At 40.6% G+C, this 220,526-nt stretch overlaps 1 protein-coding gene and 2 long non-coding RNA genes across 4 annotated transcripts; 1 reads left to right on the top strand and 2 right to left on the bottom strand.

The window, feature by feature from the left end:
- The first annotated feature begins 26,676 nt into the window (after positions 1-26,676).
- On the top strand, positions 26,677-133,004 carry LOC131561489 (uncharacterized). Its single transcript, XR_009275072.1, has 5 exons — positions 26,677-26,745; positions 30,354-30,425; positions 114,845-114,886; positions 129,997-130,044; positions 132,644-133,004. It is a non-coding gene; the product is annotated as an uncharacterized LOC131561489 (long non-coding RNA).
- LOC131561488 (uncharacterized) lies at positions 112,622-127,340 on the bottom strand. The gene is made up of 3 exons (XR_009275071.1): positions 127,131-127,340; positions 114,297-114,358; positions 112,622-112,901 (listed from the first exon to the last, which is right to left on the bottom strand). It is a non-coding gene; the product is annotated as an uncharacterized LOC131561488 (long non-coding RNA).
- Positions 133,005-182,382: 49,378 nt separating the features above from the next.
- Positions 182,383-220,049, bottom strand: WDR11 (WD repeat domain 11). 2 transcript variants are annotated; one of them, XM_058810315.1, is made up of 29 exons: positions 219,943-220,049; positions 218,907-219,018; positions 215,457-215,610; positions 214,445-214,618; positions 213,224-213,410; positions 212,588-212,753; positions 212,257-212,371; positions 210,687-210,882; positions 209,536-209,639; positions 208,872-209,048; positions 207,477-207,561; positions 202,731-202,837; positions 199,642-199,717; positions 198,090-198,198; positions 197,663-197,787; positions 197,114-197,261; positions 196,702-196,808; positions 196,119-196,233; positions 194,316-194,487; positions 191,749-191,857; positions 190,955-191,017; positions 189,941-190,006; positions 189,083-189,251; positions 188,751-188,846; positions 188,229-188,394; positions 187,302-187,399; positions 185,804-185,949; positions 184,956-185,035; positions 182,383-184,426 (listed from the first exon to the last, which is right to left on the bottom strand). In XM_058810315.1, the coding sequence occupies exons 1-29, from the start codon at positions 220,026-220,028 to the stop codon at positions 184,269-184,271; spliced, it is 3,666 nt and encodes a 1,221-aa protein (XP_058666298.1). In that variant the 5' UTR covers positions 220,029-220,049; the 3' UTR covers positions 182,383-184,268. The 2 variants fall into 2 exon arrangements, with proteins under 2 accessions (XP_058666298.1, XP_058666299.1); XM_058810316.1 differs by having other exon boundaries at positions 208,872-209,045.
- Positions 220,050-220,526: the final 477 nt, after the last annotated feature.

Raw genomic sequence — 220,526 nt, 5'->3', positions numbered from 1 at the left:
CTGTGCTTGAGGCAGAACTTTCTGGTCACATTGCTGCAGGTTATCCTGGAGAGGGATGTTGGATGTGCTCTTCACCACGTGCTCTGGAAATGCTCCAGATGCCAAAATGTTCTTTGCTTCATTTCTGCCTCTTTCTACTCTGACTGAAAACCCCATGCCAACCCTAAGAAACGCCTTTAAAAAGTTTCTGTTAAAAACTGGTGGTTTCCAATTAAGAATTATCTGATTGGAAGATTCCCACTGACTTCACTGGAAACCAAAATTCCCTTTCCCCACAACCTCTGTTCCAATCAGCAGCAGAGGTGGCTACTGTGACAGAAACCACAATGGTTGTAATGACACGTGTCTGGTTTCAAGATTTTTTTAAAGGCTCTCAGAGCATCTTGAAACTTGCTCTGCTTGTATTGAAATGGATTTAAGTGCATCTCTTCTACTTTGGTACCTTTTTAAAATAACAGGATGAAAACATGCAGAAATGTGGTTGAAAGGTGCTGTTAATTAATGTCAATTTATTTGTTGCCCTGATTTTGTTTTAAACAGGTGATTTGGTTTTTCTGTGTTCATTTTTTTAGCTCTCAGAGAGTTAGATTTGCACCTCGGAGGTATTCCACAGTTCCACAAATGTTATCTGAAGTTTGTTATGCCGTTTTCCTAATTTTATACTGTAATCCCTGGATTAAGTTTTTATTCTTTCCTGCTATTTGAAGACTTTCTTCTCCTCTGCCTGCTGAATGATTTCCTTCTGTGGAAACCCTTGCTCTAGGGCAGGGCACAGAAGCCTCAGTTTTGGGGGGAGAAGCAGAAAATCCTCTGTGTGTGGAGTAGCAAGAGGAAACCAGGCACCAGAAAATAAAATCTGGCACTGGAATTTGTTCAAAATCCTGCCTTTGGATGGTTCATGAGTTGAAGGCTTGAGGATTTGGGATTGCTATCTCATCTGAAAGTAAAGTTATTAATGGGAGCAGTGATGGAGAGTGCATTTTGTCAGGAAGTGGATTCACACTGATGTGGATAATGAGGGGTGTGATCAGTTCCCTTCAGCATCTCCTTGGTTTTTGTCCCACCTTTAGGTATTGATTTGAATCAACTCTGTGTAATATATGAGAAAATGATGTAGAAGTGAGGTTTGTTACAGCTCAAATCCATAAACAAGTTGATGCTGCCTATTTTGGAGGGTTTCCACTTTTTTACTGTAATTTAGCAAGCAGCAGGGGTGATATATCAGGGTGATATTTCAGACAAGACTGCAATTTTTGGCTATAATATACCAAATAGCGCAGGCTGTATGCATCAGATAAGAATACAGCTTGTTCTTTTTTCTGTTGATGTTATACCATCCAATATCTGGTTCATTTTGCCTTTACAAAAGAGTTCAGCTGTGCTGTGAGTTACAAATTTGTCTAAAAACAAATAAATTGACTGTTTTATTTCTGGAGGCAAGATGAACAAAGGTGTGTGGACAATGCAGCAATTTTCATGTGTAACCCTTGAGAAAAAAGCACCACACAACCCTGAGGTTTAGAGAGCATCATTTTAGTGAAAGGTTCAATGGTCTCAAAGTGATAAATTAAACCAAGAGAAGGTTAATACCAGTGATGAGTTTTAGAGATTTTTCTGTAGTGCAGGAAACTTTAAGTGTATGTCTGTTTAGGAAAAACAAAATATTTTCAGAAGACAAGTCCTAGGAACTTTAATATGTTTTAGTTTTATTTACATTTTTTTAAGTGGCCAAACATACTTGAGATAAAAAAAAAAAAATATGTAAATAGTTGCTATTCATAAAATATTCCCCCAGCCATAGAAAGGGGAAAAAAAAATCCAACCAACACCTGTTTTTGAAAGGTGATCTGTCCATTCCATAATCAGGAAGTTCTGTACTTGCATAATTTGATCTAATAATTTAAAAAAATTCATTGATTTTTCCACAGTAAATGTAATAATGTTGTTGGGATGAGGCATAAGGTGCCTCCAACAGTTTGTTCTTGGAAAGCCTGCCTGTGAAAATGTCTATGAAAACCCCTGAGCTTTTGTTGCCACGAGTCCTGAATGTTACAAACAGCTGGAATGCAGCAGATTCTGTGGAGCAAGTCTTCTTTTTTATCCCCTTTTATTAGATTTACCTGTTAACCTTTTCTGTAGGGCTCCTAGAGGAGAGAGGAGATGGAGACAATGCTGAGGGAACAAGGGGAAGAGGTACCAGTTGCTTCAGGGTACTTCTATCTGAATTTTAGGAGCAATTTCTTCACTTTGGGACCACTTGGACACTGGGATGAGCTGCCTGGAGAAGCTGTGGAATCTTCCTGGCCGTAGATATTCAGGAACTTGGCTTGCCAGGGCCGTGGATAACCTCATACAAGGCCCTGCTTTCAACACAAGGTTGGCCAAGATGCTCTCCAGGGTCCTTTCCAGCTGAAACTTTGCGATTTTGCAAATCTGTGCTGTTGGCCAAAGGTAACCCAGATCTGCAGCAGAGTCCTGGAAAGCTGTGCTGGCACATGTGGAGGCTGTCAGTGGGATGTATTGTTCAGTGAATCCAATTTAGTGATGCATTTAACAAGAGAGATCCCCCTCTATTAAGGATGTTAAATGTCAGGTCCTGGCTTGTTTGTGATTATCACAGCTGGCCAAAAATGTTGGGATTGGATTCCTGTGCAGTGTTTTGTCAGAAGCTTTCTAGAGCAAGAGTGCCCTACAGAGTATTTTGGCTTTATCAGAATGATAAGGAGTCAGAAGGAAATGAAGCCATTTTGCAGCTATTTAATAACAATGGCATAAAATGTCAAAGTAGGAAATGGAGTATTCAGATTTTGTCAAACCAGAACAGACTAGCTCTAAGTGGCATCCAGTTACCACAAATAATTTTGCTTAATGTTTTATTTCCAGTTCAGGCTGAAGATGAGGTTTCCTTGAAGAATACACTTGGAAGGAGCAAAGATTTCCATATTGCTCAGACTATCGACCAATATTTTGATGGTTTTTTTCTTGATTTTTCAGCATTTGTACCCTGGAACCAGAGGCTGAGTGAGGCCAGGATGGTTTTTGGGATGGTTTGTGAGGGACCTGGTCCCATTTCCACCGGGTGCTGGGACCAGGTTCTTTTCCTTAAAATAGTGAATTTCTGGGAAAGCTTTTCCAGAATCCTCATTTTCCAGAGAGGACTAATAATTCTCTGTGGCAGGGGAGCAGCTCAACTCTTCTGCTTTAGCATCTCTGAATTGTCTGAGAGGGTGGAGAAGGAGCCCTGGTGTCCCTGCTGGAAACCCATGGCCCATTGTACTGGAACCAATGGGAAATACAATTCATGGGGGGAAAAAATCAATACTCCCCCAAAACTTTTAAAGACGTCTGAGAGAAGGTAACCAAGGTCCAATATTTTGTCTAGATGAGTTTCCCTGGCACAACTATGATTTATTTTAGGGTATCTCTGAATTGTCTGAGAGGGTGGAGAAGGAGCCCTGGTGTCCCTGCTGGAAATCCATGGCCCATTGTACTGGAACCAATGGGAAATAGAATTTATGGGGGAAAAAAAAAATCAATAGTCCCCCAAAACTGTTTTAAAGACATCTTAGAGAAGGTAACCAAGGTGCAGTATTTTGTCTAGATGAGACCCTGGCACAACTATGATTTATTTTAGGCTTCTCAGCAGCATGCCAGACTTCTTATTCCAAAAGTTTCTTGGCCCAGAGATGCACAAATTGCCTGCAGAATACCAAATTCAGTAAGTGAGGGCTCTGCCATGAGAATGGGGCTTTGGGTGTCCAGAGGGCTGGACAGAGCAGGTGTGACGCTGCTGGGGAAATTGGGGTTCATCTCCTTACGTGGTTTCAAGGCTCATGTGCCAAATCCTGGGTGCCAAAAGCACTTGAGAATAGTTTTCCATCAGCACAAAAACTCCTGGGGAAATCCTGGCCTGCAGTGACAAAGCTGAAGCTTTTTCTTCCATGATTACTCCCCATTCTTACCCATTTTCTTGAGCCTATTTCAGTTATTTCCAAGCTTTTTCTTTCATGAATACTCCCCATTCTTACCTATTTTCTTGAGTCTATGTCAGTTATTTTCAGAAAGTTTATTTTTTAAAAGAACTTGCATTTTTCAGGTCAGAGAATTGAGAACCCCCCCCCCCAAACATTTGGGTTTCTGCTGAGAATTGTAAGTAATAAATTTTTTCCTATATATTTTTTCAAATTGGTATTTTCTCACTCCTTTGAAATTTCCAAGACTTGCTCCCTGACAGCTGCTATAACAAATGGTGGGGCTTCTTCAGCTGATGTAATCCAAGACTTCAGTCATGTCAGTGGAGTTGTAATATTTATTTATCAACTGGTCAATGAAACATAATCTGTTGATTTGTTCTTTAGAGTTAAGTAGCCCTTTTGTCATAATTTTTACTAAAAATACTTTATTTATTTCTAATTATGTATGCACACTAGGTCTGTACAAGAAATTCTGCAAGTAAATTAAAAAACATGTTTGCAAGTTTTTAAATCAGGAGAGTAATGCTATATAAATATTTGGTAATCACATAATGGACATAATCATGACAGGGCTCTGAGAGGGTCAATAAAAATGTTACTAGATAAAAATGTTACCAGATAAAAATGTTAAATGGTAAAAAAGGAAAAATGTTATTATTGTGAGTTAAAAGTAGTGGGGTGTTTTGGGTTTTTTTCCTCTTTGCTTGCCCCTCATTTGACTTTTTGGCTCAGTAGTTTAAAAACCACACATCCTCAAGCACCCATATTTTGTATTTGAGACTGAGATTTCTTGTAAAAAAAAAAGAACAAAAATTGTATTTGTATTGAGATTTCTTTGTAACCTGACTAGACAGCCACTGCCCCATTAATCGACTCCCTGTGTTTGACACAGAGCAGATTTATGGCTCTGGCTTGATGAAACCAAAAGGCAATTAAACACAATCAATCAACTGGGCTGAAGCTTCCAGATTCTGCTCACAAACTCCTTCTCAGACATCACTAGAGCTGAGGCTTCGAGAGACCTGGAGTGAAAACAAAGGAACGATGCTCATTTCCCCAGGTTTTTATAGTTTTTTCCAGGTTTTTACATGTTTTTCCTGGGTGTTTTCAGCCTCTCAAAATATACCCTCAAAGGTTCTAAATGGATTTTTTTTTTTTAAATAAAAAAGAGCCAAGGGGAAGAGAAGCTTGTAGGGGTTTACTTTCAGTCCTGGGGTCGAAGTGGGGGTAAAAGAAAAGCAGCATCAGATGGCAGAGGGGTAAGTCACTAAATCCGTGTGGTTTCTGCAGTCCCAGTGTCTGCTTTTGCTCTGAGAGCAGACGAACAGCGCGCTCCTTTTCAGGGGGAACATTCCCACTTCATTAATTAACAACAAAGATTCCTTGCAAACATGACAGAGCTGCCTGCTGGATCTGCAAACCCTTTCTTAATCAGCTCTGGAGTTCTTGATTTCCACTGTGCTGCTATGCACAGCCTTGGTCCACCAGCTGGCTTCCAGGAAACCATCAAAAGCAGCTTAATTTCGTTTATTCATTTATTTATTTGTTCTTTGTAGCTATCCTTTTTCTTCAAAGAAGCTGTGATATACAGGAAATGAAACAAAAAAAGGTAAATTTTTATTCTTCCATCCATTGTATGTCTTTTGTCTTATGTATACCATCCATTGGTATTCCTTGAGCTTGCACACATTGACAAATGTCAATATTTTTGTTGTATCTGTTGCCACTACAAACATATGTAAGTTGCTATATGCTCTTCAAATAATATGAAAAGAGAAAGACACTCAAGTAATGGTGCCTGTGCTCCTGTGCAGTTCACATATTGGGTTGGTTCTTGCAAAAAACAAAAGAATATGTTTCTATATACACTTGGGAAGCTGCAATGTCCCAAGAAATTCTTAACCCAGTGGAGAAAATCCTGACAGTTTTCTGAGAATGGGAGGAAAAAAGGGAATCAACTTCCAAAGCAAACAATTTTTTTTTTAAAAAATCAGTTTTTGTCTTTCTACTTGATCTATATGTTAGGTCCCTTCATAAATCTTTTGGTGTTTCTGGAACCTAGTTCTGTATTTGATAGTCAACAAAGGCCAGCTCCCATTTTTGTATATTAATTTTTCCTTATAAACTAGTCTTTATCTGAACTATTTCTCTTCTCATTCTGCTGTGAAGACAGTGCTCCAACTCACTATTAAAAAAGGAACAAGGATCTCTCTCAGCAGAGTCCAAGGACATTTGTTGCCATTAAAATTGGCCTTTTGCTCGGAGCCATATGATTGAGCTTGTTATGGTTTCAGGGTAAAGTGGTGAAGTTGTCTCCATCTCTAAATCCCCACTTTATGCCGTTCCTAGAGAGGTGAGGAGGATGCAACGCTTGACTTCAAGCACTGAATAAACCAGCAGCATTCTCCTGGAGATGCAATGGCTGCAGAACCCAGACTGTGATGTTTTCCCCATAACTCACCATATAGAGGAATGTTGGATTCTCTGGAATCCTGCAGTGACCCTGTGGGATGGTGAGTTTTGCTGGTTGAGATCCAATCCTGTACCAGAGTTTTGGACCATGGAATCCAACAGGAGCTGGTGCTCCATGCCCAGAGCAGTTTGCTATCTCCAGAAGGGCTTTGGAGAAAGGCCCTGCAACTCCAATTCCAACTCCTTGACAGGATTGTTGCTTGTAAGATTTTTCTTCTCTCTCTGAACACTTTGTCTGCTTCTTGTTGCAGAACCACCCAGCAGAGCTTCTCTGCCTGCAGCAGCAGCACCAGGGGAACAAGCAGATGATGGGGGAAATCTGCTCTCCCAAATTTATTTTTTCCCCCAAAAGGGAGCCCCATCCTTGTTAAAGCTCCCCAGGACAGGTGTGCCAGACCCACATCAGCACTATGGCTTCAGCAGCAAGCAGCTCTCATCTCGGTGTAACTGGTTCCTATTTACCTCCTAAAAAATGCATCTCACTTTTATTTTAGAACAAAAAACCTCACTTCTATGTTCTCTGCAAGATGATCTTCTAAAGACAGCTACTGCATTGACCATGTAACCTGGATATTGCACACTCTCAGCTGGATCTTGGATTTGTTTTAAATTTTCCAATTGTTAATTTTATAATGCGTCCCTCGGGTCCCTTATTAATGGACAGCTTATGGAGGAGGTCTGGGTTACTGTTTACCACAGCCCTCAATACTTTGGCATCCCTTGAGGCAAATTGAGCTCTCAGGCCTCTGCTCGCCAAGTTAAATCCTTTTAGCATTTTTATAATCTCCAAAAACACGTTTCTTCATCTCTCAGACTCGGCCTCTGCAGTTCAGTAAGCATTTGTTGTTTGAAATCAGATCATGATGAAATCGTTTAATAGTCGGTCTGTGAAAATATTTTGTTTAAAAAACACTCAGAACTTAATTGGAATGAAAATACCAGCAGCTGGATTGTAGTTTGAAGTCAAAAGTCAGAGAAGCAGCTGGAACAGCAGGATTCAGAGAGACACTTCTAATTTTTCCCCTTCCTACAGGAACATTCCAAGGCTGCTCTGCTTTGGCAGGCAATGAAAAGAACCCACTCGTGTTCAGCCTTCCCTGACCAATATCATCTGCTGCTGGCACATCTGTCCCTGGGCTTTGCAGATAGAGCACAAAGAACTCCTGGTTTTCCTTTTTTCCAATTTTATGAAGGGTTCTGATGAGCTTCATGTATCACCACAACATCCTTGTCCTTACTGGCATGTCTGAGCAAGGACTTGCTCTAGAAGAGAAATTTGGTTTCTTCTCAGATCCCCTAATTAGATTTAAAAGAATGTGTGGTAAAGAAAGATTTTGGGTGACTTGTTTAATAGATATGGAGCTACTCCTTCAATTGAATCTGGATCTGTGATTTGTGAACTTTCTGGACAGTTTTTGTTGTGTTTTATTTATAATTGGTTGGAGGAGTTGTTAAGTCTTAAGTAGTTGGAGATCTTGGATATGCACAGTAGTGTCCCTGCAACAAATTCATTGGCAAAATGCTGGAAGTTTTCAGACCAAATCTCTGTCCAGTTTCCACTAGATAAAATTCCTTCCATCAAAGGAGTTAATTGATAAGGGTGGAATTAAGGGCCTGGAGTAATTGCCTTCTTGGGGTAGAAGTAATCTCCATGCACAGTCCAGCAGTTTCTTGTTTGTATCAGAAAAGACTGGCTCTTCAATTTGTATTTTGTTTTAGATAAAGATGAAAATGGATGTATAAAAAATGTAGTTTTGACATTGAGGATCTAAGAGGTACATGTAAAATACCCCTAATTAATGCAAACTTACTGGAGCTGCCTTTAGAGAAACTATTCTCATTGGATGTTTACTCCCAAATTGCACATATGACCAGCAGGATATCTGCATGCCTAAAACCATTTTTTTTAAAGTTACAGATATAGTAATACAAACTTGGCACAGAATGCAGTGAGAATGTCAGCAACCCCAGAAATCTAAAAGGATCCAGTGGATGAAGCACCCTCCTCTGCCAGCAGCAATGAAGGAACTGCAGTGAGGACTTTTGGGGGTTTAAAGAGGCATCCAAAGTCATTTAGCCATGTCTGCAGCCACCACAGTATTGACAAGCTTTTTGATATGTGTTTTTTTTTGGTTGGGATTTTTTATAACCTGGCATGCAAACTGGGATCAGGGGACATAAATAACAAAGTGTGGTTGCCAAACTCACTGGTTAAGGATATAAACCAGACTCCCAACTCAGAGGTGTTGTCCTTAGTTTATCTCCTGCTGAACAATCTGTTTATCCCAAGGTAATCAAAACCATGAGGATGAGGAGAGGGAGCAAGCATGTTTTAGTGCAGAAGGGCAATTATTATCTTCTGTTAACTCTCAGTCACTCCTGATCATACTCTAAATTATTGGTAGAGCTTAAGTGTGCTCCATTTACATATATTGCCTAGTCTTTCTCAGCATTATTATTTCAGTGGCCATAGGCTTCATGAATTTAACACAAAACTAATTTTACATCAGCAGGATGGGTCTGGGTTACCTGACTGGGACCACCTTCATGCCGTGCTCAAGCCTAACACGTCCCAAGGAGGAGAAAACAAATATAAACAAATCACTTTTAACCATTGGCAACTAATTCTGGAGGGGTTTTTGTTTGCTTAATCCCCTTCCAAATTCTGCATTGCAAAGATGTTGTCCTTTCTGGACAACACTGCAGACAGCAGGATTGTCTCACTGGTTTGGCAATGGGAAATGGACACAGATTAAAAATTGATGCAGACTAGACCTGGTGAATAGCTGCCAAAATATTCCATGAGTATTTGCTTGGGTTTTGAAGTGAATTCACATTTTCTTCCTGCTTTGGACCCCACACACCAAGAGCATTGCAGTCTTGCCATCCCTGACCATGTATAAAAGCAACCTTTAAAATAATTTGCATCGGCAGAAGTTGAATTTTGTATTTTCCACTTTTGTATTGCAGATATTTGCCCAACAAAAGAAAAGATGAAAACAAAAGGAGAAAAAAAGTGAGTGCAGCACTTCTGTCAGATCACAACAGTGACAATGAGCAAGGGAATAACGCTGCCAGTTTTGCCTTGTAAGCATAGCAGGAGAATAATTCTGGGAGGAAAAAGCATAGAAAATGTATTTGTTCCTGCCTTTTGCTGAAGGTTCCATTTCATCCACAGAGTGGTCACACCAATCCTGAAATCAGCCTGTGGTGCCAAAAGAGGGGCAGATCTCAGGTATGGGAGTGGAAAAGGGCACTTGGGCTCTGCAGCAGGATTTCTGCTGGCACTGGTGACAGTTTCTGTCATTTTAGGTGCTGTTTGTGCCCAGGGTTTGTGCCCAGGCTGTCTCACACAGGGCGAGCGTGGGTCTGAGGCAATGGGGCACAACAACAACAGCAGGGGCTGGAAAATAAATCTGGGGAGACAGGCGGGGATCAGTGCTACAGAAAATGGCTTCAGCACAGGGAGTTCGGCAGCTCCATCAACAACTGATGAAAGATGGGCAACAAAGAAATACAAGAAATATTCAAGCTGTGGTTTTCCTAAGGAGAGCATCCAAATCCAGGCTGTCATCTGTTCATGGAGCCTCTGCAGTCAAGGAAGTGAAACCTGTCAAACACTTTATTGTCTCTAACATTCAATTGAGAAATCAGTTGTTCATGCAACTCCTAAATAAGCACAAAACCCGACAGATAAACTTGGGTTTCTAGAATAACTGGCTGTCATGAGGCAGAAAGCTGAGATTCCCAACTGCAGCCTGGTAAACCTGTTTTCCTTTATCCTTCTGGAGAAGCCAGAATCCTGAGTTGCTAGATTAGGTTTAGCTTTCAGAGGGGAGTGATTTAAACCAAAATATTTTATCACACATATCCCAGAGCTCAGCACAAGCCCTCGATTGTGCTCTGCTGAAATTCATGTGAATGCCATCATTGTATTGATCACTGGACTATCACTGCAGATGTTTGAGGGTTATGGATTCTTTCCTGAGATCATATTAAATCTTAAATTGGGTTTCTGAATTACCAAAGTAAATGAATAAAAGGGTATAAATGGATAACCAAGGAAGTTGCATCAGTTTACACAGCCTGAGGTTGTGAGCTGTACTTTATTTTTTGCCAGCTCTGTGTTCCTACATCATTAGGTTATTCTTGTGGTATCTGGTTGTGGCATTTGATTACAAAATAATTCTGTCATAAAGAAAGAAGCTGTCTTCTAATATAAATCCATGTTTAGTGCTCAGGATTTTCATGTGCTATGAGGATATCAAGTAAGAAGCAAACGTTTTCTTCACGATTTTGAACATACTCTTGAGCATAATGGATTTAAAAATCCACTCTAACCTTTTGCTGTTGGCACACAGCATGTGTCTGACCTCCTGACCTCACAGCTGTATTCAGGGAATTGTATACCTCAATGATTTCCTTTTATACAGACCTGTGTTTTGTTAATTTTAAAAATAATTATTCTGAGTTTTCATAGAGAGGAGAGTCAGAGACACAGCATGTTCCAGCCTACAAGACACAGCTACTAAAGCTCCATGCTTAAAACCCTCATTTTTACCAGGATAGAAGTGTTTTTTATGACTGCCTCTCCTTATCAACGTGAGTATGGATAAATATTCCACTTTTGCTGCAGTGCTGTTCTGCTGTTTTTTAAGAGTAATACCCCATGAAACAGAGCTGGGGTGGGTTTTTGTACAGTGATATTGAGTCTGAAATGCTGTAGGGCTGAGAGGGTCGATAATAAATTATTCTGAAATACAAGGAGCTGTTCCATGCCTTGGTGAGGAACCATCAGCTGGCAGAGAGTTTCCTGTGCAATGAGTGCTGTGAGATCACCCACACAGCAAGGGCTCTTTGAGAATCCTGTTCTACAGTCACAGGTCTGGACAGTGGTTGCACCCACATTTTTGCTTTCAGTTTTATAATTTTTATGATTTCACCAATACAATCTCTAACAGAGCACTGCAAAATGCTGTGCTGGTGCAAGAGGTGGGCAGTGAGCAGTGATGCTGGGTTGATCATGGGTGGAGAGTGTGAAGGCAGAAATCTTTAAAATTGGCTTTATTTTTGGAGGGAGGCTGATGTTGCTACATCCTGATAGCCAAACTTGACCTACAAATGAAAATGTGATTATTTCAGAGCATTGAATAGAAAGACATAGATGTACATAGACAAACACAGATTTAATTGAAGTACTACTGGTGGGCATCTGGAAATAGATGCATTTGTTTTGGAATTTGATGTCATAACAAGGCTTCCAACACAAGCTTTAAACCTTGGAAAGTAGAGCAATAGTCTGAGTTTCACTTTTACCTACATGTCAAAGCCAGTCATTTAGTGCTTAGCATTGCTTTAAATAAAGCAGGACAGATCTGTGTTTCCACTGCCAGCCTTCTCATTCCTTTCTGATTTACAGAATGAAAGTTGCTGTTTCCATCTCTCTTTCTCTCTCCTGAGAGTGCAGAAGGACCTTGGCCTCACCTTCTAGGCAGCATCCAAGCAGGTCCTTGCTCCATCCCACTCAGAGCAGTGCCCTTGCTCTGCAGCATCCTGGTGACCCCTCTGCCCACCTGCCCTGCAAGGTGTGCTCTGTGATTTTCCAGTTATCAGGGTGTTCACAGGTTATTTTAGTGGGGAAAACAGTCCAAGAAAAAACCCCAACCTCCCTATCCATCTTCAGCACTGCCACGTGCTTGACGTGGTTCTTCATACAGTGCTGAGTAAAGTGAGCCTGTACAAATGGTATGGGTGCAAAAATTAGCATTACACAGTCGATAAATCATGCAAGGAATTTGGTATCTGTGTACTTAATCTAAATTTGTTAACACTGGCAAGATAAAGGTCATTTGGACTCCATGCCGACTCTTGAAACTGGGACGCTGTTCAGAAATTTGAGGTTTCTCCATCCAGCTGTGTACATGTGCCTTGTTATCTAATACTTTAATTGCTAACAAAACACTGGGTAGTGGAGAATATACTGGTCTGTGTCAATATTTAAGCAGGACTTTACTTATGGCTGAAGTTTATTCACCTTGGAGGGAGAAAAATTTTTTTGCCTCACTTGAATAATTGGGCAAAGAAAAGGCAGGGCTTCAACTTGCTCCTGTGGCTTGTGCTTGCTATAGAGAAAAGTATGTCAGCTATTTTTGAAACCTGCATTTTCTGGTCCTTTTTTTCGTTCTTTTTCTTTTTTTTCTGGATATTTCAGGAACTCTTGAGAGCTCAGAAGTGTTTGGGACCTTTCTCCTTCCCTCTTCTAAATGGTTGAGGGGAAATAAGCTCTCTGTCTCATTTCTGATGAATATTTGCCTTAAATTCTTGAAATTCTTCCACAAAGGAGTTGTAATTGTCTCTCCTCTCCTGTCCTCATCACTCCTTGGAAAGCTGAGCCTGGGGATGAGGATTCCTGCAGGCTTACAGGTAAGGGCACCTGAGAAGAGACAGGAGAACCTGCTGAGGTTTAGGTACAGCACCCACCACCATTGTCCACCTGCACCACCATTGTCCACTTGCACCCCATTCCCAGAGGCTTTTCCCCAAAGTCACTTTCCTTTAAGCTTTAAAAGCCTCAAAACTTGCTGTTTTCCATGTCCAAAAGTCTGATTGTTGCTGTGGAGGAAGTTAAAATAAGGGATGCCACCATACTCACATAAAGCCATAAAACTTTTGGAATGATGATGAAGGAGGCGGTTCTAAAGATGAATATTTTCTTATGCAAACTGGAGTTGTCCACGAGGGACAAGGAGCAATGTGGAGCTGTGAGGTCTCTGCCATGTGCAGAGGCTCAGTCTGGGTGAGTTTTCCTGGAATCTGCTCACATGGCTAAAGGATCTGTTTGTTTTTCATACCTCACGTTCACCAACCCGTGGTAACGTTGACAAACCAAGTCCTGAGGAAGTTCCATACTTTGATCATTCCTTTATTCTTCCTGGAAGTCTCTCCTGGGCTGATCCTTCTTTAACCCTCTGAAAATTTAATCCTTGCTTCTGCTTTTCCACATTTCTGTGCTATAAAGGGACTTGAAATAAATATATAGCAAAATGACCCCCCTGTACCAAGGCACAGAGGGGACATTCAGTCTTTGTCCTGTGAAATAAGACAATATTTACCCCAAATATAGCACAGCTAATGGCTGCTCTGTTCATCACAGGACTCTAGAAAATAGGAATCAAGGCACCCAGCTGCTGTTTTTAATACAAATCTCATTTTTAGTGTAAGACTTGGCTTAAGGCCATAATAGTGGCGGTTTTGTTGGGTGTGGGAGGTTTTTTTTGGGGGGGAGGGTGGTTTCTTTTCTCTCTAAGCAGAGGAAATGTGCAAAGAGCACACACACCATGAGTTAGAGCTGGGTGCAGATAATTGGAGAGAGGAAGAAGAGGCAGCAAGTTTTGAATAAATAGTCTTTTCTGCACAGGAGATGTGTACATGGGCTGTGCCTCCAAGAACCTCTGCCAACTCTGACCAGGCTGGTCAGGGTGATACCTGAGTTTTTAAGATTTTCTGTTCTGTTTTGGTGTTCAGCTTTTAGCTTTATATTAAATGTCACAAGGATCTTTTCACAGGGTGGTGAAGACAAAACAATCCTGTTCCAGCTGGAGGCTCAAGGACAGTCTCTTCAAACTTCAGGCCCAAAGCATAAACAACTGAAAAGAGGAGGGTGGACAAGCAAGAAAGGAGGATGAAACTTCATTATATGAAGCTATTAACTGGACAGGTAACTCCTATTTGCAAATGGACTAAAACTTATAAAAATGTGAGGTCTCGTGACCAAACTCTGTTGCTTCCATCTTGGAGCCATCTGGGCACTGCCAGGATGTGGCCTTCGAAGGCACCTCAGTGAATATTCACTTTATTCCTCTGAGCTCCATCTAGCCTCAGCTCCAACTCCTCAAGGCATCAAGGGAACAGCCTGGAACATGTCCGTGTGTCCTGCAGTCCGTGGGGTTCTGATGTCCCTCCAGGGGAACTGGGAAGGCTCAGAGCCTTCAGGAGTCAGGGCTGATGTTTGTCCTGCATGAATATACCAAGAGTTGGAATGAGCTGCATCTAGCAAGCTAGCCAACAGTTTTCAGCCTTGTTCTATGACAGTCAGCCCTCCACTGGCTTTCAAGGTACATTTTGGATGTTTTTCTGAGCTGGTTTCAAGTGTGGCTTATGTTCGTCAAGCAGAATTTTCTTCCACATCCTCTCTCTAATCCAGATTTTTCAGCAACTCAAAGAAATTCTTTTTAATGCAAATTCAACTCCTTAACAATCCCAGAACACTGGATTTAAATATTTAACTGCTTTATAATAACTTCAATTCTCATTCAGATATATATTTTCAGTAGGAGTACTTACTGGAAGGACACCATTTAATTTGCAAATTCACTGCATTATGGCATGAGGAGGATCCAAATTGTGAAATGCTGAACTTAAAACTATCATTATCTGCTCTGACAATAAAAATCAAATCTGCAGCTCACTACTGCTAAACCTGAATATACAAAAACCTCTTGTCTGTCCTTCACATCTGTAATATTTAGCTAGGTGCTAGAACAGATAAAATCTGAGATATTTTTTAATAAAATTCTGGGGTTTGGATCTATAGAGTTCATCTTTACAAGACCTTTTTTCTAATGAAGCCTCATATGATCACTCTAAATGTTGATACTTTAAGAAAAAGTACCAAATAATTTTTAGAATGTAGGAGAATGAAAAAATTTAAAAAGGATGAAATTAGAAAGAACTAGTTATTTATGTCAAAGAAAGCTCAAACCCAGCCATGTTTAAATGCTGAGGTGAATTTTCTTTAGAATTTCCTGCTAAGAATGATAGATCCAACATCTTTTATCATGTCAGTGATTTTTGGCTTTCTAGGAGAACTGGAGTGTGGTGGCAAGAAAGTCTTCCTAGATTGCCCATGATGAATGTTTGGACACAAACCAGGTTTTGTAGTTAGGAAAAGTGGTTTCCTTCCACTCCCTGTACTTTCCTTCCTGTGTTCTCTGTGGTACCTTGCTTCTCAAAGTCAGGTTTTGTCTCAGCCTAGCAGACCTTTGAGACAGAGGTTATTAGAAATGTTGTTCCTTCTTATGCAGTTAAATGCATGTCATCTTAGATTTCCTATGCCATTAATTTTAAATATGCATTTGTGGGTCTTTCCCCCACTTTGGGGTATTGGCAGGCTCTAAAGAGCCACATATTACACCATGCCAGTTGTTCTCAATCATCCTTGTGACAATATTCTGTAAAATGGCCAAGGCAGAGGCTTGTGGATTATCTGATGCCTAATTATCTTAATTACGTAGATATCAAATGTAATATGTGCAGTCATAATGTAACCAAATTATTTGACCACTTTTGTATTCTCCCCTACTTTGCTCCTTTTAGGGGTTTGCATTTGTGAACTACCACTTAAAAAATAGAAAAAACCAAACCATGTGATTGATGTTTCTACACTGGTTTGGATTATGGTAACACATGATGTAAATATGAGAGTCCATTTGAAGGCTTCCACACTTTTCCACATTATATTTAAACTCAGGGCAGCCCAGTTCCTCTGGACCGCATGACTGTTCATTTTTCATATCTTGAGCCTGCTAATATGTGTGATATTTAAAAAATCAATGGCCAATTAATGACTTTTGTGATCTCTATGTCATTTCTTGTACCTGGTGTAACTCATGGATCCAGAGACCCTAAAACTCTGTAGGTATTACTGGCTTGATGATGCTCCAGGGGAAGTATTTCTGTAGTAATTTTAGAAATCTCTCCATCTGTCATTACTGGATTTGCTGTTGCCACTAGAAAAATTCTGCATCGTGTGCAGTGCCAACACTGACTTGGGGACAGCTTTGATAGAATCTCTCCAGAGGTTAATTCTGGTGTATTCTTGCCTAAACCAGCCAGATCCTTCAGAGTGGCAATCCTAACACTGTCCAAATTTTATATTGGGGGAAAAAACAATGTGGGGAACACTTACCCTTCCTGTTAGGGCTGGTATATTCACTATAATACTTACAAATACCCCTAAAGCCGAACTACCCTGATTTTCTGTGCTGTCTTAGCAAGCAATTATTCAGCAATTATTCGGAAAATTATTCCACACAACTTCATAGTAAAGTTCAGTTCCAAAACTTCTCTATGGTACTTTCTTCTTCCTTTTTAAAAAAAGCCCAAGGTTTGAATGCAGCCTTCATAGCTCTTTTCTAAGCCACTGCTCTTAATCTCTGTGTGTTACAAGCTGCTCTTGGGTTGTACATTCCAGATAACAGAGTGTAAAACAAATGGTTTCACTTGCAGAGACTATGACTTAGAGCTCAAATCATTCCAAGTTCTGTGTTGCTTTGAGACTTTAATCAGCCACCTTTTGCAGTTAATTGCTATTTTGGCAGGCTGCAGAAGGGAAATGGAGATTTTTAACAATTTGATATCAACACAAACCAAGAAGAATTTGATGAGACAAATAAAAGGTCTTTTTCCTAACTCAGAGATGCTCAGCTTGCCAAGTGCCAGGAGCTTTTTGCAAACATCAGAAGTGGGAGAGGATTTCTTGGAGAAAACCTTGCTATATCCCTCTGGGATGAAAGATTTTATGCAACACAGGTAAGTTCCATTTGGTGCATGCCCTGCCTAGCACATCTCAGCCAGGATGTTCCAGGCTTTTGGGAGGCCTTGTGGAGCTCTGAGATGCACTGAAAAGTAACAAACCTGGGTGAATTTACCTCTCTGTCCCTCTCCTAGGTGGTATTTGCTCCAGCAGATGTGCAAACAGCATTTCTGACCAACACCACCAACTCAGCATTACCAGCAAGCTCTGTCCTCTCCCGATCCACCCAGCAAAAAAAGCAGTGCCAGAGCTGACAATCAAGAAAGTGGCTGCTTGTCCTTAATATCCACTTCACTCCAAACTTACTGAAGCACTGGAAACCTCAGAAGCAGCTATTCCAGTTGCCCATAATGTGCTCTTTGTTCCGTGCTTGGCTTATCTTCGAGCACAATGCAATCTGAAGGAAGTACACCCACTCCCTGATGTTTTCCTTGGGAGCCAGAAATGTGTGCGCAGCGTTTTTTGGGGCAGTGGTGAGTAAAAGTGGAGTGTGTGCTGTGAAAGGTGCGGGGGCTGGTGGTGCTGGGCTTTAAATGCTGCAGATCCAGGCTAAAACCAGAATTCTGGCACTTTGTGGGTTCAGACTGTGCAGCCAGAGTCAAAAAGCTCCAGCAGCAGAGGCAGAGCCATTGCAGCTTTGATGGATGGTTTTCCAGGGCTGGTACACCTTGTGCTGTGAGCACAGCCAGCCTGTGGAAAGTTCAGCAGCTAAACTGAAACTAACCATTGTTCAAATACTTCTGAAATGAGAGAATCTTGTTTACTTTATTGGTTTCCCTTCCTAAGGGGCAGGCAGTGTTTTCCCAGCCTGAAATGTTTCTCCTCTCCTTAGCATTTCCAAAATGACAGTGTCCCTATGTCCTTGCATAACTAATTCTGATCTCTTTGCAAATTATTTTTTTTTTTAAATAATAATGTCTATGTGAAAAGTCCTAGATTTTATTAATTATTAATTAATGCTATAATCCATTAATGTGGAATGTTTAATTTTACACATGCCTGGCTTAAGAGGCTATCTGGATAATCCAGATCTGGTGTGTATGTATATTATTTCTATTTCTGTGGGGAGTAGGGAGGACATAAGAGCACAATGCAGTGTTTAAGGATTCTGAATTTGCAGAAAGCACCATAATCCATATTTGCTACCCACTCCTGTTTATGGACAATGGCATTGCAGCTAAAGTCCTGGTGTGGGTGTGGATCTAATCTCACATCTGTGTCTATGTCCCCTCTAATGGCTCATCTAGGGTGGCCCACTGCTCTATTACTTGTAGAAATGTTCTTTATTTGAGATTGTGAATTTTGATCTGAACATCTCCCAGCTCTCCAAAGCTCTGTGGCATTTTCTGCTCCTGCACTCTCAGCCCCTACTGGGTTTTGCCAAATGACTTTTCATTTTCTGCAGCATTCTGAATATAGTTCCAAGGCATCAAAGAAAAGATTATAAAAAATTATTAAATTCAAATAAAATCATGTGTCCGCCTGCTACTTCTTTTTTTCCATAAACAAACTAAGACAAAACCATATACAGATACCAGGTCTTGGCCTCATTTTAGAGTTCGTTTAAATTTCAAAAGGACTCAATCTTAAATGGTGAAATTGCAAAGTCATTTGGGATTTGGGTCAGAGTGACATTTATATATAAAAATAAATACCATTAGAGTCCTATTTGCAAGGTGCTGAAAACTTTGTTTAAAAGCTGACTTTGGAAAAGCTCTGATTTAACAGAAAAATATTAAGGAGTTTTTCTCTGAAGAAAATTCAAACCTTGATTTAGATTTAAATTGTAGTTCTGGGTTTTTAATTTAAAATGCAGTGTGTGGATCATTGCTGATATCTTGCTGTATCTTGAGCAAAGCAAGTCAGAGACCAGGCAGTTTTCCTTTTAAATAAATAAACATTGCTGTTTCATTGATGGCTCTTAACAGAAGAGGTCAGCCCCATTGTTTCTCAAACAGCAGTATATGAATCTGAAAAGTAAATTATTAGTATCAACAGCAAAACTCATGGTGTAGTCAAGCATTTGTCACAATGAATGAAAAAATAAACAAGTTATTCCCCCATGACCTCAGTGCTATTTAGAGATGAATGAAAACTTCATTGAAAAAAATAATCAGCTTGAATATTCTTTTGATTGTTCTGTGATTATTTGAGAGATTATATCTTATTGAAAAATCTGTTTTACTTGGGAAAACATGATTTCAATCATGTTTCAATCCCACTTTTATACCATCTTAATGTTTGTAATTTTTTCTAACTAAAACATCTTAGTGAAATAAAATGGACTTGCTTGTATTTCTAGTATGTCATACTGCTTCATCCTTTCTGGAAAGAGAAAGGAAGAACAGAAGGGAAAGGAAAAAAGCTGAAACTGGAAAAAGGAGAATTGAGATTTTTGAGATTTTATTGAGATTTTTTCAGTTTTCAGAACCCGAGATGAAATATTTTGTGTTGAATTTGAAGCATTTTATTCAGTGAAACACCTGTTCCTATAAATGGGGTGGTTGGATTTCCTTTCATGTTGTGTTCTGTTCAAGTTAGAGCAAAACCAATTACTTTTCATGCATTAATTCTCATGGACTAAGTGAAGACTCATGTTGTATTTCCATAATTAAATGTCAGGCTGGTGAAAGCAATGTAGTTAAAATGGTATTTTCTCTGCAGTACCTCTGGGCACCAGGGCTCCATTTTTCAGGCTGTTTCACAAGCACAAACGAGCTGGCCTGGAGTTTATAAACAGCTTTAAGTAGCAGCTCTGTGCTGTGCTAGGGCAGCATCCATCACTGGGATGCAGCAGGAGCTTTGTCTTATCTCCCCTCTCTCCCCAGTCGTGTGCTCTCATACCTAGACTGTTGGCTCATTTAAACAAGTGTGCTGTTGCTGAGCACAAAAAAGAAGAAAAAAAAAAAAACACAACAAAAAAAACCCCAAAACCACCAAAAAACAAAAGAATAAGAACAACAAAAAAACTCAAAAAAAAACCCCCAAAAAACCAAAAAGACAGACACAGTTTTTAAGACTTGGATTTACAGCTCCACGTTGTAATCGGACGTCACAGATTCTTTCACAAGAACTGTAAAACAAGTTTCCTCATGAGAAGGAAGATGCCAAAAAACACAAAGAAGAAGAAGGTGGGTGTGCTGTCCCCCATTAAACAATTGTGAAGTTCTAGTTTAGTGCAGGCTTGGGGGGCAAAAGGGGACGTGGCAGTAAATCATCTGTGCAGCTCTCAGCCATAAAGTTTCTCGAGCAGTCAAAACTGCCAGGGCTTGTTTGGATGACTTATTCCTAGGCATGGGGGATGGAAGAAAGTTTATAATCCAGCTGCAAACTTCTGCTGTCTTTGGTGTCTCTGCTGTTTACATTTCGTGATAATGTGCTACAGAGACCTCCCTCTCTTTCAGAGTTGGTGTTTTGCTGCCTGCCCTTGCTTTGGGGTTGTTTCCCCAGCCAGCGGAGCAGGGTCGGGCATTGCCTTGGCCTGGGCTGGCTCTTGCAGGGAATTTGGGGAGGGGGTGCAGAGCCAGGCTGGGCTGGGGCTCAGGGGGTCTGGCTGGGTTTGGATCAAGCCCTTGAGTGCCCTGGTCCCTTATCCAAACTGGTGATGGATTCAGGGGTTGGAAAGTGTTGAGGCTGGAAGGGAGATCAGTGCCTGGTGCCTTGGGTGGCTGCTGGCTCTCAGATAATCCAGCTGTGCTCAGAACAGGCTGCCAGAGCTGGGGGCTAAACCACCACATCCTCACCATCAGGGTCAGCTTAAAATGCTAATTGCCCATCTCGGTGGGAAATGGATTTGTAGAAAACTCTCAAAGGCTCACACAGTGAGCATCTGTGTGCAAACCTTGAGATGAGCAATGCTGACCTAGAAATGCCATGGAATGAGACAGACATTTTAAAGAATTTCAAAGGATGGCCTTGCATTAAAGACTAGATACTTTGGAGAAAGAGAATTTTGAAATTTGCATTGGAGTAGGACCCACGAGGGGTAATTTTAGATTATTGGCTTTAAGGCATTTATAGCATGGTGTGGCAAAAGCTGATAGGCCAAGAAACACTTATCATGTATTGTAATTAAGAAATAATTGACTTCTGATTGTGATGGCGTGAATTATAACATCAGTATTTTCCCACCATTCTCATGAGACTGAAAATGGAATAGAAGTTTTTAAAACACCTCTGAGTTGCCCCATCTCTGGATCAGAAAAGGGCTTAGTCCACCAAAGCTCGATCAACAACATTCAGAATCATGAAATCATGGAGTGTTTTGGGTTGGAAGGGATCTTCAAAATCATCTTGCTGCCAACCCCTGTTTTGTGCAGGGTCTCCTTCCACCATCCCAGGGTGCTGCAGGCCCCATCCAGCCTGGCCTTGGGCACTGCCAGGGATCCAGGGGCAGCCACAGCTTCTCTAGGAATCAGTGCCAGGACCTTACTACCCTCCCAAGGGTGAATTCCTTCCCAATATCCCATCCATCCCTGCCCTCTGGCAGCTTAAAGCCCTCCCACCTTGTCCTGCCACAACACCTCCTTGTCAAAAGTCCCTCTCCAGCCTAAAGAACTTCATGGCTGTGGTTGTATTTCAGATTTTAGTCACTGCAAACTGTGCACAGTGGTTGGCAAGACCATTTTCAGTAGGGAGCAGTGCTCTGTTTGACAGCACAGGGATTGATCTGATTTATGTGATTTATGTGATTTATGTGATTTATGTGATTTATGTGATTTATCTGATCAGAGCCCATGCCTGTGTCCCAGCAGTGTGTGGGCAGGGGTGCAGTTTTCAGACAGTCCCTGCCTGGGTCAGTGGGGCAAATGCTGAAGCACTGAGAGAAAACCATTCCTGCAGAGCAGCAGAACTTGCCCAGGAGGGTGTTTCATAGTGCAGCAAGTCAACTGGCAAGTTAGGGGAGCATAAAGGTGCTTAAGATCTGCATTTTAGACAAGCAACTTGAAAATTTGTGAGAATAATTCTAGAGCTGGCTCCTAAATTGTGTTTTTCTGGGGGAAAGGGAGGAAACTAGGCCTGAATCAGAACTGTATTGCTCTTTCTCCTCCTGAAATTCTTTCTGCTCACTTTTTCCTTGTGCACTGTAACAAGAAAGACATGCAGCACCCCCAGACCTCTGACTAACGCTTGAGATGAGTATCTTTTAAATTAAACAGGACTCAGCCTGACCTGTCTCTGTCTTAAATTTCTTACTAGTATGAAATGTACCCTTCAAACAATCTTAGACCCGTGGTTCCCCCTTCTGCCCTTAATCTCAGGTATGATTAGTGCTTAATGGACCTTGAAAAGCCTCTATTTATAATGGCCACAGGTTGCTCTTGCTCAGATATGATCTCCAATTTTCTGTTTTCTCTTGAAACAAAACCCAAAATAGTGGGACACATACTTGGTTATTATGTTCATATATGCTATTTTTTTTTCCCCAGAACCACAGTCTTTGGTGAATGATTTAATCCATATAACTTCTTGTGAACCCAAAACAATGGGCTGCTTTGTTCTGATAATGTGATATCTCTTACACAGATACACCAGGGTATCAGGTGCCAAGGGGCTCTTTCCATAGAGGAGGACATCTGAGTCCAGGACATTTATTCTGCATCTGAGGAGGTGCAGTGAGAGCCAGAGATAGGACTCTCCTACCCACTGCATTTTGCTGCACAAAAAACCTCAGAATCCCACAAAACTGATTATCAGCCCTGTGTTATTTGTTGAAAAACAGATAAAAGCACCCAGTGCTTTAAGAAAATCAACCCAAGCAAGCAAAGACCCAAACTGTGATTCCAGCATCATTTTTTGTGTTGGATAAAGCCTTGTGGTTCAGACTTAACATACCTGTGTCAGTTATGCCTGAGCTCTCCTTATTGAACACGTTTCCAAGGAGCAACCTCCAAATCCCAGAGCCTTTCCCAGACCTTCCTGACTCCACTCAGACTGGAAAATGAGAGAGATGAAGCTCTCAGAGCTGGTGGAAGGTCCTGAGGGGTGAGATAAACAGTCATTACCTTTGCTAATGATGGTGAATCCCTGTGATGTGCTAATCACGGAGCAGCAGTGCCCACATCCAATGCCTAATTAAATTTCCCAGGAATAGATTACAGTGGGATTACTGGTTTCCTCCATAATGGCATCAGATCTAATACAACCAGCCAAAGTTCAGATATATTTGCATTGCTAATGTGGCTGGGACTTATTTCTCTTCTATTAACAATAATGTTGCAGTAATGGCTGGAAGTTCTGGTGGAGGCTGGGTTCTGGTTCTGTCTTTTCCAATCTTTTCCCACTCTCAGAAGTGGGAAAAGATTGGAAAAGTTCTTCAGGCCCTGTATCAAATCTGGAGAGAGCAGTAACCACCTCCAGGGCCTCTGTCCAGTCACTCAAACATAATACAAGTGTATTGTTTATTATTTTGTGTAATGCACAAGCTTTAACATCAGATCCCTCCTCACTTGGATTATGTAATTTTCAGCTATGTTAATTTTATAGTAATTAGTATCCTCAACTAGAAGACAAGTGTATTGTTTATTATTTTGTTTAATGCACAAGCTTTAACATACAATCCCTGCTCACTTGGATTGTGTAATTTTCAGCTATGTTAATTTTATAGTAATTAGTATCCTCAACTAGAAGACAAGTGTATTGTTTATTATTTTGTTTAATGCACAAGCTTTAACATACAATCCCTGCTCACTTGGATTATGTAATTTTCAGCTATGTTAATTTTATAGTAATTAGTATCCTCAACCAGAATACAAGTGTATTGTTTATTATTTTGTTTAATGCACAAGCTTTAACATCAGTTCCCTCCTCACTTGGATTATGTCATTTTCAGCTATGCTAATTTTCCAGTAATTAGTATCCCCAGGGCTGGGTACCATCTGTTTTCCACAGTTCCTATCACCTGAATATCTAAGGGCAGGTTTAAAATATAACAAGAGCTCCAATGGGACATAAGTGCCTGTAAAACACCGATTTTCATGCTCATCTTACCATCAGCACATTCAAAGTGGTTTCTTTGATTCCCCTTCTCTCCCCAGGGTCTTTCCAAACATAGCCAGTGTGCTCTCCTGTTCTCCCTGGCCAAATGCTGAAAGGTGACTCAATGTGTGGAGACTCCCCCTCAATCACTGGGCTTTAGGCTTCACTACATGACTCAGAGGATAAATATTCAAAAACAGGGCAATTTCTCAGTGCTGTTTCACGGAGGAGCACGTTAAGGAGGGTGACAAGGCCAGGGAAGTTTTGATTTCAGATGATCAGCATGGAATGTGGCTGCGCAAAATCAAAGTGGTGAAAAATCACTGGCTGCACAGTGTATCCAAATTTGCTTAAATGTGTTTCCAAATTAGAATAATTTGGATTCCCCATAACTGAAAGCTGTTTCAAAAGGGTTCCCTATTTTTAGATCATTACTGCTATTTCAGAATGTTCTAATATTACATGATTTAAGTCCTTGCAGCAATTACACTCGTAGGCAAAAATTGCATGGAAAAATGAGGCAATTTAAAATGTGTCATTTGATAAAAATGAATGGAGAAAATAGCAAATATTCACCCACATATAGTATCTTGTCAAAGGACAGCTAGACAAGCAACCTGGAGAGATTAAAGGAATCTAAAAGTCAAATAATTAGTGGCTGCAGTAGATTGAAAGGTGAAATAATGATTAAGAAGTGAGAACTACAAACAGTAAGACAATGAGGGAAATTGGAGAATAGGACTCCTTCATTCTCTTCCAATCCTAGAGCCCCTTATACTTGATGGGATGGTCTCTTATTCTCAATTTTCCTCTTCTAAACACTCCTCATAATGATAGCTGTCAAGTTTAGGTTTCTTTAACTATTTAGAGATATATAGGTAAAATATTTAGAGAATAATTCTACAGATCTCTCTGATGTTTGGTGATATTTCAAATGATAGTAGCTCAGTATCTGAACCCTCAGGTCTTCACCAATGCTGTAAAGACTCAGTTTTGTACTATAAATTTACTGATAACTTTTAATACTCCTTTGGCTGTGTTTTTCCATGTGTAAGTTTGTGTATAAATATTTACATTCTAATTTATATGGTGAGGAAAAAGTTTGGTTTTTTTTATTGCTGCTTGCTGATATTTGAGGTATGTGAAGTATTTTTTTGCAATGCTGTTTTTAAAATAATGCTGAAATTATTTACACATAAATTACTGATAAGGCCCAGGATTTTATTTTTGCTGCTCACCGAAAAATGTAAAAAATGTGAATCTGATTTTTAGAGCTACCCACATCATCTAGCAAGAGACTAAAAAAACCACAACTCCTCTCCTTTTCTCCCCAAACTCATATTAGAAACAGGCCAAGGATGCTGAAGTACAGAGAAATGGACAGATGGGTCCTTATCTGTGCTGTACATCCCAGACCCTGGTAGTTTAAATAACTTTTATTTCCATGATTCATAAAAAAATTAAGTTAAAACAATGAAATCAGCTTAAACAGAGGTTAAACTTTGATATTACTGAGCTATGCAAAAGGCGCCTCTGCAAGTAACTTAATTCTCCATGTGGGATATAGCTGAGACAGGATCTAAAAGCCTCAAGAAGAATAGGGCAGGGGTTTTTGGAGGGGATCTGCCCCTGAGCACAGGATGCTCTCTGCCTGGAGATGAGCACTGAAATGAAGGAGGTGTCTTTGAAATGCTCCACCTGAGCTGCTTTGCCCCTTTAAGAAGAAAATTCTGAGTTCTGAGGGAATCCAAGCCCTGGTGCAGAGCACAGACGTTGGGAAAGCTTCGCTGTCGTCATTTTTGTTTCTATGCCCAAAGACTGTACCCAATAAATCAGACATTTTCTGCCTGTTGCACTCTTTAATGCTCTGGGCTGGGACTCTCCAGCTCAGGTTGCAGACAGAAATGTTCACCATGGGGCTGCTCAGACCCCAAATCATGGCTTGTGTTTGTGATGGGATGGTGGATGCTGAACCCACTGGACACAGCATTTTACTCTTATCCTTGTTAACTACTGCAGTGAGTGGTTATAATCTGAGTTTCTTGATTTCTGAATTTGGATTTCTTTATAGATTTGTTACTTCCATGTCAGTGCCTTCAGCAGGTATAGTCAGGAGACAAAGTAATTTTTTTTTAAGAGTTTCAAGGACTGAGCCACTTCTTGTGCAAGTAACATGACTTAAAATGGTCAGTTGTTTGATATTTATCATGGCAGGGACTGCAGTCACCACAGAAATAAATTCTCCCTTTCCACAAGTCTGTCACTGATGAATAAACACAAATTATGAGCATCACACTTCACAGAGAGAGGTGAAATATATTTAAAATATTTTTAATATCCTAAATATATATTTTTATATAACATATATATATTTTATTTTTAATTATTAATAAATACGTTTTTAATTTTATTTTTAATATAAATCAATACTTTAAATATAAATATTTTTGTGAAATACAGCTATGGATACAGAGCAGTTCTTTGATGGAGTTGCACATTTTTGGGTTTTTGTGTTTTATCTGGTGCTGGTTGCTTTCCCAAGTCATAACAATAAACTAAGATGAGGTCTAATGCTGTCTAAGAGGTGGTGAACACCTGATGGCTGCAGTGGGCTGTAGTTTTCTGGAGATGGGTAACCCCTGACTTGCTCTTGTTGCAGAATTTCTGCTACACACCTGTTACCATGGGACACGAAATAATACAACACGGACATGCAGTTTTCTCAAGGTAAAAAGAGAACTTTTAATTTCTGACTTTGACATTTATAGATATCCAAAAGTGACAGTGGATTGGAGGGTGACAGTGCCACCTCTCCAATGACACTGGACAAACCAACAGTCTATCAAATTTCTCTCTTCCATAAATGACCAAAACAATAGGCTATTTACAGAAAGTGTGTGAGAAAGTTCGTTACAAGAATATGAACACCAGAAGAAAAACTTAAAAATCAGAGCAACACACACCCTCCTGTCAGTCTGAGCAACTCCCCCAGTGGTTTATCTGCAGATTTGCGAATAACCCACGGATCCTGGGCGAGCCCTTGCACCTTGCATGGCTGGGGTTGCAGCAGCACCAGCGCCGCGCCTTGCTGACAGCTCCTGCTCTGCTGCTGCCAGGAGCTCACACCTATTTCCAACTCTCATTTTGCCCAAAGAGACATTATTGAGGCTGAAAGAAACATTTGCTCAATTTCTGCTTTTCTCAGATTGTTTTCTCTTAGAGGACAATTTCCTAAACAATCGCGCTGCCCTTAATGAGCAAAGCCCAGAGTGTTTATTGTAACCTGCTTTGAGCTGCTGGCAGCTCCAGAGGAGGAACAGAGCCTGTCTTGTGCCAAAAAGTGAGTTCTGGGCAGAGCAGGGCCGAGGTACAGGAGCAGGGCAGCGTTAATAAAAACACTGCAAATGAAACGTTAGCGCGGGGTGCTGAAAGAGCTCAATTTTATTTTGTTTTCACACATTAGGTTTTGCTTAAAGCAGACAAGTACCAGGGAGAGTGTTCTGAAAAGAGGCTTTGTATAGGAGCTGGGGCTCTATCCATCAGATTTGTCATTTCAGGAATGCAGCCAGATGTATTGACTTACTAGCAATTGCATTGGTGCCATCTGGCCTGCTGGAGGCTGTATTAAAGATGGAAAAAGCTGAACAGAAAGAAATGAAACTTGTTCATCACGCCATTACCCTAGCTGCTTATTTAAAGAGGGAAAAAATGTAACTTCTTGGCAGGGGGCATGCTGTTTGAAAATAAAATAGGAGGTCTTAAGGACCACAAGTCTCAAAACCGAGCACTGATGTTTATGTGCAGGCTTGAAAGCTGGGCCTCGCTGTTGTCATTTTGTGTATTTTTTTTTAATTTTAATGGAAAAATGCTTTCAAATCCTACTGTTCCGAGTAATGGAGCAAAAAAGCTCCCAGAGACCCCTGCCTGGTCCACTGCAGGAACCAGACACTTTATCCTTGCTCACTGTCAGTGCTCCCCATAGCAGTTCAGCTGCCTGAGTTGCCTCCTCCTCTCAGGAACTGAATTTGTAGGTGCTCTGCCTCCTCTTGCTGTTCCAGGAACAACTGCAGAGATTTTGGATCATTTCAGACTTATCAGCATCCCTCTCTGGGCAGAACTGCTATTCCTAGTACAGCAGTAGTAATAACTCATTCCTTAATAGTGAAACTCCTAAATGTACTTAATTTAATTAATAAATCACATAAATCCATGTTCCAAGTGTTTCCTTGCATTTCATATAGCACAATCTTTTTCTTAATATTTTTAGGATCAGGGATGATGTAAACATTTATTGACACTATAGAACTTTTTCAGTATAGAAATGTATTATGGCTACAGAGTAAGAAATGTTCACCAGCCTTACTGGGGTGTAATTTTAAAGATGCCTTTATTCATATTTAATTCTACAATTAGTCTTCCTCAATCAGTGCCATCTTCTTGGGAAATTATTCCATTCATTTCACAGAATAAAAGTATGGGTCTGAACCACCTCCCACCAGAGCTAATGGAATTTGGACTGACTCCTATTATAGCCCAGGGAACAACTCCTAGGTATTTTCACCCCTCAACCTTTGTTGAAGGACAGAAGAAAGATTTAATTACTGAAAAGTAATACTTTGTTTTGTATTTAGTTTTCAGTGCTCTCTCATAGACATACTAGTTCATTTACTGTTGCAATTAAAGTTGTTTACAACTACTGACAAAAATGATGAAACAAAGGACCAGAGTGTTTTTTTTAAAAAAGAAATATTTTTCTGTTCTGCTCTGTTCTCTTCCCTTCTTTTGTTTTTGCTGTTTAAGATAGAAAGCTCTCGAGGGCAGGGAAGTAGAACTTTGTAAAATGCTGAACTATTTGTGGGTGAAGTCAGTGTTTTAGCACTCCTAAGCACATGTGTTAGAAGAATACATGATAGTTTTAGGATTTCTACAACCATGAAACCTCCACTATAGCACTGCCAGGGTCTTCACTGTGGGTTTTTTTTTTCCAACAAGATGAGAAAAGCCGGCACCAATACTGGAAAAGTCAACAGTGACTAAATACCCTTAAAAGAAGATGTAATGTTCTTACTCATACCAAGTCATGGAGCTGTGTGAAAAAAGACCAAATTCAGCCTCCATTAAAGGTCAGGATAAAGATTTCTGTCCACTCCAGTGCAGTCTGGTTTGTTCCTTCCAAGGGAACAAGGAGCAGCATCCCCTGGCAGGAGCATGAGCTGGTACCACACTGTGCTCTCCTGTGCACAGCCCTGAGCTCCTCCAAGAGTGCTCCTAAGTGGGACTGGACTGAAAAATTGCCAGTGCTTGGACCAGCTCAGGTGAAATCCCTTCTCCATCTGAGTCTGGAGAGTGTCTGTGCCAGCTGTGACAGCCCCTGATTGTGTTTTGTGTTGATCTCACCCCAGCATCCTGCATTAGGACAGAGCAGCTCCACCTGAGCCTATAAAGTGGATTTGGGATTGCCCTGAGCAGCTGCTGCTGCTGAATGCCTGCTGAGGAGCAAGGAGGTTTGTTGCCCCTTAGCTTTCAGTAATTTGCAATGTTCTGAAAATTATTTTAAACAATGTTGAAGGTTTTGTTCCCCCATCCCAAAAAAATCAGTATCTCTGGTAGCAATGTCTGGATTATTCCCCTCAAGGATTAATTAAAGGGCTTAATCTCTGTGCCTTCTATTTTGTAAACTCAGAATGCTGGCTTTATTATTGTTAGCAGTAATCTCATGATCCCAAGCAGGAAGGAGGGAGGGCTCAAGCATATGACACAGGGGACAAAGTGCTCCCCTGGCCAGGAACCGCTCGCTGAGCGGAACCGCGAGGGGACGCGACATTCTGGGACAAGGAAAACATTGAAAACATTGCCCTTTCCCTGCAGGGAGCCCCTGCCCATGCAGAGCCTGCCATCACACACTGGCAGCCCTGCCAGGAGCAGAAACACTCCCAAAAACCGTGGTTGAGTTCTGAGGGAAAGAGGGCAGAGCATAAGCTTGGAGGTTTAAAGGGAAAATTGGAAGGGTGGCAGGAGGAGTTCAGATTGGTGTTGTGGAGGATGTCGCAAAGGCTAGAAGTAAGAAGAATAAACAAATTAACAAGCAATGTTAAAAAATACAGGCAAGTAAATATATTGCTGAGAACAGTGTAAAGTGGCAAATCTTCCACCATTTTTATCATTCACTTAGCATATTTTATATATCATATATCTGCACAAGTAGAAACACCTTCACCGTGTCTTTTAGCAGTATAGCATCCATAATATAGAGTAGTAAAAGGTGTGAGAGAAGGCAGGAAAACTTTTATTTTGTGTCTAGAGTGGTTTATTCGTTTTCTTTTTTTTATTTTTAGTGCTATTTTAACACCCAGCAACAGAGAGTGAGAGCTGCTGGTGCTCAGAAGGCACAGATTCCATCTTATCTGGTGAGTTAAAGCGGGATTTTTAACCTGGGCTTGAAAAAGTTCATTGTACACCAGAAAATTTAAGAGAAGATCATGTGGAGAAATCCCTTTAAAAATATCTAGAAAACCTGGAGCAGCACATGTCCATAAATAAATATTTAAACCAAACATGGTGTTTTAGTAGCCTTGGACCACTCTGGAATCAGTGGATATTTTCTCCATGTATATGAGAGTAGTTTTTTGTCGGTCTGCCTTTTATTAACATAAACAGGCTAGTGGTGGTGACATAGGTAGTGACAAAAGGTGTATTTATGGTAAATAATGGACTGACAAAGGGGAGAACTGTGCAAGGGACAACTTTCATGTGTACTTTTTTGATGATGCATGACCTCCCCTTACTCCACAGCTCTTTTATCATCTCTACATGAAAGAAACATGTTTTAACCCAGCTCAGGTGGACTTGATAGCTCTATCTTTGTAGCCTTTTCTGCAGTACTCCCCAATGGCTGATAATAATATGTACTCAACCACCTTTACGCCACTGTTGTGTCAAATTGGGAAAAATATAGTGGTTTCCAAAACTTGAAACCCCTGCATAGGTGACAAGAGAAAATAGGAAGTGTAAATCCAGGCAAAATCCTGGAGGTGGCCAGCAGGTTTAGTGGCAATGTGAGGGGGATTCAATGCCTCTTTCAAAGAGGGCCTCCACACAGACTTGCTGACAGCCTGCACCATTACTGTTTTTCTTGTTGGGAGTCTGCACTTTCAAGGAGAATCCTGCTGCCTGTGGAGGTGTGTTCAGGTCAGAAACTTTTAACCATTGTATAGAGGAAGATAAGACAAAACTCAGCTGGTTTGTTCCTGAAACTCCCCTGGAAATGAATCCCATGGGGTCAGTGAGGAGAAGGTCCAGGTGAATTCATCAAATCCATAAATTTCATACTTTCCTGACATAATTTTCACCCTGCTTCGTGTGAAAATGCACCATGACTTCAGCTCACCAAGGCTTTGTTGCTTCTACCTGGAGGAAGGAAGGTCCAGTCCTTTGACAGTATTTCTTTTTCGAGTCCAGATTTCCAAGATGAAACATTCACTTTGTGTATTAGGATTAAAATTAATAATTCACAACTTAATGAGGAGTTGATCCAAGATCTGTCACTCCTGCCAAAACCAGGGTCTGGTAACTGAAAGGGCTGTTGTTGTCTTTCTCTTTGATAAAGTTCAAGTTTCTATGCTATTAAGTGGTTTATTGTGCTTAAGAGATGTACTGAATTTATTTTTTAAAAGATGTTGTTGCTTCTTTTTTTTTTCCCCAATTAACTGACCACTTTGCTCTGTGCATTTAATGACAGTGGTACTCTGAATTTCAGGAAATTGAGTCTCTTATTCTTATGCTGTTCTTTTCCCCCACTGCATAATGCCTGTTTTAAGCACAAAGGCAACCTGGATTTTGCAATTAAAAGGAGAGTAATTTGATGATGCACACACAGAGCAGTGGGGCACGTGTGTGTGCACATAAACACTGCAGTATCACATGGAAGCTCTTAATGAAACCCTTATGATAAGAATAATGCTCAGGTTACAAATGCCACAGCTTATCTGGTACGTGTGGTAGGTGATAATAACTCTGCAATTCAGCCAGGGTATGAAAGCAATTTCAGTAAACATAATACCTGAAAGCAATTTTCAAATCATTCCCTGATTTCTAACGCGTAATAATCTCCAAAACAGTTGGGTTGTTTTTCAGATCCCATTTCCAGTTTGTGTTGGTGGATTTTAACCATTTAACCATTAGTGCCACATTGCTTGCCACATCAAATCCCTCAATTTCAGTATGTGCTACTTTAGAGGGTTGCAGTGACTTTTGGTTTCTTGTTTTCTGAGTAAACCCTCCAGCAGAATGCTCCTTACACTGGAAATGCTCCTTACACTGGAAACAGAAACACGACATGGAAAACAGGGGCAGGTCAATTATGAATTTAAATGAGGCAAAAATCAGCTTCTCTGCACTGAAAGCCTTTAAAGATTTTCTGAATAAGAGAAGTTCTGACCATGCACGTGGGCTGTTCCTGAGGTCAGTGCAAACCTTGGCCATTCCTGTTTGGCCTTTCCTCCTAAAATTTAGAGCTCCTTGGAAGATGGAGAAATTGCACCTTTCCTTCTAATCATGCCACAATTGTTCTTCTACCTTTTCCAAAAGTTGAGGAGAAGAATCATGCCCTTGCACCATTTTTCTCTATCCTCTGTGCCCTTTTTGCCCATGGGCAGGGAATAATGGTCCTTAATCCCTAAGTATGGAAGGGATTATGAAGCATGAAGCTGCTCAGCTCTTCCCTCCTGCTCAGGTACCCACAGGGACAGTCCAGCCTGGCACTGCTGAAATTACAGTGTTGGACATGAGCAGAACAGTATCAACAGCATTCTGAAAGGCACAGCTTTGCTATCCTGACATAAAGGCCTTACACTATTGAAATTCTTCTTTACCTGTGCCAGGAAAATAATTGGAAGCATATTTAGCTGTATGGATGTAGAAACCTACAGGAATTTCGTTGGTCTTGTGGTTAGCAAAGGAAAGTTGTGGAGAGACATTTAAACCAAGAGTTTCTACAAGCTCCTGTTCATGTATTCATGTTCCTGGAATTTGAGAGAATACATTTGACAGCACACTCACTTTAAAAGCTGGGTATGAGGTTCTTTAGGATTGTTCTTGTGTGTCTTTGTCTGCCTCAGTAATGTTTTTGGAGAGAGAATTCTGGTCACTCTTCAGGGTTTGTTCAGGGAAGGCAACTTAGACCTATTCAAAGCTGGTGCATTTCTAACTTGACCACAATTAGATGCTTTTCAGGTAATCTCAGCTTAGCTGAGCTTTTTGCCAAGCAGAATCTCTCAGAATGCTGCAGTTAAAGCAAAGTTTCCATTCAGATCAAAGTGTATGGGCTGGCTCTGTGTTATCACCTGACAACATTATCATTGGGAATATTAAGCTGTCAGCAGCAGATCTGAAGGAATCACTTTCCCAGTCTGCAGTGAATTATAGAGGATGGGAGTCTATCACACATAAAAGTCTTTCCATTTTCTAAGACTGTATCTAATTCTAATAGTTTCAATCTGCCCTCAGACTGGATTCCTCTCTTGTTTTAAATCAAATGATCAAGAGACCTTCTAAGATCTTAGATTTGTAACCATCAGCACATTTTTGTGTGTATTTATGTTGTTTTTAAGATGCATTTAAATCTGCATGTGCCAAGCCTGTGTGTGGAGCCAGTGGTGTCTTTTTGCTGAAAAACCCTTCCCGTCTCTATTTCTTTCCTTTTCCTGTTGCATTCCTGATTAATATGTTGTTTGCATGGCTTTGTGCTAACACACACATCATGTGGGACTGAGTGTGGGTCAGTGTCAAGTGGGACAGGATTAGGATGTGGGAGGTTGCTGGCATTAATGCTTAGCAAGTAGGATTAGGATAAAGCTGTAATTGAACAGTTCAACTAACCTGGGATTCATCAAGAGATTTGCAAAAGCACATTAGAGTGGTCAATGAAAGGAAGTTTTAAACCATCAAGGCAGCATGGTTTTGCAAAACTCCAACTGCAGAGAGGCAGGGTTAAGCACTTCTCTTGTCTTGCATGTACAAATGTGAGATTTTTTTGCTGGTTTTGGCATCCCAATTTGTGTTTCTAGATGCTCAGTGATAGTGGGACAATGAGAAGTGAAAAAAAGCTTTTTCTAAGAAACTTCAAAAAATGGCAAAAATACCACAGTGTTTAATGCAATCTCATTAGTGACACGTAATCTGAATTTGAAGGAAGTTAGAAGTGATAAAAAGGTAAAAAAAAAAAAAAAAAAAAAAATTCAAAGGAAATTTAAAGAAGGACTCCAGGAATTCACTATTTACAGCCCCAACATTTCACATATTTTTCTAATCCTGTCAGGTTTTGCACAAGGGAGGTAACAGTGGCCAGGGCAGGTATCTCAAAATGTACGCACAGAGCACAGGTTTGTGGTGATGCTCTGGGCAGGGCTGTGTGATCCTCCACTGCAGAGAGCCCCTGACAAGCCACCCCAAAACTACAATGTTGAAAAATCCACATGCTGACAAATCCCTAAAAATCCCACCCTCTTTTCACCTAAATCTGCATTCCAGCCGCCAGGCCATTGGCACGCGTTAGTACAGAGAGCAGTTTCATTGTGTAACTTCTCTTGGCTGTGCTCAAGTTTTAGACTTTTTTTTTTTTTTTTTTAAAAAACAGGAACAAAATAATAGCTTTTGATGACATCATAGCAGTGGCTGAGATTAACCCTGCTCCCCTGTGGGGTGCTGGTGGGGTTTTTGCTCCATCAGCTCCAGGGATGTGAATGTTTGTGCTGCGCTGGCAGCAGGCCAGGCCCTACGATTGTTTTATGGGGTGTCCACTGTTATTAAGCCCCTCTGTGTTTTTTCCCCTTTCGCTTTTTACTTCTTTCTGTAACCAATTTGCATGACTTTATGTTAAATTTCACGTGCCGTGTGTCAGCTGAATTACACATCAGATCTAAAGATTCGAAGTCCTTTGAATTCTTCTTGGTGGCTACACTGTATTTACCATTCACTCACTCGTGTGTGATCAAGGAATTTAACAAGTTTTCAGCTGTTTTTCATGTCTGAGGATATCTATGCACAGTATAGATTAAAAAAAAAAAACAAACTGTAAAGCTCCAAAAAGGGAATATTTAGGGATAACTGGCAATAGGATTTATACCTTGCTTTATAACAATCCTCTTGTGTTCTGGCCTTTACGTGCATTCAGCAATTGCATTATTCTGCTGATTTATGAGGACAAAAACATCCATTCTTTATGTCTGTGAAATGCATAGCAGAGAGGAGTCTTGATGTTGTCTCAGGAGAGCCAGAGGGGCACTGAAATATACAGATCATTAATAAATTATCATCGTAATAATGTCAAGTTGCTGCACGCCAGGCTCCATGAAATCCAGAATGGGCTTGAGGTTGTAAAAATATGTATCCTTTCTTAAAGCCTTCCAATAATTTTCCTGTGGTTTGTATTATAATTTAGCCATGTTGATGCATTTCTATGGCTCAGTAAATATAATAAAATTATGTGGGTTGAGTCCCAATCTCAGAAAGTTTGAATTTCTAAAGATTCAGCAATATCACCAAATCTGACATCTTACTTTTCATCAGTTCTCCCGAGCCTTGCATGGGCCACCCATGAAGTTTCCCAGACTTTTGTCTGAGGTTTTTCTGAGCTGCTTTTTCTTGGGACTAAAATAGGTGTGTTGAGTAGGATTCCCATTTTTATTTTTGGCAAGTTTCTCTAAATCAGAGACAACAGAGGGCTGAGTGGCTTTCTCCTGCTCTCCCATCCAGCTGAAGTCAGCAGAGTAAAATGGTGCAAGGAGGGTCAGAGTCAGGCTCTCAGCCACCATAAATTTCCTTGTGCTGGTGGCAGTATGCTCAGAATGCTTTGAAGTGCTGCTTTGTCAGAGTTCACAACAGTTCATTTCAGCTCCAAATAAAATATTATCTGCCTTTGCTGGCTCTGCGGCACCAGGAGAGGTAACAGTGGAGCTGTTCTAGGTCGTTTTACAAATCCAGCTTTCTTACACTGGTTTCTTTATTGGAATTCGTGCAGGGCTCTCTTTAAACACAGCTCTGCGCTGAAGGAAAACAAAAGAGTGTTTATACAAGACAATAGGGCAGACATCATTTACTGTGTAGGGTTGATTCGGAGTTTATGCAGCTAAGACAAAGGGAAATGAACACCCCCATGTGGTATAACCTCTGCAAGAGTGTAGCTTTTGTTATTTTAAGGCATGAAACACCATACTTTTTAAAGTTTGAAATATTGGTGGAATAGACTCTACAACATGTACTTTGTTCTGCAGAACCCAAGCACAATAGTTTCCTTATGGCCTTTTAATTCAGAATACACTCAAAGCAAGACAACGTCCTCCTTTTCTGACACAGTTTGCAACATAGCAGAAAAGTCATTTATCCCAATTCTGAGCCTTAAAGAACTTTCAGCAGCTGATTTTTTTAATACTTTTTTTTTTTTTTAGCTCTGACAATGTCAGCACTAAAGCTTAAAATAAGCCCAGTTGCTGAACAGAATCCCTTAAACATTCAATCTTTAATTCTGATGTCTCTATCCTCTTTCCTTCTCATTGTGTGAAACTCTGAGTGAAATAGTCCCATGGGGCTCTTCCAAAGCTGATGAAGCTGTGTGTAAGAAAGGGTGAGGACAATGAGGAATTTCAGGAGCTGTGCACATGGAGGGATCCAACAGATTGCAGCCTTCCCACTTTTATCTCCCAACTCTGCATTGCTTTTGGGTGAAGGAATAATGTTCTAAGATAATTGGGTAAAGCATAGAAAATTATAAACTAAGCTGTTGAAGATAAAAAGGAAATTTTCCTTAAACTAAGATAAAAAGGATATTTTCCCTTAATACATTAGTGGCTGCAAAAAATAGGTCTGACTCCAAAGTTATGTATATGTGACCATCATGAATCCCCACAAAACTGACCTCAGAGCATCACTAATATGAAGCTACAGTAAATCCAAGGAAATGTCTGTACTGTCTGCAAGATTAAGAATTTATTTTCCATTTTTTATGTCTTTTATCCTGCAGGTTAATATTATATAATGTTATAATTATAATATTATAATATTATCTTGAATGCTTTTGTGCACAGAGGGTCAGGAATGTGTTTATGTGTAGCTCAGGAACTGGCATCCAAGTCTGAGAGGGTTTGTTGGCCTTGTCTGAGTTCAGAACCAGCTCCATAAATCATATTTGAGCCAGCAGTGCTGTACCTACCTATATAAGTAATAGATTTTCTGAAGTGAGACCTCTCAGAATCTGAATAGGTAAGTGGAAACCTGGAGAGGTCAACTGGTCCCAGAGCAGTCAGCTACTGCAAACCAGTGCTGACAGAGTTTTGCTTAATTTCTTATTGAGAAAAAACCAAAATTGGTGGAGAAAAGGGAATGTTTTATTATAAGGGTGCCACAGCATCTCTCAGTGGTTCAGCTGCTAATAGGTAACTACAAGTATTTGAACTGAAATATGTGCAGAGAGGGCACATTTTTCCATTAGTAATGTTGACTTTTCTCAGAAAAAAATTTCAGGTTCTGCAAATGCATCTCGCAAATCAGCTTCAGATGGACTATTTATTACTAAGAATTTGCAGGCTTGTGTGTGTAGAAGACATGACTGCTTTCTAAAGAGCAAAAGATTAATGCACAATTGTTCTCCTAGGGGCTGAGTGCTCCAGCCTTACCTGCCCCAGCTGCCTCCCAAACCAGCTACAGCAAGGCTATTTTTAGTGAGCTAGAGGCTGAAAGTTTCATTTTGAGAACTTCAAAGTATAAATCAAGATAGTTCAGTGATAAAAAAGCTTGGCTGGGGACTTCTATTGGCTTTTCATCATGAAATACAACATGAGTGGTTTGGTTGTTTTTTTTGGGTTTTTTAAATGGGCACAAATGTAACTTTTCGCTGGCTGTCAGAAATGGCTTGTTTCAGCTTCTGGTACAATTGACCATTGTGATAAGGCAGCGAGTTTGCTCTTTTTATCCACTAGAATGAATAAACACTGGGATTTTGTTCATCTTTTAAATCCATTATATGGTATTTCCCAGGGGAGGTAAGCTTTGTATTTACTTGTGTGGAAACTCTTTGAAATATGGCATTTTGAATCATCACCTTCATCCCAATGAGCAATTTCCAACAAACCCAAAATTTTCCTTTCTATGTAGATTTCAAGGGCTAATATATCTCCCTAATGTGAAGACACACTGTAAGTTTAATTAAATGCAGGGCTACTGCATGATTAGATCAGTAGTCTGTTTATATCACCAGTGCTTTCCAGAAAAAGTTTTGACAACCAGCTGCTGAAAATAGCTTCAGAAAACCCCCAATGAAAACCAGCAGTAAAAAAAAATCCCCAAGACTAATTCACAAAGTAAAGAAGGAGTAGCTGAAGACCCTATATCAGCTTAGGTTAATGCTGGCCTCTCTGTGGAATAATTTCTTTTGATGTTCCAAAGGAACTGTCTTGATGTTTTATATACTTGTTGTTTTATATCTCTTTAAAGCTATCACAGAGATTTGAGTGTGAAATACTTTTTCAATTTGTGACAGACCCTGGATGAGGACTGTACAAAGAAGAGATTTCAAAGAGACACAATTTCAGTATTTCCATGCGTGACAGGTATTTCTTTGGTAAAGTCTTGAAAAAGTTGTAACAAGTCAAAAAGAGAGAGGAGGTGCCACAAAAAAGAAATACTTCATAAGGAAGTACCAAGTTCAAGTAGAGAGATGCTGTCCTGGCATTTATAAACATTATCTACATGCCACAAATTGGCAGAAAAACTCTTCTGCATTATTGGTACCACCAGTGCCCGAGTCATTTATTTGCCATTGCTTAAGTTAATCCTAATTTTCCATTTTAATGCACTGGCATGAAAACTTAATCAGCCATTGCTTGGACAAACAACTACAGTAACTATTGAGACAGGAGAAAAAAAAAATCAACCTAGGCCAGTGCATTTCTAGTTCAAATATAATCTGTATTTAACCTTTCTTTGCATGGGTTAGAATCTCATATTATGGTCTCAAGACTTTTATTCTTGTTTTCCTAAATAATTACCTGGACTACCTGTCTTCGTGCTTGGCCATCAAACTTGCTGAGTTAGGAGCGCTGAGGAAAGGTTAATGTGCTGTCCTGCTGCTGATTATGTCAGAATGGGCTAGGTCTGTGAAATATAAATATCCAGGATGCCAAAGCAAATATTTCAATTCCCTTGTGCTCATTAGCAAAAGTTTATTTTAGGTGTGATGGGATGCAAGCTATTACTTGGAATAGATGGATAGATTAGGATGGGTGGAATTCATGCATGTGGCAGGTCAATATCTATTGGAACTTAATATTTCCTTAATGAAAGCTCAAAAATGCCTTAATTTATGAATACCTTCTTAGACACCAATATTTTGTTTGATATTTCATCACTCATAGGTAGAACTTTTTTCCTTTCCACCCTTTCTGGGTTTTCATCTTGAGCGGAAATCAGGTAAATCTATTAACTGGCTCATATTTCATGCTAAAAGGAGAATGACAGCCATAATTCAGCATGAGCAGCACATGGGAGCATGAACACCATGGAGGACTTCACATAACTTACAGAGCCTAAAGTTAAAGCGTGAGCAGCCCATCAGAATCTGAGGAAATATCTGGTGCATTCTTGTTTCTCTTGGTTAACAGCGAGCTGCCATTCAGCCTCAATTAAACTGCCAGAGTTGTGAGATAATAACAGCAGGAAATTCTTGAGAGATAAATTCAAGATGGTAGCTACAACTGGACTTCTCTGAACTGATTACAGTCCGAATTGTACTGTGAAGCATGGCTGACATACTTGACTTTTTATTGAAAATGCAGTAGAAGAAAACCTCTTATCTCACTTCACTCCCCAGTACATTCACTCCTGAGCTTTGTCTGCAGCCTGCAGAGGACAGGGTTGATTTGAGCTGCTGATGTTTTGAGCTCCTCCTGCCTCCACAAGCGCTCGTGTCGCTCTGCCTGGCCCTGCCTTCTGTGGCTGTGCCAGGGTTTATCACCACTCACTCCTGGACAGTGTCAGTGGTGCAGTCACTTCCTCTCTGCCAAACAGCCCTAACATTCACCAGACTTCCCTGCACGCTGCAGAGCAAGTCAAGTATCATTACCTGAAATGGTAAAAAAAAAATAAAAAAAAATTAAAAACAAAAAAAAAAAAAAAAAAAAAAATTGATCCTGTTTATGGAAGGAATTTTGATAGATGCTGAACGCCCCCTTGAATGATTAATGCAAGGAAAAGTTGTCATTTTGGATATCATAGCCAGATTGCAACTGGGTGATGCTTCACAAAAAAACTTATAGAAGCACGATCCTCATTTTCTTCTTTTACTACCAAACTACCTCTATTTTAAATGGCAATGAAATCCAAGCTAACAAATGATGGAGAGGTGAACCCAGAGATGTGTCACTGCCCAGTGCAGTGTTAGCAAATAGTGGTGTAGTGGAAAGTGACAATTCTCAAACAGCCATAACTCCCAAGCCATCTCTTCTTTTTGCTAAAACACAAAATGTGTTTTATTAAGGGAGCCACATGGGAAAAGGTGGAACTATTAAACCTCAAAGTGAATGCCAAGGCAGACAGAAGTGTTTGCATGTATGCAACTGAACGTCTGGGAGGTAAAAAAAATGTTATTTTGGGGAATCCTGCGAAACTGAAACAGCTGTAGAACTGTTGTTGAAGATAAACATTTTCACCTCAAAGAAGAATTCCTTGGTGGTTGGTGACGAGATACTGATGTTTGCCTTTGGAAAACAACAACGAGCTGCCAACCACACCAAGTAGTGCATGCACACTCCAAGTGTTGCATCTTTTTATTCACTTAGGCTCGACTCCATGCAAGAAAATAATTCTCATTTCTCACAGGGGAAGGGAGAGGTTGTAAGTCAGAGCCTCCCAGTATTCCTGATAATGGATCAAGACAATTCAAAGCACTGGCACAGAGGATTCCCAGCATTTCTCTTGGTATTGGTCGGAATATTGATATCTGAGGATGTTTTTTGGGTAAAGCAACCTTGTGGCAGAGCCACCTCCACCATGTGGAGAGCAATAGAAGCCAAAACCCTAAATGGGAGGTAGATAACTCTTCTGTGATTGTGATATTTTTTCCAAAATGGATTGAAATGGAATTTTGGTCTATAGGTATATTCAGTGGGGAATGTTATTCTAACAAGACTTTTTAGAGCAGAACTTTTCCCCTGGGTTTGGACTGGAAAACCCATGTGAGGCCAAAGAAAGCTTCATAATGGAAGTTTTGTGAGAGAACTGTGCCCTGACAGAGATAAGGCCTCCATCCCTGAAATATTTTTGCACAAATATCTTCTTATAGAATTCTGTATAACCCAGACCCCACATATCAGTTTTGTGAAAACCGATCTTGCTCATAAAAATGTTCTAGCTGACCAAATCTGCATCTCACAGCTTTTCCAGCTCTGTTTTGGAAAACCCATTGCCTACAGGGTCCTTCCTTGGTGGATTCAGCAATTATTATATCTGAGGGAATGAGGAGAAAGAATGTGCTCCTACATCTCTGGAATTTATGGCAGCCTCTGTGTGTTTTCAGGGTAGGCAGGGCTGCAGCCACCAGTCAGAGCTTGCAGTGCTGAAGGATTCCACCTGCAAGCTGAAGCTTGGACATGCAGAGCTTCCAAAGCAGTTCTGAACCATAGAGAGGGGAAAAAATAAGAATTATTTTGCATCTCCCAACCTTTAGTACTCCTGTTTTGTCACCTCACAGGCAGTTGTGACTAACTATGCCCAGCTATTCTTTTCGCAGTTCAGCCTCTGAGATTTCTACTGACCAGAGAACCCAGCTCAGGAGCTCTGGGTTTGGCACCAAATCTGAGCTAAAACAAAAATGTGGCGTTTAGGTGACCCAGGGGACATGGGCAGCTCTGATCTTCAGCCAAAGAAGTACTTGTGAATCTGTAGGCTTAGAAACCAGGATTTTCCAAGGAAATTAAGAAATGTCTCCACAACAGTTTAATGCTTAAGGTGAAATGTCAGAGGAATGGAAATTCAGTGTTCATTACACACTACATTTCTCTAGCTTTTGTGTAAAAAGCGCTCAGGTTTAAAGAACAAAAAGAACCAAATTTATTATTCTTCACTACACAGTAGCATCAAGTTTGCTGTGATTTACGCAATTGTTGGTTTATTCATTTCTGTTTCTTTTTTTGTTTTATTTTTTTTTTTAGTAAAATGGGAATTTAGCCTGTTAAACAGCTGTTGTCTGATAAACCTTCTGAATTCATTGAAATATTCAAGAGTCGAATACCCTATAAAGTGACAGCGTTTCCAAGTAAACATAGATAAATATTTTCTCCGTATTTCCTATAAAATTGAGCAATGAGGCAATAGATTTTGCTACTTTGCAACCTCAGGTAAAATGACATCTCAGTAGCTAATCAGCCTCAACTTTTCTGGCACTTGTCTTAGAAACAGAATTGTGTTTCACAGTGAGATTTTATGGAGAACTGTATGCAACAAAGAGGCACAATATCAGCATGTCCTTACATCCTTTCTTCAAATGAAGGGTATTTCTGAAAATGAAAACCTGATCCGTGCTTTGAAATGAATGCAGACTTTGAGATTAATGTGTTATAAATCCAATTTGCTCACATCCTTCAGTGTCACACTCCCTGCAGCAGCAGCTTGGAGAGTGGATGAAGCCTGGATGGCGACTAAAAACTTTGGAGAGGCTCTGCAGAGCCTGGGTGTGAAAAAATGAGATTTGAGCAGAGCTTACTGAAGCACAGATTAAAAGGCACAGTTAGAACTGAGATTAAGCCTCATTTCCACAGGCAAATGGGAAAATGGAGGAAAAACCAGGAGCTGTAGTGATATTTCTTTAGTGATATTCTTGAAGGAGATCAATATCATCTGCAGAATTAGCTGGATGTGGATGGAATGACCTGCTAAGCCAAGTCTCTTTTCTCTTTCCAAAGCCTGGGAAACTAACACAAAACAATCCTTTAAAATGCAATTTTATGACCAGATGAAAATGAAACTGTGGAAAATGTATCACTGCAGGCACATCAACTTGCTTGCCCTTTGCTGCAGTGGCTGATGATAACTTGCCTCCTTCCCAAGAAAGTAAAAGAAAAAACAAAAGCAAAGAAAAAAGAAAAAACCAAAAAGTTCAGTCAAAGGAAAAGTTGTCTCATCAAATATTTTTCACTTTGTGCAAGCAGCCTGCAGGATTCAGCTTGAGTTTAGTGAGAGTAATTCCTCTTGAATTTAGTGCTGCTTTTGCACTGACAGTAAGCTACAGAGGTGATAGGAAAATCCAGGCACAATCCCAAGTGAAATCCAGGCCCTTTGCCTGTTTGACCTCAGCTGCTGGGATCAGGTTTGATGTTTTGCATACCCCACTCTGGTCTTTGAGTTTGTTTTTTTTACCATGCAAATAGTAGCATTAAAGAAGTTCACAATGAGATAAGGAACTATTGCATGCAGCAGAGATTAAATGGACACCTTGGTTTCTCTGTTGTCCATTTCCCAAAAGTTATTGGGGTTTTCCGTGGCCCTTTGGCTCTTCATTATATGTTTGTTTTGGTACCATGAGACATCATGGTCTCACAGGGGACTTCAACTTACCAGGTCTCTGTTGAAAATACAACTCAGCAGAGAGGAAATAGTCTTGGAGACTTATATAAGATATTAATGATTTTTTTTTTTTCCCCTGAAAGGGGTTATGAAACATTGGCACAGCTGCTCAGAGCAGTGGTGGAATCCCCATCCCTGGGGGGATTTAAAAGCCCTGTAGATGTGGCATTTGGGGATGTGGTTTAGTGAGGGGCTTGGCAGTGCTGGGTTAATTGTTGAACTTGATGATTTTAGAGGTCTTTTCCAACTTCAGTGACTCTGTGACTCTATCACAGCATTTTATTTTTCATATGTTGATAACCTGGAATGCTGTGAGCATTCTTCTTTTTGGAGGTACCATGAACAACGAAGCATCTGTTTATAGGGGTCCTTTAAAAAAGACATTTATTAGATGCTTGTCCAACTGCTCAGAAGCTTAAAGTGGGCTAAAAGTGAATAGTGGAGTGAATCACAAGCACAGAATTATTGTCACCGTTTAGGTGAAACTCATGTTGCTGAAAATGTTGCTGGGGTGAGTCATCAGGTGGTGGCACATTTCCTGCTAGAGATAGAAACAATTTCTTGGTTGAGTCTTTTATTCATACCAGAGACGTGTGTTGGCAGAGTCTGGCAGAGTTTAGAGGAAGTCTGTGCAAAGCACATAAGAAACTTTTGCCTGTAAATGTTGGGAAGACCTCTCCCCTCTCAGATTTGTGCCTGTGCATGACCCAGAACCCACTTGAGTGCTTTGATCTTCACCTGCAGCACTTACTCACAAAACGTGGTTTAGAGCAAACTGCTGCAAGTTGCTGCTTGAATGTGACGGATGTCACCCTGCAAGAAAAGACAAAAATCCCTTAATGTATGTTTTTCTCATGTATTCTGGCAGAAGATTGAATGGTAGCAACCATGTGACTCAACTCTTACTAGCACTGATTTGAGAGAAGATGGATTTGTACCTTGGAGCTATTTCCTTGTGTCTCAGTAAACTTTCTTTCCATTTTTTTTTTTTCAAGTAGAAAAAGCAAATATGTATAAAGGACCAAATAGTTTAGTAGTTAATAATTCATTCCTGACTAGGGTCATGCCTGGTTTTTGGTATTTTCAGTCTGGTTATCACAACCCTCATCTTTCCTTACATTTATCACTGCATGCCTGTATTCCTGAACAGTTCATGTCACAATAGTTGCTTCTCTCACAGTGGTTTGAGACCTTTTGTTTATTTGTAAGCTGTTGCTAGAAGTTTTCAAGGAATAATGATTTTTGGACAATGGGCTGTTGTAAGGATGATGTTACTTTGAGAAGGTCAAGCTTTTGCCAAGTCCCTGGCTGAGTATAAAACGTGCTGGTGTGTGATCTACAGGCACCAAGCAGAGGGAAAATCAGATGCTCTGAGGGATGCTTGGGAGAAGTGCTTGAGGGAACAAGATGTGCCAAAATCTCATTACTGGAACTGCTGTTTCATCTCAGGTGTGCTGCTGTCACTGCCTCAGAACAAATCCTGTGTCAGCCCCAAACCAGTGATCAGCCCTGGCTGGGTCACTGCTCAGGATCGTCTTGGATGAGGAGGAAAAGACTCCTGGAGATTCCTCCTGGCACGGACATCCAGGGACAGATTTAAACTTCAAACCTCTGAGTGGTTATTGATGGAACTTTGCTGTTTCCTGGCTGGGTGCCTTTGAGGCCTCAGGCAGCAATGGGGTGCCCACGACCCCTGGGAAGCTTCCATCAGAAGTTTAGCAGTGGTGAATTATTTTTGGAGTTTGGAAACAAACCCTAGTGCTTGCAAATGCTCTTTTTTTTTTTCAGAATGCAGTTATTATAAACACAAGGTTACACCAGTCTGCCACTATAGCCTTGAGACCACCCTTTCTACCAAACAAACACAGACTGTGGTGGTGTAATTGAGTCTAACTGCGTGAGAGATAAACACATAATGAAAAAGGGTCCTGGATGTTGAGTCCCTAAGGGTTAGGGTGGAAAGAATGGCTTAGGTTGGACATTGAAGTGCCACAATGGTAATTTCCTGAAATACACATCAAGTTTGGGGCTGAGCTCCCTACACCTTGAGCTTCCCCTCTAGACAGAGCACCAGGCTCTGGGTTGGAGAAGGTGCAGCACCAAATAATCTCAGTCACAGGAAACATCTTTTAGCAGCTGCTCTTTGATTCTGTTGGTCAGTATCTGAATGATCAGAGTTCCTCTGATTTATTGGGAAATGGGGTGATGAGCTGTGAGGATCTCTCACTGAAAGTGTAGGCCCTCACCCCATTTTGAATCCCAGGAATCTGATACATGAGACAGAAGTGGAGGTTGGTTGAGGTTTTGTTGGGTACCTTTTATTTTGTTTTGTTTGGGGGCTTTTTTTAGTGTTTTTTTTTGTAGTTTTCTCCCATCTCTGGGAGCAGATATTAGGTAACCACCATGGAACTGGCCTGCCCAGCAGTGTGGGCAGCACAGGACTCTTCTCTCCCACTTGTTGCTGTAGACATAACTTAGGTTTGAAATACCTGTGAAATTCAACATTGTTTAGGAGATTGAAGTTCTGGAGATGAAACTTTTGTGGAACAACATTCCCAAGGACAAATATTAAATAATGGACTGGAAAGAAAAGCACAGACATTTTTCTCATGCTGGTCACTTGCATGGCTTTCCTGTGCATTTATTTCCTTCTCTTCAGTTACAAAAAAAATTTAAAAAGCCATCCCATTCTTGGCAAAAATCACTGTTTGCCTTGATTTTTTTTTAAATTTTCTCAGCAGGAAGGCTTTGGAGATGTTTGGAATTTTATAGGAAAGATGTCAGAACAAGGGACCAAATAATGGTGTGTGAACTTGCACAAAACAATAAGAAAAAGCAAAGCCCAAACTTCTCTCCTCCTGGAAGGTCTGTTATATAATTCATGGTCTCTCTAGGGTTTCTTGCAAAAACAGGATACAGCAAAATCCTTTAAGATATACAAAACTGCTATTTTGGTGCTGAAAATATGGGAAAACTAAGATTATATACTCCATGGTGAATGTCACAGAGGGGAAAAAAAAAAAGAGACACATTAAATGCCTGAGCCTCTTTAGGGAGAATATGACAGACTCAAGACAGATGCATGTGAATAAATCTTCTTTTAATGAACGACACTTAGCTCTGCTGGGCTGTATCAAAAATATTGCCACGGTGTCTGTGCAGCTTCAGCAGCAGGAAGCTGAATTGCCAAAGAGGTAATATCCTGAGTCTGATCAGTGTATCATAATCAAACAGGCTCTAAGCAAGAAGGATGGAGTGTCTCACAAGCCATATTGGATTAAACAAGCTTGCTAAGTATCCATAATTTCTGTGGGCTCCAGCAACTCTGTTAAAGGGCCAGGCAGGAGCAGAATCAAGGAGTGAATTATTTTGGAGGATCAGCACCTCCCTGTGCTGAGGAATGCATCACCATGGTGAATATTCCATGATAGACCTCATTTTCCCAGGGTCTATAACTCACCCATAACAATTTGCTGAAGGTTGAAACTTGGCAGGCAGGGCTGCAGGCCGGGAATTAATTTTGGTAACACTATAATAAGTGTTCTTTAATTAATGTTAAATGAAAATGGAATTCCTGAGAAATTACACGCAGCAGTCATGCAACATGCTGAATGAATTCACCATGATTAATGTTACTAAAACGAAATCAAAAGTGGTAAGTGGGATTTGCCTTTTATTAAAAGGTGTTGCCAGCATCCTTTCACTGATATTTGGCACCAAGCTGCTTTTAAAGAGGCAGCAGGAGGAAAGCAGCAGCTGTTTAAAAACGGGAAGGAAAGTGAGCAGGCAGGTCTTGTGTGAGAGTAAGTACAGCTAAATCCTCTGGTTATTCCTGCAGTCTGGAGCCTGAGCTGGTGCTGGGGACAGCTCTGCTTCATTTGGAATAAAAACCTACATCAGCTCCTTCCCAACATACCCCAGACTTCATGGATAACTGCAATGTGAGGTCTGCGTTATACAGAATTCTATACGAAGATATTTCTGCAAAAATATTTCAGGGATGGAGTCATTATCTCTGTCAGGGCACAGTTCTCTAGCAAAATTCTGATATTGATCCCCACATGGCAATCAGGGAAAGAACAAAGCAGAAAGGAAAACCCCAAAGGTGCTCTCTGAGGAAGTCAGCCTCACATAAGGTCAACCTGTTTTTTCATGTTATTTCCCATGTTTGTGAATGTCCCATCCATACTCTTTACCTCCTGACACCCTCAACTACCACCATCACCTTTCCAAAATTCAGGGACTTTTTGACTTTTCCCTGCTCAGAGAAATGTATTTATTTATTAATGTTGGTGTTAATTTTGGAAAATGGATCACATCTGCTGCATTCATTTTTCTAACATAGGATAGAAAAATCCTATGGAAAATCCTATGGAAAAATCCTAGAAAAAACTGGGCTACCAGATTCCCCTTTAATTAAGGGTTTAGTGAAACTCTGCTGGGTAGAGCTGGCATGGAGGGAAGAGCAAAGTTCACTAGCAGGGAATATGGGGATAGATTCTCTCCAGCCTCCAAACACTGTCTTGTGAGTGTCTACGAGAAATCAGGGGATGTCTGAGGAGCCCCTGTGAGATGGACCATGGCTTCACTGAGCTCATACCATGAGTCATCTGCTCCATCAAATGACTGCACCAGTGCCACAGTCTGTCCCAGACAGGATCTCACAGAGAGAGCCCATAAATCACCTGAGCTGCTGTCCCAGCAAGCAGCTTGGCAGATGCAGTTTGCTAAAGGGCTCTCTTGGAAAAAAAAAAAAAAAAAATCATCATGCAGTTCACAGAGTGAAATATATGAATTTGGTTGAATTTGCTCAGAAATAAAATATCTGGCTTTGTGAATAAGAAATCATAAAAAAATTTTTTTGAAATAATCTGCATTTCAGGAGAGAAAATATTAGTTTGACAAAAAACCCCATGTATGCACACACATTTCCTAGGAAACTTTTCACCAGTCAGAATACTATTCAGATATAATATATATAATACTGATCAGATAAATGGTGGAACTTATTCCTAATTATTCTTATTCCTCCTGGTCTGTTTTCTGCAAAAATTAATATTTACCTAATTATTGTTTTCTCTATAGTTTTTTTTTTTTTTTGCTAATTTGTGCTTTGCAGTAGTTTTTTTGATAGTGAACTAACCTCTATTACATAATGACCTAGCAATATGTTAAAAAAATGTATTAAAAGATCCATACATCATAATTATTGTGTTAAAAGAAAAATTAAAAGAACTCAAATTAGCTGCTTCAGTAGCCTTTAGGCAAGATGATTTCTTTAGATAGAGAGCCAATCTCTTAAGATTTTTGGAATTATTCTGCTATTGCAATGAAAGAAAACCAGACTTCAACAGATGGCTTTTGGGTCCCACATGTGCACCTCTGTCCAACAATCTGTTTACAGTTTGGGTTTATTTTCCTAGTGATCATTTATTTGGACAGGGATAACAGCATTGCTTTCCCCAAAGAATGAGTGATATGCTCTGTGGGTGAATGAGAAAACGGAATAATTTTGGCCATATAATGTTAATTTTGACATGCACAGAGCTGCACATTCTCCGAATTTTGTGAAAGAGTTTGTAGAGGATTTGTAGAAAATTTAAAGGTAAACTTGCTCTGCAGAATGAATTCCGTGAAAAGATGATTCAGAAAATCTCTAAAAAACCATCAAAATGGTCAAATAGAGTCAGAACTGAGGTTTTTCCACTTTTCATTTCCCTCTTGCTAACAATGGTTTGTAGAAGAGGCCTAAAGAGTTTAGGACTGCCAAAAATATTCAGAAATAAGGTTGTAGGCATCCAAATTTTATTAGCAAAAGGCAATACCAAAGGAGAGTACCTAAACTTATAGAGAATGATTTTTGTCTTGCATGTCCTCAGTAGCACATTGCTAAAAAGTAATAATACCTCAAAAAAAGGAGAAAAAACAATTTTGCACTCACAGAGTGGAAGTCTCGGAGATCCCAGCCTGCCTTGCACACAACCACAATCAGTGGGGGATGACATGGAAATTCTTTTTTCTGAAAAATCCAACCACATTTCATTTCCAGTGCCATCCATCAGACCACCACAAGTTTGTACCCAAAGTTGTTTGTTGTTGTTGGACTCGATAATCTCAGAGACATTTTCCAACCTAATTGATTCTGTGATTCTCTGTATGGTCTGGAAATGGAAATGAGACATCATATATGCCATGAATGAATGAAAAGTAAATAAAGACTAACATCCCATTTCAGATTAAAAAAAAAAGTTTGTACCAGACAGCATTAGTTTTCCTTTACTCTAAGAGTATCCTACATGCCCAGAGAAATTACACATTTAATAAAAATAAACTCAGTTCCTTGAGAATATTTCACTATGGAAGTTTGAAAGAAGTTTATTTCACTATGGAAGTTTGAAAGAAAAGGCAAAGAAAAAAGAAGAAAAAACACCCAAACAACCCAGTCCTTCATGTCTCAACCTTATGCAAGGGAAGCTGAGGGGAGGTTTGTGTGTGCTGTGTCTGAGAAATGTGGGACAAGATCACATCTTAAGAGAGCTCCAAACCCTTTGCAACGTGCACAGAGGTGCATTACACAATAAAAAATGTTTTCCTGCTGAGTGGAATGGCTCGGGGGCACAGATCTGGCCCAGGGTGGGGCTCCCAAGGAGCAGGACTGGAACAGACTGGGCTGGCTGGTTCCCCAGGGGCTCTCTGTGCCACAGAACAAGCAGGAGAATGCAATCCCAAGGGTGAACATAGCTGGAAAAGATCCAACATTTTCAGCTCATCAGTGTGGAAAATAATTACACACTGACAGGTCTCCAGGGCAAAGAGAGAGAGAGGGAAACAAGACCTTTGTTAACTCTTCGTGGTATCAATAATCAATCAGCTGTTATTTAATTGAGCAGTATTCACCCTTCGTACAAGAATGATGCTTGTTCCAGCATCAGTTTGGACAACACTCCATGGGATGAGATTTTTGGGGTGTCCTGTGCAGGGATTTGATGACCCTGATGGGTCCTGTCCAACTCAGCACATTCTGTAATTCTGTGATAGCAAACCAGAATATTTTACTGTGGGATGGCTTCAGACTGGGCAGGTTTAGGTTTGATATTAGGGAAAAATTCTTCCCAGTGAGGGTGGGGAGGCCCTGGCAAGGCTGTCTGGAGAAGCTGCAGATTCCCCACTCCTGGAATTGCTCAAGGCCAGGCTGGAGGGGCTTGGAGCAGCCTGGGATGGTGGGAGGGAGCAGAACAAGGTGATCTTGAAGGTGCCTTCCAACCCACACCACTCTGTGATCCTATTTCATTCATTGTTATACAGAAGATAGGGGTGTGCAATGGATAACACAAGGAATTAAAATATGATGTTTTGGAAAAAAATGTCAGCTTCACAGGGCTACAAATTTTAAAAGCTACCTGGATTTGGGTAGATCTTTAAAGCTAATTATCAAGTATGATGTATAAAAATTGAAGCAGAGAGAACACAGAAAGAACAGTGTGAATCAGGTTATTTGTGAACTTATTCCAGATGAGAAAATTCAGCTGTTTGTTTCCTATGAGCTAAATTGTTGTCAAATTTGAGGGTACCATTGCAGGTTATAGAAGACTTTTCTCTTACTCCATTAAAAGCTGAAGACAGCACACAGAGAGCTCTGTTGATAAAATCCTTGTATCAGAGAGGAAGATGCCTGCAGATGAGACCTCAGCTCCTCACAGTGCCAGGTTTCTGGATCTTAAATTAACATAATTTTTTTTTTCTTTTTAATAACGATGCTAGGAACAGCAATATTTAGTGAAACTAGATTGAAACCTACTCCAGGGCAGAGTGAAGCACGTTGCCATTAATCTTATTCCAGGGCTGGTGCCAGAAGCTCTGAATTCCATGAGCAGCAAGGGTTATCTGATTGTCCTCCTCAGCACACGGCCTACAGCAAGCAAATTAAATGTAATCATATCACTGCACTGAAATTACACTCCTTTTCCATACGGGGCCTGTGGGCAACAATCATGTTGTTATCCAGTTATCTGTTTCCCTCTAGGAAGTTTTCAGACTAACTAGCCAGAACAAATTCGAAGGCTCTGTCATAATTTCAGGAATTGCATTGCCAGAGGGTTTCTAACACCTCTGGTATTTCTCACTTTCCTGCCAGGGAAGGAGGAGCTTCTAGGATTGGCTGGGTCTTTCTTTCTTTATTTTTTTCTTTATTTTTTTCTTGTGTTCCATTCTCAAGGTGGAGGAACATAAAGCTGCAGTGTTTTGCCCACACCCATGGCCATGCTAACAAATGGATTTCCTCAAAATGCTGATATTATACGAGGCTGAATTGCATCACATCACTGCTTCCATTTCATTTCTCCCTTACAAGGGCAAGACTGTAGGGCAAGTAATTGGTCAGAGATACTGAAAATTGCTTGGGAGCAGCAATAATTGAGAATAGGGTGAGTGGGTTCACTGTTCTGACTCATTTCAGGGGCTTACATTTTGGAAAACAGCCTAAAAAAATATCAATTTGAAGAAAAAAAAAAAAAACAAACCACCAAACTCAGAACCTGGGGCATTTGCTAGGGACAGACAGTTCCATTTAGACCCTAAACCACCCCATGCTTAATTGCAGGTCTGCTGCTTTAGCTTGTAGGAGTAGTAAAAGCGTGTAACTCGATCTAATCAGATGGGCAGAGCAGGCAGAGCCCTGTGCCAAGACAGTCCCTGGAACAAAAGGACAAATGTGGCTGCAGGAAAGCACTTTCACAGCCCCGCAGGAAATTCTTGCAGGGCTACTTGTTCTGCACAGAAAGAGCCAAAACACCTGAGAAACTGCTGGTGTTGAAGCTCTTCTTGTACTCTAAAGATGAACAAATGTGGCTTTTAGACGTTCTCTGAGGTGCTTTAGATGTTCTGCATCTACCTTGTTTTTTTGAATATATATATTATCTTTTTTTTTTTTTTCCCTCCAATCTAGTTTAAACATTTACTATTACAGAAAATAAACACCAAGTGAATGGGTGGGAATAGCGGGGGTTGTCCTCTAGAATTTTTTCAGCCACCTTAGTTAGGTTGCAGTGGTACAATCCTGCTGTCACATTGGATTTCTCATGTTTGCATTTAAAAGTTTCAAAATGAGTTGAGAAAAAAGGTGTTTTCTGTACCCTGAAAGAAATGTGGACAAAAGAGAAACAGCAATTAGTCAAAACTTCAGTGAAATAATGCAATTTGGGAAAAATAAACCAAAAGCTGTTTGGCTTTGAGATGTGAGCTAAAAAAAGCAAACAAGCAAAGCCTACCAATGTGCTTAATTCATAAATGAATCTGCCAAGCAGAAATCAGGAAAATGTGAGAAAAGCAAGGATAGTTCATTAAAATCTCATGTTGCTTTTAGGGAAAGATAAATGAGATTTTTTTTGTTTTGTCTGCTACCATTCATCAACCAATTTATTTGAAGGACAGAAGATGAGCTGATCCAATAGGTTCCTTATTGGAATAGAAAAACAAATCAGAGTTCAGCGAGTGCCTAGAACAGAAAATCCCTTCAGATTGGCCAGGATCCCAGTCCTTTCAGCAGGAACCCTCAGGATCTCAGCCCCAGCAGCTCTGGGATGCTGTCCCCAGCCCCTGAGGGATGTGACTGTCATATCCTGGCAGCAGAGAGGGATTTCCTCTGCATCCACTTTCTCTCTTTTCCAGCCTCATTGGAGCAATTACAACACGGCCTGTAAATTACAGCATCACAAAACCTGACACTGGAATTATTTAGGGATAGGAAGTGTGAACAGATGAAGTGGAGCATTAAAAAAGAGAACAATCTGATCCGTCAGAGTGCAATGGCAAATCCTGTGTTTAGGGACAATGGGCATATTATAGATGTGCTACACGTTTGTTTGAGTGTGCATGGTTTGTATAAACATTTAAATAGAAGTTCTGCCTTTGTCTGCGTGACACTTTTGTTTCTTGCAGCCTAAAGAGAGGCCATTAAATAAGGCAGAAATTAAAGGGGAAAACCATGACTCTGATTGTGATATAATTCAGCAGGCAGTTAATTGGTAATTAAAATCTGGGTTTGCCTTGTTGGAGGCAGGACTGTATTATTGTTATTTCTTAATGATGATCTGATACTAGTATTGGTTGGTATTAGACCGACACTTAAGGAAGTGGAAAGATTTTCAATAGTATTCAGCATCCTTTGAGACAAACACAAAACAGAACCTTTAAATGCTCATATTTCAACTTCTTTTTGAAATTTCATTTTGGCAGAAAATGTCCTTGAATGAAAATGCTTTATTATGAAAACAGAGATCTTATGTCATATATGTATAAAAGCATTGTTTTGTGATCAAAATAGTATCTCTGGACAACAAGTGTCTGCTGGGTTTTATAACTGAGCCCCTGCATTTTCCTGCTGTGACTTTGCTACCCAGCTGTGCCATAGGTCCTGGCTGAACTGTGTGGTCTTTCCATACAGCTGAACCACCACAGCACCTCATTAAAAAATTATTTAATTGAAACTTCTTTTTCTTCAACTTTTTTTGGCCTAGTCTTACCATGCTGTCAATTCAGAAATGTTGCAGATTGTCCTAAAAAACCCCAAACCACAGTAATATGATTTATTTGTCCAGGTAACCCAGCTGTCATTTCAACTTAATTAATTTAAATTGGTGCTAAGCTGTCATAGTCCTTTGGGTGGAAAATATCAGGACTAAGTGTGCAGGTTAGAGGAGCATCACTGGGGGAGGAAGAGGTGCTTGGACACGTGTGGTGATTTCCAGATACATTGTGTGCTGTTAAACCATGCTGTGGTTTGCCCCTGGACACCCAAGACTTTTTAATTCCCAGCTTTTCATGTCCTCTGAGTCGTAATTTTGTTCAGCTTTGTCGTTTTGGCAAAGAAAACATTGCTCTGGAGGGGTGCTGCCCACTGGCTGGGGAAATATTTACACACTGAGCTGCTGAAAGTAAAGCATCTTTACATTTAAAGAAGTGCAAGTGTGTGAATACTCACCAGGATGGAAAACTTGTTGCTGCAGAAGCATCACCCTGCCTTTTATTGATGTTTTTATTACTCTCTGCAGAAATATTTTCCCTTTCTTTCCAAATAATAAGCAGGAAACATTTGCTTGTTTACCTTTTATTGTGGCTAAGAGATAGGCATTGCAGTCAGGTTAAAACAGGAGAGATGGGGGTGATATCCACAGGTTACAGAGAGTGTCACCAGAGTGGAGCCAGAGGGAAAACAAACAGAGCTGGTGCCTGTCCCAGGAGGGATTTGTGCTGCAGCTAACGTGACATGACACGTTGGCAGTGCCATTCTATGCTGGAAACTCTCCTTTTTCCTGAAAGTGATTTCTCCTATAACATGCTCACAACAGCGCCAGTTAACAAATAAAAAAGTTTAGTAAAAAAAAAAAAAAAAAAAAAAATTAGTTAAAAAAATGTTCCATGCTAGGTTTGACCCCTTCTGGGCTGAAATTCACTTTTGGAGTTGGTCCAAGCAAAGCCTTTGTGCTTCAGTGCATCTTGCCTGTATAGCAAGAACCTGTTCTTCTAAAAACATTGGACATTGTTAGATAAAATGTTGGTGCAGAGGTGAATCCTTGCTGCAGATCCACTGGGAACCACAGAGCTGCACAGGAATGGAGAGGAGCAGGGTCAGACCTTGGGTCAGGTCCTGCACAGCCCCAGTGCCAGTGTGAGGGTGGATGGGATAGCGCTGCACACAGGGCAGGTTGGAAAAATTTAATTTAAAAAATTGAAAAACAGGCTTATATTGTGCTTTTACCCTTTAATTTCAGCAGTGTAGCCATGCCTGGTAGTCAAGAATTGAAATGTTGTGTAGCAGCAAAAATGTAAATATGATAGTGAGTTTATGGAATAAGAGTTTATGAAAATAAAGGAGTTGAGTTTGTTTCAGCCCCAAGTTTGGTGTACTTGGTGCACAGCACAGGTGGTGTCTGTTCCTTTCAGAGCACCAAGTTCCCTGTCATTTTGACTTTGGCTGCTCTTTTTATTGTTTGTTGTAATGATAAGGAAATGGATTGTCTCAGAGTAAATGAATGCCATGTGTACCAAATGTACATGAAAATGTCAGTTATTGTGTTGTGCATCAATGCAACTCCTCTACAGATACATTTTAAAGAGTTCAGATAATTTCACCATATTCTTCATGTTAGCCAGCAGCTGATCCCTGCCTTCTGTGTAAATGGCAGTAAAATCTCTTCTGCTGAATCAAAACTTGCTGAGGTTTCAGTGGCAGAACCTACACTGGCTGTGCACTGGTTCTCTTAGATAAAAACAGGGGAATGAATCAGCAAGTGTCCAAGGTGTGATATCTCTGTTTGGCCTGTCACAGCTTGGAGGTGCTCTAAAAAATATAAAGAGCATTTTTTATGAAATGCCTGAGAATCTTTCTGGACAGGAAGAACAGGTGCCTGTCTGTACACCTGTAAAAATCTTTTCTGAAGGAAAAAACATTTGCTAGGGTTTGTCTGTGCTGTCTGAGAGAGCAAATCTAGACTTTTGAGAGAGAGCACCAGGATTCTGTGTGTCCTTTGCTAGGTTGTTTACCAGGAGATTTCAGCAACAGATGCTGTAAACAGATAAACATTTTTCAGAGCAGCAAAAAGAAACCCAGATGGAAATCAAGATTTCACCAGAATACTGTAATTTTTACAAGTTGAAGGATGTCCAGAGCCTGACAAGCATTAGGACTTCATTTTCAATAAGCTTTTAAGCACAGGGCCTAATTGTAAACACATGGTTTTGAATGTCACTGACCAGCAAAGCCCTTGCACAAAAGATTAGCTTCACAATAATACAGCAGCTTCAAAACAGCAATTCCTGGTGCACTTCCACTTGAAAATCTGCAAATAGCTAATGTTAAAATAAATAACACAAAGGAAACATATATGACTCTGCCTTTCCGTGGCAAAGAGAGCCATAAAACGAGAGAGGTCATGTGGCAAGTGTGATTTACCTGAACTTTTAAGTACTTTGAAAATGAAACACCAGGAACAGCATAATCAGTCAGGAGAGCAATTAGGGACTCCATTACCACTCAAGAGGAGCAACAGAGACCGTAATCACTTGCCTGAGGAAATGGATTTCACACACATTCCCAATTCAGCAGGTTTTCCCTGTATATCAGCAGTGTGTGAGCAAGGGAGTGTCTTAAACTCCTGACAGAGTAAGAATAATGCACCGGGAGTGGGGCTGCTGTTCAGGGGATCTGTCTGGTGTAATTTATTTGTTCTGCTGCATATCTGGAAGTAGTGGCTGAAAATGTGCAAAGCTTGGGCCTGCTGAAGGTTTGTGGGATGCTGGCAAGGTTTGTGGAGTGCCCAGCAGAGCAGGGACCCCGAGGAACCTTTAACTCTCCTGTGCAGCAGGAATGCTGCAATGGGCAAGAACATGGCTAGATTGGTCTTTTTGAGGAACCCAGCTGTTTCAAAATGATAAAACCAATGGGAACTGTCCAGATGGCTGAATTTTAGGACAGGTTTCATGAGACTGAAGGTGATGGCTACCTGCAACTGATGGTTTCATTCTGGGTTTCTGTTCACAAAGATGAATATTAGGGGAAAGTTCAGACATGACACAGTGATGCAATACTTTTAATATGGAACAGCAAAAGTGATTAGAAGGTATTGGGAAAGGGTCTGTAGCAGGAAAACAGGTAAATGTGAACATATCTATAGAGAGTAAATAGTGAATGATATCCAGCCAAGGAGGTCTTAACACATGGTTTTTCCTACGCTTTCTTTTAATCTAAAGATGAATGAATGATTTTGATGATCGTGAAAAGCTAATTAGTGACTCCACTCTTGTATGATGAAATATGCTCTATACTATAGAGGATTTGTATGTTAAATAGACAGAGCAGCTACAGCTCCACAACTACCTAAGCAAGCCCTCCTTTCTGCTTAGAATGTTTTCTTTCAGTGTGGGTTTTGTGCATCCATCAAGAATACTCAGACATGTAGAATCCCTGCTGCTCTGACAGGGCTGCTGGACATCTGGAAATCTGTGTTCTTTAGCATCTCTGTGCCTCACAGTTCACGAACACTAAATTTAGAACATCCAGATTCATTCAGTAAATGTAGAACATCCAGATTCATCAGTAATTCTGGAACATCCAGATTCCTCCAGTAAATCTGGAACATCCAGATTCCTCCAGTAAATCTGGAACATTCAGATTCATCCAGTAAATCTGGAGCATCCAGGAAGCTTCTGCTCAGGTCCCACGTGCTCTGAACGTGCCCAGCAGCTGTTTCCACATCAGAGGCTTCCTGGCAGCTTTCTCGAAGTCTCTTGGAGAAACAGGAGAAAACTGCAGCTATTTCACTGCAGCTGAGGTGTAAGAAACTCATTTTTCTTGTGCATAAGACAAGTGCAATTTGCAGGAGAGTTGTTTAATCAGATTATTTCTGTATCTGGGCAATTACTGTTGGAGGAGATTGGAAAGACAGACTAGAGGTGCATGTGTAGAAATTCTGACTGTGAGTCCTAATTTGATGGCACAACTCACCACAGGCTGAAAGCAAACACTCATCAGGGCATTCAGCAGCAGGCAGCATCAAGATAATAGGACTAACCACATCTACACACACAGTAACATGGAAAAATTAAACATTTGGGAGCAGAAGATATGCCATTAATTGCTCCCTGAGAAAGGCACTCCAGCTTTTTGGGGATGGTTATAACTGATGAATTTTAGCTGTGTTCCTTGTTAGTTTGGGGTTTTTTTCCACAACACTTTCCAGCCGCATTCATAATCTCCCAAAACACAAATTTTGAGTTATGACGAAAGGTAAATTCCTTTACCTCCATACTCTCCACGTGCAGTTTTTGTTCAGCAGTCTTCTCTTGGAGAAGGGAAGGAGCAATGCATGCTCAGTAGTGATCTGGACCTGCAGGGAATTATAGTTCTGTTGTAAACTCAATACAGTAGAATCCAAATTTAACACTTAGGTTAATAATTAAGGCAGTGGGAGGGTGTTTGCTTTATCACCAGCCTTGATCTCCCATAAAACAAGATTCTTCACAGTGCTCCTCCTGCCTGGAGCAGATTTTATCCCTGAAAAGGCAAAAGCCTTTTTTTCTGTCCTTTCATCATGGATCAGATCGGCCAAAAGGTCCAGTTCTAATGTGCACACATGCTTGTTAGTTCAATGCACTTACTCTTTTAATAGACTCCTTGGGTCATTTTTTCCTTTTGTGTTTAGCATGATCTTACTGTATCACTTTTCATTCCTGGCTCTCAGCAGATTCAGTGCTCTGCAGCCTGCAGTGTCAGATTCTGGGTGGTCCATTTCATCTCAGGCATTTTGAGCCAAATGTGAATAGAAAACAGCTTTTGTTCTGCAATTTTGGACTTTACCCCTAAATACCTACCAGACTGTAATCATCCACACATCACCCACTGCCAATAAATAACCTATTTTATTATCCAAGTCTCTAGATGGAGAAGAACATTTTATTTTGCTGAATTCAGCTAAAGGCAGCAATATACTGGCTTGTCTTCCTTTCCTTCCATTTCAAAGAGAGTCAGGTATTTTATTGGAGTGGCAGCAGTGTGCTTATTTATTTTGTTATACAGGAACATCAATAACAAAATAAAAACCATAAAGTGGAGTTTAAATGTGTCAGTGTTGTATAGCTGTATAAAATAAAGCAGAATGTGCCAACAGGCTTTTCACATCTATGGGGTCAGAATGTGTGTGCAGCTAGAGGCTGAGAAAGCACAGAGCTTGATAGTCATGATAATACAATTTTACAGAAGCACTGAGAAATTGTAGCGAAATCCTAAGGTGTGGTAAAGGTGCTTAAAATAGAAATGCTCTGCAGCTCTCTGGAAGCTCATAATGGAGGTGTCAGGTAAAGCCAAACAGGTGCATGAGGGAGGCAACCAGTGCAGGGAAAGCTGGCAGATGAATTCATGCTGCAGCACAGGGAAGTGAACAGAAAAGCAGATGCTGGAGCCAGCTATTCTCCGAATCTGAGTTCAACAGGAGCAACACACAACCACCCCAGCAGAGCTAAATTTCAGGAGAGAATTTAAGAGGATATAAATGTGGATTTAATCTGCAAGTTTTCTTCCTTCCCCCATTCAAATATTTGAGAAGTGCATGTTTTCCTGTCCCCAGGTCCCCAGGAGGATGCTGGCAGGGCAGTGTGCAGTAGCTTGGCCACACAGCTTCACCAGCTCCTGATCTGAAAGGGTCTATTGGATCCAGGCAGGAGTTTTCAGTCCCAAGGGGCTTTTCTATTATTTTTATGATGCATGACAGTTATACTTGTGATGCTGCTCTCCTTAACAAAACCTCACTGCTCCGATTTGTGGTTCCCAAGAGAGTCCTTCCAGCACAGATGAAGGGCATTGGGTTAAATCTCATTTTACTAGGCAACCTGCTTTGTATCATTTTCCTATTTTTTTTTCATGGATCAAGAATGCATTTTTGGCATATTGTACACAAACAAATGCTGTTCTGGGTGGAAGCCTATCTGGTAGTTGAAGCAATGAACTGTGGCTCAGTGAGTGATTGAGTCAGCCTCTGGATTCCTGGTTGAGCACTTTCTATTGATTTATTGTGTGGCCACAGACAACCAGCTCATATCTTTCTGTCTCTATGCCCTCTGTTATTACTTTTGCATGGGGATAATTATACCACACAAACCTTTTCCCCTGTCCCTTATTAAAAAGGCTCTTTTAGGTCAGGTGAGAGGCTTGGATGGGAGTTTCCATGACCTAGGACTGCCTTTGCCCTGGCCTGGGCAGGGTTTCTGTAGTGCAGGTGCTGTGTCAGGCTGTGGCAAGGGATCCTTTGCAAGGATAGGAGCAGGGTGTTCATTGGAAGCCAGGAGTGTGATCCATCCACTGAGAATTTTGGGCATGTCCTGGTGATGCCTCAGCTTTTAGCTTTTCTATTTTTCACATTCTGTGCTGCTTTAGTGTGTACTTCTGAGCTTCATATTAAGGTATTAAGAGTGCTTATTAAGTAAGCTCTCTGCACAGAGCAGGGAGACAAAACATTTCCTGCTCCAGCTGGGCACCAAGGACAAATGACCCAAATCTCAGCCCAGGAGCACAAACACCGTGGGCTGCAGAGAGAAAAACAAGCAGGGTGGGACTGCCTGGGCTCAAGCTGGAATGGGACAATGAACTGCAAGGTGCAAATGGAGCAGAACTGATCCCAGGGACAGAGCCCGTGCCCCTCGTGCGTTTTGGGGCCATTTTGGTTCATCTTGGGTGCAGCCCTGGCTGGGCTCTGGTGCTGCCCAAGGTGGATCCATGGAGGAAATCCTTTGAATAAATCCTTGCTTTATTCCTTAGCCCTGTCCAGCCTCTGCTCTAGGGCAGCCTTCACAAGGCATCAGTGGCTGCAGGTAATTCCAGCCACACTGGGAGAGCAACAGACTCTACAGACACTTCTGGAAGTTGTCCAAAGTGACCTGGCTGTAGTGGAAAGATGGTGTGGCCATGTATGTTTTCAGCTCTCTGTCTGGGTTGAGATTTGTATCTGGTTTTTTGTGCCTCTCTTGGTGTCCCAGTTTTATGCAGCATCCTCTGGGATCACCCTGCAAGTTGTCCCAAATGCCACTGGGCAGGAAGGCATGTGAGAGTCCCATGGGCCCTCATGAATATTAATATCATCATGAATTTATTGGAAAGCTCCTGAATTTCACTAGAGTTCTAAGTGAAACCGTGCCCAGTTTTGAGCTTGTATAGACCCAGAAATGTTTCTGTATTCTGTTCAGTCTCAATTTAATGCAAAACACAGTGCAGGCCTTGCCCAGAAACACCTCCTGGTACTCAGCAAATGCTGCATTGTAAAAGGAAGACATTTCTGGAGGCCATATTCTCCCCAAATCAATTTATTACAGGGTTATAGATTTGGATTTAAAAGCCTGTGTTCTGTGTAGATTCTGTGTAAATTTAGATTTTGTGAGTCCCATTTTGGAGTTGTCCAAAGCCCAACTCTCCAGTGCTCCCAGCTAGATGCAGTTGAAGCTTAAAAGTAAAACTCAATCATAGATTTTTGTTACTGTTCTGAAAGGTTCAGACTGCACAATTTCTCTTAGAGAATTTCATCTTCTTTCTGCTTAACGTTACTCATTTTAGCTCACATTTAACTAAAACCTCTGTAAATGTATTAAGCTTATATTATCTCATTAATAATAAATGATTAATGTCACAACACATCCTGCACCACTGAGGGACTGAAGTATCACTGATACCTCTCTGTTCCAGGCCACTAAACTCTGTTGCTGTAAGTGATAAGCAGAAAGCAAATTTCATGGAAAGGTCACCAAATGCAATTATAATACATTATGTATGATGTGACAATCCAGGGGTGCCATAAAATCCCAATTATACCTCATCTTGACACCCTTGAGTATTCAAAAACCTTGAATTAGGCAGCAGAAAATCATGGGTGATTTAAAACACTTGAGGTTTTTAGTAAGCTCTCTGTTGGGCTCTCTTACTTTGCCTCATTTTCAAGTGTTTCACATTGCTGAGTTTCTTGCCAGCGAGCAGTGTCAAAGCTTAATTTTATAATGAAGGTTATAAATGGAAATTGCCTGAGTTATTCTTGAGGCAATCTCTTGATCACAGAGAGGTGAGAGTATCAGAAGGGTTCTGCTGGGCAGTGGTTGATAATGGACCATCATAATGACATCACTACTCTCTGCATTCAGCATGTTTGTGTCCTTTCTTTCCCAATTTACAAAGAGCAATGGTGTTGGAGAGGGGAGCAGAGGGGAGGCTGTTCCTTGCAGATATTCAGAAAAAGAGGAGGAGAAGGTTCAGGAATCCTCAGTCTTCCTTTTATTCTCCTTCTCTCCAGCTGATCAGGTGAAGGGACCTTTTTGCCCACCTCCCTCTCAGCTGGGGAAAATCTTGGGGAAAATCAGGTGGGAAGTGGCTCCTCCCTGGACAGAAACCAATGTGTCACCAGAGCTTCTGCTCCAAACTGGGCTCAGACAGGTGACTTCCACTTTTAATAATGGCTGAAACAAGGTCCTGATTATTTTTCACCAAAGTCCTGATTCTAAGGACTTTGCTTTCCAAGCAAAAATTGCAGTATTTGACTAGAAAAAATACCAGTTACAGGTTTGGCCAACCACTGTTTAAATTGCACTGGCTTACTATGACATGTAAAGTACTTGGCATGGACAAACAGTTTTTACCAAAACAACTAGACTCCATTAAAATGGAGTATTTTAAAATGCTTCTCTAAAACCGGGCATATAAAGCTGATTCCCCCTAAGAGCTGTGGACAAATCCACCTTCAGAATTTTGGCATCCAACTCAGAAGTGTCCACAGGGCAACACAAGGATGAAAAGAGCTGACTGAACATTCACATAGAGGTTCTTCCCTTTGGTCTGTGCTACCCATCCCAAAACGGAACAAAATTAAAAACCTCCACCATATTACACAAAAACAGCACTTGTGATAGAAACCCAACAGTGACAGGAGGGATAAAAGCAAAACGCTCATCAGAATGAGCCCTGTGTGGACCGAGTTGCAAACATTAGAGGCTAATCCCCCCAGAGGCGGTCACCAGCAGCATTAATGACCCGCTGGTCTGCGAACCACCAGGATTCGGAAGCCGGGCAGTAAACACTCGGGAGCTGCTGCTTGCTGACAGTGGGAACGAGCCGTGTCTTGGGCTTGTTATCCTGCCCGGTGCCGGGAAACACGGCCAGTGCCTCCGAGTGACAGTGAATGATTGGAATATTGGGGCAGAGAGGTGAGAAGAGATCCAGATGGGATCCAGGAATGGAAGCGGAGGTTTGCGAATCCAGAGTATGAGCAGAATATGACCCAGAGTGTGTTTGAGACTGGGGACAGGACATTTCCTTCCTGCAGGGAGAGGAGAAGAAGGAAAGGGGGATGCAAATGAGTGCTGGCAGTCCCTTTATGGCCTTACCCTTTGCTCGTTCTTCTGCTGTCAGACCGAAGGATCTTACAAAACCCTGGTGCCTCAGAAAGCTCAGAATTTCCTAGGGAAAGCTGATAAGGAATATTTATTCCTCTGAGAGTATCCAATGGCTCACTTTCCTCTACTTCCCAACTAATAGGAACCTCTACAGGTTACACCCCAAAACAGAGAGCTGTGCAGGAATTCTTGGGCCTATTACAGAACCCAAGGCTGCGCTCTAGACGTCTCTTGCCTTTACAGAACTGTTCATTCAGAGCTATTCATGCTCTGCTTTCTGCCTCACTTGTTTCTTTTTTATTTCATGAAGCAGCCAAGGGATGCAAGGGCAGTATCAAAGGATACCTTTGGGGTGTTTCTGGCTGCCTGTTTAGTTTCAAGGACATTTGTCTGCAGATTTTTGGTGTTCTTTATGTAGTGACCTGGCCTCTCCCTGCTCAATATTTGTGAGACTGCAAACTGAATGCTTTCGTATATTTTAAAAATAGCTTTCTATGATGACTAAAGTAGGACCTTGAATGCTCTTGGATAAGGGTATAGATGGTTATTTAGTGTCTGGGACACTTTTCTTTCTCCTTCTGTCAGATACCAATCCCTGTGCAGAAAAAGTCTTCCCACTATTCCATGTGAGATCAGTTTTATTACCTGGCACATGGGCAGGGACAGCAGAGGCGAGGGGGATCCATTCTGGAGTTGGGACAGAGTCGAACCTGGTTTCATACAGGTTTCTTCTGTACCAAAGCTTCAGAAATTAGCAGTGGTGATTTATGAGCTTTTGACAAATTTCCATCTGCTCTCATTCCGCGCAGTTTTTTTTCCCCCTCAGAGTTCAAAGGCTGTCTGCTGCCCTGCTGCACTGCCCTGCTGATATATGGCTGTCTCTGAGCCTGCCAGAGTTCTAATTTTAACAGGGACAGAGCTCTGTGCCTTAATTCAAGCACCACCCCAAGAGCTCCAACAAGCTGGAAACCTCCTCTGCTCTGGCCCAGCCAGCCCAGCAGTGTCTGAACCCTCGTTTGTGCAAATAAACCCAACAACCCTCAGAAAAAGCTGAACTAGGAATGTTGTTGGGCACTGGAGGGGAATTGGTGATGATGTAATTTTGCATAATTTCTTTCCTGACTCCTACATTCTGCTGCAAAACTTCTTTTTAAATTTTTTTTTTTTTTTTTTTTTTTTTTTTACTATGTGTAGCTATCAGCATTTAGAAAACAACAAACCATAGTTTTCTTCCCCCAACTCTGCATTCTTGAGCTTTGTGTAAATACAAACACCTCAACTTTTCGCTCTTTTATTGTGGAAAGTTACAAATTCAGGCATGGAGAAAAAGGAACAGTATTGAGTAACGTGTTACACATTTATTGGCTGAACATTCATTGTAGTAGGGATTACACAACTCACACACTACACACAAAAAGAAGTAATAGATGCTAAAAATCCAATTAAAGGATATATTATTTGATTAATTCTATTAACAGCAAGCTCAGTTCCTCCCTCAATTAAATACACAATGCTATCAATCTATAAAAATCATTCATTGATTTTTTCTTTATTTCCGTTTTACCTCTATCTATAAAGAATTAAAGTCTCACTTGACAACCAACTAAATATTAGTAAATCTAGTGAATATCTGATGTACATCTTTGTTTTGGCAACAAGAGGCCAATATAGGACAAATTCATCGTATTTTGTCCTTGCCCTCAGTTTCACACCTCTCTAACTTTAAAAAAGCCCACCCTGTATTATTATTTCTGGGAAGAAATCCATGTGCATCATTTGGTTAATCCTTCAAACATATTAAATTCAGCTTTCAGATTTTCCCAACATTTGCAAGGAAGATCCTCTGTCATGGCAAGTACCTTCTTTTCAAAACAAAAATGTACATCAGATATTCACCAGATTTACTAATATTTAGCTGTTTTTAAAGTGAGACTTTAATTCTTTATAGATAGATGTAAAATGGAAATAAATAAAAAATCAGTGAAAATGCTAGATAAATTGACATTATTTCTGTCTTTCTTCTTCTTTGCCTTCCAACCTCAAGGTGAATTTTTCTAGACTCCTGCACACGGAAAACCTCTTCCAAATAGCTGAACATGAGATTTTTTCCAAGTTTTGATCAAATTTTTCTGGTCTTCAGTCTCCCAGGAAGGCCAGCTAAAAGATCCACCCCTCTCTGCTTCTCATGCAAGCTGTTGGTGGTGTTTGTTCCCTTCTGGGTGCAAAACACAGAACTTATTTCAAACCCATTGATGTGTTGTGCAGCCCTGTTTTCCAAGAAAATTGGATCCTGCTGCCAAGGGATGAATGAAGCTGGGAAAATAATGTTAGAGAGGTAGCAAAAGAGCCAATCATGAGGTTCAAGAAGTAACAATTTGCAGTTAAACTGAATTGCTCAGAGGGAGGGGGGCAGTGACAGAGCTTTTTGTGAGATAAATCCCATTAGACAGGAGATAGAGGAACACTTTGAACTTGGGCTGGATGTAAAATGGATGAGGGCTACCAGGACTGACCTTTTTTTGAATTATGATGATCCTAACAGGGAGAGTTAAGTGAAAACTGATGGAGGGAAAGCAGGGCTGCAGTTAACTGGGAAAAGAGAGCATTTGGCTGTTTGAAGGTCCATATGTAAAAGCAGAAAATTTCAGTGGACATCCACAAATAATGAGAGGCATAATTTATTCAAGAAACTATCCTTTCAATTGACAGCCACAGGCACAGTACCATGGTTTTTCCCTCCCTAAATAGTCCCTGTACCTAGATTTTCTTCTTACTTCTTACTGTGGCACAAAAATCTTTTCAATCTCAGCTTCTTTGTAATGTTAGGGCTTCAGGCAACTATTAGAAAAATTCATAAGAAAAACAATTAACTCTATTTATACTCTGTTTTCATGGCTTCACATTTCATTTCCAGAAAGTGCAAAGGAATTTACTGCTATGCTCCCAAGTGCTACTGGCAAAGTTATTACTCTATTTATTATGATAGCAGTGTTTAATCACTATATACGTAATAGTATCAAAGAGTCTCAGTTATAATCCCTTCATTATAAAAACCTTATGAGCAAACCCAGCTTTTATTATTGAAGAATAATACTGTAAGCAGCAGTTGCTTTGAAGGGCAACACGGAGGCCAAAGGTAAAAAAAAGGCCAGTGAGATTTCTAAAAGGTTCTGAACAGTAAATGACATTATTTCACATCTTAACACTTGTTTGCTATCTGAGACAGCAGGAGTCAGCCTTAAATCGAGGGCTGCTTAAATGCTTTTTATTTATTTTATTTATGCCTGCTAAACTGTGCAGATTTTTACCCACAAACGTTCCATGGGACCCTGTTCTGAGGGTCTATCAGAAATAGTTTGTTGAGTCAGGTCCTGTTGTTGTCTCCTTTATCCACTGCAAACAAAGTGCTCTGCTGCTCAGCTGGGCAGGATGAGGCACAAGCCGAGCAGGATCCAGGATCAGGACACGTGTTCGCAGAGGGGAGCAGCCGCAGCACGCACAGGCATTGCCAGAAACTCTGGGGAGCCTGGGCAAGGTTTGGGACTGCACTCCCTGCATCCAAGCTTCCCCCAGGTTCTGCTGCGTGGAAAAGATTTTGTGGAAATGTTTTTGTGTACAGCTTGTTGCTTTCAGTACATTCAAATAAATTATAAGTTATTATAAATGTATATAATTTATAATATAAATTATATATAATATAATGATATCAACATATAATGTAATAATTATGTTAATTATATTATTAATTATTTAATAAAATAATTGCATTAATATAACTATTATATTATAATTATGTTAACATACTAACTAATATAATATAATATAATATAATGTAACGTAATATAGCATAACATAACATAACATAACATAACATAATATAACATAATATAACATAATATAATATAATATAATATAATATAATATAATAATTACATGATATTACATATTATAATAATATAATGCAATATTATTACATTATAAACTATATAAATAATAATAATAACATTAATATGATAATTCTATTAATGATATTACCAAATTAATTATATAAGAGTTACATTAATATAATTATTATATTATAATTCTATAGATTATAAAATATATAAAGTATACAAAATTTTACATTATATTATGTTATATTATATTATACTATATTTATAATATAATATAATATAATATAATATAATATAATATAATATAATTATATTATATTATATTTATTCTATTATAGTTATTATGCTTATTACATTATGTTTATTATAGTTATTATATTATATTTATTATATTTATTATATTTAATGATTTAATAGAATTTTAGATTACATAAATTTACAATAATTCATAAATTATTTGGATGTACTGAAAGCGACAGGCTGTACACAAAAATGGTTCCACAAAAGCTTTTCCATGCAACAGAACCAGGGAGAGCCGTGGATGCAGCAAGTGCAATCTCTGAGCAGGCTGAGCCACTAGAGTGACCATAATATTCTGTAGTAGGTCAGATTTCCATGCTGTAAAGGGAGCCCTGATTTGTGGCACAGAAGTTGGGAGCCCAAGCCCATTCTTTTCCTGGGAAATTCAGCTGTGCTGTTATTTATGGCTTGCCTGGTGCAGCTAATGCAGGTTTTCTCTTTTTGGATGCTGGATGTTTGATTAACCAGCCAGACTTGTGCCCATCTGCCCTTGTGCTCGTGGATATTGACTTCCTTATCCTTGCAAGTGCTCAAGGAATTTTATTGGGAAAAGGCAAATGTCAAAAGTGTAAAGCTACTTTAATAAAACTGGCTGAGATCAGGTTTCCCTGCTGGCTGCCTGCCATTGAAAATCCCTTTGTTAGCTTTTTAAAATTTCCTGTGACAAAAAGAGCCCTTTTCATTTCTTTCTATCAGATGGAACAAGTTTAATTAAAATGTGAAGAATTTGACTAAAAATGTCATAGTGCAGAAATCTTGGGGCTACTTTCCTTTTGAACCTGCATTATTTTGTGGTTTACATTGCTTTAAGGACAGTTCTAAACCTCTTTGATGTAGAAAGCATGAAAGAACAAGAAAAAATTCATGAACTATATTACCAAATTTTAGAATGATTTTATCCTTCCATTTTCCAGGGGTGCTGATAAAAGTTTCATGAAAAACGGGGATCACGAGCTGCTGTGGGGGTATATAAAAAAAATAAAAAAGAAAGAAAATGCATGTTAAATGTGAACACAATGAAACAATTAAAGCAAATGAAAGCATTTCTGTGCAGCTGGAACCCACGATTGATATACTGTGCACTGGACTGAGAGTTGGAGGAAACTCTCATTGTCCCTGCAGCTGCTTTGATTGGCAATATTGAGGTTAGCATAAGGAGCTAGTGAGATCAAATGCAGCATCCAAGTAAAAAAATTCCAGTATTTGACTAGAAAAAATAGCAGTTATAGGTTTAGCCATCCATTGTTTAAATTGCACTAGGTTACTATGACATGTAAAGTACTTGGCATGAACAAATAGTTTTTGTCAAAACAATTAGACTCCATTAAAAGGGAGTATTTTAAAATGCTTGGCACATCTTAATATTTTAGCCATGAAAAGAGATGTGATCAGAGGAGTAAATACAATTTTGGTGCCACAGACCTATTAGAAATGTAATGAAAGATTAACAAAGTTAAATTTCACAACAAATCCACTTTATTTTCAGCAACAAGGCAGTGTTTGGTGTGCAGAGCACAGAAGGGCAGTGATATATGAAAATATATAGCGATATGAAAATTCCTGAGAGGTTTGACATCAATTTCCTTAGTGCATCTCTGTTCTGTTGGGCTGTGCTCATTCAGAAAGAGGACAGATGTCAGGTAAAACTTGTTCTGGCATCCCTGGCTCATTGACAGGGCTCACCTGCTGTTGTTTGGGAGCAGCTGGGCTGTTCTCAGCAGCTCTGGGGATAAATGAGCAGTGACAGCAGTCCCAGCATTGTCGTGATGTCACACAGCAAAAAACCCAGGGAGAGACAAGGGAGTCCCCTCACAGAGCAGGAGGCAGAGACAAGCACCACACCAGCCAGCAGTGGACTCATTCCAAACATTGTTTATCCTCCAATCACCCTTATTTGAGTCTCTTTTGTTCCCCCACCTCCTCCAGAGCCCACAATGCCCGTGTGGTCCTGTGCAAATGAGGAACAACTCTGGCTCCACTGAAGGTTTTGCCAGAGCCAATAGAAAGAAGAGATGGTAGCTGTGCTAAAATCCCATTGTTTTTTAAAAACACAAAAGGAGAATTAGCTCGGCCTAGCCTTGGGCCAGATCTGCTAATTTTCTGCAGTGTGGTGTCATTACACATTTCAGGGGGCTCTCAGGAGCTGATAGGAGCCATCTGAGCTGCAGAATTACAGAGGTATTCCAGACTCTGATGAAAGGAATTAGCTGGGAGCCCCTGGAGAGGTGGGGAACCCAAGAGCTGTGGGGACAAAAAGATGTGGGAGACCCAGATGGGCACTGAGAGGGTGTGTGAGACCCAAAAGGTGTGGGAGGCTCAGGCAGAGGTGGAGAATATGGATATGTGGGAGAACATGAATATCTGGGATGTGCAGGCAGAGGTGGAGAATATGGATATGTGGGAGAACATGAATATTTGGGATGTGCAGGCAGAGGTGGATTCCCAAAAGGTGAGGTAGGACAAAAATTTGTGAGACAAAAGGAGGGTCAAATCTATATGAGGGTCAGACCGACCAAATGTGAGTTCCCAGCTATTAATAAATACATTTAGCTCCATTTTTAAACCTTTCCAAACACTGATATGTTTCTGCATGTTTTGAAATGAAGTTATCTCAGAAACATAACTCTGGTTCCAAGGCTGCTCTGAGCTCTGGAAACAGCCTGAGAAACTCTGTGTACATCATGTTTCCCTCACTTGGGATTATAACATGGAATAGGTGAGCTATGGCAAAATTTAGAATTCAAATGTCAAAATACAGATTTCTTTGGCTTTAATTTAATTTAAAGACCAGCACTTTATAATGACTGCTGGGCATCTTTAGCTGTCAGCTCATCTTTTGGGGTGATTGTTCAAGGTGCTCTGCTTGTGTTTGGTGGAATTTACACAGAGGAATCACTGCCTTCAGTGAATGAGAAGCTGAAAATGCATGTCCAAGAATGCCATTCTTCATCTTAGAGATACAAAACCTGAAAGCAGATATGTAGAGCTCAGAAATACATTCTTAGGTAGGATATTACTGCTACATTTTCAACAGATTAATTCACAGGACTACTTTGTTTTTTTTAAAAACACCTCTATTCTTTCATTAAGGATGAAATTCATAAAAGTAGGCTAACTGGAAGATATTTTTTCCCCCGCTACATTCAGGAAAGGGTAGAAAAACTATGTGCAAATAATACTCTGTGTTTAATTTGAGCTAAGTGTGGGCAAGCTTCGCCGTGTCAGTTAGAATAAAATACCCTGTGTGTATTCAGCCCTTAACCCTCAAGAATCTCAGAGCACTTGAAACACACCAAAAACTCTTCACCCCATGCAGTCACAGGGCTGCTCAGGGCCACAATGGAGCTGTTGTTCAGCTGCATGAAGAAATGCCAGAGGAGGGTAGGAAGTTAAGAATAATACAGTATATTCAAATATAACTTTTAGGAGTATTTAGGTAGGCTGAATGCAGCTACCTGGAATTTGGCCACAAGACTCAGCTTAACAGCCCTGCTCTTGTCAAAAGTGGAATAAGATCTTTAATTTTTCCATTCCATTTCCATTAATCACCAGAAGTGGTCATGAGGTTTTCCACCCCAGCCAACAGTCAGGGTTTCCAACAGCAACACATTTCCAGGGCACCACATCAATGCTGCTTCAGAGTGCCTCCTACTGAATCACAAACCCAATTTCCCTCACATCCTGATTCCCCATTTGAAAACTGACCAGCTCTCCTGACCATCCAGATCATGGCCTGAGGGTCATCACAGGGTCTGAGAGCCTGGGTTTTTATTGGGAGGGCTTTAACTCATCTTCAGGAGATCTCTTAGGAAGGTTTAACTTCACTGACACGCTAAGTTTAGTATAAAACAGCAATTGCTCTAATTTATAGTAATTTGCTATTTAAAATACTAAAGAAATTTGGATAATAAAGAAGGTATAAGGAAGAGTTGAAATTATAGAGGGATTTTTTAATCCAAATTGCTCTGGGTTCTTGACAGCCTATGCTGGGTTATGAATCCAATTAGTGCCTGTACATAAAGAAAAACTATCAAAACAAGATGATACAATCCCCTAATTACAGAGCCAAAGATATCAGTGTACAATTTACAGAGACAGGAAGGAGAAAACTGGTGATATGTGGCCTGATAGGGAAGGAGAGTTCTGTAGCTGAAGAAGGCATAAGGAATTATTGACAGAAAGATTTTGCTGTGAAATTCAGTCTATGTCAGTAACATTGCCAGATGCTGCAGTTAATTAAGATAGCTTTAACAATTGTATTTTATTTTCTCTTTCCAATTAGAGGCCAGTATTTACATTTCTGGCCAGAGAGACTGAGGCTCTATAACATTCAGAGTAATTGCCAGTGCCTGACTTAAGGGATGTTCCTAATTGGACGAGTTCTGTACTTTTTAAAAAGAATTATCTATTGTGTCTTGCATTTGTTCCAGTCACAGGACATTATGGTCACTGTGTTTCCTGGCAGCTGCTTCAGTGTCAGCTCTTCAGGCTGATTTACCTTATAGCAACACACAAAACTGAAATATCCTATTTACAAACACATGCTTTGTATTTGTACTAGAAGAAAGCACTGTGAGAACTGTGGAAATGTAGCTTTTTTTTTTTTTTTTTTGCAGGTAAAGGTTAAATTTTTTTATACATTTAGAGTATTTTTTGGCTAGCAGAGAAGTTTTCTATTATATCTTCAGTAATTCTGAATGGCTTTACTGTTGCTCTTTGGATGACTTGGAAGGGAAAAATTAGAAATGTAATATTTAATATCTGGAAGAGACTTACTCAGAGGTCTCTCTTCTCTGTCTGTATTTATATTTTAAGAGTGCCTTAACATCTACCATAAGAACAGGTCTTTGTTCACAAGCTACTGCATACATCCAAATGCAGGGAGACTTTAAAAACCTCAGAATTTTAGAACTCAGCCAAGGCTGGCAAAACTCTTTCTGCCTGTTGCTGAGCTCTGGTGTTTGAACACAGTGACCTGTGTGGAGATTTTTTGTGTCCTGTGGACAAGGAGGTGATCAAAATCCTGGGGGCTGATAGTGGGAGGGAAAATGGGACACAACAATCCATAAGGAGCCTCAAACCTGAGTCTGTCTGAGTTTTCCAGACTTGGAAATGACTTTGAAAGCCTCCCCAGAGCAGCCCCTGGTCACAAGGGGATGCAGCACTAATGGGGACACTCAGCTTCTAAAACTTTTATGTATAGCAAGGATTTACCTTTTCATGAGATGAACCTGGCTCTTGGATTTATAGATGCTTTTGGTGGTGTTCACTATGATAGGTATTAATCTCCAGCATCCCAGAATTCTTGGGTTTAGGATATGAGAAATCCAAGACAAATATTGGCAGTGATGGGTAAACTCACCTGGCACCTTCTTGTTTCTGAAGGCACTTCAATAATAAATTTCACTAGTAAATGGTACCAGGAATTAAGTTTTCTAGGGCAAAATCCACATAATTTCATTCTGTAAATAAGATATTAAATCAGAAACATTAGTGTCATTTTTCTGAAAACTTGCTAAGTTAAAAAAATAATATAAAAAGACAGAAAATTTTGATTTACTAAGGATGGGCAGAATTGAGGCCATTTAACCACTGGAGAAAACAACACCTCACCTTCCTGTTACATGATCTCTTTCCATAGTTTGGCCAAATCCCCCATGTACAGAGGAGCAAACATTCACTCTGGAGAAGGCTGTTTCTGCATGTATTTAAATTATTAAAGCCAACATTTTCAATTTAGGAACACCTCAGAAGGCCCTGTGAGGGCTCAGCTCAGCTCCTGGCATTTCTGAGAATTAAACCCTTGTGCTGAACATGGATTAGGAACTACTGTGGCTGGGAAGTGAAAAAACATGTGCATTAAATTTTTTTTTTTGCACTTTGCAGCTCTTTTGTTCACCTTTGGTCTCTTTGCCATCTGACTCTGCCTCTTGCAGGTCAGTGGAAATGTTTTTGCTGACCTTTGTGGGCACACTCGAGTTACCCACCATGCCATCACGTAAAACACAGCTCAAACCACTCTGCTTCATCTAGTGCTGTTTCAAAATAATTTCCAGTCCATTAATTATGGTCTGCAGGCTCTTCTTGAAAGAGCCACTTTGATGTTGATGAGTCACAGTTCTCAAGCTTTCCTCTTTGCCACTGCACTTCCTTAAGGCATAACCTGGGTGACTTTTTGCATCAAGAGGTGAATGGCTCTGTGACAGGACCTGGCCTTGTGTAAACACCCTCAAGACACACTTCCCTCAAGCCAAATACTGAAGCCCACTTAAAAAAGAACAACTTTGAAGAGGCATTTTCCATTTGATGTTGCTCCACGCAGGTATTTAGTGACAGCTAAGTGTAACCCAAGCTTAGACAAAGAGTTTGGGTAGAGCTGTGGCTCCTGTGCTGTAAGCTCACATCCTTTAGCTGTCCTGGTGCTTGTTAATGATTGGTAAATGCATTGCTGAGACCAGCACCTGCCTCTGCTCCATCCACCTGCTCAGCACAGAGAGGATGGAGCAGCTTAATCCTGACAGGGAAAAGAGGGGAGACAAGTGCTTGGGCTGCTTGCAGCTGTGCTGCTGGAGATGTGCTGGTTCTCAGCCTCTTTTTTCATTTCTGTCGAGGTCAGGATTGAAGGCACTTCAGATAGTTCGTGCTCAGACTCAAATGTTTATTTTTTCTTATCTATGTTGCAGTCTCACAGGCAGTGAGTTCTGCAGTATTCTACTAACAAGGTACAGAATGGCTAGCTATTTTTTTGCACAAGGCTAAACTAACTAATTAAGAAATGACACCTAAATTATTTTCACTCTTAACCAAGTAACTAATCACCCATGTCCCACAATGTGGACTTTTCTGTCCAATTGCAAAATACCACCCAAACCCATGAAGAAGAAGGACCAGCCCCTGCCCTAAAACCTCCATCTTGCTTGATAATTATTGTTATATTCTAAAAATCCATACTCTTCAGTTTTCCACCCTGTGATACTGCACACTTCTAATCAAGCTCCACACCACTAATCCCAGTGCTATCAATCAATTTTGGAAGCCTTTTCCACAGCCTCAGGTCAAATGCAGTGTCAGTGCCTGACAGCACAGAAAGTCTAAAATTCTCAGCATCCAGAACTCCAACACTGATGGTCAGGCAGAGACTTGTGCTGGTTTTATGGACACCTCTCCATCCCATGCCAGTGGGAAACAGGTTAATTTAAACTGGGTGTGACTTTCCACCTGCCTGCTCCACTGCAGAGCAGAGCAGAACCCAGGAGGAGCCTTGAGCAGCTGTCAGGGCCCTGGCCTGTCAGGGATGAATCAATTAAAGCAAGATGTGGCAGCAGAGTTTGCTGTCTCCCAGCTGAGCCACACATCTGCCTGCATCCTAGTTTGGGCAGGGCTGCGGAGAGCTGTGAGGCTGCTCTGGGCTGCTGCCAGTGCTTGGATCACACACTCACACACATGGACCTGGGACAGGCGCTGTGCTCCAGCCTGCAGCACCAGCACCTCTGTGCTGTCCTTGTGCAACCTTGACATTTCACCAGCCTGAGAGTTTGGGAGCAGTCGGGTATGGCAAAGCTCTGCTTCCTCCTGGATGAGCAAGAGGAAGGTTGCAGCCATTTGAAATTCAGCAAAGGGATGATTCACAACACTTTTTGCAAGTTTAGGGGGAAAATAAATCCAACAGAAGTGGAAATAAAGGGGGGGAATAGGCTCAAGGACACTCTACATCAAACCAGTCATAAAATGAGCTTGGACTCGTGCACTCCAAGCTGACATGTGCCTCTTATAAAATCATCTGTTTTGTCATGGGTGTTTTAATTCTCTTCTCCATTTCAAGGACACCAGTGGGAGGAAATCAAAACCCTGCAGAAATGTGTTTTCCCTCTTATTCCCAGGAGTCGCTGCCTTCCTTCTGTTGTGTCTAATTGAAAATAACAGGTTGATCTCTTCACAGGCATCGACCTGTTTTGTAACATGAAAAGGAGTCAGTGCTATCAGTTATCTCCCACATTATCCTGCAGCAAGCTGTTCTCCAAAGGTAGCCAGCTTGAACAGCTCACATTGTTGTCCACAAAAGAGAATCACTCTTCATTCCACTGTCTCTATGCCAAGACTTGGCTTCCAATGAGGTAATTGTTTTGACAGTTTGGGGGAAAAAAAAAAGAAAAAAAAAGAAGCCAGAAAAACATTAGAAAGTAAACAGTCATACATTTCTGCTCGCTGGGGGCATTTGTAAAAGGAGGATGAAATGTATCCAAAGCTTAAAACTTCAAGACACTGCTGAATGTTCTGGTTTTATAAAGAGGCAACATCTTACAAACCTGGCATGATTAGCTGATGATGTAAATTCCATGGCTGCTTCATAGCTGTTGTTTTTCACTGCTGTGCTGTTTGTATGTTTGAACCTCCATCTAATGTTTAAGGGAAACAAAATTATTTCAAACCTCGATAATTGTTAGCTGCATCTTTGACAGAGAGCTGGCAAAGAGAAAAAATTGCTTTTCTTGGAGATCTGCAGACTTTTAAAATGGAATCCAAGGTTCTGCCTGTACTGGGCTGTGTGTGTGGCTGTGTGGGACATTTTCAGTGAACCCTGAATGAGCTCAGACTGAGCCTGGGCTCAGTGCTCCCTGCTGAGTGTCAGCCTGGGCTGGCAGAGTCCCTGCACACAGCCTGGGGCTTGTGTCCAGCTTTATGCACTGGCTTTTTGCTCTTGACTTAATCCCCAACAAGTTCTCTGTCTCCTCAGTGCTCAGTAATATTCTGCAGGATTGGAAGCTCTGCCATTTTCAAGGCAAAATGTACTTTCCTTCAGGTTATCCAAGGAAAACATTGTGAAAGCCAGACAGGGAGAAAGAAGGTATCCTTAACAATTTTCTCATTGATGAAGAGCTCCAGAGGCAGATATATGGGCATATACACACACTTACAATAGGCATATTTGCTATTTTCAATAGCATATCTCATCTATCTACAGTGGCTTCTGGGGTTTCACATCAAGTGCAAGAAATGTGGTGAGTGAGATGCCAAAAAAGACAAAGTGTTTAAGACGAGATGAGCTCAGATTTTCATTTCTGCAATTCCCTTTCCCTAGAAGACAGCTTGTTTTATTACCAAAACTGTCCTGGCAGACCCTTAGTGAAACCCCATAGGTTTTAATAATCAAGGTGATCTTAAACGCTTCTATAAAATTCCTGATACCATCTACTGCATCTGCCAGTGCTGAAGTTATTTGAGTTTACTCTCAGGTTCTCCACAATTTAAAGTTTTATCACATGTTTTCTCAAACCTTTACCTGGTAACACCAACGGTGCAGAGTTCATGTAAATTTTATCTCAGTCTCATCTGCAGATGTTTGAATATGCATTGCTGCATTTACTCTCATTATGGGAATCTAAGGCTGGGGAGCAGGGTGGATGCTTTGGGATGATTTGCTGGGTTCCTGGCAGGCACTTTCATCTCTCCAGGCTTGAAGTTATCTTGGTTCTTTGGGTTCTGCCTCTGCTTGTTCCCTGTCCTAGACAAGGTGGGGTCTGGATCACGTTACACATTCTGCTTGCCTTGGGCTTGTGGAGCTGTGAACTGCAGGTATTTGGGGTTTCTGTGCTGGCTGGGGGCTGCCTGGGGCTCTGACTGCTCTGGGAGGGGTTTCAGTGCCTGTTGGAATGAGTGCTGCCCACCCATGGCCCAGCACCACCAGGGTGCTGCTGGAAGCAGTGCCTGAGGGAATTCCAGAGCCATTTCCATCTCAGCCTTTGCCTCAGGTGGATTTAGCTCCCAGCCCTACTGTACAAATTAAACCTTTGGGGGCTTTTGGTTGCAGGAGTCTAAGCTGGTGGTCTCTCTGAAACCACCAGCTAAATGAATTCATGTTTCCCCCAGCCTCCCAAGGGAAAGCTCTCTTTGTGACAGGGAAAGAAGAGGGTCAGTCTCTGGAGAGAAAATGCAATCTGCTCTTTGGAGATGTCCTGGTGCTCACAGCTCCACATACCTCAAAATAATGGACTTCTGTCCTCTCTGGGTGTCCTCCACATGTGGAGTCTTTCTTCCAAGCTTTCTTATTTCCCAAATCCCCATTTGTCTCTGTAGCAAATCCATGGTCAGATTCTTTAGCTCTGTGCGACAGGTAACCTCACTTTTTTTTCCACGTCCCTACCCAAGTTACTCCTTTTCCTTATCTCTAAGCAGGAACACACCCCCTAGCAGTGATTCTCATGATGAAGGGACTCACACTGGATATTTTCAGTAGGAATTCAGCAAGATGCACTGGAAAAGAGACTGTCCTTACTCTCCTGCTGACCTGGCCAAGAACAGGCCCAGCTTTCCAAGGAAGAAAATTATTGGAGGCATTGAGGGAGGCACAAGCAGACCCAAAGTGTTTGTCTTTCCTCTCACATGTCACCCAAGGTTTCACACCTCTCTGTGTGGATTTCAGTGTGAATGCTGTGGTAGAGCCAGCAAAAGACCAAAGCAGGGATTAACATGAGGGATCAAACATGCTGGACCAGGCCCCTGCAGGCTTTGTGGCACTGCAAGGTGGTACCAGGTGCTGCCAAGACAAATTGTGCTTTTCATGCCTTTTAGTATTTCACTTTGGAAGGCTCTTTTTAAACATGCAAAAGCTTTGGTGCGGGTGGTAGCAAACAACAGAGAGTTTTTTGTAAATGGTGGTCTTGAGGAATAGTGGCCTCTAGCAGGTAGTGTCTGTCTCAGCCACGGGTTTGGAACAGGAGGTTCCCCTGGATGCTGGGTGTGCCCCTCACCTAGACATGCCTCAGTCACCACTAAATCTGGAAGAGTTGAGCCCAAGATATGTAAAATATGTCTGGTCTGAGGCCGCAGACACTGGAACTAATCTCCAGCCTTGCTGGCAGCCTTGCCAGCACCTCAGGAGCTGCAGAGGTGTGGGCAGCAAACAGACTGGAATGTTCTCAGCACACAATCAGGGGCTGGCTGACTCCAAACCAGGCTTCTCTTGCCATCAACAGGCAAGTTTCTTGAGGCATGACTCAACTAATAACAGGATGGTGCTGTGTTCCTGGCCGTGCTCAGATATAAAACTCCATCTATAAAACTACAACTGCTTGTGGTCATAAAAAGACCCCACAAACACACTTGGTAAGAGTTTGGGTGTCTGTCCCTCCGTTCTTTTTGGAATCCCAAGTGCCTTGGCCTAAATTACTGCTGCATTTTCAGGTGGAAATGTTATTTTTCACTCTGCTCTTTGCAAACACAGTGCTGCAGTTCATGAGGGCTGTGTAAGCACCCTCTGGATCAACATGTACCCGTGCTGGGTGAGCTCATCCTCTGAAGTGCAAGATGTCACTGAGATGTAATGTGAGGAGTTCTTATTTTTTTCATCCGCTCTTTGCCTTTTCAAAGAATCAGAATGCCCACTGCAATAACAATGCTACATCTTCCCTTCACTTAGCACCTTTAATGGAGCACACTTCATTTTAGAAAGCCATAAAACACCAGGCTTAGCACAGCCATAGCCTGGCATGGTTTATTTTCTTCTCTTAGATTTCAGATAGAAGCAACAGAGCACATGTAAAACAAGAAAGGTTAAAATAAACAATCAGATTTATTTTACTCGCTTTTAAAAATATTTAAAGGCTTTTGTGGATTTATAACTGCAGCAGTAACAGTTTCTGCCTTATGTCATGAGGGGAAAGTTATGGCTTTGTTTGAAACTGCACAAGAAACACCATTGCAAGAGATACATGAGTCAGGCATTGCCATTAGTCAGTGCATTTTCACTGAAGCCTGAATTAATCTAGGCCAAGAAGTCATAAGAGTGGCACATTTCAAAAGTAATTATGTGATTTAGGGGAGGAGCTTTCCAGTGTCTTTTTCTGTGGGATGTGTCTTTCGAAATGATTGTTGAGGCCCCTAAAATGTCAGGAATTTCTGAAAGGCTACAAGCCCCAGTGGCTCCCCTATACTACTCTGAGAAGCAGCTTTGGAAACCATCTCCCTTTTTCTTTAGGATTCTAGGCCTGCTTTGGGAAAAACCAGTCTTCTGTTTTTCATAAGTATGACCCCAACTTTCATCTTCAAAATTTACTGTGATTCATACCCTTTTTAACTTCATAGCAGGATAAAAAGGGAAATAATCAAAGAAAAGCAGAATCTCAACTTGCATCGGTGAAACTTTATCCTGTTTATTAACTCTGCTCTGCGAGCCACAGATTATTGTGCTTGGATCTTGTAACACTCCATTTTAGAAAATAATAGTCAAAGTGGTGTTTTAACCAAAGTATGAGGGTTTTAATATAAAATGTGCCTTTCCTTTAAATTGATTGCAAATGTACTTTCCAAATATTTTACTTCGTAAAAAAAGGATTCTTGGAGGCATTCCAGTGCCTGGTATTTTCCAGCTAGCTAAATGCAGATAATTCCCCTTTCAAACACGCCTTGAGAGGCTTTGCAAATCCTGCCTGGATGGGTTGGAGGGATGTAGGAAAGAGCAGGAGCTGATCCTCACAGGTTACACCCAGTTGGGAAGGGTGAGGATGCCATGGGAAGAGTGAGGAGAGGACCTTGGGTTTTCTGCAGGGAGCACACACAGGTGGTGAGGATGCTCAGTGTGAACAGCACTGGGTACACTGCACATGGCTGATCCATCCCATGGAATCCCATGGAAAAAGTGCAGATAATGACAGCAGTAATCATGATGAGAGCAGAGAACTCATAATCTGTTGCTGCAGGACCCACTGAGCCCAGGGGTTTGTTGGTACAGACAGAACTGATTTGTCAAAACTCACTCACAAATGAGGGGGAAAAGAGGAACCTGGATTTCATCCTCCAGCCTTATGGACAAATGAACATTTTCTGTGGCACAGCCATTCCACAGGGTGAACTGCAAGATGCATTTCTTTCATGCTAAATTATTTTAATCTAAGTGGAAAATGGGGGATAGTAATCCACTAAAATAATTTTCTGCAGCACCTGCTTTTGACTAAGTCTCTCTAATGGTGTTGAAAGAAGCCAATTTCTCCATCCTGAAATATTCAGCAAAACCTTCATCAAACAGATGGGTGAAGATGGGCATGATTTCCATCTTCATTAAATGAACGTCAGGTTCTTGAAAAATCAGTCCTTTAATAATCTACAAATATTTCCTTCTTGAAGTAACTGCCTGATTTTCCCCACAAGGACTGGTTTCCACTTTTTGTAATAAGAGCAGCTCCTGATGGAAGAGCTGCCAGTGCATGTGTACTTGCAGATGTGTTCCTTGATAAAACTTAATTAGCCATTTTAGTAATTTTTTACTTCATGTGTTTTTAACATTCTTCAGAGTTTGAAGTGAGATATATCTGGGTTAGAGAAAATAAGGCAGATATCCATTATCTTGCCTTTTTAGAGTTAAGCTAAAAGCAATGCAGGATGTAATTTTCCCAAACCTACCTATTCTTACAAAAAGAATGTTATTCCTTATTTTCACTATATCATCTCTAAATATGTGCTTGCTTATAAAAAATATTATGAAGTCTCTAGTTTTAAAACAAGGTTTTATGTCTATCATTAAAACAATTTTTAAGTTTCTAAAAATTATTTTTTTTCATGAGATTGGCATTCTGAAACAGATACATCAACAAAAAAGCTTTTTTGTGATTTCAGTTAGAGGCTGAAGCGTGGTACCCCCACTTAAGAAAAGCAGTTTTCTCTCTGCCTGCCCAATTCTACAACCATGCACAAGCCAGAGGCTGCTGCCGGCAGAAATTATGCAAAGGGGAGGAGCTGTCAACACCAGGGACTCTGCACAGAGCAGGGATTTCACACACTCACCCTCTCAGGAGGCAGCGGAGCATCCTTTTGCTGCTGGGAGAAAGGCATGAGAAGAGGATAAAAGCAAATGGAAAAACCCCAAACAAGCACTGGAACTGTTAGAGCTGTGCTTAGGCTGCTCCCTGCCCCTCAATCGAATAATTGTGCTCCATTCAGGCTTTCCAGTTAGCACTTGCTTGTGGTTTAAGAAAACATTTTCTGACTGCAAACAGAAGATGTGAGCTCTCACACAGGTTCTGCATTCACTCTGGGTGGGGATGGAGAGCCTGGTAAAACAAATTCTGGTGTAGTAAAGAATGTACTCTAAAATTCTGTGTTAGAGGCAGAGCTCATGCTTTCACATTGTTTGGAGACTTCCCTGCCCATTTTGCCAACAGGGAGAGGGTTCATCCGTGGGGGACAGTACCACAGCAGAGCACAGAAATCAGATTTGAGGGGCTCCTGCAGACACGGGGTGGCTGGGCTACATGGGCTGGCTTTCCTGCGACCCCTCTCACCACCTGCACATCCATCTGATGGAGATGAAGAACATAAAGGGTGTGGTGGGCTCTTCCTGCTGAGTGAGTTGGTGGTTCCCCAGCTGTCAGATGCTTTTAGCTGGGCTCTGCTGCCATCCCACTGCCCAGCTCTGCCAGCTCCCCCAGCACACAGAGCTGGGGCTTTATAAAGCCTGATGTATTAAATCAGTCTTAGGACAATCAAATCAGTCACCTAGGATATTTCTTCTCTGGTTAGTTAAGTTGTTTTTATGTTCTAAGGCTGCCTTGGTAGTACCTACCTCACTAAAACTCTTAAAACAGCTCATCTTGATAAAGATGGCAGAGAGATTTGCTGCACTTCTTGCTTCATCACAATAACAATCTTGGTATATCTCATGCCCTTCACCCCTCTGTGTCACCAGGAGCTAGAGATCATATTTTAAAAAAAATATGTATTGCTTTTGTACTTACGAGGGGAATCACTAAATTCAATTTTTCTCTGTTTGTGATATATTCAATCACTAAAATTCCCTGAAAGGGGCTCAGGAATCTCTTGGGGAGGCAGTTCTGGTTTTGGAGACCCAGGGTGGTGCTGATCTGCTCTCCAAACCAGATCAAACCCATCCTCTAGTGCTCTAGAAAGAGCTCCTGAAGAAATTCAAATGTTCTCAGTGAGAGCTGTGGCAGGTGGGAACAGCTAATGATTGCTTACATATACACTGTAAAAACTTTAGCAGTATTTTTGCCATGAGATATTCAATTAGGTCTCATTTTCCTCTCTCTGGATGATAAATGAGACCAATCTACAGGTTCACAGCTGCAGGCTCTGCTCTGGTGCAGATATTCCTGCAAAGCCCCCTGGTAGCCACCTCAACAGGAGCAGCACGTGCATATCAAAGACAATAAAACCTTTAAGCTCTGTAATAATTTGCCTTTTTCCCTTCATTATGCACACATATGCACCATCAGGACTACTGGAAATTGCTCCTGTTATTGAAACAAGGGAACCTTGTGTATGAGTAGTTATAAATAGAGAAAAAAAAGTCTCATTCCAGGCAAAATATACAGATTTTGAATAGGAAATAATATATTTGAATAGGAAATAACTACCAAATCGCTTCTGATGTAATTTGTAGTATTAGTAACACACTTATCAAAATGGTAATTTTGGGTTTGTATAAATTAAAATATTTTGAATTGACTTTAATAAGGTTTTCTTGAAGGATGTTGTGATAGAGGAGAACCTGACCACAGAAAACATAGCCTGTTTCTCAGAATGTTTTATTTCTTGTTTTATTTCTTTTCAGATATCCAAATGAACTCTTTTCTTTGTCATTTCAGCTCCTAGGTAGTAATATAAAATTACAGAAATGTTCTGTAGCAAATCACATTTGTTGGACAAACAAGAACTTATTGGATGAGTTATATACGTTTTCAATAGCTGTTTGACTAAAAATAGGATGTTCCAAAATGGCAAATCCTCATTGGAGACAAAACTAAACAAGTAATAATGTCTATCAGTATCAGCCTATTGGAATATTCTGAGTGATGAATTTCACAAATAGTTGGAAAAATCTTTAAACAGAGCTTTGTGATCTATTTCATACACAGAGAAATGTTCTGTTCATTTATAGGAAATGTAAAAATACACAAAAGAAAGAATATAATAATAGGTGATATATTTGCCATTTTAAGTCTGTAAAATTACCTTTTCAGTGCAAAATTATGGATATTATTGTTGGAGTCAAGGGTTATGGTAGGATAATACAAGCAGGAAAATTTCTTTGGCTGGAAGCATCATCTGTCCAACTCAGAATATTCTGTGATTCTGTTATGAAAAACTACACTTTATATCCCTTTTTTATCTTTTGCTTGGTCTGATCCCCTTTCATGCTGTCCTGGGTTAGAAAACCAGAAGTTTTCTTCTCATTGGAAATGCTGTAAGAATTTCTCAATGCAGGCTCCAGACACCTTGCACAGCTTTCTTAGCAAAGAGGATGGAAAATGCAGAATCTCATGCACAGATTGGGATAAATTTCAGGCTAGTGTATTCCTTTTTTTTTTTCATAAATTAGTTTTAGTGTTTATGGTTGTGGTGGGGTTTTTTTGTTTTTGTTTTTTGTTTTTGTTTTTTTATTATTATTATTTTTGGGGGGTTTTTTTGTGTAAGTATTCCTTAAGCCACCTTCTCTTCATCTTGAATGCCATAATCTAAGAATGCATTATATTTTTATTTCTTCTGGAACAATAGAATAGACTCAGTCAGGGTCTGGTAATGTGTGTCTGAGATATTTCCCAAGAAAAATATTTTCTGGACAATAACAAAAGAATGACCACTGAGACATAAAATGTGCCTTTTCTCCTTTGTGTCCTTTGGAAGCTGCACTTCAGCAGAACAGACTGAAGCAGGTGAATAATTGAATTTATTCCTGTTGAGTATCACACATCTGATGGGGACGGGAATAAGGTTAATCTCCTTGCTCTAATAAGGCTTATAAATGTAAGCTTATTTACACAAAGAGGGCATTTAATTGCAGTCAGAAGAAAATCAGAAGAGAAAGGGCAATATTAGGGGTGTGAGTGAGCTTATCAGGGAGGCAGCAGGGTTGCTTACACACCACTTTTGCCACAGGCTCTGCAGAGCAGTAGATAAAGCACAAAGAGTCTGCCCTGTAAAGGAGCTTGTAATTGAATCAGACCACAGTGTGTAACACCTGGGACAAAGGTTTTATTTTTAGGAGAAACAAGGCACCTTCAGGTATTTTGGGAAGCCATCAGTATGCCTTGTTGCCTGTTCCCTTGTGTTGGTTTCTGGTCGCTCTGACTAAAGCCTGACTGCATCTGGAGGAAGAATCAGTCCCATATCCACCCTGAGTTTGGTTTCAGCATCACTCAAACACATTTTGCTTGCACATGTCCCTCATTTCTCCTTTCCTTCCCCCAAGCTTTGGGCTGAACAGGGCAAGATGGATCACTAATAAAATGGTATTTTAGGAAACAATATGAGAAGCAAACTCATTGCATAAAGGGAGCAGGTTCTGCCTCCTGACAAGGCCAATACGGAACAGTTTCTTTCTAGCAGGTAATCTGATCAGTAATGTCACAAAATATTTGGTAACACATCAGAAAACATCTCCTGGAAAGGAAACCCACTGCTGAGTGGTGCTGCAGCCAGGCATTCAGGGCAGAACAGGGCACATTTTTAGGCACATTTCAGTGACCTGGAAGGTAATTTTTATTGAGTTGGTGATAGGGCACTCTTACACGTCCTCACCCATCACCCTTGCACTGCAGAGGAGGCAAGGACAGCTGCTGAAACACATCTGCACCATTTGGGGCTTGAGGAAGGGTTGTGGAGGAGAAAGATGCACAGATTTGTGGGGCTGGTTCTGGGTTTTTAACTGAGCAATTTAAAACACCAGCAGTGGAAATTGTTTGTTTAACAATGGCATAAGAAAATATCCCCCCCACCACATACACATTTATAAATTGTAACACAATTGCCTTTGTTTTGAAAGGAATTATTCTCTTATTCATGGCTTGTTTGAGTTTACTTCCTTGTAAATTATTTTTGGCAATGCCTGGTGCAGCATAGCAAGGGAAACTATGCATTTCCATGCATATAAACCAGGAAAACCATGTGATTGTGGGGCAAACAATGTCCTGCTTTGTGAGTTATTTGTTTTCCTCGCTGTTACTAAACCCTTTGTAGCTACAATGGGTATTGTGATCTGAGAGCACTTTGGTGCCAGTGGTGCATTTTAATTGCTTGCTTCTACCACAAAACAGCTTTGAGGCTGTCAAACTGGAGGGAAGAAGGTTTTCCTTACCTGGAAATCCCTGGTTAGGCCAGCTTTGAATGTGGAGAAAAGAGAGAATACCAGTGGTGGGAGGGTGATCAAGCTCATGGCGCATCTCTGGTCTTGCTGAAGTTGTCCTTGCCAACATAAATTACAATTTCTGGGGGCTGTTCTGAGTGATGCTGGAGTGGTGGGAGTGTGTTTATGGCATCACATTGGTTTGGCTCTTCCTTCCCACTGTGCTTTTCTCAGCTGCCAGGCCTTAATTATGGAAAAATATTTGTGTTGCTACCACTGCAATGAAAATTGTTCATGTGAACTGACTGAGAAGTGATACTGTTCCAAATCTGATTTTAGTGTTTGCTATGGATTTCTAAAGGTTTTTATTGCCTGGGCAAGAGCAAATGTCCAATTTCAGCAGTGCAGTGCCTTTACCTGTGCTCAGGAACTTGCCTCATCAAATGGCTCTGTAAATAAGACAATTTATGGATCATTCACTCCAGAGGGGATCCAGCTCAGAATATTCTGTGATTCTGTGAACATGAAGTGCCTTGTCCACAGACACACTCAGAACCAGATCTTTACTTATAATATGTGTATTTATAGAGTGTGAAACACAGAGAGATGAGCATTTCTGTGCAGATGTGTATCTTGCTGGCTCTCACCTCTCCTGTTAACTCTAAATATAATTTTAAAAGGAAATAGACTTTGAAAGGGGCAAGAGGCTCTAGCAAAGGATTTAAACTCTTTTTCTTCCTCTGAAAGGACTCAGTCATAGCTCTTATTTAAAGTTAAACTAAGAAATGTCTCTGAGGAGAGTTTCAAACTCTCTTTCCAAACACCACCAAGCCAAAAATTGTTATTATCTGAATTTAATTCAAATCATATGAACCTTCATAGCTCTTGCCACACTAAAGATTTTTTTCCTGTTCAATCTGGCAATACATTCATCAAGTTGTGGGCAGACCCCACTTACATAAAGGGGTAGCTTTGTAAACTCAATAGCTTCCAGGGTATTCCAGGTCCAAAACACATTTATGATTTATTTTCTTTAACCAGACACACTAAACAGTCCCATAACTGCATAGTAGCAGAATTCACCATGTAATTTACTTTGTGTGAGTCATAATGAGAGGAAAAAAGAAATCAGAACTCTGAAGAATTATCCTTAAATTGCTGTATCTAGAAAAATATTTCAGCCCTTCTGCCTTCCTCTCCTTCCCTGTCCCCTGCCCCGTCCAAGAGCTGGTTTTCCTGGATGAACAAAGGATGTTACCTGCAGCCCTGAGTCCTCACTCTGGCTTGGACACTCTCTGGGGACAATTCTCCTCAGTTTTCCAGCATTTTGAAAAGAATTAGAATTACCCACCCACTTCACTGCAGCCCTTTCAAGCCAAACCAATGTCTTCTCAATGCCTGGAACATGTAAAATGCTGTATAAAAATGTGGAATAATATTACTGCTCAGCCACACAGCCAGAATTTACACTGCTTGAAGGAAAGGGGATGGGGGGCTCATTGCAGACTGGGTTTTTACAAGGAGGTGCTCAGGAAGGCACAGTCAGCAGAACAGCCCCAGGGTCTCCAAACCTCTCTGTGTTTGTGGGCACTCCATGGTCAGAGGTGCTGGGCATGGTCCAGGCCTGCTCACTCCACATCTGCAAGTATGCAGAATATTTTCAATAAGTGCTCCTTGCATAGAAAGCATGTTTAAAATGCTTTCTCAGCACGCTGTGTATCCACAGGCTATGCCATGGATTTTCCTGTTTCTCCTCCCCACACAGCCCTGCTGGTGTCTGCTGTGCTTCCAAGGCTCTGGCGCTGCAGCTGGCTGCTCTTCCAGCACTTCGTTCTGCCCACTGAACATTAAACACTGCCCCTTTCTTATTTCATTTTCTGTGCTCCTGTGAGCCCTGTTTCTCCTGATTGCTGTCACATGCACTGCTCTGGATCCATACCCTGTCATTAATTCCCAGTTTAGGATGTTTACACTGCAGTTCCAGCAGAGGCAGGGTTCTCCAGCTCCTTGGGAGCAGCTATTATTATTATTATTTATCCCTCTGGATGCTGCCTGCATTGCCATACTTCAGAGTCATTTCAATTTGGGTTGTATTTCACTGAGTGGACGTCTGAAGGAAAAAAAAAATTAGAGATTGTTGTTGCATCATAGCAACACCCACAGCAACACAACAACACACACAGGACTTGTGTGTACCAGAGAGCTGCAAAACATGAGCAATTTGCAATATATTAACTGTAAGGGTAACTCAATGCAAAAAAAACCAAACCTATAAATGGACCAAAACAAAATATTGGAACTGAATTTGAACAGCAGACTTCAGAGAAGCTCAGATCAGAGCAGGCTGCCCAAACTCTCCTTGTTACAAGCATTTTACTTGTCTGATCTCTCTGGCTTCAGGTTTTTAAAGCCAGCTTGGGAGTTTAGACACCCCAATATCATTAAAATAAATACTCATTCTGTGTCTTTTGGCTTCTCAGTCTCACTCTGATGATGTTTCTGGTGGTGTAATAATCTTTTGTTTAGAGGTATTCCTCACCATGTCATACAGCAATGCACTTAGACACCTCCCTATAGGTTATTGTTGGGCTTTTCTAATAAGACAATGGTGATATGACAAAAAAAAATCATAATCCACATCTAATATATTATTTAAATTAATCTTTTCTCAATAAAAGGCCTAAACACCAGCAAGAATGACCTGTCCTAAAAGGATTTTTAAGAGCCAATATATATTTTTTTTGCATTAGTCCCAGAAGAAAATCATCTGGGACCCAGCAGTACAGGACTGTTCAAAATGTTTCTTATAAAATTTGCCAAACACAGACTTAGCACAAGCTAGGATTTGGCTTTATAGGCATTTTACAAACTTCTCTGTGGAAAGCCTAAGAGCTGACCTTTGATAATGGCTAAATTCCTGTTTAAAAAGGGGCAGAAGGCTCATAACTGGGTAATTATCTAAGAGCTGGCAGTCCTTCTTTTCATCTTTCTGTAGCTGGAAAGAAATGGTGTTTAACACTGTTTCATACAATGAGCCTTCTCATTTCATTGAGCTCAGGGGATATAAAGAGTGGATCTTGGGGCCAAGGTGAGCTGCCTGCTCCCAGGGTACAGCAGCTGAGTGTTTTATGGGGGAAGGATTTTCTGTGTCCTTCCACCCCTTCATGCAGGATTTGGGTGCTGTGACATGGGCAAGGCTGCCCAGGGGTTCAGCAGGGCACAAAACTTCCAATATCAGAGCTAATGGAAAATTACTGCAGCCCTGCTCATTCTCCCTGTGCTTAAACCCATTCTGCTGCAAGAGGAAAGGAATGAGATTTCCTTTTGCCAAAGGACCAAAGAATCAACCAAATTTCTGTGACATAGTGGGAATGGACCACGCTGCTCATTAAGGACAATTGCACCAATAACCTGAGGAGATGTTGCAGATTTTGTCCTGGAAACAGCCTCAGGGTAAGATTCAAGAGATATGATCAAGCCTTTTATCACACTACAATCTCCTCATTAATTTAAGCTTTGCTTTGCTTGGTGGTTCCTGCCAATACTTGTAACCCCAGTTTGTTTATAGCAAGTTTCAGTCCAGGGAAAATCTGAATTTGCTTTGGATTTTGTCTCTTAGGCCCCCAGAATTTGGTAAGTCATTGTGAAACAGAGTTTTGGCAGCCCAGCCTGACTACATAATGGCCTTAACCTCTGGAGACATTTCCAACACTTCAGCAGTGCAAACCCTGTATGCAAAACCAGGGTCATATCAATGCAACTATTGTGCAATTTCAGCACACACTTCGTTAAAAAAAATGTAATTTTTTTCATAAATTCTCCTTTATCAACTTCCTTCATGTGTATGAAACCCCTGTGTGAATTCTTGCACATGTAGAAATGTTAATATAAATTCTGTCATTGTTCCTGTTGCTGTTGCATCTTTTCTAGAAAAACTCTGGTTTGGGAAGGGGCTTGGATTTTCTTAAGAGCAGGACAGTGAAAAAGTTAGAATGATTTTACACTGGTCATGTTGAGGAGAAGTTAGTGGGAAATAATGAAAGTGAAATTAAACCTATCCTTATATTTAAGTATTTATATATATCTTAAAATATACCTTTCTAAATAATGATTTATTTATTTATTTTTAATATTAAATCTATAATTATATTTAAGTATTCATATATATCTTAAAACATACCTTTTAAAACTTATTTATTTATTTATTTATTTTTAATATTAAACCTATAATTTTATTTAAGTATTTATATATATATAAAAATAAATATATTTATTTATTTATTTAATAGACAATGCTTGAATACAGTTATTATATACCTTTTATATACCTATGATATATCTCTATAAAAGCAATATTTTATTTTCATAATTAAGCTAGAAACAGCTTTTGTCATTTATTTATGAGGAGAAACAGCAGGAGGCATCACACAAAATTTTGAGTGTTACATGTCACTGGTAATAATTTTGTTCATTCATCAAAATGTAAAACTTATTTTCATTCCTACTGCTGTTAAGCATGCTGATTATGTATGCTAATTATTAAATACTGGAATTTCACATAATTTTGACCATGAATTAGGAATTTCGCATAATTTTGACCTTGAATTGATTTTTTTGGATCAGAATGTATTTTATCAATCTGACAAATTTTATTTGAAGACTAAAAAATAACTACTTTGTTATCCTTGGAGTTGTATTTTGGTTGAATCACTTGAGGTTGTGGTTTCAACATCAAGGGCTGAGCAAAATCCCAAGAACATTCCAGTGTAGAAAGTCCTGGCCCATTTCATCTTGGGATAACTGCAGAACCCTGCAGCAGCCTGGAGGAGTCTCCTGGTACACTGGGAGGCAGAATTGGACTTTTTCTCCTCAGATCTCTGCCACCTCCAGTCCAATGTAGGGGAGACATAAAATTTGTGGCGTAGAGAGGGAATTTTCACTCTGATCCTCAGTCCACCAGTAGATGAGACTCATAATTGACCCTATAAGTAATAAATAATTTTTTCCACCAAAAGCTGTAAAAAACCTAGGACTTAATTAATACCCCCCCTAATTAAGTGCTTCAAAATTAGCTGGGAGCAGGGTTCACCTTCTGCATTCAGGCCATGCATTTTGGGGCTTGAATTTCCTTCCATGGGAGTCTGTATTTTGCTTTCCTACAGACCCAGCCACGCGGCCCTGAGCCAAACCTTCCTTGCTGAGGGCTGGAGGAGCCTTTCAGCCTCTCTTGGTGGCCCCACAGCCACACACAGGTGGGCAGGAGGGGAAATCACCCTGAGGACACTGGATGGCCAGCAGGCCTCTTCTGTCCCCAGCTCCACCAGCTCCTCCATCATTTCCTGGGCAGTTACATGGGTGGAAGACTGTGGGATTTCAGCACTTCAGGACGGAGGTGCAGAGAGGCCGAGACCACCCTTGGGGGGCTCGGGAATTTTGGAATGTTGCTAGAAGTGTCTAGTGGCAGGATTTTGATCTTACACAGGAGATGAGACTTGTATGAAGACTGAGAAGATTCTACTGAGTGAATAGTGAAGAGATAAGTTAGTTAAAGTGTAAAACACAGAGTTTAGGATTTTGGTATAGGGGGGTCTAGAGAAGTAAGATGGAGGAATTGGGGCGTGTTTTGTCCTTCTTCTTCTTCTTCTTAGCCTCCATCTTCTGTAGTAGTAGTGGCACTTTGAGATTAGTCATTACTAGAAGTGCACAAGTTAATAAGAGTAGAAAGTATTAGAGAAAAATGATAAATATTGTACACGTAACTTAGAGTATAAAGATAAGTGACCGCCCGGGAGCTTCGGGAGTGTGCCCATAGCTGACTTGCTGTGCAGACCTCTGTCGAGCTGAAAGAAAATCTTTTAGATAAACAATTAATAAACACCGAGACCGAAACAAAATCAGAAGTCTCTCCTCGTTCTTTGAAGCGTCAGCTCTCCAAAGCCATCCCTGGGCCTTTCCAGGCCACCTAAACAGCAACAGCCAGAAACTTTACAGAAGACCAGACCATGATTTTTTTTTTCCCCTCTCTTTGTCCCAAGCTGTTTTCTCTGTTGTCTTACTGAGCTTCACTTGCAGCCCTCCCCTCCTGCAGTCTCTTTTTTGGTACCAATCTCCAGCCCCCTTGCTGTAGCAACCTCAGACTCCCTGAGGACAAAGTCCTTTATCCCATCCATTCCTGCTATTCCCAGCCCATTTTGGGATAATAGATCTGGAATCCATCTGGTCCCTCTTCAAACTGAACCTTTTTAGGTTCATGCCAAGCAGCATCTCCTAAATGAAAAGTTGGATGTTTAAAAATAGGTCCTCATTACTGCACCCTTTGCTGGCTTCCACTCCTGCTCTGTGTCTGGGCAACAGATCCATTATGTTAAATTTCTATGTGCTCCACATTTTCAAGGTCACATTGGTTATCTCTTTTTCAGAGAATTTTTACAGACTCTTTCTGGATAAGGCTTTAATCTGCTGCAGAGGGAAAGCACCCTGACTTGGAAATACATCAATAATTTAACGTGGTCGTGGGAAAAAAATGAGTTTAACCAAGTAAGGCTTTAATAATGCTAACTAAATGTCCATGAGAACAATCTAGAGCTGTAAAAAAAATATTCTGTGTTGATTAACTAGTTTAGTTCATCAACTGATTTTAGTTTTGATTAAACTTTTCTGTGTCAGCAGTACATCTGTAGTGGATGTTTGCTGACGACAACTCAGGACTCATCAGAGTCCTGATGACCTCAAAGGTCTTTTCCAACCTAGTTCATTCTGTGATTCTGATCCCGAACCCAGAAACCATTTCCAGAACTTGGAGTTTTGGAGAAAAGAGGAGAATTTGAAGATGCATGCAAGGACAAGAGATCTCAATGCAATTGTATCTCTGCTCATGTCAGGTTAGATGTGCATGAATTTGATTTAGGATTTAGTGTGCACCTCAGTTGTGCCTTTCATCAGGGAGGACATACATCAGGGAGGACTCACCTTGTCTCTCTACTTTAAATACCAGCACTAATTTTCCCAATAAAAAATTATATTTTGTGTATCAAGCCATATTATCTATTGTTATAAATATAATCAGTGGCACAATGGGACTTCTAATTCCCATTTGTTAATTTCTTTATTTTGGGTGGATTTATTTTACCTTGAATTTATAATTGTGGCTGCTGGTGTGACACTCCCAGCCAGCCACTGTTTTAGCAGCTGCTGCTTGGCTTTCATTAGTGTACTTAAATTCTTTTCATACTAGAAATTTCCTTTTAATAAGAGACAACTGAAAACCTGTAAGAAACAGCTCAAATATCTACCCAGAGTTTAACCAAAACCACTCTTGCCTCAGCCTAGGTTTTCATGGCTATTAATTTAATTTATTATACAGTAATGAACCGTGCAGGATCCAAACTGACCCAGGATTTACTTTAATGGATCATTAACTTGTCAGGTTCCCCCTTCTTCTTTCCCCCTCCTGGTATTTTCTTGTCTTGCCAGAATTCTCATTATCCCAGCTATTAATCCATTTATTAACTTTGGACAAGGATGTATTTCATTAGAGAACACTTAAAAATTAATGATCACACACAAATTAAAAGTCTGCTGTAAAAGGGTAGAGTACAAATAGGGTCTGTAGGATGTGGGTTTTATTTACACTCCAAATGAATGGCACACTGACAGTGGTTAAAACTGGTGTCAAAATTATGGGATCATTAAGGTTGGAAAAGACCTGTAAGATCATCAAGACCAACCTTTAACCCCACAGTGCCAGATCTGGGTATTCACGGATTTTCTCCTGACTTTTATATTTACAGAATTTGCTTTTATAAACAATTATTAAAAGTTTGTCTTTCCATAACGTTACTTTAGAAATAATGTTGTAGAGTGACCCCAAAAGTAACTCCCATAAAAATATCAGCTGTGCTTTTTCATTTTTGTGGGGTTCAAAGGAAGAGTTTCAAACTGCTGGAATAAAACACTGAAGCCAATGTAGCTACTGACAACCTCCCATTTTGTCCCTGGTTTTCTTAGAAAGTATGATCCAATATTTAGGACCTAATTTTCCTGGAAAGTATGACCAGAAGTTTAGGACTTATTACTGCTGAGTGTTTGGAAAATATATGTAACAGTAATCACAGTGGTACTGTCTGCTCAGACACCAACCCACTGTGTGTGTGCAAAACAGGGGGAAATCCCTACACCAGTCTGGGAGGGAAATAATTGGTGGTATTATCAATTCATCTATTTTTAATCTGCAAATGTTTAATAAATATTTTCCTTTTCTGTAAATGTTTCCCTGGAGACACTGCTGGGAAAACACACATACACACACTCTTTATTCATGGCTGGGCTCTTCCTTGTGTCCCCTGTGAGACAAGTGATGTCCCAGCAGAGCCACCTGAGGGTCACTAATTCTGTGTCAGCATTTCTCAGGAGAAGCAGGCAGAATATCTTTTTTTTTTTTCCTTTTCTGTTTTGATCCATTCATAGATGCAGTTAAGGATTTGGGGTTTTCCACATATGTTAACGTTCACTTCAGTTTACATCACAAATTAGCACTCTTGTTCACACGGCCCTGTACATGTTAGAAATATCTAATAAGAGTAAAAGCTGTGTTTGGCTGTTTGGCTTTGGTGACAGATGTCACAGTGTCTGTGGCACACTGCAAATGAATATGAAGTGAAATAACTGAAAGGAGCAGTGCAAACCTGGATGGTTTCAGCTCTTGTGGAGCTGAAGTACTGAACACTGTGGAAATGCCAGGACCTACAGGTTGGTGTGCACATTCCAGGCTAAGAAATTCATTTGGCCTCTCATTTGCTAATTGATTTTGGAATTTACCACCTAATTTAGTTTGCTGCCAGTCTGACCTCTTCTTGAGGAGGACTCTTCTGGCTGCAGAGATCAGTAGACTGACACCATCCTGGTGTGTCCTGACTCCATCTGCACCCAGAGGAAAACCAGCCTGTTTTTTAGAGCAAGTTGGGTTCCATGGGAAGGAATTTAGAGTGACCTTCAGTGCAACCTGTCCAAGTTCCCAAGTTTCCTGCAGAGAAGGTGGCAGTGCACACTCAGGAGTCAGCAGAAACCAGGTCTGTGCCATCCAGCACTGACAGCAATACCTGTGACACAACATTTGGCAGGACTGAGCATAAGGCTCTGTTAGAGCAGCCACAGCAAGAGGAAGATCTGTGAAACTTGCACAGTTCAGCTCCCTTGGAGCAGAATGGCTTTAATCCAGCAGATGTTCCCTGCCTTCCTGACAAATAAAAAAATGTCTGGAAAGTGTTGATACGGGATATTCTGGTGCACCTCCTGAATCCTTCACACCTACTCTGTGAGACTTCTATTTTACTCAGTCAATCACCAAAAAACCTGGGTTTTATAATTCTAACAGGCCTTCTCAGTCTCTGAAGCTGCCGGGTCTGGTAGCTTCCCTTGGCACTGTTTCTTTTGCAAATGTCCCTAATAAATTCCAGGGATAAGCTTCACTCTGTCCTCATATTATCTACATTATCTCTGAGTTATCCCTCTAATGAACATGAGACTACCTCAGCCAGTCCACGACCTAAAAATGACCTGCAGTCATCTCCTTTGTGCTGAACCACATCACAAGTTATCCTCCCTTCCCAACAACTTCTGGACCAGTGGGAATAAGAAAAGCTTTATTCCTCATAATCCCTCACACACAGGCTGGAGGCAAGAAGTCTCAGAAGGGTCCAAGGTTTCTGTGCTTTCATCTTGAGGTTACAACAGAGCTGCTTAAGAGCTACGTCTCTGTCTCACTCATTTTATTCATTTTAGGGATTTAATGTGAATTCCTGGAATGATTTCAAAGCGCGTTCTCTAGGTTAATAAAATTATAATATTAAAAGCCAAATAATAATAATAATGTGTTCTCAGTTGTTACAGCTCCATCATGCAGATTGGTGGACCTTTTGCCAGGTTGCCTTTGTTACATTTAATAGCAACCATAAATCTCAAAACCTCGTGCAAACTGGAGAAAATTAAGGGAGATTTACTCCCTCTTTGGATAAAGAGGAAAAGAAGAAACAAAGGAGAAGAATGTTGTGACATGTTTACCAAAGTTAGGAGGCCTGAGGTTGGGATTCAAAGGTGGCAGAATGGGAAAAAAGGGTTATTTTGGGTAGGGGCACCATGGATGTGGTGGATAACAGCAGTGACAGCAGCTCAGAAAGGTCTGGAGGGGATTTTATGGAGATAGATAAACCTCTGGTCACTGGTAAAGTCTTCTCAAGATGCCTGAACTAGGTGAGAAATTGCCTTTCTTCAGTTCTGGGTCTTTGCCACTGATTTTCTGATGGATTTGAGCTTCCCAGCCTTGGAGCACCTGAAAGGGTGAATGGCACTTGTCAGTGCTGGTGGGAAGACCCTCTCTGGAAGGATTCTTCTGCATAAGAAAACAGCTAAAAATCTTTAAACCATCTCAAAATCCCCAGGGAATGATGAGATTCTTGGACAACTGCATTTTGTTCTCTCTTTGATGGGTTTAGCTCCTCATTTCTAAATTCTTTGTTCTCACTCTGCTCAGGTTCAAAAGTTCTTGATGTCTATGTAAACACCTCAAGATGCTAATTTTTGCTTTTTGTCTAGTAATTACCTTGATTCTACCAAGCTTTAAAAACCCTTTAATTTGCAAATCTTTAATTGAACAGCAGACAAAAAACTCCAAAAACTAATAAACCCTAATTTGAGAGTCAAATTTTTAAAATGTTTCTGTAGAAGTGGCAATTATTGCAATAGTTCAAACTAAAACAATAATTTTTCATCTTTCTCCATCTCATCACCTGCACTGCTGCCAGGGTGGAAATTTTTCTTGGAGTGTTTGGACTGTGGAAACAGACTTGTTTTTATTTATTTACTGGATAAAATACTCTCAAAGGTCATCTGTTATCAGGAAGACAATTTGCAGCAGTCTGATGACTTCACTGCAAATTTATCTATTATTATTGCATTACCAATGATAAAATAATGCTGGGAATATAGAACGGTAAAATACTAGAATGAGCCTGAAAACTGTAGCCTTGGAGGTAAAAATGCCCTGTGATGTTTATTGGTTTAAGTGCTAAAAAACAATAATAATGATGACAATAATGATTGATGTAGGATTTAAAATATCAAACATACCAGAGCATCCGTGTCTTACCTCAACAAAGTCATGCTGCCCATGTAGATACCCAGAGATGCTTACAAATAAATCTAATTTACCTGAATTAAATAAGATTTTCCCCTAATAGCTTGAACATCTGCTATTATTGCCTTAGAGATTAATATTCCATTCATTTGATTTCTCTTTCAACAGCTATATAATTTGTGTAAATTAATTTATAAACCATTATGCCTTATTTGTGTTACATTTTGCTTTATTGGTCGGTCCAAGTGGTTGGAATGGAGGTGAACTTCTTCTCAACAGATTATTGTGAATATCTGCTTTTCCTGGTCCCAGCTGAGGTGAGAGGAACATTGATTTATGTTTCTAGAAAAGACTCTGGGAAACAAAGCTCTCTCAAATGATGTGGAGGGAGGATTTGCCTCTTACCAGTGGGGCTCTTTTAAAGGCTACTTTGTCAGTGGTTTGCATGCATCAAGCAAAATTAAGATTGCTGTTTATTTTAACTTCAAAGGGAGCCTTTTAAAGCTCTACTCCTGTTTGTGAAATGAAATGTCTAAAATGCAAATTATTTGGAGGGTAGAAAGTTCCTCTCCAGCCACAGAACTGCAGAAATTCCAGCGGCAATAATTAAATATTAATCCCACAAAATGTGTGATTTCTCAGGCACTGAGGCACAAAGGGATCTGAATTGATCACGGGTGCCAGCAGCTTCAATGAAAAAAAGAATTGAAATGTTGTATTTTTAGCTTAGTTTTCACAGCAAGGTAGTAAAAAACACCTTGTTGCTGATGATGGAAACGTGCTTTACATTGGAGCTGCATGGAGCTCATGATGTGAGGTGCAGCACCCACCCTGCCCCAGGTTAATCTGGTTTGGGGTGAAGCCTTTGCATTTCCCCCCGGTGTGTCTGGGCACATTCTGGTCTCACTTGTGCTGGCCATTGAAGGGAGGGCTCCAAGCTCAGCAGCAAAAATGAGATTTCAGGGCTGCCAATCATTTTTAGAGCACCTGGATGCCAAGATTCCTTTAAAAATTGTAGCTTAATTTTTTTGGTGTGTTGTGTGGAAACCCCAGAACTGCTTTTGGGATATCAGCAATTTATTCTGTACCCCTACAGGACTGAACCCCTTTGAGATATGTGTTTAATATCCTTTAATAATGACATCTAGAGGGGTGAGCCTTCAAGTATGGGAACTTTGGTGTGTTAGTGTGTGTGAAAAGCCAACAGCTCTTTTCTCACCTGTGTGCACCATCAGGACTGCTCCTACAAGGAAAAGAATAAGCTTTCAATTATTGCTCTGATCTCCCTTGTGGGTAAGGGAGTGGATCTGTAGGTTCATAGCATTCAGTATTTACAGAAACCATCCTGTAAATCAAAGCAATTTATTCAGCGCTGTGCTGCACATTGCTACATTTGCAATAGTTCATTTCTGCCTTCTATATATTTTCATATAGTCCCGTGCTCCTCTGGGGGAGCTTGAACCTGAAAAGAAGTCCAGGGGAATATAAATGATCTGCCCTTTGCAGCTGACTAATGTGAGCCATAAAACACTTTAAAATACAAAGGAGACCTAACATCTGGTCAAGTTTACTCATCATAAACACACCTGAATGAAAAGTACTTGTTCTGTGGAGCAGAGCCAAATGAACGACAGGCTGAGACAGACATTTTGTGTTGTTATATGCAAGTGCTCTCTCCTTGCATTTCAATGGCTGAATTAGAGGTAATTCAATAGGAAAATATGCAGCTGGCCCCAGGACACATTGTATATTCTTTAATTCTGAAAACTTTCTATGATTAAAAATGAAACCTAATTACAAACTCCCCATTCATGCTGTAAAATGTCAGAGAATTGATGTTTTTTTCAATGTCAATCCTGTAACAAAGTCAGTCCTGGAGCAGTGATGCAAGATTTGTTTTCTTAACCAAATTTATGCTTCGACAACTTCCTCCATGGAAAAAAAAAAAAAAAAAAAAAAAAAGAAGTAACATTAGAATATTAGAACTGCCCTGATGTATGAGCCTTACTGTGTCAGTGGCTTTCATTATGGCTTGTTTCCCGTTGTCCCACTGCAGAACCACAGCTGTGGGTGATGAAGTACTCACCTTTTCCCAAATCCGTTCCCAGCACAGCTCTGCAGCACCTCCATCTGTGCTGGGAGAGCCAAGAGCCTCCAGCAGGGAGAGAAAAAGCTCAAATCAAGGTCTGTGCCAGGAGGGAGGATCCCTTCCTGCAGGGATCTGAGCCTTTCCAAGCTCAGGGGTGAGATGCTCTCCATGGGGACACAGGGTTGGAGGGGGGATGCTCAGAACCTGCTGCTGTGGTTAATGGTTCCCCACCCATCTCTGGCATTCTGGGATTCAATCCTGGTGCTGGAGTGAAAAGCATCCTTATTTTCAAAAAATGCAGCTTCTGGAAGAGGTGGAAGTATCAAATCATTGAGTGTCTTGAATTGGAAGTGGTGAATGAGGAGCAGGGAGTTCAACTCCTCAACAGGAAAAAAAAAAGGAAACAGAAAAAGAGAAAAAGGAAAAAGAGGAAGAAAAAGGAAAAGAAAAAAAAGGTAGAAAAAGACATCCCTCTGGGATGTCCTGCTGGGGTAATTCCTGATGTTCAGGAGCAGCCCTGCTGATTCCAATGTTTGCAAATTAAGGCATTACTCAAGGACAGTACAGTAAACACACCTCTGTCTGGCCCTGTGTAAATACAAATCAGCCCGCAGACTGTAAGGTAAACACAAACAAAATTCCTTTCCTCCTGCTCAGGAGGAAGAGGAGAAATAGAGAAGGGTTGAACAGAAAGAAGAGAAATGGAGAAGGGCTGAAGAGGAGAAAGAGAAATGGAGAAGGGTTGAAGAGGAGAAATGGAGAAGGGTTGAAGAGGAGGAAGAGGAGAAATGGAGAAGGGTTGAACAAGAGGAAGAGGAGAAATGGAGAAGAGTTGAAGAGGAAGAGGAGAAATGGAGAAGGGTTGAACAGGAGGAACAGGAGAAATGGAGAAGGGTTGAAGAGGAGAAATGGAGAAGGGTTGAACAAGAGGAAGAGGAGAAATGGAGAAGGGTTGAACAGGTTTTTCTCTGCTCTGGCTGAAGTCCCCTCTGGAGTTTGCAGCGTGTCCTTGGTACCCATTCCCACTAAACCCTGAGTCTGTGCTAACAAGACTTTCTCTCCCTTCAAAGAAAGATTTCACCCCTGCTGCTGTCACCTGCAATTCTTCCTGCTGATGATAAGCTTTAAAGGAGGCTTTAATTTGTGCTTTGCAGCCTGGTGTAATGCTGATGAGGTCTGTGAGTGAAGATTAGAGCTAGGCAAGTAACACACCTAAAATTCAAACCCCTATTAGATAATTCCTTTTGCATTTGCAGAAAAATTAAAAAAAAAAAAAAAAAAAGGAAAAAGAAAAAGCAGAGCAAAAAGTTTTGCTTGTGTTTTGTAAAACCTTATGAAAACATCCTTACAGGGCCCCAACCAAGCTGAATACTATTCTTTAAAAAAGAAAACAGTCCTAAATTAAGAGTGGAATTTTAGCTTCCACTTCGAATCTCTTGGCTTTTGTTGGTTTCTTATATACCCTCATTATTTCAGCAGCGTGTTGTTTTTGGTCTGACTAATATTTAGAAATTGTTCCATCCAACCTTTAGATGTCTACTGTTGGAGAATGATTCATTTCTCTTTGACTTCATGAGCAAAACTTGAGCGGTGGGACCTTTTCCTGCCCTTGCTGTGGTGTCTCTCCCTGCTCCAGAATTCCCAGTGTTCTACCCCAATAACCTGGAGCAGAGAACATGTCAAAGAGGGAGCTGCAGCTTGGCAGGGATGTGGTTGGGGGAGTCATTTTGCCAGGATGAACAGCCTGGATGCAAAGCACTCTGAGCTATTCTAGTGGGGTTTGAATAAATATTGGGCATAAGAAGTTTAAAAAAAAAAAAAAAAAAAGAAGTGAAAATAAAATTTCAATATCTCTTTATGAGGTATTTCTTTTTAAATGATGAAATGTTTTGCCAAAGGTGTTCCAGAGGTTTGTAATGGCAGCAGTGATGTGAGCTCCCAGGCCCAGTGGGGAGGGAGGCTGCCATCAGTGCTAGGAAAACAGCAATCACCTCCCAGTATAATTGTCCTGAACCAACAAGAAATATCTAAACACCCTGTTCCTTGGCAGCAAATGGTGGATAATCCTCTAATTTTGGATTAGGAGTGCCAGGGATCTCGTAGTGTTCAGCAGCAGAGGATTTGTGGTGTTCCAAGGGGCAGAGGAATAGTGAATATCTCCATTAATGGCACAGACAGAGGGACTGGGGGCACCCCCGGGAATTTGAATGACTCCAAGGGGTCAGGGAGGTGCTGTTGAACACCTGCGGGGTGGGATCCCATCCACAGTGACCTGGACAAGCTCCAGATGTGGGACCTTGGGATCTCATGAGGTTTAACAGGACCAAGAGCTGGTGTTGTACCTGGGTCAGGGCAAAACCTGGTGTTAATCCAGGCTGAGGAGTAAAAAGATGGGGAGCAGGCCAGAAATTATTTATATGCATTACAAAAGCCTCCATTAAAGAGATTCTGTTTGCTTTGAGTGATTCACAAAAACAAATCCAAGAATGCGACATCAGAAAAAAACAGAACAGAAATAAAGGCAATGAAACATGACCACTGCTGATGCAGAAGTTTCCATGTTTTTCACTTCAAAAGATCCATTTCTAAGTCTCTAAAATAGAGAGAGGAACAAATTTTTATTTGGTGCAATTTGTTTTGCAGTGATATGTTTCCAAAATCTTTCAGCATGTCTGATATTCGATTCTGAGCCACAATCTTCAAATGTCACATGGAAAAGGAATTTACTGCTGGTTAGGCATGGGATTTCCTCTGGCATAGCACAATATCAAGTCTTGTGATCTATTTACATTTAAAACCAGTAAAATTAATGAATGAACCAACACAGAGGGCCCTTGTCTCTTTGCAGGGTTTCTGAGCTGATTTTCTTATTTAATTTTTTATGGCTGCAAGTGTTCAATTTTAACTCGGGTTTAGTTTTCAGCAATGCAAATTTTTCTTCATACTCCCAACAGCTGTTAGCAATATACCCACATCCAAGAACACGTTTCTATGTGACCAAACTCGGTGTAATTGCCACATCATCTGCTAAATTGGCATTACAAACAAGTCCCAGGGGAAGAAACGCGACTCCCTCCGTATGTCATCACTTTTGAAATTTCCACAGTAAAGAATCAGCGCTCAAAGCTCTTCTTTCTGTGCTGACAGCTCAGATAAGGCAGCTTGTAGCTGGGGCTTGCTGTTTCCCAAGGACTTGGTAGAGCCTTGTTGTACCACTCCAAGGGCCCAAGTCATGCTGCCTTGCAAAAACACCTCCCCTATCTGCCTCTCATGCAGCTGAGTGTGCTCCACCACGAATTAAATGGTGGCAGATTGCAGAGAAATAACAGCACAGAACTCAGCTTTTTGATCACCTAATTAGCCCCAGCATAAAAGTTCTGTGTTTTGATGGTAGCTGTTAGAGCTCTCCCATCACTGTGGTTATTGCCCAGGCCACTCCAGGCTGGGAATGTTAAACAGGGATAGTACTCTGAGTTTCTCTGGCTAACACAGCCCATCAAATTGCCTCTCTCTGCCACAGATGCTATTCCAAGTTATTATATTACAACTAAATGTGTTTGGAATGACGTCTGGCTATCAGCATTTTGTCATTAGAAGAGAGAAAGGAAGACCAACAGTAGACAGATATTGCTATCTGGACTGTAATGAGTCCCTGAGGGAAAATTAAGGGGTAATTGTAACAAGCCTCTGGATGGACCAAAAAAATATTAGTCAAATCTCATCTGTTCTCCAACTTCCTTCTTTCTTTAAACTGTCAACACTTCCCGTGCTTTTTGGCTCAAAATGCCTGTCTTCATCTCAGCTAAGCCCCATACAGCTTTTTACTTCCTTGCAAAGTTTTCAAAAAGCTTAAGAGGCTGCTAAAAGTGTCATTTTGTATGTGGTGGGAAATCCAGTTGAACTGGATGCACTGAGTATTTGTCAGAGTATTTACATGGAGCAGATGTGGGGGGAAGCTCTCCCTGTGGTGTCAGCATCTCTGGCCTGGGAGGATCTGCCAAAACTCAGAGCTTGGTGCCTCCACCTGACTGCTCACACCAGAAATGGGCCCTTTGTTTGAGGCAATGGATGTTGAACTGGAAAAAAAAGGGATTAAATCCGTGATTTCATCACGGACTGTTTTACTTCTTGTTTTTCTTCGGGAAAATTGAAGTTCTTCATTTTCATGGCTGTATAAATAATTCTGCCTCCAGTCCCAATTTTTTTTTCCAGTTCAAAGAGTCAGTGAAATAAAGATCTCTCCCTTAGATGGAATAAAGGTGGTTTCCTATCCTGGGCATGTTTTCTTCTCCCAGGTACCTGCTAGGATAGCTAAGCCCAAGTTTCTACACCTGACTTGGAAATGGGAAATTGAAACAGCCAAATAAATACCTAGTTGTTTTCCCATGTTGTTTGGTGCCCTTGTGTTACTCTCAGCACTTAAATAAGGACACAGAGAGACAAAATAGTATTAGAAACATCAGAATATGGAATATTAAAATGCAAATCCTAACCAGTTAAAAGGCATTCCCTGAGATGATGGCAGAAGATGTATAGTGGGGAACACTGTGACGAAATTCAGAAAAGATGTGACATAAACCCAATTCCTGGCGTGTTCACACATAGTCTGGAGGATCTATTATAAAGCTGTGGTCCTGACTAAGCTTCTTGGCTAATTAGTGACATGTTTTGTGCCCTGAAAATAATATTCTGAATGTGAGTTACCACCAGCTGTGGTGCCTGTCCAAGGAGGATATCATCTCTTTGTGATTATTGGAGTTCATAACTGACTTTATGTGACACAGAAGAAATGAATTCTCAGGGAATTTTTGGATCCTGCACCACTTTTCCTAGAGCAGCTCAGACCTGCTGAACACTGCTGAGCAAACCCACCTGTGGGAGAGGGTGGAAAATCTTGCAAAGGCATCAGCACTCCAAGCCAGGAGAGAAAGAAGCCAAGGCACTGCCAATATTTATATTTAGACCTAGAGATACATGTTTTAATTTTAATTTACTTCTCTTTGAGGGTGGGCCAGACTGGAAGAATCAAAAACCTGTTGAGCTCAGGACAAAACCAGCAAATTACTCTGCATTTTCTTTTCCTTCCCTCACAGTTTCCTCCCCTGACTTTGCTTCAGCTCTCACCGGACCAACAAGCTCTGAGAACTCCTATAAAACTCCAAAGTGAAAAGGAGTGTGCCTGCCAGGTGGGATTTTTTTTCCCCCAAGTGCTCACAGATCTAATTTTCACCACATGTGAACAAGTGTTCGCAGTTTTAAATATGTGTTGAGTAATTGCACATGCGAGACATCTTCCCTTTAGTGCTCCCAGTGTGTTCAAAGCTTTTTTTTTTGTGAGAACACCCCTGTTAACAACGGAGCTGTGGCCTTTAGCTTCCACTTAAGTGGGTACTGCTTTGTGTTGAAATATAATTGGTAGCACTTGCCTATTCTTATTCCCTCAGCTTAGCTAATGAAAGACACTGCCATCATCTCCTTCTCTTAGGATCAGGGTTTGAGCCTGGAAAATCTCTGCTAGAAGGAGCTGGAGAGGCACCTGCCGCTGCCATTGCTGTGGGAACCATTTGTTTTTGGGCCAAAATTGGAAACAAGGGTGTTTGCTGCCTCCTTTTTGGGGTGAGGATGTAAAATGATGTGCTGCTGATGTGCTCCTCCATAGGAGATCATTCATTTTATTTTACACACCAATAAAAGGAACGATCTCCAATGGAAAAGGGAGTTGTGACTGGTAAAATGTGCAGGACACCTGATCACCTTCCCTGTGACACCACAGATAGCAGATCTTCAGTGGTGACTGAACAGTTTTCAAGAGAGCTGAGGACATAGAAATTTATCATCAACCCTGGTTACGCTCTTCCCATGCACCCATCCAGGAGAGGGATGATTAAGGCAACAAAATTCAGTTCAACCCCTGTCCTTAGGGGAATATCTCATGGCCTGACCAAATGTCCTGTAGGACTGAGTGTGACACCACTGGCATGAGATAAACCAAAGGGGAATGGGTCTGAAGGGTGACAGAGCTGTGGGACAAAATTAAATACAAATGGTAGAAAGTGAGATTTGCATCAGTTGAGGGAACAAATGGAATTTCTGTGAGATAGGACTCAAACAACAACTGTGTTTTCTTGGTTTCTCTAAGTCACTCTTCTCCTGGCCAGTAAATCTGTGAGAAAGTGGTAATGAAATGTTAATTACTTCCAAAATTATCTTCCTTCAGTCATTGCTAGAAATGGCATTGGAAACAACAAAATGTTGAACCTCATGGTGAGAAAAAGATGACTTTTTTCTTTTGCTCCATTGTCCTGAAAGTGTTGTATAATTATGGAGGTTTCTTTGAAATAGCACATGGTAAAAAGCTTCATAAATGTTTTTAGATTTCAGGAACTATGACTAGAAGTCATTTACTCCTGGTTATTTCTGGAAAGGGGCTGACCATAGCCTGTCTGGGGGCAACACTGAGTCACCCACCTCTCCTGACTGTGGTTGGAGGAGCACAGAAGTGCCTACAACAAAGCCTTGGGTTTCAAATCCAAGAAAACAAGCTGCAAGCACCACTTACATTTATGTTTTTGTAGTGATCAAAGGTTTTGGCCAACTCCAACTGGTGTGGAAGGAGCAATTGTTGTCCCAAGAAACGTGGCTGACCTGAGTTAGAGACAAAATAGAAACTGTGGCTGAACAACCAAGCCTCAGAAGCACAGAATCAGTTCAGTCAGAAGAGACCTTTGAGATCATCACATCCAACCTTAAACCCAGCAGTGCCAAGCTCTAAACCAGGATTTTAAGAGCCACAGCTTTGTGCCTGAAATTCCTCCAGGGATGGTGGGGTCACCATCACTTTGCTGTGGAGCTGCTCCAGCCCAGCTTGGGGGAACCCTCAGCACCAAAGCTCTGCAGGGTCCCACCTGGAGCATGTGAGAGAGCTGTGAACAGAAATCTCCTCCTTTCCAGCTCCAGTGCTCTCTCTCTGGTCCAGCCTCCACAGATAAACTCTCTGGAGATGTGATTGCACTTACAACATTCAGTACAATCATTCAAGGCAGGAAAAACCAGCGAGAGCTTTTAGGTGATCAACACCTCCAGAAAGAAATGTGTTCATTAGAGTTATGACAGCCCCAGTGATTCATTAGTGGAACAGAGGTTATTATGCATTTGTAGATATAAACCAGAGCTGATCTGAACAGACTGAGTTCACTCAGTAAGTAGCCTATTACCAAAGAATTAAAGGTTGCAGTGGGATCTGCATCTAAAATTGGAGGAAACCTCTCAGCCAGCAATTCTTTGGTGCTGTTACTGTTTTTTAACTTGAATTGCTCTTTTCCCTTGTTGGTATTTGCTCTGTGATGTGTGTGTGGAGAGCAACTGTTACACTTCTCCAGAACAGTATAAACTTGTCATATTAAATTTCACTTGGAAATTAAAAGGTTTCTAATCAGCAGAGCAGTGAAGCTCTGGAGCAGTTTTCCAGGAAAAATGGAGGCCAATAAATTTAATCATAATGAAGCCTGAACAGTTTATAAAAGGGATTATGCGACATAGTCCTTAGAATATTAGGGGACTGAAATGGAAGATCTCTGTGTCTCATTTTCCAAGCTCTGTTCCTATGTTTGGATGTTTCTCTCACAACAGATTTTTGCAGATAATTCTGTGATCACTGCATGAAGAACACCAGACAGTCAATCCCAGGGTACCAGTGCCCCTTGTTTACGGCTGCTAAACTTCAGCTTAAAAATGTCTGCTATGTCAAATTATTTCAGTGTTACCTCTTCATGCAGGCAGTGGCGGTGGTTGTTACAGGACTGAAGGGAATCTAACACAACACAGGTTCAGCTGTGGCAGGTGAGAGGCCCAGTTAACCCAGCACTTTGTCTCCAAATGTGGCTGAGAGAAAAGATTTAATGAGCAGAAAAATATTGTGATAGTGCTTCTTAGAAATCCTTTCCTAACCTCCAACAATTCAATGCCCAGGGACCTCACAGAAATCAGATCTAGCTCCTCTGGGCTTCCTAAGTTCTCCTCTCTGATTTTTCTTCTCTGAATTAAAGCACGTTTCTAACACTTAAAGACTTTTGACACTGATGCAAAGGCTTCTACAGCAGATCTGCACTGCATGGAGAAGCTTTTCCTTCTGATGCCTGCTTGCCTAATTTCCTGAACAGAGACCAGGAGTGAGCACCCAGGAAACTCAGGTGTGCTCTGTCATACTGCCCTTCATCCACCCCTTTCCACACTGAGCCATCCTTCTGCCTGCCCAGAATCCAGCATTATCTTCATTATCCTTCTTACATGTATACAGAAATTCCTTTCCTTTCCTTTCCTTTCTTTCCTTTCCTTTCCTTTCCTTTCTTTCCTTTCCTTTCCTTTCCTTTCCTTTCCTTTCCTTTCCTTTCCTTTCCTTTCCTTTCCTTTCCTTTCCTTTCCTTTCCTTTCCTTTCTTTCCTTTCCTTTCCTTTCCTTTCCTTTTTCCTTTCCTTTCCTTTTTCCTTTCCTTTTCCTTTCCTTTCCTTTCCTTTCCTTTCCTTTCCTTTCCTTTTCCTTTCCTTTCCTTTCCTTTCCTTTCCTTTCCTTTCCTTTCCTTTCCTTTCCTTTCCTTTCCTTTCCTTTCCTTTCCTTTCCTTTCCTTTCCTTTCCTTTCCTTTTTCCTTCCTTCCCTTCCCTTCTCCTTCCCTTCCCTTCCCTTCCCTTCCCTTCCCTTCCCTTCCCTTCCCTTCCTTCCCTTCCCTTCCCTTCCCTTCCCTTCCCTTCCCTTCCCTTCCCTTCCCTTCCCTTCCCTTCCTTCCCCTAAAACTACAGATAGCGTTCAAGATTCATGCTACCACAGACAAATAAGTTGACATAAAGATATTCTTGCTTTGTTTTAGTTCTCTAATCCTTTCCTAACATCCCAACATTCAGTTTCCTTTTTTTCATTAGCTGCTGAGTACTGAGATATTTTCATGGAACTTTACATTCTGATCACCAAATCTCATTCTTGAACAGCTTCATGCCCAGTTTTCAGCGTGCCTCACCATTAATTGGAGCTGCTCTTGAGGATGAAAATTCTCTTTTTTCCTCCATTAAGAGAGAGAATCAGTCCTAACTCAGCCTCCAATTCCCTAGCTGGGGTTGGCCATCTTTGCTTGCAGTTTATTTCTGTTTTCCATTAAAAAATAAGATACAATCTGTGTCTGCCTACGGTTTCTGGTTGCCTCTGTGCAGCACAGCTGCAGGAAGGTTACAGGTTTTGTTCCTTGTTGGAGCTGCAGCTCATCCTTCCAGCTGGGAGATTATCTTTCCTAACAGCATGTGAAACTTGGGATGTTATCTGGGGACTCCTTGTTTAGAGACCAGCTCTGAAATTAACCATTCTCTTCAGAGAAAAAGGAAAGGAAAGAAGGAAAGGAAAGGAAAGGAAAAGGAAAGGAAAGGAAAGGAAAGGAAAGGAAAGGAAAGGAAAGGAAAGGAAAGGAAAGGAAAGGAAAGGAAAGGAAAAGGAAAGGAAAGGAAAAGGAAAAGGAAAGGAAAGGAAAGGAAAGGAAAGGAAAGGAAAGGAAAGGAAAGGAAAGGAAAGGAAAGGAAAGGAAAGAGAAAGGAAAGGAAAGGAAAGGAGAAAAGGAGTCAAATAATTCACAGCCTGTGTAAAATGAATTAAAAGTTGAGTTTTCTTAGCTGCTGTGATCCTCATAGAACCAATGCATTTCAGAGCTTGCTCTCTGTATTATTTAGGCTATAGAGAGTGAATTTATAAACAAATGCAGGAGTTTCCCATCAGCAGTGGAGTGTGTGGGAAATAGCAGCAGTAGTCCAGAGTGTCAGCACATTTCATTCTCCTGAGCTTTAGTTAGTCTTTACCACTAATTGCCATTCATTTTTGGCTGCTAATGTTAATTTTTGCTAGTTTTTACCCCCTCTAATCTGCCAATTCCCTAAGAGATTGTTTTGTGTATACAGATCAGTAGTTTACATACTTTATCTAGAAACTTGTGGTCTTCTTTTCTTATCCTAAACAGCCAGTGAAGCAAAATGGGAACTGGAGCAGGCACTTCCCCAAAAAAACAGGCTCCACTGATATTCTGCTTTGCTAGTGGGTAAATCACAACGAGCTGGCAAACTGCAAGCCTTGAGTTTTTATTCTTATTTATTGTATGACCCTACAAAGTTCATACAACACATCCACAGAAGGAGCTAATTAATAGGGTGTCAGAAGGTCTGAGCACAGCTTTTTATAGCTCCTTTAACCCTTGTGGGAAGCTGTTGTTCAGGGCAATCTGGGCTGCTGGCTGACATTTCTGTATGCAGGACAATGGTGACATTTTTTTCCAGGGATTTTCCAATTACGGCTATTGGAGGTGAAGTATTCCTGGATGAATAGAGTTTAATGTTATTAATCACAAAGGACAGTATTAAAAAAAAAAAAAAGGAGCTTTTTTCAGCACTGTGTAAAACATGATCCTGCACACTGTGGGGATTTTTAAAGGTTTTTTAGAACAAGAAAACTGAATGCTATGAATCACATGGGAGTTTGGTTGCAACACCCAGCTAATATTTCATTTTATCTGATAGTTCCTGATTAAGTTTATCTTTTAGATACCTCCATCACCTGTGGATGTTCAGTCTTTCCCCTCTCTGTTTAAAATGACATGCAGAATACCATACACAGCCAAAACCATTTTTCCCTCTGAAAAATGCCCAGCTCCAAATGGATCAGAGAAAATTGTTGTGCATGGAAGCAGGTGTCAGCAAGCAGCAAAAAGGTAAAAACAAACAAAAAAAAAAAATCGAAGCAAAAGGCACCCCCAAAACAGCAGCATGCACACAAGCTCTCTGACTGCACTTATATAAATAAACTGCACATCCTGTGGGAAGTAAACCACCCAAATTAATATTTGAGAGACACTTTGGCAAAATTCCTTTGGAAAGCCAAAATTTTGACTGAACTTTTAGGAACTTGACTCTTTTTTGTGCTGCTAGGACAAAGAGTGCAGCTCTTTGGTGGATGCTGAGGGAGAGAAGCACAGACGCTCTTTCCTGGAGGATTTTCTATCAACTTTGTTATTTAACAGCATAAATAAATGATAAATAAATAAATGATAACATTTTGCACTTCTGCAGTCACTTGGATCTAAAGAGCACCAAATGTGCCCAAAGAGATTCTTCTAGAAACTGGGTAAAACCGCAAACCGCTTAATTCATCCCAAACCCAAACCTGAGGAAAAGCAGTGTCAGAATGTGGCCTTAGTGATGGAATTACTGACATAACAGATAAAAACAAAAGGGAAACACTGCTTTATCTTGAAGTCTATTTCCCATATTTATTATGGGGTGAAGCTCCAGAAGGAGGAGGAAGCTTTGCAGTTCAGTAACACTTCCAGCAACTTGGGAAATGGCCACACTCTTCAGCCCTGAAGGTTGGAGGTGGATCTTGCAATGAAAATGAGAAATTACCCTGTAAAACGCTTGGGACAGAGCTGATATTTTGTATGTCAGCTGTATCACAGCAATTTGTTCTGCTTGAGGTGTCCCTGCATCACCTCATGAGAATAAATAACAGGAATAATCAAGAACAGCGAGTGCTTTGCTTGTGATATTTAGTTTGGGGAAAAAAAAAAAACGAAACAATTGTAAGAAGGCCCTGCACTCAAAGGGACCTTGTAAGAAACCACTCCAAGAGTTGCAGGAAACACTGCTTTATCTTGAAGTCTATTTCCCATATTTATTATGGGGTGAAGCTCCAGAAGGAGGAGGAAGCTTTGCAGTTCAGTAACATTTCCAGCAGCTTGGGAAATGGCCACACTCTTCAGCCCTGAAGGTTGGAGGTGGATCTTGCAATGAAAATGAGAAATTACCTTGTAAAACGCTTGGGACAGAGCTGGTATTTTTGTGTGTTGATCAGCTGTATCACAGCAATTTGTTCTGCTTGAGGTGTCCCTCCATCACCTCATGAGAATAAATAATAGGAATAATCAAGAACAGTGAGTGCTTTGCTTGTGATATTTAGTTTGGGGGAAAAAAAAAAAACCCAAACAATTGTAAGAAGGCCCTGCACTCAAAGGGACCTTGTAAGAAACCACTCCAAGAGTTGCAGAGGCTGCAGCTGCTCTCTGCCATCAGCTGTGACCATTCTCACACCATTTTCCTTGTCCTGTAGGTTTCCATGAGCCCTCCTGTGCCCATCTGCCCTTTGCTACAGGGGGATTTCAGGGAGGGGGCTGTGAGTGCTGGAATGTGGGTATTTAGTGTGTGGGACTGTATTTTGGCAAGCCCCTTGCAGTATTTATACCAGAATTATTCATTGGGCTCCCTGATCTGGATTTTCACTGAGAACAGTGCAACTGCAGAGGCAATGGGAGGCTCAAGTTTTCCTTTTTATTGCCTCAATTTCTACACAGAGCAGTTGGGGAAAAGACAGGGGAGTCCTTGGTGCAGCTTTGGTTTTAATATTGCTTTTGGTTATGGAGTGGCTCACTGTTTATGAGAATATGGGTTTCAGTTCTCATTTCTTTATCTTCAAAGCCTGGTTCATGTTGATGTTACCTGTGTAAAAAATTGAAACAGTGGATGTGCACTGAGAATCTCACCAAGTTCTCCCACTATAGCAGCCTTGATTAAAATAAAAATAAATATACAGGTGAAAAAATGTGACCTAAGATTTTGCATTATTCAAAGGAATCCTTTAATTTTTTTTTTCAAATGAGGCTTTAATAGGATTATATATGTATGCTTTATTATATTGAAACTGGCATACCATTCAAACCTAAAACCCCCTTTTCATAGTTGTATTTAATGATTCCTACTTCTTTGAAGCTTAACATATTTTCACCATATGGCAAGCATTTCATTTTTCCTATTTTTCTAGTGGAGATTAAATTAAAATGGTTATTTGGTTTAGCAAAACCCTTCAACCTATGTGTGCTGCAGGTCAAGGATTCTGTAGGCTTATTCCTCACTGCCATCCCATACTTTTCTCAACAATTTGTTCCAAAATCTTATGAAGTCAACCAAGATATTCCCACCTACACCAGAATTCCATGCTAAAATTAGGAAGCAGTAGGCATTGAACTGTCCTGAATTGAGTAACCCTGTCCTGAGTACAACATAAACTCTGATGTTTGTAGATTCCACATTCAGGCCTGGAAAAAACCCCAAAAATTGCTACAGGCAAAGAACCTCTCAGCAGGGAGAGAGCAGCTTTGGATTCCATCTCTGGATAAATATTTGTGCAAGAAAATTTAACCCAGTTCCCTAAAAATCACGTTTTGCAGGCCAGTGCCACAGGATCACAGAATGGCCTGAGGTGGAAGGGATTAAAGAACCTTCCACCATCCCAGGCTGCTCCAAGCCCTGTCCAGCCTGGCCTTGGGCATTTCCAGGGACCCAGGGGCAGCCACGGCTGCTCTGGGCACCCAGCCAGGGCCTGCCCACCCTCACAGGGAGGGATTTCTTCCCAATATCTAATTCAAACCTGTTAGTGTGAAGCCATTTTAAAGAAATAAATTTATTTTTAGATAATTTTTTTTTTTGCAATTATAACAAGCATTTCTGTTACAGAATGGAAGCCTCGACTGCGCTTGACGCAGTGAAACTGAGTTTCCCTTTAATGCTGTGGGAGTTGCAGCACGGGCTGGCCAGCATTTCTTGACATTCTACCTTCCTGGATGCAAAGTGCAGCTGTGAATCCATCTGCAGCTTTGTTTTGTTTTGGTTTGTTCCCCATTTTCATGTTGCTTGCTTTGGCTGCCAGGCAGAGGGGGAGCTCGGGGTAGGAAGTTGTAGCTGTATCTGTCATCTCACCTGAAGCAGTTCTGGAGATTTCTATAAACTGTATATTCTTTGGCTCCTCTACAAAAATGTGAGAATGTTCAGATAGAGCTGTAACTGATGCTACATCCGCTTCTTGGGGAAAAAAAAAAAGATTTAATGTAAAGATAAATCAAGAGTACAAAAGACCTTTCTTCACTTTCATTTATTCATTGCGTATTCAGCTTGCTTTTTATCACTCTTTGAGCAAAAAATACCCTGCACACAACCACATCTCTGTAAGAATGAACTCTTCCATTTCTGTTGGGTTTTCTGTGCAGAATTCCAACCATTTGCTTGGGACATGGAGAACTAATCAGTATTAAAATGTAAAATCATACAATTACTCTTCTTTTTAAAAATCATAACACCAAACCAAACAAAAAACACAAACACAGTTTGTTTTTGTCCCAGGAAATCACATATTTTCAATTTATGTGTTCTAATTTCTTTTCTTTTTTTTTTTTTTTTTTAAAGAGGGTTTATTTTCTCTTTCCCTCTGTCTAATATGATAAATTATTTCTCATTAAAATGCAGTTTTCATTCTTCCTTGGGCTATTAGATGTCACTGACTCGAACAAAGGAATGTTCACATAAGTCATTCCACTTCCAGTCTTTCATTTTCCTATCAAAATCCTAAGGCTATGGTTGTAAGAGCATGAATTTTTGTCTGGAAAGACACAAATTGTCTTTAACTCTATTAATGTTAATCATATTTTATGGCACTCTGGACCTTGTGGGATGAAGCTCCTCACTGTACTTAAATAATGTATTATTATTTATTTATTTAAGCTCCTCACTGTACTTAAATAATGATATTCCTGCTCACTCTGCTTTTCCCCTACGCACATTTTACCACCTGAGCTCAGGTGCTGCTGCTTGCAGGGTCCTGTGCTCGTGGATTGCATGAATTTCCCTTTTAAAATGTTATTTTCCTGCTTCCCAAATCCAGCCTGGGCAATATTTACAGGAGTTTCAGCTGGAAACACCAGTGCCAAACCCTGACTATTTTGTTTTCATGTTGTACCTTTGTATTGCTCAGTCAAAACAAGTTAATTTTAAATGGAATGTTTTCATTCTAAGGGGGGAAAAAAAAGTGAAAAAAAGAAAACAGCAGCCCTTTGTGAGGTGTTATTTTTAGGTTTACCACTCCAAAATGACTGATAGAGTTCTGATTTCCCTCGTCTATAAAACTTTTAAGCTTCGACCTTGCAGTCTTATTTATTGTTGAATAAACTTTTATATTACTTTTTAAACCTCTCCAGTCAAGGATTTACTCCTGGATGAGCGACCACAGTCACCCCATGATCCAGCACAGCAGAAGCCAGTGCAGACAAATCCACATTTCTTGAAGCATAAAATCCTTCACAACAGCATGGAAAAGGCTTCTGTTGGACAGAAAACCTCTTAGATTTTGTCCCACTGCGTTTTGTATTTTCTCACTGGTTTTTCTGGCGTTTTCTGTCCTCATTGTCTTATTATTTTTCTTACCTTATTCAGCATGGAAAGAGGATTGAGCATTGCCTTCCAGGTTGAACAGCACCTTGCAGAGCCTGTGAAGGGAATAACACCATTTTAATTTATGAGTGCCATCCATATTCTCTCAAGTTTCACAGCCACTGTTTCTGCTTTTCCTGGTCCCCACAAGAAATGTGTGTGTGAGGGCAGGAGGAACAGAAACTGCTCCTGAATTTCTGGCCCAAAGAAATGCCATTCTGCAGGAGAGACATGGTCAGTGTCAAAAATTACATTTATTTCATAATCTTCATATTTCTTCTATCAGGATGTGGCTAGACTGGTATTTTAGTGCAGAGGCACTTGAGAGAGCTAATTTCTTACCAACCTGTACATTAAAATTAATCTTATAAACAATAAATATAAAGAATAAACTTAACCATGCAGCTTTGCCTTGAGTAATTGGTCCAGGTACACTTATTTGTAAGAATGTACAGACATTTTTATAAATCAGGAAGATCTCTGAGATAGAGAGAGTAATAATAATAAAACTCTGTAATTCTGCTTATGTTGTCTCTTTCCAGGTTTGCCAGCCTGAATATATTCTAAGGTGATGAATATCATGGGTGAGTTCTGTAACAGCAGATGTGTCAATTCAATTCTTTCAATGAGTCAGATACAGATTATTTTGGTTTTCTTTTAGAACAATATGAAACCCATAGTCTGGTTTGATTTCACTATGAACATAAGTGAGAATTGTCAATTTTGTCTCAATTTTGCCTTGAAAGCTGATGGTGATTTTTCTTTTTTTTTCCCCCTAAGCCAAGTAATGATATAGTAGAAATAGATAAAATATTTGTTTGTCTGTCAATATTAAATCCTGTGCCCTGGCCTTTGCAAACTGAACTGTGGATTTGTGGTTTGGTGCATTTGCAAACCTGAGACCACGCTAAGAAAAACTGAGCAAACAAAAGCTGAGATTTTTGGCATTGCTAAGAAGTCATCAGATCCCTCTTCTCATCTCCTACATGAGGAAAGAATGAGAGCTGGTGAAACAAAATCTCTGCAAAGTTTTGCGTTCTCCTGCTTGGATAGAACTGAGGGGATGTGAACTTGTATTTTCCTATATATAAGTTAAAGCAGTCATTTAAAAGTAGGCTAACACAAAAATAATCCTACAATAAATCCTCAAATAATTCATACCTTCAGACAGCCAACATGAATTCAGAAAAGAGGGAAAAGGGAGAACAAAAAGGGGGAAATGGAGGGGGAAGGTTTTGAAGGGAAAGGAAACGACTCTGAGGAATTAAATGTAGAGAAAAATTTTGAGAAATGAGGGGTGCTGAGATAAAGATCTCCCTGCTGCTCACATCCAGGATATGTGCCTGAATCCCAAGACCCTGCTAGCCAAGGAAAGTGCTGGATGCACAGAAATCCCTGCACCTTCCCATGGCACAGAGCTTAGCTTGGGTCTGTCCTTACTGCCTGGGAAGTAAACACGACCATAAAAAGGGAAAAGTTCATTTTATTCTGCTTCATTTCTTTTATTTCATTTCAATTCTCATATTTCCAACTGAAGGAGTTTTATTCTTTACACATTTCTTCCCATGCCAGTGGCCTTGCTTCCAACCTTTTGACTTTGGCAAGAAGCAGCCTAAGTCAATAAAAAAGAACTCCAAGTGTCGTGCACAATAAAGACTTGGGTACAGTTTTCCAAATGACTGTAAAGAAAAATTTACTGAAAAGCAGGCAAAGAACTCATATCTAGAAATCAAATCTCTGCTTGTAAAAGTCAGAGGTTAAATTCTTTTATTAAAACAGCTCTTACATGCATCTTTCAGGCATGCCCTATCCTTGCTTAAATATTTGAGGGGAGGGAAATCACTGGGATAGGCAAGAACATTTCCATAGATGCATGTTAGAAATCTACAGTACAAAATTAAATTACTTCCTTCTTCTAAATGACATTTCTGATTTTTACTTATCAAGTATTACAGGCTCTAATACAACTTTTGAAAGGCAAAAGGAAAAGTTAAATAACAGGAACAAAAGACACATCCCAGAGTGTATTTATTTTACTTTGTAACTCATGTCAGTCCAATTGTGCTGCAGGGTATTTAGTTTATGCAATGCTGAAGTTTGAAAACTACACCCAGAATTACTTTTGGATCATATTCTGAAGATATATAACATGGGAAGGATTGATTTATTTGCATGTTCTGCGGTTTTGTATTTTGCTCAGTTTGTGCCTAAATTCTGATGCAGGAAGGCTTTAAAAATCATATTCATAACAGAGGGAGAGGAACATCTTTATCTAACTGCCATTTTCTAATGTCAAGACTAAATTTTAAAAGTAGGCATTGACTTTTAGACGGTCAAAACAGAAATCCCTCTCTTGACTTCCACAAGGTGAAGGCAAAGATTTGGAGCTGCTTTCCTAAATAATAAAAGATCCATAAAATGGCTGCTCCTCTCAGGCAATGGCTGCTTTTACAATCCCATTAATTTTACTGTGTGAAGTACTGGTCTCCTGAGAGATGGAGTTCATTACTTCATATTTTGTGGCCCCCTTAATGGATATGCTTAATTACACAGCTTCTGGTGTGAAAGAACAGGGTATGGGGATGTTCACGTAGGGTTTCCCTTTGCTGGGATTTGGGAACAAACCTCCACCACCTCTCCCAGAAACACAGTGAATTTTGGCCATATTGCAGAGCTGGGAACTTGTTGAATGCCTGGCCACAGAAGGCTTTTCCTGTTGGGCCCCTGTGCAATGAATATTCTGATTTTTGGTGGCCTTTAGTTGTGCCCTGCCAGGGCTCATTCTGTAGGTTGCCAATGGCACTTGTGCTCCTGACTCCCACTGGAGATTTTTCAGCATGGAAAATATTTCCTCAGAGCTGCCCAAGCACAGGCATCACTTGCTTTTTATCTCCTGGAATAAATATCAAAATCACCCCTTCATCACTAGCAGGGCTCTTTTTGCTCCTCTGAGGTTGAATATCTCCACAGACTGAGGCTGAATATCCCCACAGGCTCACTGCTGCTGTTTTAATTTCATGGTAAGACAGAGATGTTTCCCTAACGTGATTTCCATAGATCAGATTTGATTTCACTAAAATGCATAACTTCACTAGGTGGATAACTAAGGACATGTGTCTGAAACACAGCTGAATTAGGAGGAGTTCCATCAAGGGTTCTTCTTTCAAGAAGAGAAATACCACAAAGAAAATCATAAGAAAGCACCAGTTCTGGTCAATAATTTATTTCCTTAATGAACATGCCCCAGATTTTGTGCTCACTTTTTCCAGTTGTGGTTTAAAATTCTGAAAATTTGTTGCTTCCCACCTGCATAAATGTAGGTTATCTGATATGGAAATTTAAGAGCTAATTCATACTCCCATCTTTCTTTTTGCTGTAAAATAAGGTTTATGAAATCCCCTAAGTGGTGAGGGTGAAACCTATCTGTGGACATTAACTTTCATCTCCTACAATCCAAAGAAAGGAAAATACATAGAGTGGGATCTGACCCAAGAAAAAATGCTTTTCTTTCTGAACTACCAAAATGCATCATTTAAACCCATATTCTCAATCTAGTCCATCCAGATGGTGGTCCTGCAGCTCTTATTAATGGCAAACTATTCTATTTAATCTGTTTATCTTTCCTATATTTGTATTTTAAACTACTCTGGAAGGTTTGTGCATGAAACAGATCTTCATAAAAATCGCATCTTTGAAATCAGAGCTTCAATGTGACTATAACACTGATATAAAAAAATATTATCACTGAAGAGCTGCTTTTTTGATACATGAAAACAAAACCATAGCTGAGAAACACCACTTAGCCTCAACCAGAGACACAAAAAATATGGAATCCAGCTCTGTTTGCATCTCACTGATTTTATACTGGTCTACCCAGTGGCAGAATGATGGATTTGATTTGTTTTTGACTCATGCCATTTTAGCTCCAGGAATAACAAAACAAAAATCTTCTGTGTTTTAGGTTGGCTTCGTTATGCTACCAGCACTGTTTCCCTCCTGGCCAAAGAAGTGTCAGTATTAAAAATATCTACAAGAGTAAAAGAAACTCCATAACCTAAATTAGTGGATGCACTGTGTTATCTTCAGAAAGAACTGGGTGTGTTATGTACTGTGCTCTAGGCTAACTAAATTCCTTAGCTTTAGATAGTTTGGCATTAATTACCTGTAATTATTTTTGTCCTTTCATTGAGATTTATGTTGGTCTGAATCATCACCAAAAACCTAATTAAATCAGCTATTTCCTTTTCTTTCTTAGTCCTGTTCAATGAGGAGTTTATTCTCATTTTGTTCATATTTGGACATTAATCTTCTCAATGTTTGTGAAAATCTCTGGGGAAGAGGGAACAGGGAGGAGAATGAAGGCACCTCAGTGATCTCTGAGAGATTTCATGCACTCGGGTGACAGGATTTTCTAAAATATTTACAATATTTACAAAAGTGATGCCTATTGTCAGTCACGGTTGTGAAGGGAATTTTGACTTCACAACAAAAGATTCTTCCTCTCTGTGATTTTTTCCCCCCATGTCTGTATGTATACATATAAAAACACATTTTAAATTCATTCCTGTGCTTCACTTTCAAAAAGAAGACTTGCTGTCTGTCAGATCCTGTGGTCGCTCTGCCTTCAAAGCCCCAGAGAATTTATTCACTTCCTCTGCCAATGAATATGTAGAAACTCCATCAAAACCCAAGGAGTCACACCTGTGTAAAACTGGTTCCAACATTGCACCTATTGTGTTTAGAAGTCAAATGTACACATTTTCAGAATCCCAAGGAAGAGAAATATTTGCTTTAAATGGATGCAAGGGAGGTCATGGCAATGTCTGTGAGATCCTGAGCTTTTCACTGCTCTTTTTAACCCCTCTGAAATAATCCATGAAAATCAGGATGTCACAAGAGCTCTTTTAAGGAAAAAGGCTTTGTGAAACAATAGCCAAGAGTGATGTTTGGAATCCACAGCTTAGTCTTATTAAAAAGTACAGGAGGGGCACAGGTGGACAGAAAATATTAATGCCTTCAGGTAGGAGTGTGGGAATTGTCTCCTATATTAAAGTCTTCCTCATAATCATGAAATGCTTTAGTAATTTTTAAGGATCTCTCTTCAAACTTACTGGTTTGCACTTAAATTCAGGCACCTCTTGCACCAGAATTGGGTGGTGTGTGCAAATTACAGATCCTTACAGCTCTGGTGCCTTCCTGTGCCTCATTCCCACAAAAATGCCGTGTGCTTTCCCACCCCTGTTCCATGCATGTGCAAAATCTGCTCTAATTCCAAAGAAACCCTCAGAAAATGCCATTTTAGTCCTGAATTCTGCCCAGAGGAATGAGGGGATGTGCTCTGTGTGCAGGCAGGGCTGGAGACAAACCCTGCAGTGCCACTGCAGCATCACCAGGTACAGGCAACCCAGCAGAAACATGCATGGAATAGAAATATCATGGTTTTCATCCACACAGAGGAGAAAAAGTGGGTTATTCAACAGGAAAAAACAACCCCACAAAGCAGTTTTGTGAGATAGTCTCCAATTTAAAAGCATTTGCAATTCTGGTAGCTGTCTTACATCAAATATTAACTGGATTTTTCTGATCATTTTCCCTGCTAATATCTAAGGAAAAGCAAAGTAAATTTTAGCATCTCACACTGCATCTTTTAATAGCTCTTCATAGATGTATTCCTGAACAGCATGAAAACACTTTCTTAATTCTCTTCATTGCTTGGAATTGTTGTCTGTGGAAATAATTGGTGAGGAAATTGTTTTAGCTGGAAATCAATGTCATGCAGCCAAACCAACAGGTTGAAGGGGCAAATAACAAAACTCAATTCAAACAAGCAGGAATAAGAGGTTTTATGCTGCTCATGTATTTTTGATCAAAATAAACTACCTGATGGTGCATAGGCAGTATGAGTTTACAGAGGATGATAGGAAAATATCTGTTCTAGCCCCAGCCCTGAATCTACTCTACAGTCTGAACTTTTCCAAATTTCCAATCCTGTTTAATTTCTGTGTTTCATGCTACAAAGGGATGGAGTGAGCAGTGAGCACTCATAAGGACAAGAGCGTGTTTTATCAGATCTGCCCTCCAAAATCCCGTTTCCTTTTAAGAAAACCCCAAAACATGCATTAGAGTGGTTTCCCTTTTTGGTGGTGCACTTTATATTAAACAGAAAGGGAGGAGATCTCTGCACTGGGAACTGAAACCTGAACTGGTGGAAATCAATATTCAACAGATCAACATCTGCTTGCACCAGCTGAGCACTGGGAGCAGTGCTGCAAACTGAATACTGCATGCTGAATATTAAATGAATTTTCTGCTCATACTGGGGCTGGGCAGAGCACAGGGCTGGTTTTCCACTGCTAACTCTGCTGCATTTGTCCTTCTCAGCAGATCTGATTGACTCAGACAGTGGGGTGAGCTCAGCCCCCTGGTGCAACCCTCTAACACAATTTCTTGTGTAGCTGCCAATGTATAATCTTATGGGTAATTGTCATTTAAGAACATTTTACTTAAGGAAACCATAATTAGTGCTGTGATATTTAAACAATGTTTGAAGGCTTTATTCACAGCTAGTAGCTGACGATCAGGACAACCTCTAGAAGTCACAGGGATCTGGAGCATGGATAGATTCATTTTTCCTGGTCCATGTCCAAACAAGAGGAAAAAGTAAAAAAAAGACAATATAATTCAAACTTTGACACTGATGGGGGAAGGAGGGAATTACAAATTCACCTCAGGACAGTGTCCTGTTGTTGGATTGCCCAGAGGACAAAAAAAGAAGCTGATTAATGTCCAGTTAGGGCTTCTTTTAATTGCTCAGACCCTGGCCTGCAGGAAGAGCATCTTCCCAAACCAGGTGTGTGCATCTGCAGCTTTATCACTCATTAGAGACATTCCCTTTCCCAGCCTACTTCCTACCTTTTAAAAAGTGGATATATATTATCTTAGACTGCACCATTATCTAAAGATCAAGCAACATCCTTTCCAGTGACACATTAGATGTGATTCATTGCAGCAACTTTCAATTAGTTTAATGTTAAACTAAGCCTGTCTCAGCCTTTGCCAATCTCTCAGCTGCTTTATATGATAAAAAAAGGGGCAAAGGCACTTCCAGAGAGCCATTTCCTGCATTTATCTTAGAACCCAGTGACTGCAACCATTTTGGAGGCCTACTTATTACATAGCAAAATTAAGGCTTAATCCAAAAGTAGTTTTGGTGAAGACAAGTGGAAATATTAGGAGGAAATTATAAACAGAGTTGAGGGCCAGTGGAAAAGTGGAAAGCCTCCTAAACACAGCTCTAAAGCTCAGAGAATGGTTGGGGTGAGATTTCTTCTAGCCAGACAGCTCTCAAGAACTAAGATTTCTCTCCCTCTATGAGATGGATATTTGTACTGTGGGTCCATATTAACAAAGCAACCAACTGCTTCTCCAGGTGGAGTTATTGACAAAAATCACTTTACCTTCCTTCCTACATGCCAGCACATGAGTTGAAGGCTTTAGGCTTTGTTTTTCCTGTCACAAGTGAAGACATCACTAAAGGAAGCAAGTCATTTCTGCCTTAACATTCAGCAGTTTTTGCCCTGCAAACAAAGCAAACTGAACCTGGGTCTTGGGTGGATGAAAGCTCCCATCAAAAAAGACATTCACAGAGGTATAGGAGTGGGTCAGGGATTTATTGATTTTATCTTCCTGTTCCTGCAGAAGCAGAGCAGCTGCTTCAGAGGAAAGGACAGGAAGCCTTACAGAAGGCAATTATGGAATAACTTGCTGACAGGAAAGAATTCTTGCTAGCCCCCATTAATTAGAGGTTATCTCACGTCCTGGGAGCATGAAGACTTACATCCTTTCCAAAAAGATTGTCATGCTATTTATAACTTCTGATTTTCACTAGCTTGTAAACTGCATCTTATACCACATATTTCTTGATTCAGCTTAATGGCACAAAATGAACAGTGTTTATTTACAATGAAGACATAAACTCTTTTGTGTAAATCATACCAAATTTTTCATTAGATCACAAATTATTGCTAAGGATAACAAAACTGACTCATCTGGCACTAAAAAATAAACAGGGGTTTGAGGATTTCCCTCATAAATTCAGCAGAAAATAGTCCCATTTTATAACCATGAATTATAACAAAATGATTTTTCCTACTTTTAAAGTCTGCTATTAATTAGTAACTGGATCAAGCTTTTCTCCACTTATCTGACTTTAAGACAAATGCATTTGGGAAATTTCCATTTCTGTATTTATGCCTGTCCCTCTCTGACATGCAACGCTGGGACACCCACTTGGGCTCATGTCTGACAAGCAGAAATACAAATTACAGGACTGCAACCCTGAAGCTGGAGGCTGTGTAAAAGTGAGGAGAAGCACCCAGCCAGCATCCCTTAAAATATTTAAATACAACCAAATGTCACCCAAGGCAACTAAACCCAAAGTTTGCTGTCCCCCACTGCCCCACCCTGCTGTTTGTACCAGAGATCTTTAGGGCAGCTCTGACCTGCCCAGGACTGGTCATGGACAGCCCAAGATTCAGGCCACGCAGGGCTCCCAGAACGATTCCATCCTTGCCTTTGGCCACCCTGCTTCCAGCTGAAGGGGTTTTTGGGCAAGGAGAGAGGCACAGAGAGCCAAGCGTGCTGTGCATCTCCCTCCATCTCCCCCTGCTCCCCAGCGGGCCGTGTTTCAGCTGGTTTATCCCCGTTTTTTGCCTGGTGGCTCACAGATCCTGCAGCCACTGGGTTTGGCTGGGGATGGAGAGCCCTGGCCTGCCCCAGGGTGGAAGGAGCTCCTGCCTTGGCTGAGAAGCCACCAACGAGACTTGGTGTCACTTAGGAGACCCCTTGTATCAAAAGAGGATCTGATTCAGCCTCACACACTTTGAGAGCACTGTGTCTCAAACCAAAGATCCTTTGCACATCTCATGCTCATCAAAGGCTGCCCTTCCAAGGTGTGCAGACACTGCCTTTGTTCCTGTGACAGACACTGTGATGGTGTTCACAGGGGTCTTAGGATGAGGGAAGAGACGAGGATCTGACTTCATGTTTCAGAAGGCTTGATTTATTATTTTATGATATATATTACGTTAAAACTATACTAAAAGAATAGAAGAAAAGATTTCGTCAGAAGGCTGGCTAAGAATAGAAAGGAAAGAATGATAACAAAGGTTTGTGGCTTGGGCTCTCTGTCTGAGCCAGCTGGGCTGTGATTGGCCATTAATTACAAACATCTAACATGGGCTAATCAAAGATTTACCTGTTGCATTCCACAGCAGCAGATAATCATTGTTTACATTTTGTTCCTGAGGCCTCTCAGCTTCTCAGGAGGAAAAATCCTAAGAAAAGGATTTTTCATAAAAGATGTCTGTGACAAGACACCGTCATGCCCCACACCTCCTGACACTCCTGGGGTGGTTTCTGTGATTTTTTATTTTTTTAAATTCCTGCCACATCTGTAACTGAACACAAACCCAAAGGGAACTCAGCTTTCATCTGCCATGTGCATACAACCTCCCCTTTTCCATCCTGCCTTTAGAGCCTTCCATCATTTCCAGGGCTTTTCCACAGTTATATTTCCATCTATCTGCTCCCTTGGGAAGTGCCACTTTCCTTTATAACTGCAGCCCCCTTGTTTATGGCATCAAGCCAGAATGCAGAACTCTGGCTGCTGTTTGTCCTTGGGAAGTGCATCCCTTGGCCTCAGGAAGAGTCTCCCCATCTGTGCTCCCTTCCTACAAGAAGGAAGCCTTTGGCATCACTGCCTTTTGTGCAGCAGCTGTTGGGCTCAGCCATGGCCTCCACCTGCTGACCCAGGGATGGAAAACAGCTCTGGCTTGGGAAAAAACCAGATGGATGGAGTGGGGAGATGGGAGTTTTTATCATGAGACCCCCAAAGTCCCAGAATTCAAGCAGGTTTGGCACATACTGGGCGCTCTGCAGCAAGAAAAACCCCTAAATGTGTCAGCAGGCAATGTCAGATGGAAGAAGCTCAAGCAAAAATGGGGTCCACACTCAACACAATTGTCACACAAATGACATAGGTTAGGTTTTCACACTCCCCAAAACTTCCCAGCGCAAATGAACAGCAAGACTGCACTGCTTGTGAGCATAACAATGCACTGCACTTGAAAGCAGCCAAAACAGCTACCACAGATACATAAGGAACTAAGTAACAGCAAATATTCAGAGAGCAACAGCCACTGTGGAAAACTGATATTACTAGAAGATAGGAATCATTCAAATGTGGTTCTTCTCAAAATTACATCAGATTGCTCTTGCTGTTACCAGAGCCCAGTGAAGTGATTTCTAATTTCATTCATGCCATGTGTCTTTGCATATCTAAAACCACACAGAGAAATCTTTCCCCCACGGAATCCGACCCAGGATTGGCCATTGCCTTCCATAGAATTAAATATTCACCCCCAGAAATTTTCTTTCCTGTTCTGGCCTCCTCTGCAGTTCAGGCCTCAATGAAATGCTGGGAGGCTCAGAAAACAGCCCCTTTATCTTTGCTATCAAAAAGGGGTCGGTCTCTGAGAATTTGGAGGTTTAAGATTACTGGGGATAGAAAAGTTTCGGGGGACTGCCCTCAGACTTCTCACAGCACCACTGGACTCCTTCTGCAGAAACTCTGTTCTTTGGAGCTTTCTGAAAGTGTGTCTCCACACTGAAAGCACTGTTAGGTGCTTTCCAGAGAAACATTTCTGCTCATGAGCTGCCTTGGGAAGGAGTCCAAGCAAGGCTGGTTTCCATCAGGCTCTGCCTGGCTCATTTTGGTTTCCATGAAACACAAAAAGCTGAGGACTGGCCAGGGTGATTCAGATCCTCATCTGGAGCTAGATGCCAGCAGTGTCCTGGCACTCCATCCTCCCATCCAACCACACAGCATCTTAAGCACAAAATAATGAATTTTTCTGATTTCTTCAAATTTCAGCATGCACAGGCCATGGTTGATACATTATGATAGGGAACATAACCTGGGTGTTCCAGCTCTGCTCCTTTCTTTGTTGTTTTCTCTCTGGCTGAAACCTGTGCCTCTTTAAATTCAACTACTTTTTTTCATCATATAAATAACAACAAGATTTGGCCCAATTAACATTCTTTGTCTTATCCAGAAGTTAGGGGCCCAGTCTAATTTTCCATATTTCCATGCACTAGTTACAGATTTTAACATCAGCATTTACCAGCATCAGCTAGGTGCTTTGTCAGGACAAAAAAAGCACTTTTGATTATTTTAGCAATCATTTCAGTGCTTGCTTTTATTTGACCATTATCAGCTTCCATCCAGAAAGTTTATTTCCGCGTAGTTAAATACACAAACATGAGCCCACACACTTATCTCTGTACTCCTGCACATCCCCACAAATAAACAGTTCCAAATATTTCTGAGTGGTGATGAACTCCTGTCTCTGAGGAAGAGGAGCTCCACACGCTCATGCAAAAGCCATGGCATTGATCATCAGACTGTTGTGAGGAGAGCAGCAACCCAGAGCTCAGAGGATTTGCAGGGTGTTGGTCATCACTTAAAATGAGGAGATTTGGTCTTAGCCCCATCTAGCATGAACAGAAAACCTCTATTTTTTAAAATATCTGACTTTTTTTTTTTTTGAAAAGCAGTGGCAGCCCCCATGGTTTCTTATAATGAATAACAGTGTCCTGGACATCATCTGGGAACGTTTCCTTCCTGGGGGAAGGTGGGGATGGGGACCTTTGGGGACTCAGAGGAGTGGGTGATGTGCCAGGCTGCTTGGCAGGGTCAGGGCTGAGGCAATTCTGGGTTTGCAGGGAGCCTCCAAACCAGGGGAAGCTTTAAAGCCTATGGCAGCTTTTTAAGTGGCAGCCCCATGCAGCTGAGAGGTCTCTGAGGTGAGGCCATGAATGGTTGGTGGTTTCCATGATCTCACCTCTTGACTTGGCTGCCCTGCTCAGCCTCTGTGAGTGTTTACATGGAGCTGGCCCTTGGAAACCAGCTCAGTGTGAGGCCAGGAGTGTGTGCCCTGGGTAAAAACTGGGGTTTGTGAATTTTTAAATGGTTTTGAGGTTCTAACTGGACTTGCTCTCCTCTGTTTCATCCAGCCAGTCATGGTGGCTAAAAAGGGAAAGATATCTGCCCTTCACCAGCTCATTCTATGGTTTTTAGAGATGCCTTTTTACTGATTATAGACAGAGGTTTATTCATTAGAAAAGCTCTTCTAACCAATAAATAAGAAGCATTAATATTTTTTTCTATTTTTGCTAAAATGCCCAAGTATATATTTGGAATATTCCATACTCAAAATGTTGGTGGAATAAACCATGAATCTGAATTTTTCAAATCTCACATAGGTGAGTACTGATTTCCACATCTAAAGTCTGGCCCCTCAAAATCAAATAAATGTTTCCAGTGGTCTAATTTTTCAAGGTATTTGGTTCCTGCCAGTGAAGTTTTCAAAGCACCTCCATCCCTGCTTCTGCACAGAAACTGAGCCTTAACAGCATTAGGACTAGTTCCTATCTCAGCCCTAAGCCTATTTGGCTTCATAGAATTCCCTGCCTGTCAGTTCCAGGTAGATTTGCTCTAAACTTAACCATTTTTACAGCACTCAAAAGGCTTCCTTTCATGTGCAATCAGATGTAAAAACAGGACAATTGAAAGCAGTTGAATGTCACTCTGCCATTCCAAGTGAAAACTGCCGGCACTTTCCTCAGGAATGCAGTGACTCAAGTCCCCAAATAACACAAGACCAAATAAATAATGACAATAGCAAACCCAGGACAACTAAATTTCAGAGCAGTGCTTCCAAACTTGTATTTAAATCACTGCCCTTAGACCACCAATAAAGTTCTTACCTGCAGCGTGAGGAGTAATTCTTTTTCCTTTGGTTGAGGTGAGCCAGCCCTTACCTCCCACAGAGGTGCTCTAAACCCACTGAAATGTGTGCTGGGAGATTTCTCATGTTAAAGGTATTTCACTTTGCATGGGACAGCCAAACAACCCTTGGACAACTGAGAGTATCTGAAAATTAAGCTTTAGCCTGTGTTTGGGGATGTTAATGTCCCTCAGAGGGAGTTTAGCTGTCCCAAACAGCGCAGACTGGCGCTGCCAACAGGGGAAGGTGCTTTTCTATTTATTGCCATGAGCTCCTTACCAGGTTCTTAAATTGACTGATTAGGAAAACCTGTGTGACAGCGTTCACAGGGGTTCTTGGATGAGGGAAGAGACGAGAATATTGACTCCATGTTTCAGAAGGCTGATTTATTATTTTATGATATATATTACATTAAAACTATACTAAAAGAATAGGAGAAAAAGTTTCATCGGAAGGCTAGCTAAGAATAGAATAGCAAAGAATGATAACAAAGGCTTGTGGCTCGGGGCTCTGTGTCCGAGCCATCTGGGCTGTGATTTGCCATTAATTACAATCACAGATCCAGGCCAATCACAGATGCACCTGTTGCATTCCACAGCAGCAGATAATCATTGCTTACATTTTGTTCTTGAGGATTCTCAGCTTCTCGAGAGGAAAAATCCTAAGGAAAAGATTTTCCATAGAAGTTGTCAGCGACAAACCTGCTTGGAGGGAGGCTGGGAGTGAGAGCTGCCCCAGGCAGTCTGTGTGAGCAGGAGAGCCAGCTCTGGCTGCTGGGCCCTGGCCCCAGCCCTCGGCTGGACACTGCTGCTCCTCAGCCCCGAGGTTCCAGTGCTTCCTGCCAACACCTGGCTGGTTTGGGCTCTGCTTTGAGGCCACCAGCCATGTCCCATTCCCACTTCCCTGGTTCCACCCGCTTGTGTGGCCCTTCCATCGGTGCTGTGGCCACCTCTGCTGCCATCCTGGCATGAAAGCACCCCAGAATTGCACATCCAGGCACTGTCCAGCCAGGTTTCATCTGTGCCCGTGTGACAACAGCCTCACCTTGCACGTGTGAGGGTCTGTGACACTTTACAGACCCCTGAGTTGTCCTTTGGGCTGCTGGGGACACCTGGCTGTGCTGCCATGCAAGTGATGATCTCCTCTTTTTGGGAAGAAAGTCACCGTGACTGCCAGACTCACTGTGGAGTTTGGGCACACTCGAAGCTAACCAGTCACACTATGAGACCGGGAGAGGTCTGACTTTCTGAGCCTCAGATGGATTGAAGGGTACAGACGTGCCCTGTTTGCTGTGTTCAGGGCACACAAGGAGAGTGAACCAGGCAAAATCAAACCACTCTGAGCTCAGTGGTGCCAACATGCATTGCACATTTATCCCTATCACTTTCTTTTTTCCCCCCCTCTGTGAATGATTCTTGAACTTTTTTGACAAATTAGGGCTCCCCAGTTTACTTTCAGGCTCTTTAGTCAAAGGCTGATTCTGCTCTCATGCCTGACTTTGAACACCATGCTAGTGTTAAAGATTGAGCTAAAAATCAGATGTTTAAATGAGGACCTTGAGTCTTCCCAAGGTCCTCCACATTTGTGCTGTGCCCACCAGCCTGACAGATAATAATTACCAAAGATTTTGACCAACCCAGCCCTCTGATTGCCTGCTCTCCTCAAGGATTTTAAACCACCCTTGTTCCTAATACACTTTGTTCCTAAAGCCCTGTGGGAACCCCACAATATCACTGTCCAGGGCAACACTGCTGAAGGCAAAGCTCATCTAAAGCTTCTCCTTTTAACATTTCTGCCCTGAGCTCATCCACTCAGTTGCCCACACATTTTTCTAATGTGAGCAGCTGCTTTGCAAACATCTTTGGGAGGAAGGCGGGTCCTGTATTTCAAAAGTTCACAAATCAAGCTGCACGGAAAGGCCTCTTTAACCTCAGCCTTAAGCATCCTCAGCATATCATTAGGAAGATTAGCAGAGCCTTTAGCACCCCACTGAATTTCCTTATGCATGGAAAGGCCTGGCAGATCAAAGGAAAAATTACTTCAAATAGCTTGTGACTTATCTTGTGCTTACCCTAGCACCGCTGGCCTCTCAATCATCATATTTTCTTCCAGTAGGGATTGCTTTTAAAGACAACAGTTTATCCTCCAAGATCCTTGTTTTGACCCTTTCATCTTTCCCAACGTTCCCCTTACGGAGATGTGCAATTAAAAGAAGGAACAAACCAAACAGTTGGTAGATAAAAATGTGTTCAAATTAAGAAAGTAGTCGTGACTTGTCATTACTGCTTGATTCTGCTAACGAAGTGACTCGGAATCTGAGTAAAATCATGTTTATTCTTTATAATTTGCCTGGAACTTGGCAGGAACTCTTCACAAACATTGAGGTCGGTGGTGTTTGGCCTTCTGTGGCGTTTTCCAAGTAGGATGAGAAGGCCTGCAGAGTGCTGAGGGGTCAGCCCCAGCTCTGCAGCACATGTGGGTGTGTTTGGACCTTTCCACCCACACAGAGACCCCAGCTCGGGCTGTTCCAGCTGCAGGGCCCACCCACATGGACTGACTGCAGGCAGAGGTGTCTGATTCATTAGCACGCCTCTAATAAAACTGTATTATTCATCAGTTTAAGGTATTAAACACTTTCTATTTAAATTTCCTTCAGGGGCTTGTTATTTATTCTGTAGGTGTGTTTTAGCATGTTGTAATATGAAATCCACTTTCATTTAATCAGCTTAAAATATTTCCAGGTTTATTACTTACATGTAAATCTGAATTGAGATATATACACAATAGCCAAGGAACACGGATTTGCAAATAAGATGTTTGACTTTTACCTTTTTTCTAAATTACAGGACTGGTAACTGCTGTATAAATGAGTCATCTGAAGAATTAAAAATCAGGTACATAACTGTTACTCCAACATATCTGTTTCAGTTAAGCATCAGCTGCTATTTCCATCCTAAATCCCATTTTCATGGGTATATAATTTGATGTTTTCAATTATATGGGGCTTAAACTTCCCTTAGTCCTCTTAACTTCACAAATAAGCATGGCAATTCAAAGTTAAATGACTGTGCTTCAAAAAGTGTCATTGACCAATAAAAGGATAAGATTTGTGTTCTAAGGTTTGGGTGCAAATGGTGAAAAGGAACCTTATAAAACTATGGTTTCTATTGGTTCACTGTGGATTTAACCACTGAACAGCATTTTAAACTGAGTTTCTTGTTACTTCCATTCCACTTCTTTTCAAATTAACTTTCAAACCCCGCACACTTTAAACAGCTGGGAAATAAATCATCTAACAGATATCATCAACCTCCCATCCTCAGAGAAACCGGGTATGTAAACAACCTAATGCCACTTATCTGCAATTAAAATCAGTATCAGACAAGGAAACCTGGAGTTTTCACAGAGTGATCCAGAATACTTTGAGTCAGAACCAGAGATGTTTTTAAAAATTATGAGCACTGTGGTCATAAATTTTATGTCACTTAACTCAGAGATAGCTGCCTCCTAACCCTGATGGACAGAGAAATGTGCCCTTCACATTCTGCTGTCATGTAGATATTAAATTTCCCAAAACTCCAATGACATACCAAAAACTTGAAAGAAAATCACTGAGCCCTATTGTTTTCAAGAAGAAAAAATTCCAGTTATTAGATCTTATTTGTTGTCCTTGGCATCTAAGGAAAAGGTCTTCCTATAATAATGCCAATTTTCTCACCAGTTCTCCTGGTGTATTTTGTAATCTGTTGGCATCACTTTGCCTGCAGATAAGGGAGGAAAACTAGAAAGATTTGGTGTCTTGGATCCAGCAACCATCCCTTTTCAGGCTGGACCTTAATGGTCTGGGGTCTCTGGATATTGTGTCAGGTTTTGTGGCTGGAGTGGAAGAATAATGATTAGATCCCCTTTACTCAACTTTATTTAATGCTGAGCTGTTGGAACCCCGGGTGCTGAGAATTTTAAACTTTCTGTGCTTCAAGGCACAGACCCACAAGAGAACACTGCATTTGACCTGGGGTAGTGGAGAAGAATTCCAAAATTGATCAATAGCACTGGGATTATGGGTGTGGAGTTGTGGAGAAGTGTGTAATATCACAAAGTAGAAAAATTAAAGTTTAAGGTTTTAAAATATAGAAATAAATATGAAGCAAAATAGAAATTTTAAGGCAGAGACAAATTGTTCTTCTTTACTTTCATCTTCCTTCTTCTTCATAGGTTTAGATGATGTTTTGTAATTAGACAGAAAAGTCCCCATTGCAGGCTTCGAGAGATCAATTATTAAGTTGAAAAGGAAAACAATCTAAGTATCACTTCTTAATTAGAGTTTTTAGTCTTAAAAGATTTGTAACAAGAGATAGTGAGCCATTTTGTACCTTACTAATGAAAAGCTACCAAACTCATAGTTGTAAGACTGTTTTACTGATAAGAAATAATAAACACCTGAGTCCAGTCTCAAAAACTACAAAAACTACAGTCTCAAGTGCCTTCAATCCAAACCTCAAAAAATCAATACTGAGCCCCTCTCCTAAGGTTTGCCTGCATTTGTTTGATGTATTTGGGGTGGAGAGGGCAAATTCTGTCCCAAAAGTCTCCAGAGTCAATCCTGAGCAGGCACTGGGACTTTCTCCAGCCCCTGTGGTGCAGAGTGAGGAAGGAGACGAGCGCTGCTGGCACACAGCTCTGAGCCCTCCTCTGCAAAGATCCAATGGTGGGCTCCAATCTTATATCATTAGCATTCACAAACCTCATTTCCTGCCAGCAACAGCCACTCAGCACTGAAAAATCATAATTTCACAGTGGATTGCCATGCAAGTTGAGATAAATCCCCGAGGCAGAGCACGGCACGCTCTGTCCCGAGGCACACAGGCAGCCCCCAGGAAGTCTGCTAAAGGAGATTCTGAGCACTCTGCCTTTAGTGGGCTCTTTTTACACACATAAATTCTTTTTTTTTAATCTATTTTTATGTGTATCTATATGTAAATATGTGTATATGAGAAGTTGAAAAGTGCCTTAGGAGTAGAACTCCCTACAAGTGATAGCTATTATTAGACAGAAATATGAGACTCTGTTCCACCTCTGTACCATCTGTGTGAAAAAGCAGCTTCAAGGCTCTAGCAGCACTAAAAAAGCTGGCAGTGCACTTTTCTTATCTCTGCTGCCTGCAAAGAGAAAATTAGTAAAGGCTCCCTGATACTGAGCAATTGGATGTGTTTACCAAAAGGAGCCATCAGTGACACAGAATTCTGCTCTGGACTCTGTAAAAAGATTGTATAAACATCTGCCTTATCATTTACAGTACATCTTTCCCATGCACTTATTTTTTATAAGTATCTTAAAATACCCAGCATGTTCTTGCCATTGTATTTTTAAGAGTATTTTGAGCAGATAAGCTATTTCCTTACTGATGCCTATATTCTGCTGAGTCAAGTATTTGCACTCAGTTCAAAAGTAATGATGAAAGTTTGACATTTTATGTTTTCACTTTTCTTCCAGACTCACAAACAAGAATTAGTTTCCCCAAATAAATCTTTTCTACAAGGCATCTTTGGTCAGAGAGCTTTGTAAACACAACTCGTGGAGTGAAGCAGCACAGGGCTGAGTTCAAGGCTTTCAAACCCACAATAAAGTTAAACAGTTAATTGGGAAGGTGGATGCATTTCAGAAGATGCAAGAGCCAAGAATGCCTTCTGCCTTCACTGGAACTGGTAACACATGGTTTTTCCTTGTAGCCCAGCACAGAACCAAACCGAAGAAAATACTCTCACAAAGTAATTTGGTATTAGAATGACGCGATTCTGATTGTTATTAATGGATGTGAGACCAGCCTTTCATCCCACTTCAAATTAATCTTCAAAACCAGCATTAAATCACACATCGAGAGTCAAACACCTCTCACTCAGGCTGGGCTGCTGTGATGTGTTCCCACTCCACAGATTGTCCATGTATTTAAATGCAGTTGTAACACTGCAGAGCTGATCTCACCAAACTCTGTGTGTCCTAATTCATAATTTTGGTGATTGTCTCCTTTAGATCACAGTGAAAAGCACATTTGGGTGTGTAACTGTGGCTGAAAGCCAAGGCTGGACATGAAACTTATTTTTTAACATTCTGGTGGTAGCATCTATGAGTTGTTCAGCATATGCTGGTCTGCCACTTCATTTTGTCCTTTAAATAGACACAATTTTTGCTCATACAAGGTGTGTTTTTCCACCTACATCTCCCTGTAGGCTGCATCTCCATTATGTAATTCATGAAAATAATACTCAGGGGCAAACCTGGGTGCTTTCTTGGGCTTGCCAGGCTGTGAGCACAGGGAGTTCACAAATTACCAGAGTGAAAACAGAGGCGTGAGTTTGCTCTGCAAAGGTGGCAGGTGCATTGCAGGACTACAAAGGGGACCTGCTCCTTTTGGGAACCTGCCATAAACACAGCAGCTGAGGCAGGAAGGGCTACAGTGAGCTCATGTTTATTTTAATGCTGTTTGTTGCTCTGCTCAAACAACCCCCTGGATGATTTTGGCCTCAAGTGCTCACTCCAAAGAAGCCTCTGTGAGTAAACACCACCTGCATGGTGGAGCACACCACGAGCCACTGCTGCCACTGTGTTACTTTCTTATCATCCATAATGCGGGAATGGGGCTGCCAGGCTCTGCAGATGGCAGGCACGTGTGCCCAACATCCACATTTTATAGCTCTGATCAATAAAATGAAAGCTTTCCCACCTCTGATGGTAAAAATTGCCTCTCTTTAGTTACTGGTTAATCTCTGTCCCTGTAATTTCCAGGTAATATTGTCTTTAAATATTTGCATTTAATTTTGGCATTGTTGAGCAGTTGGCCTACGTATTAGATTTTCCTAGAGCCAACATTTTCTTGGTGTTATCTAGAGTTTTAATTTATTAGCTCCCCTCCTTAGTGAAGAATTAACTTTGATCTTCTCTTATCTGCTCTTGTGTTTGTGGTGACAGTATCTTCTGCAATGTAATTCCTTATTTTCTGGCTTTCTGGGAGAGCTCAGAGGTTAAAATCAGCTTTTCTGCTCAGCCTGTGGCGCCCCAGGGGTGCAGAGCCACCTCACCTGAGCTGTGCACCTCTGAAGGTGGGAGCAGGAGCAAACCTGAATTTCACACCATGCCTTGGCTTTGATTAGACTGTCCATTTTGGATTTTAAATTTTAAATTTAAATTAAACATGAATGCCTCAGCCATCAGAGGAATGGCACATTTTAGTGCCTACAGTGTTTACAGGATTGAGGATAGTTCTGGAAAATTGTTTTTTACAATGGAAATGTTTTCAGGGCTTCCTGGTTGTTGAACCTAGTCAGGAGTCCTTACTGATGTCTATATTCTGCTGAGCCCCTCTCCTAAGGTTTGCCTGCATTTGTTTGATGTATTTGGGGTGGAGGGGGCAAGGTCTGTCCCAAAAAATGACTCCTCATCAGGAGTCATTTCCAGAGAATATTTTTTTTTCTGTAGTTCTATAAAAGCTTTTTAAAAGCATCACCAACAGCAGTGCATGAAGGAACAAATAAATTCATTACAGTGGGAGTTGTTGGAGGAGATAATGGTTCTCTGTCCTTGACCACATGCCATCCTGGAGAGATATGGGGCATCTGACTGCCCAAGTGCTCATTTACACTTCACAGGACCATTATTTACACATCTAAATGGTATTTTTATAGTCTTATTGAGCGCTTTGAATATCATCATTCTACTCCCTGGTTTAAAGATGGAACTAAAATCAAATTTCCATTTTGTGATCAAGTCCTTTTACATTAAAATAAAATAAAAACCAGACAAATTGAGGTATCTGATCACAATTAATTCTTTTGCTCTCATTCCGTTGTTTTTTTGCTCTCTGCAAGCAACATTTTCTATTTAAAAAGTAAACGCAATAAAGAAAATAAAGTCAGGAGGAAGGAAATGTGTAAATCTTTGTCAGCTTTGCATTGCCACAGCAAATGCAATGTGATACTTCCAGCATCCACCAGAACAGCATCATTTTTGCTGCTGACAGTGTGATTACTCTTTTTTTTATGGGAGAAAAACGGGAGCTTTTCCCTGTGTTAAAATCTCATTTTCTTAATCTCATTCACTGCTGGTACCAGACTCCTCAACTGGACATTTTTCCTCTCAAGCCATGCATGGATGTACATTCTGATCCTACTGTTAAACTTCATGGAAAAAAAAAATTGACCCGACCATGTCAGCACATTTTTATGAGTAAAACCCCAGAGTCTCTTATTGGAACTCCTGGTAGCTTATGGGTTTATGTGCAGCTTTGGTAAGAGCTTTTATATAAGTGAATGTATTTTAAACCAGCATTTGTCAGAATTCTGTATTATTACATTTTTCCAATTCTGTTGATTTATGTGTAATCTTCTCATTTCCTCCCTCAGCCCTGTAAAAATGATCCTCACTGCTGTGCTGCTCACACAGCAAAAACTGGCCAACTCTGCTTCAGATGCCTGCTTGACTCTGTCCTGACAGCGTCCACATGCCAAAAATTCCCTCAATAATTATTTCTGCCTCCTAAATCTTCTTCCCCTGCTTTTCCCACTCCATGGAAACTCTCCCTTGACCTATATATGTGCCCTGTTTTACACAGTTTGTTGCTGTACTGGGGCTGCTCTCAACCTTGTATACATTTTCTTTTCTTCTGTATAACAAATTGCAGGTAACAAATACATAGGCCTATTAAAATTATTACAGATTGCCAACCCTCATTCATTTTTTTGGTGGGAAAATACAAATGGAGATCTCCATCCTCTAGGAAATCACTGCCTTAAATCTGTTGAACAGTTTGAGACTATGAAACCAACTTATTGCAATAAATTAACAGCTTAAATAAATTTATGTATGCCCTTGTTCTTAAAAATATTTTTAAATGAAAGTGTATGTTTTGTGTTTCCAAATTTAAATTCTGCAGATTTTTAAAACCCATTCTTTCAAAGGTTTTTTTTTTTTTTTTTTCCAAAATTTGGCCCCACAGGTTACAAATTCCTTATTTGAATTATAATCATAGAATCATAAAATGGTTTGGGTTGGAAGGGATCTTAAAAATCTTCTTGTTTCAACACCACTGCCATGGGAAGGGTGACCTTACGAAATATAATCATTTGTTTTATAAAGGGTCCAAGTTTCATAGCATTTTTCCAGTATTCTTACTTCAAAACAGAAAATCCTTACCAAAGCAGCTCCCAAAATCCAATAGGTGTTAGTTAAATAACAAAACTCCTCCAAGTATGAACATCAAAAATTGATTAATTTTTAAAATAATTGAGTTTTTTCCCTACAGTTCTGTTTATTACATTTATTATAATAAAACACATTTATTTCATCTTTATACACTTCCATTTCCCATATTTATTTGAATCCTTTCATTCCAGTTCTTTTCCAGGAGCAGGATTCTACATTCCCAGGGAACATGAGGGCCCCATAAGCAGTGAATGCTAAAAGCCCTTCGTTCACTCTGGCCCCTGCCCCACAGTGCTCAGAATAAATAACAGTGCAATATTTAACCCCAGTGCCATATTTGGGTGCATTCACAACCCCAAATGTGCAACCCAAGGGGTGAGGTGACCTCCCCTGGCTGAGGGACACTGAGGTGTCCCTGAGCAGGGGTTTGGCAGCTCCTCTGTGGGCAGGGCCTTTATCTGCTCACTCTGCATCCATCTGGAGGGCAGAACTTTATTAACACCCCCCGTGCTCTCTGACTCACAATCTGCTCCCGCAGCACAACCTCTTCCTCACAGAATGAATTCACAGAATCACAAGGTTGGAAGGGACCTTCAAGACCATCGAGTCCAACCCAGCCCCAACCCCTCAACTCAACCCTGGCCCCCAGTGCCACATCCAGGCTTTGTTAAACACACCCAGGGATGGGGACTGCACCACCTCCCCGGGCAGCCATTCCAGAACTTTATCCCCTTTCTGTGAAATCTTTTCTCTGCTCTCCAGCCTGTGTTTCACTTGAGACTGTGTGCTCTGGTTGTGTCAGTGCTGCTGCAGACAGAGCCCAGCCCCAGCTGAGCACAGGCACCTTCCAGGAGCTGTGAGAGTGATGGGGGCAGCCCTGAGTCTCCTTTTCTCCAGGCTGAGCAGCCCCAGCTCCCTCAGGGGTTCCTCTCAGGGTTTGTTGCAGCGGTTTGTATGTGGCCACTAAGGCTAAGTCCAGCTAGCTGAGGCGGCCGACACCCCAAGTGCATAAAGTGCCAACCCCCTTTGGCGTCCTGGCCTCAGGCTGGGCTGGATTGCGGACTGGACTCACTGCTAAACGACGAGAAGGAAGGAGCTGGACACTCGCCGGGGGGCTAAACTTGGTTTATTGCAACGCCCACAATGTCCCAGCGAATGACCAAGAACAAAGGGTGCTTAGGGGTTATAAAGGGAAGGAGTGGACCCGGGAGGGGTTTACAGAAGACCAATAGGGGGAGAAGAGGGGATGAACTTAATACAAATGACATAGTGGAGAGCCCAATAGGTACCAGGTATGGGAGGGGCCCCGGGACCACAGCCAACCACAACCCCCAAAGAGGAGAAGCTTCTGGAATACTGGGTGGAGTGGGGGGGTGATTGACTTGGCCCAGGGAGGAGAAAAAAGCATACATATAAGGGAAAATGGGGAGGAGGAATTATATAACCTAACAGATTGACAATAGAACTGGCAGGGCTGTGGCGGGAAAACTGAGGATGGCAGAACCATTTTACACAAAATGGGGGGGAGCAGATACATAAAAGGGGGGAGGAATTAAATGAACTTAATGAACACACTACAACAGTTTGTGTTCCAGCCCCTCTGGATGTGCTCAGTGTCCCAAGGTCCTGCCCAAGCTGAGGGGCAGAGCTGGGCACAGCACTCAGGGTGTGCCCTCACCTGGCTGTGTTGTGGCTTTTCCTCTGCTTGTCACTTTGCAGCCTGGCTGAAAAAGAGCCCACAACCCCTTAATGAACTTGGTTTGGGCTTCCTGTCTCCTCTGTCACCAAATGACTAATTACTAATTTCCAACTATGAATAATTTACATTACATCCTCCTTCTTAACCTCAGGGGTATTTCCTTGGATTTATGTGCTTTAGATTTCTGCAAAGGCTTCGTCGAACACCTGCCTGAAATATAGAGCAATTTTCCAAGCAACATTTTTAAATATTTTACATCTGTCATGAAAATTAGGAAGTTTATCTCTGAGTTCTCTGCTAAATCTAACGTATCAGATTGTTCTTATTCTTATACAGGAGTCTTTAAATTAAAGATTTTAAAATCTTGGTTTTCCAAAACTACAGCAAAGCTGCACTTCCCTACATACTTGTTCTTGCCTTGTCCTTCAGTCTTCCCCCAAAAATCTCTTTGCAGAGCCTGGATTATGATTATTGCAATAGATGTTCTGGTTGCTACCAGCCAACCTGGTTATTCTGTTTTTTGTCACAATCCTTTCTGGTAATCTGGGCTGCCTACAAGTGCCCAAGGGGATGTTTTCCCCAAACATGTAATTATCCTCTGTTTGCCACTTCCTCTGCCAGGACCAAACCCCTGGCCAGTCTTGGATTAGTCAAATTTAGAGCCCATGGCTCTGTGCTGTTGATCTCTCTCCCCTGCCTGACCTAAATTCCATTGTACACCTGCCATGCTGCATTTGCTTAAACCTGGAACAAATTCTGGTTCTTGATGTACTGCCAGTCTCAGTTTTTAATTCAGGGAGCTGACTGTGCACGGGGATTTGTCTCTGCACTGACTTGTGGACCTGCCACAGGACTGCTGTGCGCGTGCCTCTGACTGAAAAAGCCAAAAAAAAAACCCCAAAAAACCCCAAAACTGAAAAAACCCCAAAACCTGGTGCTCCAGGGATGGAGGGCACACCCCAGAGTGCAGCCTCTGCCCAGAGCCCCTCATTCCCCCTGCTGCTCCCAGTGTGGCTGCTCCTGCTTTGGGCTGCCACTCCATGCCCAGGAAAGTCTGAGTGCATAAAACCCATTCAGTTGTGGATGAAAAGTAAATAAATAAACCAACATCATGGAACAAACACCTTCTGTGGAAGTCATATTTCAAAAAGTGCAGCTCAAAGTAAAAAGTTTCTTGGAGAAATGTGGTCACTGGCTCTATGTTCACTTCCCTTCTGGAAGGGATTTATATATTTATATCCTTGGTTTTTTCTAACACATGATGTAATCCATGTTTTTCTCCTACAAATAATAACATAAGCATCATTCTATAATATATAAATAATAACATAAGTATTAATCTGTAGTTGGGGTTTTGAAGTAGGGTTCCACAATTCTTGCCACCATCAGGTGAACATTTAGTTTTATAATTTAAAGTGATCTATCCTTAGGGAAAATATTCAGGAACCTGATATATATCCAAAATTAGTGAACACTAGAACATTTTGATCCAAAGAACTTGGTCAGAGCCATAGCTGAAATATGACTGGAAAAGTCCACAGTACCCAGCAGTAGCATCCAGGTCAGCATGACACTATTTTCCTCTGGAACAGGATCCTTAGGCCTGCCCTTGGAGCTGATCATGGAGCAGCACTCCCAAGCATGGCAGAGCTCTACTCTGCATTCTCACTAAACCTCAGGACCAGAATAATGGGCCAGTTGATAAATTCCAAATAATTCTCCACACCTGGAGACCCATGTGAAAGATGGAGCGTCCTATTCTTGGAGACAGGCCCCTAAATTGTGCCAGAATTTCATTTGGGAGTCTAAATCCTGGAGTGGATCTGACCAAGGTGATATGATCCTTCTGAGTGATCTAGAATTTAAAGCCTTCTGTTCTTGGAATACCTAAACCTCATCAATTTTCCCCTTTTTGGTTTCTCTCCAATATGGGATTTTATTTTAATAAAATCCACTGCAAGGTGCAAAGTGGAACAGTTTAATTAAAGTTAGGACAATGGGAAGAGTTTCTAAATAACCAGAAACTTTCATGGCTCAAACTACATGAAACACATATTAATTATCACTGCAAAATAAGTTCAAACAATGAAAGAAAAATATTGATGGATAAAATTGGGAAGGTTGGCACAGAGATTAAAGTGAATTATTTGTGTTAGTGTGTCACCAGTAGTTTTTCAGGTGACTATAAATCTAAAAAACTTCCTTGTGTTTCATGAAGGTTGCATTATATTCAAAAGTACTTCTTGATATTGCAGGTGGCACTGGAGACTGGAATTCAATCTTCAGTGTCTCCATTTGAAATTTTCACTGTTGTCAAAAATGAAGAGACAAGGAAGTGAATTCTTTGCAGTTGTTTGTTGTCTGGGCAGGGAATTTGCCTTTGACATGTGTGTACAGTGCAAAGCTCCCTTGGGGTGTGACTGTCCTGTTAATGCTACCATTAACAATAATGTAAATAAGCTGTCAGCTCAATTCTTAAGTAATTCTGCCCCAAATCCTAGCTGTGATCTCTTCACATGTCAAAGGCATTACATTGATAAGACATTTAAAGTGGTCTCATTTAGCTTATGCCATCTGATCTTTCAGCAGGTGAAGTGTTGGAGGTGTGTGGATCCCACCTCCTTTCCACAAAATCAGACATTGGGGTAAAGCACAGGGAAGAGAGGAACCTCTGGGATTAACTGAGATAGTGAAATGGTTGACCTTAGGAAATAGGGGTGAAAGTTGCCCAATTGTTAGATTTATTCTGGTAAATAATATGGGTTTAAATTGTTTGGCGACCATTTTGATACTCAGCCATGAGGCTACTTAGATTGATAATTTCTTTAGGGTCTGATTTACTTTCTTGTCCCTTGTCCTCATGACCAAGCCAGGAGTGGTATTGGTTATTCTGGTACCTTTTACCACTAACAAAATCTCCACTCTGATCTAAACACGGCTTTTTCTCAGACAAAAATTCTCAAAAAACTTGGTTTTCATCCTGAAAATTTGAAAATTTCAAAACAGCTTTAAAACCTGTTAAAAAATCACCATCTAAGTTACCATAATATTTTAAACTCCACCTAGGGCACAAGGAGTCTAGACTGGATAGAAGATCTGGCATAATTATTTGGTTAATTCTAGTACAATTTAAATAATTACAGCTCTTCCATTTGAGACTGTGTTTTCCAGAGCAGCACTGCACATTCCTGCTGATGGTTGTGAGCAGAGTTTGCCAATGTCCAAATCTCCCTGTTCCCCCAGCCCAGGAGCACAGCAGGACCCATGGCTTGGAACCAGAGCTCTACCATGGGCTGTCTTTAGACCTTCACAATGGTCCTGAAGGAGTTCTGGCAGGATCTCCAGGAGATGGATGCACGTGCTGAGCTTTGCAAAGGGATGACAGATACCTCATGGGCAGCTGGTGCTTGCAGCCCTGTATTTTTTCCTTTGGAAGTCCCAGAAAAACTGATTTCTGCTGACTGACAAGGAGAAGCAGGGCCTCCACATCTCTGGTGTCTTTCCAGTCAAGTTCCCAAATCCTTTGGGGCTTTTTAGTGCTGTAGCCTTGGAGACAACCAGAAAAAAATCAATTACTGAGTCAATGCCAAGTGGGAAAACGAGACAAAGAGCCTTCCAAGAGCACAAAAAACTGAGATGAGGCTGAATTAAACAAACAAGAGGAATGGTAGTCCTACCTCATCCTGAAGTGGAGCTCACATAAAATAAATGCTGATAGGTTTGCTTTCCAAGTGGAACATGGGAGAGAGTGAGCAAGGGAGATTGTGAAAGAAAAATCATTTGTACATTAAATATCTGGAGGGAGCACTTTCAGTCATGCTGGAAACTCCAATTTTTCCAAACCATCCTGCAGCAGACTGCACTAATGCCTAGGAAAGACTAAAGGTGTCTTGGATCAGGCAGCACCCAATATGTTTATGCAGCCCTGATGGGAAGAGACATGTTTATTCAAGCTGCTTGCCAAAATTATATGTGCTGGAGGCTGCTAAGGAAGGGAAAGAATTTATTATTTGTAACAGTGCAATGTTATATATGTAGAAGAAAACTCACCTAAGTAAAATGGATTCTAAGTAATTTCAAGCCAGGCTTTCTCAAACTGGAGGAGGAACAGGGTGGGGGACAGGAAAATTATTTGAGTTGGATTCTTAGCTCACAGGAGCTGCACAGTGAGTCAGTGTGAGCAGGAACTGGGCACCAGAGTGGGTTGTCCTCCACAGAGGTGGCACCACTGTCCCACCCTCCCTCCCTTCCCAACACCACCAGTACCTCCATCCTTAAATGCCTGATGGACAATATGGGCCAGCAAGCCAGCCTAGCTCAACTCCAAGTAATTTTTCCTTGGGGTGAATTAATTCCCTGAATCAACAAACCAGCAAGTTTGTTGGTATTATGGAAAATAATATCTACATGATTCCATTCCTCTAATGGAATAATATCTATATAATGCCATTACTCTGAGATTACAGCATCTCATCATTAAGATGAAAAAATAAATAACCAAAAACTCCATGACCTTGAATGCTTGAAAAATTGCAGAGCAATCCTTCTAGATCCTACAGTGATTCTGAAAAGCACATTTTCTAGCCAAAGCCTCCTTGCCCTAAATTTTGGAGCTGTATCTCTGCTAGATTGAGCTGGATCTCACTATTGAAATGTAACTCATGTGCAAGAGCCTTGTATAATCTGCCTCAAGGAATTATTACTGCACTTAAAGCAAATTGTTTTGCAAGCACTGGGTTTCTGTTTTGTAATAAATCTAAACTTTCTTTGTCTTGCTTTATTTTGCTTCAGTGAACAACATCCCCTCATTGTCTTTTCTTCCTGAGATGTTTGAATAATTATTGTTTTCAAAGCAGGAGGTTTTGTTTGATTGAGTATAAATAGTTGTATAAATCTGCATACCTCAAAACACACACAAAGAAAGACAGGGAGATGAGACAGCAAAGAGAAAACGAGGAGAGCAGATTAAAGGGGAAAAAGAGAGAAAATAGAAACTTTCTGTTTGAGTCACTGCAGCTCTTTGACTTCCATTTGTGATATTTTCAAGGAGTTTGAGATCTTGGTTCTCCAGAAGAACTTGGGAAGACCCAGTTATGTAGCAGATGATTTTGTGGACACACATCCTGCATCCCTCTATCTCCCTCACTTGGCTATACCCAGAGGGAAGCACAGAAGTAGGGTCCTGCAAAATCAGCTGAACCTGTCTTGTTTTTTAATTAAATGTGGGAATTCCCTTAGATATTGTTTTGACATTAAAAACAAAAAATCAAAATTTTAACAGGACTTTCTTACCAAGCCAAACAACAAAGTGGGGTGAAGACATGTACCTCTATCCCAGCCAACACAAGAACAGGGTTTGGCCATTTTTGTTTTGCCCTTTCCTAGAAATTCTCTCACTGGGTGATCCTAAACTCTGCCCAGGGACTGGATCCTCACCAGCCCCATCCACCTGCATGGGAAAGCAGCAGGCAGGAAGGAAAAGAGCTTTGGTTGATCTTCCTTGGGAAGTGCCGTGGAAATGGCCATTCAGCAGGGATCAGCAGGGTGAAGGAGAAAGGATTTTGATGCAGGCTGTGTCCAGATGTGCAGCTGCAGTGTGGGGAATACCTTGCTTCACACAGCACAGTTTGCACTTTTACCGTGTGGAAGCTGAATTCTTTGGGGTTTTTCCTAGGCAAACAATTGCTGTGCTATTCTTGAACCAGCACTTCCTCCCTCTGGAAAAGCCCAGGCACCTCAGCTTCCATTCTTGTGTTCCAGCTCTTGGCTCCCCTGCTCAAGCAATGTATTTGTCTGATACTGTAGCTCAGTAAAAAAATATAAAATGCAATGAAATCCTCAAAAGACTTAATGGAGTGGATCTTGAAGTTTTATAGGCAGAGATCTTGGGTGCCCTTTACCCTGTAACTTCACTGAAATACTTTGTAACTGAAGAAATTTAAAAACAAACCTATCAAAGGATTTAATTTTCCATGATTTAAGCATAGTTTTAAAGAACATTTCGCACTTACTGGCTTTGTGCTTTGTGTAAATGCATTAGCTGTTGCCAATATTTTTTAATCTGTATCTGCATTAACTTGTATTTACCATCTGTTCCTTAAATGGAAACCCTGTAATAGGTTATGTTTAACATGAGATTAATGCAGAGAAATGGGCCTGCAGTCACATTTTGTAGTAAACTGTTGTCTCAGCTCTACCTTTGGTGTCATTTACAGCAGGTGGGCAATGGCAGGGGATTTTGTGATGGTGCCTCAGCAAAGTGGGCCATGGCCAGGTCACCCTCTGAGCTGTCAGGATTATCTGCTGGGAAAAATTGGTGCTGTTTCCAATGGGAGGAAAATTCAGTGGAATAGGGCATATTGGAATAAGAAATATTTGTCCTGCAAGAGACAATTCTATTGGTAATTCAGTATTTTCAGGTGAGGTGTTTGTTAAGATTTCTTCAGATGAAATAGCTGTCGTGGGGAGGTTTTAGGAAAGAAGTCAATGTGTCATTTTGCAAGCCAAGATATTTATATCAAACAGGACACCCCAAACTCACAACGCTTGAATCTGTGGCTGCTTCCAAGGCGTTCTGTCTTGTGAGCACAGTCCCAAGTGCATAGATGAGAGTCTACTGAGGACTAAAATGTCACGTTCAAAAGGAAAATCCTGGTTTTTACATTGTTTGGAAATGTCTTCCGTGCCTCCTAGAGAACATACAAACAAAAAGAAAGTAAAAACATACAAAAGAGTATTCCAAGAAAATGTTGCAATGAAAAGAAAACGACAGAGAACTTCCTCTGTTTGGATCAGTAAATACAAAGCAAATCTCTACAAACAAACTCCTTTCAGCGAAGATATCAGTGAAGTTCACAGCACAGGTCATGAGATCCTGGGCTGTTCCCTCCATTTCGGGGGGAATTACTGGAAGCAGTTCCTGCCAGCCCTGGTGGAGGCTGTGTTGTGTGGCCAGGTCTCCAGCTGACTGTGGGACTGACACACACCACCCCTGAGCCTGCTGCCTGCAGCTCCTCCAGGAGAAAACCAGCTCAGCCTGGAAGCTGCAGCTCTTCAAAGCGAAATAAGAAATATCTGCTGTTTTTCCAGGCAACAAGGACGCTGCCCTGTGCAGGTCACCGCTCAGAGCCTGACACAGAGCATCAGCTGGGGCTGGTGGTCGCTGTGCAGCCAGCTGAGGGTCATGCCCCGTGTCCAGCGTGTCCAGCAGCCTCAGCAGCAGGCTCAGCACAGCTGCAGAGGTTCAGTCCATCTGGGAGCTCTTGCTTTATGCCCACGGTATTTTCCCCTGTGTTTAATATCCTGCAGTTCACTGATTTAATCGTGGAGCTCTGGCCAAGGTTACATAATTATTAAACTCTCTGTTCTTGAACTCCTTGTAGCAAAAACCCCAGAGTTTTCTCTCGACCCTTTATCAGTGATTTTTCTATGAAATCAAGTTCCCATTCCTCAGGTTGCAGAGGAAACTTCCCCTTTTTGAGGAAACTCTCTTCCCTTTTTTCAGTACTCCCTAACTCTGGGACGTTTTTAGGAAGCAGGAAGTACCAAAGCAAGCTTTTCCATCTCTTTGTGGTAACCCTGAGAGCACATCCCTCTAAATCTTGTGATTTCAGAATGACTTTATTATCCAGAGGGACTTTTGTAGCTTCTTGACTGCAGCACTTCTTGACTGGTGCTCAAATTTCAGCACCAACTGTTGTTCATGTTTTGCACCCATTTCAATGGTGGCCGGTCCCCTTTTTTGTCACCTTTTCATTTATTCTAAAGTCTGAGCTGCTCATAGCGCTGTGCTGCTTCTTTCCTTCTGAATTTCCCATCCTCTTTACCCACAGACATTTTATTCATGTAGTCCCTTCTGTTTGCTATTTGCTTTCCCTGCTTAAAATCCAAACGCTGGTTAGTTGAAAGTGTCTATGCCCACACGGCAGGCTGAATGATCACAGCCTTTAAAATGCAGGATTTTCCCCCTGAAATACCTGCAGAGAAATATATTCTGTGTTTACTGGTTCAGCTGAAAAATGCAAAATAGACACTGAAACCCAAATTTAACAAAAAGGACACAAGCAGCCTCTCTCAGTGCCTTCTGTGGAAGCTTGTGAGAATTTTCAATACAAAAGTGTCTGAACAATTATTTGATTTCTTTGAGTGTTTAGTTGGAAGTGCTTTGGTTTTTTCCAGCCATTTTTTGAGTCACAGAGCTGTGACCACACCAATGTCCTGTTTCTTCATCAAGGCTGGTGTTTCACTGTGGCTCTCTGAAACAGAAGACTGAAAATCAGGTAGCACGCAGCAAATGTCAAAAGAGGGAATTAACCTGCTAAAAATGCCCAGAACTGCTTCTTTTAATTTCTCTCTCTTTTTTTTTAAAGTCATTTATTGAAAATCCAAGGCCCAACCCTATTAACAGGATGATACAAAGGGCTTTTTGAACCTGGAACTTTTTAAAATATTCATATTGTATTATACAAAATGAAATGCTTGAGTGTTTACTTTCTTACCTTTTTAAGCTTTGTCTGCTTATTTTAAAAAAAAATTTTTTAAATCACAGTTGTCAGTATGGTCCTTCCCTTCAGATTCCAGGGGAGAGTACCACAGGCATTGTGAGCTCTTGTTCCTGAACAAAAGAAATGAAAATAATAAACTTTGTAAAAAGTGAAAATAATAAGCTTCATTAAAAGTTTAGAAACCCTGTTTAATGGTTAGCTTCAGTTCCTGGGCCTGCTAGCCAAGAACATGGAGGTGTTTTTACTTCAGTGGAAATATCTAATTTTAACAGATGAAATAAATGGAACTAGGCATGTAATAAGGGCACTATTCTGTACAAATGCAGCAGAGATGGTCCAACAGAGATTACCTCATGAGCATCAGCTTGGCTGCTCTAGTTACAGACTGAAAACAAACAGCTCCCAGCATTCTGCATGAGTAACAGGCCCTCAGGAAATGCCCAAACCCAACATTTCAAGCATCAATCTCCAGTGCAGAAAATTTAATCTCTTATTGACTAGCACTGATGCTGCTCAGGACTCCTTGTGTGAGTATCCAGGACTCAGCCAGCCTCGTTTTTCACTGCCTGAAAGCCAGTGAGGAGAGCACTTCCAGATGTCAAATGAACCCTCCACATTTCACAGATTCACGGATTTCTTTTTGAGACCATTTATAGAAGTTTGGAACAAGCACAGGGTATCATGTTATTAAAATTTAGGGAGGAGTGTTTTACTTTTACAAAAATCTGAAGACATTACTTAGCTTTTTTTTGCCATCACTATTAACATCTGAGATCCAAAAAGGAAGTAGCTCTAGGCACCTATAACTAAATACATCCTCACCATTATATTTATGATTTTGCACCAAAGAAAGTGTCCCAAATTTAGCTGTAGCAAGGCATCCAAACACTCAGCTGGGTCTGATGTTACTGAGAAAGTCACAGAATTTATGACTTTTTAGGCTGCCATGTTCAGTGGACAAATTGTGATTGCTTTAAGGATTAATTGCCAAGCACCAACAAGAATTAAAGAAAGAGTTCTCAGAAGCTCTGCAGGAAAGGGATGTTTCTGGGGAGTTTTGGGGGAACTGGCTGAGGTCACACATCCAGCCTGAAGCAGCAGCCAGGATGTTTTGCTGGGCTGCTCCATCCAGCATTTCTGTCCCATGGAGAATGGAGGAGGACACACAGATGGTAAAAGGCAGGGAGGAGAGCTAGGCATACCCACACATTAAAATAGGAGTATCTCAATTTAAGCTGAAGTTGAATTACTTCCTTTACTCTGAAGGTAGATTTGGTTTGATGAGGATTTGGAAAGAATGACCAGTATATTTAACAATTAACATGGCCTGCATTTTGCATTAACAGGCTGTCAATAAGCCAAGTCAGCTTTGTAGCTTAGAGCTTGCCTAGTTCTGATGAACTTTTCTCTTTTTTACAAACATTAACTCACTCCTGGCATGCTCTGCTCTTGCTGCCATGGCACAGCTTAGATGAAGGTGGAAGAGATTTGGCATATCAGGATCTACAGAAGATCAGAGGTGTGCAGGCAGTAGCAAAGTGCTTGCCAAATTCTACAAAACAGGGAAAATATAGGAAAAAAAGCCTCGTCTGCTTAGTTCCCCAGAACCAGGGTCCTACTGGGGACAAAGGGCTTCTATGGCAATGAGCAAGTGACCAGGAGTGCAATGGTCACTCTGGGATGGTTCCATGCCATGACCATGGCTATTCCAAGCAGTTTCTGTCTCATGGAGCTGGTGACTGCACAATAAAGCCCTCTACAGTCCTGATCTATAAATTATTGTAATTATGTGCTGAAAGCAGCTGTGCTTTTTACGCACATCTCAGTTCTGCTCAACAGGAGCAAAGGTTACTGTGGGTGCTCACAATGAGATCAGTAAATCAGAGGGATCAGTAAATCATAGCCTCACATGCAGCAGGTTGAGGATGCTGAATTAGAATTTTATTCCCTTTGTTTTCTGTTTTTACCCATGAAAACCTCAATAAAATATCCTTCTATCCCCATCTGGGTCCAAGTCCAATTTCACTGCTTCAGCAGTTGCACAGCCTTCATGGAAGAAGCAGGAGTCTCTCCTGAAACTTTAGATAAATGGTGACCTTTTGGAAGCTCTGAAGCAAACAAGAACACAAGGATGGAAATCTACCATTCCAGTTATTAATAACTCTGGAAAAAAATTAAATTGTGCTGAACTAAAATGACAACACCTGTTCTTACCTTCCAGGTGCTTGGAACAACTTTGCTGCTGAGCTTCAGGGATGAAGGGAAGAAACTTTCTGCCTGATGCAGTTAGATACAGAGTCTCCAGGGATTACAAAAGCTGCACAAAAACCTGAAAGGGAGAGGAAATAAATAATTTTTAAGGAAATAAAATCTGACAAGCCACCTCTATCCTTTTGCACTCAAACAAGAGACCATACATGTAAGCCCAGTTGGTTTTTTACACAGAATATTATAGGTGGAAGTGATTTTTCAGTCAAATAGTAATCTTGTTTAGGAGACAGAAATCAACTTTATGTATAGGCTTCAGCCTGTGGACATTTTTTTAATAGATTTTGATATGTAGAAGGGCAGCTGGCACTGGGAAGGGCATTGCAGCACCCAAAGGAATTCATGAGATCTTCTCAAAAGTTGCAAAGTCAAGCCAATCAGGATGATTAGAAAGGAATTTTATCACCTATTTTTATTCTGTTCACCTGTGACAGCAGACATAAAAACAGTCTCTGACCTGTATAGTTTGTACCCAGTGTGAGTGAAATCCTTCAGCTGAGACACAAGAGCCCTTTTTGAAGAGAACAGGTTACAGTCTCATCAGCCTGGTGGGAGTTTGGCATCCTACTCCCCTGAACAATATGAAAAATCTCAACCTGAGACCCACTCTGATATAAATCTAACAGCACCCAAATATTTCCCTTGATGGAAATGGAGATCCCAGCATGGCCAGCAGCAGATGAAGCAGAAGGACCATCACCATAACCAGTCAAGGACATGAGCACAAAAGTTAATTAATACAGTGCTTTAACCAAGAGAAGCTTTATACCACAAAGGGTGTGCAAGGGAAGGCTGGGAGCTTCCCTTCTGCAGAGGGAAAGCTTCTCTGGAATTAAATAGATAGGCTCAGGCTCCTTGCCGCAGTAAATCTCTCCTAAATCCTTTCACCCCACTGCAGGGGTGGGAGTGGGAGGTGCAGGACAGGGGAGGGTGAGCCAAGACTTGCACTGCTCCTGAGGGAACTGGGGTTGCTACAGCTGCTAAAACGAGAGCAGGATTTATGCTGCATGTTTGGAATAGCACTCGTGTTAAGCAATATATACTTCTTAAATTATATGTTTTTTCTACTGTAGTGCATATGGCATGGCTATACCATTTCTGGAATAAGGAAAAAGCCAAAACACACTTTAGCTGTTTTAGATAAATTCACACAAAATTTCTGCACCGTGTCCCACTGAATTTACAGTGTTAGTTGTGTCTGAGGTTTCTGGCTGATCTCTTGTTTACCCTTTTGATAACAATGCCAGGCACTTCCTAAAGCTGCACGGCATCCAGTAAGGAGTTGATGGGAATTTACTGATTTACACCAGCTGTGACTTCATGCAGGCATTTAGTGGAAATATTACATGTTTCTTGTAGTGGAAAAAATAATCTCAGTGCTGAAGATGTTTTATTATTCAGTACCTGTCTGTATATAGAAAAACATGATGTCCTGTTGCTCTTTACACTTTGAAGAAACTACAGGTGACTTAAGGAGCAAAAAGTTCCTCAATCCCTCCAAGAAAAGCCATGGGAGTCAGCTAGAAATGTTTTTAAAATAATGCATTAAGTGATACAGAATCCATAGGTGAATTTAAGTTATGAAGTTATAGCTGTCTTTATGTAATTCAGGTTATTTATACCAAGTTTAATATAGCCACGGTTTCAATCACTGTTATTTTAACATATTTATTTAAAAATTAAAGAATGTCTTAGGTTGCCTGCCAGCTGTATCACAGCCACATCAGTTATCGTGCAAGAGATCAGTCACTCAAATTCAGTGCATGACAAAGTGTAGGAAAAAGAAATATTCCCACAAATGCAAACATTATGAGGAAAGTGCTTTATAGGTTGTGAGCCATGAAGTCAGCTGGCTGTTTTAACTGAGACACTCACTGCTCTCCCCAAGTTTATAAATGGCATCATGAAGGGTGTGTTCCATGTTCTAAACTACCTCGAGAACACAATTTAAATATTCTACAATTCACATGTTTGTTTACACATCCTGAGAGAATATAATGCTAACGTTTAGATTTTGGAAGCCTGTAAAATCCCATATTGTCTCAATGGGAACAATTATGGTGAAAGCAAAGCAAGAGCAAAAAAACTGACTCCCCAAGTTGTGGGTGACAGCAGAAGTCCCAGAGCTCCACCACCAGAGCAGGAGATGCCACCTGGCTCACCCAACTCCTTCAGGAAGGGGGTAAAACCTTGGTTTCTGTGACAGGTCAGCTTGGTTTTAGTGCCATGCTGCTGGGGAGTTGCCTTTCAGGCTGATCAGGGAGACAGGAATAAATAGTGAGGGAGGATAAGGAGACACAATCCTATTAGTCAGGCGGGAGGTGATGTCAAAGGCAAGTTTCAATTACAGCAGGATTATTAACAGTGATGGTGTCAGCCTGAGACAAACACAGCTCAGTACCAGACATGCAAATGCTCTCAGTCTCCCTCTGGACAAGCTAAGTTCAGCTGAGGAATCGCTGTGAGAAGTGTTGGGCACACTTGCCCAGAGGAACCAGTCAGAACCCTCAGTGGACTGGAGCATTCACAGTGCAGATGGTGGCAAAGCCAACAGGATTTCCCTGGCTCAGCAGCCCTGAGGGCATCACCAAGGGGTGAGCCAGGAGCTGACCAGCCCTTCGGAGCCTGGGAATGGTCACTGCTGAAATCAGGGCAGGAGTCACCAGGCTGTGGTCTGTCTAAAATAGCACAGAATCACAGGATGGTTTTTTTGGGGTGGGAAGTACCTTAAATCCCACCCAGTGCCACCCCTGCCATGGCAGGGACACCTTCCACTGTCCCAGGTGGCTCCAAACCCAAATGTCCAACCTGGCCTTGGACATTCCAAGGACCCAGGAGCAGCCACAGCTGCTCTGGGCACCTGTGCCAGGGCCTGCCACACTCAAAGGGAGGAATTTCAGTCACCAAACACAAGTTTGGACTAAGGGAATACAGAAAGCTGAGAACACCGCCAACTATACACTGATATAAGCCATGGGTATATATTCCTCATTGCTCCTTGAAGCTTATTTATCCTCCACTGGACAAAATGTAATCAACTGACTAAATCATCATCAACCAAACACCTAAATACTCTGAGAAGACTTCATAATTCTCCTTTTTGGCTGATCTCTAAGAATTTCATTTCTGCTGCACAGGACTCGAACATAGAAGTCTGTAATTCTTGGTGTTTTCCATAAATAATTATCACAGAAAAAACCCAACCAAACAAAAAGAACCAAAAAAACCAACAACAAAACAACCAAAAAATCACAACAAAACAACAACAACAACAAAAAACCCAATAAAACAACCAAAAAAAAAACAACCCAAAAACCTCCAAAATCAGAAAACCCCCCAAAACCAGAGCATTAGGGGCTTTGGGCTCTTTGAGAAACACTCTGTATTTGAAAGACATGAATTTATGCAGAGTAATAAGGTCCCATTTATGTGTTCTACAGATATTGTTGTACAAAATTATACAAATATAAAATCAGTTGAAGGCCCAATGAACTTACATAAGCGGTTTTGGTAAATTGGTGCCGAAAAGGACACTTGTGAGATTGAGACAACATAAATATTAAAAAAAAAAGATTGAGATCATTCAACTGAAAAATTTCATTAAGATCCTGTCTAAAATGTCTTTATGAGTCAGGAAGACAGAAAAGAAATCTGCACCAAACTAGCAATGCTCACTTGAACAACAATCTAAAATCAGTGTAATTATTGCAGTAATAAAAAATAAAAGCCACATTTCTGACAGTTTAATTTCTATCATTTGTGGATCCTGTGTAGGGGGGATGTTACTCTGCCATTTTCAGTTCCATCTCTCCCAACAACACTGTGCATTTAGCTGCCTGTCCTAAGATTGCAGGAAAATCTAGAGACTTCTCTTTTTAAGTAATATCTTTAATTCAGTCAGTGTTATGGATTGGAGAGCTAGAATTGATACCTGATTCTGTCTTGTCTTGTCAATAAATGATGCAGCTTTTGTTTCTGAAGGCATATTATTTTTAATTAAAAAATCTAATAACACAGAGGTGTCATTATTTGTAGGGAGTTTTAGTCTTTGTATTTTTGTGCAATGGTAATAAAAAAGACACCAAAAATCTGTTCCTAGGTTCCATTTTCTCTTTAAAAAAACAACCTAAGACAAAGTGAATCCTTTCTTTCTTAGACAATTCCTCATGAATGTCATCTCCTCAGAGCAGACAAAGAGGATTCTTTCCAGTTCTTTCTAAACAGAGTTCTCTTTGTTTCAGGGATGTCTCCATTTTACTATTTATATCTATTTTAGAGTTCTAAACAAATATCACCACGCCACATAAATTAAGAAGATTAAATGGGGGCAGCACTAAAAAAAGCAAGCCAGGCTTAACCCCAGTTAAAGGATGAATTAAGCACAATGACATCAAACAGGAGCAGGAAACTTGGAGAAGCAGTAGGTGATTACTGCCTCTTAATTTATGGGGAGGATTAGAGTGTAAAGGCTTGAGGAGGCACACAGAATGGCAAAGGTGCTTTTCTCTGCAGGCTGGTTATGCAATGTAGGACAAGGGCATCCTCTGCCTGCCCATCCCACTGCAAACACTCAGCCCAGGCCATGGGAAGCCAAAAAACTTCTGGTTCTCTAAAACCCTTTTTCTCCATGACACATTAATGAGAAATTCAGCCCTCCCAATAAATCACATCAAGCTGCCCCTTTTGTTCAAGAGGCTCTGTTCCCTTGTTGCTCTCTTTAATATTAACTCCATCTCCACAAGGCATTACCTCATGGAACATCAAGGACCACAGGCTGTGCTCCACCACCCCAGAGCCCACAAAGGGCACTAAAGCTGGGCCTGGCTGATGCTGGCCTGGCTAATACTGGGCCTGGCTAAAGTTGGGCCTGGCTGATACTGGGCCTGGCTAAAGTTGGGCCTGGCTGATACTGGGCCTGGCTCATACTGGGCCTGGCTAAAGTTGGGCCTGGTAATGCTGGGCCTGGCTGATACTGGGCCTGGCTAATACTGGGCCTGGCTGTTTCTTGGCATGGCTAATACTGGGCCTGGCTGTTTCTTGGCATGGCTAATACTGGGCCTGGCTGTTTCTTGGCATGGCTGATGCTGGGCCTGGCTGTTCCTTGGCCTGGCTGATGCCGGGCCTGGCTGATCCTGGGCTGTGGTGGTATTCACAGAGGCTCCAGGAAGAGGGAAGAGATGAGAATGTTGACTCCATGTTTCAGAAGGCTGATTTATTATTTTATGACATATATTGTCTTAAAACTATACTAAAGGAATAGAAAAAAGGATTTCATCAGAAGGCTAGCAAGCAATAGAAAAGGAGTGGAACGAAACCAAAATCTTGCGACCCTCAGAGAGTCTGAGCCAGCTGTACTGTCCTTGGCCATTAATTAGAAACAACCACATGAGACCAATCACAGATGCACCTGTTGCATTCCACAGCAGCAGATAATTATTGTTTTTCTTTTCCTCTGAGGCTTCTCAGCTTCTCAGGATAAAAAAATCCTGGCAAAGGGATTTTTCAGAAAATATCATGGCTACAGCTGGGCCTGGCTGATGCTGGCCTGGCTGACTTTCCTCTGGGTGTTGGAGCTGTGACCAGGGCAGGATGGCATCCTGCCTGACCTCCCAGCCTGTCCTAGCAGCTCCTCTTTTGCTCTGGCCCCTGTGAATTTAAACCCGTTATGGGTTTAAATCCACAATGTGCAGCTAGATGGTTTTCTCTTTCCTCTCCCAGAAAAGATTACAGCATGAATGTGGGGAGAATGATTGCTGAAAGGCAGGGCATGTCTCTGATAGTTTGAGACACACCAGAGCACCAGGAATTTGAGATTATCATACAGAGATTTCTAGAGCCAATTGTTTCAAAAGTACCCACCACGAAGACACAGCTCTATCACTAAGACACCTGCACATCTTTTATTAAATCTATTTCTTTTTTAATAAATAATCATTTTTGAGGCAAAAGCTGTCTCTTGAAACTTTCAGATCTAGTAGGTCCTGAACTAAACCTTCTACTAGCACAATGTTCTAAAGGCAGAAGGTGCAACATTTTGACATCTCTGTGGCTGCATCTGGCTCCAAACTAAACTTTCTCATATAAGAAAATGAAAAGTGTCACACAAATCCTTTGTCTTGATCAAAAAATGATGATAGCTGCTTTGCTTCTCTTCTGGCAGCGTGTTATACTGTATTAAAACCACATTTTAACCTATTAATTGCAAAGGATATTATTTTATTTTCTTTCCCTTTCTTTGGGACTGTCCTTATTGAAGCTTCTGGGAGTGCTTCAAAAAAGGAAAATTGATTTTTCCATTTATTCATATAATCCTCCACTTTTCAACAACACATTCAGATCAGTAACTGAAATGTTTTGTTTGACCACACCAGATTTATGCATTCTGATAAACTTCTGCACATATCTGACTCTTGTCTCAGCATGAGTGTAACAGTACGTGTAAAAATATCCTTAAAAGATGGGAAAGTCACAGCAAGAGGCAAAAAAAGGGGGGAAGACAGAAGTGACATATTAGAAATGAAAAATGCTACTAAAAAGAAATATATCTTTTCTTGGCCCAAATAAGAGGCTTCATTTTCCCTGCCAAAGTCAAGTCATATTACTTTTCAGAGTTATGCAAACCTCAAAGTTTTGCCTGGAGGAGATCCTGGGAGAGAATTTGAGGAAGGCTCATTTCAATTCCTGCTATTTGATCCACAAAGGAGAAACACTGCTGGCATTAGCTCAGCACACCCTGGGATGCTCTTGGCCTGGGAAAGATGAGAATTGCTGCTGGGGAAGGGGCAAGTGGTGCCCACACAGGGCTCCCAGTGAGCCCAGGCAGCACCAGCCTTCACCAGCAGCATTCAGAAGCCATGTGAAGTTAGCTGGCTATTTGCATCACTGTTGCTGTCATCATCTGTATTTTTTTTATTCCATCTCTCATTACTAATCAGATTCCTATCATGCATTTGATAACAAACATTATCAGTTTAACATAACAAACACCCCAGTTTCTGTGCAGAAAGGTAGAAGTGACCTTTTCTTCCCCAAGCCCACTGTTCTAGTGCCAGCAGGACAGGATTTTGACTGCAAGGTTTTGTTTGTTTGACATTCCAGCAGTTTGGGGGAAGATGGAAACGATGCTTTTGGCACTTGCATACCTGGATCATGCTCCAGCTTGCCAGGAGGAAAGGAACAAAACCTGAGCCTGCAGGGACATCCTGTAGTAATGGCCCATTAATCCAAACAGAGCAATCCCTTACCTGTCAGACTGAAGGAATTTAGACAATATTTTAAATAGCTTGTCTGCTTGTCTGTCACACAATGAGCACAAATCTGCCATTTTCCAGGCTCCTAAACTAAGACAGCACGAGAGCAACTCTGAGGATTGTGATAATACAACTTTGGTTTTGCTCCTTTTTGTACAACTTTCTGTATTGCTCCTTAAGCAAAGCAGATGTCCCCAGAGCACATCCCCTGAAACATTTTCTCCTCCCTGGCAGGGCAGATCTTTATCACTTCACTCCTTGAGAACAATTTGCAGAGCCCAAAGAGACAAAGGAACTGTTTAATCCCCATGGTTCTAAGAGGAGGGGGACGTGTTGGAATGCAAGCCTCCTTGAGTTCCTCAGAGAGATGAATGCTGGGGTTGAATTATAGCCTTTAGAGAAATTAAGAGATATTAAGCCACATAGATTAGTGAAATAGAAGTGTAGGTTTAAGTTTCAAGCAAGTAGAAATACATTTTAAGTGCCTTAAGAAACTGTGTTAGCCAGTAAAGGCCCTGAGGCCTAGTTTAAAGTTCTTAGCACCAGAGTAAAGTAACTTAGCTCCAGGCAGCCTTACTTATTTTTTATTATGCTTTTAGAGTTATTATCCTTTTCTGATTTGCCTTTGCTGTAGTGTACAGCACCAGCTGGAGCATTGCCCATGGTCACATCATCCCAGGAGCAGCAGCAGGACAAGAAAAATTGACCTTCTACTGTTTTTGCTCTGTTTTTTCCCATTACTGCTGGGGCATTTAATTTGCCTTTGCCAGATGAAAGATTAGCCCTTGGACTGAGAATTCCAACAATTCCATGTTTTGCAGGACATAGAAACACAGCTCTGCACATCTTTCTGCAGCACAACAGAAGGGGAGAGGCCACCTGAGAGAGCCAACCCTGAGAAGAGAAATCCTCTGACTCCTGTAGGACCCTGAAAATATTTGAGCAGATCACAAAAAGTGACCTGAACCCATGTTGCAGAATGAGAGACAGACATTAACCCTGCCTTTTCTTTCTTACAATGAAATATCAATATAGATCTACAAAAGCCATTTTCTCAAATAAAAGAAAACTTCAAATGATTAAACATTTGATCTATTTTTTAAACCTATCAAAATCCCAGGGTTTGTGAATGTCTCCTCAGCTTCAGATCATCTCTTCAGGCTTTTTAATTTTGGATTTTTGACATTATTCAAATAAAGTGAGGTTTTTTTCTGATTTTTTTTTCTGAGAAAACAGGAAAAAACAGTAGAAGCTCAATGATGTGTGTTCAGTGTTCTGTGAAAAGCAAACTTGTAAAAATTGCATCTTGTGATAGCTTATTAATTACCCTGCAATTATTATTCAATCCAGTTTATCCAATTCAGCACTGAAAGGATGGGTTTGCTCCTGATTTTCACTGAGAGCTCAATAACGGTAAAGCCTGACATTTTCTGGGTCATGCTTTCTGAAAAGATCTTCTAAAGAGAATGTTGAAAAGTCACAGTACAAGAGCCAGAAACCCATTTACCTTCCACTTCCACAGGGCTGAAAAAAAAAAAAAAACCTAAAGAGCACCAGTGGGTTATTTAAAGACCAAAAGAAATAGTAGATACAGGAAACAGGTTAAAATGTCTCTTGATTGTGGGAGGGGAGATTGAGATTGGATATTAAAAAAATCTCTTCATAGGAAGGGCTGTCCAGCCCTGACACAGCTGGAATCACCACCTGTGGGGGGATTTAAAAGCCATGCAAACGTGGCCCTTGGGCACATGGTTTTGTGGTGGCCTTGGCAGTGCTGAGGGACTGATTGCATTCAAAGATCTTACAGATATTTCCTACTCTTTCCACCAGGTGTTTGTTTAAGTCTATAAAGATTCAGGTCAGCTTCAGCCAGTCAGGGCAGGGATGGATCTTTGTATACCCCAGGAAATTTATTGGGGGCCATGACTACACAGTGTGTTTGTGGGCAGATATGATCCAACACCACCTACCCCAGATTCTCTGCAGTTGTTTTTTCCCTCAGAATTACTCCCACACCAATCTTGGCTACACAGCCTCCAGTTTGCTCAGATCAGGGGGAAAGAGAAGCCAGGTAAAATATGGCTCAAATATATGCAGGCAGAGCCCAGGGAAAGCCTCCTGACAAACCAACACCCTCTGTGGTCTGAGACCTCCCCAGCTCCTAGCTGGACCCCAGAGCACTGCTAGGATGGGTTTTATGGGGATGCAGTGACATTAACAGCCAGCACTGTACATAACCATGGCATTTTCCTAAGCTGTTACAGATGTAGATGAATAAAATCAAACCTTCTCCTAGCACTGAACCCCCTTTGTGGGCACAGGGCTCCCTGAGTGTGAGGCTATTTATTCTAATTTACTGTGCTCTTGGCTGTGTTCATGAGGCTCAGGACACCCAGGGAGAAGGAGCTGCTTTCCTTTAATTTCTCCCAAAGCCTTGGGCTGCAGCAGAAGCTCCCCTGCCTCGCCAAGTGTGCTGCTCCTCATGGCAGCTCATCAGCTGGGAAGGTGTCAACCATGCTACAACCCAGCAGCAAGTTTATAAAGAAATGTTGAGGGAATAAGAAATTAAAAGACCTAATCTGGAAGAAATGTGTGTATTACTCCTGTTACTGAAACACTGGAGGAAAGCCAAAACACAGATGAAAGAATAATATGACCTCTAGAAAATTCTGAATAACTGTAGAAGCTGGATCTATTTACACTTCCAAAGGTGACCTGCCACTATTTTGACCCTAATATAGAGTGAAATGTGGAAAAAAAATGATACTAGAGGATTTTTAAAATAAAGCATATTAAACAAAGACAGGCTGAAAGACTGGAAGCTGAAGCCACATAAATTCAAAGTGGAAAATGGGTGATGACTTTTCCTCAGTAGCAGGCAGTCACTGCAAGAACTTCTCATACATGGTTTCCCCATCACTAAAAATTTTTAAACAAAAGCGGATGTCTTTCTAAAACATATCCTTTTGTGGAATAATGCAGCCTGCCCTGGGTTACATAGGAAGGCAAATATTCCCTTCTGGCCTTAATCTAGGAATGGTTATGTTCTTGTTCTATAAAGTTACTGGTTCCTACGGAACACGTTTGTTTCCTCCCCACTCGAGGTGATACTTTCAAGACATCAAATGAAACTAGACAAGGTGTGTTTGACAAAAATTGATGTCAGCTTGCAATCTGTGAATCACAGCTGGACCTGCAGGGTCCTTAGCAAGTCAATCTTGAAACAGAGGTCTTAGAGCACCCCAGGTACACAGCCAGGGCTGTGTCACACCCATGGGTGCAGGTGTGCCATCCTGGCTGCTCTGGAGGGCACAGCCACCACCTTAGGCCCTTTTCCTACTCCTTGTGCTGCCCAGTGATGATGGGGAGGTGATTTTCCCTCACACTACAGTCACTGGTGTGTGCCCATCTCATTGCACAAACAAAACATCACCAATAAATAAATAGGGGCATTTCTTTCCTGCCTTACAGATGCTGTTGCAACAGCTTTGCAGAGAACACCCAGGTGGGCTTTGGACCCTTGTTGGGTCCGATGCAACAAAGCCTTGCAGGTGTTTCCCACATCTTTGTGGTCACTCCTTTGGAAGCACATCTTGCCCACTGCTTCAAAAAACACAGCCTGGCACTGCTGGGTGTTTGCCTTTGCTTTAACTGCCCACCCACACGGAGGCAGAGGGTGTTTTATGCTGTTTTATGGTGTTTAGGAAGGCTGTGGGTACAATGTGAGCCTTTGAACAGCAGGGCTCCCCTCCAGAGCAGGAGGCACAGCGAGGAAAGGTGACCCAGGGATGTGGTCACGTTTTTCACATGGACCCCCCTCTCCAGGAGCTCTGCTGTGATGGTTGGCACTGGCTGCTCCCCCACCTGCATCCCCTCAGCCTCCCAGCACACAACTGCACAAACCCCAGCCTGTCTCAGCTAACTGCACTGGGAAAGCAGGGGCAGGTCACCGTGGCATTACACATCTAATTAAGCACCTCATGATACCTAAAATTAAGAGAAATGAAAGCAAATTTCCTAAAACACTTCTGTGGTCACAGGCTGTGTAGTTGACGTGAATTTGGGGAGGTTTCCTAGGCTATGAGTCTATACCTCCTATAACCTTTTGGAAAAGCTTTGATTTATTTTCATTTTGCTTCTGTAATAATCACCAATACCTGACAAAGCAGTCAAAATAAAAGAAGCAATGGAAGCAGGGTATAGGAAAACAGACCCAAAAACTTCCAGCCTAATGTAGATGGAGGCTGTACGCAATTTTCTTCTCAATTTTTATTGATCAAATAGCTAAGTTGGACTTTCAAAGTATTCTGGAAGTCAGAGGATTATATTAGACAATGCTAATCTACTTTAAAACTAATTTTAATTTAATATTGATTCATTTTATTATAGGATAAAATTTTTTTCTTCATTTTTTTCCTTCAAGATATGGTTTAGACACCACTGGGAGTTGTTTGGATGCTGCTTTCCAAACTCTGGGTTTCACTTTTAAATAACATCATGCACTGGCTGGGCCAGCACTTGCCAAATTGGAGCCCATGCCTTTAGAAGCAGAGCCCAAACCAGACAGGGCCTCACTCACACCTAATTGCTTTTGGAAAATAAACATTTTACTTCATATTTCCAACTCTCTGCCTGACAACATGGTAGGTCCTGTGCTTCTCCTGCACGGAGAGAGATTAAGGAGGACTTGAGAGCCCACCAGAGCCCAGCCACAAATGGGAGGGGAGAACTGCTACCTGGTGCTGCCTCTTTGCCTAAACCAGGCAATCAGTTTGGCAGAGGATCCCAACTTTTAAACAGCTAGTGGCTCATGCAATCAGCCCAAACTCTGCTGTGAAGCTTGAAAATCTCTTTTTCAGGGAAAAGTTTTGCCCTGGAGGCAGCACCAGAAACTGCAGAGGTACCGGGGTGCTCCTGACCTCCAGCAGTTCTCTGCAGTTTCCATAGCACAGCAACCTGCACATTTTCTTCCCTGCTTGCCTGCTAGAAAATAAAAATCTTTATACTTTTGGTACAATAGATACCTTGAAGTGAGCATCTTTGTAGCCAAACGCTCTGTAGAGCAGGTTCCTGCTATTCTGTGCTGAAATTCTGTGTAATTCCCTTCCAGTTGGGTTAATTCTAAGCAGCATTAGGATCTCAGAATGAGCATTTTTAATGCACTGATGTGTTATGCACAGGAGCCCTAAGTTCCCTGGATTTTTATGATTGCCAGTATTGTACTGGTGACAGCTCTAAGCAGACAAAATCCTTCCAGTCAGAATGGGTTGGTCAAGGCAGCTACCACAGACTAATGAGTCTGGTCCACAGTCCTGATATCAGGCTGCTATCTAAATATATTCCCTTAATTACATTATTTATCTGAAAGACAAAGTTTTTATGTATTTTAGTATTTTGTGTCTCCTCAGATGGTATCCTGCTTAATTTTTCTTAATAAATTCCACCCCCTCCAAAAAAAAGAATGCATGTTTATAGATTAATGAACAACTATTAATGAATAACTATTAATGAATAACTATTTTCCATTCTCTCTTGTTCATCTTTTCCCCCTGGATACCTTGGTCTTCATACCACAGGTACTCAGACAGCTTTCATCTTTCTCACATTTTCATTTCTTTTTACCTCAGGCATTGTAGGTGTTTTAATGATAAGATACACTGACCTAGCCCCTTGTTTAGAAGTCTGAAAAATGTATTTTCACCCACAAAGCACAGGTCAACTGCATTTGAAATAATTGCCCTTAAACAAAGCCAGCACAACCTATTTTGTTTTGCATCCCTGTTAATGAAATTCTGGATAGGAAGGGAGAAGTGTTGAGCTAGGAACAGAGATCTGTACTGAAGAAAGTGGGAGATGGAAAAGGAATGAAGCAAAAATGTAGGATCATTAGAAGTTTGCAGTAAAAATACAGTAGAGGGGGGAAATACAAGAAACTTCTTCAATATGTTAAAATATATCAAAATATTTATATAAAAACATGCAGAGCCATTGGATAGCTCATAAGTTAGCACCTATGTTCAAATTGTGGTAAAAACTATATTACTTAAACAATAAAAAAACTAGATTTTCTAATACTAATGTAAGCATTCCAGATGGAACTTCATGTTCAGGCCTGAGAAACTCTGACTATGGTTATATAGATAAAAAGCAACTAAACTGAAATGTGGGTTTGTGTTTATCACTACTAGAGAGTAACATCATTTGGAAGCTGTTAGCTTGAAATAAATTTATCCCATGTAATGTCACCTCAGAGAACTTTGTTCTTTTTAATTTGGCTTGAATTTCACTGATTGTCTTTACTTTGGTAAAGACACCAGACTTGACTCTCAAATGCTAAACTCATAAGTGAAATACTTTCAAAATAAGTTTTTGAAACCGTTGGGATAGAAAAAGATGACCTGTACTCAGATAGTATAAAACTGAAAGAATTTAGACAACATTTTAAATAGCTTCTCTGCTTGTCTGTCACATAATGAGCACAAATCTGCCATTTTCCAGTCTCCTAAACCAAGAGAGCATGAGAGCAGCCCCTGCACAAGACCAAATAGAATTGCTTTCAGAAATAGAATCCATTCCCTTTTCCCAGAGTGGTTTAAATTTGTTCTCTCTACAGCATTACTGCCTGATAAATAATGTCATCATTGAAAACCAAATAATTAATAAACCCAAGCCCACTGCTCTTTCAAAGCCCTTTAACTTCCTGAATACATTTCTCATTAATTCCTCTGCAGAATGATGTTGCAGTTTTGTTTAGTTGGAATTAGAGCAACACTTTGCATTTTCCCCATTTCCCAGCTTCAGGAAAACACTGGCAGGACCTGCATCCTCTCACCCTCCCACAAGCTCTGCCCTCCCCTGCAAATTCTTGCTGCTGTCTTGTCTTCAGGGAAAGCCTTAGAAGTGCAGGCTTATCTCAGTGATTTAAACCCAGCTACCTAAGGATGTGCTGGATTTCCTCTGCTGCAGCCCCCAGCCAGGAGCTGATGGATATCTCAGTGCTCAGACGCACAGAGGTGCCTGATGCAGAAATTACAGGGTCAGACTCCCAGACCTGCCTTTTGTGAGAGGTCAGGCAAGGTGAGCTGGCACTTCAAACCAGTGCATCTGCTCTGTAAATCTCAAAGATGTCTGCAGAACTATGACAGGCACAGGGAATTAAATGGAAAGCACTCACTTTTTCTTTTTGGTCTGAGCTGTAACCCAAGGCTTTGCCTTTCCACCACATCGTTTTGAAAGGAAATTGATTTCCCTGCTCACTAGTTTAACTGAAATTATTTAAAGCAATTTTTCAGCTACCACTTAGTTGAGCATAAAAACTTTCTTAAGGCCAAAGCTCCCTCATTTCAACACTTCCCTCCAAAAGGAGTTCCACCTGAAACAAAATTAATTTCCCTACCTTTCAACTCAGGACTCTCTATTTAGCTTTAATTATAACTCCAGGGAAGAGGATTTCCCTCTCCTTTTTATTCATATTTCCTGTGCCCTGCTTCTTATGTCCCAGCATCTTCTGAGCACCAGGCAAGAGCAGCCTGTGCCACATTTAACTTCTGTAAAAGATTCTGTGGAGGAAGAGAAGGCACAGAGGGGGCTGGACATTGCTGTGGGGTCATTTCTGGGCTTGGGGAAGCTCAAAAAGAGAAGGAAACAATTCTAGCAAAACAAGCCTCCAGCTTTGTAACAAAACAAGGCAAGGAAGTGCCAGGTTATCACGACATGGAAACAGCAGAGAAATAAAGAACTGACACTTGCAGAATGGAGAAAAGAGGTCATTCCAAACAGTGCTGGGGGGAAACTGGAATCCTGTAACTCTAATCAGGAATGGGAGCAGGCTGGTTACCTGCAGAAACACAGCTTGGAGAGCTGAGCCAGCCTTGGTGGGGTGGCAGCAGCTGCCCAGATTGCTGAGCACTGGGCCTTTATGAGCTGGGCACTTTAACGAGCATGTTTGCTTTAGTGCTTATTTGCACAGAGTCAGGCTGATCTCATGTCCTAAGAATGAAACCCTGGCATGGAAGTGGCATATCTGCCAGTTAATGTCAACAGCTGATGTGCAGAGTGCAAACAGGATTTCATGTTGTGGTAAAAGTTGAGTTACTATTTGCTTTAATTCTGTTTTCTTTGTGTCAGATATATTAAGATTAAAAAGTAAAAGAATTTCGGTTTTGCTTAAAAAAAGACAAAAAATACCCTAATAACTCTTATTCTACAAGCTGAAGAAAAATGTTATGATAGCTGCCATAGATATCTGTCATAGATATCTTATGAAATCTATGATATAATATGATATATTATGATATACTATGATATATTATGATATACTATGATATATATATTATATATTATACATACTATATTATATACAGTATGTATAGTATATATATCATATATAATATATTAAATATATTATCTATAATATATATTATTATATATTATTTATATATATATTGTATTATTATATGTTATTATTATAAATTATATATAATAATATATATAATATATATATTATATACATGTTATATATTATTATATTTTATTATAATAAAAGCCTCTAGTGGTTTGCACAGTGCTGAACTTCAAGGAGGGGAAGAACACACTAAACTGTAAATGAACAGAAAATCCTCCCTGATTTAAACCCAGGTAGATGAAGTTATCACACCAAGCAGGTTCAGCAGTGTCTCAATCTCCCCAACAATGGAAGCCCTGCCCTGTGTGAGCAGCCCAGCTCATCCTGTGCTGATCGCTTGGGTGATCACAGGAGATCTCACCTTCCAGCCGTCATGTCCCAGGCCAGCCTGGATTCCTGTCGCAGACATTTCTCCACAGAAATCCTTTCTTTCAGATTTCTGCGTCTTCGGGAGGCCAGAGGCCCCCGAAGAGAAGGTAAACAATTATTATCAGCTGCTGGGGAATGCAACAGGAACACCTTGATTGGCTCATTTTCTATGTTTATAATTAAGGGCCAATCACCAGTGCAAGCCAGGGGACTGAGTCCTTGAACACAACTTTGTTGTAGATTCTTTTCTATCTCTTCTTAGCTTAGCTAGCAGCTCTGCAAAACCTCTCTCTATATTCTATTAGTATAGTCATAATGTATTATATATAATATCTTAATAAATATGCCATCTGATTCAAGAAACAAGATTCACCGTCTCTCTATCACCAGCCGCGCCCACTCAGGTGCAGTAATAGATTCCCACTGCTCTGAGGTGCTGCTGGGGCTCAGAACGAGCAGGGCTCAGTCTCAGGCTCAGAAAATCAGTGATTAACGGCACCCACCCCTGGCACGGAACTTCTGGCACACCTGTGGCAGGGAAATGGAGCTGCTGACCTCACAGCCCCTTCCACCCCCAGCTTCTGGGGTTTTATGGGTTGTCAGTCACACCTAGGGCTGATCTGGCTGTAAAACCCCAGCCATGCAGCAAAGCTGGCAGGGCAGCTCTGTGGTTTGAGGCTTAGCTGTGGCTGAAAGGCTGAAAGGAGGTAGAAGATTTCAGGATTGGTGCTGACAGTTGCTTTCAAGTACATGCAAAGGCAAAATCCAGTTACACAGACAACAAACTCACCTGGAGTTTGGAGGCTGTAGGACAGATGCAACTGGAGAAAAATTAATAAAGGGAAATAAGCCAAATTCCCTCCAAACACCACCTGTATGGAAAGGAGACTGACACAAAGGTGTTCAGAAGGTTGGCAAAGATTTCCCTGTGTTGCAGGAGGTCCCTACAACAAGGCAAGGGAGCTCAGGCAGACTCTGTACCCACTGCTGGCTCTCAATCCAGTGGAAGCAATTGAACATTGGGTTATTCACACTACCTGCCTGGCCACTGTGACCCTGCACTGGGGCAGAGCTCCCTGTTTAGTGCTTGTTTCTGCAGGAGAAACGCTCTTTGTTCCAAGCACATTAAGCCTAATAAAACAACAAAAATATATATGAAACAGAGAGACAGAACAGGTTTAATCTTCCCCTCCAAACTCCCTAAATGGGAAGGGAAATGCTGGAAAGCAGGTTTTCAAATCACACAGCAGTACCCTAAAGCTGTCACTGCCCTCATCTCACTGCATAGGCACCAAGCAGGGCTGTGGTGTTGTGTTTGTGTGGCATGGTATTTGTGTTTGCTTTAAATCATGCTATGGACAAGGGCCATTCAAACTGCAGAGCTGGAAAGTGCTCATGGAAAGTGCTCTGCACTTTTAAATGAGATTCCAGAGCAGGTCCCTCTCCAGCACTGCTGGGGAAGGGTGTTCAGAGCTGCCATGGCTTTCCCAGGTGTTCCCCACAGGGACAGAGTGTGGAGTGAGCAGTTAATCATGAGTGCACTGCAGTGTCCTTGGGTGAAAGCTGCTGCAGACATTGAAAAAGTGTTTAATAACCAGAGCCCCATGTCCTGAGGGCAGCCTGGGTTCACAGGAGTTCACACACCTCTGAGGAGCTTCAGGCCAAAATGAAAGGAGGAGCTGCAGCTTCAGGGGCTGCACCTTGCAGGGACTGCAGCCCAGGAAGAGTCAGCACGAAGTGCATTTGGGTGAGCCAGGCAATGCTCCTGAGATGCAAACTGAGCTCAGAAGGTGCCCAGGGAAACACCCAGGGACCTCTGTCCAGGGGCACTCAGCTCCAGATTTCCATTCTGCACATACAAAGTCAGAGTTACTCACAGTTCACAAAAAGAACAAAAAAACCCCAAACCAAACCAAAACAAAACAAAAAAGAAAAAAAAACAAAAAAAAACCCCCAAAAAACAAAAACAAAGAAAAAAAACCAAAAACCCCAAAAAACAAACAAAAAACCCCCACAAAAAACGCAAAAAAACCTCCCAAAACAAGACAATAAAAACCACAAAAAAATCAAAACAAAAACCAAAACAAAACAAAAAAACCCAAACAACCTTTTTCTCACAACTAGCTCACTTATAAATAACTATTTTTGAGAATACATGTAACAACCATCCTCATGAGAAATCACATTAGGTGTCCAACTCTCTGGAGATGCACTAGCAAGTCAAAATGCCTTTTTTTGCCTCATTTGCATTGTGCTCTCATAAAAGGAAACTGGAGATATGAAGGCATTTTTCCGCTGGAGGAGGAGGATGAGGAGTTTGTTTTTCCCTATCTCTCTCTCAATCTGAGGGGGGAACAAATTCAGCAGGTCCGTCTCACAAACACAGATTGGTTTTGGGATGGAAGGGACCTTAAATCTCATCCAGTGCCACCTCAGCCATGGCAGGGACACCTTCCACTGTGCCAGGCTGCTCCCAGCCCTGTCCAGCCTGGCCTTGGGCACTGCCAGGGATCCAGGGGCAGCCACAGCTGCTCTGGGCACCTGTGCCAGGGCCTCACACCCTGACAGGGAAGAAATTGTTCTCAAAATCTCATCTAAACTTACTCTCTTTCAGCCTACACCTTCTTCACTGTGGGCCAGGTCGTGGCACTGGGCTTGCTGGGGGGATTTTTCTACATAAACCTATTAAGTATAAAGAGAAGTTAATCATTAGCTGGCTGGTTGTGCATTGAGACAGAATCCCTCCTTTGTCTCTCAGTGTTATTAAATGCTTTCTTTTGAAATGCCTCATAAAAGTGATAGATGCCCTTTCTCTAAAAGCCAGGCTTCCAGTCAAGCTATGCTTGATGCTAGCTCAGCCACAGAGAGCCCCCTTGTTTAAATCCTTGTTTAAATCTAGAAGCCTGAGGCAGATAAGGTGAAGGCAGGCTGGCTGCTGTGCCCTGATAAGGAGCTGCAGGGACAGGAGAATGTTCCCTGTGCACCATCCCACTGCTGAGCTATGGCTGGGCACCATGAGAGGCACAACAATGACTGAGCTCAGGCCAGGGATGCAAATGGTCAAGTGAATTTGAGATGATAAGGTGGTGGAAGGCTGTTGGCATTTTGAAAGATTGTTTAGAGTGGAAGCTGCTGCTTAAAACAGCTTCAGAAACAGCAAATTCCACCTGTGTAGGCTAAAAAAGGGTATGTGTGTGCCCACCATGGAGTTTACCTTTCTAGCTGGGTTTATCCTTCTAGCTGAGTTTAACCTTCCAGTTGGGTTTAATCTTCCAGTTGGGCTTAGCCTTCCAGCTGGGATTAATCTCCAGTTGGGTTGAAACTCAACTAGAAGGATAAACCCAGCTGGAAGGTTATCTTTCCAGCTGGGTTTAAGCTTCTAGATGGGTTTATCTCCTCAGTTGGGTTTACCCTTCTAGTTGGCTTTATCCTTCTAGCTGAGTTTAACCTTCCAGTTGGGTTTAGCCTTCCAGCTGGGATTAACCTTCTAGCTGGGATTATCCTTCTAGCTGGGTTTAGGTTTCCAGCTGGAATTAACCTTCCAGTTGGGTTTAACCTTCCAGTTGGGTTTAACCTTCTAGATGGGTTTATCTTTCCAGTTGGGTTTATCCTTCTAGCTGGATTTAACCTTCCAGTTGGGTTTAGGCTTCTAGCTGGGTTTATCCTTCTAGCTGAGTTTAACCTTCCAGCTGGGATTAACCTGAGTTTAACGTTCCAGTTGGGTTTATCCTTCCAGCTGGGATTAACCTTCCATCCAACATCAGTGCTCAGAGAGCCCAGGACTGCTTCCAGAAGCACTGCCATCTCCTCAAACACACACACACAGAGCCCTAAACAAGAAATGAGTGAACAGGGAGGCAGAAAGTCAGGCCTGAGTGAAAGAGCAAGCAAATACCCTTTCCAAATCACTAGGGAAAAAAAAAAGTTTCTCCCCAGAGGAGTGATAAACTGTATTTTAGCCTAGCAGCTTTTACAAGGTGCAAGTGTTGCTCAGGAGAATAAATGCCTGCTTTGTGTGGCCCCCCCTGGAAGCAGGAGGCAGTCAAGTCTGGGCTCAGCTAATGTATCATCTATATTTACATGTCAAAATCCCCCCTTATTTAGGTTCTTGATTTACAGCCCCCAGTTTTCATAAAAGTCAGTCATTCCTAGTGAAAGAATGCAGAGCAGATTTATAGGATCTGCATTATGCCTTAAATCTTAATAGCATTTTTAAAGCATTTTTATGACTCGTCCTAAGTAATGTTTTCCCTCTTTTTTTTCAAGGCATTACTGTGTAAAACCAAATACAAATCCTTACCTTAAAAACAAGATCATTTTAACCAACCCTGCTGCAATGCCAAACCTTGTCAGCAATGTCCTTATAAGCCTCTCTTTTCAAACATTCATAGCTTGAATGTAAAATGTGCTTTTCACTAAGGTTTGCCTGATAAGATCTCAACCTGCATGAGCAGTGAATTTGTTTTCACCATCACAGCCCAAATAAAATAAACCTCTGGAGGCTGCTGTGAGGTAGATGAAGGTAAAGGGCCTGATTCTGTGCCTGCTCCCCCACATCAGGCTGCTCCTTGCTTAGAAAAGTCTGTTTGAGATATATGTCAGCTCAGATTTAGTCCAGTCTGGAGCAGAAATACCCCAAATCCATTAATCACAGCAGAGACACAAAAATGCTGGCTGGGCTCGTGTCTTTGCACCCATGGATGGGCCCAGCACTGCAGTGTTGGTTCTTAACCAACTCTCTCGAGAAACCTCAACCTTTAGATAGAAATTTAATTTTCAAAGAATAATCTCAGCGGTGTGTCCCAAAGTGGCTTTGTAGGGAATGAGTTTCTCAAGCATTTTTTATTAATTATTTTAAGAGTTAGTATGTTTTGGGGGAGACCTTGGAGCCCCTTCCAGTGGCCAAGGGGGCCCCAGGATAGCTGGAGAAGGACTTTGGACAAGGAATGGGACAAAGGGAAATGGCTTCAAACTGAAAGGGAGTAGGTTTAGATTAGATATTAAGAAAAAAAATTCATCCTTGAGAGGATGGCAGGCCCTGGCACAGGTGCCCAGAGCAGCTGTGGCTGCCCCTGGATCCCTGGCAGTGCCCAAGGCCAGGCTGGACACTGGAGCTTGGAGCACCTGGGACAGTGGGAGGTGTCCCTGCCATGGCAGGGGTGGCACTGGATGGGATTTAAGGTCCCTTCCAATCCAAATTCTGGGATTCTGTGACTTCAGAACCAACAGTGCTGGGGACAAAACAAATGTCCAGGCCAAGGACAGGCCAAGGATTTCTGTAGAGAATATATTCTCACCTCTGGTTCCTTAACCTCAACATGTTCAAAGGAAACGGAAAATATCTGATACACACTGGGTTATTGCAAGCCTGAGTGAGTATACATCAAATACTACCAACAGAGAAAGAAAAATAAGTTGGGAACAGCAAATATTTCCAGTAAATTATAAATATACTTTAGGATATCTTGAACAACATTTCAAAGAACTCAGAATATTCTCCCACTAAATCAAGTATTTACTCTGGACCCAGACTTGCAACCTCCAGTCATGAGAGAGTCTCATTCATAGTAACTGGGTTTTGAAGGCAAAGACCACTCAGTTGAGTATACAGTCTTAAAGCCTGCTGTTATTCCCTTAAATGCTTTCAAATTTAACATTTCCATTTACAATAGCATTGGATATGAGAAACAGGTTTTAAAACACCAGTCTCCAGTCCAAGCAGGTCAAAATTTGCAGATAAAAATCAATCATAAATGCAGCTATCAACTACATACCCTGGTAAATATTTAGATATTTCAACAGACTTTGTTAAAGTGCATGAAATTTTGTATAAACAACAATTAAAATCAGTATGTTCTATGCATAGAAAAAAACACATTAAAATAAACCATGACATTGTGACAATTTATATTAAAAATACCCCAGGGAATTTATTGAAAAGCCATAAAGTTTAACCTAATGACTGGTAGACACTGAAAAGCTAATCATATTTTGGATACCTACATACTACTTTTAAATCTCCCAAAGAGGTCAGCATCAACAAGTAAATAAACCCAAAATTCCTACCTCCTACCTTCCCACAGACAAATAAACACTGATATTTGTATACAGTCAGTTAAGCATATTCTAAGAGAAGCATAAATAAAGAAAAATAAAAAAGAAAGCCCTGAGGACTTATCAACAGAGCTGAAATTGCTTCCAGAAATCCAGCATTAATAATACACACCTGCTTGAACAGGTATCAACCTGAGATGTGATTATACAATATTCAGAGTTCTTGGCTTTGGTCAGACATGGTTAAACTGAAATTGGAATATGTGAAGAGTGGAGCTGGAGCATCCTGGGACTGTGTGCCAAACTCTTGAGCTCCTCAGGCTGCTCCTCCACACCATCATTTTGCTGCTCTTCAGCAATTTTCAGGGGTTAAAGCTGAAACCTGAGTGCAGTTTCTGTCCTTTGCTGCATCTTTGCAATGAATAAGAAACAAACAGGAAACCATCCCTGTGGAGGGCAAACAGGGGGGGCCACACCAGCCAGAATTCCTGGCTGTTGTCTTCCTGAAAGTGTCCAGCCAGCAAACTCCTCCTAGAGCTATCCTATATCAGCTGGAACAGCTCCATTGGGACAGGCTGGATAAATATCCCCCCCCAAAACCCAAAGCTGTACATTCCTGTCTCTTCACAGAGAGAGAATTGTCTCAAAGGCCACCACTGTCCCATTTTCTCCTGATTTCCAGGCTCTAGAGCCCAGTGCCTGGGAGAAATCTCTCCCTGGTAATGTCAGGGGAGCAGGCTGTGATGCTCCATCCTTGGAGGCTGCCAAGAGCAGAGCACAGGGAGCCCTGCAGAGCCCAGTGTAATCCCAAAGCTCCTTCTCAGAGCACAAGGTGGACAAGAGCTCTCTGGGGTCCCTTCCAGCCTGGAGTGCTGAGAAATCATCCTCCCTCTCTCCCCTGTACTCCTCCTGCACCCAAAATTAATCCTTCTCTAGGAATATTTGCATTTGTGCCTTAATATTTTCTTCAGGAAGTCTGCTGACACTGAACTGAGAGTTGTGTTTGTCAGCTATCTCACACTGTCACTGTTATTTCATTACTGTCACAATCCCTTTCCCCCCAAAGTGAGAGCTGCCAGCTCAGACCATTGTAATGAAACACTTGATTTCCAAATGTTCATTGAAGCCGGAAATATTTTACACCCCCTGAACTTTCCAATAGCTCAGGAGCACACTTTTTCCCTCTCAGCAAAAGTTTCTAATAGCTCAGATGTGTGATCTGTGTGGAGGAGTTATGGCTGAGCTCGTTGGGATGCCTGGATGCCAACTGAAAGGGAAATCTCTTTAGACGAACTAGAAAATGTCATTTATACAGGCTGTGGAAATATATTTTTCAGACATAAAACTAGAGTGTAAGAGACCATGAGATGCCAGTCACTCAACCCTTGGACAATCGATCTGTGCTGCTCACAGCAAATGTGTACGCTGCTTTCTTTAAAAATAAAACTTCTGTGCTATAGATTCCAAAATCTCCCTTAGAGGTTTTAATTCAAGAGGCAAGGACATTATAACATGCTCTGATGCTTTTGCCTGTTGTTGTTATTTGAAACCTGTCTTTTTTTGCTCTATTTCTATTTCTTGCATTATGCAAGGGGAGCTTGGACACCAGCTGACCTTGTTCTAAATAAATGTGATTACAATCCACCTCAGTGCCTGCACACCTGGGGAAAGCATTCCCGGCCGGCCTGGGGGTGCTGAAGCTCTTGACCACTCAGGGCTGAGCATTCCCTTGGCAGGAGACAGTCAGCATGGACAAGCAGGGGCAGGCAATGAGCCTCAGCCACAGAACCTGTCAGAGCACGAGTTACTGCTGCCCTGGGACTGCATTAGCTCACACATTCCTCTCTTGAAAGCTTCTTTTTATGAAGTGCACACCGTGGATTCCTCCAAGCCAGCACTCCCTTTCTGGCTCCAGCCCATCTGGAGTGGGAATGAACCACTTCAGAGGGAGCTTTTCTGGGATGATGAGAGAGGCATTGGCCAAAGCCTTGTGCTGCCAGCCTCACCTGCTGGCCCAGGGCTGGGATCTGCTTGCCCTGCTCAGGAGCTCAGCCTGGCCCTGCAAAGGTCTGGGAGGTAACAGGGCTCCAGGCTGGGTCACCAACCCAGCTACAGAGAGGCTCTGGGAGTCAGGAGGGATTCAGAATCACAGAATGACCAGGTTGGAAGAGACCTCCAAGATCATCGAGTCCAACCCAGCCCCAACCCCTCAACTGAACCCTGGCCCCCAGTGCCACATCCAGGCTTTGTTAAACACACCCAGGGATGGGGACTCCATTCCAGAACTTTATCCCCTTTCTGTGAAAATCTTTTCCCTGCTATCCAGCCTGGATTTCCCTTGAGGCTGTGTGCTCTGGCTGTGTCAGTGCTGCTGCAGACAGAGCCCAGCCCCAGCTGAGCACAGGTAACTGTCACTAACCTGTTGTGCATGCTTAAATTGGTGAAGATGAACAGAATTTAACTGTCTGCATTTAAACAGAAGTCCCAAAGGCTTGAGAGTGATTTATAATCCCTGAACAGCAAATCTGACCCTGATTCAAAACCATATGCACCAAACAACCCCCCAGGCCCCACTGATCCATATATTCGAAAGTTTTTACCAAAAAAAAAAATAAAAAATAAAAATTCATTCTGCTGCTTATATGCCACAAAACTTTGGTGAATTTTGTGTATTTTTTAGCCACAGCTGAGCCAGACAACACTGGAAGGATCAGAACCAGAACAGTGGGCAGAGATTAAATGTGTAAGCAGGGGGATGGCAGAGCAAGGGGCAGGGGCACATCCACTGTGTGACACCAGGTGGGAGCAGAAATTTGGGAGCTGGGTGCCCCAGAAGTGGAAGATGCTGCTGGGATCACCCTGTCCAGGGGCCAGAGCTGCTTTGGGCAGCAGAAAAAGCCTCAGCTCCACCTCAGGATGGATGAAACCAGGCCATCTGGAGAGGCAGCACACGGGTTTTTAGCAGAAATTGTGATTTTAAATGAGACTCCAAATCTGGGGAGGGCATCTGAGAGCTGGTTCTGGTCAGGCAGGATATCAGAGGGGCAGACATGGGATTATGTGGCACCTTGGGAGACAGGCTGGCTTTTCCACCCCAGAAATTCATGTGTGTCAAATATGAACCTCATTTTTATCCTCTCCCACTGTCCAGAGATGTCAGAAATCAGTATAATTGCACAGACTGGCAAGACTCCCTGGGAATTATGTGTATTTTCTCTCTCTCTTTCTCTCTCATACAGAATCCATCTCTCCTCTGAATAATTACTGCCAGAGCTGAATCAGAGCCTGCCAACATTACAGAAAAGAATCCAACCCTTTTCTACAAACTTTCAAAACAAATATGACTTCACTTTGCTGATTTTTTTTTCTTAATTTTTGTAGATTCACTGTCATTTGGTTCTCTTTGAATAACTTGAATGAGTTTAGGGCAGGCGTGGTGCACAAGGGATCTTTGGGCAGACCCTCAGCTGGAGCACAATTGGCTTCAGAAAAAGCCCTGCTCAGTTACATCCTGAAGATGCCTCCCAGTGAATTTGAAAAGCTCTCTTGGAGATTATTCACCTCATGTGAATGCCACTGCTCCCACCAGCTCTGTCATTTTAGGGGTTTCAGCTGTTAAGTCAGAGGGCAGACAATAGGATGGGACAGAGCCCAGGCAATTAACTCTTCACTTGGTTTTATTACTGAATCCTGAGCTGGACTCCCACAGGGAACCTGTAACACGTTAGTCAAAGGAAAAAGGGCAAAACTTTAAATAATTAAAGGTTTGGAAGATGAAATTAAACAGCAGCGCACAGGAACTTGAAGAAAAACCCAACAAAACCAAATAAAACCCAAAAGGACATTAATTGAAACCTTTAATCCCAACAAAGTATTCATCCTGAGGTAATTAGTGCCATAAAAGCCTCTGACACTGACAGGAGAGCTGTCTTCAAAAGCTGCACACGTAAGCAGCCTGGAACTGGGAGAGGAGCTGGCAAGGATGGAATCCTGCAGAGATGTGAAAAGGAGGGAAGATTTTGGAGGGAGCTGAGCCTTGCAGTGTTCAGTCATTTCTCTGTGAAAACATGTTTTCATCCACCAGAGACTGGAAGAGGAAAAGGATGGGGAAGGTTTGCCAGCAGAAAGGCAGTTCCTCCTGTAAGTAAGAAACCAGTGGGTTAAAAAGAAAATTAGCAGCAACAAACTGAACCTTGAAATGGATTTGGGACAAATGTCAGCAATATGAGGTGGTTAAAACTGGAATCACACAATTCCTAACTCATGGTGCATGAAGTGCTGAAATCTAAAAATCTCCTGCTGGTGTTCCTCTGCTATTCCCAATTACAGACTTTTCTGAGATGTACAAAATTAAGGTTTTCTCTGTCCTGCTCATTTTGGCACTTCCCCAAAGATGACAGTGACTCTTGGAGCCCAAAAGGGGGGTCTCACTTGGATCAGTTCTGCTCCATTTGCACCTTGCAGTTAATTGTCCCATTCCAGCTTTAGCCCAGGCAGTCCCACCCTGCTTGTTTTTCTCTCTGCAGCCCACGGTGTTTGTGCTCCTGGGCTGAGATTTGGGTCATTTGTCCTTGGTGCCCAGCTGGAGCAGGAATTGTTTTGTCTCCCTGCTCTGTGCACAGAGCTCAGCATCCCCTCATGTGAGCCCAGACCCACACACTAAAGCAGCACAGAATGGGAAACAGAGAAAAGCCAAACCTGAGACATCATCAGCACAGAAATAAACTGAACCAGACTTGACCACACCAACTTCTGAAGCAAACCCCACCTTTCCAGCATTAGGTGCAACATAAAGCTTTAAATCACACCCATTAATGCCTTGCCAAGCATTTCCTTTTTGCCAAATCAGAACAGATTTCAAGTGAGGTGCGACTTTGTGTTTAATGATGACCTGAGCTCCTGCTTTTATAGGAAAACTGGACACTCTCAGTGCCCTCCTTTCCTTCCCTGTAGCTATTTATAGCTGATGCTCAAATCCATATCTGAGCTCATTCCTGCTCGGTGGTACCGGGGAGCTGCCAATCCTCCAGGACTGAAAACAGGGAAAGAAAACCCCGGTCCCTCTGGCTGAGGCTGTTCCAACCCTCTCCATTCGCTGATCTCTGCTGCCCTCTCCTGCAGCAGCTGCGAACTCCCAGGAATTCAGGGAAATAATTCTGTATTTAAGCTGCTGTGGTGAGGTGTTTAACCTCCACGGGGATGGGGCAGGAGTTTTAGGAGTAGGGAAAATTTAAGCTGAAAAGGGAAAGTGGTCGTGGCAGTGTATTGAGCACAGCAAGGGGCAAAATAATGATAATTATATTAATGCTAAAATGATAATGATAATAGTGATAATAATTGTAATAAAATAATAGGAACAATGGTAATAAATTAAACAAGTTGGAAAACACATCCAAGATTAACAAGTCCACTTTTGACTTAATACCACCATGCCCACCAGTCCAGATTGTCCCCAAGTGCCACATCCACTTGGTTTTTGAGCACTTTCAGGGATGGTGACTCCACCACTTCACTGAGGAGCCTGTTCCAGTGCTTAACCACTCCTTCAGAGAGGAAATCTTTCCTAATATCCAACCTGAACGTGCCCTGGTGTAACTTGGGGCCATTCCCTCTCCTCCTGTTCCCTGGAGCAGAGCCTGTCTGTCTGTCCCCTCCTGGCAGGAGCTGTGCAGAGCCACAAGGTCCCCCCTGATCCCCCTTTTCTCCAGCTGAGCCCCTGCCCAGCTCCCTCATCCTTCCTGGGAATTATGTCCCTGAATTATTTAAGAGGTTATCTGAAAGCGCAGGAGTCTCACAGAAACGCAAACATTTCAAAAGTTGATCAAACATGAAAATGTGGAGGAATGGGAAAGAGAAAAAATGTGCTTTGCAAATAATCCTGTGGCCAAGGAATTTGCCTGCAAAGCAGTCAAAAAGGATAAACAGATGATTTCAGTTCAGTTCAAAGAATGTGCCTTGGCTTTTTGATGAGAAGGTTGTGGCATAAAATAAGAATAAACTCCCTCCACATTGGCTTAGCCCTACTGGGAGAAAGAGCTGCTACCAGAAAACATCACATCCAGGTGATGTCTGACAAATTCCCTCCCTGCTCTCTTTCCATATTAGCCAGGCTGCTTTCCCTTGCATTAATCTGCCTTTCAGCTGCCTTTTAATCAAAGCCAGGCTTAACTCTCCAGTGGAAAAAGAAAGCAGATGCTGAGGTAAACCACAGAGCAGAACTGGAAGAAACAGCCAGAAAGAAAAGGCTCCTTGTCTTGATAAGGATTTAAGAACTAATTTTCTAGAGGGAAGGGAGAAAGAAAATGCTCCATGTTTTTCCCAGCTTGGATAAATGGCTATGCCTGGCTTCTTTTCCCAAATGTAGGAAGCATGGGGTTTGTACAGTATTTTGCATGTGCCAGTTCCTATTTAGTTGTGCAACATAGAAAAAGCAAAAAAATAAATGCTGACAATTTGAAAATCAATCTTCAGATTGTGGAAATGAAATTTCTGTGCTGTCAGCAATTAAGAAACAAGCACTCCAAACAATCCAACAAGTACTCCAAGTCATTCAGCTGCTCTGGGGAGGGATTGTATGCCAACAACCAGAGACTGAGATCCAGTATTGCCATTACTGTAGGTACCAGTTAAAATTCCAGATGCAAGAAATTATTGAAATAGAACATGGCAGGAAAGAAAAGAGTTAGATATTTGAGGGGAGGAGTTTGTGTTTGTTTTTTTGGTTGGTTGTTTGGTTGATTTTTGGTGTTTTGGTTCTTTTTGCCGAGGGGTTTCTTTTGTGTTTGTTGGCATTTTTAAAATTTTATTTTGGGTTTTCTTGTAGGGATCCCCAGCTACCTTTCAGACATTAGATCCATTGCTTTAATAAATGTCCTCCTGTTCCCAAGGCAATTTTCTCCTCAAAAGAAAAGTGGTTGGTGACCAAACCACTGAGGAAAAAGTTCATTTAGGAGCCAGGAAGGTAAGAGCAAAAGCTGGTCTTGAAGAAATTACATCTGCAGCAGCAACCTGGCTGGTTTTTCCTAGCAAAACAAATGCTGGAGCTGAAGCCACACAAAAGAATTACACAGTAAGTCCAGACAAGAGATACAGAGCTCTGGAGAAGTTTAAAACTTTCTGAAATAGCTGGTCCTGCACACTGCATAAAACACCAAATGAACCCACCTTTTATATAAAGAGTTACTTGAGACAGAAACCAAGATGGTAAAAAGAGGTGTGTGTATAGAAGTTCACAAACAATGCTGGAAAAAAAGCATTTCCAAAGGGTCAACAAATTACCCCATTATTCATGAGCCTGTGGTTGGATTCCAAACGCAGGGGGAAAAAATATTGCTCAGTAGGGCCATAAATATGAAACCAGTTTGAAAAAATGACCACACATACAAAAAACAACAAAAAAAAAAAACAGAAAGAAAAAGAAAGATAACCTTTTTTGCAACTTAAATTTGTTGCCTGTAGCTTTTTTATTAGTTACAGCAAGTGAAATAAAAGCCAGACAAGTCTAATATAACTCTATCATCTCCTGCTACACCAGGGTGAAAAGCAATAACTGCATTTTTAAAAAAGCACCTGTTGGCATCTGTTTTGCCCAGTGGATAACACAATCACTCAATAAAGCCCTGGACAGCAGCCACTGCAGCAGAGCTTGCCAGGGGAACCCTCCTGACCTGCAGCCACTCCTCGTGAAATGAAGCAGCAGTGACAATGACATGGACAAGAAAAGCATTTTCAACTTGGGGATCTGATTTCCAGATAGAAAACCTTAAAGCTGGGCCAAGAAAGTCACACTGGAAAGGATTTCACAGCCTTGCCTTCACCGCATGGAGAGTTTGGTCTGACAGGAGCTTTGGCTTTCCCTGCCCACGAGCTGCTCCCTCCCCACCACGCAAATTCCTCCTTTGGTGCTGCACTTTTGCAGGGGAGGAGGAGAAGACAAGAAAGTGGAGAGGGGAAAGTTTAATCCATGAAAGGGGACCAACAGCTTCAATGAATAGCATAGAAATAAACTTAGTATCACCTAATTGCTGCTCTAAGATTTTCAAGACTGAAATCAACTTGCCACTTACCTTCAGTGGCTGCATTTTAGATGGGCTGCTCCCCTCCTTTGGGGATCCACGCTTTTCCTTTTCTTCCAAATTGTTACAACCAAGTCAGAAAGCCATTCTAAATCTCAAGAAAAAAAAAAAAAAAAAAAACAAAAAACAAAACAAAACAAACACCAAACCAAACAAACAAAAACCACAAAACCCCCCCAAAAAACCGCCCAAAAAAACAACCAAGCAAACAACCAAAAGCCACACTAAGAGCAAAATAAACACAAAGAAATTCTAGAATTTATTAGAAAAAACCCCAACTTTAACAAGTAAATCCTAGATGCTCTATTTCAGCTACATTTGCATGTTTTCTGGTTTTGTTCTGCCAGAGCAGATGGAAGCAGATGGATGAGGTGCCAGCTCTAATCCCTCAAAGTGTGCCTACCATTTCCACCTGGATGTTAAATTTTACCCTTTCCAGTACTTCCCTTTTTAATTGGTGGTTCCACACCCAACTCATTACAGCCTAATTTGTTCAGCTGGGCTGAGGAGGCAAGAGAATAAGGCGGAGTTCCCTGTTACAGGAGCTTGGGAGCCTTCTGATAATCAATTCTATAGAACAGGCTGTATTTATTCAGTTATGTTACTGTTAAAATTTGCAAGAAATCACTTAAATTATCAGTTAAGTTGTGAGGATGCACTTTGTTAGGAGGGCTTAATTCACCACACGTAATAAATATTTGTTAGAAACTATGCACGTTTCAAGAGCTGGATGTTGTCTTCTGATTAAAATATGAGAGGAAGGAAAGCACTTTGCATGTGGGCAGTAAATTCTGACTCCATATTCTGCCAAGCTCTGCTCATCCTTAGGGAAGGCAGGATTCAGATCTGCAAATAAAGTTTGTATTGTCCTTCCACAGAACAGAACTTCAATGAGTCCAAATCCACCAATCTGCATCTGAAAAAATTAATTTTATGTTTTTAGGGTGTTTCTTTTCCCCTGGAATCACCAGGAGTGGACAAGATGCACTTTGCCTGTGAGGTAACTCCACAAAGCAATGACAACACAGCCCTAACTCGGGCAAGGGGGTGTGGAGTTGGAAAAGAATTTGAATCAGCTTGGGAAATGAACAGATATTGACTTTGCAATTCAATCTTTCAGTACTGCAGCCTTTGGAGAGGTGAGAGCACAGCTCTGCTGAGCCCCTCTGTGAATACTCCTGTATTAAAGCTGCCACTTCCAAGCAAAATGCTTTTGCCTTGAGTGTCTGCAAACACATCAGCAGCATCCACCTCCTGGTTTTTGCAATTCTCTCATTCCTACAGAATCCTTTTAAACACTCCTTCCCCATCCTTATTTTTCCTCATTCTTATCTTTCCATTTCCTTATCTTCAGTGTTTAAGTAGAACCTGAGCAATTTACTATGAGAATTCCAAACTCAAAAATATCAGTGGGTCAGTATCAGCCTCATTAAAGGATTTTATGTCACTGCTTGGATCTGTGGGTATCAGTTTTTTTACCCTGAATTTATTAATGAATGGTTCACATAAACATCAAAGTTGTGATGAATTACTCTAAGAAAGTAATAAATAATTATAAAAAAACCCCAAGCTCTACTCTTTTGTAAGTTATTATTTTTCTCGTTCTCCCCAGCAATTACATTTTTAGTTGAACTTTTAGAATACAATTTTGGGCAGCAAGTGATCGTCCAAACCAAACCCATTTCCTATGAAAGAGTCTGTGACTGTCCTCATTTTCTGTCTCCAGAGTCAGCTGCACCAAAAATGATCTCTCAGATTATTTGCTCAGACACTCAACATCAACACTCTGGGCCAGGTTTCTTGATGTATAATAAATGCCTCTCTCTGGCTGCAGTGTCTCTAAACTGGCAGACTGCATTTTAATGAAAGCAAATGATAAATAATTTGCAATATAGTACTAATAATTTTGACACTGCAATCAAGTATTTTGTGTTGTCGTTTTCCCTAATTATTCCCTCTGAATCTATTCTAGGTATATGTCTGTATATAAACACACCCACACACCATTAAACTGAATTTTTTGAGAAGTACTTCAGAAATTGACCCAAGTTAGGCAATTTTAGACACTGTTGGTCAATGTTTAATTTACAAGCTGCCTTTATTGTGAAGCACATCATGATCCAATTAAAACTCTAATTAGGGCCTGCCTTTACTGAAGCCAAGCTGAAAGAACATTTTCTAGACTTTTCACTGACAGAATAAACAAATCCATTCCCATAGAACTGAAATAATTTGGACTTTTTTGAAGGATCCCATCAGGAACTGGAAAGAAATAAGCCCATTTTTAAAATTCAGCTGTGCCAGGAGAGTCCCATGAGAACATTGACCGTGAGCTTCCCTCAGGTTGTACAAGCAGCAGTGGAATGTGAGCACACAGATGGGGACAGAAATGCCTGTGGGACTGACTGAGCCCCAGAGATGTACAAATTTCAGATGCTTCACTGAACTGAAGACAATTCATGCAGCCCTGCAGACTCAATTTTGAGCTTTTTTTGGTTTTTTTGTTGTTGATCATGGAACGCCAAAATTCTTCCTATAAAACGATGAGAGGGGGAACCAGCACTAGTTGTGCTGAAAGATTTTCTCCAATTAGAAGTTCCTCATCTAGACAACCTCAATGCCCAAAAAATTCCTTATTTGCAAAGGTTCTGTCTTTTGCAAAAGTCTTTCAGCAGTTAGGGAATACTCTGCTAATCCAACATCCCAGTTAATTACTACAAGGCTGGTGTTGAAGACAAATGTACAAAGAATCTCTGTATGTTATACAGAATCTCTGTGTATTGACCTGCAAACACAATTTTACCATTTCCTTATTGCTAAGGATGGTCAAACACAGGTTCCAGAGTTATGGCTTCACTGCTGACAGAAGTTTCAAAATGCAAAACTAGGAAAATACAGATTATAAAATTCTGTGGCTGCTTGCAGTATTCACAGGGCTTTGAGGAAGGAATTCTCAAAGGGGTTTAAAGGAGTTAAAATCATATTTATTTAAAAAATTCATTCAGTTCACTTTCTAGGCTGTGAGAACAGAAAGGGAGGAGGTTTCTTTCATCACTTCTTTCTGTGCTTTGCAAAACTCAGGATGTGCAGACCGTGTCCTGCTCTAATTTAACCCATACACATTTTGTGTTTGCTGCTAAAGCCTGGGAATGAATTCTGCTCAAACACAATGTTTCATTAGAACTAATATGGAAAATGTGACTCAGATGCACAAAGGATAATCACTTCCTCTATTAAAGCAGCCCTGAGCATTGTTCCTGTCCAGAAGGCAAAATGACAACAGTTGCACAAGCAGCACTCAATTCCAATGATGGGTTTGTATTAAATCAAGACATACAGAGATTTTAAAAATATTTTTATTATTGTAATGAGACTGCAATATTATCTAAATAAACTTTTCAATCACTATTACACTCTATTTTCCTCAGGAAGGTTCCAGTTGGGAATGCCACAAAGTATCCTGCAACCTGTACACTTAAAAGTTTATAGAAACATTCAGTATTAAAAGGCCTTTGCAATATGTTGTTGTTTTTGTTTTTTTAACCATCAGAGTTATAAATCCAAGTGTGTACTGAAGTTGATTTATCTCAGAGACCCACTGAGTTAAATTTGACAGCTTCAAGGGCTGTCAAAGAACAAGTTTGGGTGTGCTCACAACTCTGTGTGAGTCTTGTCCACCAGGGTTGCCACAAAAGCAGGAGATGGAGCAGAGCTGTAGCAGTCACTGTGAGCCAGAATTTAAACCACTGCTAATTACAGCTATTTTTGATTAATTCTGTTGCTCACATAACACTTAAGGCAAATTTCCTTGTATACTCATTTTCCCAAGCTAAAGCAACAACATAAGCACAGTTCACAATACACTGAACAAAAGGTATTTTAAGGTAATTTATGTAAGATGTGGCAAGAACAAATACAACACATTGCAGTTTAACTCCTACATTTCTGCTCAGAATAATGAAACTCCCTTTTTCAGTTTGTATTCAAAAAGACTTGAACAATCTACCCTTTCCAATTTTAACAGAAATGTTATTTAAGACTTGAACCAAAAGTTTTTTGGAGCTGGAGATGTCCCAGGGTTGATGGGAGTTCTGAACACATACCCACAAATCCTTGAACAAAAGGAGAATCCAATGCACTGTTACTGCAAGGAGACAGCACAAATGAGAGACATTTTACAGGATTCTTTCCAAGACAACAAACTCAACTTCAGTAGCTCCAACAAGCTGGGAACAAGAAGAATTTAGGCTTTTAGCCTAATGCCACAGTCTTCAGTTTGCAAGGGCAGTGTACCATCAGCAGCCACTCCTCAGCTGTGAAATTCCTCATCAGTAATACACAGAAAAGAGACATCTGACATTAGAAACAATAACACAAACAAGTACTGAAATACTGGCAAAAAATCACAATAGAGGTTTTTGGTGGCCTCCCTGTGTATGTGGACCATCAGGTATGTTAGCAAGAGCAGTATCTCGTGAAAGAGCCACTGTTTGGGCTTTGCACAATGCTGTTTTCACCTTTTGTTAATCAGACATTCAATAACTCAACAGAGACTGGGGACAGCACCAGCAGTGCCCTGACCCTGCTGCTCTGGAGGGAAAACCTTTTCCCACCCTTGGACAGGCAGAATTCAGCCCCCAGGGTGTGCAGGGAGTGCACACTTGAAAATAAAATGGAATATAACACTCCCTTAACTGGAAAAAGTGATGTTTTATGGATTTCTGGAATGTCAGGAGAGCAACATTTGTAAGTGAACCTGTTAAAGATTCCATGCCAGGCAGTTATGGAAATGACAATACAGTGAATTGATTTAAAATAACAGTAATTTTTAACAAGAAATTGGAGTGAAAAATCCATGATGTTCCAGGAAAGAACTGTGTGCTTTGTGATCTCTATTTATTTTTAAATATATTTATATTTTTACAGTACAGACTAAATCATTTTTACATATAAATACAACAGTATTGAAGTTTTATTAAGATTTGATTTTTAGAAGTAAATGGACCAGACTTTGACACAGGTATGGAAGCCTTTCAGCACATCTTCAAATTTGGTTCCTGCTACAACTGAAAAAGTGGAAATATTATTGTATAACTTTATCATAAGCTTCTTTCCCCTCCTGTGAAAGTGCAGACAAATTTAACAAAAAGCAACATCACAGCTCTTAATCCTGACTTCCAACACATTTAACAGTATTTGCTCCAATCCCACAGATCAGCTATGACAGTGATTCAAGAGAAAAGTGAATTTTCACCCAGTGGAATCCCAGTCTGCCAGACAACCTCTGAACCACAGAACTCTCACTCCTGTGTCACCTCCTCCTTTGGCTGCTTGAGTTCACTCAGAAGCTCCTTCCCACTTTCTCCTGCTTTTGAGGCAAAGAGAGCAGCTCCCTCCTTAAAGCCCAGGAGCTTCAAGCTTCTGGCATAATCTGCATACACAGCATGGATCAATTTATGTAAATGAGGCATTAAGGAAAATACAAATTAATAGCAAAACAAAAAAAAAAATTCAGAATCCCTTTTTTTCCCCTTCTTACTCCTTACCTCTCCCAAGGTGAAAATGCTGAACATTGCTACCCATTGTGCTAATCCATTATTTTTCAGCACAAGTAAGAAAAAAAAAAGTTGCTTTAAATTCTCCTTTTGAACTCATATTAGTATTTATAAAGCAACAGGCAGAATGCTGCAAACTAAACCAGACAGATTTCAGATATGCTTACGTACCTACCATGATACAAAGGCATAAATTGCAACAGAAATCTTAATGACATAAAGATTTTTTCATTAATCAGACTTGAGCATATCTACATGACTTATTAGTGGCATTTTTTATTTACAGGCTGATGACTCCATAGGTATTATTTACATATGCATTATTATTTATAGTATATAACACAAAAGTTTGTGCAACTGCTCAGCTTCCCAGAACACCAGGTCAGATGTGAAGATTTAGCAATCAAAGACAGGATTTCAGAAAAAGGATATTTGTATCATCATTAACTTCAAATGCCCCATACTTCAAACAAGCTTCTACAAATAAAGCTGCTCTGTCAAAGTACCTCATACTGTAAAATGGAAAAAAAAAAGAGAATAATTTGTTAGGATACAAACCAGAAAAGTATTCCAGGACATCACACCAAAACATTTGCAGAGAGGCTTTCCAAAACTCTTTTATATCTCCCCTTCCTCCTTGCACTCATGAACTGACACTTGCTATAAATTTTCCTGAAAGATCAGGGCTGAAGTTACTCAGAAAAAATCATAGAGACTATAAATCATTGCTGCTGGGTCCATGGGAGCTGACAATCTGAAAGCCTGCAGTAAAATGAAATGCCAGTCAGAGCCCACAGGTTAAAACTAATTAAAGACTAGCATGCTTGTGGGAAATGGATTTGTAGAGAATTCTCAAAGTTTGACAGAAACTTCACACAGTATGTATTTGTATGTAAACTCTGAGATAAGAAATACTGACTTAGAAATGCTATGGAATGGGACAGATATTGTTACGAGAGAAATGGAACTAGGAACAAGTTTTAAAGGATGGTTTTGTAAATAAGATTATATACTTTAGAGAAATATAAGAAATGCTTTTAATGTATTGTAATTAGGAAATAGTTGGCTTCTGATTGTGATAACCTGAATTATAACTATTGTCTGTATTGTCTCACCCTTCACATGAGACTGAAAATGGAATAAAAGTTTGTAAAAACTCCTCTCAGCTGCCCCATCTCTGGGTCAGAAAAGGGCTCAGTCCAACACATGTGAAAATAGAAACAGATATCAGAAATAAGTGTGGACAAGAGAAAGCACAGGCTGTGCTGCTCCACCTTTACCTGTGTAACATCTCTGCAACTTTTGTGAAGCAGCCAAGAGACAAGAGGACCAGAATGGCCTTGGATTTCTGGTTGACCTGCGGGGAGCAGAGGTGATCGACCCAGCGGCGCAGCACGTCCGCGCACTCCTCCGAGCTCAGGCGCACCTGGGGACACAGCAGAGCCTCAGGCAGCTGCCACACACCCTCACCCCGCTGCATTCCCCTCAGGCAGCACCCTGGGCAGAAGCAAAAGCATCTGAAAACATCAGTATTTCATAAAAAGCATATTGCTTGAGTTAACAGGGCATTAAGGAAAATCAGAGACATCTCGGTATAAAATACGTCACTTGGGTTGCTGTGGAGAGCCTGGTTCAAGCATGGCTTAAAGAAAGAGGCCATGAAGGTATACAGCTGATGGGAAAGTAAGGGGTAGCTGTGAAGCAGCATTTCCCAGGCTTGATTCTGTAAATAACTAGGTTCTCAGGCACCTTTTCTATAAACAGCAGGATTCTCAGACAGTCTTCTCATAACAGTCCTTGGCTGCTCTGGGAACAGATATGAAGGTTTTGAGAACTTTTCATATCACAGTGAGAACACTAATTTTGGTTTCAATAAACAACCACGGGTATTGTAAACAAAAGGAGGGGTTAGAATTTTCTCTGTAACCTATCGTGAGCTTGGATTTTGCAATATGCATGAAGTTAATTAACACTATTATAAAGGGTGACTGATTTGATCAATAAATCGGAGTCGATGCTGATCAACAACAAGATGGATCGTCTCCCTTCACTTTCAACAGGTTGCTGCATTTTTACCTGTGATTAACATAATTTTTACCCCAAGCTGTTCTAAACTTTTTCTAAATCAAGAAGTTACTTTACTGAAGACTTAAAAAAAAAATCTTCATTTTTCTGGAAAGCAGAATTTCACTTAGAAAATCTAAGTACTAACTTTTCCATTATTTCTTCAGGAAACAAAACAGAAACTTTACTTAAGAGATGCTGAAAAATATTTACTAATTCCTGCCCATTTATAATGTGGAGAATTAATGCTGTGCCTGGGTAGTTTTGCTGTAATTTGCTGTAACAGAAGGTGATGCCAGTTAATGTGGGTGGTGGTAGTTGTGAAATCAGCTCACACACTGCACAGAGCTCAGCACGAAGTCACTGCTCAGTTAATTATCCACATCCAGGAGTGGGGTTTTGTAGTTTATTATCAGTTTATACTGCTGCAGCTATGTGGACCTTCCCAAACTGCTGAAAAATTAGGAAACTGAATATTCCAAGCCTTTTTTAGGCCCCAGTCCTGTAATGTGGACAATGACAGCAGACCTGTGTGGTCAAAATGCTGAATAATCTGCCAGTCCTGATTGAATGGCTTGGCTTCTCATAGCTGTATGGTATTTCTAATTGATGTTTCAGTGATTCAGGGAACTCCAGCACCCAGCTCAGCCTTCCTAAGCACAGATGCTGAGCAGGTGGTTGGTGCTGTCAGCCTGGGGAGTGAGGAATTCTCACCTTGGCCAGCCAGGCTGCTCGGTTCCACTCGCCGTAGGTCTGCAGGTAGCGACAGGCGTCTGCAGCCTTGTCAATGAGACACAGCAGCTGCACCCCCTCTGCAAAGAAACAGGCACTCCTCTCAGGAAACAATCCAGGGAAAAAGGGCTGCTGGGTGTGGAAAAGGATCCCCACACCCTCAGCACATGAAGATGTTGAGGCTGCTCTCCATATAACCTGGGTGCCAGTTATTGCATCTTCGCTCTGGGCTACAGAGGCCACACAAAGCTCTCATTGATCTTTGTTCTGAACACAAATTTAGGGGTTCACAGGATTTCTTATCATGGAGACATAATGATCTTTGTAAATTAAATAAACAGATTTCATGGGTAGTTCTTTATTTTAATTTAATGTTGTCCACAGGGCAATTATTAACAGTCTACAGAGTGGAAAGTAGTTTTTTCCAGGCAAGTACACACTTTTAACTTTCTCAGCATGTTTGAGTATTTCAGCTGTATGGTTATAACTGAAGTAGTTATGTTTCAGCTCTTGCATTGAGCAAAATTAACCTGTACTTGTAAGAAAACACATATTATGAAAAAAGTTCTGAACTGAAAAGGAGACTAAATCCATATTTCACATTTTGTAATAGGAACACCGAATTTTAGTTAATCCTTTAATTAGAAAAGTGGAAAATACATATTATGTTCTCAGCTTCTTTTTGTGCCAACAACTGCTAAAAGATTTACTCCAGAAGTGACTTTTCCAGTGAAAATAAATCAAGACAAGCTGGATTTTATAACTCAGTTACTGATCATTTTTGTGTTAACTACTCTGTGTAGTGTCTACTAGAGTACATCCATCACAGCAGGATTCACTCCTATTTCACTGGCATCCTTAAAAATAATGAGAATTATCACTTTACAAGCAAAGAGAAAGATATTTTACCTGCAAGCTTTCCATTGGCTATCATGTTGGTTGCTACCAGTTTAATGGTGCTTTGAGATGGCCCTGATGAGGTGACAGTTGTGACCAGGCAAGCTTTGAGTGAATCACAGTAATAATGTGCATTCTCTGAACTGGTTTCCAGCAGCAGTTGCACTGCTCTGTCAGTCTGGCAAGAGAAAAAAAATACAATTTTGACCACAATATATTAATTTTGTTTAAAAGCCTTTCTATTTTTACCCTTTTTAAGACATGGAACAAATAACAATGGAAGTTATTCTAAAACAGGCTACAAAAATATCTCACTGTCTATTAATGACTAAGATTCTACTTTAAATAGGACATTGTCAGTAAGAACAGCATTGAAAATTCATCATGAATTCAACATAAGAATGCAAAAACTCTGTACTGAGTTCATATAAGTAGGAAATAAAAAATAAAGTTAGAAAAAGCTTTCCTTGAATAGGCTAAGTACACAAAACAGACAGGGAAGAAGAATAAAAAATTCAAATATTACCCACAAACCTGGCCCAAGAGAAGAAGTTGATCAGCACATTTCCTGGTATGATCATATGTTGATCTCTTCACTTCCTGGAGATTTACCCTTTCCAGCTGGAATTTCTGGACAAAGAAGGAAAAATATTTTAAATGTAAGCCTACCATAAGAAATAAACCCAGGCTTTTAAAAGATATTTACATATCTTGCCAGTTTTTGGACCAGCCTCTATTTTTAAGTACAAGGAATGTTTTAACCCAGACTGGTATGTTCCTAATAAAAGTGAAATATGTACAGGGAGCTGAGTGTTTATTGTACTGATGACATTCCTTTAAATTTGGTTTTGAACTCTTTGACATACCTGGAAGTAAGAATTTTCACAGAGCACATCATAGCATATATCCAGAGGATTACCCAGCTGCTCCTGGAGGACAGCTGTGTCTGGTTTGGCAGGCTTTTCCTGGCATAAGCTGTGCAAATAGTGGGCAGCAATAGTCCAGAAGTGCAGCTCAGATTCATCCCCATACAGTCTGAGAAGATACAAAGCAGGACATCATAATCACATAAAAATATGATATATTTCATTTTCTCAAGGACTGTGCATTCCTGTGGATAACACAAATACTTTGCTTTATCAGTGGGACAAACTGTGAGAGAGGATTATGGAATGATATTCATTACAACAGCAATTAAACCCCAGAAATATTTAGCACAGAAATATGTGGAAATTGATATTTATTATTATTTTGCACTTAAGTCACTGATATCCTCTTTCAACCACAAGTTGAAAGTTTGAAAACCATCTCTGAGCACAGACAGACTAAAATTAGCTCAGTTTATGCAGAGGAACCACACAGAACAATGACACTTGAAATAAACCCCAGGCCCTGCCCTGTTTGTACAGAGCTGTTGTGAAGTTCTAAATGAAATTTTGGGGCATGATCAACTAAATGTAATGTGGCTGCCAGAGCTGCAGTTATAAAAGTGCCACCAAGACTGAGGGAATTTCCTTGTATCCAACAAGCAAATAAAACTGTGTCAGTGAGGTAAAATTTCCATTTTGGTCCTAAACCCACTCTACTCAATGAGTAACAAAGTAGTTTAGGGACTGTGCTAAGGACAACTGGGAGAGTTCCTAAACCTCAGCTCATTCCTGTGCATTAATAGCATCAAGATTTTCCTAGCAAACATTTCCTGTATTCATCTGAATCTCTTCTACCTGGCAACCAGGAGACATCTCTGAAGGAGAGTAAAATCTGGATCAAGCAGAAGTTTCTTTATGTCACTGCAAAAGAGAAAGTTCAACTGTAAAATGCTGGGCAGGACTTTTTGTTTGGTTGGATCCATCACATACAAACTGAAAAGATCAACCCCAAAAATACAGAATTTCTTTTCTGAAATGAAAAAATGCATCTGTTAAAACAACTGCAACAGGAATGATATATAATTTGAAATATAGCTGATCTCCAGGGGCAAATGCAGGGAGTCCATCAGGAACTCTTTATCCTTGCAATATAGGGAATCACCACCAGGGTGTATGCAAAGCTGCCAATTAGTCTGCAGTAATTCTACTAATTACAACATTAATTCAGCTACGAATAACCTTGCAGCTATGTAGAGTCACAGCAGAAGGGATGCACATGCAGGAATTTAGGCTTTCCACAGGTGTTTCAGACTGGATAAAAACAGGCTGTTACCTTTGCCATCCTACTAAATGAAAGGAAAAAGGAAAATGGACAATTTATTGTATATTTATTAGCTTTAACTATAATTTTCAAGGTTTAAGTGGAATGTCAAAATCTGTTTTCTCTGTAAATAGAGCAATGTGAATCAACATAACTCTGGAATTATATCTTCAGCAAAGGATTTTTGGAATCATCTTTTTTTCCTCACAAACAAACCTTGGAGTATTTAGGTAGCAGTGTGCAATGCAGTCTGGATCAGCATAAAGAACCCCTAAACCCCTGAGAAGCACTGCTTAAAATATTCCAAATGCTCACAGGTCACTTGCAAATCATATACTGACCCTATCAGTACCTTTAAAGCACCAAGTTAAAAATTAAATAAAATTTACATTAAAAATCCTTTTTTAAAAATAAAACCTGTCATTACTCAGGCACATCTTTAGAGAAGAGAATTCTTTCTTCATTAACTGTGAATTGCCACAAACTTCAGATATTTTGCCTTCTCAGAATTCCATAGCTCACACAAGTAATAATAGAAAAAATCTTACTTGGACAATGAATTCAACTGCTCTTGAAGAAGGCTTTTAATATTTTCATTCTCTGGATAATCACTGGAATAAAAAAAAATAGAGGTTTCCTGTGTTACAAAAAGGACAGAATTATCTGAAAAGAGCACTACTTGTAGGAGAAAAACACAGGTTAACAATTGTTACACATTAACAATGTTTCACATTCTTTGGGTAAGCCATTCATGCAGGATTCTTTATCCAGTTATGAGTTCCAAAATAGCAGTGAAAGATTTGGTTTGCTTCCATTGAGTCTCAGAGTAAATGCCAGTCTTTCTTTTCCCATTTTTCTTTTTTTCATTAATCATAAAATGAATAAAAATGGCAATGACCATGAGCACAGTCCAGGACACAGAAATGTGCTCCTCTGGTGATGTGGATGTGGCTCTCCAGGAGTACAGACAGGTCTATGAGGATATCAGAATATCACTTTCATTTACACTTTAGGAACAACTCTGATGGCTGCATTAACTTCTAGAACAAAGAGAACACAGTTTTTCTCAGAAGTAATACAAAGCCATAAAAATATTGCCAGGACTGAAAGCAGACTGCAGTTTTTAACAGCCAAGTGCTACTGAAAGCCAGAAGAAATACCTGACCTTAGAGCCTTACCTATATTACTTTCAATAATAAATAGTGAACTAATTATAATTTTGACTGTCCCCAAGAGTGAGGAAACTTATACATCCAACAGTTATTTGCACAGAAAGACTAATAAAAGATATAGGCTTTAAAAAATAATAATATGTTTTATATAGATCTATATTTCTTCTTACATGTCCATGATATCTAGAGAATATTTCTCATCCCAGGGTTGATGCAGCAGGAATGCTTTTAAAGCTAATGAAGCCCTTGGAACAAGCAGGTAGGGACACCAGACAGGTTCTGAAACAAAAGGAAAAGATTCATTGTCCAGGGAGTCATGTGCAATAATGCTGTGCTCATTGATCAGAAAATGTGCCTGCAGAAAATATAGCACAGAAAATGTATTACAGAAAATGCACCACAGAAAATATCTCACCAGAAAATGGGCACAAGAAAATGTATCACAGAAAATGGGCATCAGAAAATGGGCACCAGAAAGTGTATCACAGAAAATGTACCACCAGAAAATGTATCACAGAAAATATCCCACGAGAAAATGGGCACCAGAAAATGTATACATCCAAAAATGTACTTCCAGAAAATGTATCACAGAAAATGTCCCAGCTTGTTTGCAAGCACCAGGAAAATCATACAAAAAAGTCTTTCCACACACCCAGCAGAGGCTGCTAGACATAAAAGCTTATCACTACACTCAACAAAAACATTTCATAGAGGATACAGGGTTATCAACCATGGTCAAATGAGAATTTCAGGATATTCCACAGTGGGTTTAGCCATAGACTCCTGGAATGCATTTTACTGGCTTTGGCAGAGCTGTGTGCAATGATTATTGCTACATGGTACACAAAGCAAGTAAAGCTATACCAAATATATCCTAAAGCATATTTAGTTTTGCTTTGTCCCCCTAATTCTTACAGCACAATACAAGGATTAAACCCCATCATCTGGAAAGGATGGTGGGAAGTTTAATGAGATACAAATGATCCATCAGTGCAATATACAGTATAACACAAGGATTAAACCCTATCATCTGCAAAGGATGGTGGGAAGTTGAATAAGATAAAAATGATCCATCAGTGCAATATACAGTATAATACAAGGATTAAACCCTATCATCTGCAAAGAATGGTGGGAAGTTGAATAAGATAAAAATGATCCATCAGTGCTGTCACACAAGTGTAGAAGTCAGGAAGTGTATCCAGTACAAGGTGTGATGACAGGCAGCAAATGCTACCCAGTGACTGAGCAGTAAAACAAGCACCAAAATCAGCTCCATCATTAAACATTCACAGCTCCCTGTGCTTCGTGTGCACTGAGTGATGCAGGACTCTTGTAAATGTGATTTGGTAATTAAAACATTAGCACAGAAGGACAGCTCAATCACAGCAGCCTTACAGCTGGCACAGCCTCATTTCTGTGTGCTTGCCTTTACATTCATCTTTAGAACTTAATATTGCAGAAAACTCCTTTGGTAGCAAAAATGGCTGTGATAAATTACATGTTTCATCAAACAAACCCACACCACAGCTCCCCACATCACAGTTTATTGCAGATGTCTTAGAATCTACTGGTTTTAAGGAAATTACTTAGGGAAGTTTTATGAGTAAAGGTAGGATTGACTCAAAAGGCAACAACAAGAAGAGTTATTTGGAACACCAGTAATAATAAATACAAAAAAATGTAGTTTAGTTAACTAGTTAAATATTTCAACTCCCTTCTTAGACATATGGCTAAAAAGGCAAAGAGCACTAATATTGCTATTTTAAAGGTCAGTTTGAAGAGCAATGAATCAATCTACAGACACCTGAAACAAAAATCAGGAAATACATTTTACCCATCAACAAATGTTTCTAAATCATGTAATGAGTATCAGTGATGCAGGTACTGATACCTAATTGATGTGCCAATGCTTTTTAAGTCAATTTGCTAGATATCTGTACAAAAAGCTCTTATTTTCTTCATTTATATTTAAATTAAGATATTAAAAAGTATGTGCTATTTGGGATATTAAACTTGTATTCAAAAACCCATGCATATTATTGGATTTTTCTGGGTTTGTATTGAAGGCACTTGAGACAATAGTTCATGCTGGGACTCAGGTGTTTATTATTTCTTATTACTAAAATAGTCTCACTACTGTGAGTTCAGCAGCTTTTCATTAGAAGGCACAAAATGGCCAACAATCTCTTGTTCCAACGTCTTTTCAGACTAAACTGTCCAATTAAGGACTGACACCTGGATTATTTTCCCTTTTTAACCCAATAACTGAACCCACAGAGCCCACAGTGAGGACTTTTCTGCCCAATTACAAAACCAAGAAGAAGAAGGAAGAGGAAGCATGAAGAAGAAACTCAGGACAAAACCCTGTGCCCTCCATCTTGCTTCCATCCACAACATACTAAAAATCCCAAAACCTCAATTCCTCACCAAGTGATACACCTACATTACTCTCTATAATTTATTGCACACTTTTGTGGATTGAAGGAATTGAATCCTAGAAGTCTAGGAAACTTTCTCCGTGAATGAGGGTCCAAGTTAGTGCTCCCCTGGGGGTCAGGACACCCCAGAGCAGACAGAGAAATATTTCTGGTGCTCTGGGTTTCCACACATACGACCTAAGCATTAAAAAATGACCTGTAGCCATGAAAAGCAGTAGAAAGGCACCAATAACTCCACGTGTGACAAGCCCCTGTTCAACAAAGAAACAAAAGTGGACAGCAAGGAAGACAAGACCTACCTATCAAATCCTGCTCATCCATCCTGAAACACGAGGGCTTCATGGACAAGTCCAGCACTCGGATGCATCCATCATCAGATGCCAGCACCACTTTGTCTGACGTGCACCAGTCCACGTCCAGGAGCCGGAAATTCACGTTTCTGCCACTCCTTAAACTGCTCACCATTTGTACCTGCAAAAGTTCAGGTGTTTTTTATTTTTAGCATCTTCTCCATCACCCATTGTGAGGCTGTGTCACACACCCAGGAGGCACAGCACAAAATTCACCATCAAAAGTGAAGTTAGCCATAAATCATTTCAATAATGGTCTTTTCTGGAGAGCAGGGAATTTAGAAACCTTGGAGTAGGTCACATGGTTGCCCTGGAACAATACTATTTCCTAATTTAGGGCTGGGAAAAAATCCTTTTGAGCATAGTGTATGTCACAGACACCTTTTATGAAAAATCCTTTTGCTAGGATTTTCCTCCTGAGAAGCTCAGAGGCCTCAGGAACAAAATGTAACCAATGATTATCTGCTGCTGTGGAATGCAACAGGTGCATCTGGGATTGGTCTCATGTGGTTGTTTCTAATTAATGGCCAATCACAGCCCAGCTGTCTTGGACTCTCTGGTCAGTCACAAGATTCTTTTATCATTCCATTTTTTTCCTATTCCTTTCAAGCCTTCTGATGAAACCCTTTCTTCTATTCTTTTAGTATAGTTTTAATCTATAATCTTCTTTTAATATAATATATATAATAAAATAGTAAATCAGCCTTCTGAAACATGGAGTCAGGATTCCCATCTCTTCCCTGGTCCTGGGACCCCTGTGAACACCACCACAAGTGTACAGCTGCCTTTCTGTTATCTTTTCTAACAGGACAGGATTAGATGTATAATAAAACTGAGACTATAAAATATGACTACAGATATTCTGAAAGACTTTTGACTGAAAATGAGAATTTAATTTTAAATGCTTTCATGTAGGAAACTCCTTTAACCTAGAAAAAAAGAGGGAACAGTTACAGTATCTTGTGGCATCAAAACCATTCAAATGTGCTTCAAGGTGAGACTCATTGGGTAATATCCTACTCAACTTATGTAATTCCCAGTAGTTGTTCAAATCTGCTGCTCATTCTTATCATCAGTGGAGTTTCATATTGCACTAACTAAGGGTCTGAGTTTGGAGTTGGTGCTCATTACAAAGGAAACAGGAAAAAAACTAAAATTTCTCTTTCATACCCTGATACCCTGAACTTATCCAGGGGCTAAGGTAAAACAGTTCAATTATATTTCCTTCCCCATGGTACTATAATCCCCTGAGAGACCTAAAGCAAACCCCAGAGGGTTTGTGAACATAACTAGAGAGTTTCTGAGTAAGAAGAGAAACTAGAGAGTGTTAATGAACAGGTGTCTGGCTTTCTGGTATTCCCTAACAAATTAAATCTATTGACCATACACAGAAAACCTGCAGTGAAAGCAATCTCCTGTCCACAGATTAAAGTCTCAGACTGGGGACTCCCCCTTAAATTTTCAAGGTATTGAAAAATACTTAGATTTTCAAGGTCTGCCTCAAAACCATCACAAAAGGATGACAAAGAGGATCTCAGACATTGTCAGCTTTAGGAATGGAAGACACTTCTCATTGATGGCAGCTCTAAGATAATTTATAGGGAGTAAAATCTTCTGAAGAAGCCATATGACTTTATCATGCAACTGCCAGTAGAAATCCTGACTCAGTAAAACTTAATCCCTCACTCATCTGATTTTCAGTGATGAGTTGGGCTATGAAGAGAAGTGTCCATCAAACCCACAGCCACTTACCTCTTTTGAATCCCAAATTTCTACCCCATCATTGTACATTGCAAGGAGTTTTTGGTTTCCTTTCCCTGGGGCAAACCGAATTTTTTTCACCCAGCTCCGGTGAGTAGGAATCCCCCTAAGCAAAGACAAGATTAGGATCCATCACTGTACACCCAATTTTGTAGGAAATGGAATCCTTTCCAGGAACTTTGCAGATCCTGGTATTGCACAGACTGAGGAGAACAATCCCTCTATATAGATGCACACACAAATGGATGTCCAGATTATGAATTTATTAAACTAAAATGATGAAATGCTTGGAATAAACACTACAATACTTAATATTTTCCCAGAAGCCATTGCAGATTTAATGTTAAAAAAAGATATCTAGCTGGTTTTAAAACCTTGATTAAATGTTAATTCTTCTGAAAACACAAGAGATTAAATGTAGGGAACTGTGACACAGTAGACATTTTCTGAATTTTTATTTCAAAATATTTGCATTTTTCCCTACAGCAAAGAACAAAAATGAGGAAGGATGAAAACATTCCACATTCTAATACTCATCAATCTCATGTTTGACAGACTTAATTTGCATTCATACCTGGATACTCTAGCTTTCAAATCCCAGAAGTTTAAGTTTCCATCCACATCTCCAAGAACCAGGATATCTCCTTTCCAGGCAATACAAGTAATGCTACCCATACTTCCCTGAAAATATTTAAGAAGCAGAAAAATAACTTGTGATTAACAGACTCAAACATATGAATAAATATTTCAACATTAGTATTCAATTAAAAAAATTATACAACATGATAGACAAAACTACTCAGTTAAAACAGGAAAAATTATTCATAAGACTGTGAAAACAAAACTGCTGTCAGTTTTTATGTTGGAATTAATTTCAGATTTCAAAGTACTACATTACTGACTTGCTGCTACAAAGCTTATCCTTGATTTTTTTCTAGCAATCAAAGCTAAGCAAAAAATTCAAGCATCAGTGATAGAAAACTCACATCTGGAGGAATTCTTGCACTGTCTTTGACTGAGTTTCCCTCCACTGTGAGATGATAAACCTGCCCATCAGCACCTGTAAACACAAAGTGCTCCCTGGCAGAGATGTTCTGGCTCAGCTCTGATTTACTTTCAGCTTCCTGCAACAAACTTTAAAAAGAACATAATGAGACATAATTATTTCTTTCTTGAAATCAGAATTGCAAGACAAATTCTACCTAATGCATAGAAACAATATACACACAAAAAAAGCAAATACCCTTTTAAAGAATTTATATAACAGTTAACTATTTATTACTTCCACTCTTGTGGAAAGGACAAGTAAGAGTTTTACTTGAAGAACCAGGTCACCAATGGACTGCCACAGACACACCTGAGAGTACCAGGTACAGCAAAGTCCCACATGCAAAAACTAAAGGGAGGTCCATAAAGTTCTTTTGCTTGCTGTGTACTCAACAATCAGTTCCAAACTATTCTTTTCATTAGAAGAATGGCACGTGGTGGGAAACCAACAATTGCTGTAGCCCAGGAGTCCCTCAGGAGGGGGATACCTGATCACAGAGGATTCCACACTGCTGACTTCAGTGTCTGGTGCCACTGTCTGCCGGGCCATGGCCTCCCTGGCTGCCAGCTGCTTCTTCCTCAGGCTCTTTAAGTTATGGGAAGGTGACCACTCCTGTGGAAAATAACCCAGGAAAAATGCAAAAGACCAAGGTTTATTCCCTGAATGTACTGGGCTTTATAATGATTTCCAAGGAGATTGCTCTCTGCAGTACCTCCCTCCATCACCCAAGGGGCAGAGCAGATTTCTTCACCAGAACTTCCTTTTTTCCTGCCTCCATTTGGTGAAGATGAAATATTAAAGCACTTCTCTGTATATGCTACAGCTACAGTAACACTTGCTGCAAAATTGTTCAAAGATTTTACACTATTTCAATGTATTACATTTATTAAAATGTAACAGAATTTAGTCCTTACCAGAGCAGTGGCTGAAGGGAAGTTTTTAGACATTTCTCTGAGCAGAGTGCAAGTTCTGACATCCCAGATCTCCAGTGGTTTGTCTTTAAATACCACAGCTAGGTACTGCCTGAAACAAATGAGAATTTACTCCAGCAAGAGTCATTTGAGCATTTTCCTTCACTTGTGTTGTGTTCCTTCACTCTGGAGACCCTGAAAAACTAAAAGCTAGCAGAGCAAATCAAATCCCCCTCTGAAGCTTGTGATTCCCTTGAGTTACTGAGGAGCAAAAGAATGTCTGAAACACAGTTCTCCTCAAAGCTAACAGAATTATAAATTTCTGCCAGGTGCTTCTGCACAATTACTGTGGAGGAGACAAGGGGAATAATTCAGAGAGAGCAGCAGCACATCTGAGCTCACCATGTTCAGCCTGAGTTGATGGCACAAAATACCAGAAAAACACACAAAACTGCAGGCTGGACAGAGATTTTTCCCTCCTGCAGATGCATGCCAGTTCCCAATCCCAGGATAAATGAGCACAAAATCATCCCACACTAAACCACTTTTCAGCCATATCTTCAGACTGCTCATCTGTGGAGCTGGGTGAGTGTAAACACCTTTAATCCACCACTTTTCACATTTAACTTGAAAATACAGAGGCCAGGCAGCAATTTGTCCTCTCAGGCACTGCATTCATCTCCCTGCAAGTGAACCTCCTTTCCTGTCTCACTCAACACTCTCCAGCCTCTTCATCTAAGCCCAAGGCTGCTCTTAATTTTTAATGCATTATTAAGAACATTATATGGCTGAACTCTTCCAGATTCTCTGGAACTCCTACACACAAAAATACTCCTGTGCAAGATAGAGTATTATTATTTTTTTTCCTCCACTGTAAAGAAGAAGCTTTTAAGATTTAGAGACCATGCTCTATTAAAATCAATACTATTTTAATTTCATTTATAAAAGAAAGTGAAGTAATTTTCTAGAGTACTACAATTATTTTTTTTGATACAATGAAGATCAGGACCTCCTGTCACAGGCATGAGCTCAAAATTATGAAGACTTGAAAGGAAACAATTTGGTCATTTATTAGCTGACTTTTCAAACAACTGTATCTCACATCTGGTCTTCCAGCAGACAATTATTGCAAAGATGTGAAATATTTACAAAAGCTAAATAGATATGAATAATTTTTAATGCCAAACTTCCTTGTTTTAAGTAAGGCTTAAGTTATAGAAAAGTGAATTAACTCATAACAGAATCATAGTTGAAAAACACTTATTCTCCTTAATATTATCAAAAAGCCTGTTCAGTAAACACAATACCTGTAAGAAATAAAATATTAATTACTGATTTTGCAACGTGATTGGATCCTGAAGTGACAAAGTCAACCACAGAAACAATCACAGCTTTTTCACTTGGAATTAATATTCTGAATAATTTTCCTCTTGATGCTGTTGAATATTTTACTATACACTCTGGAGTGCTTTTATTCTTGGAATGTCTATGATCTTCTGAGGATTTTCATGCAGCACAGTGAAATTTATAAACCTCCCAAGGCTGAGGCACTTACTTCAAATGAGACACCTTGATCATTTCGATGGCTGGCTCGTCATTGCCTCGCTCCCCCCGGAACGCAACGCTCCTGCCTGCAGCACAGAGCAGGGGAGAAAGCAACAGCCAATAAACTGAACAGAAACTGGGAAATTTCAATAGAAACTGCTCTGGTTCTAAACAGAACCAGCTTACTAACCAAGCCACAACATCTCCAAATCACCTGTCATCTCTAAAGTTACTCTTGTCATTGTCAGAGTTTTACTGTGTTTCATATTACTGCAGAGTTCATCATTAAAATCTCCAAGTTTACATTAAATGTATTGTAAACTCTATTGTAAAATCTTTACATTAAATTTATTGTAAACTTTGCTCCTAAATCTTTACAATAAATTTATTGTAAACTCTCCTCCCAAATTTTTACAATAAATTTATTGTAAACTCTCCTCCCAAATCTTTACATTAAAATTACTATAAACTCTACTCCCAAATCTTTACATTAAATATATTGTAAACTCTGCTCCTAAATCTTTACAATAAATTTATTGTAAACTCTCCTCCCAAATCTTTACATTAAATTTACTGTAAACTCTACTCCCAAATCTTTATATTAAATACACTGTAAATTCTGCTATCAAATCTTTACATTAAATATATAGTAACCTCTGCTCCTAAATCTTTACATTAAATACATTGTAAACTCTGCTGTCAAATCTTTACAATAAATTTATTGCAAACTCTCTTCCCAAATCTTTACATTAAAATTACTATAAACTCTACTCCCAAATCTTTACATTAAATATACTGCAAATTCTGCTATCAAATCTTTACATTAAATATATTGTAAACTCTGCTCCCAAATCTTTACATTAAATTTACTGTAAACTCTACTCCCAAATCTTTACATTAAATATACTGTAAATTCTGCTATCAAATCTTTACATTAAATATTTTGTAAACTCTGCTCCCAAATCTTTACATTAAATATATTGTAAACTCTGCTGTCAAATCTTTACATTAAATTTATTGTAAACTCTCTTCCCAAATCTTTACATTAAAATTACTGTAAACTCTACTCCCAAATCTTTACATTAAATATACTATAAACTCTGCTCCCAAATCTTTAAATTAAATTTATTGTAAACTCTGCTGTCAAATCTTTACATTAAATATTTTGTAAACACTGCTCCCAAATCTTTACATTAAATTTATTGTAAACTCTGCTCCCAAATCTTTACATTAAATATATTGTAAACTCTGCTGTCAAGTCTAACTCCTGACTCACTTCCAGAGCACAGCAACTCAAAAGGATGCATCAGAATTACATAAATATAGAGAGTTCCAAGAGTTATTATTTTCCACTCAAAGTCAATGAGAGATTCTCTCCATTCCCTGAGGAGGAAATTCATTAATAGATTTCAATTTTGATAAGAGCAATTAACTGTGCCATGAACTGTGAGAGAATTTCATGGTGAGCTACACTCTACACTTATCACAACCATTCCCTCTTCCTTTCCAGCTAAAATAGTAAATCTTAAGAATCTATAATTTCAGCCCCAAGAAAATTTTCATCCACTTGCAGGAAATGTTGCAGAATTATAGGTGTTAGAGATATATTTATCAAAATAATGACCTACAAGCAGCATCTTCTATGCAAGTTTCATTCTCCTTAGCTTCAAGGAAAATTCAAGCTATAAACTTTAGCTCCTCTTGTAGCTCACAGCTAAATCACTTAAGCCAGCTGCATGAATAAATCTAGTTATAAGAACATGAGTTAGAGCTCTCCTGTCAGAGGGTACTGGAATTCTTTCTTCTCTGTTTTCAACATCTTAGCAATTTTCTTTCATATTTTTGTTCAGAAATGTACATGGGAGTTTTGTCAAAGTAAGTCTGAATCAGCAGAGTTTTCCTGGGCCTAAATGAGGAAGTTGGGCTCCTAAGTGAGGGAAGAAGCAAAAATCAAAAAGTTAAATTGAAGTGCCTTTCCTGAAAGACTTAAAAGAGGAAATGTACTATTTTTAAGCAAACAAAATGCTAAAGTCTCATGTATTAATATTTATTCAAAACTTGGTTGCCTGCAGAAATTCTGAACCTTTGAGGACTTCTGCCTATAAATGTTCCATACTGATTTACAAGCTGAGTGAAAAATCAGATTCCCATTTTAAATTAGATTAATTTCCCAGTGCAGGTATCTTTTCTGCTTTGATTTTAAACAGATGAACAAAAGACATTATATAAAAAAACTTTACAATAATATCATGCTACAAGAACAACCTCTCTGTGCAGCACCCTGGAAATACAACAACCGAGGTTTTTCCATAAGTTTAAAAAAGAAAACAATTAAAAAGTCACTTTGTACAAACCAATTCAGAATTAGCCATGTGCTACAAGATTCAGGCTCTTCAATTAGAATTTAAGTGGCTCCAGGTTTTCATATTCAAAAATAATGTAAAATTATTGAAGTGCTTCCTGTTCTGGGCTGTGTAATCTCCCCAGTTATATCTCTTCTTGTGCAAATACTGAGTTCATTACAAATGTATTTATCAGCCACTATGAGGCCAAAATAGTTGTAAACTCTTAATTTTGCTATCAACAGTGTCTTTTAACAGTTATTTACTTTTTAACCTTTCCAATTCTTCATAAAAGTATCAGTTTTTTTATTGTTTTAAATCTCTTTTACACTTATTCACACTCAAATCCTGACCATGTGCAACACAGCAAATGGTTTGACACTATTTCAGGGGCACACAAAACAGTGGGTGGAGACTTTGACAAAACACATTTGGAAATATGGAAATGTGAGCAGTTTGTGAACAAAATCCACCACTAATACCCCATGTGGCTTCTCCTAAACCCCCTGCTGACACTTCTAGTTGTTTTGATAAGTCCAAGATGTTTTTGCAAAGGTGCTGGTTTAAGTCTGTCTGCAGAGCACCAGACAAACCACAACTTGTGGCTTCACAACGAAGAGCAGGAACAGTTAAAGCTCCTTTATTATTTTATTTTGTCAGGACAACAGAAAGAATAATAAAAAAAATAGTAGTCAGAACTTGTCACTCCCCAGCAAATCTGTCAGCTCCTGGAGCAGATTTCCCAGGGAACACAAACCTGTTGGAAGGTCCACCAGCTGCAGCTCATTCCTGACCAGTCCCAGATTGTTGGGTGTTGATGTGGCAAAGGAAATGAAGCCAGTCAAGCTGATCCACTCAATTCCCCTGTGATCAGGAGGAAATACACGGAGCATATCAACTAAAATATTTGAATTGTTAGAAACCTGAACTGAAGTATTTTTTTTTTCACATATATTCTTAAAAACCCAGCACAGATGTAATTTTATACATTTTCTGGAAACATCATATTTAAGCATAAAAGGAAGCTACACATTAACAACTATGGTGTGAATATAAGTTACTGAATTAAATTTAAGAGCAGCTTTCTTTTCAGACTGCATTAACTCTACTTTGGTTAAATAAAAAATTCAGGTATAAACACTGTTAACTTCTGCAAAAAGCCCTCACAGATACTCAGCACTAGAGTGGATTAAAAGCCCTGCTGTGATCAAATCAAGAGTTACTATCAAACAACTCCAAATTCCCAGCACACAGGAAAATACTCAAGTGGGTGGCAGTGTGGGTTGCCTTATTTCTTTCAGTCCAGAGAGAGGAGAAATAAAGATGATATAAAAAGAGAGGCCCTGAAGAGATTTCATAAAAAACCAAAAACCTGGCTTTGGTTTTGGTTTTTTTTCTTTTAGATCACACCAAAGCAGCTCCCAAGCAAATCACGTTGCAGTGCTGAAAGGATGTAAAGTGCTTTAATAAATAAATTTAAACTCAACAGAACATATTGGCAGCACAGATGGACTCTCAGCCAATTCCTGAAACACACCACAGGCAAAAGAGACAGAAAGTGGCACTGGGTGGGACTGTCCCTAAATAAGACCCTTCTCCAGCCCTTTTCCAACACACACTTGGTGCCTGCAAAAATTGCTTTATCTGTGAAATAAATCAGGGAACTCTTCTAAAGAAAATTGAACTTAAATACACACCTGTGCCCAACTTCATTTTAACACAGATAAAAGGATTTAAGGTTTCCTCAAAGCCTTCAAACACAGATTATTTAAGAACTGTTCCCAGGCCAAGTATTCTGGTTCCTCAACTGCCTGCTTTGGAAGAATGTGTGTGCAGCATGAGAAAAATAAATAACAATATTTAAGATTTACTGTCAGTAAATCCAACTCACACTGCGTTAAGTAGAAGTTTCCTAAATACAATGTTCATGGGTGAAATCAAAAAGCACTCCCAAAATATTCTGCACTTACAATTTACAGCCATTTTTATATTATTTTAGTTCAAGCTTTAAAAACATGGGAAGCTTTATTCCTAAATCCTCAAGAAAAGGTAAAAATTTAGGACCCAGTCTTTTTCCCAGCAGGACCTATGAAAGTTCAACCATTAATTTCAATCAAAATGAGAAGTATTCAATTATTAATTGAAACATTTCAGGCATGATTGAATAGAAATCTGCAAGTGCAGTAATGGGTGACACTGTAAGTCTCCAAAGGGTCATAAATCCAGGGAGCTTTCTGAAATGGAAGAAATGTGAATTCTGACACTTTTCCACTTATCTCAGCTATGATTTTTGGAAAAAGTCCACTCCTAATGCATTGTTATTGCTGGTAGTTATTCTCCATTCTCCTGCAAAGACCTGAAGCATTTTGCACACTTCTTTCATCAGCTCAGATTGAACAGGGCAAGTCCTTTTCTCTGCTGCTGCCTGGCCATCTGTCAATAGCAATAAAAATCCACAGAAACCCAAGACACTCGAAATCAAGAGGAAACCTTAGCTCAGCTAACTGCTTGCACCTAAAACAACATAATTTTGTCACTGTCATACATAGAAATTGAAAATCTGAAGACAGTGGTACAAATTTTAATGATGGAAACAAGTAAAGGCTTCCCTATTGAAACAGCAAACATTTCCTAATAAAATCATATTTGCCTACCAGAATTAAGGGTTACATTCAGCTGTCAACCACTTCTCAGAATGAATCCACTCTTTTAAAATGCAATATTTAGAGTTTCTATACATTCAACTTGTCTCAGTTACTTCAGGAGTGAGACTCAAGTTGTTTTGATTAATGTTTCCAATGCAAACAAATCACAAAGTGCACTGGAGTGGATAAAAACACAAATTACATTTCTAGTTGGGAATAGATTGTTGTGACTTTATGACATGGCAGCTGCTAGTTAAATTTAGGGATTCTAAGAAAAAGAGAAAGGCAAAATGGGAAATTAAACCATATGTGCTCCCAAAGTGGTGGTAGATATTTTTCATTCTAATTTCTCTATTCAAGGAAAGTTTTTTTAAAGAGGTGATGAATGTTTGCAAAGCAGTTTCCCAAAGAGCAGGCAGCTGAAATTCAAATGCTAAACCAGCTTCAATTGAACAGCTAAAATTTGGATGTAATGTAGCAATTTCCAAGTTGTGCCTGCAGGCCACAGACATTCTTGTTACAGTCATTGAGATTTTAATTTTAAAAATAAAAGCTGTTGCAGCCTTGAACTTGCTGAGCTTCAGTGACAAAGAATGAGCAGCTCTGCTCCAGTCTCAGCTATTTCAGTACCAAATAAGCAAAAGCAGCACTGAGAGTGCAAATGTGCCACTGAACTGAAAGCTGCACTGCAGGATTTTTATTTGCATGTCTCAAAAATAATCTTCTCTGCACTGAAGGTGTTTTATTATCTCCTGTATTCCCTACTGTCCCCAGGTATCAAACTTGGTTATTTCTTCATTTCCCCCCTCACTTACACTCCTGGCAGTGGCCTGGTTGATTTTCCCTCTTTGTGTGCTTTAAGCATTTCTGCTGCTTCTTACCTCCATCTCCTTATAAAAATAAAATTAAACTCAACAGAAAAGTATTTACTTCCATAATTCTAAACAAATAGAGAAAGCTAAGTAATAATCATAAATAAAATTAAAATTCAAGGTTACCCACAAGTATGAAATATCTTAAAAGTAAGGACAGCAAGGAAATTCTTCCCCCTTCTAGTCACAAGACAAAGTTTAAATAAAAACAAACAAAAAAACGACCAAACAAAAAAATCAGCAAAAATAGTTACAAAATAAATCAGTATGTGACTACACATGTAGAACACTTTAATCTCAAAAAGAAAAAAAAAATCATAATAACAAACACCCAAACAACTCAGAGGCCATTAATTCAGAACACTTGTTTTGTAAAGGGAAATTGCCTTATTTTTATTACATTCTCTTCCTAAATAAAGAGCACTGAGGACTCTGCTGGCCTTGAGTTACAATTTCAGGCTATTCTCAATTACCTGCTAAAATAATGATGGTCCCTGAAGGTGTTCTTTCAGATAAAATGGAAACAGAGGCATTATTCAATCCATCCACATTTTAGAGGTAAAGTAACAATTCCCAGTGAAAGAAGAACTTTTGCACTCCATGAAAATTAATTTAAAAAAAAGAATCTCCATGCCTTCATCTAAATTGCTTGAAGCATTCCCTTGAACTTGTAAAAATTATGTAGAAAATCATTCAGATAATTGAGGAAACGAACAAATATTTAAAAGATTTACCCTGATAACAGCTTAAGGGTAAATAAAATTCACAAACATTTTATAGAATTTTAAAAAGACCGGTTGAGGGCATTTACTAGAAAGGAAATATATTATTTAAGTTTCTCAAAAGCTGCAAACCCTTTACAAAACTGAAAAACCCAAACTAACAATACTTCCAGTAATGCACAAAGCTTTTTTTTTCTAAATTGTGTTTATTTCCTCCTCCCTCTCCATTTTAATTTCTTTTTTGACATGTGAAATGCAAGTAGGGGTTTTCATTTTGAGTTCTATAATCACTGTCATAAAAAAGGACTCTCCTCTTGTGCTGCATAACAGAAAGTAAAATTAAAATAATTTCATGTGTAGTTAACGGTATGAAACCAAGAGGTTTAAATGGTTTAGAAGAGAAAGAGCCAAGTAATCACACCACAAACATAAAGAAAATTTCTTCATTTTGGTGGTAGATTCCAAGCAGGTTTCCACAATGAACTCTCAGAGCTGCCTATTCTCAGCACCTTGCACTTTCCTTAACTTTCTGCAGAATGCACAGTAAAGTGCAGACTTTAACCAGATGAAGGCTTCACAACAGAATTCTAATACAATTTTTATTAATATTTGTACTAGAAATTAGTATTTTATTTTCATGCTTAAATCTGCCTGGAAATATTTATCCAGCAAGCAGCACCTTGAATATCTGTGCCATCAGTTATCCAAAAATTCTGCCATTGTGTGCACAGAAACACACAGCAGGAAACCTTTAAAACTTACTCTGCTCCTTCACTGGATGGATAAATACTGATTCCTACATTCAGTCTTTAAAAATTATTTTTACTTCCCTTGAGATTAAAACTCTCAACAGCAATTTCAGCCCCAAGGACATAAAGTAAATAAAGCCTGACATACCAACCAGCGTTATTTCAAAGGACTCAATCCCAATAGTTATAGAATAAATAAAGTTTCTTGTCCTAAAAAGACTTGTTTGTCCTGCAGTGCAGTGGAGAGGCTGGAAGTAGTTGATATCCATCCCAGATCAGCAGGCACAGATGCAATTCCAATATTTCTTTCAGTGTAATTTTCATTACAGCTTTGTCAGGGTGCTACAGCTCTCACACAGCAAAGGCAGGGTAGATAAATCTACCCTGATTTCATGAACAATTTTCCTGATTTCATTGACAGCAAGGCAAGACACCCACACTGCTGGGTAACATCACTCAGCTGTTTCAGCATTGTTTCCTAGAAGGATTAGAGCAGGGATTAAAATGAAACTCACTTGACTTCACAGGAATGGATGCTTAGCTCTTTGTGGAGGAGTCCACTTGTGAGGTGAAACACCAGGACAGAGCCATTGCTTGTACCTATAAAAATTGATAAAATAATATAGGCACACATATTATCCTTTTCTTCCATGCTTTAGTGAAAATACAGGATTAACAGCTATTTCTCTCTCTCTTATTTTTACATACCTGTAACTAATAATATCTTACAATTTTACAAAAAAACTATGTGAATTTCTACCACTTAAATCCCAAATATTAAACCCTCTGCAGCCACTGATACCCCCTTGGATCAAGACATTTTCCCAAACCTTTTTGCAGAGCCTGCTGAAAGTCTGATTATTTTCCTCACATTTCCACAACACACCCATCCAGCTGAAGAAGAAAGGAATGTTCTTTTTGCTTCGATTACAGGAGATGAGTAAATGCATCAAGGAAATGTTTTAACTGTTATCCCCCAATAATGCCAGGGGAGAAACTTGTGTAGATTTTATGGAATCATTAAAGCAATTCTGCTTTCTCACCCTGAAATAATGACTTCTTCCAAATTAGAAATCAGTAATCTAGTAGCTTTGAGCTTCAATTACATCAAAAACCCTCTGAAACACTGAAACTTACAATTTTCCATTAGACACTTCATTATATTCATATCAACCCCATGAAATACAACAATGGATACCTAAAGAGCCATTCAGGTATGTTAAGAGAAAAGACCTTGCTGTAAATGCCTTTATACCTGTTTTCTAATCTTTATGTTTCAACTTTTTTAACAGTTGCAGCTCATGGGAAACCACAAGTTACATTTTAGCAGCATCACATCATGACATGATGGACTGCCTATGGTTTAGAGCTCTGAAAGAAGATGCCAGAAAAATCAGCTTTAAATAGGAAAAATTCTGAGTTAATACATCAGGTGCTCACTGGCAACTATTCTAATAGCTAGATGAGTTTAACTACATTTGTGGTAAGACAGAATAGATTCGTCCTGAAAAAATAATGTGCTGCAAGTGTAATTTTAGAAATTCATATCAGAGCAAAAATAAAATCTCTGTGAAGTTCATTTGCTTGCTGTAGGAATGCAGGGCTGCAGAAGTCCCTGTTTCCTGACATTCAGGATAAAGTGGGAGCAACACATAAAATGCTGAGTGTAACAGCAGACCAATATCAGGATAAATAAAACCTTGCTACTACATTGCATTTTTCAGGTAGCATTGTTGAAACCCAGGGCAAGAAAAAAGAACCCAAGGACTCACAGGACCAAACCAATACACGGGTCAGTATTGGCAATAAATTACACAGCATCAACTGATACTTTTTTTTTTCTGTACCAACAACTATATTTGAATTTAATACAGGATCTATTACTTCAGAATTCTGCTGAAGGCACTCACCAACAGCAAGGATGGGCTCATACTGTTTGATGTTTTTGGTGGTGAGGGGCGGGCACATGCGGATGGCGAAGGGAGGCAGAGGCAGCCCTGACAGAAGTCCTGTCAGCAGGAATTTGAGGTGCACTTCCTGCAGGAATGAATTCCTCAGCTCTTCTCCAGGGCTTGCACCCTGCCCTGCTTAAAAGTGAAAGCTCTTGTTAGCATGAAGTTTTAGTTGGAGATGTTATAGAAAGTTTTCAGACTGAAATTTGTATTAAAAAAATTTACAAAGAATGTATAAGACACATTTCTTCCTCTTGAGCTTGGCATGATGAAACTTTTCTGAAGACTGGTTGCTCTTTAGAGTTCACAAAGAGGGGATGTGTCAGATAAATTGGCTTCTAAGATTAATAACAGAAAATCAAAATTCCAAATTGTCCAAATTCCATTTCAAAATACTTTTTATCTTCAAAGAAAATGAACTTTGGAACATTGATCCTCAACATAAAATCCTCAAGAGGATTCATTTGATGATTTCTTTAGCAAACAGGAATTCTTCCTTTTCAGAACTACTATTAGAGAAAAATTCTAAAAAATACCTTAAGTTTTTAAGTAAGGCAAGATGTGCAATGATTCAAAACCATGAGAAATTAGTAGCAGTGGGATCAATGAAATAAATTCTTACCAATCATGTTGTCTAATGAGAGGTCTGGAAGTTTATTTTGGAACGCTCCCACAGGGATTCCACAGAAGGAGACTGGGGAATACAGAGGTGAAGCACTGGAACTGCTGCAAGAGAAATGGGAACAGGTTCCTCCTGCAGGCACCATCTCCATCCCCAAGGGACTCAAAGTGCCCCTTTATTTTGGGCAGCCTTGGCAGCTGTGTCCTGCTGGGCTGGAGCAGGTCTGTGTCACCAGCTAAGAGCACAGACTTAACTGCCTCTTATAATATTATATTTTTCCAGACAAAGATCAATGTTTTAGAAATAACCCTTAAGAACAAAAGAAGTAAAAACCAATTTAGATTCTAAACAGCTTTCCTGGATATGCAGCACAAGGAATCCATCGAGCACTATTTTTGGGAGCACTCAACATAAAAACACTAAATCTCTGATGAGCAACAAGAGGATCTATGTTGAAAACCTGGTACTACTGACGTTTAAAAGAACATTTCTTTTATGGCAGTAAGTTATTTATTTTATTCCATAGTACTTTGAAGGGTTATTGCAGCAGACCAACCTTAATACATTGACTGTTCCAAGCACTGTATCACTTCCCACAGTATTTTGAGAGACTGCTCCAAATCTAAAATTCTAAAGGCTCTGTGTATAAAACCATTTTTTATACCACCATATTTCAGTCACCTACTGTGCAGCTTCATATTGCTCAGTGTCAACTTCACACAAATCCAGTAGAAAGCCATTCCTCTACTAAAAGTGTAATTCTTACAGACTCATTTTGGTCCTTACATGTGAAAGTGAGGAATTCATTCCTAAGAGAAGTTATATGGTCTGAAAAAGCCAAATGAGAGGAAAATGCTTCCCCAAAATAAAACAAATAGTCATTCTAACTTTTTTTTTAGTCCAGACACTAAGGGTGGAACTGCCTTAAAAAAAAACAAAACAAAAAAAGAGTAACTACAGTTCCTGCACTTCCTCAAAGAAAGGGAACTGATCTATCTGGAAGACATAATTTGTTCCTCTTCCTTAACTCACACACATGTACAGCACATGAAGCACTTCCAGGCACAGAATGATCACTCTAAAATACAATGAAACACTGAACCACTTGGAAAAAAAAAAGGAGCTTCGGTAAGAAAAGTAAATGCCATTACCTGTTGCGCACATTTCTGCCCGAAATGCAGGATTTTAACTCCCAGATCATCACCCTGCCATCACTGACTATGAGAGCTGCAGCGTTCTCATTCACTGGGCAGCACACCATGCTGAAGGGTCGCACTGTTTTGGTCACCCTGATGGCATCACACTGACTCCTTAAATCATACACCAGCTCCTGAGCTGGCTCTGCATCTGCAACACCAACCAGGGAGCACAGAGTGAACAACACGGGATGGAGCAATCACAAAGGGAGAAATGTGAACCACAACTGAGCACTCTCTGACTGAAATCCATGTGCAATCAAAAAAAGAGAAATGTGAACCATGACTGAGCACTCTGACTCAAATCCATGTGCAATCAAAAAGGGAGAAATGTGAACCATGACTGAGCACTGACTCAAATCCATGTGCAATCAAAAAGGGAGAAATGTGAACCATGACTGAGCACTCTGACTCAAATCCATGTGCAATCAAAAAGGGAGAAATGTGAACCACGACTGAGCACTCTCTGACTGAAATCCATGTGCAATCAAAAAGGGAGAAATGTGAACCATGACTGAGCACTCTGACTGAAATCCATGTGCAATCAAAAAGGGAGAAATGTGAACCATGACTGAGCACTCTGACTGAAATCCATGTGCTTCCTGCGCAACAATCAGGAAAAACAACCAAAAACAACACTCTTGATCTTGCTGTACACAACAAAGCTCTGAAAAGTTCTCAAAAATGTAACTATATACATGTATTCATATGTATATACTTTTTATATTTATATTTACACATACCTATAATTTATATTTATAAAAATATACATAAATTTCAAATATTTGATCTATTATTCCATATTTAATATATTATTCCATATGAATCTTGAAAAATCTAAAACAATAACTGTTTCACAGCTGGGCAGAACCTGCTCTCCACAATCCAAAACTCCAGGTTTATTGGTGAAGTTGGAAACCAGTAATGTAGTTCACTAGAAATCAGCAAACTGCCCAAACCAAAATGAACAAACAGAATTCACTATGTTTTCCCTTTTTTCCAGTCTCCACCATTACATTTAAAAGACCACTCTTAGTAACATTTCATGAGACAAAGGTTTAATAATTCAGATTTTAATCTAAATTTAAGCCCAAATCTTAGGTCTAAAATCAATCTTTCCAATTGACCAAATTACTCCCAAAATCTTTTGTTTGCCTAGAAAACATTTTTTTCTTAAAGATAAGAAGAACACAATAATATTTTATTTAAAACATTATTGTACATGTGCCTATTAAGCCACTTACTAATGTAAGTATTATTCAGCAATAAAAGGATATTCAGGATATTAATATATTTAATATAACCTATTTCATACTTAATATCAGGGAATTGAAAAGCTTTTTGAATTTATTTTCAGAATTTGTTGTGGGAAAATACAGCAGAAATTTAAATTTAAATTCAACATATAAGAGACAAAACATAAAAGGGCACTAGATTCACCATCCTGTATGAGGCATGATGGTCATTATTGGTGTTAAATTTTTAATTAAAATGCATCAAAGTTTATTTTTGCCACAAAACTCACCTGGCTCCTCATTTGGAGTTGCAGTGAAGCTGCAGTTGGATCTGCGAACCCTCAGTGTGATACAACCATTTTCATGGAGGCAAAATAACCCATCCCTCTGGAAACAAGGGATTACCTGGGCAAGGAGATGCCTGTTAGATTGCATTTTCAAATTCTTACCCTTTGCAAAGGACACTTTGCAAGGGAGCCCACAATTCCTGATGTTTGAGCAAATCATTAAAAATGTTACTATTAAGGCAACACTTCCATTAATTTCTTCAGCTACAGGATTTGTGACTAAAGAAGTCAATTATTGGAATAAATAACTGAAAAGAATTGAATTCTACCTCACCTGTATGAAAGGCACCCCTGTCCTTTCAATGGCAATCACACCCACTGTCTGATTCACTTCCAAGTCAAGAATCAGAATTTCCCTGGGATACAGTAAGAGCATGTAGTTTCTTTTGGAAGGCAAATATGACAACTGAAGACAGTCATTGAGTGTTACAGATTCAGCACTGTAAAATCAGACAGGAACTTTTATCAGGGTGTGTAATGAACAGATCAAATTCAAAATAAAATTAGAAGTTTCATTTTCCCTGCAACTGCATTTTTTCATGTGATCTATATTTTGGGCACAAGGCAAATGCAGATTTCTATTTCTCTGTCAGAGCAGTGCAAAGCACCACTGACTTCCAAAACCACATTCTGTTGACTTTTGTCTAAATAAGATTACAGATTAATTTTAACAATTGCACTTCATTCAAATGGAACAAGTGTAATTCCTGCACATCTCAAATGCAAAGCAATTCACTTAGGAACAGCACTGGCTGCCCTGACATTTACTGGCATTCATGAGAAATTACCCTCAGCCACTGCTTACCTCAATTTTGTATCTTGTGTATATTTCCTTACAGCCTTTAACCTCAGCACATTGACAGCATCAAGTACACAAAGCAGTAACTGAGAAGAAATATTTGCAACCTACCTTGGTTTTTCATTACTGATCAGGATTTTGACTTTATCAAGGGCCTTTTTGGCCCCTGTAGCAGCAGCCAGCTTGTTGTGAGAAGGGCTGGAATGGGGACTGGAGATGTAAACTTTCTTCCCTGAGCTGGCAGGAGCTTTGGAAGGGGAGAAGTCAGAGATGAACACTATTCCTTCACTGGTGAGCACTGGACCAAGAAAGAAAAATAGCACAGTTCAGGATGCAATTTGATTGTGGCATTCCATTTTAATGAGGAGAATGCTGCTAACTTGACTAATACTGTATCAGACACAAAACTCCTAATTCTACACAACCAGCACTTTCTAACTGAAAGAGCAGCAGATGATCCATTAAAATCAATTAATACCAAAAAACCCTTTATTTTTATATTAAAAACTAAAGTATTTCTTGCAGAAACTCAGTTATTCTCTCTCACCAACTGTTTTTCTTTAAGATTCACAATGCAAATAGAAACAGAATACAAACTGACTGTATCACTATTTTTTGTTCTCATGCAGAGCATTGCTCAAATAATCATTAATTCACATTATTTATGTTGCAGCACAAAGCTCAGCTGTACAGCTGAAGTGTTTATAGAAGACTGAATGATATGGCAGATAAAAAAAACCCAAATGACAAAGGCTGAAAACTGCACTGTCCCATTACAGGTCAGAAGTGATGAAAATAAATTCAAGAATAAAATGGTGACTCTCCTATTTCTCTGAGTTTCTCTCTGCTAAAATTAATAAATCTGCACTGCATCCCCGTTGATATCTGGATCACTTCTGGTACTGATCTCACACTGAGTCCTCTAAAATCCCTTCTGTTGAAAATAACATTTATTCTTGGTCTACTTATCTCACTGGCTTCTCCCTCAGCACCTATCCCTTTTTAGCCTTTTACATTTCACAGGGCTCTCTATCCTTGGCTTCCTCCAGCTCCCTCTACAACCTTCACATTTCCTTTTGTAAAGTCTCAAAGTTTTCAGATTTTTAACCTCCCCACTCATGCCTGCTTTCCCCCTTCCCACACAGCAGCACCTTCTGCACTAACAATCCACACTGGCCAAAGGCTCCCTGTTTTTGCTTTCTGACTTTTTACTGGCATTTCTGACATTATTCTCTCCCATCCATTACTTTTAATTTCAAATTCACATTCCAGTTTAACAATTTTCCTGCTCACACATATCCAGGCCCCACTGTTTTATACATATAAACTTACAAGCTAAATGTGAGGGATCAAAGGGATCAAATGAAAAAGACAGGATATTTTCAGCATAACTTTTCTTCCAAAGTTTGGTGCCTGTGTCTGCATTCCACAGTACAATATAATTTGGTGGGTGAACTGCAAGCAGCAAATCTCTGGAAGCATCTTGATTCCACAGCCACTGCATGTCTGTCAAAAGAAATAGGGAACAAAATTAATATTTGGGATGGTATCAGTTTGGATCTGGTCAGAAATATCTTCTTCACTCTAAAACCTTTTAATCAGTCTTAACTCCAAGAGTAAAATGAAACTGAGTGTAACACTCAGCCCTTTCAGAGGTAGTAAGAGCTTTCCCTGGTTTCACAGAAAATAAAATGGCCCAAAATGCTGCATAAATCCTCAAATGGAATGGTCAGAACTTCTCTGAACCTTCAGTGTATTGGTGTCAGGAGTAAACAAAACCCAATTTATAATGCACACACAAACAAAAAGTAATAAAACTAAAATAAATGATAGTCAATAAACAAATTTTCAGTGGCCCAGTATGAGATTTAAAAAGTTGCATTTTCTTTCACAGGATTTATAAAACAGAATAATTACAAAAACTAAACAACCTAATTTTATAAGAAGACTTTTACATAATAGATTTTAAAAGCCCACCAGGTATAATATAAACATCATCACAAATTTTTTAAATGCTCCAAAAAACCCCAACTGCAGCTGAAGAGCAGGAAGATGTACTTGACATAGTAAATGCTATTATTTCAACCAATAATGTTCATAAAAATAGAATCAAATTTCATTTTTGTCACAAGAAGTTGGAAAACATCACCATAATGAATTAAATCTCACAGCATTCCTCTGGGGAAAAGTAAATCTTCCATTTACAAGCAAACACACAGAGGGCTAGTAATCCCAACAGGAAAATTCCCTGTCAGCACTGAGCAGTTGATAAAAGGCAGGTGATGGATTTGCACACAATGCTCCATAAAACAGCTCCCATTTCACCAGCAGGCACTGTCCTTACCCTGGATGGGCTTTGAGTGCTCCTGGATCTCACAGCGAGCTGCTCCTGTGGCCACATCCCACACTATGATTTTCCCTGTGGCATCAGCAGAAGCCAAACGTAAGGAATATGGAGAGCCAATATTGTGGTGGTAATTCTCCTTAGCCCATTTAACCTGAAAATGCAGATGGGGGTTGGTTAAAGGAGACAAATGGATGGCACAGACACCATAGTTCATGTTTTTCAGATAATGAACTCAATAAAAAAGCACAGTAACAGTGAATGCCAGCAGCACTGTGACATACCTTTAAGCCACCATCACTTGTGTAAATTTAGGGTAGGTCAGCATTGTGCTGCATGGCTGATATTCCCCAATTACATAAATCAACAATACTTCTTCCTGAAGGTAACTACAGCAATCCAGCAATCCAAACATATACATAATGTATATCAAGAATTTACTCAAGTATTTAGAGGAAATCAAATGGCAATGTTTAAGGTTTTGTGGGCACCCACAAACCTAAACCCACTGACTTCCCATCAAATGAAAGCTGACAAATTGTCATTCCATTTTTCTACACATCCTAAAACATGCAATTTTCATAATCTGACAAATGTATTGTGGTATTGGTGAGGAAGGAAGGTTAGTCTTTAATTTATGTGTTGTCTCCTAAGAAAACAAAACCAAGTTATTGCTGACATTTGCTACATTTCTGGTTATTTTCATCCCATTGCCACCATTGATTTCCAGGTACCCCTTTCCAGTTTGGGATTTCAAGCTGCACAGGCTTGTAAACTGGCAATACTTCTGAGAAATCTGGGTCTGAAATCTGAAACACTCTGGCTACAACTCCTCCCAGATTACAAGAGGAGGGATAACACTGACTTCTTCCTTATCTATCCCACATGCTTTTTGCTATCTGCTTTTAAGGTGAACTTCTGCCCCAGGACAGACTGCAGACAGTGGCAGAATAAAGAAACATTACTGCTAAAATTATAGGACTTCACCTGCTACAAAAATCCCACCCTGTGTGCTGTCACTGCCTGTCACAGAAAGGACACAGGACTTTCTGCAGATCCTGAAAATAATGACATTTAAACACTGACACAGCACTTTCATCAGGCACCACTAACTCTGCACCACAAACCAAATTTACAGCAGCATTCAGAGCCCTGCTGGCACCTTTGTGCTGCCCCTCTCAGAGGTGTGAGAAGGATCTGTCTCACAAACCAGCTGAATAAATTAAACAAATGTGACACATGCACAGCACACAATCTCTAACTCTATGAACTCAAAGTATGTTTCTACCAGAATCACAAAGAATTCTTGAGAGACTCTCCTCTACCTACAAATTTCATTTTTGCAATTCCTGCTTCCCTGCTGTTCAAGAAAGAACTACCCCTGGGGATATCTGCAGGTGGCTATGTAAGTGAAATTGTAAAAACCCACAAAGCTATTTATTTCTCAGATAAATGCATATTACTTCAAAGCAAATTCCAAGTCTGGAAAACATCCTTTCTCAAGGGAGAAGCTGTCACAACAAAGCTCAAAACAAGAAAAAAGGAGATCTTTATATGGCCAGCCCTGAGCAGAGCCCACGTGGTGCTCCCACCCCATGAACCTCTTTCCTCTCTGCAGTCCCACTGATCCAACACAGGATCTGACCACCTGCTAAAAGAAATTATATTCTAGCAGTATTAGTCACTCTCTACTTGGCTTCAAAATACAGCAGAATCAGGAACCAGAGGTGATTTAAAAAAAATTTCATAATTCATACCACCTCATTTATAAAGCCTTATTATCACTGTTTATTAATGCCTCAAAAAGGACAGAAAGGTAATTTCAATCCTCTCATTCTTGTGATGGATTAAAAAACTTCTCCTGTAATTAGATTCTCTTCCATAAAAGCATGCTTTCAATACTCTTTGTAAAGGTAAAATCAGATATAATCCACTCCATCCAACATCTTCAGTTCTGTGAATTCTGTGAATACAAACAGCATTTGGACAGATGGGCAACTAACATGGATCCATTTTCAGGGAAGTTCTTACCTATTCCAGACAAAGTTACAACAGCCAAAGGAGAGGATGCATTTAAAGGAAAATAGCAAAATGGACTGTAAAGAGATTATGAAACAATTGGATTTTCTTTGCTTCATAACAGATGTGGTGTGATTTGAATTTTTCAGAAGTGAGGCACAGGTTTTTGGGGAGAAGATCCCCAGTGCACTGAGTTTGCTGGTGGGAAGCTCTACTCCAAGGAGTTTAAGCCAGACCTACACAGCAGATTTCTTACAGCTTATTTGTGCTCTTAGCATCTACAAACTCTTATAAAATAATCTAGGAATTGAAGAAAATTTCTTAGCAATGTAAAGGTATCTGCAATGATCATGGCCCCATAACCATTTCCTATATAATGCCTATTTCTTCACATAAAGGGAATTTTTTTTCATTATTCCATCTCATTAATTAGCCATTTTCTTACAGTCTATTTCTGTTCATAAAGATTCAGGTAGTGGCTTTGAAAAATTAACTCATAAATTGGACTTCAACACTTCTGTTCCTATTGAAATAATGTAACTTCTCAAAGCCAGTGAATGTAACAAAACTTATTAAAATGCTATCACTGTGTTGATCAAAAACTAATTTTGCTACAATTTGTTACCTAAGGTAAGCAAAAATGTTAAAGCAGAAGACACATTCAACCTTTTTCTTCTATCACAAAAAGATCCCACTAAAAAGCCCCCTACCTAAGACTCTATTATTCTTCATAAATTATTGACAGCCTTCTAATAAATACAGCACCTGTGCAAGGACCATCAAACACATCTGCCAGGCAAACAATCCTCTAAACCCTAAGTGAAATCTGTCATTGTCCACAATCAAAGAAAAGATGAACCAAAGAAATACAACCTGTTCCACACTCACCCAAAGTCAAACTCTGCAATTTCAAGTCAAGGACCTTCAAAGGAAAGTACAGGTACCCTGCACTTAAACTAAAATTTTAGCTATTTTATATCACTAAAATAAATGTACAGTTTTGCCTGCTATTGCTCCTTTTCTATAGGTAAGAAAAGAAGGAAAAGCTTAAAAGTAACTTCCTAGACAAATGGTGCACTTCCACAACAGGGAGGATCAGAAAGGGCAGCAGCAGAGAGCTTCATCTGATATTTTGTAATGTTCCTCTTATGTTAATAGCTTTCCTAGAAACATGCTATGTAACACTAGCAAATGTTTCCAGATATTCTATTTTTTATACTCTGTATTTTCCAGAAAGATATACCATCAACCTCAACTCAAATTTCAGCATGCATGATGTGACTTAGCTGCAGAAGAGATCATGTAAAATATCTGTGTTTCACATCAGATTTCATGTCAAAATCACATCAATGAACATCATGTCAAGTGATTTGGAAGGATAACATAAACACCAGAACCAAGTGATAGACAAATAAACCAGGAACATCTCACCTTGACAACACTGGCTTTGTGTCTTTCCAAAACCTGCAAGGTCTGAGCAGAGTTGGCATCCACTACGAGCACGAGGGAATGGCATCCATAGGCAATCAAACCCTGCCAGCCCCTGGGAGAGCACAGAGCATCATCAACAAGGAAAACATAACAAAACCTCTTCACATCAGGAATGAGGGGGTTTTTGATAAGTTGAATGCATGCTACTAGACACTCTATTTGATGTTTATCAGATGGTAAATATTATTTAGTAACATAAAAGCTTTATAAAATAATATTGCACTGTCTGCTGGAGCCCTGAGCCACCACAAAGCAACTCTTTGTGTCCATCTCAGAATTTTCTTCTAAGTTAAAAAAATCACATAGGAATTCATGAAGAGCATTCCCAAAATTTAGATGTAAGAACACAGGGAAGAAATATATTTGCATTGATATAAGTAATTGAATAACTTTTTTATTTATTACTTGTTCATAGACGAAAAAGGAGCATGTCAAGAGTTATTATAGGAACAGTGAAAATCAAGTGAGGCTTGTCTGACTTCAGGAGAAGTTAAGCACAGAATCACAGGATGGTTTGAGTTGGAAGGGATCTTAAAGCCCATCCAGTGTCACCGAGCCATGGCAGGGACACCTTCCACTGTCCCAGGCTGCTCCAAGCCCTGTCCAGCCTGGCCTTGGGCACTGCCAGGGATCCAGGGGCAGCCACAGCTGCTCTGGGCACCTGTGCCAGGGCTCAGCACCCTCACAGGGAACAATTCCTTCCTGGTATCTGATCTCAACTACTCCGCTTCAATGGGCACCCGGCAGGGGCTGGGCACGGCTCTGTCTCTGGGCACGGCTCCGTCCCTGCCCCAGGCGGACAGCGGCACTCCCGGCCTCTCCCGGGCGGGATCCATCGCTATCCCGGCCGCGATTCCCGCCGCTCCTCGGGGCTCTGCGGAGGCCGGACCAGAACCGAGCCCGACCCGCGGCTGAGGCCAAGGGACCGCGGGGGGACCCGGCACCCCTCGCCCGCCCGGCGCGGCCCGGCCCTCACCAATCCGCCGCGCCCCGGTTGGGCGCGCTCAGGGCGCCCGTCAGGGTCCGCGCCGGCAGCTTGATGTTGACGGTGAAGCGCTGCATGGCCAGGCCGGCGGGGAGCGGAGCCGCCCCAGCCGCGGCCGCCGGTGCCGAGCCCGCGGCCCTGCCGGCACCGCCCCGCAGGAAGCGCCGCCTCGGCGCCGGCGCCGCCCGCTCCGCCGGGGCCCCGCGGCCCGGGAACGGCAGTTCCGCCGCCCTGCCTTGCCCTGCTCTGCCCTGTCCCTGCCGGGCTGGGCGGTGTCCGGGGCCAGACGTGGGTCTCAGAGCGGTTTAGGTCGGCAGGGACCGCTGGAGATCACCCACGGCAGCGGCAGACGGGCAGGTGGCGCAGGACGCGGCCAGGTGGGCCGGAGTGCCCTCAGGGAGGGAGATCCCCGCCCTCCCTGTGCAGCTGTCCCAGGGCTCTGCCGCCTTCAGTGTGAAGAATTCCTCCTCATGCTAAGCTGGAACTTGTTGCGTTTTAGTTTTTGGCCGTCGCTCCCCATCCTGTCGCTATCGCTGAAGAGTCTGGCACCATCCTCTGGCACCCCTTAGAGATAT

Source organism: Ammospiza caudacuta, chromosome 9, assembly GCF_027887145.1.
Source record: "Ammospiza caudacuta isolate bAmmCau1 chromosome 9, bAmmCau1.pri, whole genome shotgun sequence".
Taxonomy (NCBI): Eukaryota; Metazoa; Chordata; class Aves; order Passeriformes; family Passerellidae; genus Ammospiza; species Ammospiza caudacuta.
The sequence above is the reverse complement of the archived record's forward strand: the minus strand, read 5'-3'. Positions and strand labels throughout refer to the sequence as shown.

Excerpts from the sequence above, each read along its gene's own strand:
- WDR11 (XM_058810315.1), bottom strand. The coding sequence starts at position 220,028 with ATGCAGCGCTTCACCGTCAACATCAAGCTGCCGGCGCGGACCCTGACG. Across the intron at positions 212,754-213,223 it reads ATCAGTAATGAAAAACCAAG|TGCTGAATCTGTAACACTCA; the intron begins GTAGGTTGCAAA and ends CTGATTTTACAG. Across the intron at positions 191,858-194,315 it reads GGATGAGCAGGATTTGATAG|AACCTGTCTGGTGTCCCTAC; the intron begins GTAGGTCTTGTC and ends CTTTTGTTTCAG.